The 288,358-nt window shown below is 42.8% G+C and overlaps 2 protein-coding genes across 4 annotated transcripts; one reads left to right on the top strand and one right to left on the bottom strand.

The window, feature by feature from the left end:
• Positions 1-5,388: 5,388 nt before the first annotated feature.
• LOC115179354 (low-density lipoprotein receptor-related protein 1B) lies at positions 5,389-208,747 on the bottom strand. Its single transcript, XM_029740789.1, has 89 exons — positions 208,353-208,747; positions 169,072-169,209; positions 144,913-145,032; positions 143,802-143,930; positions 142,011-142,271; positions 141,736-141,898; positions 139,579-139,801; positions 137,878-138,064; positions 137,609-137,752; positions 136,815-137,051; positions 135,618-135,798; positions 134,294-134,513; positions 133,915-134,104; positions 128,940-129,062; positions 128,517-128,669; positions 127,979-128,104; positions 123,036-123,152; positions 121,160-121,240; positions 119,964-120,128; positions 119,459-119,644; positions 116,180-116,380; positions 115,165-115,410; positions 114,123-114,320; positions 113,680-113,884; positions 113,336-113,500; positions 112,889-113,133; positions 111,856-111,987; positions 110,963-111,190; positions 110,525-110,699; positions 110,259-110,353; positions 109,892-110,041; positions 107,952-108,092; positions 106,936-107,061; positions 106,550-106,681; positions 106,235-106,369; positions 103,962-104,091; positions 97,511-97,637; positions 96,523-96,683; positions 95,959-96,086; positions 95,205-95,309; positions 94,715-94,984; positions 87,609-87,798; positions 86,865-87,069; positions 86,159-86,351; positions 85,286-85,411; positions 84,907-85,035; positions 84,569-84,688; positions 84,167-84,280; positions 83,690-83,839; positions 83,381-83,506; positions 81,896-82,015; positions 80,931-81,059; positions 78,967-79,089; positions 78,707-78,847; positions 77,082-77,269; positions 75,772-75,955; positions 73,160-73,245; positions 72,835-72,963; positions 67,891-68,072; positions 67,208-67,407; positions 65,092-65,280; positions 64,765-64,913; positions 63,989-64,082; positions 63,619-63,735; positions 63,277-63,396; positions 57,064-57,183; positions 53,344-53,460; positions 52,665-52,907; positions 48,215-48,324; positions 47,220-47,352; positions 41,143-41,388; positions 40,678-40,818; positions 39,336-39,473; positions 38,787-38,906; positions 38,262-38,503; positions 21,753-21,976; positions 21,405-21,511; positions 21,039-21,155; positions 19,446-19,619; positions 18,683-18,808; positions 18,091-18,255; positions 16,439-16,600; positions 15,676-15,850; positions 15,076-15,180; positions 10,342-10,418; positions 9,484-9,574; positions 7,100-7,250; positions 6,759-6,854; positions 5,389-6,053 (listed from the first exon to the last, which is right to left on the bottom strand). The coding sequence occupies exons 1-89, from the start codon at positions 208,435-208,437 to the stop codon at positions 5,913-5,915; spliced, it is 13,749 nt and encodes a 4,582-aa protein (XP_029596649.1). The 5' UTR covers positions 208,438-208,747; the 3' UTR covers positions 5,389-5,912.
• A 5,612-nt stretch (positions 208,748-214,359) lies between these two features.
• On the top strand, positions 214,360-226,639 carry kynu (kynureninase). 3 transcript variants are annotated; one of them, XM_029740445.1, is made up of 14 exons: positions 214,360-214,476; positions 214,868-215,038; positions 218,156-218,276; positions 218,506-218,588; positions 219,174-219,235; positions 219,333-219,404; positions 219,730-219,804; positions 220,004-220,150; positions 223,940-224,038; positions 224,316-224,389; positions 224,479-224,531; positions 224,773-224,858; positions 225,174-225,404; positions 226,260-226,639. In XM_029740445.1, the coding sequence occupies exons 2-14, from the start codon at positions 214,870-214,872 to the stop codon at positions 226,386-226,388; spliced, it is 1,401 nt and encodes a 466-aa protein (XP_029596305.1). In that variant the 5' UTR covers positions 214,360-214,476; positions 214,868-214,869; the 3' UTR covers positions 226,389-226,639. The 3 variants fall into 3 exon arrangements, 2 of the variants coding, with proteins under 2 accessions (XP_029596305.1, XP_029596304.1); XM_029740444.1 differs by lacking the exon at positions 214,360-214,476 and adding an exon at positions 214,483-214,626; XR_003872859.1 differs by lacking the exons at positions 214,360-214,476; positions 224,773-224,858 and adding an exon at positions 214,483-214,626.
• The last annotated feature ends 61,719 nt before the right edge of the window (positions 226,640-288,358 follow it).

Below are 288,358 nucleotides of genomic sequence, written 5' to 3' on the forward strand. Positions count from 1 at the left end.
TTGTCCAGATGCCATCTATTAGACTTGGCTTGCCTTCATTCTAGCCTGGTCTGGAAGTAGAGCTGTGGCTCTGCTGAATGGCATGGCCCTGCTTATGGCCCTGCAGTGGCTCTAGATTCTCCCAGCCTCCCCCAGACAGATGCCCTGGATTAATGGTTGGAGACAGTGGCCTGGGCTGGTCTCGCATGTCACAGCTCAGCCAACGAAGCACACATGTATGCCGGTGCCAGGATGGGTTCAGCTGTCCAACATGGTCTCTGTCCAATAAACGTAGAACAAATACAGTATGGAGGGAAAAGGGTTGGAGACATACTGCAGGGCAGGTGCCTCCCTCATCTTTCGTCTGCCTCTAACCCGATTCCACAAACAGACTACATTGAGTCAGAAGTTGTGTCCAGTCAGTTTCTCTTAACCAGATACTACATGCCCTGTCTTAAGGGTTGGTGACAAGCTGTAGGGCAGGTGCCAACTTCCACTCCTGTCTGCCTTTGGATGACCCAGGCCTCGATGGAAACAGGACGAAAACATGGTTGGACTACTTAAATCAGAATTTTGTTTTTTGTTGAAAATTGGTTTGTGGCGCAGCGGTCTAAGGAATTGTATTGCCGTGCTGGAGGCGTCACTACAGACCCGGTTCGATCCCAGGCTGTGTCGCATCCGGCCGTGACCGGGAGACCCATGAGGCGGCGCACAATTGGCCCAGCATCGTCTGGGTTAAGGGAGGATTTGGCTGGCCGGGATGTCCTTGTCCCATCACACTCTAGTGACTCCTTGTGGTGGGCCAGGCGCATGTACGCTGACTTTGGTCTCCAGCTGTTTCCTCCGACATATTGGTGTGGCTGGCTTCCCGGGTTAAGCGAGCAGTGTGTCAAGAAGCAGTGCGGCTTGGCGGGGTCGTGTTTCGGAGGACGCATGGCTCTCGAGCTTCGCCTCTCTCTCGAGTCCATACGGGAGTTGCAGCGATTGGAAAAAACTGTAACTACCAATTGGATACCATGAAATTGGGGAGAAAAATGTCTGTTTGTTAAGAAATGCGACCCAGGAGTCACCCTCCCGTCTGCCTCACCCAGGCATGGAACTGACATCTCTACCATGAGTCAAACTATATAGCTAACAGCCCATCTACCGTGGGTCATCCCAAATGGCACCCTATTCCCTACATAGTGCACTACTTTTGACCAGGGCACATAGGGCTCTGGTCAAAAGTAGTGCACGATAGAGGAAATATGAGGCTGCTTGGGACAAAAGCCTTGAGTCAGACGTTGTGTATGTGATGTTGATGTGAGCAGGTCATTGGGTCAAAGATGAGATGAAGCCTAATAGAAAGTTTACTGTCCTGGAGCAGGTTTTACTGGGATTGCTGCTAATCTTTACTGTTTTTCCTGTATGTGGACATCGCAAGTCTGGCAATACATACTGCTGCTGTTGTGGACTTGAGTCAGCCTGCTGCAGAGGAAAAGTTCAATAGAGTAACCAGCCTCAGAAATTGCAGCCCAAATAAACGCTTCACGGAGTTCAAGTAAGAGACACATCTCAACATAAACTGTTCAGAGGAGACTGCGTGAATCAGGCCTTTATGGTTGAATTGCTGCAAAGAAACCACTACTAAAGGACACCAATAAGAAGAAGAGACTTGCTTGGGCCAAGAAATACAAGCAATGGATATTAGACCGGTGGAAATCTGTCCTTGGTCTGATGAGTCCAAATTAGAGATTTTTGGTTCCAACCGCCATGTCTTTGTGAGACGCAGAGTAGGTGAACGGAATATCTTTGCATGTGTGGTTCCCACCGTGAAGCATGGAGGAGGAGGTGTGATGGTGTGGGGGTGCTTTGCTGGTGACACTGTCTGTGATTTATTTTGAATTCAAGGCACACTTAACCAGCATGGCTACCACAGCATTCTGCAGCGATACGCCATCCTATCATTTGTTTTTCAACAGGACAATGACCCAACACACCTCCAGGCTGTGTAAGGGCTATTTGACCAAGAAGGAGAGTGATGGAGTGCTGCATCAGATGACCTGGCCTCCGCAATCACCTGACCTCAACCCAATTGAGATGGTTTGGGATGAGTTGGACTGCAGAGTGAAGGAAAAGCAGCCAACAAGAGCTCAGCATGTGGGAACTCCTTCAAGACTGTTGGAAAAGCATTTCAGGTGAAGCTGGTTGAGAGAATGCCAAGAGTGTGCAAAGCTGTCATCAAGCCAAAGGGTGGCTACTTTGAAGAATCTTAAATATAAAAAATCTATTTTGATTTGTTTAACACTTCTTTGGTTACTACATGATTCCATATGTGTTATTTCATAGTTATGATGTCTTCACTATTATTCTACAATGTAGAAAATAGTAAAAAATAATGAAAAATCCATGAATGAATAGGTGTGTCCAAACTTATGACTGGTACTGTAAAAAACAATAATATAGGAACAAGGTGGACACTCTATATATAAAAAATAATATATATACAGTATATATTTTGCTTAGAAAACTTCTGGGGCCAAACAATATCACCAGTAGACTGCCTATTGGGGGAATCCTGCTATAGTGCCTAACCACTGATTTTACTGATGTCTAGCTAAAGTGAAAGTAGACCCTTGTCTGTTGTAAATCCACACATCTCCAAAGATATTACTTTGGATTTCCATGAGAAGAAACTTCATAAAATGTTCATAGCAAAGAAGGTGTCTGATACCCATCAGACTTCCTCCTGTAGCCTACTGTGTGGGTCTTCCTACCTTATGCCAAAGCTACTTCTCACTAGAACGAGCAAACGAACAAGGTTGTGACAGGTTTCATACAGTGCCCACCCTGTGCCTACTTCCTTTCAAAGTGTCGGCTCCCGCAGTGTTCAAAGAAATGAACGTACCCTCCTCATTAGTTCACTTGTGAGGTCCGTTCTTAAGTGTTTGTTTAGACAGTTACCTTTCCTGTTACATAGCCTAAGCAGGGGAGACTGGGGAAGTTGTAACACTTTTGGGCTTTCTATGGTACTTGTGGTACTCTCTAATGGTGTATCTTCAGTAACTGTAACCTATGCAATATTTACAAGCCTTGTCAATTTACACTCCAATTATTAAATTATAACAGGGAACTCAAATATTATTACAAAGAACATGACGTACTGTAACTATTTTATTCACCGTCTGCAGAATCTCCTGTGGACAGATTCTGCGCAGCTGACCAAATTACATGAGATTTTACTTCTGGATTAAGAAGATACAGTCTGCACACCAGCAGCCAATTAACACAGCAAGGGCTGATGTTTCCATAATACACTGGAGCACATTCCTGGTGACGGTCTTCTGAAACAGGATCGGAAAGCAGAGCAGCATAGCCACCCCATATGATCTGAGGTGAATAGGAAGTTCGACTGAGGCGGATATTGGAGAGAAATGTTTCTTGTATTCCTAAGGTTATATTCAAGATAATCTTTGAAAGACTGCTACTTTAACTTTAGCTGGTCAGGTTCTGGATCCCTGAGAATATATTCCAGAGGTGGTTCTGGCTCTGTCTTTTTAATCCACATTTGTGATCAAAATGGAGTTGTAGACTGGGGAGACGTATTGTCAAAGGAAGTATTATTACTTAACGGTAAATAGTGATTGTAGGCTTCCTGCTTGGCTGAGGAGAATAGCACTAAGTATAAGGTATTTTGTGGGTGGTTTAGAAAATAAATGCCTTTAGTCTAAATATAGGGCCCATGACAAAACCCAGGTGTTTCTAGCATTTTAATTCAAACGTTTGGGTCCATGTTTGTGATTATAGCTTATTCATTTCAGACTGACTAAAAGTAGGTAGGTAAGGTTTTGCATTAAAGAGATACTTTATAATAAACCATGAACTATAATTGACTATTTCATGGAAATAATTTTATTGTCTTCTAACAATAGCTCTAATTGGGGGATAGACCCGGTCAATGATGAGTCCTGTATGATCATACTTAAGTTCCCTCTCCTCAGTTCCTTGAAAACGTTGTTCCTCTCGACTGTGCTACCTAAAATAGTAGCCTACTCATGGTAGGTAAAGCTAACTTTACTGGGGAGAAGGCATTCTCTAGAAGCCAATTGATGTCCTCTCGCTCCCTGAGAACGACAAACGAGATCCCACGGCTAACGTTAGACCTTGAACAATACCAGATGTCACATAGCTTTTTACTGTGAGAAAACACAGAATGAAAACACAGCACTGAAGAATGGAATGTCAATAACAGCATTTTGTAACATATTGGATGTTAATTGTGCATGTGTAGTTGTTTTGAGTGATTTACAATGTGGCATGGGTGGATTGAGAGATGAATCCCTGTTGATGGATTTCTTGTTAGTTAGAAAGGAAGAGACGAGCCTATCTATCTACGATTGAAAGTTTTCAAGTAGTGTTGACTCCCATGAGAGTCACCAACCAATGAAAAGACAGCATTCAAGAGTAGCATTCCATACAGCAATACAGGGTTCCCATCAAATAAGTACAAAGTAAATATCACAACCCAGGCTACTTTCAATGTATATTATATAATAAGGTGTCTGCTAGCCATGAGTTTCTCTCACCTTTTCAAATGGTAAATTCCTTGACAGATCCTCAAAACTGTTTCTGACACAATCTGGATACTCTGCGTGGCCCTTGGTTAGAGAGGGTGGGAAAATCACAGGGAGGCTGACAACACAACCAGCCCTCTGCAGTGTGTGCAGACAGGTGTGCTTTCAGATAAGGAGCAGCTAGTGGAATATAAACTGTGCATAGTAGAATACAGAGGAGCTGTGAGACTCAGTCCCCGAAGGAAAACCCAACCATTGTGCATGCAGAGCCGAGAAAATCATTCTGATCACCAGGATACAGTACATTGAATATAGTAGTGCCCCACACAATCTCATGAGCGCTCATGTTGCTGAAGTAATTTACTGTTCTCCATTGCTTTTGAAAATATCTGTTCATGGAAACAAAATGTGATAATGTACAACAGTTGCCTGGTTTTGGTGCTGTGGCTTAACTGAGAAAGAAAGGACATTTGCAAGAATGCAGTGACGCAAAACAACTTAAGGGACATACAGTGCCCCCTACTGACCCAACAATTACCACCCCCAAAGACAATCAACAGGTAAAGGAACAGTCCTGGGCCCGGAGGCTATCGTTCTAACGATGAACTTAGCCTTAAGATGCTTTTGGGAAACTGGGCCCAGACATGTTCACTCAGTTGCAATGTTTTTAAGTCTGAGCAAAAGGTCCTGTTTGCAATCAAATTGGCGAACCAGAGGTATACAACAATACATTTTTATATAAAAAACAGCAACACATATCTATATATATATATATATATATATATATATATATATATATATAGATAGATAGATAGATAGATAGATAGATAGATAGATAGATAGATATGAGCAGTAGTGTATTTGAAAGGTCAAGAAACCCCCCATTTATTACATATCGATGTACTGTACAGTTTTGTATAAAAGTACTACACGTAATATCTTGTCAGAAAATACAAGCCAAACTGGACATATATAAATCATATATAAAATTATAAAACTTCTGTTACACCTTTTATCGTCATTTGAGAAGGTAAATACTGTATACATGAATGTAGGCTGTGACACCATAGTACACTTTTTTTTTGTCCTATCCTTGAAACACATTGATTAAAGCGATCAGCTGGTAACAGTTGCGAGCTCAAAGCATCATAGCAGGGACTACTTCAGTTGAAGGAAAGCATTGAAGGGAAGGTCATTTTCAGGTGCTGTTTTTCAGTGTAATGCAAAAGATACACATCGCAGTGTTGCCTGATGATGCCTCAGACATAACATGAAAACAGAAAATTCTAGTGTGATATGGACATATAAAAATCCTTCTTTTCATTTTGTACATGTATACAGCTCATATAAAAAATGATACCAATAGCGTACAGTAAAAGGCTATGCAACTGTCTCTCGTATAGTTGCCTCCAGTTTCTTTGGGAGTAGCTCGCTTCTCTCCTCGATATTGACGACGGGCTTCCGACAGTGCTGTCCCTGATCAAGGTATAACTTAGCGTATACTGGGTTGGAGTTTATGGCCTGGGGAAAAAAGCACAATAACCAAAGGAGAGTATTACTTTTACACTAAACACGGCCAGGAGGAGCGAATAACCATTTCACTGGCCTACACGATTTACATTAACTAGATTAATTAGTTATTAAAGTATTTCGTATCTTTCAGATGCCCAGCCTATTTGGATATATACAACAATTGACAGTGTTAATGTGATAAAGTATTTTGCAGCACGCCCAGAGCCTACATTATTGTTGCTTAACAACCAAGACAAGGACACGGTCACCGACATCCCACCAGGTGACTCGAGACAAGCTCTAGCCATGTGGAACACCAGCAGATGGTTCCTTTCAATTATAAACTGGGTGGGTCGAGCCCTGAACGTTGATTGGCTGGCAGACCGTATACCACGGGTATGACACAATATTTATTTGTACTTCTCTAATTACGTTGGTAATCAGTTTATAATAGCAACAAGGCACCTCGGGGGTTTGTGGTATATGGTCTACATACAGTATCACACCCCACTGGGCCTTATTGCTTAATTAAAACACATATTACACACATTCTGGAGGAAGCCTTTACCGTAGCTTTCATGAATACAACATGAGATCCTGAATTGTCTCATAAACCCCACTATGACCCCAATGGCCATGGCTTTGTATCAATATACAGTAGGCTTTTATACAGCATCTGTCCCAGAGAGGACAGGAAGTTCACAGGGAGTTCACCTGTCCAGGAAGGATCTCCTTAGGGAGATGATGTACTCCATCAGGGTGAACTGACAGAGTGTGCAGGTGACTGGACCTCACACCAACACACCAACCCTACAACACACAATGACAACATTAACATCACACACCAACCCTACAACACAACCATTACAGTTTAACCTTCCAGAATAGAATAGAATAAATCTTTGTCTATTGGCTACACGCCAATATCCACACTGGCATACCACTGAATCAATGTATTGGGCATGTGTTCAATGTAGTACGCTAGTGTGGGTATTGCGTAGCCCTTGTTAGTAACTCAGGGAAAAGGGAGGAAAAAGGAGTAAGCGTTTCCAAACCTTGTGTGGGTCTAGGGTGAAGCTTGGCTGAAGGTGATTCCCAGCATCAGAGTGATTGTCGTGGTCCATCTCATACATGTTGTACGAGGGGTTACCGATCTCTACGTTTAGCCCACCATTCGCCATGGGCTGCCGCTGGACTATTTTCCCCCTGTAAATCATAACATTGATGAGGTTAGAAAAGCATTATAAACCTTCATGACCGCTTACTATGATTAGCATGGCCATTAATCACACAACAGAACATGTACAGTGCCTTGTACAAGTATTCAGACCCCTTGACATTTTCTAAATTTTGATACGTTACAGCCTTATTCTAAAATGGATTAAATAAAAAAAAAAATCCAGGGCCTCCCAGGTGGCGCAGTGGTCTAAGGCACTGCATTGCAGTGCTAGCTGTGCCACCAGAGATTCTGGGTTCGCGACCGGGAGGCCCATGGGGCGGTGCACAATTGGCCCAGTGTCGTCCAGGTTAGGGAGGGTTTGGCCAGCAGGGATATCCTTGTCTCATCGCACACTAGCGACTCCTGTGGCGGGCCGGGCGCAGTGCACGCTGACCAGGTTGCCAAGTGTACTGTGTTTCCTCTGACACATTGCTGCGGCTGGCTTCCGGGTTGGATGTGCATTGTGTCAAGAAGCTTGGGTTGTGTTTCGGAGGATGCATAGCTCTCGACCTTCGCCTCTCCCGAGTCCGTACGGGAGTTGCAGCGATGAGACAAGACTGTAACTACTACCAATTGGATACCATGAAATTGGGGAGAAAAAAGGGTTAAAATAAAAAAATAAAAAATAAATCCTAAGAAATCTACACACAACACTCCATAATGACAAAGCCAAAACAGGTTGGTAAAAAACACAAATAGACCCTTTGCTATGAGACACAAAATTGAGCACAGGTGAATCCTGTTTCCATTGATCATTTTTTAGATGTTTCGCCAACTTGATTGGAGTCCACCTGTGGTAAATTCAATTGATTGAACATGATTTGGAAAGGCACACACCCATCTATATAAGGTCCCACAGCTGACAGTGCATGTCAGAGCAATAACCAAGCCGCGAGGTCGAACAAATTGTCTGTAGAGCACCGAGACAGGATTGTGTCAAGGCACAGATCTGGGGAAGGGTACCAAAACATTTCTGCAGCATTGAAGATCTCCAAGAACACAGTGGCCTTCTTAAATGGAAGAAGTTTGGAACCACCAAGACTCTTCCTAGAGCTGGCCGCCCAGCCAAACTGAGCAATCGGGGGAGAAGGGCCTTGGTCAGGGAGGTGACCAAGAACCCGATGGTCACTCTGACAGACCTCTAGAGTTCTTCTGTGGAGATGGGAGAACCTTCTAGAAGGACAACCATCTCTGCAGAACTCCACCAATCAGGCCTTTATGGTAGAGTAGCCAGACGGAAGCCAATCCTCCAATCCGTAAAAGGCACATGACAGCCAGCTTGGAGTTTGCCAAAAGGCACCTAAAGCCTCTCAGACCGTGAGAAACAAGATTCTCTGGTCTGATGAAACCAAGATTGAACTCTTTGGCCTGAATGCCAAGTGTCATGTCTGGAGGAAACCTGGTACCATCCCTACAGTGAAGCATGGTGGTGGCAGCATCATGCTGTGGGGATGTTTTTCCAGCGGAAGGGACTGGGAGACTAGTCCTGATCGAGGGAAAGATGAACGGAGCAAAGTACAGAGACTTCCTTGACGAAAACCTGCTCCAGAATGCTCAGGACCTCAGACTGGGGTGAAGGTTCACTGTGGCGTACATCAGGTCAGCCACCAGGGGGAGACTGGACCCCCTGGCCACCAGACCCCCTGGTCTGCCACATCACCTTCCAACAGGACAACGACTCTAAGCACACAGCCAAGACAACACAGGAGAGACTTCGGAACAATTCTCTGAACATCCTTGAGTAGCCCAGCCAGAGCCCAGACTTGAACCTGATCGAACAACTCTGGAAAGACCTGAAAATAGCTGTGCAGCAACACTCCCCATCCAACCTGACAGAGCTTGAAAGGATCTGCAGAGAAGAATTGGAGAAACTCCCAAAATACAGGTGTGCCAAGCTTGTAGCGTCATACTTAAGAAGACTCAATCGCTGCCAAAGGTGCTTCAAAAAGTACTGAGTAAAGGGACTGAATACTTGAGTAACTTTGGTATTTCAGTTTTACATTTTTTATGAATTAGCAAACATTTCTAAAAACCTGTTTTTACTTCATCATTCTGGGGCATTGTCTGTAGATTGAAAAAAACGATTGAATCAATTTAAGGCTGTAACCTAACAAAACGTGGAAAAAGTCAAGAGGTCTGAATACCTTCCGAAGCCACTGTATGTAGTTTGAAGTGACTGGTTATCTTTCGTAATCTGTCTCCTTAGAAGTAAAGACATACCTTTGCCTCCTCTTGCATATGAAAACCCCCAAGGCCATGGTAGTGATGAGAATCACCAGCAGAACCAGTGGGACAATGATGGCCATGCTTCCTGTAACACACAGAACAAACTATTAGAGTTAAACATGTTCAATACGTAACGTACTTCCCTCCTCTCTGTCATGAAACAAGACAATATGTTAACATTCAAAAAAGCTTCAGGGGGTGGAAAAATTACTTTCTTCAAAGTTCAACAAGTTTCTTCATATGGGGACTGCATTTCTATGTTAAAGTCAGTCTATGGGGGTAAAAGACTCTGCACAGTTAAGCCTTGAGAGCAAGTCGACAGTGAAATGTCAGACTGCAGACCAAGATCAAATACCAATCTCTGGGAGGGTAGGGTGGTTCAAATAGTCTGAAAAAGGTCTCCAAATCCAGACAGCAGCACTTTAATAACTGAAAATATACTTTTTTTTCTTGTAGGATTTTGTGTCTATGTTTGTGTGTGTGAATGTGTGTGTGTGTACAGATGTAGGATCTTAATTTGAGCCAGTTTGCTACAGCAGGAAAATAATCCTGCAGAAACACGAAATATGAATTATTATCTGGATTATAATTAAATTGACATTTTTTTTAGGGGTTGATACATTTTCCGTTAGGGCAAATCAAAAATGAATTTTCAAAATGGACATTACAAACTTTAGAAGCTTTTTAAAACTCAAATACACCACACGTTTGCAAATTCTAGGCAACAAAATAGTGATCAAATTAAGATTTTACATCAATCTGTAGGTTTCTGTGTGTTTGAGAGAGAGAGAGCAAGCAAGAGAGAGAGATAAAGAGAGAGTCTCTTTACCACTCTTTCCAATAACTACTCACCCCCGCTGATGTTGCCAGACAGACTGTTCTTGGGGGCAAGTCTCTCACACTGTGTACCTGACCAATCAGCTGGACACCTAGAAAAGTCACAATGAGTATGAATAGCTGTCTGTTGTTCAAACCAAGTAGCTTTAAAAGAAGGCTATAGTGTACACACACTATAGCCTTATCAATTAGGGAGGACGGGCTCCTGGTAATGACTGGAGCGGAATCAGTGGAATGGTATCAAATACACCAAACATGGTTTCCAGGTGTTTGGGGAAAGGTGGATTAGAGGTCGACCGATTAATCGGCCTGGCCGATTAATTAGTTCTGATTTCAAATTTTCATAATCGGTAATTGGCCCTTTTTGCGCGCCGATTATATTGCAATCCATGAGGAAACTGAGTGGCAGGCTGACCACCTGTTACGCGAGTGCCGCATCAAAAGGACCTTGTGGCTGCAAGGAGCCAAGGTAAGTTGCTAGCTAGCATTAAACGTATCTTATAAAAAACAATCAATCTTCACATAATCACTAGTTAACTACACATGGTTGACGATATTACTAGGTTAACTAGCTTGTCCTGCGTTGAATATAAGTAATGCTGTGCCTGTTAATTTATCATCGAATCACAGCCTACTTCAACTTTGCCAAACGGGTTTAACAAAAACGCATTCGCGAAAAAAGCACAATCGTTGTGTAACCGATGTGAAATGGCTAGTTAGTTAGCGGTGGTGCGCGCTAATAGCATCTCAATCAGTGACGTCACTCGCTCTGAGACCAGGTTGGGGCGAAGAGAGGGACAGAACTTACACGGTTACAGTTGCACAAATGCACCTAACCATAAACATCAATGCCTTTGTTAAAATCAATACACAGAAATATATATATTTTGTTACCTGTATATGTAGTTAAAAAAAAAATCTTGTTAGCAGGCAATATTAACTAGGGAAATTGTGTCACTTCTCTTGTGTTCAGTGCAAGCAGAGTTGGGGTATATGCAGCAGTTAAGGCCGTCTGGCTCGTTGCAAACTGTGTGAAGACCATTTCTTCCTAACAAAGAACATAATTAATTGATTTTTACATAGTTATGACATAACATTAAAGGTTGTGCAATGTAACAGCAATATTTAGACTTAGGGATGCCACCTGTTCGCTAGCATACGGAACGTTTCCGTATTTCACTGAAAGAATTAACGTTTTGTTTTTGAAATGATAGTTTCCGGATTTGACCATATTAATGACCAAAGGTTTGTATTTCTGTGTGTTTATTATATTATAATTAAGTCTATGATTTGATATTTGATAGAGCAGTCTGACTGAGCGGTGGTAGGCAGCAGCACGCTCGTAAGCATTCATTCAAACAGCACAGCACTTGACTGCGTTTGCCAGCAGCTCTTAGCAATGCTTGAAGCACAGTGCTGTTTATGACTTCAAGCCTATCAACTCCCGAGATTAGGCTAGCAATACTAAAGTGCCTATAAGAACATCCGATAGTCAAAGGTATATGAAATACAAATGGTATCGAGAGAAATAGTCCTATAATAACTACAACCTAAAACTTCTTAACTGGGAATATTGAAGACTCATGTTAAAAGGAACCACCAGCTTTCAAATGTTCTCATGTTTTGAGCAAGGAACTTAAACGTTAGCTTTCTTACATGGCACATATTGCACTTTTACTTTCTTCTCCAACACTATGTTTTTGCATTATTTAAACCAAACATGTTTCATTATTGATTGATGTATTATATTAAGTTAAAATAACTGTTCATTGTTCATTCAGTATTGTTGTAATTGTCATTATTACAAATATATATAAAAATCGGCAGATTAATTGTATCGGCTTTTCAGATTAAAACGGTATCGGCGATGCAAAATCATAGTCGGTCGACCTCTAAGGGGGATACCTAGTCAGTTGTACAACTGAATGCCATTCAACTGAAATGTGTCCTTTGCATTTACCCCAACCCCTCTGAATCAGAGAGGTGCGGGGGCTGCCTTAATCGACATCCACGTCTTCGGAGCCTGGGGAACAGTGGGTTAACTGCCTTGCTCAGGGGCAGAATGGCAGATTTTTACCTTGTCAGCTCGGGGATTTGATCCAGCAACCTTTCGGTTACTGGCCCAACGCTAGGCTACCTGCCATTCCATTTGCGCAGTTCCGGCCATTATTATGAGCCAACCTCCCCTCAGCAGCCTCCAGTGACACGAACACATCGCTTAATTTCATCTCCTCGTTTGTTAAAGTCTCAGGGAACATGCATGCATAATTCATTCCCGCATCGAATTAAAGAAAATAAGCATAATCTCACACGAAGTCTGCAACCCAAATGGCACCCTATTTCCTGTATATTGCACTACTTTTGACTAGAGCACATAGCGGCCCATAGGAATCTGGTCAAAAGTGGTGCCCTACGTAGGGAATAGGGTGCTATATGGGACTCAGAAGGTTTGGATGTAATCCAGACAGTGTTCCATTAGTAGTCCTCTTTCCCCTCCTTTGCCCAGAGGATAGGAAGACATGCAATTACACTATATGGAATCTGACAAGGGTGATCGCATGATGATGAAATGATATTAGCTAATATTAAATGGACTGTAAGCGGTATTTAATCAAACTTTCATTAGAGGGACTGCGGCTGGCTGCAGGTACCACATGAATCATAGTCCTGAAGGGAATGACAGCGTGTAGCTGACCTATATAATCACACCGTTTGTTGCTTGGGAATATGCTAAGCTGCAGAAAGTTGTTCTCGATCACTTAGAGCCCGGGTTATTATCCTGTTTTCACTACATGTATTGAGAGGCTAGTGCAAAGAGAGAAACGTCAGGTGCTTTGTGCTGTGAATGACGGGGACGAGGAACATGTGTTGTAAGGAGTTATATTATACAATATGTTAGACAACAGACAGAGGTACTGGTGAGAGTCTGAGTTGGGGAGTGATGTGCAGAGTGGATGCTGCTGGAAAGTGAGACAGTGAGGGCTGGTCTCTGAAATGGCAGGAGAGGAGGAGGGAAGGAGATGAGGAAGAGAGGAGGAGGGAGGAGGGGAAGAGAGGAGGGGTAAAAGTCAGACCTACTTGCACTGGGGTTTGTTTAAGGCAGTTAACGTGCAAATCCCTTTATTCTGACAGTAGTTATCACACGGATTGGCCCGCTGGTCACAGCGCTGGTTCAAGAACCCAGGCGTGCAGCTGCAGCACAGAGAAATGATCGCCACATGAACGAATCATATATTGAGGAATACAGAGACAAAGTCTGGGTCAGAAATGGCACCCTATTCCCTAAATAGTGCACTCCTTTTGACCAGGGCCCACATATGGAATAGAGTGCCATTTTGGACACACAGATAAAAGAAGATAGCGCACAATACATTCTCACAGTCCACCAGCTCGGGCCATTGGAGGATACGGAGTATGAAATCGAACAGATGGAGCTAGGCCCTATTCCGTCCTAGTGTTTACATAGGATGTGTGTGTGTTCAGGTGAGAAAGCAAAGCGTTATGGCGACCAATCCATCCAATGTCACGCCAAGTGGGAGCAAAATACGTTAAACAACAGGAATAGTCTACAGATTGTTGTTTGAGATCTATAGCATGACACATATAGCCCTCTAGGTGCGTGTCATCTTTCTCCACCACCAACCCAATACAACAAGCAATTGGATGACATGAAGGTAAAAGCACGGGAAAAATACGAACAAAAACAATGAGCGGGAAACCGCTCATTCAAAGCTATAGTGTAGGAGGCAGTGGTATCTACAGTATCTAGGCATACAGTTTAAAGCTAGAATCCTTAATTGAAACAATAACAAAGCACTCACCCCACCTCTGTTTTGGTAATAGGCTGAGGAATGGGCCTGGAGAAATGTAACCGCTCTCAAATTGACAGACAGAACTACGGATGCAAGGACTGACCGTCCATGACATCACAACTGTAGTTGAGAAATGTTTTAAGGATATACCGTTTGTTTACATTGACATCGTTTACAAACATTGGAGTAAAATAAGATGCTATTTTAGGTTCTGATGGGGTACGACAGTTAAACTAAGCTCATGAGGCATTTACAAGTTATATTATTCAAGAATCAACGGGTATATATTATTCATTTGGCTACACTGACTGTAACACATGTATAATACGGAATATGAGTAATTCCAAAAGTCCAAAAATGGATGATGCAACTAAGGATTGATCAACTTTGAAAAGCCTCTTGAGAGTGATGCAAGCCCTAGAAACAAACACAACCAAAAGCCTCTGTATACTTTAATATAGGAGATCATATCATTTGCCAGAGAAAAAGGAAAACAAACCCTTTAATCTTGGGAAAACGTGGAAATAAGCCACCTCAGTGTGAGACCTCATTGTTTTCTACTACGTTCCCATTTTAGTAGCCTGGGGTCTAATCCAGTCTCTACTACAGTACCTGCTCTGTCTCTCACAGCAAAACCACACAACCACTTTCAATACCACTAACTGTATCAGTGACGTGTGTGTGTGATACAACTGAAAGCAGAACGAAGACAAACACAACGGCTGCGTTCACACAGGCAGCCCGATTCTGATCTGTGGCCACTAATTGGTCTTTTGACCAATCAGATCAGATCTTTTTCCAAAATATCCGAATTGGGCTGCCAGTGTAAACACAGCCAAAGAGATGTACGGTACGTTCTTGAGAAAACCGATGACGACAACCTACTCAATTGAAAGCAATAGAATCAATAGAAATGAATACAATTGCGCTGACTTACTGGCAGGACGGCAGACTGGTCTCAGGGTCCTGGTGACAGGTTCCTCCGTTGTAACAGTACCCATCGCACAGCTGACAGGTGGCTGCCACTCTACCGTTACTGCAGCTGTAAGGAAAGGTTAGGGAACATGGCAATGAGACTTCACAAAGCATTACAAGCATATTTCGAATGCGTTTACGACGCCTTATGCATTTTTCTAATGACGCAAGCCCTGAACCACGGAGACAGGAGAATGCTGACATGCGGTAGCATCCACAGAAATATAATTACTAGAACGGATATTCCTTTCAAGTCAATGTTCTGTGATGGGTGGACCGGCCTTATCGAGTGTACCAATAAGTAGTATCAGTCAAATGTTCCATTCTAGAAATTCTAGTCGGTAACATTGATAGTCTACAGACTATCAGTAACATGTCAACTAACTATCAAACCCTAATCCTAACCCTAAACTAATCCTTACCCTAACCCCTGTTCTAACCTTAACCTTAGCAAGCAGTTGCTTATCAACAGATAGTTTGTTGATGGTCCATCTTTACAGATGGTCATACTATCTGGACTATCCAAATCAAATGTGACCTATTCTACTCAGATGACACTTACTTGCAGGACACGTTGTCTGTCTCCGGGTTGACAAGACACGGTGCCCCTCGACACTGGAGACATCTGTCCACGTCACACTTCACTCCCTCATATCTGGTCGAACACACACACTCCACTTTGCTCTTGCTTGACAGAGTACAAGCCTTCGAATTGGTACAGAAGTGATGGCAGATATCTGGAACCAAGGTGGAGAAAAACAAGCTCCTTTATTTAATTTACATTCCTGGTAATCCACTGTATCAATCAGTGTAACATCAATTTGTTCAGCCCTTGAAACTGAGCTGTTGCAAGAAAGCATCTTTCGGAGTGATTTTCCTATCAAACTCGTTTTAAACAAGCTCCCTCACGACGCCAGGACAGCGGAGTCAATCACCACCTTCCGGAGACACCTGAAACCCCACCTCTTTAAGGAATACCTGGGATAGGATAAAGTAATCCTTCTAACCCCCCCCCCCAAAAGATTTAGATGCACTATTGTAAAGTGGTTGTTCCACTGGATATCATAAGGTGAATGCACCAATTTGTAAGTCGCTCTGGATAAGAGCGTCTGCTAAATGACTTAAATGTAAATGTAAAAACCAACAGAGAGAGGGTGGAGGAGACTAACATAATATTCCAACTCGTCTTTAGTGCTGTGGTAATTGTGGAAACCACAAACCCCTTCTCCTCTCATGGCGGAGACTGAATGCAACATGAAATATTGATTGACTGCTTGTCATAAAACAGGCAAATCTTTGTGTGTGTGTGTGTGTGTCTGACTCACGGTAGAGACAGCGCTCCCCAGTGTACTCGGCCATACAGCGACACACTGGCTGGTTCCCCCCGCTGACGTCACAGGTGCCGCCATTCAGACAGTAGTTATCACACACCTTCCTCTCACAGACCGGCCCTGTGAACCCCACAGCACAACGACATGTAGGCCTCCCTGAGAAATATCGAGGGAGCGAGAGAGAGATTGATGGATGGAGGGAGAGAAAGAGAGATGGCGAGAGAGAAAGAGGGAGGGAGGGAGGGAGGGAGGGAGAAAAAAGAGGGGGAAGAGAGAAGGGGGAGGAGGGAGGAAAAGAGAGAGAGCGAGAGAGTGGGGGATGTTGTTTGATTTATTTGACATTTTATAGAAATTGGCTCAAAATTGTGTTGCTGATATCAATAATCACAAGCATGTCCACTGTCTAACGTCATAATGGAAAAGCCAGCAAATACAAGGCAGATGTGATTTCTCTCACATTACATACAAAGGTGATGCCCACAAAGAGACTCCCAAGGTCCAATGTTTTCTAAACAGCCATGTCTTTTTGCACTGGAAGGATTTCAACTCGTTTCACACGGGTCCTATGACGGCTTGGAGAGCTTACATCTGAAATACAACATCTGCTGCCCGCTCCTGACTGGGATGAATAGAAACTTACTGTGTGTGTGTGTGTGTTTGTGTGTCTGAAGTTCTTTCTCCCGCTGTTCCATCTGTCAGCTAAGAGGCAAGTTGTTATTGATATCGCCACGCCAACACTAACATTTAACTGTTATTTCACGCATTAATATTTGACCACCTCATTTCCTCGCTTCAAACTCCTCCCGAAAAAGGCCTCAGAAGAGAAAGAAAAGAGAGAAGCTTGATCCGTGCCATTTATTTATATCTCCACTCTCAATTGTTTATTCTGAAGAGAGAGAGAGAGAAAAACAACCTCGCGATGCATTTACTGTAACGGACTTTGGGGACTTTAATGTGCTTTAACAACTGTTAAAAAATGGATAGCAATGCCACACATAAAGCATGTCTTGCATATTCATGGTGCTCCCGTAGACGTCCTCGCTAATGCAATACCAAAGTGGGGCCATACATACTGTATTTTCAGATACATCTATAGCTTACATCTCTCAGAGGTAGTCAAACGAAGAGATTTTCACTGCACTTTCCTATGGCTTCCTGACACAGGAGGCACTGGCAAAAAAAAATCACTAATTTCCAATCAATAACTACATAAAGCAGGGGATTCAAACTCATTCCATGGATTGTCTGCTGATTTGAGTTATTTCCATTACATTGGTGTCCAATTAAGATCTAGACAACCAGGTGTGGGGAGTTCCTAACTAATCAGTGACCTTCATTGATCCATCTAGTACAGGGGAGGAGTGAAAACCTGCAGACACACTGCCCTCCGTGGAATAAGTTCGACACGTGACGTAGACCGATAGTTATTTAGAAGCAGATTATCAATCATGCAGCAGAACTGGCATCTGTGGGCAGGATCTCATTGGCTGTCAGGACAGGGGCCTTGGTCCCAACCAGGTCCCAACGCTCATTTCCCATAGTCACGGATGGATGAGCGCCCTCTCCTGTCCTGGAGGTCCCAGTGGAAGAGCAGGGAGCATGCACCCCCCCCCCCCACACACACACACGTAGCAGAAGGGACTTACCTATGGAAGAGCCTGAGCATGTGCCCCCATTCTGACAGTAGTCTTTACAGTGGTCGACTTCACAGCGCTCCCCGGAGAAATTTGGCCAGCAGTAGCACCGCAGCTCCCCCTTCTCGTTGGTGATGCATCGTCCTCCGTTCTCGCAGGCGGGGCGACACAGCTCTCCTGAAAGCAAATGATGAAGGCCCACGTGTTAAGATTGAAACCATGGCAACCTTGACCTGCTCCCATTAATATCTAATGAGTGGATTAAATCAAGTTTCTAAAAGGCTGGAACTCAAATGGGCTTTACTGACTATTCTACGCACGACTGCTTTCATGGTACCTTCACTTTCACTCCAATTTACTCAGCATATGAAAGATCCAGTCTCAGTTGGATCAAATGAAAGTATTGCAGGTTGACCAGGCCTACTGCACTGAGATGTTAGTGTCCCTGCAACCTATTGTACTGAGAGGTTAGTGTCCCTGTAGTCTACTGTCCTGGTATGTTAGTGTCCCTGCAGCCTACTGTACTGAGTGTCCCTGCTCATTGAATAGCTAGCTGGTTGACAGGTAGGCGTACTGTACCCAACACATTGGTGTCCTACTGTACCTGATGAGTTGGTGTCCCTACAGGTCCTGTTTATTAGCGTGGTCCCCTCAGGACAGAAACAGCTGGCTCCGGCAGGGTTGAGCAGACACAGGAAATCACAGCCCATCCTTAGGCACGGATTGGACACTGACATGGCCAATGGGGACAAAGGTTAGAAAGCAGGGTCTGTGAGTTTGTAGAGTGTAGAAACGTAAACGACCGTGCACTGTACCACTGTGTTGTTCGAGTGGACCTGGCTGGTTGCAGTGAGCTTATTCTGTGCTGTCTGTTCATTTGACACTATGTAACGCAGACAAAATAATGAATATCAAGATGACACACGCTAAGAGAAAATCCTGTTCTGTCATAATGAAAGTCTCAAACTTTTCAAAGTCAAACATGAGATCCTTTTGATTGTGTTAAATTGAGAGAGAACAACAGTGTGATCCTCTGGGCTGGAGCTAGGGCTAATGATGCATCGGGAAGGGCTTCAACTGGCCCTTAGAAGTGGCATACAGAGGCATGCAGTACAGTTCCCACCAAACAGATGACTACATTGCCATTCAACTCTCACAGAACATCCACAGAACCAGACGACAGTAAACAAACAACTGCCAGAAGTCACTGGCGATGGAACAGGAGAGGAAATGGAGAGGGGGCCAGAGAGAGGGGAGAGAAAGAGAGACAAACACAGACAGACAGAGACAGACAGACAGAGTGAGAGAGACAGAAAGAGAGAGAATGGGGAAAGAGAAAGCGATTGTTACGGTAATTGTTAGCCTACCGTCTTGCTGTTTGAATCGATGGAGGACCAAGACAACGGAGGGTCTCTCTACTCCCAGATGGAGCCGTTCCATTGGCTGTTTTCCATACTTATGGACCCGGAAGACATCATTCCTCATCCCGATCCCATAGATATAGTCCTCAAAGATATCAATCCTTACAGGCTGGGAAAGACCTTGGAACAGAACAAGTGGTAACAACTGTCAAATGGGCCCCTCAATAATACATCTGAATTCCAAATAATATAAAATAACATTTAGCAAAATTTTCTACAGCTCTACCCTCCACCCTTGAAGGGATGAGCCGAGCGCATTTGATAAGAATGACAACAACTTGAGGGAATGGACAATTAAAGAAAATGCAACCTGCAGAGTAGAACTTGGAATTTCGGCTGGCAGGTTGAAAATGGCAGATATGGACACTGATAAGCCTCTACATTGGAAAGAAGTGGCTGTACAGTAACATTAACATGCTATACAGGCTGTACAGTAACATGCTATATAGTACATGATGTCAGAGCTCTGCATTGGTGTTGACTGACAGCCACTCTGAACTTGCGCACCACACACGATAAGTTGCCCCCATCCCTCCCGCTAATTGGGCAACTTTAGCACATTTTTGTCTGTCTGAGCGAGGGAAATGCTGTGAATTAAGATGACTCAATGTGTTTCGAAAGACGAGACGTTGAGGATTCAAAAAAAAAAGACCGCTTTGATGCCAAACACCTGTGAGTCCAAATGTGTGCTTCACATTTCCATAACATAAAACTCATGTCATATACAGTGTCAACGTTTATCATCGCTATGTTGGATGTACGGTTACAAGATGACATGGCTTTACACCCGGTTTGTCCTGAACAGAATGACCATGCTGCGGAACTACGCATGCACTCATGACTCCATTCTATGCACACCAAAATTACGATTTGCTTCTCTGAATTGCCTCGTATTTGATCATTTAGCTAGTCATGTTGGCGATAGAACAAGCTTCCAACCAACCATGCCCACCTGACCCAGATTACGATTTATAATGGACCATTTTTGGATTGCGTAAACAAGAACAGTAACTGTAAAAGTCTGCTTGCTCTAATTCCTCAACGGCATAGCTAGCAGAGCTCAAAAAAGTACCTTATAGTTATTTGACTTCACTGAAATGACTTAGGATCTCTGCACACTTTGGAGAGGTGTGTGACCACTTGGAAACACCAGTAAGACCTTTCACTCAAACCCGTCATTTTTTGTCTTATGTTGCACCTATCCCAAATTTTCTGAGAATATTCTCATGTTACTGAATGTACCCAGAGCATTTTTAGATTTAGTTATCAAAAAAATGTAAAATGCCCATAAAATTAACAGTGTAATGTTTGGATTCAGTCTTGTGTTAGGTGAACTGTTGCGTCATCACCTTTAGTCTAATCATTTTCCCATCATCTCCAAACTGTTCCCTTTTAATTGCTACCATGGTTATGCATATGCTTTCCATATTTCTTCTGTTGGAAACATTTCAATTTAGCCCTGTCCACATAGGCCATTTTCAACGAGTGTAAAGAGTTAAGGACATGCATGTCTTCTGTGTTCGTCTGTGCTTTGCTCACCATGTGTACTGCTCACCACCACCACAGAGTCCGATCCATCGAATCGAACGCTCCCAATCACAGACAACTCTGTATCAGCCCAGTACAAACGCTGGTTAAAATAATCAATGGCAAGTCCTGTGAAGTTGTAAAACATATTAGTCACTCTATATGAGCTGTGGTAAAGTGCAGCAAACTTTGCTTCTGACAAGTGCTGCATTCTATCAAAATGTATCACTCGACACGAAAAGAAACAGGATATTGATTAGCCTAGATATGATATGTAGAAAATTAATATACAAGTACACAGCTCCATATTTCCTGCTTATGGGTACTTCCTGAAGGTATTATTATATGTCACATGACCAGAAGTTCGAGAGCACCTACCACTGGGTCTCCTGAGGTTCTTCTCCACTAAGATTCTCCTCATAGACCCATCCATGGCAGCCTCCTCGATGTGGGAGTGGTCTCCTACCACTGTCCAGTACATCATCCTAGAGGAAGTACAGGAAGTAATTAAAGGTAGAATAGATCATTATAGCAGGTAATAAGGACATGGCAGAGGATCAGGCATAATTTGTTGTGCATCTGCCCAAAGAGAAAATACAGTCACAAAATTGCCAATCTGATATGTGGTTGTTTTACTTAGCAACTTTAGTTGATTGCACTTATTGTCAATTGATAAGAGCATCTGCTAAATGACTAAAATGTAATTAATGTAAGGATTAATCTTACCCTCGAGCTGGGTTAACAGTGATAGAGTAAGGCTCCCCGGCGATGTCTGTGATGAGACGAGAGCAGTTTAGCCCTGCCAGCTGGCCCACGTTGATGGAATATCTGAGCCTCCTCCAGTGGGCGTTGTAGTAGCTGAACCAATGCATCCTGGAGTGGTCTGTCCAGTAGATGTTGCCAGTCACCCAATCTGCAGATATATCCCTGGGCCTTCTGAAGTCAGGACACTGGAGACGAAGAATGTGTTTACACGTTTACTGACATGACTTTCATACTCTTACCTGGACATTGACTTACAAACTTAAAGCATGTAGACACACACACACATTCGCTCTCTCCCTTTCTCTCGCTCTCTCTGACAAAATACACTACATGACCAAAAGTATGTGGACACCAGCTCGTCAAACATCTCATTCCAAAAGCATGGGCATTAATATAGAGTTGCCCCCCCCCCCCCCCTTTGCTGCTATAACAGCCTCCACTCTTCTGGGAAGGCTTTCCACTAGCTGTCGGAACATTGCTGAGGGGACTTGCTTCCATTCAGCCACAAGAGCATTAGTGAGGTTGGGCACTGATGTTGGGCAATTAGGGCTGGCTCGCAGTCGGCGTTCCAATTCATCCCAAAGGTGTTTGATGGGGTTGAGGTCAGGGCTCTGTGCAGGCCAGTCAGGTTCTTCTACACCGATCTCGAGAAACCATTTATTTATGGACCTCGCTTTTTGCACGAGGGCATTGTCATGCTGAAACAGGAAAGGGCCTTCCCCATTCTGTTGCCACAAAGTTGGAAGCACACAATCGTCTAGAATGTCATTGTATGCTGTAGCGTTAAGATTTCCCCTCACTGGAACGAAGGGTCCTAGCCCGAACCATGAAAAACATCCCCAGACCATTATTCCTCCTCCACCATACTTTACAGTTGGCACTATGCATTTGGGCAGGTGGCATTGTCCTGGCATCCGCCAAATCCAGATTCGTCTGTCGGACTGCCAGATGGTGAAGCGTGATTCATCACTGCGGAAAACACATTTCCACTGCTCCAGAGTCCAAAGGAGGCAATCTTTACACCACTCCAGCTGACGCTTGGCGTTGCGCATGGTGATCTTAGGCTTGTGTGCGGCTGCTCGGCCATGGAAACCCATTTCACGAAGCTCCCGACGAACAGTTATTGTGCTGACGTTGGTTCCAGAGGCAGTTGGAACTCGGTAGTGAGTGTTGCAACCGAGGACAGATGATTCTTACGCACTACATGCTTCAGCACTCACCGGTCCCGTTCTGTGAGCTTGTGAGGCCTACGACTTTGCGGCTGAGCCGTTGTTGTCCCTAGATGTTTCCACTTCACAATAACAGCACTTACAGTTGACTGGGGCAGCTCTCGGAGGGCAGAAATTTAACGAACTGACTTGTTAGAAAGGTGGCATCCTATGACAGTGCCACGTTGAAAGTCACTGAGCTCTTCAGTAAGACCATTCTACTGACAAATGCTTGTATATGGAGATTGCATGGCTGTGTGCTCGATTTTATACACGGGTCAGCAATGGGTGTGGCTGAAATAGCCGAATCCACTAATTTGAAGGGGTGTCCACATACTTTTGTATATATAGTGTAATTTCAGTTCAAGTGTCAAATCAGTGCTACAGTGCTCTTTGAAGTCACACAGCTCCTGTGCTCTGTCCCCTTCACTCCCTTTCCCAGGGCTCAAATCAAACCAATTAATGTCAGAGATATTGAGTGGCTGTTAGGTCCTGTCCTATTCTGGTCTCAAAGGCAGAGCAGTTAAGTAGTATTGAGACCCTCTGAGGAAATTGTTTCGCTTTGCTACACTCATGGCTGTCGTAGGAGTGTGTGGAACATGGAATTGCTACCATCAAAACGAATTTGATATATTCAAGGTTGCACTTTCAGGAGAAATAACAAAGAATTTCAGATACTTTCCGTGAGTTATTTCCAAAAGGTTTTAATATCAAATGAACATTTTATTTGTCACATGCGCCGAATACAATAGGTGTAGACCTTACCGTGAAACGCTTACTTACAAGCCCTTAACCAACAATGCAGTTAGAGAAATAGAGTTAAGAAAATATTCACTAAATAAACTAAAGTTAAAAAAATTAAGAAAAAGTAACAAGAAAATTACATAACAATAACGAGGCTATATACAGGGGGTAGCGGCACCGAATTAATGTGCTGGGTTACAGGTTAGTCGAGGTAATTTGTAAAGTGATTATGCATAGATAATAAACAGTGAGTAGCAGCAGTCAGTCTAAAAACAAAGGGGGGGGGGGCTGTCAATGTAAATAGTCCGGGTGGCCATTTCATTAATTGTTCATCAGTCTTATGGCTTGGGGATAGAAGCTGTTAAGGAGCCTTCTGGTCCGAGACTTGGCGCTCCGGTACCGATTGCTGTGCGGTAGAAGAGAGAACAGTCTATGATTTGGGTGACTGGAATCTTTTAAAATTTTTGGGGCTTTCCTTTGACACTGCCTAGGATTAGGTCCTGGATGGCAGGAAGCTTGGCCCCAGTGATGTACTGGGCCGTACACACTACCCTCTGTAGCACCTTATGGTCAGATGCCAAGCAGTTGCCATACGAGGCGGGGATGGAACCGGTCAGGATGCGCTCAATGGTGCAGCTGTAGAACCTTTTGAGGATCTGGGGACCCATGCCAAATCTTTTCAGTCTCCTGAGGGGGAAAAGGTGTTGTCGTGCCCTCTTCACAACTGTCTTGGTGTTTTTGGAACATGATAGTTCGTTGTGATGCGGACACCAAGGAACTTGAAACTCCCGACCCGCTCCACTTTAGCCCCGTCGATGTTAATGGGGGCCTGTCCACCCCTTCTTTTCCTGTAGTCCACGATCAGCCCCTTTGTCTTGCTCACATTCTCTGACCTCCTCCCTATAGGCTGTCTCATCGTTGTCGGTGATCAGGCCTACCACTGTTGTGTCGTCAGCAAACTTGATGGTGTTGGAGTCGTGCTTGGCCACGCAGTCGTGGGTGAACAGGGAGTACAGGAAGGGATTAAGCACGCACCCCTGAGGGGCCCCAGTGTTGAGGATCAGTGTCGCAGATGTGTTGTTGCCTACACTCACCACCTGGGGGCGGCCAGTCAGGAAGTCCAGGATCCAGTTGCAGAGGGAGGTGTTTAGTCCCAGGGTCCTTAGCTTAATGATGCGGTTTGTGGGCACTATGGTGTTGAACGCTGAGCTGTACTCAATGAACAGCATTCTCACATAGGTGTTCCTTTTGTCCAGATGGGAAAGGGCAGTGCGGAGTGCGATTGAGATTGCGTCATCTGGGGATCTGTTGGGGTGGTATGTGAATTGGAGTGGGTTTAGGGTTTCCGGCATGATGGTGTTGATGTGAGCCATGACCAGCCTTTCAAAGCACTTCAAGGCTACCAACTTAAGTGCTACGGGGCGGTAATAATTTAGGCAGGTTACCTTCGCTTTATTGGGCATAGGGACTATTTGTGGTCTGTTTGAAACATCTAGGTATCACAGACTCGGTCAGGGAGAGGTTGAAAATGTCTTGTGAAGACACTTGCCAGTTGGTCCGCTCATGCTTTGAGTACATGTCCTGGTAATCCGTCTGGCCCCGCGGCTTTGCGAATGTTGACCTGCTTAAAGGTCTTGCTGACATCGGCAACGGAATGCATGATCACGCAGTCATCCGGAACAGCTGGTGCTCTCATGCATGCTTCATTGTTGCCTGCCTCGAAGCGAGCATAAAAGGCATTTAGCTCGTCTGGGCAGCTCGCGGCTGGGTTTCCCTTTGTAGTCCATAATAGATTTCAAGCCCTGCCACATCCCACGAGCGTCAGTCCCGGTGTTGTAGGATTCAATCTTAGTCCTGTATTGACGTTTTTCCTGTTTTATGGTTCATCTGAGGGCATAGTGGAATTTCTAAAAAGTGTCTGGATTAGTGTCCCGCACCTTGAAAGCGGCAGCTTTAGCTTTGTGCGGCTGTTGCCTGTAAGCCATGGCTTCTGGTTTGGATATGTACGTATGTTCACTGTGGGGATGACGTAGTTATTGCACTTATTGATGAAGCCAGCGACTGAGGTGGTATACTCCTTAATGCCATTGGATGAATCCCGGAACATATTGCAGTCTATGCTAACAAAACAATCCTGTAGCGTAGTATCCGCATCATCTGACCACTTCCTTATACAGTGAGTCACTGGTACTTCCTGCTTTAGTTTTTGCTTGTAAGCAGGAATCAAGAGGATATTATTATGGTCAGATTTGCCAAATGGAGGGCGAGGGAGAGCTTTGTATGCGTCTCTGTGTGTGGAGTAAAGGTGGTCTAGAGTTGTTTTTCCTCTGGTTGCACATGTGACATGCTGGTAGAAATGAGGTATAAAGGATTTAAATTTGCCTGCATGAAAGTCCCCGGCCACTAGGATTGCCGCTTCTGGAGGAGCATTTTCTTGTTTGCTTATGGCCTTATACATCTCGTTGAGTGCGGTCTTAGTGCCATCATCGGTTTGTGGTGGTAAATAGATGGATACGAATAATATACAGTAGATGCTAACTTTATTGGTAGATAGTGTGGTGTACAGCTTAACATGAGGTATTCTACCTCAGGCAAGCAATACCTCGAGACTTCTTAATATTTGACATCGCGCACCAGCAGTTATTGACAAGTAGACACACACCCCCACCCCTTGTCTTACCAGACGTAGCTGCTCTGTCATGCCAATGTATGGATAAGCCAGCCAAAATGAGTTACAAACAATGCGAAAAAACTAACAAAATAGCACAGTTGGTTTAGGAGCCCGTAAAACGGCAGCCATCCCCTGCGCCATTATCACAGATTACTTTTATGAGTAATGAAGTAAAGTAACATTACTTTTTCCATTTTTTAATAATATTATTAGTTACTTGTCAACTAACACGTGTTACTTTCAGAATCTCTGTTTCTGATCCGATCTTGACTTCCTCATTTAGTTTTCGAGCGAGCGGAGAAAGGCTGTTTAGAGAAATGTCAGTGCCTCCATAAAAATGTATAGAGGGCACACCTCTGATCTTTGCCATTGATCACTTCTGTGATAGCAAAGCCCATAAAGGGCTTTCCTGTCTAGTGGTAAGTGTGCTCTCTATACATCTCTGTGGGTCCGTGTAGCCTTTGTGCGGTCTATAACCTGAACTGGTGGCTCGAGAGAGAGATTTTTAATGAGCAGATAAGAAATCTTTACAGATGTTTGGCTTAAAGTATATATGCCTAATTAAGCAGCCCATCTGATAGGGCAGCACTTGTAGACTAGCACAGAGAAGGTTTGCATGGTTTCCACATATTGTGTCAGCACCCAAGGGACTGCCGACTCAGGTCTACTGGCCGTCGCTCTCTTGGGGGTAAACCCTTGTGTCCCCTGGCATACTGGCCTTTTCTATCAAGTTTTTTCTGGTGGTTAATTTAATTACATTTTAATACTATAGAATTTGTATGCATTCACAATTGTAGACTGCACGATCAATTTTGGGTTTTATGTCATGTTTTTCTATTATGTGTCTGTCTAAACAGTATTTCTATCTCAGCTCTGTGTAAAGTGTTTTCAAATCTCAGGCTCTTGGATATATTTACATCTCAAGCTAACTCATGGATAGACTAACCTGTTCCCCCGCACATTGACTCTGTACCGGTACCCCCTGTTTAAAGCCTCGCTACTGTTATTTTACTGTTGCTCTTTAACTATTTCTTATTTTTATTTATATTGTTTACTTATCTATTTATTACATAACACTTATTTTTCTTAAAACTGCATTGTTGGTTAAGGGCTTGAAAGTAAGGAGTTCACTGTAAGGTCTACACTTGTTGTAATCGGTGCATGTGACAAATACAATTTGACATGATTTGACTAGTCTTAACTTGTTTAGAGTACTTACAATGTAAAAATATTGATTTCACCTTCCTACAGCAGAGCTATTTGAAAGCCACTGATATCAATAGATTTCAGAACACATTTTATAAGATACTAGCCTAGTCCTGTGCCCCAAACAAAACCAAGGGTGCTATGATTGTACTTAAGAGGAATATTAACCTTAATATGAAGGTGGGGGTCTCTGAGGGAGACACTGATAGACAATTGTTATACCTCTGCTACTATTAATGGCACTACATTATGTTTGTCCTCCATTTATGCGCCAAATGATAAATCATTTTTTGAATTGTTAGACTCAGTGACCATCCTTGGGGGAGATTTCAACTTGACTCTAGATCCTACTATTAATACCACCAGTGATAATATCTTGGCACTCTGGGCACCTTCAAATTATATTAAGACCTTTTTAGATGACTTGAACATTGTGGATGCCTGGTGCCTAACAGGATCTTATTTTCTCCACATCATCAGTCTTTCTCACAAATTGATTGTCTTCACCTCCCCTGTTTTTCTGAAATGTACATCCCATGCAGAGATTTGAACTATGCTGTTATCTGACCATTCTCCATTATTGATTTACTTTGAGATTTCTCCAGGATTCACAGGTTTTATGAAATGGCGGTAGGGAATTCTTAAACAAAATATTGACTGGCATTAATGATTTCTTACAGGTTAATGCACAACCAGAGGTAGGCCCCCATACATTATGGGAAGTAACATTTAAAACTGAGAATAAGACTGTGACTAGTTCTGGGGCTGAATTTATTCATTTGAAAGCGAGACAGAATGACTATGAGAATGCGGATAGACCGAGTAGGCACTTGGCAATGAAACTGACGCAAACTGAACATTTGTCATCTATTGATGTCATTAGGAACAATAACGGTGAACTTTGTACCCTTCCCTCCCAAATTAATCACACTTTCACTACTTTATACTTCTTTTATACTTCTGAGTTTCCTAAAGACTGTAGGAAGATGTTGTCCTTTTTAATCCCTAGGAACTTCCTTCCCTTTCTCTTAAAAACCTCTTAAGGATCAGATCCTTTTTTAAATTTTCGCCTAAAATGACATACCCAAATCTAACTGCCTGTAGCTCAGGACCTGGAGCAAGGATATGCATATTCTTGAAACCATTTGAAAGGAAACACTTTGAAGTTTGGAAATGTGAAATTAATGTAGGAGAATATAACACATTAGATCTGGTAAAAGATAATACAAAGAAAGAAACATGCGTTTTCAAAAAATGTTTTGTTCCATCATTTTTGAAATGCAAGAGAAAGGCCATTATATTACTTATGAGTCTAGGCATAATTTGGATTTTGGCCACTAGATAGCAGCAGTGTATGTGCAAAGTTTTAGACTGATCCAATGAACCATTGCATTACTGTTCAAAATGTTGTATCAAGTCTGCCCAAATGTGCCGAATTGGTCAATTGATACATTTTCAAGTACATTACTATAGAGAACGTACAAAAAATGATATGGTAATACAAATTTAAGTTTACACACCCCCAGGAATGTCATAAATTATGGATAATTAGTTTCCTACAGAAATGACAAACACCACACATTTAGATGGGGTGGGGGGCAGACACAGCAGGGGTTTAAACTGTGTAAACCAGTTCCTACATTTGAATATAACAATTTATTTATCAAACAAAACTATGCTACATGTTATCTCTGGGATCCTCAAGATGACAAATCAGAGCAAGATTACTGAATGTAAGTACATTATTTACCTTCAGATGTGAATGTATCAAACCAGTTGCGTGATAAAAGTTTTTTGTTGTTGTGCACTCTCCTCAAACAATAGCATGGTATTTCTTCACTGCAATAGCTACTGTAAATTGGACAGTGCAGTTATATTAACTTTAATTTAAGCTTTCTGCCCATGTAAGACATGTCTATCCTTTGAAATGTTCTTGTTACTTACAACGTCATTCTAATCACAATAGCGCACGTTAGCTCAACCGTCCTGTGGGGGGGGCGATCCCGTAGAGGTTAATCAAGTCAGTCTATTAGATGCCCCCATCTCCTTGGCAGAACTGAAGACAGCCTTAGATTCAATGTCAAAATCCAAGTCTCCAGGGTTGGATGGTATCCCTCCTGAATTATTGTTGGCTGTGTGGGATTTAGTCGGATCTGTATTTCCAGACTCAATTAAGCACTCTCTGGAGATTGGGACATTCCATAGGGACCAAAAAAACTGCTATTATTTCCTTGCTATTGAAAGGTGTCAAGGACACACTTGAATGTTCAAGCTACAGGCCCTTATCAATATTGAAATGCGATTTTAAACTCCTTGCGAAGGTCTTGTCAAAAAGACTAGAGACCTGCATATTTCATTGGTTAATTATGACCAATCAGGATTCATAAAGGGTTGGTTGGCCTCAGACAACATATACTGCCTATTCCATACTACAGACTCCGCCGCTTCTCAATCACAAGCTTACGCTGTCCTCTCATTAGATGCAGATAAGGTGTTTGACAGTGTGGAATAGGCTGTTTTGGAACATGTTGGCTTCGCGTCATCATTAATTATATTGAACAAAAATTTAAACTGAACATGTTAAGTATTAATACCATATTTCATGAGCTGAAATAAAAGATCGCATAAATTTTCCAGATGCACAAAAAGCTTATATCTCTGAAATGTTGTGCACAAATATGTTTACATCCCTGTTAGTGAGCATTTCTCCTTTGCCAAGAAAATCTATTCACCTGACAGGTGTGGCATATCAAGAAGCTGATTAAAACAGCATGATCATGTGCACCTTGTGATGGGCACAATAAAAGTCCATTCTAAAATGTGCAGTTTTGTCACAGAAAACAATGCCACAGATCACCCGGACAATAATTCTGTCTGTAATAAAATTCATTCTGATTGGCTGGGCCTGGCTCCCCAGTGGGTGGGCCTATGCCCTCCCAGCCCCACCCATGGCTGTGCCCCTGCCCAGTCATGTGAAGTCCATAGATTAGGGCCTAATGGATTTATTTCACTTGATTGATTTCTTATATGAACTGTAACTCAGTAAAATCATTGAAATTGTTGCGTTTGCATTTTTGTTCAGTATAATATGGCCAGCACCTTATATACAGGCCTCACTGCCCGTGTCCAGACTGGCCATTCCACTGCCCCAGAGATTGTCCTACAAAGATGCACATGGCAGGGTTGTTCTCTGAGTCCCGGCCTATTTCCAATTTAATTAGTACTGCTAGCCCATTATGCAAAAGATTAACATTTAGCCTATTACGATCAAAGAGACTGTCCACCATATCTCCCTGCATGCTGATGACACCTTACTCTATTTGTCCGATGTCTCTAATTCTACAGTGCATTTTCCACATTTTGCTACATTACAGCCCTTTTCTAAAATTGATTAAATGTTTTTTTAACATCATTCCCCATCATGAAAAAGCAAAACAGTTTTTTAGAAATGTGTGCAAATTTATGAAAAATTTAAAACAGAAATACCTTATTTATATAAGTATTCAGACCGTTTGCTATGCGAATCGAAATTGAGCTCAGGTGCATCCTGTTTGTATTGATCATCCTTGAGATGTTTCTACAACTTGATTGGTGTCCACCTGTGGTCAATTCTATTGATTGTACATGATTTGGAAAGGCACACACCTGTCTATCTAAGCGTCACATGATCTGTCACATGATCTGAGTATATACAGTTGAAGTTGGAAGTTACACCTTAGCCAAATACATTTAAACTCAGTTTTTCATAATTCCTGACATTTAATCCTAGTAAACATGTCCTGTCTTAGGTCAGTTAGGATCACCACTTTATTTTAAGAATGTGAAATGTCAGAATAATAGAGAGAGAATGATTTATTTCAGCTTTTATTTCTTTCATCACATTCCCAGTGTGTCAGGAGTTTACATACACTCAATTAGTATTTGGTAGCATTGCCTTTAAATTGTTTAACTTGGGTCAAACATTTCGGGCAGCCTTCCACAAGCTTCCCACAATAAGTTGGGTGAATTTAGTCCCATTCCTCCTGACAGAGCTGGTGTAACTGTGTCAGGTTTGTAGGCCTCCTTGCTCGCACACACTTTTTCAGTTCTGCCCACAAATTTTCTATAGGATTGAGGTCAGGGCTTTGTGATGGCCACTCCAATACCTTGGCTTTGTTGTCCTTAAGCCATTTTGTCACAACTTTGGAAGTATGCAAACCCAACACCTCCCATCACCACAAGAACACCATCCCCACAGTGAAGCATGACGGTGGCAGCAACGTGCTGTGGGGATGTTTTTCATCGGCAGGGACTGGGAAACTGGTAAGAATTGAAGGAATGATAGATGGCGCTAAATACAGGGACATTCTTGAGGGAAACCTGTTTTAGTCTTCCAGAGATTTGAGACTGGGATGGAGGTTCACCTTCCAGCAGGACAATGACCCTAAGCATACTGCTAAAGCAACACTTGAGTGGTTTAAGGAGAAACATTTCAATGTCTTGGAATGGCCTAGTCAAAGCCCAGACCTCAATCCAATTAAGAATCTGTGGTATGACTTAAAGATTGCTGTACACCAGTGGAACTCATCCAACTTGAACGAGCTGGAGCAGTTTTGCCTCGAAGAATGGGCAGAAATCCCAGTGGTTAGATGTGCCAAGCTTATAGAGACTTACCCCAAAAGACTTGCAGCTGTAATTGCTGCAAAAGGTGGCTCTACAAAGTATTGACTTTTTTTTGGGGGGGGGTGAATAGTTATGCACACTCAAGTTTTCTGTTTTTATTTGTCTTATTTCTTGTTTGTTTCACAATAAAAAAATATTTTGCATCTTCAAAGTGGTAGGCATGTTGTGTAAATCAAATGATACAAACCTCCCAAAAATCTATTTTAATTCCAGGTTGTAAGGCAACAAAATAGGAAAAATACCAAGGGGGTGAATACTTTCGCAAGCCACTGTATAAGGTCCCACAGTTGACAGTGCATGTCAGAGCAAAAACCAAGCCATGAGGTCGAAGGAATTGTCTTTAGAGCTCCAAGACAGGATTGTTTCGAGGCACATATCTGGGGAAGGGTACCAAAAAAATGTCTGCAGCATTGAAGGTCCCCATGAACACAGTGGCCTCCATCATTCTCAAATGGAAGAAGTTTGGAACCACCAAGATTATTCTTAGAGCTGGCCGTCTGGCCAAACTGAGTAATCTGGGGAGAAGGGCCTTGGTCAGGGAGGGGACCAAGAACCCGATGGTCACTCTGATAAAGCTCCAGAGTTCCTCTGCTGAGATGGGAGAAGGACAATCATCTCTGCAGCACTCCACCAATCAGGCCTTTATGATAAAGTGGCCAGATGGAAGCCAATCCTCAGTAAAAGGGACATGACAGACCGCTTGGAGTTTGCCAAAAGGCACGTTAAGACTCCCAGACCATGAGAAACAAGATTCTCTGGTCTGATGAAACCAAGATTGAACTCTTTGGCCTGAATGCCAAGAGTCACGTCTGAAGGAAACCTGGCACCATCCCTACGGTGAAGCATGGTGATGGCAGCATGATGCTGTGGGAATGTTTTTCAGCGTCAAGGACTGAGAGACTAGTCAGGATCGAGGCAAAAACAAACGGGGCAAAGTACAGAGAGATCCTTGGTGAAAACCTGCTCCAGAGCACTCAGGACCTCAGACTGGGGCAAAGGTTCACCTTTCCACAGGACAACAACCCTAAGAACACACCCAAGAAAACGCAGGAGTGGCTTCGGGACAAGTCTCTGAATGTCTTTGAGTGGCCCTGCCAGAGCCCAGACTTGAATCCGATCGAACATCTCCGGAGAGAGATGAAAATAGCTAACAGAGCTTGAGAGGATCTGCAGAGAAGAATGGGAGAAACGTCCCAAATACAGATGTGCCAAGCTTGCAGCGTCATACCCAAGAAGACTCAAGACTGTAATTGCTGCCAAAGATGCTTCAACAAAGTACTGAGTAAAGGGCCTGAATACTCATGTGATATTACAGTTTTCCATTTTTTTATACATTTGCAAAACTTTCAAAAAACCTGTTTTTGCTTTGTCATTATGGGGTATTGTGTGTAGATTGATGAGGAATAAAAACTATTTAATCAATTTTAGAATAATGCTGATGCGTAACAATGTGGAAAAAGTCAAGGGGTCTGAATTCTTTCCGAATGCACTGTATATCACACGTACTTGACCTCTATAAAATAATTAGGCTCCTTCTCTGGCTCTAAAATGATCTAAATGCCTCTAAACTCCACAGCCAAACAAGTCACATTACCCTCTTTACCTATCACTTTAGAAAATAAGGGATTTACATAACTGGGCATTTCAATTCGATCCAATTTAAAAGTCATGGTTAATGAGAATTTCAGTGCAACATTGGAGAAAATAAAGATCTAAGTACAGTAGACGGTCTCCACTTCGTGTTACTCTTTAAGAAAGAGTTTTGGTTATTCAAATGAATGTACTCCCCAGTATTAATTAAGTTCCTCACCCAACTTCACTCTTTAAGGACATAGGTATGCGCTACTTGACCAAAAGTATGTGGACACCTGCTCGTCGAACATCTAAATCCAAAATCATTGGCATTAATTTGGAGTTGGTCCCCTCCACTCTTCTGGGAAGGCTTTCCACTAGATGTTGGAACATTGCTGCGGGTACTTGCTTCCCTTCAGTCACAAGATCATTAGTGAGGTCGGGCACTGGCTCGCAGTCGGCATTCCAATTCATCCCAAAAGTGTTCGATTGGGTTGAGGAAAAAGCTTTGTGCAGGCCAGTCAAGTTCTTCCACACTGATCTCGACAAACCATTTCTGTATGGACCTGTCACGACTTCTGCTGAAGTCGGTTCCTCTCCTTGTTCGGGCGGTGTTCGGCGGTCGACGTCACCGGTCTTCTAGCCATCGCCGATCCATTTTTCATTTTCCATTTGTTTTGTCTTGTTTTCTCACACACCTGGTTTTCATTACCTCATTAGGTGTTGTGTATTTAACCCTCTGTTCCCCCCATGTCTTTGTGTGGTATTGTTTATTGTAAGTGCTTGTGCACATGTTGACTGGTGCGTGACGGGTTTTGTACCCATGTCTTGTTACTATTTAGGCCGTTGGTTTTGCTATTAAACTGCTTCGGCTATTACTTAGTTCTACTCTCCTGCGTCTGACTTCCCTGCCACTGGTTACGCACCCCTTACAGGATCTTGCTTTGAGCAACGAGGGCATTGCCATGCTGAAACAGGAAAGGGCCTTCCCCAAACTGTTGCCGCAAAGTTGGAAGCACAGAATCGTCTAGAATGTCATTGTATGCTGTAGCGTTAAGATTTCCCCTCACTGGAACTAAGGGGCCTAGCCCAAACATTGAAAAACAGCCCCAGACCATTATTCCTCCTTCACCAAACTTTACAGTTGGCACTGTGCATTCTGGCAGGTAGCATTCTCCTGGCATCCACCAAACCCAGATTCGTCTGTCGGACTGCCTGATGGTGAAGCGCGATACATTACTCCAGAGAACGCATTTCCGCTGCTCCAGAGTCCAATGGCGACGAGCTTTACTCCACTCCAGCCGAGGCTTGGCATTGTGCATGGTGATCTTACACTTGTGTGCAGCTGCTCGGCCATGCAAACCCATTTCATGAAGCTCCTGACGAACAGTTATTGCGCTGACGTTGGTTCCAGAGGCAGTTGGAACTCGGTAGTGAGTTTTGCAACCGAGGACAGACCATTTTTACACGCTACACACTTCAGCACTAACCGGTCCCGTTCTGTGAGCTTGTGTGGCCTACCAGTTTGTGGCTGAGCCATTGTTGCTCTTAGACATTTCCGTTTCACAATAACAGCACTTACAGTTGACTGGGACAGCTCTAACAGGGCATAAATTTGACTAACTGACTTGTTGGAAAGGTGGCATCCTATGAAAGTGCCACGTTTAAAGTCACTGAGCCCTTCTGTAAGGCTATTCTACTGACAATGTTTGTGTACGGAGATTGCATGGCTGTGTGCTCGATTTTATACATCTGTCAATAATGGAAATAGCCGAATCCACTAATTTGAAGGGGTGTCCACATACTTCTTTTTGGAATAGGAAACGTCCTAGAATTAGTCTCTCCACCTTGCAAAGCAACAAAAATGTTGAAGGGCTCTCTCTACCCAACATTAAAAACTCTACTATTGGGCATTTCAGCTGTCACTGAGTATTTGGCTTGAAGTGCCTTGGCGGAAAATAGAGGCGGCCAAGTCTCACCCAATTAGAATTCAAGACCTTCCTTCTTTGAGATAAAGCAAAATACTGCCTCATCTTTTATGGGATCTATTGCAAAAAATACATTGACTGTTTGGTACCAAAATAATAATTATCTGGGCACAACTTGTAATTTTCATGAGTTATCTCCTATTTGCAAAAACAATTTTCTTTTATCAGGCTCTATGCCCTTTAACTTCTCTCCCTCCAAGGTAATCATGTTTTGAAGGATATCTTCAACCTGCAAGGGTTTCGTTCCAGATCGGAAAAAGTAATATTCTCTCCCTGGTTCTTCCGATTTTTAATTTAATTTTTTAAATCTCAGACTCCATACAGTGTTGAAAACCTACAGGACCAAAAACTAGGGTACCGCTCTTTATTGAACTAATTGATGTAATAAATGTACCCAATCTGAGGTGGGCAATTATATGCATAAGGTTTTGGAGCTGTGTACCAGTGAAGACTATTTGGGTTCATGTTGTTAATATTTTAAATGTTATTCAAGGCAGGAACATACCTGCAAGGCCCATCCCTCCTCTTGCTTGGTTGTAACCCTAGCATTTCGCTATCTTATCAAGAGAGGTGGATTGTTATAGCTGCAATAACAGCAGGCAAAAAAAAACGATTCTAACATGCTGACCACACCGCTCGCGTTGCATGCGCTCGCGTTGCAAAATAAATGTACACATACATGTTATTCAATTATTGCACCCATACTGCTTGTGCGTGCCAAGAAACATCTGCGTTGCCAAGTGCTAAAATAGAAGTCAGTTCTATTTGTGACGCTGAACGCGGTGCAAGTCCTGCCTCTCCCGTCTCCTCATTGGTTTATAGAAGCAGATACCCACGTGCCATCTCCTCTTTGGTTATACCCACGTGGGTGATTGAAATATGAACTGAGGTCAGTCGGTCATCATGGTAATACTATGAAAGTTAGATGCCAATCGCCATATAAAGTCCAAAGAAGAAAAGGCCTGGAAGGAGGAGCGATGACTAGAAACGGTTGACTGTTTTATTTGTGGATTAATTGTTGGAGTAGAGGACTTTGTGCATTTCAGGTAAAATAACAACTCAACATTTATATCCCAGGACAAATTAGCTAGCAACAGCAAGCTAGCTAAATAGGACAAATTAGCTAGCAACTGCAATCTAGCTAGCTAAATTGCCATAAATGTTTAATGCTTTTCGACCTGTCCCCAAATTAATATAATTGGTTCAGAGTTTGTTTTGATATTTCAACCTGTGTGTCATGATCGCGTTTGGTGTGAGGCGGACTAAATCAATTTGCGCGCGTCCGGTCTGGGCATGGTGTAAGGATTTGGTTTGAACTTTGCAGATTTTGGTTGCTTATGTATTTGGACATTGCACAGCTGGAAAGAGCCACTGCCAGACTGTGTGGGGCCAAGCCCAAAACTCTGGTCAATTGGTCACATGCTATGTCCCACTTGCAAGAGCTAATTGAACAACAATGTTTGGTCTTGTGGATGGGAGATAGCATTGTCCTTCTTTGTCTTTTTAAACTATTTGTATTCCTATGTGGCTCTGGGTTGGTAGCCTTTGAGAATAACATTTGAATAGACTGATTGAATTTGGAAACACTGAAACATATTTGTCTTTAATCTGTTTTGTTCTTTTTCATTTGTATGTTTTTGTTGTGGGTTTTTTACATCTTGTTTGTTTGTTTTCCTCCTGGACATATTAGTATGTATTGTATCTTGAAACTGTAATTGTCTAGGACATGCAAGAAAAACAAAACAATTATTGTTCACAACAAAAAATTAAAGCATCGCCATAGATGAAATGAGAAATTAGTGATCAAACCTGAGTTAGTAAGTAGCCTATCTTTGATAGAACGTGAACGGCTCGCCTTGCTCTCTCCGACTGTCAAACAAACTACGAGATTTGGGGATTTCTTTTCATGAAAGTATCACAATGTACTATAATGACTAAAATGATGCATTACTTTCCACACAAAGTAATATATTACCTTGTCAAGTAACTAATCCCAGCACTGTTAATATGTAACAGATTAATATGTTAATTCAAACCCCAAAAATGTTTATACAGGTGCTGACTGAGGGTAAACTGTATAAATAATTAACAAAGCCGCACACTAAATTATGCTCCCAACAATTTAACGGTTACAGCCAAATTGTTTGGAGCATATTTAGAGTGTGATTTAACAGATAAAATACACAACATTCAGATACAGTAATAACAATTATTACATTAAGTAATAACCCACCACCTCTAGCCCACTCAAACCCTTTACTTACTATGATTCCGCTATTTTAATTGTTGGGAGCATGTTTTGAGTGTATACGGTCTAATATACCTCGGCTTTCAGCCAATCAGCATTCAGGACTTGAACCACCCAGTTTATAATAAGTAATAACCCTCCACCTCTAGCCCGGTGAAACCCTTTACTTACTATGATTCCGCTATTTGACTTGGTGAGACTTCTGTCTACGATGTCTTTGTAAAACATTCCACCAGGGTTAAACTGTGTGGCCCAGACAAACTTGTGTCTGTGAAAGAGAGCGTCCATCCCAATGATTTTAGCATTGTCCTCAATGCGAGCATGCAGTTTCTGTCCGTGGCTCTGCTTAAACGGATAGACAAAACTTCGGATTTCAGTGTCATTAGCAACGTAGAGCACTTGATCCTCTGGTCCTGCCCGTTGAGTTCATTAAGGCAGAAGAAAAAAACACAAAGGAAATAATATAAATGAAAAGAGTGTACATTCCAGATTACAATACAATAAGCATATTCAATGTAGCTTCTGCACAATTAGCATATTATAATCAAAACAGATAGTACCAATCAGAATAATTCTGATGCATAATTGATCAACGCCTAATTAAGTCGAATTTTGATGTGATGTGTGAATATCAAATTGTCATGAGTTTGATTATGTTCTGTATATGTAATCCAAATAGTAATGGTAAGCTCTTACCTTTGGTTATACATTCACCATCGATCTCTTTAAAGTTACGGTCACATGTGCATTTGAAGGAGCCTTTGGTATTGGTGCAGTAGTGAGAGCACATGCCAAACTGAAGGCATTCATTGATCTCTGAGAAATAGATAAAGAATGAAGGTTATAATTCCCATAAAGCCATACATGATTAAAAGAGGTTCCGTCACAATTCTGTCTGAGCTCTGTCCTTGAATATACAGAGATAACCTCTTAGGAGTAGTACGAATTCTATCTTTGACAGTTCATATCTCAAAACTAGCCCAACACATTTATCAAAAAGAAAGAACAGGCAGAGTAGATATGCTACACATTGCCATTGTCCAGTGGTCAGGAGCTATCAGAGCTTTTCTGCCGTGATAACGACAGACTTGACGCGATGGTGCATGTACTGTAAAGTGGGGCCTTCTTGCTGTCTGCTCTCTATTTGAATGGCAACTTAACATTTCAAACTCTTAGCAGCAAATGAATGCAGAATAAAACCCTGAGACAGAGAAGATAAAAGGCGACATCATCACTGTACTGTACCTTCACATTGCCTCGTCGTCTGGCTTCTCTGAAAGCCAGCCTTGCACTGACAGAGAGAATCTGTTCCTGTATTATTGCAGAATGCTTCATCTCCACATAGACCCACTCTCTCTCCACATACCCCTTCCTTGGAAACCACTGTATAAAACATGGACATCACAGTAACACATCACATATGGTGTAAGTTGGATGCTGTTTGTGCACTCTTAGAAAAAAGGGTTCCAAAAGGGTTCTTCGGCTGTCCCCATAGAAGAACCCTTATTGGTTCCAGCTAAAACCGTTTTTGGTTTCTACATGGAACCCAAAAGGGTTCTACCTGGAACCAATAAGGGTTCTTCAAAGGGTTCTCCTATGGGGACAGCCGAGGAACCCTTTCATATATTTTTCTCTAAGAGTGTGCATTGATTAATAAACTGAAAGTGTAACATGGTGATTTGAATAATAAAAACATCCATTAGCACAGTCAGTACACCACTTTTCTCTCTCATTCAGCTTTTGTAAATAGAGTACACTACGTGCTGGGAATAAACATGCCCTGAGTGCAGAGATGTTGTTAGAGCTGACAGTGCCCAAAATGCATGATTTTATGTATTTCAGTTATGTTTTTAGTTCCGAATGTTCGATCCAGGAGAGAGCATTTATTTGGAAGATTATGTGGGACTTATCCTGCCTTCCTTCCTTCCTTACTTATACAATCTTTCTTGGGAGTACTGAAACTAACTAAACCTGGACTGAAATGAGAGTGACAGATAGAGAGAGAGACAGATAGACATAGAGAGAGAGACAGATATATACAGAGGGGGAGAGACAGATATAGACAGAGAGGGGGAGAGACAGAGACAGATACTGAAAGCGAGGGAGAGAGCGAGAGAGAGCGAGGGAGAAAGTGCGAGAAAGCGAGCGAGAGAGCGAGGGAGAAAGCGCGAGAGAGTGAGCGTGAGAGAGCGAGAGAGTAAGTGCGAGAGAGCGAGAGAGTGAGCGTGAGAGAGCGAGAGCGAGGGAGAGAGAGAGGGAGAGAGAGCGAGAGAGAGTGAGAGAGAGCGAGAGAGAGTGAGAGAGAGCGCGAGAGAGTGAGAGAGAGCTAGCAGGAGAGAGCGAGCACGAGAGAGTGTGAGAGAGCGCGAGAGAGAGAGAGTGTGAGAGAGAGAGCAAGAGCGTGCGAGAGAGAGCGAGAGCGAGCGTAAGAGAGAGAGCGAGAGAGAGCGAGAGAGAACAAGAGCGAGCGCGAGAGAGCGAGAGACAAAGAGAGATTGAGATCGATATTGAGGGAGGGATATTTTGAAAGAGAGATTGAGAGACAAAGGTCAACATCGAAGAGCGAGAGACTTTGGAAGCCACGTACCACCTTTACAGTCGAGTTCATCCGAGCCCCCGTCTCCACAGTCATCGAACAGGTCACACTGCAGCTGCTGCGGGATGCAGCGATGGTTACTGCAGGTGAACTCCACCTTACCACAGGGCCTTGGGGTCTGCATCACGTCTTCTGATCCAGGACACAGGACAAGCCAGGGGGAGAAGGAGAATGTAACAGCCATGGGGTCAAAGATAGAACAGGCACATTTCAACACCATAGCTAGGCTATTGCTATCTCCAGCTTTCATTTTTTACACCAACAATGATGGACGTGTGTGTGTGTGTGTGTGTACAGGACTCCCTTGTAAAATAGATATTGGTCTTAATGGGACTCCCTGCTAAAATAAAGGTGAAATAAAACATGTAGACAAAACAGAGGAGCTTTGTGATTCTGGGTTATTTGTGATCATCTGAATGATTAAGTTCAAAAGTTCACAGACATGATTGGACTCACCACAGTTCTCTTCATCGGAATTGTCCCCACAGTCGTCGATTCCGTTGCACACCTGCTCCAAGCGCAGACACACCCTGTCGTTCCTACAGCGGTAGGGTCTGCTCGGTGGACACGGCAGTTTAGCACACATGTCAGAGTCTTCATCAGAGTTATCTCCACAGTCATCCTCTCCATCACACACCCAGATGTAAAGCTTACACAGTGTGTTGGTACAGATAAATTCATCCGCACGGCAAGAGTGGGCTGCTGCAAGAGAAACAATATAGTAGGAAACAAAATGTTTTTTCACCTAAATATGATTTTTCACCAAAACAGTTTTTCACCAAAAATATGATTTTTGAACGAAATATGATTTTTCACCAAAATATGATTTTTCACCAAAATATGATTTGTCCCCTAAATATGATTGGTCCCCTAAATACGTTTTTTTAAACAAAAATACAATTTTTTGCGAAAATAAGATTTTTCCCAGGTAGCCAGGCCTACACTTGGGAGAGTAATACTCATATGGGTCAGAGATGGGACCAAGTCACTATTATTTGAGTCACAAGCAAGTCACAATGTTCAAGTCTCAAGTCGAGTCCCAAATATAACTTTTCCAACAGTCTTGAAGGAGCACTTGTTGGCTGATTTTCCTTCACTCTGCAGTCCAACTCATTCCAAACCATCTCAATTGGGTTGAGGTCAGGTGATTTTGGAGGCCAGGTCATCTGATGCAGCACTGGATCTCTCCTTCTTGATCAAATAGCCCTTACACAGCCTGGAGGTGTGTTTTGGGTTATTGTCCTGTTGAAAAACAAATGATAGTCCCACTAAGCGCAAACCAGATGGGATGGCGTATTGCTGCAGAATGCTGGTTAAGTGTGCCTTGAATTCTAAATAAATCAAGGACAGTGTCACCAGCAAAGCACACTGACACCATCACACCTCCTCCTCCATGTGTCACAGTGGGAACCACACGTGTGGAGATCATCCTACTCTGTGTCTCACAAAGACACGGTGGTTGGATCCAAAAATCTCAAATTTGGACTCATCAGACCAAAGGACAGATTTCCACCGGTCTATCGTCCATTGCTCGTGTGTCTTGGCCCAAACAAGTCTCTTCTTATTATTGGTGGCCATTAGTAGTGGTTTATTTGCAGCAATTCGACCATGAAGGCCTGATTCACGCAGTCTCCTCTGAACAGTTGATGTTGAGATGTGTCTGTTACTTGAACTCTGTGAAGCATTTATTTGGGCTGCAATCTGAGGTGCAGTTAACTCTAATGAACGTATCCTCTGCAGCAGAGGTAACTCTGGGACTTCCTTTCCTGTGGCGGTCCTCATGAGAGCCAGTTTCATCATAGCGCTTCGACAAATTCACTTTTAACAAGGCACACCTGTTAATTGAAACGCATTCCAGGTGACTACCTCATGAGGATGGCTGAGAGAATGCCAAGAGTGTGCAGAGCTGTCATCAAGGCAAAGGGTGGCTACTTTGAAGAATCTCAAATATAAAATATATTTTGATTTGTTTAACACTTTTTTGTAACTACATGTTTCCATATGATGTCGTCACTATTATTATACAATGTCGAAAATAATAAAAATATAGAAAAACCCTTGAATGAGTAGGTGTGTCCAAACCTTTGACTGGAACTCTGTGTGTGTGTGTGTGTGTATATACATGTGTGTGTGTATATATATACAGTTGAAGTCGGAAGTTTACATACACCTTAGCCAAATACATTTAAACTCAGTTTTTCACAATTCCTGACATTTAATCCTAGTAAAAATTCCCTGTCTTAGGTCAGTTAGGATGACCACTTTATTTTAAGAATTTGAAATGTCATAATAGTAGCGAGAATTATTTATTTCAGCTTTTATTTCTTTCATCACATTCCCAGTGGGTTAGAAGTTTACATACACTCAATGAGTATTTGGTAGCATTGCCTTTAATTGTTTAACTTGGGTCAAACGTTTTGGGTAGCCTTCCACATGCTTCCCACAATAAGTTGGGTGAATTTTGTCCCATTCCTCCTGACAGAGCTGGTGTAACTGAGTCAGGTTTGTCGGCCTCCTTGCTCGCACATGCTTTTTCAGAATCTGCCCACAAATGTTCTATAGGATTGAGGTCAGGGCTTTGTGATAGCCACTCCAATACCTTGACTTTGTTGTCCTTAAGCCATTTTGCCACAACTTTGGAAGTATGCTTGGGGTCATTGTCCATTTGGAAGACCCATTTGCGACCAAGCTTTAACTTCCTGACTGATGTCTTGAGATGTTGCTTCAATATATACACATAATTTTTCTCCCTCATGATGCCATCTATTTTGTGAAGTGCACCAGTCCCTCCTGCAGCAAAGCACCCCCACACAACATGATGCTGCCACCCCCGTGCTTCACGGTTGGGATGATGTTCTTCGGCTTGCATGCCTTCCCCTTTTTCCTCCAAACATAACAATGGTCATTATGACCAAACAGTTCTATTTTTGTTTCATCAGACCAGAGGACATTTCTCCAAAAAGTATGATCTTTGTCCCCATGTGCAGTTGCAAACCGTAGTCTGGCTTTTTTATGGCGGTTTTGGAGCAGTGGCTTCTTCCTTGCTCAGTGGCCTTTCAGGTTATGTCGATATAGGACTCATTTTACTGTGGATATTGAAACTTTTGTACCTGTTTCCTCTAGCATCTTCACAAGGTCCTTTGCTGTTGGCTGCGCCGGACAGGCGGGCGACTCTGGCAGCGCCGGACAGGCGGGCGACTCTGGCAGCGCCGGACTGGCGGGCGACTCTGGCAGCGCCGGACTGGCGGGCGACTCTGGCAGCGCCGGACTGGCGGGCGACTCTGGCAGCGCCGGACTGGCGGGCGACTCTGGCAGCGCCGGACTGGCGGGCGACTCTGGCTCAGGATGCACCAGGCTGGGGAGACATGCAGGAGGCCTGGCTCTGGGAGCAGGCACAGGACTCACCAGGCTGGGGAGACTTGCAGGAGACCTGGCTCTAGGAGCAGGCACAGGACTCACCCGGATGGAGAGACATGCAGGAGGCCTGGCTCTGGGAGCAGGCACATGACTCACCAGGCTGGGGAGACTTGCAGGAGGCCTGGCTCTGGGAGCAGGCACCGGATACACTGGGCCGTGGAGGCGCACTGGCGGTCTCGAGCGCAGGACTGGCACCACCCGTACTGGCTGGGTGCCCGCTTCCCCCCGGCAAATGCGGGACGCTGGCACCGAGCACACCGGCCTGTGGATGCTCGGCCTCGACACCGTGCGCATCACCCCATAGCATGGGGCCTGACCAGTCAAATACTCGCCACGGTAAGCGCGGGGAGTTGGCTCAGGCCGCACTGGGTTCTCCAGGCAAACTGGGGAAACCGTGCGTGGAGCGGGCGCAGGACTCACCGGGCTGTGGAGGCGCACTGGAGGTCTGGAGCGCCAAGCTGGCACAAGACGTGCAGGGCTGGGGAGGCGCACAGGAGGCCTGGTGCGTGGGGCTGGCACAGTCTTCGCCAGACGGCTAGCATGCACCTCAGGACGAGTATGGAGAGCTGACTCGGGTGACATCAATTCGAGGACACCCTCCGTAGGGCGAATGTCGTGCCTCATGCACCAACACAGCAGCTCTCTCATAGCTCTCTCCTCCAATCTCCCCATCAACTCCTTCACTGTCTCTGCTTCGCTCCCTTCACTCACCTCCAATTTCACCCCGACTGGCTCTGGTTCCATCCAGACGGGGCCGACCGTCCCGTCTGCCCCCCCCAAAAAAAATCTTGGGGCTGCCTCTCCTGGCCACGCTGCTTGGTCCTTTGGTGGTGGGTAGTTCTGTCACGACCATCGGATGAAGTAGACCAAGGTGCAGCGTGGTGAGTGTACATTTTCCTCTTTATTGAATGTCGCCAGCAAAACCAATAAATAATACAAAACGACCGTGAAGCTTACAGGGCAAAGTGCCACAAACAAAGTTAACTACCCACAAGGACAGGTTGGAAAAAGGGCTGCCTAAGTATGGTTCCCAATCAGAGACAATGGTAGACAGCCGTCCCTGATTGAGAACCATACCCGGCTAAAACAAAGAAATACAAAACATAGAAAAAAGAACATAGAATGCCCACCCAAATCACACCCTGACCAAACCTAAATAGAGACATAAAAAGGCTCTCTCAGGTCAGGGCGTGACACTGACCCACTGGAATTGCGATATAGTGAATTATAAGTGAAATAATCTGTCTGTAAACAATTGTTGGAAAAATTACTTGTGTCATGCACAAAGTAGATGTCCTAACCGACTTGCCAAAACTATAGTTTGTTAACAAGAAATGTGTGGAGTGGTTGAAAAACGAGTTTTAATGACTCCACCCTAAGTGTATGTAAACTTCTGACTTCAACTGTATATATATATACACACACACACACACACACACACACACACACACACACACACACACACACACACACACACACACACACACACACATATATATATTTACACACACAATGACTTGTTCAACTACAAATCTTTGTCTATTTATTGATGCCTCTAGGCAGCCCTTTTCATTATTAAGTCTACTACACATGTTGATTATGTAATAATTCATTTGAACAACAAATTCCAAATGCAAGCTTTATGAGTACATTATCAATTTCAAGCAATTTTGACATACCAAAAGACCAGTCGTCCTATTCTAGCAATTGTTGCTTGATGCCCCATTGATGGTGCGCTTGCAAAATAAAACGTTAATATTCTTTATTATCAAAATGTTTTGGAGCTGCATATTTATTTATGGCAATCCTCTCCCTACAAATTTGACATTGCTCTGCTCCCGATCCTATAGCTGTACAGCAAATTAGCAATCTGTTCACCAGCTCACCCAACCTGTGTTGATTGACCGTTTGCTGGTCCAATCAGTGGGCAGTGTGTGTGTGTTTCACTAGCCAATCTGTTACACGTTCGTTTTGCAATGCTGCGACTACTGTGTCTGACTGCGTGTAAATGAATGCACTGAGACTCTGTGCCTCAAAATGACTGACAAACCTGGCCAGATCATTTAGTCATCAGTCTCTAGTCAAAGTCAAGTCCCGAGTTTTGAGGCTCCAAGTCGAAGTCAAGTCTCGAGTTATTTTATTTTCTGTCGAGTCTCAAGTCATGAAATTTCTGACTGGAGTCAGACTCGAAGCCGCAATAGGTTGAACTTGAATGCTTTTCTGAGAAGATGAGGGAACAGCTGTTTCTCTTTATATTGATTAATACTGCAACCCACTTTCTACTTGCCTCTCCCATCCAGTGGTGTAAAGTACTTAAGTAGTACTTTAAATTGTTTTTTCTTAAGTCGTTTTTGGGGGTATCTGTACTTTACTTTTTATATTTTAGACATCATGTACTTTTCCTTCACTACATTCTTAAAGAAAATAATGTACTTTTTACTGCATACATTTTCTCTGACACCCAAAAGTACTAATGCTGAATGCTTAGCAGAACAGGAAAATGGAAAATTCATGCACTTATCAAGAAAAAAATAAACATCCCTGGTCATCCCTATTACCTCTGAACTTGCAGATTGACTAAACACGAGTGCTTTGCTGGTAAATAATGTCTGAGTGTTGGAGTGTGCCCCTGGCTATTCGTAAAGAAAAAAGAAAAAAAAGAAATGAGTGCTGTCTGGTTTGCTTAATATAAGGTATCTGAAATTATTTATACTTTTACTTTGATACTTAAGCATATTTTAGCAATTACATTTATTTTGATACTTTTAAAACCAAATACTTATAGACTTTTACTCAATTAAAATTTTACTGGGTGACATTCACTTTTACTTGAGTAATTTTCTATTACGGTATCTTTACTTTTACTCAAGTACTGTATGACAATTGGGTACTTTTTCCACTACTGTACCCATCAACATTTCCTCACAATTACAGAGAGCACTCTGACTGAAGAGACAGCAATGGACACACATATTTTACATAATACTGACTGATTGAATAATACATCACACATGTTGTAAAGAACATTGTGTGTGTGTGTGTGTGACTGTGTGTGTGTGTGTGTGTGTGTGTGTGTGATGAGCGTGTGCATGCGTGCGTGTGTGTTCTAGGCTCACCCTGGACACAGTTATGCTCATCACTGTGATCCACACAGTCAGGCAGGGCATCACAGTGCCAGCGGCTGGGGATGCAGTGAGCTCTGTTCAGACACAGGAACTCATCCTCCCTGCACTCCCTCACACAGTCTACCTGTCGGCACAACACACACACACACACACACACACCTCAAAAACAACACATACACCCCTGTCCGCCACCAAGCCATTCCACTGCCAGGTCTCAATATGGCTTGTCCAAGTCTTAACATTACATTATGGTGTATGTGAAGAAGAAGAAGATTTAGTCCATTGTCATTTTCAGATGAAATGTGAATTATATTTTTACAAAACATGACAGAGGGATGGATGTGTTATAAACTGTGAGTTACAGGTTGAATTAATCAACATGTCCCCTGGCGCAAAATACTTGGCCTTTGGTGAGATTGCTTTAATATATAATGCATGAGTCTAGGATGACGTTGCTCTCTCCAGGGGACTCTGTTGGCTGTGGAGAAAGACCTCATTAAAGAAGAGGTAGGCTGCCACTGTATGGAGGTGACTCTGAATTAAGCATTGTTTTAATTACACTGAGATCCTACGGGACCCTGATGTTTGGAGGAAACAGGCAAACATTCCCACACTACTTGTATCCAGGTATTTGAGAGATAAGGATGTTGATTGCCAAAAGCAATCTTTACACAGATGAGTCGTGCTGGCAATCATACAAAACCACGAGTCGTGCTGGCAATCATACAAAACCACGAGTCGTGCTGGCAATCATACAAAACCACGAGTCGTGCTGGCAATCATACAACAACATTTCAGGGGGATTTCCCATGAAAATATGGGCCAAGATAATTAGGACACATTTTCACATGTCGATGACCTTATGAACAAATGCCATACATTAAAGGAGAACAGACATGAAAGGTATCCTGCATTATCGCACAGACGATGAGGCTCAGCGGCTACTATCAGGGACTGCAATCAGGGCTTCATCAGAGAGCACTCACCTCATCAGATCCATCTGGGCAGTCTCTCTGGCCATCACACCTCAGGCGGGCCGACACACAGCCTCCCCCGACACACTCATACTCACTCAGGGCGCAGGACGGAAGGACCGCTGAAACAGATAAGGCACTTTTATTCAAAATGACTTAGAGTACAGTGAGTGCATACATTTGTATTATGTGTAGTTATTGAACCCACAACCTTGATGTTGCTAGCGCCACGCTCATACCGACTGAATCACACAGGACCACTCTAGACAAAAGAAGCTGACGACATAGACAATCCCCATTAAACCGGTGCTGAAAATACTTCTCAACTGGCCACGACACCACCTGGTATACAAGTGCAACACAATGGCTGCAGATACAGAAACAGAGCTGCTTCAGAGGGTCCATTCTGAGTGCTATTCCTAGCGTGTTTTGGAGCACTTTGGACCCATCAGAGCAATTCAGTCTCACTCCCATCTGGACTCACTGGGAGAGAGGGGGGAAAAGCTTTTTCATGCATATCACGGTGTGGCCCTCCCAATTGGAGGAATTTACAGTGCAAGTGCAGCCACAACTGTCCACAGGTACTCTCCATATGAATATATAAAGAAAGTACTCAGCTAAAATATTAAAAACAAGTTATTATGAGAGAGAGAGAGAGAGAGAGAGAGAGAGAGAGAGAGGGGGAGAGAGACAGACCAACAAACCTGTACGTCTTTGTGTTGTTTAATTTCAACCCCACCAACCACACACTTTATTTTCCTGTTTGTGACAATCTTGATGACATTGCTAATGAACCGTTCCATTTCCAAAGTACGCTTTGGCAATATGTATATTGTTAAATCATGCCAATAAAGCAACTGAGTTGAGCGAGAGACAGACAGACACAGAGAGAGAGAGAGATACAGAGAGAGAGAGAGAGATACAGAGAGAGAGAGAATAGACAGGGAGAGAAGAGTCAGAGAGAGAGAGAATAGACAGGGAGAGAAGAGTCAGAGAGAGAGAGAGAGAGAGAATAGACAGGGAGAGAGAGAGAGAATAGACAGGGAGAGAAGAGTCAGAGAGAGACAGAGAGAGAGAGAATAGACAGGGAGAGAAGAGTCAGAGAGAGACAGAGAATAGACAGGGAGAGAAGAGTCAGAGAGAGACAGAGAGAGAATAGACAGGGAGAGAGAGAGAGAGAGAGAGAGAGAGAATAGACAGGGAGAGAGAGAATAGACAGGGAGAGAGAGAGAGAGAGAGAGAGAATAGACAGGGAGAGAGAGAATAGACAGGGAGAGAGAGAGAGAGAGAATAGACAGGGAGAGAGAGAATAGACAGGGAGAGAGAGAGAGAGAGAGAGAGAGAGAGAGAGAATAGACAGGGAGAGAGAGAATAGACAGGGAGAGAGAGAGAATAGACAGGAAGAGAGAGAGAATAGACAGGGAGAGAAGAGTCAGAGAGAGACAGAGAGAGAGAGAGAATAGACAGGGAGAGAGAGAGAGAATAGACAGGGAGAGAAGAGTCAGAGAGAGAGAGAGAGAGAGAGAATAGACAGGGAGAGAGAGAGAGAATAGACAGGGAGAGATGAGACAGAGAGAGACAGAGAGAGAGAGAGAGAATAGACAGGGAGAGAGAGAGAGAATAGACAGGGAGAGAAGAGTCAGAGAGAGACAGAGAGAGAATAGACAGGGAGAGAAGAGTCAGAGAGAGACAGAGAGAGAATAGACAGGGAGAGAGAGAGAGAGAGAGAGAGAATAGACAGGGAGAGAGAGAATAGACAGGGAGAGAGAGAGAGAGAGAATAGACAGGGAGAGAGAGAATAGACAGGGAGAGAGAGAGAGAGAGAGAGAGAGAGAGAGAGAATAGACAGGGAGAGAGAGAATAGACAGGGAGAGAGAGAGAATAGACAGGGAGAGAAGAGTCAGAGAGAGACAGAGAGAGAGAGAGAATAGACAGGGAGAGAGAGAGAGAATAGACAGGGAGAGAAGAGTCAGAGAGAGACAGAGAGAGAGAGAGAATAGACAGGGAGAGAGAGAGAGAATAGACAGGGAGAGAAGAGACAGAGAGAGACAGAGAGAGAGAGAGAGAATAGACAGGGAGAGAGAGAGAGAATAGACAGGGAGAGAAGAGTCAGAGAGAGACAGAGAGAGAGAGAGAATAGACAGGGAGAGAAGAGTCAGAGAGAGACAGAGAGAGAGAGAGAATAGACAGGGAGAGAGAGAGAGAATAGACAGGGAGAGAAGAGTCAGAGAGAGACAGAGAGAGAGAGAGAATAGACAGGGAGAGAAGAGTCAGAGAGAGACAGAGAGAGAGAGAGAATAGACAGGGAGAGAAGAGTCAGAGAGAGAGAGACCTATTCCCAGATCTCAGGAAATTAGACCAAGTTTCTCAATTGGTACAAAATATATAGATTACTGCACACACTACAATTACTTAGATCAAAAAATAAGCTAAACTGGACACCTTAATGAGTCAGTGAATGAACCGAGAGAGAAAGCACGCAGGGCATTCCACGCCATTAAAAAAAACTAATTAAAATGTAAATACCTATTCAAATTTGTCTAAAACGAATTGAATGTGTCATTGAACCAATTGCACTTTATGGCAGCGAGGTGTGGGGTCCACTTGCAAAACAAGATTTCACCCAAAGGGACAAAAAAATTTTTGAAAACCTGCATGGAGAGTTCTGTAAGACTCTCCTCCAAAACTACAACCAGTGCATGCAGGGCAGAATTAGGCCAATATCGACTAATAATAAAACCCCAAAAAAGAGCAATTAAGTTTTGGAAACATCTAAAATACAGTGACCCCCTCTCATATCATTACCAAGCCCTGCAATACCAAGAGCTGAGCAAAGAAAAGAGTCCCCTCATCCAGCTGGTCCTGGGGCTGAGTTCACAAACCTGTTCTACTGACACACTGAAGCCTCAGGACCAGAACATCCAATCAATCAGAATAAACCAAATTACAACACAGTCAAAACAAAACTACATTACTTACAGGGAAACACAAGCACAAAGCAAAATGCAGTGCTATACGGCCCTAAATCGACAGTACACCGTGGCAAACTATTTGACCATGGTTACTGATCAAAACCTTAGAACAACCTTGACAAAGTACAGGCTCAGTAAGCACAGCCTTGCCATTGAGAAGGGTAGACAGGAAAACATGGCTCCCTGTAGAGTAAAGGCTGTCCAACCACTGCACCACGGCAGAACCTGAGACGGAGCTGCATTTCCTGACAAAATGTCAAAAACATAATTTTTTTTGAGAGTGTCAGTTCCCCAAATTTGAAACCCTTATTCAAGGTTTCAAAGACCTCTCTGATGAGAATATGCTACCCGTCCTGTTGGGGGAGGACGCAGAGAGCTGTGGGTTGGCAGCGCACTACATTGCTGCCTGCCATAAGATGAGGGACAGTGTCTGACAGACCAATCAACCTGCATATGTCCTCTACTGTATGCTTATTGTTATTGTTCACTGTATGGTTATTTTGACCCTTGATTTTTGTTGTTACTGTTGTCCCGTTGAGACAATATTGATTATTATTATTTAAATTATGTTAATATTGTAAATCTCCAAAGTAAGCTTTGGCAATATGTACAGTACATTGTTACGTCATGCCAATAAAGCAAAATTAATTGAATTAACAGACAGACAGACAGACAGACAGACAGACAGACAGACAGACAGACAGACAGACAGACAGACAGACAGACAGACAGACAGACAGACAGACAGACAGACAGACAGACAGAGAAAGAGAGAAAGAGAGAGAGATAGAGACAGAGATAGAGGGAGACATCTCAGTGGGAGAGACATACAGCTCATTTTAATTTCACACCTGTAGTTAGCAGACAGGAGAGAAGACCAGCTTGCTGATATTGAACCATCTGCTCGAGATTTGAAGTGCCTTGAAGCTACTCTGGCCTTGCATTTACTTCTCCACAAGACTTAACGTTTGGCATTCAGTTCATGCAATGAAGAACAAAGGGATTACGAATCTTAGAATAAAGGTGAGTGTCAGGATTTTCTACAGTGGAGTGAAATCTGTAATTGCTGTCAACTGAGAATTGGTCCACGTGTGGGAATAACTCTGTTTCTGAAGATATTAAGGGCTATTTTCTAGCTTTCAATGTAAGACAGTAAGCCAACTGTATCTATGCTTACTGGTGACGTCATAAAACGGCAACCGTTGCTGAACACGAACAAACACAAACGAACACACAGTCGCCCAATCACAAGGTGTGTGACGCACACAAGCATGCATTCCGACAGAGGGCGGTATTAACATGGTTGTAGGCTTTGAGTAAGAGAGTGAAAGCAAGTCCCCACCTTCACCAGCAGCCAGCAACACCTATCCAACAGCTATACAGTAAGTAATCAAGTGTGTGTGTGTGTGTGTGTGTGTGTGTGTGTGTGCATGTGTACGTGTGTGTGAGTGAGTGTGTCCGTGCGTGCGTGTGTTTCTATGAGCTCATACCAGGTCCTTGACAGTTCCTCTCGTCCTCCCCCATTTTACAGTCCTCCCGGCCGTCACAGAGCCACTTGTTGGAGATGCAGAGGTGATTGAGACACTGGAACTGGTCCGCAGGGCACGAGCGAGTCTCACAGCCTTTTTCATCAGAGCTATCAGCACAGTCACTGTCACCATCACAACGGAAACGAGCAGAGATGCACTCTCCGTTGTCACACACAAAGTCCCTGGAGGGGCAGGTGGCTGGCTCTGAGAGGTGTAAGGGAATAAGGAACGACAGTGATTTTAGGCGCATGACAGTGAGGCCTGTTTCCCCAGGGCATTCCTCATCATACCAAGCAGAAGTACTTGTTGGTAGTTATATTAGGTCGCTTTGTTTTGCGGAGTCATGTCACACGACCTGGATTTGAACCTTTGAAGCGTTTTCATCGAACGTTCCCCTTTTCTTTTTATGTCAGATGATCCAGCATCATACTCAGACAATCACCTTCATTTTTGGTGCAGTTGTCATTTCTGGAGAAGGCTTTAAAGACAGGATGACATTTCGCTACGTCACATGATCGCCCAAAACACAGTGCTCTAGTTACAGTGTCAGGGAGTACGCAAGTTATATAGTATTATCCAAAAGTTCATTCCAAGTTCATTCCTTCCAGCCTAAACAAGAGACCGAAGACAAGGGACTTACTGCAGTTCTGTTCGTCTGAGTTGTCTCCGCAGTCGCTCTGTCCATCACACCTCCAGTGTTCCGGGACACAGTTGTTGTTCTGGCACCGGAACTCATGAGGACCGCAAGTCTTCTCATCTAGGCACAGAAACAACATGACAGTCCATAAAGACGCAAAACAAGCAAAGGGTCTGAACCGGTAGCCGTGTTGATGTTTTGCATAGCGCCAGGTGTGCGCGACCGTGATCGTCAGTCCCTTGAGTTGTCTCTAAGGAAGACAACAAGACGATGACCAATAAAGAGTAAGACATTACTTTACATACTGTATACAAACGCCTGCTACTGTCAAGAACAAAGACTAGGAGAACAGTAACTTTTCTGTCTTCTTTCTAAAATAACAACCTAGTAATCCGTCTATACATGTTGTCCCAACGCTGTGAAATCAGCAACGTGATTTCCTCTCATCTCCCTGTCAGACTTTTAATCCAACTGTCGGGAGAATAGATAAATACATAATGCATTCTTAATTGACAACCACACAGTACCATGCTCGAGAGCTAATTCCCAGACTTAGTATGACATTAACAGAATTCAAATTTGAACTGAGCACACCGCGACAGTTGAATACTAAATGCATTCCTTCCCATGCCTGAAAGATTTCTATTCACGTTCTAGAATTAAGAAAGAAAAACAAGATGCTGGGAATTCCAGAACTTCGTATGTTGTTGCTTCTCGCCAGTGAAGGTAAGTCAAAGCCAGTAGGTGTATACAATATGTTCTGTAAGCGTGTACGTCTCCTCTCATGCTTAATATCTGCCAGGTTGGACGAGAAGAAACCTTCAGATATGACCCATAGAGAAAAGAAAAAAAATTGAACACTGACTGAAAACCAGAGAGAACGACTCAAATCATAGAGAGACCTTACTGTCATCCCCTCAATCCCCCTAAATGTCACCGTTAAATGCACAGGCAGCAGTGGAAATGCCAAGGTCAATCCCTAGCAGTCCATTTGATTAGAGGAAGAGCCAGTAAAAGGACTTAACCTCCTCCAGCTAATCTCTGGAGCTGGCCATATTAACAAGTGCTTTATGAGCATATCAAAGACCAGTCAGCATTAATGAGGTGGTCATCAGTAAAACATGCCATTTGATGTCTGCATAACGTTATCTATCACATTCAATTTAAGTCTACACGTTTGCGTTTAGCTGCTCAAAGCTTGCATATAGTACAACGAGTCACAAAGTCGAGATACAAATGTCCCTTTAGAGTAGGCCATTCCATTGAGATCAAAAACTGCTACAATAGACTAGACTAGACTACACTCTTAGAAAAAAAGTTGCTATGTAGAACCTAAAAGGGTTCTTCGGCTGTCCCCATTGGAGAACCCTTTGAAGAAACCATTTTGGTTCCAGGTAGAACCCTTTTGGTGATTCTACATGGAAACCAACAGGGTTCTACCTTGAACCAAAAAAGGGTTCTCTTATGGGGACAACTGAAGAACCCTTTTGGAACCCTTTTTTCTAAGAGTGTAGACTAGAATATAATATAACATTCATCGCCTTCAGAAAGTATTCATACCCCTTGACTTACTCCACATTTTGTTAGAATCGACATTGGCAGCGATTACAGCTGTGAGTCTTTCTGGGTAAGTCTTGCACACATGGATTGTACAATATTTGCAAGCTTTGTCAAGTTGCCATTTTTTTATGTCTTGCCATACTCTTTCAAGCCATTTTTGGTAAAAACTGTAACTAGGCCACTCAGGAACATTCAACGTCTTCTTGGTAAGCAACTCCAGTGTATATTTGGCCTTGTGTTTTAGGTTTTTGTCCTGCTGAAAGGTGAATTTGTCTCCCAGTGTCTGTTGGATAGCAGACTGAACCAGGTTTTCCTCTAGGGTTTTGTCTGTGCTTAGCTCTATTCGGTTTATTTTTATCCTAAAAAACTCCATAGTCCTTGCAGATGAGCATACCCATAACATGATGCAGTCACCACCATGATCGACAATATAAATAGTGGTACTCAGTGATGTGTTGTGTTGGATTTCAAATCAAATCACAATTTATTATTCACATGCGCCAAATACAACAGGTAGAGTGAAATGCTTATTTACGAGCCTTATTTACGAGCCTCTAACCAACAATGCAGTTAATAAGAAATATGGATAAGAATATGAAATAAAAGTAACAAATAATTAAAGAGCAGCAGTAAAATAACAATAGCAAGACTATATACAGGGGGGTACCGGTACAGAGTCAATGTGCGGGGGCACCGGTTAGTTGAGGTAATATGTACATGAAGGTAGAGTTATTAAAGTGACTATGCATAGATGATAACAACAGAGAGTAGCAGCGGTGTAAAAGAGGGGGAGAGGGGGGCAATGCAAATAGTCTGGGTAGCCATTTGATTAGGTGTTCAGGAGTCTTATGGCTTGGAAGCTGTTTAGAAGCCTATTGGACCTAGACTTGGCGCTCCGGTACCGCTTGCCGTAAGGTAGCAGAGGGAACAGTCTATGACTAGGGTGGCTGGAGTCTTTGACAATTTTTAGGGCCTTCCTCTGACACCGCCTGGTATAGAGGTCCTGGATGGCTTGGCCCCAGTGATGTACTGGGCCGTTCGCACTACTCTCTGTAGTGCCTTGCGGTCGGAGGCCGAGCAGTTACCATACTAGGCAGTGAGGAAACCAGTCGGGACGCTCTCGATGGTACAGCTGTAGAACCTTTTGAGGATCTGAGGATCCATGCCAAATCTTTTCAGTCTCCTGAGGGGGAATAGGTTTTGTTGTTCCCTCTTCACGACTGTCTTGGCGTGCTTGGACCATGTTAGTTTGTTGGTGATGTGGACACCAAGGAACTTGAAGCTCTCAACCTGCTCCAGATTTGCCCCAAACATAATCCTTTGTATTCAGCACATGAAGTTAACTTCTTTGCCACATTTTATGCAGTATTACTTAACTGCCTTATTGCAAAAAGGACGCATGTTTTGGAAAATCTTCCATCTTTTCACTCCGTCATTTAGATTAATGTTGTTGATCCATCCTCAGTTTTCTCCTATCACAGCCATTAAATTCTGTAACTGTTTTAAAGTCACCATTGGCCTCATGGTAAAATCCCTGAGCGGTTTCCTTCCTCTCCGGCAACTGAGTTAGGAAGGATGCCTATATCTATGTAGTGACTGGTTTTATTGATACATCCAATATGTAATTAATAACTTCACCATGCTCAAAGGGATATTCAATGTCCGCTTGTTTTATTTATTTTGCCCATAGGTGACCTTTGTGAGCTATTGGAAAACCTCCCTGTTCTTTGTTGTTGAATCTGTGTTTGAAATTCACTACTGGACTGTGGGACCTTACAGATAATTGTATGTGTGGGGTACAGAGATGAGGTAGTCATAAAAATATAATGTTTAACACTATTATTGCACAGAGTGAGTCCATACAACTTATGTGACACGTTAAGCAAATCTTTACTCCTGAACTTATTTAGGCTTGCCATAACAAAGGGGTTGAATACTTAATGACTCAAGTTTTTCATTTTTTATTAATTTGTAAACATTTCAAAAAACGTAATTCCACTTTGACATTATGGGGTATTGTGTGTAGGCCAGTTGCACAAAATCTAAATTTAAACCAGTTTAAATTCAGGCTGTAACACAACAAAATGTTGGAAAAAGTCATGGGGTGTGTGAATGCTTTCTGAAGGCACTGTAGTACAATAGAAATAGAACAGTAGAACTCACCACAGTTGGCCTCGTCCGATCCATCGGCACAGTCCGGGTCGTCGTCACACACCCATAGGGCTGAGATACAGTGCATGGAGCTCTTACACTGGAACTGGTTGGCAGAACAGGTACTCTCAGCTGGGGATAGAGACCGATGGCACAGGAGATAGAAAAGAGACAGGGAGTTAAAACAGGTGTACAGTATGTCAATTCTGAAGGATAAAGACGAAAAGAGACGTCACATATTACACAAAAAGGACCAGTTAAGCAGTCTATATAAAAATGGCAAAACTTGTAGGCTAATGCAACTGAAGGTACCAAAACAGTAGCAATACACATGTATTGTAGTTCAATCAAATTCGCACAAATCATGTTATATGTGGCATACAAAACTAGGGTGTGGAGCAATAGAGAAAGTACATTTTTCCTCCACACCCTCCTTATGCCACAGTACCCTGACACCCAGAGCACAGCTTCCTCTTTCCCAGCAGGAGGGGGGATGGAGGTGGTTAGAGCTCCGGCTGCATCTCTAAACCCTCAGCCCTCCCAGCGTGATTAGCCCTGGTTAAACCTCCCTCTGTGTCAGAAAGACATCCCCCTCAGCCCTCAGACGCAGGCTAAACCTCCTTCTGTCTGCCCTAATCTGCACCCTGGGTGAGACTCGGCTCCTGAAATATCCTCTCTGTCTCGCGCTGTCGCTCACGCGCGCGCATCATTTTGCCATGTTAAAACTGACGCGCTGGCATTTTCCAGCCCCAGCGCCAGGGTCGGCGATTTACCTGTGTAATGTCAGCTGGCTTGCGCCGAAGTGGGAGGGGTGGAAATATTTGAGGTGTGTCCTTAAGAACGTGCGCCAATATGCCAATTTCAGTGACTGCAACTAGGGATTTTTAAGGCCGACCAAAAGCTGGTTTTAGCGGTAAAGCAGTTGGTAATGACATTGATTTTGCCAGAGGATGCGCACACTGTAGCCTTAAGTACATCACCAATGTTTTATTGAAATGTCATGAATATCAGAACACTCAGACATTCCCCTTTTTATTTCTGTGAGACGTTTGGATTCATTATGTGCTATGCCCATTGCATGAAAGGTGTCCGTGAACGTAGGAAGCCTGTATAAGAACAAGTTATTAAAAAAAGTTATTAATTTTGTCAAAAAAATGTATCTTCCACTTTCCTCTGTTGGAACGTTCAAACCGCGGGATATCGCGGGAATTGGTGCTGAATCAGCTTTTAGGCTATATTTGCCTGTTTTGTTACCATTCACTTGGCTAAGTCACTATGGCCAAATCAACGGCAATGGTAGGCTACAGCTATATACAGTATATTTGGGAGCAGTAACGGTGAGTGGACATTCCCCCCTTTCTCTTTATATTGGATCTTTATCCAGCTCCTGTCAGAAGTTTAGATGTGCATCAAACCCCCGATAGTCTTGTGTGGTCTCGTGTGGCTCAGTTGGTAGAACATGGTGTTTGCAACGCCAGGGTTGTGGGTTCGATTCCCACGGGGGACCAGTACTTAGAAAAAAATAAATGAAATGTATGCATTCACTACTGTATGTCGCTCTGGATAAGAGTGTCTGCTAAATGACGTAAATGTAGTCTACGTTATTGCCTAATATCACAGTATATTTATTTCTTTATTTAACCAGGTAGGCTAGTTGAGAACAAGTTCTCATTTGCAACTGCGACCTGGCCAAGATAAAGCAAAGCAGTTCGACACATACAACACAGAGTTACACATGGAATAAACAAACATACAATCAATAATACAGTAGAAAAATCTATATACAGCATGTGCAAACGAGGTAGGATAAGAGAGGTAAGGCAATAAATAGGCCATGGTGGCAAAGTAATTACAATAAAGCAATTAAACACTGGAATGGTAGGATGTGCAGAGGATGAATGTGCAAGTTGAGTTACTGGGGTGCAAAGGAGCAAGATAAATAAATAAATACAGTATGGGGATGAGGTAGATTGGATGGGCTGTATATGGGTGAAGGAGAAGTGGGGGAGGTTTTGATGAGTTGCTGTGGGGAGCGCAGGGCTGTTGACCGGGGTAGGGGTAGCAAAGTGGAAAGCATGGCCAGCCGTAGAAAAATGCTTATTGAAATTCTCAATTATTGTAGATTTATCGGTAGTGACAGTGTTTCCTAGGCTCAGTGCAGTGGGCAGCTGGGAGGAGGTGGTCTTATTCTCCATGGGCTTTACACTGTCCCATAACTTTTTTGAGTTTGTACTACAGGATGCACATTTCTGTTTGAAATTATGCCCAATTATATGCCCACGGGGAGCAATGGTGGTGCCTGTAATTGTATTTAGACATATAGCCTGTTTAAAACCAGTTGTTGTTTCGTTTTAGGAGAATTTGATTAAAATGACTCGCTCTCTTTGTATGTCTTATCAATTAGTGAATTTAATATTGCTTATTGACAATGTAATGCATTTTACAGTAGGCCTATATTAGTGCAAATGCTATGTTAACAATATATTTCCATATCGATGCCATGCAATTACTGTTCAAAACATGTTCAACATATTTATCAAATATGGGATAGGCCCACTTTTTGTTATTTTGTTTCTGTAGGCTATTTAACAAACTAGGCTATAATGGACTAACATTCAACTAGGAGTTGATGACCACGCAATACATAAAATACCATAAATACACAATGTGAGCTTGGGACTATAACGTTCTATCTGCATTTTTGTCAACATTTTGTTATTCATGTGGCCTTGTTCTGTTCAATGTTCTCTACCTATATAGTACTATACATATCCTAATTCATGTTGTTAAGTTAAAAAGAACACAAGATACAAATTGCTGACACCATTCAAACCAATGAGGGTTCGGAATACTAATGCCAATCATCTCAGAATCATATTTTTGCAGATAGAACTTTCTAGTCCTGTCACATTCTTCTTCGTCAGATGATAAAGAAAAATCATTGTCGGACCAAAACGCAAAAATAAACAAATACCCCCCCCCCCCCCAAAAAATCCCCCTAAACTAAAGGGAGGGTGGCTGCCGTCACCGACGGCACTCGTGCAACACCCCCCCCTCCCCAACCCACCTATACTGGAGGTGTCTCAGATTCCGGTCTGCTACCCCCACCCAACTTGTCCACCCCTGCTGAATACTCAGGGCTGTAGAGCGTCTCTGGGGGCTCCGGACTGTAGGCCGACTCACTCGGTTCCGGACCATAGGCAGACTCACTCGGTTCCGGACCGTAGGCAGACTCACTCGGTTCCGGACCGTAGGCAGACTCACTCGGTTCCGGACCGTAGGCAGACTCACTCGGTTCCGGACTGTAGGCAGACTCACTCGGTTACGGACTGTACACTGTTGCCGAATACTCTGAACTGGACACTGTTGCCGGATACTCTGGACTGGACACTGTTGCCGGATACTCTGGACTGGACACTGTTGCCGGATACTCTGGACTGGACACTGTTGCCAGATACTCTGGACTGGACACTGTTGTCGGAAGCTCGAGACTGAGCTGACGCACTGGAAGCCTAATGCGTGGGGCTGGTAGTGGAGCTACCAGACTGGAGACACGCACTTTAAGGCTAGTGCGAGGAGCGGGAACAGGCTGAATAGGACTGGGCTGACGCACTGGAAGCCTAGTGCGTGGGGCTGGTAGTGGAGCTACCAGACTGGAGACACGCACTTTAAGGCTAGTGCGAGGAGCGGGAACAGAACTGAGTTGGACTGGGCTGACGTATTGGAGGCCTGGTGCGTGGTGCTGGTACTGGATATACCGGGCCGTGGAGAAGCACTGGCGGTCTCGATCGCACCTCCTGCACAACCCGTCCTGGCTGGATGGAACTAGTAGCCCTGTATGAGCGGAGTGCTGGTACAGGGCGAACTGGGCTGTGCAGGGGCCTGATGGTTGCCGTGCATAGAGCGGGCGTAGGGTAGCCTGGACCTAGGAGGCGCACCGGTGGCCAGATGCGCTGCGCAGGCATCCTCCTACCAGGCTGGATGCCCACTCTAGCACGGCATTTGCGAGGGGCTGGGATCACTCGCACCGGACTGTGCGTGTGTATGGGCAAGATCGTGCGTACTTCCGCATACTTAGGCGCTCTCCACTCCATACGTCCTTCCCAAAAAGCACGGGGAGCTGGCTTAGGGCTCACCCTTGGCCCGTGCCAAACTACCCGTGTGCCCCCCCCCAAAAAATGATTGGGTTTGCCTCTCCGGCTTTCTCACCAGCCGTGTTCCCCGGTAGCATTCCCGGTCTTCACCCGCCTTCCTCCATGGGCCCTCTCCGGCCAGAATCTGCTCCCATGTCCAAAACTCCCGATAGTCCATATTAGTGTTCCGTTGCTCCTTACCCCGCTGCTTGGTCCTTGGTTGGTGGGAGATTCTGTCACGGTTGTCGTAGGTTAAAGTGGACCAAGACGCAGCGGGGAAATGTGCACTCATTTTCTTTTATTGACTTGGCGAAGAAGGAAAAAACAAAATAAACACGTACACAAAACACAATGACGAATAACAGGCCGGTAAGGCATTAAGGCTATACCTAGCACAATCTCCCACAAACTACAAACACAAACCTATATATAGGACTCTCAATCAGAGGCAACTAGGAAACACCTGCCTCCAATTGAGAGTCCAACACCCAATACCTAAACAAAGAAATACTAATACTAGAATGAACATAGAAATACAAAACATAACATAGCCCAAAACCCGAAAATAATAAATCAAACACCCTTCTAAACAATCAACCACCCCGAACCACATAAAACAAATACCCCCTGCCACGTCCTGACCAAACTACAATACAAATAACCCCTATTACTGGTCAGGATGTGACAAGTCCCAAGCTTTCGACAACTTGAAGCAACCACATATTTAGCCATGGAGCATGTTCTGATTGGCCAGTGAGAGGTCAAGTCTCGATACATCTTCATCTTGTTTATTTTGCAAAACCCAGCCCTTCCGCGCCACTGCCAGCTACTGCGCCCATAAATTTGGTTGTGAAAATAGCAACAAATATTTCTGACACCCCCCATACCTATAGCGCTACCGCCAGCGCTTAGATTTACACTTGTGTTTGGTTTGTAAAAATAGAGCCCACAGAGAAACACTTTACTTGGTGCTGTACATTCCTCCAGCCCTCCCCCCCATCCTTCCCCTCACACCTTCCCCCACCCAGCTCCACCTTCCCCCAGCCTACCAGCGTGGCTCAACCCCCTGCTGGTGCAATTACCAGTGTCTTCCTCTCTGTTCCCAGTGGCCTCAGGGCAAGACTTCGGGCAAGGGCAACACGGCTCTACCACTGAGCCAGGCTGGGGCTGAATGTGACTGCAGCCAGAGACTCAGGAGGTGCGGGGAGGGGAAGGGAGGGAGATTAGACTGCTTCTAGGGCTGGAGCTCTGAGACGTGTCGTTAACCCAACACTGTGATCTAATAAGGCATTCACGGATGGTGTGTATGTATGTGTGTGTGTGTGTGTGTCTTGAGACCTTGCTCCAGTGTGTCTTAGAGCTGTCACTTTGATTCATGATGACAACCAGACAGGTGTGATTACAGGTACTTACTAAGACCCTCTCTCTGTCTCTCTCACAGACATGAGGAATTGTCTCATAACCTTTACCTGGTGCTGTAAATTTCAGACAAGTGAAAGAAGCACCCAGAAGTTCAAAACTTTAAAATGTCAAGACAGAGGGATAACAAGCAGGGGATGAAACTCCAATCAAAATCCACAGTGAGGTCAAACTAGGTCAACTAAAAGGAAACACACATCCTTTTCTTACTATAACACGGACATGTGGCTTTTATTAATAATGGACCTTCCTTGTGTCTATGAACAGAATTAACCAGGTATGGCAGTATGAACATAGAAGGCTGGGGGCTTCCTATAATCCAAAGAGAATTGTTAACAGGGTGAATCATTGACCAAGACTTGAAGATCAGAGGGGAAGTCACAGACTGTCTGTTCAGAGTCTGAGTTTCTCTCTACTTTTCCTTTCTTTTCTTTTGTCATTCATCAAAGGGTTGTCTCTCACGCTAAAGAAATGTCCAGAGTGCCAACAACTAAAAGCCTTTTCAATACTTTATTATCTAAATTCTTGCAGAGGCTCATTTTTTATGGCCAAGTGAAATTGAAATTCCCCCGACAAAAAGTGCAGAGCTGTCAAACTTTCATCACACAGTCAGCATCTTCTTTAAGACCGTATCTATAGAGATCCATCTATCTACAGATTATTTGACTCTTACGGCAGTCTGTCTCGTCCTCTCCGTCTCCACAGTCGTCCTGTCCGTTACAGCGCAGGTTCAGTGGGATGCACTTCTGACGCTTCCTGCATTTGAACTGTCCAGATAGACAGATGTACGATTCTGTAGATAGTATGAACAAAGGTGTTAGCCTTAACCGAGGTAGTCTACAATGTCGTTTTTGACAGTTGTGGAAACTTTTGGGTCGGATTCAGAATAGGACGGATAATGTCAGAATTTATTTATTGACTTTATTTAACCAGGTAAGTAATGAGTATGCATTCTCTTTTACAATAATGACCAGAAATGTGAAGAAATGTCAATAATATGACAAAAGGACTTCACCACAGTTGGCTTCATCAGAGTTGTCCCCACAGTCGTTCTCTCCATCACAGATAAACGGAGGCAGAGCACAGAGACCAGTTCCACACTGGAACCTCCCTGGCTGGCATTTAAACTCAGCTGTGAGGAGAGAACAGAAACACACACACACACACATTGCACCGACTTTATAGAAGCACAGCTAGTGAACAAGACCAGGGAGAAGGGTTGTAACGGTTTCTGTACTGTACTGTGCAGTTAGTGTCCTGCTCCACTAGAGGGCTGTGAATTGATTGTGTAATTGTGAATTGGTGTGTACAGAAAATGTGACAACCCTTACTGGGACCTTGTCAAGTGTATGCGTGTGTGTGTGTGTGTGTTGATGGTGACTCACGGCAGTCTGGAGGCTCGTCTGACCCGTCCCCACAGTCATCCACCGTGTCACACTTCCACCAGAAGGGGATGCACTCATCTGTCCCACAGCGGAACTATAGGACACAACAACAGTAGAAAGCTTCAGATTTCAACATCATCATCATTCATTAAGATTTTGGGACACTAAAGTCCCTTACTTGAATCTACAAATACTAAAGTCAGAGCCTCTGCTAGTCCCTCCCCATCTTCCAAAAACATCTGAAAACATACCTCTTCAAAATGTATCTTAATCTATCCCACAGCACCCCCCCTCTCTCACTCCCCCTCCTAGCACGGGCTTAGCTGGTAGCTGCTTTATTGGGTGGCAGGTACAGTAGCCTTTGTGATTAGAGTGTTGGGCCAGTAACCGAAAGGTTGCTGGTTTGAATTCCGAAGCCGACAAAATCTGACACTGTGCCCTTGAGCAAGGCACTTAACCCAATTTATCCAGGGGTGCTGGACAATGGTGACACTGGCCGTGACCCCACTCCCTATGGGTGTCTCAGGGGGAGTTTGGATATGCAAGAAACACATTCCCATGACACACATATATTTGACATGTTACAAGTGTGTAACATGTCAAATATAAGCACTCCTCTAATTATTACTAAGGAAATATTCACTTACTATGACTGTGAAATGTAGTTGTCCCACCTAGCAACCTTAAGATGAATTCACTAACTGTAAGTCGCTCTGGATAACAACGTCAAATATGTCAAATATTTCTGTAAGCAGTAGGAGAAAAGGGCCACTGACCTGGCTGGCTGTGCAGTTGGAAAGGCAGGTCTTGTTTTCTGCAGCCAGGTAGAAGTGGGTGGGGCAGGCACACCTGTAACCTCCCCTGGGGGAGAGCAGACACAGGTGGCTGCAGCCTCCGTTGGTCACCTGACACTGGTGTTTGGGCACTGCGGCGGAGAGAGGGAGACTAAAACCAACATCCACAGCTAGAGCCCTTTCCCCTCAACTCTGCTGTCAGCATCATTAGTCTGAGGGCACATTTGCTCATTACAATTAAAAAGAAACACCTCTCTCTCTCTTTCTCCAAGGCATTCAGACACACACACTGAGCGTCTAGACAATTACCGTCGGGTTGGCGGAGAGGGTGGTACACCTTGATGTTGTGGATGGCTCTCCAGTATCTGAGCAGCTCTGCTCCCTGAGCCCCGGAGGTCTTGTGGGCCCGGTTCAGCGACTTGGACTTCTCATCCGTCCAATAGATGACATCCTCAAACAGAGTCAGCCCTGTCACCTCCCGGATGTCTTGACTAGGCACTGGAATGGAATACGCACTGATTAATCAGAGTCTGGAATACAGCCAGATCACACACACACGCACGCACGCACGAACACACACACATACAATAGATTAACATGCCACTTCTACATTACGTCCATCTGATTCTGCTATAGGAGGAATTTGCTGAACACACACACGCACGCACGCACACATGAACGCACACACACACACACACACACACACACACAGCTCGTCCTGAATAATTGCTGTGACAAGCTGCCAGGCTCTGTGGTGTTTTATTGCAGGCAAAGAGGAGTAAAGACATGACTAAATGGACTGTCTGTCTGTCAGTCAGCATGGCTTAGTAGAGCACGGAGTAGACTATAAGTACTACAGCTAATCACAAACTGGCTGTTGAAAATGAAAAACTGAAATTAAATTAACAATAAAAATATGTTGAGAGTGTCGTGACTTCACTTTAAAACCTCTACAGGATCGGTGTCCTCCCCACGGGACGGTTAAGCTAACGTAGGCTAATGTGATTAGCATGAGGTTGTAAGTAACATGAACATTTCCCAGGACAGACATATCTGATATGGGCAGAAAGCTTAAATTCTTGTTAATCTAACTGCACTGTCCAATTTACAGTAGTTATTACAGGGAAAGAATACCATTCTATTGTTTGAGGAGAGTGCACAATTATGACCTTGAAAATGTATTATTAAACCATTTAGGCACATTTGGGCAGTCTTGATACAACATTTTGAACAGGTATGCAATGGTTCATTGGATCAGTCTAAAACTTTGCACATACACTGCTGCCATCTATTGGCCAACATCTAAATTGCGCCTGGGCTGGAATAATACATTATGGCCTTTCTCTTGCATTTCAAAGATGATAGTACAAAAAAATACAATTAAATGCATGCGTTTTTCTTTGTATTATCGTTTACCAGATCGAATGTGTGATATATTGTCCTACATTAATTTCACATTTCCACAAACTTAAAAGTGTTTCTTTTCAAATGGTATCAAGAATATGCATATCCTTGCTTCAGGTCCTGTGCTACATGCAGTTAGATTTGGATATGTCATTTTAGGCAAAAATGTATGAAAAGGGTCGGATCCTTAAGAGGTTTTTAAGCCTTGTTTAATAACATCATGTTTTGTTCGTGAACCAAATGGTATTGTGGAAAAATTGTGTTAGACCAAATGAATAACTAAAAAAAAGGTGAGAAAAACATTTATCTCATTTCTCACAGGTTGAACGCCAGAGATAGATAGCGACTCACTTCAATTAACACCTTGTTTTGAAGTGTATGGAACAGGCATATTAATGACTTGGCTCACGTTCGGTTTCTATGGAGTTGAATCAATCACGGACAAACCGTTTCACAGTAATGTCAAGGTTTTTATCTAAAGTCTGAAAAAGTACACTCAATTAATTTTGTATTTATTTATTTCACCTTTAGTTAACCAGGTAGGCTAGTTGAGAACAAGTTCTCATTTACAACTGCGACCTGGCCAAGATAAAGCAAAGCAGTGCGACACAAACAACAACACAGAGTTACACATGGAATAAACAAACATACAGTCAATAATACAATAGAGAAAGTATACAGTGTGTGCAAATGAGGTAGGATAAGGGGGGTGAGGCAATAAATAGGCCATAGTGGCGAAATTATTACAGTATGGCAAATTAAACACTGGAGTGATAGATGACAATGTCAATGACAAACTGACCTTAAATCTGCACAAATGATTATTTACAAAGCCAATTGAGCCATCAAATGTTGAGAGTTGAGAGACAGAGAGACAGAGAGACAGAGAGACAGAGAGACAGAGAGACAGAGAGACAGAGAGACAGACAGACAGACAGACAGACAGACAGACAGACAGACAGACAGACAGACAAAGACCAAGACCAAGACCAAGGGAAATACTTAATTCACTGTCCCTTACCTTTGTGTCTTTTTGAACCGTCCATGTTTGAGAAGAGAATTTGATGTGAGTCAGCCCAGTAAAGTCTTTTTGCTGTGTAGTCGATGGTGAGAGCTGCAGGGCTGAATATGTCTGTATCACTGATCACCGTCCGGCTGCTGCCGTCCAAACCTATTCTCCCAATATGGGGATACTCTCCACTGTCGATCCAGAACACATAACTACAGAGGAATGAATACAGTTTTCAGCTAGATACCTTAGGCTACACTTCTCCACTTCGTTGGTCAAATGGGCTATGTGAACTGTGAATTGTGGTTGTCTCACTTAGCTATCTTAAGGTTAATGCAGTAACTGTAAGTCGCTCTGGACAAGAGTGTCTGCTAAATGACAAAAATTTGGTAAATCTAACTGTGTTTACTTCTCATTATGGAGTAGTTTACGTGAGATATCAAACTCAACATCAAAATGAGCACTAGACTTCAAAGCCTGAGCAGAAAGTTGGCTACCTTAGAAACAAAACAGCATAGGTACACTTACACACTAACAAACTGATTAGCTGGTATTTCTTCTGATAGTCTGTGGTTTCTCTCAACAGACATAGCTAAATTTCGTTCTGGATTAATTCTCTCCAGAATATACTGTGATAGATAGTAGCACGTAGCATGATGTAAAGAGAGATGGAGAAGATGGAGAGTTGTACATGCCCAGTGTCTGCATCCAGAGCCAGGTCGGTAGGGTTGTCCAGACCAGTGCTGACCAGTACCACAGGATAGAGTCCGTTAGCCTTGGACACCTCCAGACTCTTCTTCCTTATGTCGCACCAGTACAGGTTCTTACCTATCCAGTCCACGGCTAGAGCACTGGGGGTGGACGTCCTGTGGATTACCTGTGGGTTAGAGGAGAGGAAACAGGTAGGGACATTTTAGTACAATTAAGTACATTAATGTGATTGTTTTCAATTAAATTTGTCAAAAAGAAGAAAACAAATCTCCTTTTCGCAAAGAGCAATTTCTCAAGCAAGATTTTTCCTAGGAGTGGCTGCGAGCTGTCTGAGTGGGGAGGGGAAAACTGAAAAGTAGCTGTTATTGGCAGAGAGTTTGGAATTCTCTTTCTTATTGGTCTATTAACCAATTTACTACCTGGTGATGTCACCGTGGCAGGCCAAATCTCCATTCCACCAAAAAAGACTGAAATTTCAGGCAGTCTTTTCAAACAGGACAATAACATTGATGAATACGCTGATTCGGTGAGCGAGTTTATTAGCAAGTGCATCGGTGATGTTGTACCCACAGCGTCTATTAAAACATTCCCCAACAAGAAACAGTGGATTGATGGCAGCATTCGCGCAAAACTGAAAGTGTGAACCACTGCTTTTAATCAGGGCAAGGTGACCGGAAACAAGACCGAATACAAACAGTGTAGCTATTCCCTCCACAAGGCAATCAAACAAGCTAAGCGTCAGTACAGAGACAAAGTAGAGTCGCAACTCAACGGCTCAGACACGAGAGGTATGTGGCAGGGTCTACAGTCAATCATGGACTACAAAAGGAAAACCAGCCCCGTCGCAGACCATGATGTCTTGTTCCCAGACAAACTAAACAACTTCTTTGCTCGCTTTGAGGACAATACAGTGCCACTGCCACGGCCCGCTACCAAAACCTGTGGGCTCTCCTTTACTGCAGCCAACGTGAGTAAAACATTTAAACGTGTTAACCCTAGCAAGGCTGCCGGCCCAGACGACATCCCCAGCCGCGTCCTCAGAGCATGCGCAGACCAGCTGGCTGGTGTGTTTACGGACATATTCAATCAATCCTTATCCCAGTCTGCTGTTCCCACATGCTTCAAGAGGGCCACCATTGTTCCTGTTCCCAAGAAAGCGAAAGTAACTGAGCTAAATGACTATCGCCCCATAGCACTCACTTCCGTCATCATGAAGTGCTTTGAGAGACTAGTCAAGGACCATATCACCTCCACCCTACTTGACACCCTAGACCTACTCCAATTTGCTTACCGCCCCAATAGGTCCACAGACAACGCAATCGCAATCACACTGCACACTGCCCTAACCCATCTGGACAAGAGGAATACCTATGTAAGAATGCTGTTCATTGATTACAGCTCAGCATTTAACACCATAGTACCCTCCAAACTTGTCATTAACCTCGAGACCCTGGGCCTTGACCCCGCCCTGTGCAACCTGGTCCTGGACTTCCTGACGGGCCGCCCCCGTTTGGTGAGGGTAGGTAACAACATCTCCACCCCGCTGATCCTCAACACTGGGGCCCCACTAGGGTGCATTCTCAGCCCTCTCCTGTACTCCCTGTTCACCCATGACTGCGTGGCCATGCACGCCTCCAACTCAATCATCAAGTTTGCAGTTACACTACAGTGGTAGGCTTGATTACCAACAACGACGAGACGGCCTACAGGGAGGAGGTGAGGGCCCTCGGAGTGTGGTGTCAGGAAAATAACCTCACACTCAATGTCAACAAAACAAAAGAGATGATCGTGGACTTCAGGAAACAGCAGAGGGAGCAGCCCCCTATCCACATCGACGGGACAGTAGTGGAGAAGGTGGAAAGTTTTAAGTTCCTCGGCGTACACATCACGGACAAACTGAAATGGTCCACCCACACAGACAGCGTGGTGAAGAAGGAGCAGCAGCGCCTCTTCAACCTCAGGAGGCTGAAGAAATTTGGCTTGTCACCAAAAACACTCACAAACTTTTCCAGATGCACAATCGAGAGCATCCTGTCGGGCTATATCACTGCCTGGTACGGAAACTGCTCCGCCCACAACCGTAAGGCTCTCCAGAGGGTGGTGAGGTCTGCACAACGCATCACCGAGGGCAAACTACCTGCCCTCCAGGACACCTACACCACCCGATGTCACAGGAAGGCCAAAAAGATCATCAAGGACAACAACCACCCGTGCCACTGCCTGTTCACCCCGCTATCATCCAGAAGGCGAGGTCAGTACAGGTGCATCAAAGCGGGGACCGAGAGACTGAAAAACAGCTTCTATATCAAGGCCATCAGACGGTTAAACAGCCATCACTAACATTGAGTGGCTGCTGCCAACATACTGACTCATCTCTAGCCACTTTAATAATGAAAAAATGTATGTAATAAATGTATCACTAGCCACTTTAAACAATGCCACTTTATATAATGTTTACATACCCTACATTACTCATCGCATATGTATATATTGTACTCTATACCATCTACTGCATCTTGCCTATGCCGTTTGGCCATTGCTCATTCATATATTTTTATGTACATATTCTTATTCATTCCTTTACACTTGTGTATAAGGTAGTTGTTGTGATATTGTTAGGTTAGATTACTTGTTGGATATTACTGCATGGTCGGAACTAGAAGCACAAGCATTTCGCTACACTCGCATTAACATCTGCTAACCATGTGTATGTGACCAATAAAATTTGATTTGATTTGAACAGCTCTTGCCCTAAAAGGACATCATCATTTTCACAATTTCACAGTATTATTCCAACCTCATAGTGTGGAAGTATATATAAAACACAGGAAAACCATGTTTCCGACTGCACTGGGCCGATAAAGCAACTCAAGATGAATCAGAAAATCACTGTAACCTGTTTCGTGGAGCCCTCACATTCTAACCCAGACAGTTGGGTTCAGTTACCCCGTGATTAACAATTGATTGTGTGAATGGAAGGTAAGCTAGCCCTGGAGTGATTTTGTCCCAAATGAAGAAGATACAGTGTGAAAAGCCCTTACGACTCATAACAGCCTTCTATGGATCTGCACTGCAAACAGTTCTAATATCGCCTTCATTATAGTGATTACATTGGTCTAGTAACTACAGAAACGGTCTCTACTCTGAAGGATCTCGGCAGCAGTGAGCTAAAGTACGAATCAGACGGGAGGGATCCTGGGTACGGTAAAGCTATAATGAGTCATTATCCCTGTATTAATGATAACGAGCCAAGGGGAGCCCCATTAGGTACTCAGGTTGTCTTGTCACTCTAACTTCACCCAGACTCTGACCCTGGCCTTCGGAAAGCTAAATGGGGAGCCATGATAGGAGACCAGCCATGTTCAAGGACGCAAATACACGCACACTGATACTGTCATTGACATTGAGATACAGAGTCAGAGATCTCCCTCTGTGTGCCAATGTCACTGATTTACGAGTGCAAAATTGCCCCCCCCCCCACCCAAAGAAAAGGAAGCACATTCAATACTGTACTGTATCCATGGTGCATAACATGATCGTACCAGGGTTCAATAACACTATTTGAACTGTCATAACAGTATGATGATATTGTCATAAATATGACAAAAACAAAACCTAAACCAACAGCCATTGTTCTGTGTCAAACACCTTAAACTAATACTCATGTACACCATCAACTACATAACGCTGTGAATTATTAACAGGGGGTTTAGGTCCAAAACAATAAAGTATTTCCGAGGTGTAATGAAAACAAAGAAGCTGTGCGTCTAAGGAATTATCCACACTCTATACTGTACATTTTATGACAATGGAATGCGTTAAAATCTCATTGTGCATTAGGCGCTACATGGTCATAATCCCTCCTATAGAATAAATTTTTTATGTGCCTCGGCTCAACCTTCAGCCGGGGAAGACTGTCACCTTTAGTCACATTTAAACCGCTGCACAGTCAGGGTGTTTAATTCTGGATTTATAAAGCACCTATAGGACCTTCTCAACATCTCATCTCTAGCGGTGTAATCTTGCCTGGTGGGGGGGGGGGGGGGAATGAGAGCGAGAGAGAAAATGGATAAAGGGCATCCTTCCCTCAGGCTCATACATTAACCACTGGAACACTATCTCACAACACACCTTCCTCAGACTAATGTAGAACACGGTTGGGGTCAATTTGAATTGAAGACACTCAATTCAGGAAGTGATTTGAATAAATTACAAATGCGTCAACTTTTGAAATAAATAGCTCCTCCTTGTAATGAACACGATGGGAGACAGAGCTGGTTTCAAGCGCAGGGCGCAGCAGGTGTTTATTGTAAAGGACCACAGGAGGCAGGTAACTGGGTCCAGGGGCAGGCAGAAGGTCATACACAGGGGGTCCAAAAGGGTAACGGTACAGGCAGGGAAAAGGCTAGTAACGTAGTCCGGGAGATCAGGCAATAGGTAGAAAACAGGAAATCCGCTAAAGTACAGGCAGGAAATAGACAAAAGGTGTCGTTAGTGAGGCGGGCACAAACTATCATACACGGAGGAGTAAATTACAGGGAAAAACAGGGCTCCGAATAGAAGTGTGTCACAAAACAAACAACACCTCACAATGATGGGGTGCAAAGAACTGAACTAAATAGTGTGTGATAATGACATGCAGGTGTGTGAACAGGTGATTAGAATTCAAGTGATTGGGATCCGGAGAGGGAGCTGCGTTCAGGGGATCTACGTGTTCGAGAGTGTGAGCTGAAAAGTGGGCTGGAAAGTGAGCTGCGTTCAGGGGATTTACGTGTTTGAGAGTGTGAGTTGGAAGCAGACGTCATTGAAAAGTCATTGAAAATAGATGCCCTTTTTTTTCAATTATTGAATTGGAATCTGTTAAATTCCTGAATTGAATAACTTAAATTTACCCCAAACCTGATGTATAAGCCGGTACTCTACTGTACCTTCAGGTCGCTCCCATTCAGTCGTATTCTGTTTATCCTCCGTTGGGTTAGGGCAGGAGAGCTTGAGTCGATCCAATAAATCATCTCCTTTCTGTAGTCAAAGTCCACTGCTATAATGTTACTGAGGCCCTGCGGGACACAGTCATCAGGTACATGTTGTATTGTTGTTACAAAAAAAATACCTGAGCAATTGCTTTGCATGATTGGTTGTGGAGAGACATACAGGACATACAAGGATATGCTCAATGTACTCAAGTGAGATGGTCAATAAAATGATTCTGTGCATAAGAAACCTCCTCCATCCTTAAATATTGAGCCGTCTTACCTGTTTTAGAGGAGTATAATTGGATCCATCAGTGCTTATTTTCCTGATGTCATGATGGTCGGCCAGAATCAGGAAGGGCTCTTCAGCTGAAGAAAATACAAGAAGAAAAAAAAATACAGCAATTATATACACGACGACAACGACTAACAATATAGTCCGAAGAAATAATCTCAGAGTGATGGTCCTGAAGAGTCACATATGACTATGCAGGGGTGACTGTAGCAGCATGCTCTCAGAGATAGTGGCATGCAAAAATACTCACTCCACTTGGCATTTTCCCTATTTCCTTGCCTTACAGCCTGGAATTAAAATAGATCTTTTTTTTGGGGGGGGGGGTTGTATCATTTGATTTAAACAACATGCAACATGCCTATCACTTTGAAGATACAAAATATTTTTTTGTGTGAAACAAACAAATAAGACAAAAAAACAGAACATGCATAACTATTCACTCCCCCAAAGTCAATACTTTGTAGAGCTACCTTTTGCAGCAATTACAGCTGCAAGTCTCTTGGGGTAAGTCTCTATAAGCTTGGCACATCTAGCCACTGGGATTTTTGCCCATTCTTCGAGGCAAAACTGCTACAGCTCCTTCAAGTTGGATGGGTTCTGCTGGTGTACAGCAATCTTTAAGTCATACCACAGATTCGTAATTGGATTGAGGTCTGGGCTTTGACTAGGCCATTCCAAGACATTTAAATGTTTCTCCTTAAACCACTCAAGTGTTGCTTTAGCAGTATGCTTAGGGTCATTGTCCTGCTGGAAGGTGAACCTCCGTCCCAGTCTCAAATCTCTGGTAGACTGAAACAGGTTTCCCTCAAGAATTTCCCTGTATTTAGCGCCATCCATCATTCCTTCAATTCTGACCAGTTTCCCAGTCCCTGCCGATGAAAAACATCCCCACAGCATGATGCTGCCACCACGCTTCACTGTGGGGATGGTGTTGGTCCCGTGTGGCTCAGTTGGTAGAGCATGGTGTTTGCAACACCAGGGTTGTGGGTTTGATTCCCATGGGGGAGCAATATGGAGAAAAAAAGAAGAAAAAAAAGTATGAAATGTATGCATTCACTACTGTAAGTCACTCTGGATAAGAGCGTCTGCTAAATTACTAAAATGTAAAATGGGTTCTCGGGTTGATGAAAGGTGTTGGGTTTGCGCCAGACATAGTGTTTTCCTTGATGGCCAAAACGATACATTTTAGTCTCAACTGACTAGAGTACCTTCTTTCATATGTTTGGGGAGAATTCCACATTCCTTTTGGCGAACACCAAACATGTTTGCTTATTCTTTTCTGGCCACTCTTCCGTAAAGCCCAGTTCTGTGGAGTGTACGGCTTAAAGTGGTCCAATGGACAGATACTCCAATCTCTGCTTTGGAGCTTTGCAGCTCCTTCAGGGTTATCTTTGGTCTCTTTGTTGCCTCTCTGATTAATGCCCTCCTTTCCTGGTCTGTGAGTTTTGGTGGGCGGCCCTCTCTTGGCAGGTTTGTAGTGGTGCCATATTCTTTACATTTTTTAATAATGGATTTAATTGTGCTCCGTGGGATGTTCAAAGTTTCTGATATTTTTTATAACCCAACCTGATCAGTATTTCTCCACAACTTTGTCCCTGACCTGTTTGGAGAGCCCCTTGGTCTTCATAGTGTCACTTGCTTAGTGGTGTTGCAGCCTCTGAGGCCGTTCAGAACAGGTGTATATGTACTGAGATCATGTGACAGATCATGTGAGACTTAGATTGCACACAGGTGGAGTTTATTTAACTAATTATGTGACTTATGAAGGTAATTGGTTGCACCAGATCTTATTTAGGGGCTTCATAGCAAAGGGAGTGAATACATATGCACGCACCACTTATCCGTTTAGAAATTTTTCACATTTTTTTAAACCAGTAATTTTTTTCATTTCACTTCACCAATTTGGACTATTTTGTGTATGTCCATTACATGACATCCAAATAAAAATCTATTTAAATTACAGTTTGTAATGCAACAAAATAGGAAAAATGGCAAGGGGGTGAATACTTTTGCAAGGCACAGTAGCTCATCATTACTCATAAAGTCATTACTTTTAATGTATGGTCTCATTATCCTACTGCAGGTGCAGTAACGTTACAGTCAGATGCTCTGGAGGTGTCTGTCTTATACAATCACTGATTTCCTCCCTAGATCCAAGCCCTAGTATATATCACCATCACATGCTATTCTTTGACTGGGCTCACTACAGGTACCTTCCCATAGAGATAGAACAAGTAGTTTTACTTCATACATATTCTAGGGTTCTCTTTTAACTAATCAGGATCCTCGTTCTGACGGCAAAATAATTCCCCTGTGATTTCCCGAAGTCCCTGATTTAAAACAAATCAAGCAGGAAGGTGGGTGACAGAGGACCAGATACATGGGCAGATGGATAAGAAGGAAGAGAGAGGAGATGGAGAAGGAAAGGACGAAAGAGGATAAGATGGAGAAAGGGGTACCTCAAGCAGCAGAGGCACAGATACAAGGACAGATGGGTAAGAGAAGAGAGAGAGAGAGAGAGAGAGAGAGAGAGAGAGAGAGAGAGAGAAAACAAAAAAAGAACAGAAGAGAAAATGATGGAGGTAGAGAAAGAGGTATACCTGAGAGAGACCTGCAGCTGTGTGAGTTCTTAGCTGGTGCCTCGTAGCCGTCTGCACACAGACACTTGTAAGATCCGTATGTGTTGACGCAGAGCTGGCTACAGGGGAGGTCGGATGAACACTCGTCAATGTCAACACACGTTTGGCCATCGTTCTTCAAGCGAAATCCCGGCCAACACTTGCACTGGATCGGACGTGAGGGAGAAATTGAGAGCCATTATTTTTCTAGCAGAATCCATGTGTTGGCACTGAGGCACTGAATTAATCAATAGAAAAGTCACGGGGTACTGTCGCCATTGGGTATGACTACTGACTATACAGGGATACTATGACACAACGGGATTTAATAGGTTCTGAGTGCAAAATCCATGGTTTGTTTTGTTGGCGAGCCACTCTTTGATGGTATGAACATCTTACAGAGTATGGATTTAAATCCATTTTTCTCTGACAACCAATGGCTTACAGCAACCAGGCAGATCCCAACATATATACTGTTGTCACGTCCTGACCATAGAAAGCTGTTATTTTCTATGGTAGAGTAGGTCAGGGCGTGACAGGTTTTTTTTCTAGTTTAGATTTTCTATGTTGTTATGTTCTAGTTTTTGTATTTCTATGTTTTTTTGGGGGGGGGGGGTGATCTTCAATTAGAGGCAACTGGTCATCGTTGTCTCTAATTGGAGATCATACTTAAGTAGTTGTTTTTCCCACCTGGGTTTGTGGGAGATTGTTTTTGAGTAAGTGTATGTTGTAACTCTTCGTCACGGTTTGTTGTTTTTGTTCATTCAGTTTATTTGTATGTATTGCATAGTTTCACAGTTTAATAAAGAAAATGTGGAACGATACACACGCTGCGCTTTGGTCCGCTCCTTCATGCTACGACAACCATGACAACTGTACTGCATGTACCAGGGTCATGGTTATTTAGTACGAATAGCACAAACAAACACATATGGTAAGCCAGGAGCAGAATGTTCTGGAAAACAGAACCTGTTCCATTCTGACAAATATCAAGTCCACATAGTATGTTCATTTAGGCTCTGTTTGTTTTATTGTTAAACATGATAATATATGGAATGTAATAACACCGGTGTTATTTGCAAAACATAAATAAACAGTTTTCGCTAAGCCTTAGTTTTATGTTGTAAGAGCTTAGTGGTTTACCATACTTCGAGCTATACCGTGTGTGTGTGTGTGTGTGTGTGTGTGTGAGACTCTGAGAAATAACCTTGTACAGTTCATGACTTGTGATTCTGTGTGCGTGCGTGCGTGCGTGCGCAATTCTGAGAAAGCGAGCAGGGGTACCTTCCTACCTTGTAGCCTACAGGCAGGTTTTCACAGTCCTGTGTGCATCCACTGACTCGACGGTTCAGACACTCATTGACGTGACAGTTCCTCTCGTCTGACGCGTCCCCACAGTCGTCCCTCCTGTTACACAGGCTGGCCAGCGAGACACAGCGGCCGTTGACACACATGAAGAAAGAGCCGTTGCACAAGCTTTCTACAGAACAAAGTGGTACGTGTTAGATTCTAACTTTCTGTGAAAGCCAGGAATGCAAGACTTCTGAATTCCCGGAACCAGATTAAGTACTAGGCTTAATCTGGATCTGGAGAACCGGCCAACATAATTAAACAGTCAATTAAACATATTTCTATCAACCAGGAACGTGTACACATAGGGGTGTACCTGTGCCAGAGCACCTCCCCCTTTGCCCTCCTACTCGCCAACTGCCCTTTTGGGTGGTGGTATTTGTATATATTTCTGTACACAGTTTTTGACGTTGTTGTTCTGAACCCACTGTCCGAAATTCGTTGTGATGTCGTCAAGTTTAAATATCAACAGTACTGATACAGCAGCATAACACTTGATAACACTTGATTTACATGATCATCACTATTCGGCCTGGTTGGCTGATAGCCTACGTGCAGCAGAGAGAGGCAGAAAGACAGAAAGGAACGGCTGCATCTACGACTCTCCGACCCAACTCCATCCCTTCTTCAGTCGGGAGTTGCAAATGAGTGTCATGGCAACAGCAACAGAGGTAGTCAAGACGTTCATCCATGTTTCTCAAATGTCAAATTTCGAAGTTGTTCCGAAGAACACATTTCAAAGTGTTTGATTACTTCTCTGTATTGTTCCAAGGTTAAGTTTAGGCATCAACTACGAATTCTTAAGGTTAGGCATTAACTCCGAATGGTTAAGGTAAGTGTTAAGGTTTGGGATAGGCGTAAAACCAAAATATAAAAAATAACCTATCGTTGGATTTACACATGTATCCTTTGGGCACTTTGGAACCATAGGCGGATGCTTCGGCCCATCTGCCATCCACGTCCACAATGACTACTTGAAGGTAACAGCGCTCGCTGTTGCCCCTAGTGGCTGGTTTCCACGGCATCTCCCGACGTCCTCAGGCATGGATGGACGTCGAATAATGACTTGTATCACAGGTGACCTGCCTAACCACCATATACTAAAAATATCCACACAAGCTACTAGCCAGCCAGCCCATATATCATGAGTCAGAAGATCATAGATTATATTATAAAGACCATTGAAGATAAATCACAATCAGTAAACTGAGAACCATTCATTTTGAGCACCTGCCCCCTGAAATGTCTGAGCACGGCCCTGCTATCAACTCAATTTGTATCAGCCCTGTTCCCAGCAGGTCTATGAGCATAACGTGTTGGTAATAGGCTCAAACCAGCTGGGACATGGCGAGACTGGGGTGGTCTGTGCCTCTTCTGTTCTCTCTCACACACCCACACACACACACACACACACACACACACACACACATACACACACACACACACACCCACACACACACACACACACACACACACACACACACACACACACACACACACACACACACACACACACACACCCACACACCCACACACACACTTGTGTTGTATCAGATGAAAGGCTTGCCTGCAGCAGAACACTTGGGGTTGTGTGGCAGCTCGTCTGATTGGTCGAGACAGTCGGGATGGCCGTCACACTCCCACTGGACTCTGGGTAAACAGCGGCCATCTGTGCAGCGGAACTCCCCCAGACTGCAGGACCCGTACTCTGTAGGACACAGGAGGCAAGAGGCAGGATGTGCAGTCAGAACACAACATGAGGAAATACAAGAGAGAGAGAGAGAGAGAGAGAGAGAGAGAGAGAGAGAGAGAGAGAGAAGTTCTTACTACACTCCGGGGTCTCATCGGAGCCGTCTCCACAGTCATCATCATGGTCACAAGCGAACCGCTGTGGGATGCAGACCTGATTACGACACTGGAACATGCCCTCCATGCACGTGTTGTTGGGGGCTGTGATAAGAAATATGTGGAGGGAGGGCCAATTTGTTAATGAAATACCTAAGATTTTTTCACACCATTACACCCCTCTCAAAAAGGATCTGAACTTCTATAGGAATGTGGACATTATTAACAAGGTGCACTATATATACAAAAGTAGGTGGACACCCCTTCAAATTAGTGGATTTGGCTATTTCATCCACACCTGTTGCTGACAGGCGTATAAAATTCGAGCACACAGCCATGCAATCTCCATAGACAAACATTCACAGCGGAATGGCCTTACAGAAGAGCTCAGTGACTTTCAATGTGGCACCGTCATAGGATGCCACCTTTCCAACAAGTCAGTTCGTCAAATTTCTGCCCTGCTAGAGCTTCCCCGGTCAACTGTAAGTGCTGTCATTGTGAAGTGGAAACGTCTAGGAGCAACAACGGCTCAGCCGCGAAATGGTAGCCCACACAAACTCACAGAACAGGACTGCCGAGTGCTGAAGCTCATAGCTCGTAAAAAATGTCTGTCCTCGGTTGCAACACTTACTACCGAGTTCCAAACTGCCTCTGGAAGCAACGTCAGCACAATAACTGTTCGTCGGGAGCTTCATGAAATGGGTTTCCATGGCAGAGCAGCCGCACATAAGCCTAAGATCATCATGCCCAATGCCAAGCGACGGCTGGAGTGGTGTAAAGCTCACCGCCATTGGACTCTGGAGCAGTGGAAACGCGTTCTCTGGAGTGATGAATCACCATCTGGCAGTCCGATGGACGAATCTGGATTTGGCAGATGCCAGGAGAATGATTTGGGGAAGGCCCTTTCCTGTTTCAGCATGACAATGCCCCCGTGCACAAAGCGAGATCCATACAGAAATGGTTTGTTGAGATCGATGTGGAAGAAATTGACTGGACTGCACAGAGAACCTGACCTCAACCCCATCGAACACCTTTGGGATGAATTGGAACGCCGACTGCGAGCCAGGCCTAATCGCCCAACATCAGTGCCCGACCTCAGTAATGCTCTTGTGGCTGAATGGAAGCAAGTCCCTTCAACAATGTTCCAACATCTAGTGGAAAGCCTTCCCAGAAGAGGGGAGGCTGTTAGAGCAGCAAATGGGGGACCAACTCCATATTAATGCCCATAGTTCTGGAATGAGATGTTCAACGAGCAGGTGTCCACATACTTTTGGCCATGTAGTGTATGTGTCAGGGGGAAATATGGTTTTACAGTACTGCAGGAGATGGAGGGCCGATTATTTTTATATTTTTTTCTTATAACAGAAACGTATTGAGTAATTTCTGCTTTACAATGAGGATTCTGAATACACAATGACAAACGTAATGAGACATTTTTGCTTTATAAATGGGACTGAGTCTGACTATGCTATGATGGTTTTCTGTTTGGTCTCTGTCTGGAGGCCTTCAGAGGACAATACCCTATGACAGACACATATTGAGACATTTGTGCTTTACAAAGGAGATTCTGAGTGACTAAAATATGACTGTGTGCTTTCGGGTTCGGAGGCCTTCAGAGGACAGTACACTATGACAAATATGTGTCGAGACATTTGAGCTTCAGAAAAAGGGGCTCGGAATACACTGTCAGACATATAGAGATATTTGTGCTTTAAAAAAGGGACCGAGTGACTACACTATGACTGTGTACTTTCTGTCCAGAGGCCTTCAGAGGACAGTACACTATGACAAACATGTATTGAGACATTTGTGCTTTACAAAAGAGACTTGGACTACACTGTTAGACACATATCATTATTATTATCATTATACTATGTGCTTTAGAAAAGGGAGTGACTACACTATGACTGTGATTTTTGTTGGAGAACTTCAGAACAATATATTACCACAGCCAGCAGCAGAGAGCTCATCACTCCCATCTGGACAGTCCCTCTCCCCATCACAAAGCCAGTGTTTGGGGACGCAGGCGTACGACTCTGGGCAACTAAACAACCCTGGGCCACAGGTAGCCGTACCTGGATATGTACAATAGGAGTCGTGGTCAAAATATTATTTTACCGAACTGAAGAATCTTTAGCTTGAGTTGCAGTCTGTTTTAGCTCTCTTACCAACTCCTTAAGGAATTGTCACGCCAAACATGTTTGGTATGATAATGAGTGACAAGGATTTGGCAAGACAGCAGAAACAGACTGGCACTCAGGCTACAGAATCTGCACAATTACAGAAATAGAAATATATATATTTACAAGACTTTCTGAAGGGTCTGTGCAAATATTACTGAAAAACGTGAAATCCATATCTCCATATATCTCCACCAAGGATGTATCTCATAAAATGACAAATATCTTAAATTAATCTTTCCCTGTCTCTTTTTTTGTTGTTGTACTTTTTACGCCTTTTTCTCCCCAATTTCGTGATATCCAACAAGGATTTATCTCATAAAATGTCAAATATATTAAATTAATCTTCCCTGTCCCTTTTTTTGTACTTTTTACCCCTTTTTTGCAATATCCAATTGGTAGTTACAGTCTTGTCCCATCGCTGCAACTCCCGTACGGACCGTCAAGGACATCCCAGCCGGCCAAACCCTCCCCTAACCCAGACGATGCTGGGTCAATTGTGCGCCGCCTCATGGGTCTACCGGGCGCAGCCGACAGCAACACAGCCCGGGATCGAACCCAGATCTATAGTGACGTCTCAGATCTACAGTGCGATGCAGTGCCTTAGACCGCTGCGCCACTCAGGAGGCCCCTTTCCCTGTCCCTTTGATGTTGATTTATGGCTGTTCTCCACATTTTCTACATACATTTGAGTCAACATAATGTAAATAAATTCAGGCGTGTTTTTATACCACAGATCTCTGCACTCTCGTCCAATCCATCCCCACAGTCGTCCTCTCCGTCACAAAGCCACTGCTTGGCTATGCACTTGTTCTTAGAGCAGGCAAACTGGTTCCACAGGCAGGACAAGTCTAGACAGAATGAAATATAACATATTATATGGTATTTCATTGGGAGAGGAAGTATGTAAACATCTTCACAATTAACCATGCAGAGAGCAGTGATAAATTCATGATTTATTACGGTAGTGTATGTGTGCAAAGTCCAAATGGGCCCAGGTTTCAACTGTTATAGAGTAATATGAAATTGCAGTCAAGTCACATACAAGAAAGAAGGTAGGTCTTTGTTCAGAAAAGGTGAAGAAAATAATATCACGTACGGAGGTGAAGGTAACCAATTTTGAAGCAAATTATTCTAATGCAGGTGGAAAATTATATCACTTCATCAATGTCATCTGTGAAATTAGATACACCAACACGGCAAAACCATTCTCTCAGTCGTAAGCACTTTCAAAGTAATGCTCGTCTTACAGTCAAACCATATACAAAGGAGTGCCAAGTGACGTAAAAAGAATTCAGCCTTAGCAAGCAGAGAGAGAGAGAGAGCGAGAGCGAGAAAGAGGGAGAGAGAGAGAGAGAGAGGAGGGAGATGAAAGAGGGAGAGACGAGAGAGATAAGAGAGGGAGAGACATAAAGAAAGAAAGAATTGTCTGTTTATCTGTTTGCATTCCACATCAATTTAATGATGACACCGCGGAGCTGCTTCCTTTGCTCCTTGGGCATTCAGAGAGCAACCATTAACAAATACTGTGTGGCTGTATGGACAAGGTCAGCGTGAACTAGCCACACAAACAGCACCAACAACGCTGTGTGTGCATCCGACCGCTACTGGCCGGGACTCGTTGAAATACACCCGACGACGAGCAAATCCACAGCAAATATAAATAGGATATTTGCCATTGCTATTCTGTTTGCGTTACGACAGCATAGTCTACCGCTCTGCCCTGAAGAACAAACAGCAGGAGTGAAACGTCTCCTCCCGTCAGTATTCCTCAGGAGGGGCTTTGAACAGTGATTGTGGGAGATTTCCACATAGGGGTCAAATCAGGGATGGAAACATTGGGCTCAGGCTCAGCAGGAGACACCCCTTCACTGTTTCCTTTAATGACCCACATGGACGAACCGCCAACACTGGGTTATCTTGTCTTCTCATCTGGCCGTATTGACCAAATGTATTGACCAGACACATCAGTGGATACAGGAAAAAAGGGGAAATTGTTCAACCTAGAAATTCTCCATTATATTTCGCCACCTCGTACTTTGTCAACATTTCATGCAGGTACGTACCCTACAACACAATGATCCAATCGTTCCCGTGAGTCATTTGAATAATTTAGACTCTCTCTCTCGTCAGTGTCAGTGGATACAATTCAGTGCAATGTGCTTGCTAAAATAAATGTAATGTAAATAAATATGATATAAATATGTCTATCACACCACACTGGAATTCATCTGCGCCGTCTTCACAGTCTTTCACTCCGTCACACAACCAGACAGTGTGGATGCAGTTTCCACTGGGGCAAGCAAAATGGCCGTCCTCACATCTCTTTCTGAGGGAAGGAGCTGGGGAGAAACCAGAAGCCAAGATCCATTCAGAACAATAAACTGCGAGGCCGGGCTATGTTCAAAATCTCTTCAAATGCATTCCACCAGGGCCCGGTGTCTGCCTGGTACACGGCCACATCAACAGTAGCCGACAGAACTAGCATCACAGAAGAGAAAAAAAGGGAAGGGGAAAAAACCTACTCTGGCAGTTGGTTTCATCTGCATAATCCCCACAGTCGTTGGCTCCGTCACATATCCAGGAGGGGTGGACACAGAGGGAGGTAGAGTTGCAGCTGACGAACACCGTCTCCTTCACCCCCAGCATGTAGTAATCCAAGCAGCCTGTGTTGCCTAAAGGAAGCGGTCATTGGACCGGCATATCCAAAGGCTAAGGTTAGCGATTGACTTTCCCCGGCTATATACTGTCTTATCTATAATAGTGTAGTGCCCTGATATTAATAACAAAACTAAAAATAACTTCAAATTCCGGGGAGAAATTCCTTCTTCTTCTTTTATCTAACATTAATAACACACACGACCAGGCCTAGCCTACAGACCAGCTACTTGGGAAAGGTAATGTTGTAGCACCTTAGAAAGATACAGTGCAGCGCCTTAACACAGATAGTGTGTCGCCTTAACAAAGATACGTTATGGCGCTTTAAGAAAGGCTTGTCTTACTGCAGTTCTTCTCATCTGAGGCGTCGGGACAGTCGATGATCTGATTGCAGCGGGCCGAGGCCGGAATACAAACCCCGTTCAGACAACGCCAGTCTGAGGGAGAGCATGTGGAATCTGGAGAGAAAATACAGGTCCGAAAAGAAAAAGATGAAGAAACGAGGGGTAGAAATATGTTTTATTTGAAATCCGTCTCTTTGGTTCATCGTCAGGTGGACTAGAAGGAGATAATTGAAAGAATGGATAATATTCTCCTTGCTTGGAGAAATGTTCCTCTATGAAATCTAACAGGAGAGAGAGGAGTTCACCCTAAAGCTATTTATTTGTTTATGCAGTAGTAATGTAGTACAGATGATGTTGTCTGTCACACTGGGCATGTAAACTCATCAGATTCGTATTACTCACTGTTACAATAAACCTCGTCGGAATAATCTCCACAGTCGTTGACCCCGTCACAAACCCGCCTATTGGCCACACAGCGCTGGTTATAGCAGCTCTTGAAGCCCCGTCTGCAGTTTCTGTTATCTGTAAGAGAGGAAGAGGAGTAAAGAGGGAGAGGAAGAAAAACGAAAGAGATTAAAAAAAAATAAAGACACTTTAGGAAGAGATTCGCCTTCGTGGATTTCAGGAAGTGAGCGAGTCTGAACTCATTCTACTGGACAAGAACCCGGCGGGGCTTGGTAGGGATTTTCATCTGAGCACTGGTGAACTAGTACAGTAACACATATTTGGTGTTTACTTACCACAGTATTGCATTTTCTCATCCGACTTGTCTTTGCAGTGTGCTATTCCGTCACATGTCAGCTGATAGTCAATACACTCCCCGTTCCCACACTCAAACTCAGTGTGAATGTTACAGGAGGAGTTCTCAGCTGCAAAAAGAAGAGAAAATCGATATTTTTCTGATTGATTCCTCATCCAAACAGAAGGGTCTGCTTTCTGCTATATCTCCATTCTCCAACGAACGTAATTCTTCAATGCCCCTCACATTGCTTCATCTGACAGTAACACTGTCAGATGCCTGTTGTCTACTTGTCTATTAGCAAGACGTTCACATGGTCCTTTGAGCCGGATGCTGTTTCCCAATGAATTAGAGGGAAAAAGACAAGGTACTAGACTTACATACACATCTGTTATCTTCCAGCAGTAGTCTCTCTCCTCTGCAGCTACAGTTGACTGTGCCGTGAGGGGTCAGAAGACAAAGGTCATGACATCCACCGTTCAGCACTGTGCAAGGGGACAGTTCACCTGGAAAAACAGAGCATTATGGGTACTGTCGTACATCATCTTACAGAAAACACACATCAACCTCCAAATAAATAGGACAGTATATTGTTCAATGTTTTTAAAGTCCAAATGCCATGCTTTACTTCCTACTTGCAGTGCCTCCCATAAAGAGTTTCAGCTTCCAAATATTTGAAATCAAGGACTGAAAACTTTTCAAGGTCAGTGTTGTGGTAGAAAGGTAGAATTCTCTGTTGGGGACCCTCTTTGAACTGTGTTTGGCTCGGACAGTGGTATGGAGAGGTAAGCTATAAACCATGCCATCATGCTGCCCCCTTAGTACCCACATGTCTGCTCATTTCAGTCGGAGAGAGAGAGAGAGAGAGAGAGAGAGAGAGAGAGAGAGAGAGAGAGAGAGAGAGAGAGAGAGAGAGAGGATATATTTCTCTGCTCGGATGGTACAGATTCAGCTGAAGCACAGTGCCAAGCTTGGGTTCTGGTGAAGCACAGGCCAGACAGCATGGGGTAGCCTGTGGCACTGGAGGTTGGGATTTTTGGAGTTGTTTATTCAATAACAGATTTACATTGAGTGGTAATTAATCAGGGAGGGCAGGTGGGGCTATATGAAGTCTTGTATAATGTTCTGCCAAATGGTCAAACTCTGCTACACAGGGTTGTAACCACATGCAAACCATCACAGGCTGCGATGTATAGAAGACTCCATGTTGACAAGTGAGTTTTGCTTTGATGTCCTGTATAGAATTCACTTACAATTGTTGGTATTGTTGGAAACTGCAACAATTCCCATTGGCTGGTTGGGGATGTCGGCTCTGAGGACCTTGATGTCGCCACCTGTGTACTTATTGGAGCGTACCACCGCCCTCCCTACCCAATCAGACCAGAACAGGAAGTTCCCATAGATAGCCAGGCCAAAGAAGGTTCCTGGACCTGACTTCACAATCACCTACAGAATGAACGGAATAAGAAAATGGTGTTAAATTGGTTTTATGCTCATGTTTTAGTCATTAGTTAAGTCGTATTAATTTCGGTTGAAATACATCAACATAACCTTGGACGTCACATACTCAAGCATGACAAGAGGTATGAGACAGCAGGAATAAGTTCCAAATCTGATGGTACACTCTTAGAAAGAAGGTTTCCAAAAGGGTTCTTCAACTGTCCCCATAGGATAACCCTTTTTGGTTCCAGGTAGAACCCTTTTTGGTTCCAGGTAGAACCCTATGTACAAATGGTTCTTCATGAAACCCAAAAGGGTTCTACCTGGAAGCAAAAGGGTTCTACAAGCAACCATAAAGGGTTCTTCATGGGGTTTTCCTACGGGGACAGCCAAAGAACCTTTTAAGGTTCTAGATAGCACCTTTTTTTTGAAGATTGTACAAGATATGACTTAATCATTCTATTCCGAACAACATACAGTATATATATATATATATATATATATATTTGTTCTCCTTACATATCTGTGTGAGCCATCATATTCACATCGTTCAATCTTTCCCAGACTGCCATCGGAGAAGAAGAGCTTCTCGGCGGTGTGGTCGACGGTGAGTCCATTAGGTGTGAGGATGTCTGCGGTGACGACACTCTGGATATTGTTTCCTGACAGGGTGGATCTCATAATGCTGGGGTGCAGTTCATTCCAGTTAGTCCAGAACATCAGGCTGCATCAGCAGTGAAAAAAAAAACATTATTGAGACTTTCACGGAAGCAAGCAGATGGGATGCACCTCCATTCAATATATTGTAAACATCCATCAACCATCAGCGTCTACGCTGAATGACTATACCCATTAAAAAACAAAACATGTTCCCAGGAAAACGCAAACATGCTTTTTCTATCTCGATTTTCTGAAGATATAAACGTGTTTCGATCCTCACATTCTAAAGCAAAATAATTGACTCATTTTTAAGCCTGCCTCATGTTCTTGTGAAGGAAAACAGGGTATAAAAGGGAGGCAAAGAAAACATAAAAGAACCATCCACTGTAAAGACATTATGATCAGTAACAAATGATGATAGAACACTTCTAACACTCCCCCAGAGCAGCTATAAACCTCATTCCCCTGATAGAAAAGTTTTCAATAGATTTGCTAACTGAGTACATACCACAACCCATATACCCAAGTGAGCATCTACTGAAGGCCAATACGGGTGTGTAAGTGTGTATAAGACAATAGGAGCAGGGAAGTTTTAACACCTACTTCTGACACTCCTCCAGAGCCAGGTTATGTGGGTGGTCGTCCTCTGCCAGTGTGACCACAGCCTCTCTGGTGAAGGCCCCGGGGAGGCTCTGGTCCAAGCTGTGCCTGCTGACGGTGGCTGTGGTGGAGCTGGTCCAATAAAGCGAGTCCCAGGCTCCATGGTATGCTAGGCCCTCCACTGACCCCACATCTACACAGGAACAATAACACTGATATAATTAAGCAATACGGCACGAGGGGGTGTGGTATATGGCCAATATATCACGGCTAAGAGCTGTTCTTATGCACCACGCAACACCAAGTAAGCTGTGGTTAGCCGTGGTATATTGGCCACATCTGCAGTCCTCATGCCGTGGTTAGCCGATGCCCTGGCCACATCTGCAGTCCTCATGCCTCCTTGCAGCATGCCTAAGGCACATTCACGCAGATGAGCAGGGACCCTGGGCATCTTTCTTTTTATGTTTTTCAGAGTGAGTAGAAAGGCCTCTTTAGTGTCCTAAGTTTTCATAACTGTGACCTTAATTGCCTACCGTCTGTAAGCTGTTAGTGTCTTAACGACCATTCCACAGATGCATGTTCATTAGTTGTTTATGGTTCATTGAACAAGCATGGGAAACTGTGTTTAAACCCTTTACAAGCTTCTAAAGCCAATTTTCCACGCTGTTTAAAGGCACGGTCAACTTAGTGTATGTAAACTTCTGACCCACTGGAATTGTGACACAGTGAATTATAAGTGAAATAATCTGTCTGTAAACAATTGTTGTAAAAATTACTTGTGTCCTGCACAAAGTAGATGTCCTAACCGATTTGCCAAAACTATAATTTGTTAACAAGAAATTTGTGGAGTGGTTGAAAAACGAGTTTTAATGACTCCAACTTAAGTGTATGTAAACTTCATACTTCATCTATCTATCTATCTATCTATCTATCTATCTATCTATCTATCTATCTATCTATCTATATATATATATATATATATCTATATATATATCTATATACATATATATATACACATATATCTATATACATATATATATATATATACATATATATATATACATATATATATACATATATACATATATATATATATATATATACATATACATACATATATATATTATATATATATATATATATATATATATATATATATATATATATCTGGCACACCTTGTAAAGGTTGTCTCATATGGTGGTGTCATGGAGGTTTCCACATAATGCATTTAGGCATGAAAGAATCCAGTGGTCAGCTGTACTGGGTAGCGATCAACACTCTGTGAATACTTTGATTTTAAACTGGTTGGGTCTGAATGTGGATAACCTTCATCAGGATACACCTGGACATCCCGTGAATATATTTCATGTTTCGCTGTACCGAACGGTAGTTTCTTCCTAAAAGATAAATCAATGCCAAACTCTTTTGAATGGAACCTAACAAGCCTAGGCAGGTGTAAAGATGTCCCACTGTGCTAAGAGATGAACAATAGAAGACAGTTCACTGTTTTGCATTCAGACAGGACAATAGCACAAACTAGGACATACAAATCAACATTCACTACCAGTAAAAAAAGGAAAAGTAATACAAATAATTGAGAACACAGCCAGTGTACAAACAGGCAACACCACTAAGAAATCTTTAAACAAGTGAAAAAAATTCATATTCTCTTCATCTGCCCAAATGCATTCAGAATAAATTCTGCAAATAGGGTAATATCACACACTTGTTTGGACAAGGGATAGGCCTATATGGTTGACAAAAATATTATTTTAAGAGATACTTAATTATCATATTCGTTAATCATTATATGGGAGTAGTGCTGGTGCTTTCTCCATGAGCTAGCCTCCTATAAGGACAACCATTATTGCCTTCCTCTCCAACATCCAACCCCCTCTGTGATTTTGATGGATCTTCCTTCCCCGTTCCTGGTCAGTCAGATATATTTGAGCCAAGTCAGCATGGAGCCTAGCCTACTACACAGAAGCTACAGGGGCTATGGGGTGACGGGGATCTGCTGTCTATGTGCATTAGGGAACTATACTGCAACACCTCCGAGGCGTCTCTGTGTGTGTGTGTGTGTGTGTGTGTGTGTGTGTGTGTGTGTGTGTGTGTGTGTGTGTGTGTGTGTGTGTGTGTGTGTGTGTGTGTGGGTGGGTGTGTGTGTGTTCAGCTGATTCCTCCTAAAACACTATATCAGATGGACATACAGATGAAATGTCATATCCATCTATTGACATTGATATTCACTATATGTTTATCAGTGGAGGCTCCTAAGAGGAAGAAGGGGAGGACCACCCTACTCAGTGAATTTCATAAAATAAAAAAATAAACATTTAAAAAGGTCTACAGTAGCCTCAACAGCACTCTGTAGGGCAGCACCATGGTGTAGCCGGAGGACAGCTAGCTTCTGTCCTCCTCTGGGTACATTGACTTCAATACAAAATCTAGGAGGCTCGTGGTTCTCAACCCATTTCATAGACTTACACAGTAATTATGACATCTTCTGGAGGACGTCCTCCAAACTATCAGAGCTCTTGCAGCTTGAACTGACATGTTGTCCACCCAATCAAAGGATCTGAGAATGAATCTAGTACTGAAAGCATAATCTACAACTAGCTAGCACTGTTAGCCGTGCATAAAATGTGGTGAGTAGATGACTCAAAGAGAGAGAAAGACAGTGAATTTCATAAAATAAAAAATGAAGGAGAAGCAAGAGAGAAAAAAGAGAGTATTTTTTTTCACTTTCAGTTTCACTTTTTTAGCTAGCAAATACAGCTAGCTAGTTCAGCCTACTGAAACACCCAGCTCAAACAGAGGGATGCGGTGTTAGCTAGCTGGCTATGACTTTCCAACACAACCCTGGAACTCTGCCAAGTCAAGGTAAGCTTTTGGTTTGACTAATTTACTGCCACCGGGGCACGCCGGTGTAACTGCTTACTGACTGTACACTAACGTTACTGCATGATTGTAGCAGGTTTACTAATGGGTTAGTTCTATTAGCTATGCTGACTATGACGTTACTTTAGCTAATATGGTGTCAATGATGTAGGTTGTGTGTAGCGGTTTGGCTTGGAAATGTTTTTTTGCCTGGTCACATACAGCTGATGTGTTGTGCATTGAAGTCCACAAGCGAAGGGACAAGGTGAGAGGCGGAGAGCACATATATGCAAGAAGGAATACAACACGGCTGCTATGAAAGTGAACTGTGTTTAGGCGTGATCAGGGGTGTATTCAATTCGCGGATTCTGTTGAAACACGTTTCTTAAATGGAAGCAAACGGAATAAAACAGGGATAAACATAACTGAATTTGCCCAATAGAAACTCTCGTTTGCAACAGTTGGACTAATGATTACACCCTATATCAGCTGGATGCAGGCAGAGTGTGCAAGGTGGTATTGAATGTCACTGGCTGTCCATGTGTCACTGTCTGTCAACTCGAATTTGTCTCTCGACCTGTGTGCACCTACGTTGTAAACTTTCATTCATAGGCTAGTTTGTAGCAACCTCATGATGGGTATAGGGAAAATTTGAGTATCATGTAGTAGCCTAAACCTACCAATGATACATTAAACTGGGTGAATGGAATATGAATGAAAGTGATCCAAAATAATCCAATATGAAGTAAAAGAAATAAGGCCATGCTCATGAATAAAAAAATAGTCATCCCTTATCTTAACCGGCACTGACCGCCACTGATGTCTATATAGGATGAGAGTAAAAGCGTCCTCATGCTTCCCATCCGAAACAGTTCCGAACAGTTTGTGCATAATATTATTATGACATTTTGTGACGATTAAGTTTGTTTTGGTCTTCGACAAGGGGTTTTTCGAGCAAGCCGAAGTCGGTAGCTGAAGTCTACGCCCCTTCGTCGGTGATTGGTCAACAGTAGGGATTCCTCCATGAAGTGTTTGCTGTTGTAACGGTTGTCGTCGGGAATGGAGGACCAAAACGCAGCAGGAATGTGGATGCTCATCTTGTATTTATTTTTAAATAAAGAGAACACCTAAATAACAAAAACGAAGAACTCACGAACAACAAAACAGTCTTGTCAGGCTCACACAGGCAAAACAAGAAGCAATCTCCCACAAACACTTAACCAAACACATACCCATATATAGGACTCTCAATCAGAGGCAACTAGAAAACACCTGCCTCCAATTGAGAGTCCAACCCCAATAAACTAGACAAAGAAATACAAAAGACTAGAGACCACATAGAAATACAAACCTAGAACATAACCCCAAAAACCCGGAAATAATAAATCAAACACCCTACTACATAAAACACCACCCCGAACCACATAAACAAAATACCCTCTGCCACGTCCTGACCAAACTACAATAACAAATAACCCTTATACTGGTCAGGACGTGACAGCTGTCAATTAACAAGAGACGACTCGTTTTCATGAAAACATTTTCATTGAGAAATACTGCAAAATTGCGTGACTAAGATCTCCTCGGCAAAAACGTCAAAATGAACGGCAGATTTTTTTTGGAGTTATCTTAGATTCATTCTGACTACGGCGTCTCAATATGGACAAACATTACAATTGCTGTTTTTCTTCTCATTTTTTAAACAAAGGTCTTTTAATGGAGTATGCAAGCACACTCATTCGCTTCGCCTATATGCACCAGCCAAACCGAAGCACACGGAAGTTTTAAGTCCTCACCATATGAGTAATGTTTTCAACGTGGCACAACAAAGGATGCCACCTTTTCAAAATGTCAGTTCGTCAAATTTCTGCTCTGCTACAGCAGCCTCTGTCAACTGTAAGTGCTGTTAATGTGAAGTGGAAACGTCTAGGAGCAAACAACGACTCAGCCGCAAAGTGGTAGGCCACACAAGGTCACCGAACGGGACCGCCAAGGTTGCAACACCCACTACCGAGTTCCAAACTGCCTCGGGATGCAATGTCAACACAATAACTGTTCGTCGGGAGCTTCATGAAATGGGTTTCCATGGCAGAGCATCCGCACACAACACAAACATCACCATGCACAATGCCAAGCGTCGGTTGGAGTGGTGTAAAGCTCACCGCAATTGGTCTCTGGAGCAGTGGAAACGCGTTCTCTGGAGTGATAAATCATATTCACCATCTGGCAACCCGATGGACGAATCTGGGTTTGGCGGATGCCAGGAGAACCCTACCTGCCCGAATGCCAACTGTAAAGTTTGGTGGAGGAGGAATAATTGTCTGGGGCTGTTTTTCATAGTCGGGCTTGGCCCCTTAGTTCTAGTGAAGGGAAATCTTAACACTACAGCATACAATTACATTTTAGATGATTCTGTGCTTCCAACTTTGTGGCAACAGTTTGGGGTAGAGTCCTGACCTCGAACACCTTTGAGATGAATTGGAACGCCAGCTGCGAGCCAGCCCTAATCGCCCAACATCAGTGCCCGACCTCACTAATGCTCTTGTGGCCTTCAGTAATGTCCCTTCAGCAATGTTCTAACATCTAGTGGAAAGCCTTCCCAGAAGAGTTGAGGTTGTTGTAGCAAAAAAGGGGGGACAAACTCCATATTAATGCTCATGATTTTGGAATGAGATGTTCGACGAGCAGGTGTCCACATACTTTTGGTCATGTAGTGTATTTAATCACAGTGCTTATCGGTCTGGGCTGCAAAACATTTATAGAATAATAAGACCATTTTCCTGTTGTTTTAGTTGTCATTGGTGTCTATTAATATGATATTTTCCTCTATTTCTCATGCTTGTACATCAGAAAGAAACATAAATGAAATACATATATTTTGATGATTGTTGGACGGAATTTGAATTAGAAGGCCGGAAAAAAGGGAGAGGAAATGCCAGTAGTAGTCAACTGTCCCTGACAGTGTGAATAGAACAGGTAACATGTCATGGTGGAACTGACTGAACGTGTCTGTGGTGTTTGAAGTTTCTGCGGAGTGATTTACAGAGGGGACAGAAGGGGTCAGGACATCACTTCCTGTTTGCCATCCATCACCTATTACAGTTGGCTGCAAACGAAGATGGATTTGCCCCCCTGTATGAGAGAGGAAATGCCAATACCAACTATCAACCCCACTCCTCACAGGAAGTCTCAGGCCAACCCTTTTATACACCTACACCACATTCTGGTCCTCTCTAGCTCAGTTGGTAGAGCACAGCCCTTGCAAAACCACGATAGTGGGTTCGATTCCAAGGACTACCCGTACGTAAAATGTATGCCTGCATGACTGTAAGTCTTTGGATAAAAGCGTCTGCTAAATGGCTTATACAACATTAATACACCTAGAGGTTCTCTGTATAGCATTCCTTTCATCATATACAACTCCCATAGAACTAGATAACATTTAATGTATCACTTCTAAAATCACTGCAACTGACATCTCATCTTGCTGTACAATGCCGTCTTTGATAGTTTTGCTACTTCTATCAGCAGCAAAACGAAAGCAATGGAAATGGCAAAAGATCAGAGTTTCTGTCAGACATACGAAAGAGGCTTCAGTCGGCCTCTAAGTGTTGACATCAGTGGGACATGAAAGGCAGTCAGATTATGTGGGATCCCCCTGGTTTCACACTACAAGTAACAGTTTGAGCTCTTGTCAATGGAGAGTTGAAGACTTTTGAAATTGGGGGAAAGAAATGTTCACTACTTGAAACAGCAGCTTTACTTGCTCATCAGTCTTCTCTCTCATCTTTCTGAAGGCAGGGAGGAAGCTACAGTATGGTGCAGAAATGAAATAATGAACGCATTCAATGTGAAAGGAGGTGAGAAAAGAATGCAAGTACATTCTACAAGGATTTCCACTTCCCCTGTTACTCTTTGCTACAGATGTAGAATCTTAATCACTCTTTGGTTGCTGAAGAATTTCCTGCACAGCAGTGTAGTAGAGGTTTAAAAAGGCTTCTACAGTTTGTCATTACCACTTAGAAATTTCAGACTTGATTTGTCCCTACAAAAATTCACATTTCTTGTTGCTGCAGGATTATTTTCCTGCTGAAGCAAAATTGACTCAAATTGAGATCCTACATCTGTAGATATGATAAAGCAAACATTTTCAAAACAGTAGTAATTCATTTAGTAATGGATAAATGAGTAGACAAACAAATACCACACTTTATCAAAGTGAACTTACTCTCAACGATCACTCTCCGTCCAGTCCAGTCGTCATTGACAACCTGTATATTCCCAAAGTGAACGTCACTATAGAAAATCCGGTTGGTGCCTCCAGAGTCCTGTTGTTGGTGATGAAAGGCCAGCGCTATCACATTCCTGAAGTAGGCAGGGTTCTCATAGGGCCTGATGGGAGAGTTGAGATCGCTGTCGTCTGATAGGTGGATGCTCCTCAGGATCGACCTCTCAGAGTAGAGAAGGTAGCCATCGTACTGGTGACAGCTGAGACCGTCTAATCAAATGACAATGATTATGTAATTGAACCTTTGAAACTGTGATTAATTGAAATAAGAACCCTTTGATGTGGGAAAAAATACAAAAATGAGATCAAACTTTAGTAGTGCATTTAAAATCGCTACACACTTAACAGTAAAAATAAATAAATGTAAGAATAAAAAGCAAACAAGAGGCAATAAAAGAGATGAATGAAAACACAAAAGATCACTGATTACCTTTAGCCAGGTAGCCGTGAGCACAGGAACACGTCCTCCTCCCACTGCCCTGGTGGAAACACAGCTGATGGCAGCCTCCGTTGTTTTGGCCGCACGGGTTGGTTCCTGTAGGGAAGTCAACTACAGGGTCAAAGGTCAGAGGTCAAGTCAGGTTCTCCACAGCCTTATTGGCTGTCAATCTGAAATGTGTTGTTTTGACCATAAGGAATAAGATTCCATTTTGAAGTTGCAGTATCAATGTTAAATCAATATTCAGCTATTACGTTTCTGTATTGCAAGAGGTTGAAATACCTTCACATTAAAATGGGCAATCAGCAGTTGCTGCATCCATTTTTGGGCATAATAATACATTATTTGTACCTATTGATTCTTGAATAATATAACTTATAAATAAATGCCTCATCAGCTTAGTTTAACTGTTGTACCCCAACAGAACACCAAATATAAGCTTGTTTTACTCCAATGTTTGTAAACAAAGGAAATGTTAACAAAACATGGTTAAACTCCAATTTTGATATCATGGATATCCTTGCATCCATACCTCTGTTTATGCATTTGAGAGTGATTACATTTTTCCAGCCCCATCCTTCAGCTTTTTACTGAAACAGTGGTGGGAAGGACGACGTTATTGTTTCAACTGCTGATTGGCCCTTTAATCTCAGGTCTATTCTAGAACACTTAACAACCGCAGGTACTGGCAGCCAGGTAAGAACATGAAATAATAAGGACGTGATAATGAAGTTGAAACCTCAACCTTTCTCCCGTCCTCGGTTAAAGACTTTGACATCGTTCAAGTTGACTCCCAGGCCACTCCTCAGAGTCATGGCTCCCTCCGTTGGATAACTCTTGACGCCTCGGCGAATGGAGCCTCTGGCATGAGCCCTATGCACGAACGCACGCATTCACACACACACACGCACACACACACACACACACACGCACACACGCACACACACACACCAGGAAGAGGAGGGAGCTTGACACCAGGTAACAGGAAGTTTGACACGGGGATAATCAATGGCCCTCGTCTAATTAAAACAGAAGAACTCATTCAAATACACTAGACAGCTGGTCTGACAGAAGGTGACGGGACCTAGCTACCCTTGTGGATGACATTGAGGTAGGTACGCACAATTTAAATAGAGAGGTGTCTGTTCTAAATGTTCTGCCTTTTTCTCTGTCAATTAGATTGGTATTTAAAGTGACCTTGTGGTGCAGGTGGTTCATCCAACAAGGGTAGAGCAGCTGGCAAAGGCTTCTATGGAGCCTGTTCGGAGAGACTGTACTACACTATAACATTTCTGGAAGAATAAATTACCTGTCAGCCCAGTATATGTAAGCCCCATAGACGGCCATTGAAAACAGATCCGCTGTGTTGCTGGCTGAGGATGACAGTACTATCTCCCGGCTCTCTCCGCTCTCAAGGCTGATCCGCTCTATCTTGTCGGCGCGGGCGTCGCACCAATATAATTTATTTTCCTAGAATACAATGTTGAGAAAGTAAACTTCAGGTATATGATGGTGGGAGAGTATCATTATAAAAAGATAACACAAAGCAGAATGTAATGCCACTTCAGCCTGGAAGATCAGAGGGAGGCTAAAGTGCTGCGTGTGCACTCTGGGGGCCAAAAACACCTGGTCCTCCTGTTTGGCTCAGTGGGTAAGCGTGTGGAGCTAGCAACATCAACGTCATGGATTTGATTCCCTCTCGGGTCACAAATAATACAATGCCTGCACCCACTGATTGCCAATAACTTTGACGCCTATCCTTTTGAGATTTATTTTAAATTTTTTACTTGCTCAACAAAATCTCTTTTTGCAATTGTATTACTTTGAAATAATATAATAATAAACAAAAAATAATACCAAATAATATAGCTCGGTATTTGTATTATTTATTTCATAGTATTTTTTTCTCATCTTTGTCAAGGGTGCCAATAACTTTGGAGATGAATGTATATAAGCTGTTTTGGATAAAAGCATCTGCTAAATGGCATTCATTATCATATTTTATAAACTGGGTGGTTCGAGCCCTGAATGCTGATTGGCTGACAGCCGTGGTATATCAGACCGTATACCACGGGTATGACAAAAAAATCACTGTTTACTGTTCTAATTACGTTGGTAAGCAGTTTCTAAAAAGCAATAAGGCAGCTCGGGAGGGTTGTGGTATATGGCCAATATACTGTACCACGACTATGGGCTGTTTCCAGGTACTCTGCGTTGCGCCTCGCCTAAGAACATCCCTTAGCCATGGAATATTGGCCATGTACAAAACCCCCTCCGGGCTTATTGCTTAAATATACCTCATAGTCTATGGAGATCCCATTGGGCCATGCTATTCCAGAGTTGACCAGAATAACTTGGTCTGATCCGTCCAGCCGGGCCCGACAGATGCAGGGGCTTTGGCCCCATTCTGTCCAGAACAGAAACCTGGCCAAGAGGACAACAGAAGGGTAAGAAGAGTCCACAGCCACCATCACCAAACAATGTTCATACTTTACAGTCACCTCTTACACTGACAGGAAATGCTTTGGATTGATCTAACGTGTATTGTTCATAATCAGTAGACCACTTTTGTAGTCTAGTCGCGATAAAGATGTATTTTTTAAGAGAGAACTGGACCAAGTCGGCAGCATCAAAACATCAGTATTAGACACACAGGCACATGACGAAAATGACATCAATACAATAAGCAGCACGTCAGTAACAAACATGTACACGACACAAGCCCAAAAAAAACAGTGCGATACGTCAAGCATCAGAGCTTGCAAAAAAATCGCAGGGCCATAACAGTATCGACGCATAATTCAAGGAGGCTGAACTCCATGCTGGTATGGATGGACAGTGCAGTAGACATTTTCAACTCCCTTTCAGAATACTAATACTGAGGCAAGCAGCTGATCAATGTTCCAACGGTTATGACTTCCTAACTGTGAGCGCACCAATTATAAATCATTAAAAATAACATGACGGTATGCTCTGGCTCCGATCTCCTCGCACAAACTCTAATATCCATAGGGGGCCAGTTGTTGACATATTTCTATATTGGCTTTAATTTAAGCAATCAACGTGATTGCCACATAAAGTTATCTCTCTCTACATGAGATCTCCGGGTAACGCATGCATACAATGCTTTGAATAATAGGGGTTAGAGGGAGACAACATTAATTAGCCCGGCGCAGGTGAGGCACAAGCTGTGACAGTAGACACACACACACAACACACACACACACTCAGTGCCAGTAGACTCATCTCTATTCTCCTCAGCTGCTTATCCTGGTTCATTAGCATCTCTCATCAGGGGAGGAATCAATAGGAAAGTGCCCTGCAGTCTAAGCTGATGTGGGAAAATGGACCCGTCCTTTCTTTTCCTGTTATTAATGATTGAGAAGCTGAACATGTGAGACAGTGTAATCAGTTATGAACGCAGAGAGTGCTGAAATACTGTATTTATACTTTAGTTTGCTTTGGATGAAGGGTGGATAGTTTATTGGCTGGTAATTGCTTGATGTTGTATGTACATTTTGTTGTGTTACAGCCTGAATTAAAAATTGATTGAATTGATATTTTGTGTCACTAATCTACACAACAATACCCCATAATGTCAAAGTGGAATATTCTGTTGTTGAAATGTTTTGAAATTAATGAAAAATGTAAAGCTGAAATATCTTGAGCCAATAATAATTCAACCCCTTTGTTATGGCAAGCCTAAATAAGTCCACGAGTACAAACGTGCTTAACAAATCACATAAGTTGCATGGACTGATTCTGTGTTCAATAATAGCAGTTAACATGATTTTTTAATGACTACCCCATCTCTGTACCTCACACATACAAATAGCTGTAAGGTCCTTCAATCGAGTAGTGAATTTCAAGCACAAAGACCAGGGAGGTATTTCAATTCCTCGCAAAGAAAGGCATTTGAAGATTTTTTAACCTTTATTTAACTAGGCAAGTCAGTTAAGAACAAATTCTTATTTACAATAATGGCCTACCGGGGAACAGTGGGTTAATTGCCTTGTTCAGGGGCAGAACGACAGATTTTCACCCTGTCAACTCAGGGATTCGATCCAGCAACCTTTTGTTACTGGCCCAACGCTCTAACCACTAGGCTCCTGCCGCCTCTAGATGTGTAAAAATATAAAGAGGATACGCTGAATATCCATTTGAGCATGGTGAAGTTATTAATTAGGCTTTGGATGGTGTATCAATACACCCAGTCACTACAAAGATACAGGCGTCCTTCCTAACACAGTTCTCGGAGAGGAAGGAAACTGCTCAGCGATTTCACCACAAGGCCAATGGTAATTTTAAAACAGTTACAGAGACTGTGATATTAGAAAACTGAGGATGGATCAACAACATTGTAGTTACTCCACAAAACTAACCTAAATGACAGAGTGAAAAGAAGGAAGCCTGTACAGAATACAAATATTCCAAAACATGTTTGCAACAAGGCACTTAAGTAATACTGAATACAAAGTGTTATTTTGGGACAAATCCAACAAAACACGTCACTGAGTAGCAATCTTCATATTTTCCAGCATGGTGGTGGCTGCATCATGTTATGGGTATGCTTGTCATCGGTAAGGACTAGGGAGTTTTCTAGGATAAAAATAAACGGAATACAGCTAAGCACAGGCAAAATCCTAGAAAAAACCTGGTTCACTCTTCTTTCCAACAGACACCGGGAGATGAATTCACCTTCCAGAAGGACAATAGACTAAGACTCAAGGTGAAAATCTACAGTGGAGTTTCTTACCAAGATGACATTGAATGTTCCTGAGTGGCCTAGTTACAGTTGAATTAAACTGGATTGAAAATCTATGGCAAGACTTGACAATGACTTTCTCGCAATGATCAACAAACAACAATAATTTAAAACATAATATTGGACAAATATTGTACAATCCAGGTGTTCAAAGCTCTTAAAGACTTACCTAGAAAGACTCTCAGCTGTAATCTCTGCCAAAGGTGTTTCTATGTATCGTCTCAGAGGACTGAATACTTATCTAATCAAGATACAGTGCATTCGGAAACTATTCAGACCCCTTGACTTTTTCTAAATTTTGTTATGTTACAGCCTTATTCTAAAATGGATTTTAAAAAAACCATCCCCCTAATTAATCTACACACAATACCCCCTAATGACAGAGCAAAAAATGTTTAGATATTTTTGCAAATTTATAATGAAAAAAAACGGAAATATCAAATTTACATAAGCATTCAGACCTTTTACTCAGTACTTTGTTTAAGCACCTTTGGCAGTGATTACAGCCTCGAGTCTTCTTGGGAATGACACTACAAGCTTGGCACACCTGTATTTGGGGAGTTTCTCCCATTCTTCTCTGCAGATCCTCTCAAGCTCTGTCAGGTTGGATGGGGAGTGTCGCTGCACAGCTATTTTTAGATCTCTCCAGAGATGTTCGATCGAGTTCAAGTCCAGGCTCTGGCTGGGCCACTCAAAGACATTCAGAGACTTGTCCCGAAGCCACTCCTGCGTTGTCTTGGCTGTGTGCTTAGGGTCGTTGTCCTGTTGGAAGGTGAACCTTTGCCCCAGTCTGAGGTCCTGAGCGCTCTGGAGCAGATTTTCATCAAGGATCTGCTCTGTTCATATTTCCCTCGATCCTGATGAGTCTTCCAGTCCCTGCCGCTGAAAAACATCCCCACAGCATGATGCTGCCACCACCATGCTTCACCGTAGGGATGGTACCAGGTTTCCTCCAGATGTGACGCTTGGCATTCTGACTAAAGAGTTCAATCATGGTTTCATCAAACCAGAGAATCTTGTTTCTCATGGTCTAAAAGTCCTTTAGGTGCCTTTTGGCAAACACCAAGTGGACTGTCATGTGCCTTTTACTGAGGAGTGGCTTCCGTCTGGTCACTCTACCATAAAGGCCTAATTGGTGGAGAGCTGCAGAGAAGGTTGTCCTTCTGGAAGGTTCTCCCATCTCCACAGAGGAACTCTGGAGCTCTGTCAGAGTGACCATCGGGTTCTTGGTCACCTCCCTGACCAAGGCCCTTCTCCCCCGATTTCTGTTTGGCTGGGCGGCGAACTCTAGGAAGAGTCTTGGTGCTTCCAAACTTCTTCCATTTAAGAATGATGGAGGCCACTGTGTTGTTGGGGACCTTCAATGGAGCAGAAATGTTTTGGTACCCATCCCCAGATCTGTGCCTCGACACAATCCTGTCTCGGAGCGCTACGGACAATTCCTTCGACGTTATATAGACAAGTGTGTGCCTTTCCAAATCATGTCCAATCAATTGAATTTACCACAGATGGACTCCAATTAAGTTGTAGAAACATCTCAAGGATGATGAATGAAAACAGGATGCACCTGAGCTCAATTTTGAGTCTCATAGCAAAGGGTCTGAATACTCATGTAAATCAGGTATTTCTGTTTTTCTTTTTTTATAAATGCAACTATTAAAAGAAAACCTGTTTCAATTAGTCATTATGGGATATTGTGCGTAGATTGATGAGGGAAAAATGTATTTAATCAATTTTAGAATAAGGCTGTAAGGTAACAAAATGTGGAAGAAGTGAATACTTTCCGAATGCACTCTATATTAGTGTTTTATTATTTATGATTTTTATAAACGTTCAAATTTGTTTTTTCTTCCACCAAAAATTATAATTAAATCCATTTTAATCCCGGTTTGTAAGATTTCAAAAATAAGAATTCCCTATCCTGCAAAAGCAAAACATTGAAATGCCATTTCTTAAAACCTGTGAATCCTGGAGAAATCTCAAAGTAAATCAATAACGGAGAATGGTCAGATAACAGCATAGTTCAAATCTCTGCATGGGATGTACATTTCAGAAAAACAGGGGAGGTGAAGACAATCAATTTGTGAGAAAGACTGATGATGGGGAGAAAATAAGATCCTCTCTAGTACTAGGATTTGTTAGGCACCAGGCATCCACAATGTTCAAGTCATCTAAAAAGGTCTTAATATAATTTGAAGGTGCCCAGAGTGCCAAGATATTATCACTGGTGGTATTAATAGTAGGATCTAGAGTCAAGTTGAAATCTCCCCCAAGTGTAACGTCTGCTCCCAGCTCACACTCTCAAACACGTAAATCCCCTGAACGCAGCTCACACTCCAGCTCACTTTCCAGCCCACTTTTCAGCTCACACTCTCAAACACATAGATCCCCTGAATGCAGCTCCCTCTCCAGATCCCAATCACCTGAATTCTGATCACCTGTTCACACACCTGCATGTCATTATCACACACTATTTAGTTCAGTTCTTTGCACCCCATCACTGTGAGGTATCGTTTATTTTGTGACACACGTCTTTCGGAGCCCTGTTTTTCCCTGTGATTTACTCCTCCCGTGTATGATAGTTTTAGCCTGCCTCACTAACGACACCTTTTGTCTATTTCCTGCCTGTACTTTAGCCTATCGGATGTCCTGTAATCAACCTATCGCCTGATCTCCTGGACGACATTACTAGCCTTTTCCCTGCCTGTACTGTTGCCTTTTTGGACCCCCTGTGTATGACCTTCTGCCTGCCCCTGGACCCAGTTACCTGCCTCCTCCTGTGGTCCTTTACAATAAACACCTGCTGCGCCCTGTGCTTGAAACCAGCTCCGTCTCCCATCGTGTCCATTACACCAAGGATGGTCACTGAGTCTGGGAAGTCTAACAACTTAAGCTTCAGGTCTTCAAAAAAATGATTTATCAAAAGCATTTGGTGCATAAATGGAGGACAAACATAATGTAGTGCCATTAATAGTAACAAAGGTATAACAATTCTGTCTATCAGTGTCTCCCTCAGAGACCCCCACCTTCATATTAAGATTAATATTCCTCTTAAGTACAATCATAGCACCCTTGGTTTTGTTTGGGGCACAGGACGAGGCTAGTATCTTATAAAACGTGTTCTGAAATCGATTGATATCAGTGGCTTTCAAATAGCTCTGCTGTAGGAAGGTGAAATCAATATTTTTACATTGTAAGTACTCTAAACAAGTTAAGACTAATCAAGGCAAATTATATTTGTTACATGCGCTGAATACAACAGGTGTAGACCTTACAGTGAACTGCTTACTTTGAAGCCCTTAAGCAACAATGCAGGTTTAAGAAAAATAAATGGTAAGTAAAAAATAAGAAATAATTAAAGAGCAGCAGTAAAATAACAGTAGCGAGGCTATATACAGGGGGTACCGGTACAGAGTCAATGTCCGGGGGAACAGGTTAGTCTATCCATGAGTTAGCTTGAGATGTAAATATATCCAAGAGCCTGAGATTTGAAAACACTTTGCACAGAGCTGAGATAGAAATACTGTTTAGACAGACACATGAAATAAAAACATAACATAAAACCCCAAATTGATCGTGCAGTCTACAATTGTGAATGCATACAAATTCTATAGTATTAAAATGTAATTAAAGTAACCAACAGAAAAAACTTGATTGAAAAGGCCAGTATGCCAGGGGACACAAGGGTTTAACCCCGAGAGAGCGACGGCAAGTAGACCTGAGTCGGCAGTCCCTTGGGTGCTGACACAATATGGAAGAAAGGGTGTAAATACTTTCTAACGGCACTGTAATTATATAATTCTACTATATAATCTTGCAAAGATCGTTTTATGACGTTCATTATTACTGGCTATCAAAATGAATGAAAACATTGGTTATTTGGCGATCATTTCCAGGGAATACATTATGTAGCTAGGACGTGTTCATTACATACCAAGCGGGTGGACTTTAAAGTGTTGACTGAAATGAAAAACTGTACACACCCTTTCACCGGGTGCACAGCAATGGCTTTGGGCTGGTCAAGTCCTTCAGCTATCACCACGGCTCGGTACAGGCCACTGAGTCGAGCAACCTCTATGATGTTGAAGCCATGGTCCGTCCAATAGATATTACCTAGTAAACAACACAAACATGACTTTGTACAGCGTTCAACCATTGCATTACAAGTCAGTCAATTCATTACATTTTATGTATGTCTTACTTGAGAAGTATGTCCTCTGGCTCTTGTCTCTCTGTATGTCCTACAGTTGCAGTCAAATATATTGGCACCCTTGCACTTTACAATGGAGCGCAATGGAGCAGAATGTTCTGTTTTCTCTTTTTTTTATGGTTGAACTGCTATTTTTACAAGTAAGATGTTGCACTGTAAATGAGAATCACCTGCCTCCAACCAAATTAATTTCAATTCTGTATAATTTAGTCCAGGCAATTTGTTTTATACTTTGATGCGAAAAATATTAATTTGATATTTTTTTCTTGGTCCTGTGCGGTTGTAAATCAATGTGTGAAAAACTTTTTATATATCTATATATTTTTTAACTTATTTTAGAAGAAATAGTGAATTGTGTAAGGGTGCCTTCGGAAAGTATTCAGATCCCTTTTCTTTTTCCACATTTTGTTACGTTAGAGCTTTATTCTAAAATGGACAACAACAAAAAACCCTGAATAATCTACATGCAATACCCCATAGTGACAAAGCAAAAACAGGTTTTAGACATTTTTGCTGATTAAAAATAATATATAATAATAACTTATTTACGTAAGTATTCAGACCCTTTGCTATGAGACTCGAAATTCAGCTCAGGTTCATCCTGTTTCCATTAATCATCCTTGAGATGTTTCTTGACTGGAGTCCACCTGTGGTAAAATCAATTGATTGGACATGATTTGGAAAGGCACACACCTTTCTATATAAGGTCCCACAGTTGACAGCATGTCAGAGCAAAAACCAAGCCAAGAGGTCGAAGGAATTGTCCTTAGAGCTCCGAGACAGGATTGTGTTGAGGCACAGATAAGGGGAAGGGTACAAAAACAATTCTGAAGCATTGAAGGTCCCCAAGAACATAATTCTTGGAACCCCCAAGATTCTTCCTAGAGCTGGCCGCCCAGCCAAACTGAGCAATCGGGGGAGAAGGGCCTTGGTCAGGGAGGTGACCAAGAACCCGATGGTCACTCTGACAGTTCCTCTGTGGAGATGAGAGAACCTTCCAGAAGGACAACCATCTCTGCAGCACTCCACCAATCAGGCCTTTATGGTAGACTGTCCAGACGCAAGCCACTCCTCAGTAAAAGGCACATGACAACCCACTTGGAGTTTGCCAACAGGCACCTAAAGACTCTTAGACCACGAGAAACAAGATTCTCTGGTCTGATGAAACCATGACTGAACTCTTTGCCTTAATGCCAAGCGTGACGTCTGGAGGAAACCTGGTACCATCCCTACGGTGAAGCATGGTGGTGGCAGCATGATGATGTGAGGATGTTTTTCAGCAGTAGGGACTGGGAGACTAGTAAGGATCGAGGCAAAGATGAACTGGGCAAAGTACTGAGATCCTTGACGAAAACCTGCTCCACAGAGCTTACGACCTCAGACCAGGGCGAAGGTTCACCTTCCAACAAGACAATGACTCTAAGCACACACCTTCCAACAAGACAACGACTCTAAGCACACAGCCAAAACAACGCAGGAATGGCTTAGGGACAAGTCTCTGAATGTCCTTGAGTGGCCCGGTCAGAGCCCGGACTTGAACCCGATCGAACATCTCTGGAGAGACCTGAAAATAGCTGTGCAGCTACACTCCCCATCCAACCTGACAGAGCTTGAGAGGATATGCAGAGAATAATGGGATAAACTCTCCAAATACAGGTGTGCCAAGCTTGTAGCATCATACCCAAGAAGACTCAAGGCTGTAATCACTGCCAAAGGTGCTTCAACAAAGTACTGAGTAAAGGGTCTGAATACTTATGTAAAAGTAATATTTCAGTTGTTTATTTTCAATATATTAGCAAAAATGTCTAACACCTGTTTTGGCTTTGTCATTATGGGGGTATTGTGTGTAGATTGATGAGGGTAAAAAAATTATTTAATCAATTTTAGAATAAGGCTGTAACTTAACAAAAATGTAGAAAATGTCAAGGGGTCTGAATGCTTTCCGGAGGCACTGTATTTGACCGCAACTGTACTTGTATGTCCTCCTTTGCACTTGACATTGTATTCTCTTAAGTAAAGGTTAACTTTGAGAGCTCGGCTACTTACCTGCAATCCAGTCCACTGCAATCCCCTCCACGCGGCCGATACCACTAGTGACAATGTCCTCTCTCCACGTCTGATCTCGCTTGGCTCTGGATATCCTGTTCAAGCCCATGTCTGTCCAATATAACGTGTCATTTCCTATTAGGAAAATCAATTAATTGAAAAGGATTAATGTTCTTGTTCTTCCCTTCATTTCTTTCCTACAAACTAGAATTAAGAATAACAATTAAAACATTGAAATGATAATGATTAATTTACAATCCGAAGCATGAAGAATAGTTCAAATAATCACAAAAAAAACAATGCCAATACACTCACCAGCATGGAAGTCAATCCCCACAGCCATCACTGAGCCGGTCACCGGCATCAAGGCTTCACTATTATCACTGGGATCCAGGGATATCCCCCTGATGCCCTCATGAACTGAGTACATCAGGAAAGACCCGATGCCTTCAAGTTCAAACACAAAGCCAAACCAATCAACTATATGGCATCTACTGTACATGTCAAATGTAATTCTAACCTTCACGTCACATCAGGAAAGACCCTAGTCCTTCAAAACACAAAAAAGCAACGCTCATAGACAACGCCATATTTCAATGCCACTATAGGATCTGCAGTACATGTCAAATCAGATTCACATCATGGTTTTCATATGTTGTGTTCCCTGTTCAATGTACTCCCACGAGAAGCCGGTACAGTACCTTCACATGACATGCGATCGGAGTGGAGGTTGTAGCCCACGGCACAGGAACAGCTCCGTGTGCTCTCTGATGTTGGGAAGCAGAGCTGAGAGCAGCCTCCATTGTTGTCCTGACAGAGATTCCTCCCTGCACAGCAGTGAAACATTACACTGTAAATTGAACACGTAGGCATGGTCATTGTATATGCTTGTGAATTCCTTCAGGAAATAACACAGTAATGACACGGTAGGACAACATGCGTATTATTTAACTGAGCATTATGGGGGGGGGGCAGAGTTAGGCAGAGTACATCTACATTGCATTACATTCCGATTATTTTCATGAGATTACAGTACTTCCACGAAAGGATGGGCACTTCCAGTGAGTGAGAGAGAGAGAGGACGAGAGCGAGAGAGACAGAAAGAGAGAGAGAGAGAAAGAGAGAGAGACAGAAAGAGAGAGAGAGAGAGAGAGAGAGAGAGAGAGAGAGAGAGAGAGAGAGAGAGAGGGAGGCGAAGGGGAGAGAGAGAGAGAGAGAGAGAGAGAGAGAGAGAGAGAGAGAGGCGAAGGGGAGGGAGAGAAGCCTAATGGGACATGACCATACTCCCATGTGGTCTGTGTCAAAAAGATAAATGAACTAGCTAATCGGTCAGAGGAAGTTTGAGGAGGAAGTTGAAAGATTTACATTTAAGACACCTTAATTGCCATTTTTAATACTAACAGAGGTTGAGAGCAATCCTGATATTGGACGTGCCAATAAAATGGATGATACTGCCAATGACTCACAAAACTGCTACACGGAATCCTTATTTCAATAAAGCTGCGTCAGTGAAGAACCATTATTTTTGGCCAATAGGATTAAAAAAGGACAATTTCTTCTGAAACATACATACACCAATAAAAAGCAATGTGCATTCTCAAGAGAGGATCAAAAACACTTAGCAATCTCTAGTCAAAAGCATACAACAAAGCTTTACAAGGAGGTAGGACATTGTCTGAGTAAAAGCATTGAGTTGCAGTCCTACTCATTACACTACCTGTCTGGCTGTCTTCGTCATACATCTTCATATGAACAATCCCTGTGGTCTTGTTACGTAAAACCACCATGTCCAGCCCACCTCTCTTACTGACGGTCCCCAACTGGGCCAAGTTGTCATCAGCCCACCACAGCTTGGCACCTGAAGACAGGAAATCAGTGATTGTTCATGACTGAATTGACAAGTATATTGATAAATCAAAGCTATTCAAAAGACCACGGATACTGTCCAGTAGCAATAGTGGTTCTATGCTGTCTCCGCGAGTAACCCTTCAATCAAAAGCTAACAGCCCATTTGTTCATAAATAGTAGGCAATACAGCATGTTCACAGAGCACTACAAATATCACTGGACCCAAATAACACATTGAATGATCGCTTTCCTAGGAACTGTAACATACAATTGTAACTGAATTGAATACATTCTAGGAACGGTATAATACTGTATTATTCATAAGGTATGCATAGCTCTAACTGTACAGTATTCCTTTGCTGATGAATAGAGTAGGCCGGGGCTGACTCCTGGGATGTTTGTAAAAGAAGGGACAATTCAGATTTCTTCCTCTGAGAATCGGGTGATACGAGACAGAGAGACAGGATCTTAAGTTCATTCCCCTACCCATAAATCTTAGGGGCACAGGTCCAGGGAGGAAACAGAGGAACTGGGCCATGTGACATATTTTTTTCTTATAATATAAGCCCATGCACTGTACTTGCACCCTTGACCGAAAAAAAATGTCAATGTTTATGCATGAGCCCAGTTCCAGCAAACAGGCAACGCTGAAGTACAGTCAGCCCGGCACAAAGGACATCGGACAGCGGCTCAGCAGTCAGAAAACCTCTGAAGCAAGACCAATCCTGTGCCTGTAGACAGGGAACTTAACTTTCTCTTCTTTTTTTAACCTGTCTGCAGACTTGAATGGGGTACCGTACAATAGGCTTAAGCCAGACCATTCTTGGCTTTTGGCCTGCTGGACTAGAGCTATCAACAAAGAACAGAATCTCCTCGAATGACGGGAGGATTGGAGAGCGTACAAAAAGACGGCGTGTTAAAACCACAGAGAAAAAAACCGACGTGTCTTTTTATGGTTAAATCACAGATAGGATTTATATAAACAGCAGTCCCTCTGCAGATGAATTACATCAAAATCAAACAGTATTCCCAACAGAATTACGGCAGACTATACTGTAGATAGATAGATAGTACTTTAATATCCCAGAGGCTATTTCAATATCCCAAGCAGATAAGAGAGGTACTCTAAATGAAGGAATCATAACAAAACCAGAGCGAGAAGCCCATCAATAATGATGTTTCTCCCCTGTCTAACTCCCTGTAGGGTTAGCCATGGGGAATAACCACTAAAATATGAAATAGTACGATATTAAACAAATTAACACAACCATCTATTCAACACGAAAAATAATTATTCCACCCTGTTAATAGTATCATGATCAACTTTCTTATAGAGCGTGGAGAGAAACTCCCCCTCAATGATCTGTACTATTAAAACATAATAGATGTACTATATTATACAATCACCATTACAGCTATAAGTAAACCTGGAACAGACAGTCAGTGAGCAGGATGGATAGAAAGCCCAGGATGCCCATCACTAAGTCAGAAAGCTGTTTCTGTCGCGTGAGGCAGCTCACTGTCAAAACCCCTTTTACTCATGTACTCCAGATCAAAAACAACCCCAAATCAATGGATTAGTATTTAAAACAAAATACAATTTGGGCAGAAAATACCTTTATGAGCTGGAAGAGCACAACATATTTATATCAGGCACTTTCTAAGACAAAAATAATATACACAGAGTCTCAGGGTGTAGTGCTCATCCATAGAACCATGCTCCAAAAAGCAAAACTGATCCTAGACCAGCACTCTTACTCTGAAACACTTTATGAACACAGGCCCATGCTCTAAACTCTCGTCACTCACCCATAACAGCTAGAGCTGTGGCTTTAACCAGCTCTTTCTTCATGGTCTCCAGCACTTCCAGACCACTACCGTCCAGACTACACCTGTTGATGGTGGCGTTGCCTCCACTGATCCAATACAGCTTGTCTGATGTGTAGTCTATCGACAGGCCTAGAAGAGACATCATCGATTAGAGCTATGATTGACATATTATGGGGTTGCTGTTCTACCAATCATCTCACTCAATATTGCAATATCGTTTGTTACCAGATAGTAGTACTACTGTTGTCATGCAATATAAAATTGCAGAAGGTAACTGGTACTGGCCACTAAATGTGGATGCTTTGTACGTAGAACAAATATTCAGAATTTTACATGTGACATTTACCAACTGGCTCTCTCTGGTTCTGGTGAATGATCTTGCTATTGCTTCCATCCATGTTGGCCACGTTGATTGTGTTGCCATCTGTCCAATACATTTTCCTGGAAGGTAAAAACTCAATAGGAAAACAATATTTTCCACACAGAACACCAACACAAAAGTGCATCATTTATCATATCGTGTAACTAGCATTCATTTGACTACATCTCGTTACACCTAATCAATATCAGACATTGAACTGCATAAAAGTACGTCCAAAAATCTAATCTTACCCTTTAGACGGATGTACGGTGAGACACTTAGGCTTCTCAATCCCATGAACCACAGAGGTTTTCAGGGACCCGTCTAGCCTCGCCACGTTTATCTGTGTCTCGTCGCTTTCTGAACTAATCCAATACAGGTTCCTGGAGAGCCAGTCCAGGGCCAGCCCTCTTACATTAACAATACCTGCAAAGAAATCACATGCAGGAGACAACATCAATACGGTCATGTTAATCTCTTCAATAAAGTCATGTACTGAGTCTATCGCTTGAACAACCTGACAGGTGGACTATGGTCATTAGAATGGGTATCTATGAAGAGGACATCAAATGGATGGAAAAAACAGTGTAACAGTCTGAGAATACATTTACAACAAACATTTCGTTTAGTTACATGAGTGTCAGAAAACCGCTACATTTCAGAACACAGAGGTGAACATCTTTCCCTACCTCCGGATATGACCGTCTCTATTGCGGTTCTGTTGATGGAGGACCGTTTGATGGTTTGTGTTTTGACGTCAGTCCAGTAGATGCGTTCCTCTGATGCGTCGTAGTCCACTGCTGTGACCTCATCTATATCTGGGACCGTCAGGGCTGTGATCAGGTTCAGGTAAGGGTTGTCAATGTCCACGCCGCGGATCTCTGTTCGCCTCACATACAGAAGGAATTTCTTCAGTGCTGTTGAAGGACAAGAGAAAACTGGATATTGACATTGCTTTGTATAGCCTGCTTTCAAAGTTCAGAATCAAGCAGGAGTTATTGGTGGCCTTACTATTCAACACTCAAACCACCTGAGAATTTGAAATTCCATGCTCTTTCAAATCAAATCAAATCAAATCAAATTTATTTATATAGCCATTCATATATCAGCTGAAATCTCAAAGTGCTGTACAGAAACCCAGCCTAAAACCCCAAACAGCAAGCAATGCATGTGAAAGAGGCACGGTGGCTAGGAAAAACTCCCTAGGAAAAACTCCCTAGAAAGGCCAAAAACCAAGGAAGAAACCTAGAGAGGAACCAGGCTATGAGGGGTGGCCAGTCCTCTTCTGGCTGTGCCGGGAGAGGACTGTTCACACATGTTCACACTACAATGTCATTGTAGTGTGAACATGATCACAGTCTTGTCAGACACCTTCTTCACTTTTCTTCTCAAAACAGTAGAAACCCGCTGTGTTTTGAAATGACTCCCTTTTGAGGGACATGCACTATAGTGTATGAATGTGGAGGATTGTGTGAATGAATGAATGAATGGCTAGATAGATTGATGGCGCGATGGCTGGACGGAGAGACTGATGTAAGGACAGACTGACTGACAAACGGATGAAGGGGTGAGGTTCACTCACCGAAGCAGGTAAAGTTGTCTGCAGATATCTTCATGAGGCGAGGGCAGGCACAGGATGCGGTGCGGTTGTAGTTGATAAGGCATAGATGGGAGCAGGGTCCACGACCGCCATTCGCCTCGCAGGGATTTGAGGCTATCGCCGAGAGAGGGGGAGAGGAGGGGAAGTTGTTCAATAATCAACAAAATGTGGCTTCAATAATCAACTAGTGTGGTTTATTTTAATACAAGATTCTGATACTCTTGGAAGGAAACGTATTTGATTTGTGAAAGGCAGAGTCCTGTAAATGAACCCTACTGCCAAAAGTCCAGACAGAGAAAATGAAGCCAGATGAACCAATTCATGGGTTGCATGTTTAGTCACAATATTGTTTTTTGAACATTCATTTTTGGACTGATGCCCGACTAAGCATTCTACTCAATGCATCGTCAATCAGCGCCGATGAAGATTTCATCCAAAGTGTATTACAGTGGCTTGGAAATACAATGACATTCAAAAGGAGACAAATAATTAGTATGAAATTTTTTGTTATCATTTTAAGTTGCCAGATTGACTTTAGATGCTGTATAATGTTAGCTAGCTAGCTAAGATTGAGGGGAGGCCAACAGATTTTAGCTAGCTAACATTAGCATTGATAGCTATTTTTGACAAACTTTGCAAGCTAATGACAACTTTGCCATCTGTCTAAAGTAAATTTGACGACATGATAATGCTGGCAAAGTTGTTTCCTACTAAATATTTGACTACTTTAGCAACGTCATCGTATTTCCAGGCAGTATAGTGTAATTTAGACTAAACAGTAGCCTCCGTCCAGAATGACTGGGCTTATCACCACTTTAGGGCGACACTATGGCACTTTCTTATCTCTCAGTGAACTTTGGATATAGAAAGCGAAAAGTATTTTGTGAGACACAGATGTAACAACAAATTCAAAATGCAACCATACAATAAATGATTAATTATTGTCTTTAATTCAAAACATCCACTCTCTTTTCAACCTTGTGATCTTAATGTTTGAGACAGTGCGGTAGCCTACCTTGTGGTTGTCTGCTGGGGTGGTATATCTGAAGGTCAAATGGCTGGGCGCTGGTTTTCTGGATGACTGTCACATTGGCCCCTGTCCACTTGTTAGCCCTGGCCAGAGTGTTGGTCCTCCAGTCAGTCCAGTAGACACTACCTCCGTAGAGACAGACAGCGAAGGGATGTGACAGGTACTCATGTCCTTTCAGAATCTCTATCACACCAGTCCCATCGTACAGAGCAGAGAATATGGCATCAGACCTGTTAAGATGAAGATAGATGTTTGTCTATTGGAATCATTTGATTCCACCAGCAGGGTTGGGGTGAATTCCAACTCAATTCAGCCAATTCAGGAAGTCAACTGAAATCCTCATCTAAATTGGAATTTCAGTTGACTTCCTGAATTGAAATAGAATTGATGGGGAATTGACCCTATATAGACAGGTGCAGGCATATAACCCACCTGGCATCAGTCCACACAACCCTCTTCTCCATAAGGTCCAGAGTAAGACCATTAGGCCAGGCTCCTATCTCCATGTCTCGGAAGACAACATGGCGTCCTCCTCCGCTCATAGAAGCAGCCTCGATCCGAGGGAAGGTGGCATCCCAGTCTGTCCAGAAAATGATTCTAAACCACAAAATAATCAAATAAGAATAATCATCCATGTGAAATGGATTAAGGATTAATCAGAATCAAGTCAACCTCACCCTAAGGTCATTCATATCAAACCAAGATTATGTAAGAAATGCACATCCTTGTTAAAGAGTACACTCACTCACTCACTCACTCCCTCAGAGATAACTAACCCTTGCTCAGGATCCAGAGCGATGGCTCGTGGGTGCTCCATCCCTCCGGCGATCAGTGTGGTCCGGAGCTTCCCGTTTAGCTTGGCCACCTCTATCTGATCTAGGTTGCTGTCGATCCAATACAGGTTCCTTGCTATCCAATCAACAGCCAGACCCTCCGGAGTAGCCAATCCATGTTGGACCACCACTTCAATCCCTGTCACACCTGTAAGGAACCAATAACACTAAAGGACCAACACACTAACACATAAGAGGGCAAGAGGATGTGCTGAAACACAGGTAAACTAGGCTTTGGTTTAGGAAGTCTTCAGTGGAGTTGAGAGGAGAACTAAATATAGCCAATACAACACTTTCCCCATGACTTTCCCCATGACCTGGTTAACCTTTCCCCAGCTTAACCAAAAATAAAAACAAATGTCCAACCAAATTCTATGTGTTCCTACCAGCAGAGTCTAGCAGCTTCCCCCTGTATATCTTATCCTCAACCACATCGGTCCAGTAGAGTCGACTCTGATTGAAGTGGAAGTCTAAGGCGATCGTGTTCCTCAAACCAGGAACTAGAAGGCTGTAGTCTCGTCTGTGGAGATCTATCCTCCGGATCTCATGGCGGATGGAGAAGATGATGAATGCCTCAAAGGGATCTGAGGAAGGAAACAATAAATAAGTCAAGAAATACATTTTTGATAATAAATATTGCATACTAATACAGATTCTCACACAAATACACAAATAACTGTCATGTTTGTTTGCTATAATAGCAACTCACGTTAGTTTAGTTTGTGAATAAGGTTATATTGAAATCAATAATTATGAAATAGATCGTCATTTCATTAATTTCATTTTCATACCACATTATCTCGTTTAGCTCATCTTGTCATAAAATGAGTACAGAAACCTTCGGAGAATTCATCTCCAATCGAAAGTGTAATATTTTAGATGGAAAAAAATAGCTTATTCAATACAATTACCAGATGTTACATTATATAACTGGGAGACATTGATGAAGAGAAAAAAAGGCCTATAAAGCCACATGTGTATAAATGGCCAATATTCAAATAGTACTGCTTCCAAAGGTATTTAACTACTATATCAATGGAATGTCCCAAATAACTGCTTCAGAATTTGGAATAGAATGTACAGTTAGGAATATACCCAATTTATCACATTGCTTTTTATATGTTGGATTCAAGGCACAAGGGTAAGGATGGCTGTCCCATAGAATATAATAATATATGCCATTTAGCAAACGCTTTTCATCCAAAGTGACTTACAGTATATACATTTTACTTATGGGTGCTCCCAGCAGGTCAAACCCACAACCCTTGGCGTTGCAAGCGCCATGCTCTACTGACTGAGACACACAGGAACACAGAAATAGAATCAGAATTCTCGTTTCTATGGGCGGTCCTTGGGCAGTTCCACAGAGCGCAGGTATGTGTCAGAAAGACTTATCAGCCATGTCACACAGAGCTTAACACCAGCTACCTGTACTCTGGCAGCTGTCTCCATCTAGTGCCAGCCTCCAGCCTGGGTAGCAGGAACACTTGACCGTTGCTTTATACTGCTCACACACTTGGCTGCACTTGAGGTGCCTGGAGCAGTAGTCCAGGGTCTGGCACGTCCTGTTGTCTGGGCTTAGACTGAGCCCCGGCGGGCAGGCGCACGCCACGCCCCTCCCAGGAGCCACTGCACACTGGTGGCTACAGCCGCCGTTACCCAAAATGCAATCGGCTGAGACGGCGAGAGAAGAAGACGAAGAAAGGTGATGAGAGGTGAGCAGATTGATTCAGAGAACACAGACAGATGTATGGAAGGAAAGTCAGAGAGTAGTGATGGATGGAGACTGATGTACTGCACGTCCTCGTCGACTAGTGACATAGGGGCTCAATACCCCACAAGAAAGTGAACACAACTTTCCTGTCATATCTGTCTCGCATCTTCTTTTCTATGGACAAAGTGTCGTGTGGTAATCCCTGGGCAGGTCATTCATGTGAACATAAGGTATTCATCTGGCCTAACCCCATTGCCTAAGCCTGACCCTACTGCTACGATCATCTAGCCCATGTGGTCCAAACAAAAGGATTGTCTCTGTTATAAACCATAATCCCCTTCACTATTAATATGTCTCCTCTGTCTCTTCCCTGCCGTCTTTGGAGTGTTTCCAGAGAAAACTAAGGATCTTGGTCAGCAAGAGTTATATCCTCTCCGGCCTCAACAGCTTGTTCTCCCCGAGTTTCTCCCTGAGTTCAGCGGGGAATAAGAGGACAGATGGACGATGCCAAAGCAAGCACTGCTGCTGATTTACAACAGCTCAACACTGTCTGTCAACATACATTTGCCGGTCGGGCTAGAGGAGGAAGACAAAAGAAATATAGAATTAAGTGAAAAAAAATAGAACGATATTTAATAATTAATTGAAGTGGGGACCAAGAGAATTGACTCAAGTGAGAGAAATAGGACCAAGAGAATTGGTTAGAAGTGATTTGAACAAAGGTCATACCACAGAAGTGTCCCTCATCAGAGTGGTCGGAGCAGTCGTATCTCCCGTTGCAGATGCTCTCAGGAGGCAGGCAGACGGAGGTGTCGTTGGCACAGGGGTATCTGGGAGGCTTACAGGGCGATATCTCACAGCTTTCCTCATCGGACAGATCCTCACAGTCATAGTCCCCGTCACACACCCAGCTCTTACTGATACACTTGCCTGTGAGGGGAGAAACGGAGAGAGATGAGGCAAGGGACGAAATTGCAAAAATCGAAATCATTTTGTCCTTATAAGAGATATTGTGAATGATAACAAACCCACATTTCAACCGTAAGTACAAAAATAAGAATTGATTGTCCATTTTCTTGAAGAGAATGGAAACTATCAGATATAAACTGGTGAGAAAATGGTCATAGTGATACCTAAGCCTAAACTGTCAATACCATCAAATGAAGCAATTCTGCTGATTCTAGGTAGTTTGTCAAATGCTTCTAAAGTGACTGGAAATAGAAGCTTTTAGAAACAATTGCAGGAAATAGGAAGCAATTATTGGAAGCAGCGAGGTAAAAAGCACAGTCTCAGAGGAATCCTGAAAAGCTGAGGACTAAAAGCGCTTTAGGCATCAGAAGAAAGTAAAGTGTATGGTGCTAGCAGAGAGGCAGCCCACCTCAGCTTTAATCTGTGGTATTGATGAGGAAACCCTGGAATAAATCCTGTTTACGTGGCTTGCAACAAGGCCTAATGAAAGGCTATGTATTTGGCCCAAATGGCACACCATTCCCTATATAGTGCACTAGTTTTGACCAGGGCCCATATGGCTCTGGTTAAAAGTAGTGCACTGTATAGGGAATAGGGTGCCATTTGGGATGCCTCCTATATATTTTCAACGGCTATACTTTGTCAGCCTCAGCGTAAGGCAGTCAGCTTAGTCTGGACAGACACAGTGAATACAGATCAGAGCTGAGTCTGCCAATTATTTCAATTCAAACAACAGTGTGTTGATCTATTGTTGGAGGTATGTTCTTTCTGTTCGCTTTAATTTGGGAGTGTTTTACAAAATACTGCGATTCCAATCGGGTATCCTAATGAAGCTGTTTCAGAATCCACGCTGAGGGATCTTCTTTAACAAACCTAACGCAATGGTCAATCTTAGCGCTGGCGGTAATCCGTTATAGCCTGCTCTTGAACATTTTTGCATTTCACACTGCACTATTTGCGTAGCTTCAATATGAAAATACATTGTTAAACATTTTCTATAGAATTCACACAGATGTAGGGGCTAGCCCTACTGTGAATTGTAGTCTTGACTTGGACATGCCAAACGTAGTCAATAAACTAGATGAAATGAAGTAGGCTATTAATAAGCCCTGAAAAGACAGTGCATAATCAAATTTGAATGAAAACAAAACAACCTATTTGAAATAGGCTATGTCTAAATACAGTTACAGGCACCATAATCGCTCCCCATGGGCATATTATACAGATAACGAAACTTAGACGGTTTTGCACACATCTAAACTTTTGACAGGAGCTGGATAAAGATCCAGTATAAAGAGAAAGGGGGAATGTCCACTCACCGTTACACTGCTCGCAAATGTAACGTTTTATAAACATCATGAAACCATCTTACAGATCATTTCTGCACTTCTCCGGAAATAGCAGACAAAATTGCATTGCATTCAGTCATGTACATTCTCACCATAAACCCCACGGACGGAGAATCTTTCTAATACGTTTTGTTTTTAATCGAATGAAACAAAAAAGAATACATCTGCTTTTTAAACCAACAACAGTACTTCTAAATAGGATCGGGGTCATGATATCAGAAATGGCTTCTCTCGTTCCATGGTACAGTGTGAACGCGTAGGCCTAAATGTCTTTAAGCATAACATTCGCACGTCCATACAAAATACTTGGCTCCTGTCAATTGTATCGTGGCTTATGTGCGAACAAGATTCTCCCCCCAAAAATCGCAGTTGATGTGGTATTATAGGAGGATTGAATAGTTTGGAGGAGCGTGCCTCTTCGGTAATCGGACGAGAGGCGCTCTTTGAAAATGGTGACGGATAGCCAACTGAAAAAGCGACATCAATTAAGCAGGTATGTGAATTGTGAATGATGAAAAAGCATGAGTGCAAAAACCTCCAAAATACTTTCAAGCACTCTCAGTAGACCATTTAAACCCCTTTATTCATAGGCTAGTTAGATAACGGCCGGGATAAAAAATATGCACCTATGCGACGCTGTTAAACCAGCCTAGATTTGGTTTTTAATCAAATTAAACGAAATGGGGGGGGGGGGGGGGGGGGCAATTGCTTTTTATGTTTCTAAATACGAGATTCACCGGCCAAAAAGGCATGTCTCTTCCATTGGCACTGTGCTTCGTGGCTGGATAGGCTGTGCTTCCTCTCTCAAAAGCCTTGCCATTATCAACTGTGTTACCTTTAAGACCTGCTTTTTGTGGATCTTAAAACTCCTCATGACATTTTATTGCATTTTACATGGTAAGTCAATGATGTGTATTAAGCCTTTTAACAGCATGAGATCAGTGAACTAAGCCAGAGGTTTTTCTCATTTGAATTCTCCACTTTAAGACCAATGATATATAATGGAGTGCACCGTACAGATGATTCATATCAACTCCACTGAACTACTGGCACAATAACATGACCAACTTACATTGGGAAATCTGCAACTCCTAGGCCAATTTGATTTACCACAACCATGTGGAACTGTTTTAGGAGTCACATAAAACACCCCAAGTATTCCCATTTTACCGTCATGGCTGCATGATAAAGTGTAGGAGAAGTCTACAAGATGCCCTGCAGGTATCATAAAAGACATGAAAGGCTCTCTGGCTTTTTCCTCACCATTGTGTGTGAATTCTAACCCTGTAGGCTAATATCAGCTTCCCCAATGTGTGTCTGTACACCAAGGACACAAATTAAGACCATTTGAGGGTAATAACCAGAGATACATTCATTTGATTTATGTCTATGTTAATAACTGAGAGGTCGACATTAAAAACACGGTTCATTTCGAGGGCGGTGTACAGTACAGTCCTGTACGCAGAGTACACAAAACATCTGGTGAGGTAGCTACAGTACCTGAGCTTTTACAGGTGAGCTTTTTGTGTAGGTCCCAGTAGCTACAGTCCAGATGACACCTTGATGAAAGCAGTGTAGCTTTCTACAGTTAAACATGGGTATTTAACGATACAGTGTGCACTGCATCAGAGCCACAGAGTGCGCAGCATTTCTTTTCTAAAGTGTTTTCACAGTAGCTTCAGTGCTGTACCTGAGGTTTGACAGGTGAACTTTGCGTGCGGGTCGCACATTCTGCTGGCGCCTTCACAGTCTGCCTCGTCACTCCCGTCCTCGCAGTCCTTGTCCCCGTCACACCTCCAGCGCTCGGGGATACAGGTGCCATCGTCGTCCCGGCAATGGAACTCATCTCCGCTGCAGTCATCAGCTAATACCGAGGCTATAGGAGAGACAGAGGTTCAGAGAGATAAACATACATTTACAAATACAGAGTTCAGGTAGGGCTATGCACTTCAGCAAATAAAGCACTTCTTTCTTGGGTAAGGGCTATTTTTACAAGGACAGATATTGCACATCTCAAACCCATATTCCTAACCGCATCCCCTGAAGTGTGATGAATAGTATCCCCATTTCAAAGACTATATTGAGCATATTCTCCGACTGCATTATACTTTTCACAGATCTAAGACTTGAATCCGAAGGGTGTGATTCCCGTAAGGCAGATAGAAGAATGAGAAGTTAGTGTGTTTTTCCCCCACCTGTCCCAGTGCAGGTGGTGTTCTCATCACTGTTGTCCCCACAGTCATCGTCCCCGTCACAGGCCCAGTGGTCAGGGATACACTTCCCACTGGCACACTGGAATTGGGCACCGGAACAGGCATGGACACAACCCACCTCGTCACTACCATCCCCACAGTCATCATCTGGGTGAGGTGGAAAGGGAGAGGGGGAAAGAATGGGGAGAGGGGAAAAGGAGGGGAGACAGGGGGAACGGATGGGGAGAGGGGGAAAGGAGAGGGAGAGGGGGAAAGGATGGAATGATGGAAGACAGGGGGAAAGGATGGAAGATGGGGAAAGGATGGGAGAAGGGAGAAGGATGGAAGACAAGGGGAAAGGATGGGGAGAGGGGGAAAGGAGGGAAGACAGGGGGAACGGATGGGGAGAGGGGGAAAGGAGAGGGAGAGGGGGAAAGGATGGAATGATGGAAGACAGTGGGAAAGGATGGAAGATGGGGAAAGGATGGAAGAGGGGGAAAGGATGGGAGAAGGGAGAAGGATGGAAGACAAGGGGAAAGGATGGGGAGAGGGGGAAAGGAGGGAAGACAGGGTGAAAGGACGGAAGAGACAGGGAATGGACAGAAGAGAGGGGGAACGGACGGAAGAGAGGGGGAACGGACGGAAGAGAGGGGGAACGGACGGAAGAGAGGGGGAACGGACGGAAGAGAGGGGGAACGGACAGAAGAGAGGGGGAACGGACGGAAGAGAGGGGGAACGGACGGAAGAGAGAGGGAACAGATGGAAGAGAGGGGGAACGGACAGAAGAGAGGGGGAACGGATGGAAGAGAGGGGGAACGGACGGAAGAGAGGGGGAACGGACGGAAGAGAGAGGGAACAGATGGAAGAGAGGGGGAACGGACGAAAGAGAGAGGGAACGGACGGAAGAGCGGGGGAAAGGACAGAAGGGAGATTAAGAAACAGTGTGAGAGTCACAGCGTGGTTCAGAGAAAGTGAAATGTGTTCATCCAGCAAGCTGCTTCTTGAGAGTGCAGGTCCATCCCATGGCGTTTTCCCAGTAAGGAAAACTGGTTGAAATGATGTTGTTACAACCAGATAACAACCAATTCTGGTTGTACACTGGTTATTGTAATGACGCCATTTCAAATCAGGCAGTTTTTCCCACCGAGGTAGAAAATTGAACTGTAAAAAGAGAGTGTTCACAGAAAAATACCACTCACCTGAGTCACAGTGCCATTTCAAACTAACACACCTTCCATTGGAACAGCTGAACTGTGTAAGGGGCTCACATGTGGCGAAATCTGTTAAGAAAGAAAGAAGAAGAAATTGTGTTATTGTTGTAACACAAGAGGTTTGGAATTCAATTTGGGATTTTTTCTAACGAAGCACTTTTGATGACTGGAATTGATCAATTACGACTGTCCAGAATCACGTAGGCCGGTAACTTACACACCGCATGCCATGAACACCTCTGAAACAGTGTGGGTGAACATCTGTTATTATTACACATTCGATGCAGGAGACATTGGCACAGTTATGTGAGTCGGCATTGCCTTTGAATTCCGAAGTTACAAAAATTGGAGTGCGCAAAGTGTTTTTCAGCGCAGGCTGAAATTAGATTTAAGGAAGCCAAGCAGAAACTGTAATTACTATGAACACTGTCTGTCTCTGTTTGTACTTGTGAAGCAGTTTCTAAGTAGCACCAGAGGTAACAGAAAAGTATCATTCACAGCAATATTTTCTAACAGAAGGTTCAAATTGTTCCTGCTGATTGTTTTGCAGACTGTGTCCTACTGCCTGTTACTTTTCCCTCTTATCTAAAACAAGTGTGGAAGGTGATATCAGATTACATTACTTTGGTTTAACAACTCTGTGGTGATGGTGATATACAGTCATTTTAGATGTATCCTCGCCAGAAGAGGGTGTATTTACATTGTGGGATACCTGACCTGGAGAAAGGTCATTTGGGGTTCATGCGCATGTGTCGCGGCTGTCTTTGAACCTGTTTGAACTTGCATTCGTGTCTTCACTGACATTTGCAAACCTCTCCTGACCCAGTCCGTAATACCTACATGTTTCAAGCAGATCACCATAGCCCCTGTGCCCAAGAACGCCAAGGTAACATGCCAAAATGACTACGACCCTGTAGCACTCACATCTGTAGCCATGAAGTGCTTTGAAAGGCTGGCCCGGGCCTACATCAACACCATCAGCAGTTTTTCAGCTCATTTCCTGCACATCTAAACATTTCACCATACGATGGCGAGAAATGTTTCTCGTTTTGAATATGATATCTGAGTGAGAGTGACTAACAAAATCCATGGGGGTCCTCCGGTCTCTAATTTCACCATGATTACTACAAGTTTAGATAGCTGGCCCCTAGACTAACTTACCAATATAGAAAAATATTAGCCCGACATGGCTAACTGTGTGACTGTCAGTGACTGACATAACAAGAGGAAAAACTGCTGATGCATACAACCAAATTTCAAAATTGCATCTTGTGTACTCTCAAAAGTAAGGAGGGCGGGGGGGTTGAGCCAGTTGCCAATCCCTGATCTACATCTTTGAAAGCCCATGCATGCTATTGTTTCAGAGAAGAAAGACATAATTATCCCTCTCATGACAGGGAAGAGTCCCAGCTATTTCACATTTAAAATATTAAAAGCCTTTCTCTCCATCTCCATGTTGAGTTGTCTGCTCCAGAGTATGTCAGAGCACGCCCAGAGGGTATGCTACATTCTAAATTGAATTAACATGATGGGTAGGTCAAACACAAGGCTTACAGTGGAATATAATGCAAAAGATAGAACAAGTCTCAAAAACATTGTGAATGATTTCTGAAATGCTAGGCTAACGTTGATATCATTTCGATTTAAGTCAACCTATCCAAGTGGAAGGAACCAAAGGAGGGAAACCCATTGATTTGTCATGGCTGGAGTGTTAAGAAAATACCCAGGCTAACATATCACGAGGAATGTCTTGTCCAATGGACTGCTTCATTCTAAGTAGTATGCCGGTATGAATATCTCAACACAGCCGTGACTTCATTTCATTTCATTTAACCTTTAAATGGAATCTTGTCCAGAAGCTCACCACAAGAGGCGGTCTCATCAGAGTGGTCCCCACAGTCGTCTTCCCTGTCACAACGCCAGGACTCTGGGATGCATCTCCCGTTCTCACAGGAGAACTGGTCAGCTTGGCATGATCCCGCTGAAAACATTCATAGCAATAATAGAATAGCATTTTATAACATTATTTTACTACACCGAAGTTCCCATTAGAAAAGTTACGTCTTTCTATTCTATTATGCAACAGTTATATACCGTAATTTCCGGACTATTAAGCGCACCTGAATATAAGCCGCACCCACTGAATTAAAAAAAAGATATTATTTTGAACATAAATAAAACGCACATAAGCCGCAGGTGCCTACCGGTACATTGAAACAAATGAACTTTACGCAGGCTTTAACGAAACACGGCTTGTAACAAAAATAAATAGGCTTTAACGAAACACGGCTTGTAACAAAAATAAATAGGCTTTAACGAAACACGGCTTGTAACAAAAAATACAAAATTAACAGTAAGCTTTAGTTGTCTTTTTGCACTGAGTCAATTCCTCACGCTGCTGTTTCCAACGTCTTATCATCGACTCATTAAGACCAAGCTCCCGTGCAGCAGCTCTATTTCCTTTTCCAACAGCCAGATCAATCGCCTTCAACTTGAAAGCTGCATCATATGCATTTCTCCGTGTCTTTGCCATGATGAGGGTGACAAAATGACTACCGTAATCAGAATGATGGGAAGTTTGAGAGCCCTCGATTTAATCTAAACAGTAAACAAAAAAGTTGTTTGACCTTAACCCGTTCGGCAATTTCATTGGTCTAATGAAAGCTTCATGCCGCCAAAAAACTGATCACGTCACAGAATATGTTATTTTGAAAAAAAAAAAAAATGAAAGCGGGAAAAATCCATATATTAGCCGCGTCATTGTTTAAGCCGCGAGGTTCAAAGCCTGGGAAAAAAGTTGCGGCTTATAGTCCGGAATTTACGGTAGTGCTTTTCAATACCAGTATGGTCTTAATAAGTACTTAAATAAAGTGCATTGACTAGACCTGGCCTATTTCAGTGAGTGAATCCACACCATTATAGTACGGGACGTTTTTAAGTCATGTCTGATCTTTTGCATTTACTGTTCATGTTCTGTAACATTTGATTCCACATAGAGAGCCAGCAGACCATGTGTGTTGCATATATTTTATTTTTATTTAACCTTTATTTAACTAGGCAAGTCAGTTAAGAACAAATTCTTATTTGCAATGACGGCCTACCCCGGCCAAACTCTAACCCGGACAACGTTGGGCCAATTGTGCGCCGCCCTATTGGACTCCCAATCACGGCCAGTTGTGATACAGCCTGGAATTGAACCAGGGTCTGTAGTGACGCCTCTAGCACTGAGATGCAGTGCCTTAGACCGCTGCGCCACTCTGGAGCCCTTTAGTGCTAAAACATCTGGATTTGGTTTCTCCGTGACTGGTCGTCCTAGAGAATTGACTCGCTACTATCTACTCTATCTACTCACAGTAATCTAGTTATTCACAGAGATCAAAAAGTGAACGTAAAAAACGTGAAACCAGGATATCATTCATATAAATCGCCATTTTCTTTCTTATGGAATCATCCTATCCGTGTTCAGGATGGGCATTGTGTCAACATCTGGCAACTGAAACACCTTGATAAGGATAAAGTGAAACAAAAACATTTCTCATCTACATCCCCTAACAAAACCCCCATGTCCCCCAGAGGAGGTGTGCATATCCTGGTCAAGTCTCCTGGATGGAGAAGATGATGAATTATCCCAGTATATAGATACAATCATGATGTGCAGTAGCACAGAGGCCATTGGGAATCTTTGACATAAGCGTCCCTCACCAACACGGGAAATCATGCAGTAGTGCATGTTTAAGTCTTGTAAGAGTTGTCTTCTCCTCTCTGCGTATTCTCCAATGGCCTCTGCTCTGACAGAACCTCTCCCAAATGACTATCTTGTTGGAGAAACTTGGAGATCATGTCACGGTTGTAGTAAGAATGGGACCAAGGCGCAGTGGATGTTAAGTTCCACATATTTATTACAAAGTGAAACTTTAAGCAAAAGCAAATAAATCAATTAACGAACAACGAAACGTGACTACGTGGTGCACATGCACAAACACAAAACAATATCCCACAAACACAGGTGGGAAAAATAGCTACTTAAAAATGATCCCCAATTAGAGGCTACGATTACCAGCTGCCTCTAATTGGGAACCAAACCAAAACACCAACATAGAAATGTTAAACTAGAACACCCCCTCATCACGCCCTGACCTACTATACCATAGAGAAACAAGGGCTCTCTATGGTCAGGGTGTGACAGTATCCCCCCCCCCCCAAAGGTGCGGACTCTGGCCGCAAAACCTGAAACCAAATGGGAGGGTTTGGGGGGATGACGAGTGTCGGTGGCGGCTCCGGTGCGGGTCGTAGCCCTCCCCCCCCAGACCCCGGATCCGACCATGGCGCCGGGCTGAACGACGTGCCTGGACTGGGCATCGGCGCAGAGGAAGGCTCCAGCCATGGAGGTGGGTTGAACGCCGTGCCCGGACTGGGCACCGGCGCAGAGGAAGGCTCCGGCCTTGGAGCTGGGCTGGTCGCTGTGCTTGGACTGGACACCGGCGCAGAGGAAAGCTCCTGCCATGGAGCTGGACTCGACACCGTGCCTGGACTGGACACCGGCGCAGAGGAAGGCTCCGACCTTGGAGCTGGACTGGACACCGTGCCTGGTCTGGCCACCGGCGCAGAGGAAGGCTCCTGCCCTGGAGCTGGACTGGACGCCTTGCATGGAAGCTCCGGACCATTGACCCTCGCTGGAGGTTCCGGGCCGTGGACCGTCGCTGGAGGTTCCGGACCGTGGGCCGTCGCAGGAGGTTCCGGACCGTGGGCCGTCGCAGGAGGTTCCGGACCGTGGGCCGTCGCAGGAGGTTCCGCACCGTGGGCCGTCGCAGGAGGTTCCGTACTCTGGACCGTCGCAGGAGGTTCCGTACTCTGGACCGTCGCAGGAGGTTCCGGACTGTGGACCGTCGCAGGAGGTTCCGGACTGTGGACCGTCGCTGGAGGTTCCGGACTGTGGACCGTCGCCGGAGGTTCCGGACTGTGGACCGTCGCCGGAGGTTCCGGACTGTGGACCGTCGCCGGAAGCTCTGGACTGGGGACCGTCGCCGGAAGCTCTGGACTGGGGACCGTCGCCGGAAGCTCTGGACTGGGAACCGTCGCCGGAAGCTCTGGACTGTGAACCGTCGCCGGAAGCTCTGGACTGTGAACCGTCGCCGGAAGCTCTGGACTGTGAATGCGCACTGGAGGCCTAGTGCGTGGAGCCGGTACAGGTGGCACCGGACTGGCGAGTGCGAGGAGCAGGCACAGGACGTACCGGACTGGGGAGGCGCACTGGAGGCCTGATGCATGGGGCTGGCACAGGTTGCACCGGACTGGTGACACGCTCTTCAGGGCGAGTGCGAGGAGCAGGCACAGGACGTACCGGACTGGGGACACGCACTTCAGGGCAAGTGCGAGAAGGAGGCACAGGACTTACGGGACTGGGGAGGCGCAATGGAGGCCTGATGCGTGGGGCCGGCACAGGTTGCACCAGACTGGTGACACGCTCTTCAGGGCGAGTGCGAGGAGCAGGCACAGGACGTACCGGACTGGGGAGGCGCACTGGAGGCCTGATGCGTGGGGCCAGCACAGGTTGCACCGGACTGGTGACACGCTCTTCAGGACGAGTGCGAGGAGCAGGCACAGGACGTACTGGACTGGGGACACGCACTCCAGGGCGAGTGTGAGGAGGAGGCACAGGACGTACCGGACTGGGAACACGCACTTCAGGGCGAGTGCGAGGAGGAGACACAGGACGTACCAGACTGGGAGGCGCACTGGAGGTCAAAAGCATGGAACCAGCCCAGGTTGCACCAGACTGCTAACCGAATCCTCTGGTCGGATGTTGAGCAGAACACACTTGCACAACACCTCTCTCATCTCTCTCTCCCAACCTTTCCATTGCCTCCCTGATGGTCTCTGGCTCTTCAGGGCGAGTGCAAGGAGCAGGCACATGACGCACCGGGCTGGGGAGGCGCACTGGAGATCTGGTGCGTGGAGCCAGCACAGATGGCACCGGACTGATGACCCGATCTTCAGCCCGCCTGCGCTGCAGCCTACTCTTCGCCAACATCATCCTCCGATATCCTTCTTCACATTGCTCCATCGACTCCCAGGCGGGCTCTGGCTCTCTCCTTGGGTCGACCGACCACTTCTCTATCGCCTGCACCATGTGCTCTGGCTCTTCCCGCGGCTCAGCCGGCCACCGCTTGTGCCCCCCCCAAAAGAATCTTGGGGTTGTCCTTGGGCTTTCTGTGGCTGCGAACTCTGGCGCCGTCGCTGTCCTCCATTATTACCTTCCGTCTGCCGCCAAGGAACGGTTTCGCATCCACCCATCACTTCTTCCCATGTCCAAAACTCCTTTACCTCGTGGATACGTTGCTTGGTCCTCTTTTGGTGGAATATTCTGTCATGGTTGTCGTAACAACGGGACCAAGGCGCAGCGGATGTTGAGTTCCACATATTTATTACAAAGTGAAACTTTAAGCAAAAGCAAATAAATCAATAAACGAACAACGAAACGTGACTACGTGGTGCACATGCACAAACACAAAACAATATCCCACAAACACAGGTGGGAAAAATAGCTACTTAAATTTGATCCCCAATTAGAGGCAACAATTACCAGCTGCCTCTAATTGGGAACCAAACCAAAACACCAACATAGAAATGTTAAACTAGAACAACCCCTCGTCACGCCCTGACCTACTACACCATAGAGAAACAAGGGCTCTCTATGGTCAGGGCGTGACAGATCACTTAAGTTTGTTCTACAACATGGAATCTGGCGGCCGCATCCTGGTCCATAGGACCTAGATGGGCCTCTAAGTAGAGCAGACAGTAGCATACCAGAGCAGGTGAAGTTGGACTCGTCCTCGTTGTTCCCACAGTCGTTGGTCCCGTCACAGAGCCACCTCTTGGGGATGCAGCGGTTGTTCAGACACTTGAACTGATCCGCAGGGCAACTACGATTATCTGTAATGATGGGCAAAATTGCTTTGATATTTAGTCTTTGACGTAAACTGTCATGCAATCATATTAATGTGTTCATTATTTGTTACTTTTATTTCTTATTTTTCTTTAGGTATTTTTCTTAAAACTGCATTGTTGGTTAAGGGCTTGTAAGTAAACATTTCACTGTAAGGTATACCTGTTGTATTCGGCGCATGTGACAAATATAACTTATTTTGATCATAGATATTGGATAGTTAGCTAGAAAGCATGACAGAAAAAGTCAGCCTAGCAATTTCAGTCTTGCTAGGCTGTTGTTGTTAATTTCAACTTCATGATTTATTTTTTGTAATTTTTTTATCAGTCTCTGGGACATGTCCTATTCTCCATAAATGCAAAATGATCTATATTTTCAAACACGCAGAATAAGACCTACAGCAGATGTACGGTTCCTCATCACTCCCGTCCAAACAGTCATGGTCCCCATCACATTTCCAGGAGGCCTGGACACAACGCTGGTTCCTACACTGGAACTCTTCAATCCCACATCTCTGTGGCTCCCCATGGTCCCCTGAATCTCCCAATGTGGCTGCAAGCAAACACACACACACACACACATCCACTTGCTGGCTCATCTTCACACTCCGCAGAACATATTCCTCAAAAGAGCCACAACTGATGAAACATTTATTTTATGTTAAATGCTGGCATTGAAAATCAGTACTGGCATATTGAGTTCTACATGACCATATCTTATCTGCTGTCATTATTCCTATTGATTGCCTTGGTCATTGATGTGGAGTGTCGGGCTGAACGGGCCTTGTATGTTTGAGATAAGAGTGTATTTGACAGGGCTTACAGGAGCAGGTGAGGTTATTCGTGTCCAGGTACTGGTTGTCAGCGCAGGCACACACTCTGCTACCGGGAATGGCCAGACACAGGCTACCGCAGCCACCATTATCAACCCCACACGCATTGTCACCTAAAGATCAATTAGATAAACCAAAGTAGGCTAAATCCGATCTTGCTTTCTTTTTTTTGCAGCTACAGCCTTTATAATGCAACATATTAGGGAAGACAATAACATAACTCAAATCTGTAACACTAACATATATATAATCCTAGTTACAGTGATGCTATTATACCAAATACTATATTCAAAACTTTCATAGATTAAAACGGCTTAATGTCTGTATTCCTATCCGCATGCCAGCCAGAGCGACTGTTTATATGACTCAGCCAAAGGCAGAATCATCCAAACCCCGCTGCTATAAAAAGTCGGAGCGACATCAGATGAAAACGGAACACTGTGTCTGACGGATCATTTGACATCCTCCTTGATGTCGATGAAACAGTATTTGAAGAGGTAGGGATATGAAGAGTGGTAAAAAAAAGGAGCGAGGAAGGCTGATGTAATACAAGGCATATGAAGACGTTGTAAAGGCTGAGGTGGGTGGCACCCAGCTGAGTTCAGCGTTCACTTTCGAGGTAGTGAGAGACAGTACAGACAGGTGGTGCTTCAATGTGCCAACCAATGACTGTTATCATGACAACCCCCGTGCAGCTGAGTCTGAAAACACGGCCTGGGGTTACTATAAGTAGCTGTTAAAGGATTAGAGACGGTGTACATTTGAGGACAGTCTCAGCTTCAATTCTCATTGAATCAATCATTGGTCTCTCTCTTTGTTCGTGACTCGTCCTCAGTGGCTATGAGAGGATTTGGTTGTTAGAGAGAGGTTGCACCAGACAGACTAAAATATGCCTGACTCCCTACTGTTTAGGAGCCTGAGTCCCTACTGTTTAGGAGACTGAGTTGTGGCATTTCAAATATGCTAAGGCCAGACAAAACGGATTCACTGTTTAACGGATTTTCTCCCAAGGAAAGCGAGGCGAGCGAGCGAAAACGTGCACAATTAGAAGCATCAATCTACATAGAGCAAGCGTGACTAAATTCAAGTCCAGTAACTGTTCACCTCATCCTCCTTCGATTGTCTCGTCTGGCTGCCACGAAAAGCCCACACCTGCGGATCTGCACAAAGTGCGTCCGTGCCACTGGCAAACTTTGCTGGGCATGCTCGGCGGTCCTTACTTCAAACGCATTGTGGTGTTATCCGTTGGCCTACTACTACTGGTAGTACCGGTAAAATGTAAGTTATGAATCGCAAATCACCATACAGCTGACACACTTCGATTTCATCAATCATTTTGAGTTCAATTTGGTTGTCCAAAATACTATCCGCTTGCACTGCGTCTTCGCTGATGGATGCCCTGATCTCTGGCCAGTCAATTGGTTAAATTACATTGTTGTTTCGTCTATTACTCGCTTCTAATAGATCTGAAAATGATGCAATAACCATTAATTTAACCGACTGTTTGTTTATAATGAGGGACGTCCCACGTTTAACCTGGACACATAAATAGTAGGAATTTGCGCCGGCTTCAGCCGTGACTGTATGAGAGAGAATGAAACATCTGCACGTCGCCTGCAGGCTTGAGCGTGTGTTTCACTGTCCAATCCGAGGCTTGATCATGATCTGAGCGTGTGATCTGAGGCTGTTCGGGCTCTTGGGCATCAACGTGGGAAAGACTCGAGGGAGAGCGGTAGTGATGGGCATTCCGGCTCTTTTCAGTGAGCCGGCTGGTTCAGATCAGCTCACCAAAAAGAGCCGGCTCTTTTGGCTCCCAATCGGCTCTTTAAAAAAAATATGTTTTGTATTTTTTCAAGTCAAACAGTTTGCGATAGTTTGACTATGATTGGTGTTAAAACTATTCTAATTAAATTATTAAATGAAATCATACTCTACCTTAACCACAATGTATTTCAAAATGCATTGGTTTGTTATGAAAATAATACTATTAAACATTTGCATTTAAAGTATAACTTTTTAATGTAAGTAAACAAAGTGCATTTAAATCTAACCATTCAAAATGAATACAATCTGAACAGCATAATGGAATATTGCACCATATCAAAGAAAAATAAATAACAATGTGCACAACTGCCGAATCCCACTTAAAACATTAAACTGGTCCCTCTTTTCTCTCTCTTCTTTATTGCCATGTTATAACCAGCAGCACACAGCAACGCTGACCATATTTAGCTTTTATGAGAGATTTGCATTCAGAAATGCAAGCTGCCTCACTTTCGAGGGGCTGATGGGGTTTCTTCTCTCAGTAATTATTTGTCCCGTTTTCGAGAAGACCCTCTCAGAGGGAACGGATGTGGTCCCTATGCAGATCTTTGGAGGAGGGGCTCCTCCAAATAGGATTGGACCTCCATTATGGCACCTGCTGAGGGATTCCTTCGTGCTGCATCCCCAGTTGCTCTCTCGTCAAACAGCATCCAAACAGCAGACGTTTGTGGCACTACTGCTGGTGCTTCTGCTCCATCTGATCCCTCTTCCTGTTGCCCTGGTGCCTGAGCCAGCTGACTGCTGGGGCTGTCCCTCCATCTGATCCCTCTTCTTCCTGGTGCCCTGGTGCCTGAGCCAGCTGACCGCTGGGGCTGTCCCTCCCTGCTGCTGAGGATATTCTTTGAAGAGCCTCATCAATCGCTCTGGCATCACTGAAGGCTAACTTCTTTTATGAACATAGGGTGTCCATCAACTCTGTCACATGTCCTGTGGTTACATTTGCTTCTCTCTGGCGGCTGGATGTGATTCACTGCAGACCCTTACACAGGAGTATCATTTTTGAGGCTGTCACATAGCTGAAAAGAGAGAACAGTAACTTATTAGTTCAGGTTCATGTTTTGTCTACTGATACTACATTCTCATCTACTGCTCATATACATATATAATACTGGATTAAATAGTGATGTAGTAATAACTGCTTACTGTACCTCTCTCTACTGATCTCCACAGTGACCTGCTCAAAGGGTTCCAGGACTCTGCACACCTCCTCCAATTCCTCTTGGGTCAGAGCATCAACAGGTGCATTGACAATGACCAGGGTAGAGATGATGGCATCCTTTGACTCAATAAACCGCTTCAACATATAAAATGTTGAATTCTACCTTGTAGTGCAGTCTTGTTTAGGCCTCAGCTCAGGCATTCCCATCTGGCGTTGTGTAGACTTCAGTTTTTCAGCACCTACTGTGCTCCTGTGGAAGTATTCCTCAGCTGCTTTCACTTTATCCACAGTGGGCTTCATCACCTTCAGAGCATCTCTTCCAATCAGGGTGATTGTGTGGGCAAGACATGGATGATGGGTCTATTTGAACATTTTCATGGCTTTGGTTATGTTAGCTGCATTGTCGCTAACACAACAGAACACTTTTCCATCTACTTGCCATTCTCTGGCCACTCTCAACAGTTCCTCTGCCAAGTTCTCTGAGGTGTGTCTGTCGCTGAACTCAAAGCAGTCCAGAAGACAGCTAGACATCGAAAAATCTTCAATGAAGTGACATGTAACCGACATGTAAGAAGTGGTTACCCTTGATGTCCAGCAGTCAGTGGTAAGGCAAACTGCAGTAGCTTTCTGGACTCTTTCCCGCACTGAAGCCTGTGTGCTCTCGTACAGTTGTGGAATAAGTGATTTTGAAAGGGTCTTCCTGCTTGGAATTGTGTACATTGGATTTAGACTATTGCTATAATTTCTAAAACCTCTGTCCTCCACGATCGAAAATGGCTGGAAATCGGTGGCAATCATTTTAGCCAATGCAATATCAATTTGTCCTTGTTTTGCTACAGAGATAGACTTTGGCATAAACTGGTCCATAGACGACTGCGTTGCTGTGGGTCGCAGAGTAGGCCTACTTGACTGAGTGGATACATCTCCATGTGTGAAGGTGCTGGCTCCACCACTATCACTAGCAGGCCCGCTAGTTTCTCGAAGCTCCGCTACAGCTAGCTTCACAGTTGGGTGCACAGTTCGCATATGCCGGTGTAGGTTGTGTGTAGAACCGGCTTTATATGAGATTTTGTTTTGGCAAATTCTACACTCTGCTCTAACATTGTCTACATTATTAAAATGCATCCAAATGCTACTGTGCTTCCGACTCATTTTCCAGCTGTTGTTTTCACAGCTGTCCTTCCTCTCTCTCCTCGGCTGCTAAGTGTGTGACTGAGTGAGTTGGCTCGGCCCTCCCTCACGCATCTTTGGTTCATTGCTTGACACTGCGTGTCTGATTGACAGGAACAACAGGTGTGGCTGTTAGTCTGAGCAGACAGTCAGAACGAATGTGTGTGCGCTTGAGAATTTAGGACAATATTATTTAATTTATTTTTTCGTTCTTTGAATTAGTTAATTCTATTCATTTAAATCTTTTGATTAATCATATCTTATTTTTTTAAAAATATTTTTATAAATAGATTCGGCTCTTCTGATATGCCAGCCGGCTCCCAACGTTCACCTACAAGAGCGTGAACGACATATCACTAGAGAGCGGACAGTGCATTATAAGCAAAGAGTCGCATATATTGGACAACAAATAACACCAGATTTTTTTTTCCCGGTGTGTGGAGAAAAGTTAGTCGGTGCATCCGTTAAACAGTCATTCAACTTTGTCCGGCCTAAAAGGGAAAAATCAAAAGAGAATCTTCTGATGTATTAACTGTCATGCATTTCAAACCCCCTGGCTGGAGCAAAGTCCAAGTTTAGTACTTCAGCCATTTTCAGTCTTGTACTTTCATCAAAGGTCCTCTCAGTTCACCATCTCATCAGGATTGATATTAAACTGAAAAAACTGGTCTCAAAGGGTTGAGAGTCACAGGGATCCTGTACGTAATGATTATATCCCCTAGTCTCTGATATGTTTATAATACAAAAAGTGAGCCAGTCGTGTATTTAAATAGTTTTGGTGCATGACAATGATAGTGTGATCATGTATTTACCTTGCTGCCTTTGAGCATCGTACACAGAGAGCCCAAAAAGAGGGGGTTTCTCGCTTCTCATAAGAGCAACCTGCCCTGACTGCAAGTCCAGTTGGAAAATAGAGGCGTTCATGTAATCTGTCCAGAAAACGGAATTCTGGTGCAGGGAAATTCCAAAGGGATGGTTTAATTCTTTGCCGTTATACACCACCTGTAGATTAAAGAAACAAAGAACATGTTAGACAATAATTCACAGTTAAAAGTTACTTTTTTTGATGGAGTCATGTATTTGCAACCATACAAAAGTTGGAAATGAATGTACATATTCAAATGTTACTATGCATATTTGTTGATTGTATAGTCTTAATCAGTAGAAAAGAACACTCACTCATTTACTAACCGTTCTGTGGGTACCGTCGAGGGAGATTCTCTCTATGTGGTCATAATAAGCGTCGCACCAGTACATGTTACTGGAGCCATGGTCCAGAGTGAGTCCGTTAGGCCACAGGACGCCTGAAGTGACAAAGTTCTGCCGGTGTGATCCATCCATCCAGGCTTTCTCTATCTTGCCGACACTATCGTTCACCTCATCCTCCTCCCAGTCTGTCCAGTACATCCAGCTGAACACCAGAAAAAATTCATTATCAATATGATGGTTTAGCATAGAGAGATCATTTAGCCCAAATAATACTTAGTATACAAAACATTAAGAACACCTGCTATTTCCATGACATAGACTGACCAGATGAATCCAGGTGAAAGCTATGATCCCTTACTGATGTCACTTGTTAAAGCCACTTCAATCAGTGTAGATGAAGGGGAGGGGACAGGTTAAAGAAGGATTTTAAAGCCTTGAGACAACTGAAACATGGATTGTGTATTTGTGCCATTCAGCGGGTGAATGGGCAAGTCAAAAGATTTGAGTGACTTCGAACGGGGGGTATGGTAGTAGGTGCCAGGCGCACCGTTTTGTGTCAAGAACTACAACTACAACTACTATCAGCAATTGTCAACCACCCAAAGGACATCCAGCTCACTTGACACAACTGTGGGAAGCATTGGAGTCAACATGGGCCAGCATCGCTGTGGAACACTTTCGACACCTTGTAGAGTCCATGCCACGACGAATTGAGGCTGTTCTGAGGGCAAAAGGTGTTCCTAATGTTTGGTATACTCACTGTATATATATATTTTGTTAAGACATGACACCAAATGTGTGAATATCAAAATCACTCTAAAGTTCCCGAAAAACAGCAGACACTAGTCTGCTCGGAAACTGTTAAGCCTCTCATACCAGAGAGCAACACACTACTTACGTTTTTGCCAGAGAAGCAATTCACAGCCGCTCAGTGTCCATCTCACCTTTAAGCTCTGTGTCCAAACTCAGCTCCTTTCCTCAGATGGAGATTTAGGTCGCGATTCAATCCAATCGCACTTTGTCGGCTATGCACATTTTAAAGGCAATGTTTCAGCATTTGCGGAGACCGCATTCAGGTAAACGCTGCATATGTCGTCTCAAGTGAAATGACCTTTAAATGTCAAGTGCGCTATAACGCGGCTCTACCGGATTGAATCGCTGATCGGATTGAATCGCGGCCAGAGTCGATTTACTCAAAACAGTACCAAAAGTGGGCACTGGCATCTGACGTACAAACCAATATCTATTGAAACGTCACTACATAAGGAGATCTTATCAGGGTGTCAACTGTAAAAGACACACTCACCTGTGCAGAGGGTCCACCACGATCGCTCTGGGGTGAGACATATCTCCTTCTAACAGAGTTCTCCTTGTTTGTGCAGCTTTCTCCAATCTGGCAACGTTGATTGTTTTCCTGTAGCCATCATTTGTCCAGTACAAGTTGTTCCCTATCCAGTCCACTGAGATCCCCTCCACGTTATCAAGGTCTAGGACAGGATGTGAGGAAAAAAATGTAATGCATAGAGTATGCTGTTGTTATCCTCTACTTGATCATCCCTACAGGAGCGTAATCTATCACTGTCTCCAGATCCTCGTTAATGGAATCAAAACCCCAAAGCATTGTTCTAGAATCTACTGTAGCAGATATATTAATCACACACAACACAAAAGCCATGCAAAATAATGCTGCTTACACAGAAAGCTTTTGGGTATTAGAGATTGACCTAATTTGGGGACACAACTTTAAGACCTTTCAAAGTATGAATAACCTATGATTCATTTGTGTACAGAGGTGTACAGGTACATGCCAGGGATGTAAAGAAGACAAAGGACTTCTATACTCACATAATCCCAGAACTAAAATCTTGCGTAATTTCGTCAGATGCTCGATAATGCTCTGGGGGAGTTGTATGAGAAAATATACTAACGAGACTAGAGAAGTTTCTAACCCGTCTGAATGGAAACTCAACCAAAGCATGGGCCAAATGATATATATTTAACTAGGCAAGTCAGTTAACAAATTCTTATTTACAATGACGGCCTACCCGGGCCAAACACGGACGACGCTGGGCCAATTGTGCGCCGCCCTATGGGACTCCCAATCACGGCCAGATACAGCCTGGATTCAAACCAGGGACTGTAGTGATGCCTCTTGCACTGTGTTGCAGTGCCTTAGACCGCTGCGCCACACGGGAGCCCAAATGTCTCCTCCCATTCCGAAATTTGAAAGATGCGAACACCTGTGAAATTGTGATTTGTCCAAAATATCTGCGCACCAGAAGAGAGTTCCTCATTAGTCGTCGCATCTCACAGTCTGTTGACGGTTGCTATGATACAATCTTATGTTACCTGCGTCTGTCCACATGTTTAACCCTAACGTGATTGGCATGATTCTCAATTCATTAACTTAAAAGGTGCTATTTTTTTTCAACATCTGGAATATCTCATCTCAAGGTGACTTGAAGTTGTTACCTAACAAACAGAACCATCTAAATGCACTGACCATCTTTAAGGATCGTTTTTCGATTGGTCCCATCCAGTCTTTGTCGGCCAATCAGAAAGCTGGTTGTGTCGGCAAAGTATATGTGGCTGGTCTCTGCATGGAAGCTGATCGCCCGAGGGTTTACAAGATTGTCAATCTGTACCATGTGCTCAGCCTCCGACTTGCTATTCAGGTCCAGGCCTCGGATGACACCGGGTCTCCCTCGTCCGTAGAACAGGAATACCTCATTCATAGGCTCTGGAGAGGGAGGTTATAATGCATTATGAAGAGGGTGCTTATAGGAAGTGTTATGAATATTACATAAACAAACCACCAGCTACTAATCTTCTTTACCCTGAACACTGCCAGTGTGTAATTAATGTACATGATTAGCTTTTCTTCCAACCAAGACAGGAAATTAAAAATTGTATCCTAAGACAAGAATAATTACAATTACCTAAATTAAAGCAAAAATTCGTTCTGCTGATTAGACCTTATCAAATAAATCAATCCCTTTCTCCAAAACTAGTCTGTGCCAAAGCAACGCTTGAGACAAAGTTAACGGGAAGCATTGAAGCTGACCAAAACAAAGATGAATTTGGCTTTTAACCAGTCATTAGTAACAGGCAGAGAATGAGATGTTGTTTGGGTTGACTAGATGTGATGTTCAGTAGACCTGACAGAGGAGCGCACTGGAGCAAAGTTGCAGACATTTGGTTTGCGTGGGCGCTGCCACTAATTATAGAAGCTACTTTGCCCCTGACTGACACTATGACCGTCAACACATTACATAATATGCCAGAATATGAACTTACTCTTGCAGGATTTTCTGTCACTTCCCAGTACAAAGCCTGTTCGACAGCGACAGGATCTAGATTTGTAACTTCCACTGAGCAGACACATGTGAGAGCATCCTCCTTTTCTTCCAGAAGGATCGGGATCGCACGCATGAGTCCTGACTGCAGAGAGAGATAGGAGACGAGGGTGGATACCAGACACACGACACACACAAATGCGCACAAACACACACACACACACACAGCTACCTTCTAAACATGCAAGAAACTCTATATTTGCTTTCTACCTGTTGGTTGGGTGAGTTTTTGGTAAACACGTATTCCCACAGAATTCTCCACGGTGGTTACAGTTTGAACGTCTGCTACGTTAAACCGATTTATCTGTAAAATGTCCGCTTTTGTTCCTTTAGATGGCTCGGTGCGAGTTGCAAACAAATAATCTTCAAAGAGTGATAATCCGTGGAGGTGCAGCAACTGGAAGACAAAGAGAGCAGTAGTGACAAGAGGAATGAGGAGCACAGTGCTATAGAGCAACGCTAGGCTACATTTAGATGTTTCATTCATCTCAACTTAATCCCCAGATGAACACCTTTTCCCCCAGCTAGCGCATAACGTTCTGAGAATCATATGTTTCTTAGAGCTTGGTGAGAAAGTGGTTGTCCTATGGTTGATTTACATACAATATTCCAACCACAGGGAGGTTGGTGGCACCTTAATTGGGGAGGACGGGCTTGTGGTAATGGCTGGAGTGGAATAGGTGGAATTCCATTCACTCCGTTCCTGATATTATTATGAGCTGTCCTCCCCTCAGCAGCCTCCACTGATTCCAACAACATTCTTGGAATGGTGCAGGATACCCAGCTGGCACATAACATTCTGAGAACCATATGTTTCAAAGGTGGGAATTTCTGTACATCAGCATAACGTTTCCTCATGGTTCTATGTAAAGTAATGTTCTCAAATTGTTCAGAGAATGTGAAGAAACAATGAATTTCAGTACTTCAGCCTAACGTTTTCTACAGGTTTCCTCGTGCTTCTATTTAAAGTCATGTTCTCAGAACATTAAGAAAACTTTCCATAAAAACCCCAAGAAAACATTAGGTATATCCAAAGAACGCTCTGAGCATGTTATTTAACATGTGCAATCCGTTCTCAGCGTCAACAAAACTCTCTGTCCTCTATCTTGTTAAGTGTGTTCAGCTGTGATTGTTTCCTTTGAAATGGGGTCTGTTTGATTCGACTAAAATGAACAGCTTCGTATGAGTTTGAAAAAAAAATGGCATGCCACAGTAGCTCCATCCTGGTTGCACAGTGGAATAATTCCATGGATAGAAAAGAGAAGGTTTGAATGTCACTGATGCCGTGCCACAATAAAAAAAAGACGTGTTTGCATGTCCGATCTGTGCTTGGAGTTCAAAACAGTTAACCCAAACTAAGCTAGCAGAGTTATTAAAAGTCTTATTGAAACATGTTCTCAGAACATTATTTCATTACCTTCAAATAACCTATCATTTTGAAAATGTGTTCCCAGAAGAGGAAACATTTTCACTTATGGCTTCGTTCCCAGAATCAACTGGAAACCAAATGTGCTAGCTGGGCCTGCTCCTCCACTCCATTCTAATCCATTGGAAAAGGCTGCGGCAAGGGGATACAGCAGCAGCAGGAATGTACAGTACCATTGGTTGCGTCTCTTTCAACCCTATTCCCTCTCTCTGTAGAGCACCACTTTTGACCAGAATAGGATGCCATTTGGGACGTAACCACTGTCTCTATGTAAAAAAGGGAGGGTCAAAGAATGTCCACACACTTCTTAACAAAAGCTTAGCTCATTTGGACTATCTTATTGAATCCTCACAAATGACCACTAAAAGTGAGACCAACTGGCATGCACTTTGATAAAATAGTATATGGTTTCTCTGAAACAAAGAATTATTGAACATTGGAAATGGGAAGATCATAGGATAACAACTGTCACTCGCTGTACTTACAGAGCTTTCATGGATAAGAGTGTGCCGGTTGCGCCCATTGTAATCCACCACTTGGATATAGTCCAGGGCAGAATCTGCCCAGTAGACCAGCTTTCTAACCAGGTCTAGAGTAACAGCTGTGGGCTTCTCTATTCTGTCCTCCACTATCCTGGTCCTGTTGGTGCCGTCCATATTGCACTGTTCCAACTTGGCTGTACTCCCCAAATCCGTAAAGAACATTTTCCTGAAAAGCAAGTTGAAATCCCAGGGTATAAAACAGTTTTTATAGAATCAAACCACAATTGAGAAACAATGTACAGTAGGCCTACAGTTTGGACTACGGGTGGAAATGAGCTTTTGTCGCTAACTCCGATACTTTAACGTTATCATGTTGAACCTGACACACTGAGTGATATGCACTGTCCCGTAAACAGTAGGGGGAAAGGTGTTGTGGAGAAATCAACTGTGGAATCACAATAGAAACGCTTCCTCCTTGTAATTCCTATTTCACACGCCAGTCACATACAGAATTTATCACGTGCAATGTTGTGCTGCAAATTGATGGTTTTCATTCAACCATATTTGAAAGCTCATTTGGACAGTTAAGTGGTGTTTTGGAATTAAATAAATCAATGCCACCAATCAGAAAGCTATTCTAGGTGCAGTCAACCAAATGCAACACGCCAATGACTTATTTCAGCGTCAAGGCTCTTTTCAACATTGAGCTTCAGAACGGAAGTATGACTGCATGTAGAGTTCACCTTCACACTTCACTTGTTTTTGATAAGATCCAGTGTGATTCATCTATTAAAAACGTATCAAACCTAAAATTGCTAATTTGAAAAATGTAATTGGTCTATGCAAAACAAATGTATCAGATCATATCAGACTGAGACAATATCGCTATACGCTTTCTATTCATTTCTACAATCCAACTCCATTTTAGCAGAACACTAAATCATTTTAAGTTAACTAAGTGAAATCCATTGAAAATACATGAAATCCTTAGATAGTACCCGTCTACATTCCCTTTGTCATCTGACAGATATCATGGGAGTAGAAGGGAGTCATTTTCCCCTGAAGGGAAAACTAACGTATTGCCGATGATATCGCATCTATAATTGAACACATTGGTCCTGGAATATTACCCCTCTCACTTTGATGTTGTCAAAGCAGCTTTGTTGCGTGTGAGTGCAGTGAGTGGCACAGGAAGATAACACAATCTCCTAACAGCAACTGACTGCTAAGGTGCAGGAGCCACTTAAATCCAAGTCAGGAATACCACAGGTTTGGAAGTCTAAGCCTTAAAATAGACTGTCTCAAACAGCATCATATTCCCTATACAGTGCACATTTTTTACTGAGGCCCATAGGGCTCTGGTCAAAAGTAGTGCACTATATAGAGAACAGAGTGCCATTTGGGATGCACTCATAGTTTCTTTATCAGCTGGAAGTGGCACTCAGTTTTGACAACTGGTACAGCTCTGCATCACATACAAATACAGGTCTGCTCAAATTGAGTTGTCAAATGTTGTGAGCTGAGTCAGTTTGAGTTAAAGTAAAAAAATATATATAAAAAAATCTGTAGAATGTGAAAGTAAATATAGTGGTGTCTGTTGCTGCTTTTAGAAAATGAAAATATATCATATGGTTCCGCTACATTGAACCTTAAATCAAACAGAAAAATATGTGTTGGTACCAGTACAACAGCTGATGGCAAGCTGAGACATATTTAGACGGGAAAGCCTTGCTGTCAAGGCTGTTTGAAGGATCGGACCAAAATGCAGCGTGTTCGTAGTTCCACATATTATATTTATTGTGAAACTAAATGCAATACACGAAAAATACTTGAATACACAAAAACAACAAACCGTGACGCAGAGAGGAAAACACACTACTCAAAAGATAATAACCCACAAAACAGGAAGAGAAAAACCCCTACTTAAATATGATTTCTAATCAGAGGCAAAGAGGACCAGCTGCCTCCAATTAGAGATCAACCCAAACAATCCCAACATAGAAATAGAAAAACTAGAACTTAAACATAGAAATAGAAAACATAGAACCACCCAAAACACCCCCTGTCACGCCCTGCCCTACTCTACTATAGAAAATGACATCTTACTAGGGTCAGGACGTGACACTTGCATAAAATACATTTCTCAATTTCTCAACTTACCCCATCAATGAGTCTAGAGCAATTCCACCAGGGTTTTGAAGATCGAGATCGACTATTGTGACACATGCGTCGTCTTGTTCATTGCAGACATATATTCTTTCACTTACTCTATCCACAAAGTAAATGCTTCTTGTGAGCCAGTCAATGGCAAAATGTTCCACATCTACAACCAAATGAAAAAAAGTACATTGTGACTACAGCAAACTTTTTTGTTAGAGCAGCAACATCCAAACCCTTATGATAGATATTTCTACATAATTTGAAATGAAACTTACTCTCTAGATTCTCTCCTATCCTTACTCTTCGCATCTGTGAAAAGCCTTTAAACTTTGTCATGGTGGCACACCAAAGCTGACGGTTGGAGTTTGTAAAGGCGATCCAACATAACGATTCCTCCTTGTAATAGAAATCCAACGTGTGAATCGTCTGATTAGTATCCAATGGCTTTAGGTTGGGTATAGACGACCCATTGAGGTGTGTGACTGTGATGTGTTCTGTACTCGCAATCAGCAACACAGGTGGTCTGTCCCCAGGATCTGAGAGATCGAGAGAGAGACTGAAATTAGTATCCATCCATCCATTCTCAAAGGATACTTACGGCATACAATCCAACAACAGAAACTTCAAAACAGAGCATCTGCTAATGACCCATCAGGCAAACATTCATTTGTTTCCAAAAATCTCTGATTAATTCTCTATAACAAGTTGATATAGACAAGCTTTTACAGGTGTCTATGTAGCTTTGACCATTACAGTGCAAGTAGCATGTTAAAATGGTAGTATTCCACTATTCAACTAGTTTGGGACAATTAATTTACTGCCACTTTCACAATTACTGCTAATGTCCAGTCACTGTTTAGGTTCCATTATTTATGGACTATTTCAAAGGGGAAAGCCAACTACTGTAGATCTCTTTCTAAGGGATAGCCCACTACTGTAGATCTCTTTCTAAGGGATAGCCCACTACTGTAGATCTCTTTCTAAGGGATAGCCCACTACTGTAGATCTCTTTCTAAGGGATAGCCCACTACTGTAGATCTCTTTCTAAGGGATAGCCCACTACTGTAGATCTCTTTCTAAGGGGTAGCCCACTACTGTAGATCTCTTTCTAAGGGATAGCCCACTGCTGTATATCCAGCAGGAAAGTAAACAAAGGATTGTCACCGGGTGTTTTACAACTGTTATTGACCTAGGAGACATAAGTGTGCTGAAAGCATGGGAAATGTAAGGAGGTGTGTGTGAGCGTGAGTGTGAGTGTGCGTGGCCTGGACTTCTATTCACCCATGAAGAGTGTGATTTACCAGTCCAAGGAAAGTTTAGCTCACACGGTACTTGAGTAATGGAAGTAATGCTAGTCATAAATCAGGGTTCCCTCTCTTGCTAAATCCTTTCCTTTAATGGTTATGTCTTAAAGGGACACTTCAGGATTTTGGCAATGAAGCCCTTTATCTTCTTCCCCAGTCAGATGAACTCACGGATACCATTTTTAATGTCTCTGCGTGCAGTTTGAAATAAGTAAGTAACTAACAATAACACAATTGCTAACTAGCATTAGCGCAATGCCTGGAAGTCTATTGTAAGTGCTAGCATGCTATCAGATGCCATAGACGTCCAGTCATTCCGCTAACGCTAGTTAGCATTGGCTCATGAAACTACCTCTAACTTCATCCATATGGATATAGAGACATAAAAATGGTATCCATGAGTTCATCTAACTCTGGAGAAGTAGATCAAGGGTTTCATTGTTAAAATCCTGAAGTGTCCCTTAACATCCCTCTTGTATTATCTGCAACAATTGTAAAGTTACCTGATTGAATCACCACATTATGTTGGCCCCAAGGGGCAAAGTAACACAGAACAGCAAAGACATGTAGACATGAAATAGCTCAGGTCGTGTTACAGGTCGGCTATACATGTTCACCAGATGAGTCTCCAATATAAAGTTCAATTCATATTGATTAGATAGAAACCCTTGGTTTACTTCATGAAACAACACATTCTAGAGGTAAAACCTCTCCATCAAAGACATGCTGCATACTAAAGCCATGATACATCATTCATCCTACCGGTCTTGGCTTTGCAGGACCTTCTGTTGGGTTGTAGGATGTATCCATCTGTACAGCTACATCTATATGATCCAAAGGTGTTCATACAGGTCTGGCTACATGTATCATATACTGTGCAGTCATCGTGATCTACAGTGAGACGGAAAGAAATTGTTACAAACTAAGTGCAGTTCAAACATGACCTAAATACAGTGCATTTGGAAAGTATTCAGACCCCTTGACCTTTTCAACATTTTGTTACGTTACAGCCTTCTTCTAAAATGGATTCAATAGTTTTTTCCCCTCATCAATCACACACAATACTCCATAATGACAAAGCAAAAACAGGATTTTAGAAATGGAAGAGGAAGAGTCTTGGTGGTTCCAAACTTTTTCCATTTAAGAATGACCGAGGCCACTGTCTTCTTGGGGACTTTCAATGCTGTAGAAGTGTTTTTGGTACCGTTTCCCAGATCTGTGCCTCGACACAATCCTGTCTCGGAGCACAACGGACAATTCCTTCGGCCTCATGGCTTGGTTTTTGCTCTAACATACACTGGCAACTGTGGGACCTTATATAGACAGGTTTGTGCCTTTCCAAATCATGTCCAATCAATTGAATTTACCACAGATGGACTCAAATCTAGTTGTAGAAACATCTCAAGGATGATCAATGGAAACAGGATGCACCTGAGCTCAATTTCAGGTCTCATAGCAAAGGGTCTGAATACTTATGTAAATAAGGTATTTCTATTTTTTTATTTCTAAAAACCTATTTTCGCTTTGTCATGCGGTATTGTGTGTAGATTGATGAGGATTTTTTTTTTTAATTTAGTCCGTTTTATAATAAGGCTGTAACGTAACAAAATGTGGAAAAAGGGAAGGGGTCTGAATACTTTCCGGTACATAAACCTGGTTTAATATGGCCCCAAAAAGACATCTCAAAAGTGTCACCTTCACACATTCAGAGTATAATATATGTGTCCATTTAGTAGTTATTCCAGAATGATCCAAATATGACTTACTGTGTTGTCGAACATAAAAGCGCTACCATTCTTTTTTTGTCATCAGTTTGTTCATATCCGCCACTCATCCCTTTGATTTAGATGAATTGTTGGCTGTCGGTCCTTACCTCTGCAGGCTCGACCATCCTGTTCCACCTCGAAGCCGTCTGCACAGAAGCAGAATGTCACGTTTCTCATTATGGCACAGCCGTACTGACACAGCAACTTTTGGCACTTTGGCTGGAGTTCTGGAAGACAAAGTAAAAAAAACATTGTTGTGTGTAGGTGGTTGACATTGCCATGGAAAAAGCAATAACAGGTGTTAAGTCATGTTAATACGTCACTAATGTCTCTGGGCTTTCAGACTTGAAGTTGAAATGTCATTTCCTTTCTTACTGCCAGCAGAAGGGGAAGAGGTGTGAAAGATTTGAACCCCCCGAAAGAGGGCATAGAAACCCTTTTTAAATAAGTGATTCCGATCACTTTGTTAGCTGTTTATCATTTGGTGTGCATGATTTATTTCACAGCGATTTCAGAAAGTGCATTTCTGTTTAAAAGCTGCTTATGTTGATACATTTCTCCGACGCCACTTCAAGGTTGCTGTCAACAGTAGTAGAAGTAGAAATGTAAGGTCCATTGTAGGAAATTCATTACTTCCTCCAACAGTAATAACTGCTCATAATCACATGCATCAGTCAGAGAGCTGTCCAAGGCTACATCCCAAATGGCACCATATACCCTATTCCCTATATACTGTATTGCACTAATTTTGACCAGAGCCCTGGTCAAAAGTAGTGCTCTATATAGGGAATAGGGTGCCATTTGGGGGACACAGGGGCTTCCTGCTGTTCTGTCATTATCTCTCTACACCTACCTTGTATTTATTGTTTCATAAATTGGTGGTAAAAATGTCAGTGATTTATATTCTTGCACAACATGTGCCACTGCCACAAATTGCAATGACTTCAATACCCAAAATATCATTCAAAAGCGTTTATTTCCTCATAAACCTGTCAGTGGCTAACCTTGGGAGTGTGAAGCAGAGTTATATCTATTTATGTCAAGCAGGCAAGAACGCTAGAGTCATCGCACAGCATTTCTAAATCAATTACTGTCAGTGAACTTCACTTTAATTTACATGCATTCACTTTGATACAAGTCTCACCTTTCTGTACTGAAAGATTTCCAGGCCAGCTCCATCCCATCTCCCACTGATTACAAACAGCCTCTTCATTCTCCCATGATGCCTCACCAGGACACCACCACTAGGGAGTCGACCAAAACTCACAACGACTTTTCCTTCTATGAGAAGTAATATGGCTGTTCTGGTGGTGTTTGAGTAATATGGCTGTCCCCCAATTCCCATCGCATGTACTCCCCACAGAGATGGTGATGGTCCCCCACGTGGATAGACATGGATGGTAAGGGCTCCACTGCTGTGAGGAATTGTATGGGGGCTTGTGGAGACTGGGGAGCTTTTGCTCAGAGTGTTGTTGTAAAGCCCATCTGTAAACAGCCCATCCAACTACCTCATCCCCATACTGTATTTATTTATTTATCTTGCTCCTGCACCCTAGTATCTCTACTTGCACATTCATCTTCTGCACATCTACCATTCCAGTGTTTAATTGCTATATTGTAATTACTTCGCCACCATGGCCTATTTATTGCCTTACCTCCCTTATCTTACCTCATTTGCACTCACTGTATATAGACTTTTATTTTTTTTCTACTGTATTAGTGACTGTATGTTTGTTTTACTCCATGTGTAACTCTGTGTTGTTGTATGTGTTGAACTGCTGTGCTTTACCTTGGCCAGGTCGCAATTGTAAATGAGAACTTGTTCTTAACTAGCCTACCTGGTTAAATAAAGGTGAAATAAAAAAAATATAGAAAAAGGTACAGTAGATTATAGTGACCCCCTCCTAGTGGTGAGATGGATCACCTCAGGGGGCCAGCATCCTAGACCTCAGCCCCACAGCAGCCCCATCAACCCCAGGCAGACCCGACAGCTCTATATCTTGTTTACTGATTCCCATAGCAAACACCTGTGTCTGGTCCTGTGTCTGGTCTCTGGTTAGTGGAGCACGACGATGGCGGAATCACCTTGAGGATTCACTGTGTGAGTTATGTGGCTGTAAATTTACCACAGCGCCATGGCAGCGGAGCGCAGGGGAGGTTCACACACTGTCAGGTGTCTTGTTTAATGGCCTGTTTCACAGCCAAACTACATTATCAGGAATCAGAGGCAAATAATGCCTGGCGTTACTTAACTTTTCACTATATTTTCACCATTTTTTTTTACAGAACATAATCTGTAAATCAAAACTAATCAAGATGTTTTGTATATATTGTATAGAATGCCAACACACCACTATGGCTTCCGGTTTAGCATGAGAATGGACAAGAAGCTCGTGGACGAGGCTCTTACGCATTAGTTAATTTAGCAAAATTTGTACTTTGCATTCCACTTTCTTACATATCATATTTGATTGGTGAGTTTGTGAGTTAACGTTTTGATTCAAATGTCACACGACCTGAGGAGCAGAAGACCTGTAACTAACGTTTCAACCGCGATGGCAAACGTGAATGGTAATGGCGCAGACTCCAGTCCAACCGTTACAGAGCACTCCCCCAGAGATCTTCAGAACCTCTGTACGTTTCTGGTCTCGGAAATTATATTGCCACTCAGTAGAGCTTTCCTTTGTTTAGTATTTTCAATTTTTTTTCTAGATACTTACTGAAGGACTTTTCACCACTTTATTACGCCCTATTGATCATTCGTACATGTACAGACACTTGGCCCCTTTTCTTTTTTGTAACAGGGTAACATACTGTGGGACACTTATTTGGCCATCCTTAAGACACATTGTACGTGTTGCACTGATTGAAGACTCCCTGTGTCAGGACAGTTCCGTTTCACTGTTATGGGGTCTTTGTTTTGGTTCTGTTGACCTACTTTACCGTTTTGTGAATGCCTTTTCAAATGTATTTCACTACCGGTTCTATGTAGCCTCTCCGCGTTTGGATAGAAAGGTTTTCTGTTTATATGCACCGAAGCTGCGCAAACTTCATCCTGCTGTCTCCATTCGCTGGGGAATGAGACTTTGGGTTTGGGTGGGAGTGGAGGGGGAGTGACCTTTTTTGGTCCTATTTTTGTATTTTTTTGTGTTTGGTTTTGTTTGGTTTTTATCTTTGCTTTTTTCATCAGTTTTCTCTGTTATCTTTGCAAATTCTTGGTCTGTTTTCACACCTTTTTCATTTCAACATTTTAGATGGCTAACAACGCGAATAATAGTAATATGGGAATAGGTTGTCCTAATTCTATAAAGTTTTTATCTTGGAATAAAGCTTGAATTTACAATCTGAATTCAATCTCTTGTCCACTACAGATGCAGAACGGTTACTATTGCTAGTGAAACCTACTATGAACATGGCGACTGGGCAAGTCGTCTGCTCACACAGCAATTAAAACGCAGAGCTGCTACCTGTCTTATTCCCCAAATTAAAGATTCCTCTCATAGCTTGATTTCTGACCCTACGGGGATCAATGACACCTTCAAATCTTTCTATTCCTCCCTGTATACGACTGAATTTCCTTCAGATACTGCCAATATGGCTACATTTTTGGGTGAACTGGAGACTCCCACAGTTGAGGCTGAAACTGCAGATGACATTGATTCCCCTCTCAGCCTTGAAGAAGTTATTCAGTCTATCAAGTCAATGCAGAGCAGCAAGGCTCCAGGGCCTGATGGGTTTCCAACTGAGTTCTTTAAGAAATTCTATACCAAGTTGGCCCCTTTACTTTTATCTATGTATAATGAATCACTTGAACGTGGCTCATTGCCACCTACCCTAACACAGGCTTCTCCTTAAGAAGGGGAAAAGACCCCACTTCCTGTTCTTCAATTAGGCCCCTAAGTTTCCTTAATGTGGATGTAAAGGTGCTGGCAAAGGTGATAGCGAGGCGTCTGGAAGTAGTTTTACCAAGACTCATATCACAGGAACAAACCGGCTTTATAAAGGACAGATATTCATTTTTTAACGTTCGGATGCTGTTTAACATTATTTATTCTAAACAATTCTCCAACTCCTCTGAGGTGGTAATCTCCTTAGACGCAGAGAAGGTATTTGACAGAACTGAATGGGAGTACCTATTTGCTGTTCTTAAAAAAATTGGATTTGGGGACACATTTTTGCTCATGGATCCGTCTCTGTATACCTCTCCCCGGGCCAGTGTCTGTACTAATGACACCCATTCTGATTATTTTGCCCTGGAACATGGGACATGCCAAGGCTGCCCACTGTCCCCTTTAGTATTTGCCGTCGCCATTGAGCCCTTTTCAGTAGCTTTACGGGCATCCTCCTCTTTCCAGGGTGTAGCACGGGAAGGAGTTGAATATAGGTTATCATTATATGCAGATGATTTGTTACTCTATGTAAATAACTCTGTAACCTGTTTACCTTCTATCCTTTCTATTCTGGAGAACTTTGGCTCCTTCTCCGGTTACAAGCTGAATCTCCAGAAAAGTGAGTGCTTCCCAATCAATCCAGAAACGCTACACCTCCAGCAGACATACTTGCCCTTTCAGCTTAGCCACTCTGGTTTCAAATACCTTGGAGTGAACGTAACTCGTTCATTACATGCTCTTTTTTCTGCAAACTTTGCTCCCCTTCTTGCGCAAATGAAAACTGATTTTCAGAGATGGGATAGCTTACCACTATCACTTATAGGAAGGATTAATGCTGTAAAAATGAACAGTTTACCCAAATTCCTTTATCTATTTCAATCTATCCCATTGTTTTTACCAACGTTTTTTTTTTTTAAGTCAATCAATCAGGCTGTTACCACATTTATCTGGGGAGGAAAGGTACCCAGTCAGTAGATCTTTATTTCAAAGATGCAAGTTTACTGGAGGGCTGACACTACCCAATTTGTTATACTATTACTGGGTATCAAACTTTCAGAAATTGCCATTCTGGTTACATGCTCCAGATACCCCATGGTGCCACCTAGAGGCACATTCTTGTATTTCTGCTTCTCTTCCTTCTTTACTCTGTTCTTCTCTCCCAACATCCCCCTCTCACTATACTCACAATCCTGTAGTGCTTTCCACACTTAAGATTTGGTACCAGTTTCGATGGCATTTTAAATTCTCCTCTGCATCTACTATGGGTCCTATTGACAAGAATCACTTATTCCCTGCTTCCCTAATAGATAATGCTTTCTCTCACTGGACAAGGAAAGGTATTAAGTTCTTCCAATACTTTTCTAGTATTTTTTCTAGTTTTCCCAACCTGGTCTCTAAATAGTCTTTGCCTCCATATCACTTTTTCCGTTACCTTCCAATTAGGCATTGTGTCTCCTCCCAATTTTCTGGCTTCCCTGCTCCACCCCCTTGCCAACCCTGGGATGGCATATTGACTCTATTACCTCGATAGAAAGCAATCATTTCTCAGATATATCTGCATATTTTTTCATTGGACAAACACTCCACCAACAAAACTCAATCTGCTTGGGAACGGGAAATGGGTGTTGAATTTACACAGGAGTGGGATGAGGCGATTGATAGAGTCTTGGTGGTTCCAAACAATTTAAGGTTTTACATAGAGTGCATTTTTACAAATCCAGATTGTCTGAAATATATCCAAATATAAATGATGAGTGTGATAGATGTCATGTCTCACCATGTGACCTTAGTCACATGTGCATTCAATGCTCTAAACTACAAGATTACTGGGATTCTATTTTTATAACTGTATCTGATGTGCTTGAAATTAACCTGCAGCCATGTCCCTTGATAACTGTTTTTGGTATTGCATAAGACTTGTTCTCCTTGGACCCCAAACATGCCGATGTTGTTGCTTTTACATCCTTATTAACTCGACGTAGAATTCTTCTCCAGTGGAAGTCTGCTCAGCCCCCCTCTACTTCCCAATGGGTCAACGATGTAATGTTCTTCCTAAAGCTTGAGAAAATGTATTATTCTCTTAGGGGTTCCAATGATACATTTGTTAGAAAATGGCAACCATTTATATCATACTTTAATGGCTTGCAGAGGCTCCCCTCTGATGAGATGCTTTAAGGTTTCCCAGTAGGTATTACCAGTAATCAATACATAATAGGTACAGTCATCAATATAATGCTATCCAGTCCAAGCACGTTTGTCTAAGATTAACTGATCATTTATTTATTTCTGTTTTTGTATTTGGAATCTGTATTGAGTTGTTTGTATATTTTTCCCCCCTGTATTCTTGATTGTTTATTTGTTGCGATATCTCTGTAGAATTGTTGTTTTCTAGGACCGAATTGAGGGAGGGTGTGGGGTGGGTTGGCTATATGGGGTGATCAGAGTGGGTGGTTGGGAGGGGGTGGGTGGTTGGGAGGGAGGGAAGGAATTGAGGTGGGTGGAAGGGGTAGGGCAGAGAGGTAGGGAAGGGACTAGGGGGGTTGGGTGGATGTGTTGTGTGGAGGGAGGGAGGGAGGGAGGGAGGGAGGGAGGGAGGGAGGGAGGGAGGGAGGGAGGGAGGGAGGGAGAAAGGGTGGTTGGGATATGGTCAAATCTTTGTACTTACATTGATGTACAGTCGTGGCCAAAAGTTTTGAGAATGACACAAATATGAATTTTCACAAAGTCTGCTGCCTCAGTTTGTATGATGGCAATTTGCATATACTCTAGAATGTTATGAAGAGTGATCAGATGAATTGCAATTAATTGCAAAGTCCCTCTTTGCCATGCAAATGAACTGAATCCCCAAAAAACATTCCCAAGTCATTTCAGCCCTGCCACAAAAGGACCAGCTGACATCATATCAGTGATTCTCTCGTTAACACAGGTGTGAGTGTTGACGACGACAAGGCTGGAGATCACTCTGTCATGCTGATTGAGTTCGAATAACAGACTGGAAGCTTCAAAAGGAGGGTGGTGCTTGGAATCGTTGTTCTTCCTCTGTCAATCATGGTTACCTGCAAGAAAACTCGTGCCGTCATCATTGCTTTGCACAAAAAGGGCTTCGCAGGCAAGGATATTGCTGCCAGTAAGATTGCACCTAAATCAACCATTTATCGGATCATCAAGAACTTCAAGTAGAGCGGTTCAATTGTTGTGAAGAAGGCTTCAGGGCGCCCAAGAAAGTCCAGCAAGCGCCAGGACTGTCTCCTAAAGTTGATTCAGCTGCGGGATCGGGGCACCACCAGTACAGAGCATGCTCAGGAATGGCAGCAGGCAGGTGGGAGTGCATCTGCACGCATAGTGAGGCGAAGACTTTTGGAGGATGACCTGGTGTCAAGAAGGGCAGCAAAGAAATCGGAAAGGAAAAACATCAGGGACAGATTGATATTCTGCAAAAGGTACAGGGATTGGACTGCTGAGGACTGGGGTAAAGTCATTTTCTCTGATGAATCCCCTTTCCGATTGTTTGGGGCATCCGGAAAAAAGCTTGTCCGGAGAAGACAAGGTGAGCGCTACCATCAGTCCTGTGTCATGCCAACAGTAAAGCATCCTGAGACCATTCATGTGTGGGGTTGCTTCTTAGCCAAGGGAGTGGGCTCACTCACAATTTTGCCTAAGAACACAGCCATGAATAAAGAATGGTACCAACACATCCTCCGTGAACAACTTCTCCCAACCATCCAGGAACAGTTTGGTGATGAACAATGCCTTTTCCAGCATGATGGAGCACCTTGCCATAAGGCAAAAGGGATAACTAAGTGGCTCGGGGAACAAAACATCAATATTTTGTGTCCATGGCCAGGAAACTCCCCAGACCTTAATCCCATTGAGAACTTGTGGTGAATCCTCAAAAGGCGGGGGGACAAACAAAACCCCACAAATTCCGACAAACTCCAAGCATTGATTATGCAAGAATGGGCTGCCATCAGTCAGGAGTTAATTGACAGCATGCCAGGGCGGATTGCAGAGGTCTTGAAAAAGAAGGGTCAACACTGCAAATATTGACTCTTTGCATCAACTTCATGTAATTGTCAATAAAAGCCTTTGACACTTATGAAATGCTTGTAATTATACTTCAGTATTCCATAGTAACATCTGACAAAAATATCTAGACACTCAAGCAGCAGACTTTGTGAAAATTAATATTTGTGTCATTCTCAAAACTTTTGGCCATGACTGTACATTTTGTAAAACTTGAATAAATTTTTTTATATAAAAAAACAACATTACAACTATCTCAAGTAACATTAGGGTGATGAGATATTCCCAGTGCATTGTAATGTCTCATGTTTCCTTGGAAATGTGCATTCCATCTCTCCCGCTTTGCCTCTCATTGAGAGTACATGGCTGTACTCTTGAGTAAAACCTCTTAACTCACTCACTGATCTCTTATGATTAGTTGCTAATGTCCCATCTGCTATTGTCATCCTCAGACCATAAATAAGCCACCATGCCAACAGAAACGACCCAAGATGAGGAGCTGAGTGGAGCTAATGCACTTTTGTATCCAATCACAGTGTTTGTACAGTATGCTCTTTTTAGAGACTGTTTAGGGCCCATAGACTTAAGGAGTAACTTAAACACAATGCATCCTCATCCCTTTACAGAAGTTACAATTTGGCTTATTGGACCATTATTCACAGATAATTGGTCAATCTGGATGTATTTGCTATAGCGTCTTCTGTGCTAACGATACAGCATAAAGCAGTAAACAAACTTCTCTACTTGTCATCGTCTATTTGTCATGCCTTAACAAAATAGATGTAGATATTTTCCTTCGGCTCACTTCTCTACACGACAGGATCCATTAAGTGCTCTGTCTGTAGCCTCACTGACTCTTTAAGTTGGCAGTTTATTCTATGTCTTTTTATAAAATGCCAGTTTGTTCTGTCTGAAAATTCCTATTCTTAACTCTATTCTGTGAATGCAGTATTTATTCAACTGCTTTGTATTCATCAGAGGAGAAACAGGGAAAAGTGGGCAGAGTAAAATACTGTATTTGATTATTTCCACTGGGAGATGAAAGAGTTCACAGTGAGGCTTTTTATACATCTCTTTTCTGCAACACCTGCAACGGATTTTGTTGTTGTTGTGTTTTAAGTGTTTCACAGAACAAGTAAGACATATGGCAAATTTCGAGGTTAAGTTGTAAAATGTTGTATACTTTGTAGGCTTTGTACAATAGCCATAGCTGTTTATGAAACATGTATCATGGTTTCCTGCAATTACTGCATCATTCTGCTTAACAAAGTCACGCTAAAGACGTTTCCTTAAAAAAAGTAGCCTAGTCCTAGCTAAAAATAATCCTCAGTATCATGAATATGGTAATGTGATTGCAGTGTCATAGCACATGATGAATCATTCAAACGATCAAAGATGCCGTTCAGGTTTGAAGAACAGTCTTTTACACTAAGGTTGATTGAGGACTCTTTAGCCTTGTTCACACTGCAGGCCTTAATGCTCAAATCCGTTTTGTTTTTCAAATCAGTTTTGGAATACTGACTGTCCAAACAGCAAGTTACAAGTAACCAAATCGGATTTGTGTGTGTTCAGACAGCAGTTATTTGCTGACTTGTCTACACTTGTCTTAGAAAATACGGGTGTGTGAACACTGGTGTAGGCTGATTGGTGGTGGAGCTTGCGCTTCCTATCACTCAGAAGTTATGTAGTAAGATAAGGTGGCTGCCATGGACGTTTCCCAGTTACTTTGAATGTTCAACATCATAGTGTAAGAACACATTTAAAGCCTCAAAGGATAAAATTATCCAACTTTCAAAACAAGTCCTTTTTGGCTAGCCACAGCAGTAAACTAGCTAGCTAGGTAGCTATTTCTAGCACATTCACTAATGTGTTTGTAAACAATAAACTAGCTAGTTAGCTACCACATGTACTGTTCAAACTGTCAACAGAGCTAGAAAGCAACAAGATATGCCAAATAACAGTAAAAAAAACACTTGAGGGCAAATAAATCTGATTTAAATCTGATTAAGAATCAGATTTGTATCTGATTTCAAACCACCTATGAAGGTCGTTTGAAATGTGTCTTGAAATATCCAATTCCATGTGGTTTTTGGCTGTTCAGAATGCAGGATTGGATTTGAATCACTTAAACTGTGTAACGCCCTGGCCATAGAGAGGGGTTTTTGTTCTCTATTTTGGTTAGGCCAGGGTGTTACATGGGTGGGCGTTCTATGTTTATTTTTCTATGTTGGTTTGTTTCTTTGGTTGGCCGTGTCTGGATCCCAATCAGGAACAGCTGTAGTTCGTTGTTGCTGATTGGGAGTCATACATAGGCAGCCTGTTTTTCCTTTGGGGTTTGTGGGTGATTGTTTTCTGTTTAGAGTTTTTCCTGACAGGACTGTTTGGCTGTCGTCTTTTGTTTATTTTTGTAAAGTGTTCTCTTTTCCAACCAAATATTTCAAAGATGAATACACATCCTCCGCTGCACCTTGGTCTCATTACGACGACGACCGTTACAAACTGCCAGTATAAATTGGTGCTATATACTGTGTGTATATATATATATACTGCTCAAAAAAATAAAGGGAACACTTAAACAACACAATGTAACTCAAGTCAATCACACTTCTGTGAAATCAAACTGTCCACTTAGGAAGCAACACTGATTGACAATAAATTTCGCATGCTGTTGTGCAAATGGAATAGACAACAGGTGGAAATTATAGGCAATTAGCAAGACACCCCCAATAAAGGAGTGGTTCTGCAGGTGGGGACCACAGACCACTTCTCAGTTCCTATGCTTCCTGGCTGATGTTTTGGTCACTTTTGAATGCTGGCGGTGCTTTCACTTTAGTGGTAGCATGAGACGGATTCTACAACCCACACAAGTGGCTCAGGTAGTGCAGCTCATCCAGGATGGCACATCAATGCGAGCTGTGGCAAGAAGGTTTGCTGTGTCTGTCAGCGTAGTGTCCAGAGCATGGAGGCGCTACCAGGAGACAGGCCAGTACATCAGGAGACGTGGAGGAGGCCGTAGGAGGGCAACAACCCAGCAGCAGGACCGCTACCTCCGCCTTTGTGCAAGGAGGAGCAGGAGGAGCACTGCCAGAGCCCTGCAAAATGACCTCCAGCAGGCCACAAATGTGCATGTGTCTGCTCAAACGGTCAGAAACAGACTCCATGAGGGTGGTATGAGGGCCCGACGTCCACAGGTGGGGTTGTGCTTACAGCCCAACACCGTGCAGGACGTTTGGCATTTGCCAGAGAACAACAAGATTGGCAAATTCGCCACTGGCACCCTGTGCTCTTCACAGATGAAAGCAGGTTCACACTGAGCACGTGACAGATGTGACAGAGTCTGGAGACGGCATGGAGAACGTTCTGCTGCCTGCAACATCCTCCAGCATGACCGGTTTGGCGGTGGCTCAATCATGGTGTGGGGTGGCCTTTCTTTGGGGGGCCGCACAGCCCTCCATGTGCTCGCCAGAGGTAGCCTGACTGCCATTAGGTACCGAGATGAGATCCTCAGACCCCTTGTGAGACCATATGCTGGTGCGGTTGGCCCTGGGTTCCTCCTAATGCAAGACAATGCTAGACCTCATGTGGCTGAGGTGTGTCAGCAGTTCCTGCAAAAGGAAGGCATTGATGCTATGGACTGGCCCGCCCGTTCCCCAGACCTGAATCCAATTGAGCACATCTGGGACATCATGTCTCGCTCCATTGACCAACGCCACGTTGCACCACAGACTGTCCAGGAGTTGGCGGATGCTTTAGTCCAGGTCTGGGAGGAGATCCCTCAGGAGACCATCCGCCACCTCATCAGGAGCATGCCCAGGTGTTGTAGGGAGGTCATACAGGCACGTGGAAGCCACACACACTACTGAGCCTCATTTTGACTTGTTTTAAGGACATTACATCAAAGTTGGATCAGCCTGTAGTGTGGTTTTCCACTTTAATTTTGAGTGTGACTCCAAATCCAGACCTCCATGGGTTGATAAATTGGATTTCCATTGATTATTTTTGTGTGATTTTGTTGTCAGCACATTCAACTATGTAAAGAAAAAAGTATTTAATAAGATTATTTCATTCATTCAGATCTAGGATGTGCTATTTTAGTGTTCCCTTTATTTTTTTTAGCAGTATATATATATATATATACTGATCATTTCTTTGTCAGTATAAAGAAATGATCAGTATGGTAGGTTTATTTGAACAGTGAGAGACAGAATAACAACCAAAAAATCCAGAAAAAACGCATGTCAAAAATGTTATAAATATATTTGCATTTTAATGAGGGAAATTTTGTTGTTATTTTGTCTCTCACTGTTCAAATAAACCTACCATTAAAATTATAAACTGATCATTTCTTTGCCAGTGGGCAAACGTACAAAGTCAACAGGGGATCAAATACTTTTTTCCCTCACTGTATATATATATATATACAGTTGAAGTCGGTAGTTTACCTACACTGAGGTTGGATTCATTAAAACTCGTTTTACAACGATCCAGTGGGTCAGAAGTTTACATACACTATGTTGACTGTACCTTTAAACAGCTTGGAAAATTCCAGAATATGATGGCATGGCTTTAGAAGCTTCTGATAGGCTAATTGACATTATTTGAGTCAATTGGAGTTGTACCTGTGGATGTATTTCAAGGCCTACCTTCAACCTCAGTGCCTCTTCGCTTGACATCATGGGAAAATCAAAAGAAATCAGCCAAGGCCTCAGAAAAAAAATGTAGACTTCCACAAGTCTGGTTCATCTTTGGGAGCAATTTCCAAATGCCTGAAGGTACCACATTCATCTGTACAAACAATAGTATGCAAGTACCGCTCAGGAAAGAGACACGTTCTGTCTCCTAGAGATGAACGTACTGAGTTTAAATTTAAACTGAGTTTAAATGTATTTGGTTAAGGTGTATGCAAACTTCCGACTTCAACTTTATATATAGATAGATATTTAAACATTATGATTGATTCATAATGGAGAGTTATTGTGAACATACATGAACTATACAAAATAAAGAATCAAGAAATGATGTGTTATTCTTTGTCCCTTTGAGTCACCGTAGCAACAACATAACCAGAAACACTTCCTCAAAATAGTCAGAATTAATCTAACATGCACTATATACAGTGCATTCGGAAAGTATTCAGACCCCTTGACTTTTCCATATTTTGTTAAGTTACAGCTTTATTCTAAAATAGATTAAAGTTTTTTGTCATAATAAATGCACAAACTGTATTGACCGGGAACATATGGTAAGCTTTAGTCACCAAATTCTCACCAAGCGCACCAATTTTCAATGTCCTCAGAATAGAAAGTAACTTCCAGACTAATTTGGAGCATGTAATTATGCCAGCATGCCAAATGGTCCTAATTATTTTCCCCAATCATCACCTAATTAAATCACCAGTTTACTGCACCTGGTATTCCCAGGGGGTCTCCTGTCACAGTACTAACCAGGCCCGATGCTGAACAGGCGTGTTCAGGGTGGTATGGCCACAAGCGTATTGTTTTACCCCGTTTCCACCCAAAATTAGGTCCCTTGGCTCATTTCTGCAACTCCTCAATGGGCTCGGGAGAGGCGAAGGTCGGGATACGCATCCTGCGAAACATGACCCACCTGTCCGCCCACTTCTTACCACACTGCTCGCTTAACCCAGATATCAGCTGCACCAATGTGTCGGAGAAAACACCGTTTGACTGACGACCGGAGTCAGCTTGCAGGAAACCGGCAATGTCACAAGAAGACGCCAGAGCACGGTGAGCCAAGGAAATCCCCACTGGCCAAACCCTCTCCTACGCCGGACAGCGCTGGGTCAATAGTGTGCAGTCCTATGAGGATTGAACCTCAGGCTGTATTGGCGCATCAGCACTCTGGTGCAGTGCTTTTGACTGCTGCGTCACCCAGGAACCCCTCAAAATTACCAGTTTACTATTAGGCAACTAATTCATCCTCTGTTTGGATCAGGTAGTTGATGGGATAACTTTCTTGGCTAGTTTTCATATTAATGATAGTGAAACTTCATTCACAACATATTATTGTTGTTATAGAATCTGTATCTGTCATACATAATCTGTATTTGTCATACATTGCAAAGTATGATATCATGTTAATGTGTGTACTTTCATTGTATTGCTATTTGGAATGCTTTCCAAGTCTTTCACAAACAGTGATGCGTCATCAACTGTGAAACGGACTACGATGATGGGGCCTGACCTGTCCAGCTAAGTCACACACTTTCTGATGGAGGAGATGGAAGACTCCACGATGGGACAGCTAGTACTCCTGGAGACTGACGTCGCACCCTGGTGGGAGGATACCTTCTACGAGGAGAGCGCCAAGTCTCTAATGACCATGGACAAGAAGTTAATGCAGGCTGAGCAGATGGCGACCATCTTCTTGAGTCTCCACCGTGTCGTGGCAAGCCTTTGGGTGGTAACTATTACATGGACTCAATGCTGTTATTTTTTTAAGGTCTAATCACCTCTCTCCACATCTTTCATGGTTCCTCTGATTGTTTTGTACAATGCAGAGTATCCACAGGGGGGAAATTGTAGTGTAAACATTTGAGAAGGTGATACTCGTGACTAGTGACTTGCAGGTGCTGAGACCCAGCAGGATGACTCCATAGGAGGCTGCTGAGAGGAAGACGGCTCATAATAATGGCTGGAATGGAGTCAATGGAATGGAGTCAATGGAATGGTGTCAATGGAATGTTCGCTACCATTCCATGTATTCCGTTCCAGCCATTACTATGTGCCCGTCCTGATCAGGCTCTTGATTGTGGTCTGTGGAATGTTGTCCCACTCCTCTTCAATGGCTGTGTGAAGTTTCTGGATATTGGCGGGAACTGGAACACGCTGTCGTACACATCGATCCAAAGCATCCCAAACATACTCAATAGATGACATGTCTGGTGAGTATGTAGGCCATGGAAGAACTGGGAAATTTTCAGGTTTCCAGGAATTGTATAGAGATCCTTACGACTTCAGGCTGTGCATTATCATGCTAAAACATGAGGTGATGGCGGCGGGTGAATGACACGACAATGGGCCTCAGGATCTCGTCACAGAATCTCTGTGCATTCAAATTGCCATCGATGAAATGCATTTGTGTTCATTGTCCGTAGCTTATGCCTTCCCATACCATACATGAAGGGACGTCGCGTGCGCCATCCGTATGGTTAGTGAGAAAGTCCATGTTGCAAATGTACCCTCCCTTACTAGACGTCCGACCACGTCCGATAAATCCGCGGACGGCGTCGGGCCGCTCGCGGGGGCCGGATCTTCCAGGAAGTCATCGAACGGAGTCTCTCGGACCTTCGGTTTCCGTTTAATTAAATTTTCAAATTTTGGTCATTTCCTTGCAGTCCCGGATTATTCCACGAGAGGGCGTATGGAATCATATTGCAAATGTAACATATATCACCAATCGCGACACGGCTTTTTCTCCTAAACGGAAGATAATTCGAAGACGAAACTCGGTCTGCGTGGGTTTGGCATAATGGGCAGTTGGCCCCGAACAGGATGGAGTCGAGGCCTCGACGCTTTTCGAGTTAAGGCTATTTTTCTGGGATTGAAAGTCAAAGAGGAAAATAGAGTGCTGATTTGACCGCTTCACATCAAACTACATGAGCCTACGGTGTCAGGAGAAAAGGAACCATGCATTTACCAATGTTCATTTCAGAGAAATTGTACAATGACACATTGGTGATATTCAACAACAAGAGGTTTTTTTTTCCAAAAAAGTTACATATCCAGTTGCAGCGTGTTCAGATGAGTCCGTTAAGGCAGGTTTCGGAGCTCTGCGAGATTTCTGTGATTTTCTGTGATTTTCTGAAACAACACACACTTGTTCAACCCTCTGTAAATAAGTCAGTTCTTAACAGAAACACTTAAAACTCAATATTCTATAAGAGCCTAACATTCAGATTCCTGTGTCAACCAGAAATGCCTTATAATGGTTTCATAGGGGCTGTTTTGAAGGGTTAAAAAGGTCAGATCTTTCCACAACTTCATATGTGTGACTAGGCAACCCTCATGAACTGTAAATCAGTCATTTATCCCATCAGATGTCAAAGAAAAGCTCTCTCAAACACACACACAGAGAGGACGGAGTGACACAGTGCGGTGCTTAAAGACACAAAGAGCCTGCAATGGCATTACCATTATCTCTAGGCTGAGACGAGTTCAATGAGACGCCCCGCTTGACCGTAGCTTGCTCGGTATGAGCGCAGTGACCGTGAGAAAACTAGGCCCAAAATGAGGCCTGCACCAATATGTCAAGGGCTTATGGGTGACAGTGAGAGAACCATTAGGGTTAGAAGCACAATTCAACCTCAGGAGCGTTCCTGAGGTCCTCCCGATCTGTGCAAGCCTAACCTTGACCCTGTGGCATTAACCCTTCACAGTGAAAAGAAGGTGTTTAGATCAAACTGTGTGCAATGACTTCTCTCCCCATAGGAATACATTGACAATTCTCCTAAATTCAACCTGAAGTCTATGTGGGTTATGAATGCCTTATGAACCTGTCTTCTATAACAATCCATCAGGCTACTGTGAGGTCTACCTGTGTCGATTCTAAGGTTCCTGGAGCAACCGGAAGTTGTTAAAAACAGCCAAGAGCTATTGTCATATGGTCAACCTGCATATAGTGAAAATCACGCAACTCAACCATCTGTCATTCAGTCAATTCTTAAGGTAGAGACTTCATATTCAGGATTCTGTTTATGTCTACCCCAAAGACAACGTGTGTGAAGTAAGAGCTTCATGTGACAACCGGAAGTTGTTAAAAACAGCCAAGAGCTATTGTCATATGGTCAACCTGCATATAGTGAAAATCACGCAACTCAACCATCTGTTATTCAGTCAATTCTTAAGGTAGAGACTTCATATTCAGGATTCTGTTTATGTCTAACCCAAAGACAACGTGTGTGAAGCAATAGCTTCCTGTGACAACGGGAAGTGGTTAAAACAGCCTAGAGCTATTGTCATATGGTCAACCTGCATATAGTGAAAATCACGCAACTCAACCATCTGTTTCTCAGTCAATTCTTAAGGTAGAGACTTCTTATTCAGGATTCTGTTTATGTCTACCCCAAAGACAACGTGTGTGAAGCAATAGCTTCCTGTGACAACCGGAAGTGGTTAAAAACACCCAAGAGCTATTGTCATATTGCCACCTGCAGATAGTGAAAATCACGCAACTCAACCATCTGTTACTCAGTCAATTCTTAAGGTAGAGACTTCTTATTCAGGATTCTGTTTCTGTCTACCCCAAAGACAACGTGTGTGAAGCAAGAGCTTCCTGTGACAACCGGAAGTGGTTAAAAACACCCAAGAGCTATTGTCATATTGCCACCTGCAGATAGTGAAAATCACGCAACTCAACCATCTTTTACTCAGTCAATTCTTAAGGTAGAGACTTCTTATTCAGGATTCTGTTTATGTCTACCCCAAAGACAACGTGTGTGAAGCAAGAGCTTCCTGTGACAACCGGAAGTGGTTAAAATCACCCAAGAGCTATTGTCATATTACGTGCGCATAGTGAAAATCACGCAACTCAACCATCTGTTTCTCAGTCAATTCTTAAGGTAGAGACTTCTTATTCAGGATTCTGTTTATGTCTACCCCAAAGACAACGTGTGTGAAGCAACAGCTTCCTGTGACAACCGGAAGTGGTTAAAAACACCCAAGAGCTATTGTCATATTGCCACCTGCAGATAGTGAAAATCACGCAACTCAACCATCTGTTACTCAGTCAATTCTTAAGGTACAGACTTCATATTCAGGATTCTGTTTATGTCTACCCCAAAGACAACGTGTGTGAAGTAAGAGCTTCCTGTGACAACCGGAAGTTGTTAAAAACAGCCAAGAGCTATTGTCATATGGTCAACCTGCATATAGTGAAAATCACGCAACTCAACCATCTGTTACTCAGTCAATTCTTAAGGTAGAGACTTCTTATTCAGGATTCTGTTTATGTCTACCCCAAAGACAACGTGTGTTGAGTAAGAACTTCCTGTGACAACGGGAAGTGGTTAAAACAGCCTAGAGCCATTGTCATATGGTCAACCTGCATATAGTGAAAATCACGCAACTCAACCATCTGTTACTCAGTCAATTCTTAAGGTAGAGACTTCTTATTCATGATTCTGTTTATGTGTACCCCAAAGACAACGTGTGTGAAGCAAGAGCTTCCTGTGACAACCGGAAGTGGTTAAAATCACCCAAGTGCTATTGTCATATTACGTGCGCATAGTGAAAATCATGCAACTCAACCATCTGTTTCTCAGTCAATTCTTAAGGTAGAGACTTCTTATTCAGGATTCCGTTTATGTCTACCCCAAAGACAACGTGTGTGAAGCAAGAGCTTCCTGTGACAACCGGAAGTGGTTAAAATCACTCAAGAGCTATTGTCATATTACGTGCGCATAGTGAAAATCACGCAACTCAACCATCTGTTTCTCAGTCAATTCTTAAGGTAGAGACTTCTTATTCAGGATTCTGTTTATGTCTACCCCAAAGACAACGTGTGTTGAGTAAGAACTTCCTGTGACAACGGGAAGTGGTTAAAACAGCCTAGAGCTATTGTCATATGGACAACCTGCATATAGTGAAAATCACGCAACTCAACCATCTGTTACTCAGTCAATTCTTAAGGTAGAGACTTCTTATTCAGGATTCTGTTTATGTCTACCCCAAAGACAACGTGTGTGAAGCAACAGCTTCCTGTGACAACCGGAAGTGGTTAAAAACACCCAAGAGCTATTGTCATATTGCCACCTGCAGATAGTGAAAATCACGCAACTCAACCATCTGTTTCTCAGTCAATTCTTAAGGTAGAGACTTCTTATTCAGGATTCTGTTTATGTCTACCCCAAAGACAACGTGTGTTGAGTAAGAACTTCCTGTGACAACGGGAAGTGGTTAAAACAGCCTAGAGCTATTGTCATATGGACAACCTGCATATAGTGAAAATCACGCAACTCAACCATCTGTTACTCAGTCAATTCTTAAGGTAGAGACTTCTTATTCAGGATTCTGTTTATGTCTACCCCAAAGACAACGTGTGTTGAGTAAGAACTTCCTGTGACAACGGGAAGTGGTTAAAACAGCCTAGAGCTATTGTCATATGGACAACCTGCATATAGTGAAAATCACGCAACTCAACCATCTGTTACTCAGTCAATTCTTAAGGTAGAGACTTCTTATTCAGGATTCTGTTTATGTCTACCCCAAAGACAACGTGTGTGAAGCAAGAGCTTCCTGTGACAACCGGAAGTGGTTAAAATCACCCAAGAGCTATTGTCATATTACGTGTGCATAGTGAAAATCACGCAACTCAACCGTCTGTTTCTCAGTCAATTCTTAAGGTAGAGACTTCTTATTCAGGATTCCGTTTATGTCTACCCCAAAGACAACGTGTGTGAAGCAAGAGCTTCCTGTGACAACCGGAAGTGGTTAAAATCACCCAAGAGCTATTGTCATATTACGTGCGCATAGTGAAAATCACGCAACTCAACCGTCTATTTCTCAGTCAATTCTTAAGGTAGAGACTTCTTATTCAGGATTCCGTTTATGTCTACCCCAAAGACAACGTGTGTGAAGCAAGAGCTTCCTGTGACAACCGGAAGTGGTTAAAATCACCCAAGAGCTATTGTCATATTACGTGCGCATAGTGAAAATCACGCAACTCAACCATCTGTTTCTCAGTCAATTCTTAAGGTAGAGACTTCTTATTCAGGATTCCGTTTATGTCTACCCCAAAGACAACGTGTGTGAAGCAAGAGCTTCCTGTGACAACCGGAAGTGGTTTAAAATAGCCTAGAGCTATTGTCATATTGCCACCTGCAGATAGTGAAAATCACGCAACTCAACCATCTGTTTCTCAGTCAATTCTTAAGGTAGAGACTTCTTATTTAGGATTCTGTTTCTGTCTACCCCAACGACAACGTGTGTGAAGCAAGAGCTTCCTGTGACAACCGGAAGTGGTTAAAAACACCCAAGAGCTATTGTCATATTACGTGCGCATAGTGAAAATCATGCAACTCAACCATCTGTTTCTCAGTCAATTCTTAAGGTAGAGACTTCTTATTCAGGATTCTGTTTATTTCTACCCCAAAGACAACGTGTGTGAAGCAACAGCTTCCTGTGACAACCGGAAGTGGTTAAAAACACCCAAGAGCTATTGTCATATTGCCACCTGCAGATAGTGAAAATCACGCAACTCAACCATCTGTTTCTCAGTCAATTCTTAAGGTAGAGACTTCATATTCAGGATTCTGTATATGCCTACCCCAAAGACAACGTGTGTCTATTCTTTTTGCAAAAAAAACAAAAACACACACACAATTTGGCCATAGGTACATAGTATGGGGCTTAGAGGCTTATACCGCCTTCAATAGTTACTTTCGTTCAAACGATTCAAGAACCGTCAGACCTAGAGCTCCGAAATTTTAGAAACCTGTTCTAGAGCTCAAGTCGATAGTGCACGGTGATTTATGGGGCTCTAGAAGGTTCTCTGACCGAGAAACCGCCTCGTACATTTGCAATATTTTCAATTCATTTTGAATATCACGGACATGGCGACATGTAGAAATGTCCCAGAGTCGCAAGACTAGGTGCATTGAAACCGCCTCGGCCCATAGAGACGGACCCCAATGTCTCTGTCCGATAGCTCATTCAGGGGCCCCGTAGTAACGCCCTGAAAAAGTGGATTTTCAGCACCAATTAGGCCATTGCTCGGGCACCGAATGACCTATCGAGCCGAAACTTGGGATTCGGGGTCGCCTCACATAGGCCTACACATAATGTCAGAGCTGGACCCGCAGCTATAACGTAACTATGTGTTTTAGGTTTTTTTATGGTTAAAATTGAAAGCACTGTGAATTATGGGCCTTCTCTGACATATGTGATAGTTGGCTTCTATACGAGTTGGAAAAAGTGGATTTGGTGTCAGATGCTATCAGTTTGGTGTCAAAATGACATCTAATTGACTGATGGACGCTGACTGCTGGGTGACGAGCAATGGAGAGGAACCACAGTCACTGCCCGGCCATCCCGAGTTCATCGAGCCAGTCAATAATGCATTTCTGCAGTATTTTTGAGCATGCCTAAATTTGTGATGCTAAATGCCCATTGAATCATATTGCAAACGTAACGCGCAATATTGCAAATGTAACGCGCATTTGCAAGATGATTCAACAGCAAAAAATATCACCAAAGTTGACATGATGAAATCAACACAACGAGCGATGGAGAGGAACCACAGTCACTGCACGGCCATCCCGAGATCATCGGGCCAGTCAATTATGCATTCTGAGCATGTCAAATTCGTTAAAAATGTTAAAAGCAACAGAGTCCCACTTCTCCCTCATCATACATGACAAGTAGACCATCTGCGTTGATTGATGGCTCAACATAGGGATATATATCATTTGGGCAGTATAAATGCCATTTGGAACATGGTTCACTGACTTTTGGGTTTGGAAACCGACTTCCTATGATCGTACATGGCAAACGGACAAACATACTGATTTGGCACATTCAATACTTTCATACATGTATAATTGACAAAAAAAGAATTGGACATTTAATTTGCACATTTCTAATGGCATTTGGCAAAAAATATAAATATGTGACTTTTGACTTCCTATGAAATCATATTCCAAATGCACAAATCATATGCCTTATGCACAAGCAAATATGTCACTTTTGACTTCCTATGAAATCATATTCCAAATGCACAAAACATATTCCAAATGCCTTATGCACAAGCAAAAACAACCCAAAAAATTATGTCAATAAAATATGTCAAAAGTATGTCCATACAGCTCTTATACATGTGTAATTGACATAAAAATCAAAAAAAAATCGAAAAACGGTCCAGAAACCACTTTTTTAGGGTTGAAAAGTTTTCAAAAAATATGTCATTTTTTCAAAATTTGACACTTGGGACTTGAATTGTGTTACATTTGCAATATGAAAATTCACTGCGGAGAGCTCTAGCTATCTTTTGGATATTTGCTGTAATTTGGCACTTGCAATACTTCCACAAGTGACAAAAAAAAGCATTGGATATGTCATTTTGCAAAAAAAATGAAAAAAAAAATGTCACTTTTTTCCTATGAAATCATATTCAAAATGCACAAATCATATGCCTTGCGCACAAGCAAAAGCAACCCAAAAAACGACATCAATAAAAAACGTCAGAAGCATGTTCATACAGCTCTTATACATGTGTAATTGACATAACAATCGAAAAAAATTCGAAAAACGGTCCAGAAACCACTTTTTTACAAGATGCTACGTTTTCAAAAAAAATATCATTTTATCAAAATCTGAGACTTGGGTAAGAATTGGGTATCATTTGCTGTATGAAAAACCAAGGTGGAGCACGCTCGCCATCTAAAGGAAATTTGGGGTGTTACAATTGGCAATTGCCATCGGAAAATTGCCATATGATTGGCCCGGAGATGGGCCGATTTGGGTGGTTATTTCAATCGTGTGTATGATTCGTGCTATGCCAATATGTTGCCATGTTATTTTGTCCAAATCAGGGGGGTAATCCCTTACATAACCCCACCACCACCATGGGGCACTCTGTTCACAACGTTGACATCACACAATGCCATACACACCGTCTGCCATCTGCCCAGTACTGTTGAAACCAGGATTCATCCGTGAAGTGCACACTTCTCCAGCGTGCCAGTGGCCATCAAAGGTGAGCATTTGCCCACTGAAGTCGGTTACAACGCCGAACTACAGTCAGGTCAAAACTCTGGTGAGGATGATGAGCAGGCAGATGAGCTTCCCTGAGACGGTTTCTGACAGCTTTTGCAGAAATTCTTTGGTTGTGCAAACCAGTTTCATCAGCTGTCCAGTCTCAGACGATCCCGCAGATGAAGAAGACGGGCTGGCATGGTTACACATAGTCTGCGGTTGTGAGGCCAGTTGGACGTACTGCCAAATTCTATAAAATGACGTTGGATGCGGCTTTTGGTAGACAAATTAATATTACATTCTCTGGCAACAGCTCTGGTGGATGTTCCTGCAGTCAGCATGCCAATTGCACGCTCCCTCAAAACTTGAGACATCTGTGGCATTGTATTGTGTGACAAAACTGCACATTTTAGAGTACCTTGTATTGTCTCCAGCACAAGCTGCACCTGTGTAATGATCATGCTTTTAAGCAGCTTCTTGATATGCCACACCTGCCTTGATGACAGATATGCACACTCTTGGCATTCTCTCAGCCAGCTTCATGAAGTTGTCAACTGGAATGCATTTCAATGAACCTTGCCTTGTTAAAAGTTGATTTGTGGAATTTCTTTCCTTCTTAATTGTGGATGGATTATCTTGGAAAAGGAGAAATGCTCACAAATTTGTGCACAACATTTGAGAGAAATAAGCTTTTTTTGTATATGGAACATTTCTGGGATCTTTTATTTCAGCTCATGAAACATGGGACTGACACTTTACATGTTGCATTTATAATTTTGTTCAGAATAAATTGTCATGTTTGGATTGTTTCAAGAGTTCATAAAGAATTTTGATATATTCTATTGTACGGTGAGTGCTCTGGATGTATTGTTACAGGGACACTGTGTTACGCTGAAGGCAGATAGTTAAAAGAGGAGTGACACGGGTGTGCTCTTATCACTTTAACGTAGTTGATTAGATTAGAATCTTGGTATGAGTTCCTGCCTATTGTTTTCACTAGCAAAGTGCAAGTAAATGTTAATTCAGGCTGGGCGTGAGTTTCTGCTTGAATTTTTTAAAAGTCAGTGAATTCGTTCATACTTTGAGAACCTGTTAGTAAGCTCCTTTGTGTATCACACACGAAGTATTTTCTCTTAGAGATGATTTTGAATTGAAGATATATGTAACCACGTTAAGTCTTACGTAGCTGATAGTCATCTAATTTGTAGCGTATCATGTATTTCATGTACACTGGAATTGTTTGAGTGTTCATTCTTTTGTGACTAATAAATCCTATTAGTTGAATTGAGTAAATGCATTCCTCGTTTTACAGAGTAATTAGTAGGTCTATTGGTAAATATAACTTACACTAGACATAGTATGTGCTTGGGTTCCACCTTGACATCCCTACATGACACAATAAATGAACGCTAGAACATTGGTCGCCAGGATTACTGTAGCTATTTGTATCTCGTCTCTTAATAATTGCATAACGCCGCAAAATAGACACATGTTCATTATAGTCGTACTGAGAGTTGATGTAAGGCTAGATCCTCCAGAAATGTACATGGCCTGCTGCATTTATTCACCTAATAATGAAGTCAGATTGATGAATGTCGTTTATTATTACATTCAACATCATTTCGTTCAACTACACACTCACCTCGACAGTGTACTCCTTCATCATATCCGTCCTCACAATCTCTCGCTCCATTGCAAAGTTTATTGAAGTGGATGCACATTTTGGAGCCAATGCACTGCATGTGATTCGGCGGACATCTCACCAACTCAGCTTTTGTACCTAAAATGAGAATTAAAAACAAATATCATGGGTTCAAAGTAATATTCTTGATTTGGTCATCAACATGAAGACGCTGTAGGCTTATGAGAGTCAGGAAAGTTAAGCTGTCTTTCCCATGACAAAAGATACAAAGGTGTATTAATAGTTTCTTTAATGAGACTATTGTGTTGGTGGTATACTTTTACCATCCCCACATGTTCACCCCACCAGTCTTGTCAAACATATACCGTGAATGTTTTCTTTAGAGTTGGTGCTTCATGGTTAACACCCAAGGTTTCCCCTCTATTGACATTCCCTGTGGATCCATTCCCTGTGGATCCATTTTTATGATCCCAGGAAGAGGATCATATATCATTTAGAAAATGCGAAGAAAGAAAATATAAATACAGTACCGGTCAAAAGTTTGGACACACCTACTCATTCAAGGGTTTTTCTTTATTTCTACTATGTTTTACATATATATCAGTACAAATTTTTTAAAGCAGTCTAGAATCAGTTTGCAATTAAATCACAGAGTGGGTTCATTTATTATATCCCACAGGGCTACTCAACATCTATTATATTCACTAAAGCAATACTTATGAATAGGTTTTGAAAAGGGAACCGAAAGCAATGTCTCGGCGAACCATTATTTGCTTATTGCAATACCAAAAAAGAATCTACTGTAAATCGTATCTAACCTGATAGTCTGCAGCTATACAAATATATCACAGAGCAACATTACCTCACGACTATTCCTCCATTATAGAAATGTGCCATTTTTTATGATTCTACAAATTAATTTTTTATTTTTATTTCACCTTTATATAACCAGGTAGGCTAGTTGAGAACAAGTTCTCATTTGCAACTGTGACCCGGCCAAGATAAAGCATAGTAATTCAACACATACAACAACACAGAGTTACACATGGAATAAACAAAACATAGTCAATAATACAGTACAACATAAGAAAAAAGTCTATATACAGTGAGTGGTAAGATAAGGGAGTTAAGGCAATAAATAGGCCATGGTGGCAAAGTAATTACAATATAGCAATTAAACACTGGAATGGTAGATGTGCAGAAGATGAATGTGCAAGTAGAGATACTGGGGTGCAAAGGAGCAAGATAACAAAATAAATACAGTATGGGGATGAGGTAGGTAGATAGATGGGCTGTTTACAGATGGGCTATGTACAGGTGCAGTGATCTGTGAGCTGCTCTGACAGCTGGTGCTTAAAGCTAGTGAGGGAGATATGAGTCTCCAGCTTCAGAGATTTTTAAGGCGGTGCTTTACCTAACATGTAGATAACCTGTAGCCAGTGGGTTTGGCGACGAGTATGAAGCGAGGGCCAACCAACGAGAGCGTACAGGTCGCAATGGTGGGTAGTGTATGGGGCTTTGGTGACAAAACGGATGGCACTGTGATAGACTGCATCCAGTTTGTTGAGTAGAGTGTTGGAGGCTATTTTATAGATGACATCACCGAAGTCGAGGTTCGGTAGGATGGTCAGTTTTACGAGGGTATGTTTGGCAGCATGAGTGAAGGATGCTTTGTTGCGATATAGGAAGCCAATTCTAGATTTAATTTTGGATTGGACATGCTTAATGTGAGTCTGGAAGGAGAGTTTACAGTCTAACCAGACACCTAGGTATTTGTAGTTGTCCACGTATTCTAAGTCAGAGCTGTCCAGAGTAGTGATGCTGGACGGGCGAGCAGGTGCGGGCAGTGATCGATTGAATAGCATGCATTTAGTTTGACTTGCGTTTAAGAGCAGTTGGAGGCCATGGAAGGAGAGTTGTATGGTGTCGTGTGCGTAGAGGTGGATCAGAGAATCACCAGCAGCAAGAGCAATATCATTGATGTATACAGAGAAGAGAGTCGGCCCGAGAATTGAACCCTGTGGCACCCCCATAGAAACTGCCAGAGGTCCGGACAACAGGCCCTCCGATTTGACACACTGAACTCTATCGGAGAAGTAGTTGGTAACCAGGCGAGGCAATCATTTGAGAAACCAAGGCTGTCAAGTCTGCCAATAAGAATATGGTGATTGACAGAGTCGAAAGCCTTGGCCAGGTCGATGAATGCGGCTGCACAGTAATGTCTCTTATCGATGGAGGTTATGATGTCGTTTAGGACCTTGAGCGTGGCTGAGGTGCACCCATGACCAGCTCTGAAACCAGATTGCATAGCGGAGAAGGTACGGTGGGATTCGAAATGGTCGGTAATCTGTTTGTTAACTTGGCTTTCGAAGACCTTAGAAAGACAGGGTAAGATAGATTTAGGTCTGTAGCAGTTTGGGTCTAGAGTGTCACCCCCTTTGAAGAGGGGGATGACCGCGGCAGCTTTCCAATCTTTGGGAATCTCAGACGATAAGAAAGAGAGGTTGAACAGGCTAGTAATAGGGGTTGCAACAATTTCGGCAGATCATTTTAGAAAGAGAGGGTCCAGATTGTCTAGCCTGGCTGATTTGTAGGGGTCCAGATTTTGCAGCTCTTTCAGAACATCAGCTATCTGGATTTGGGTGAAGGAGAAATGGTGGGGGCTTTGGCGGATTGCTGTGGAGGGTGCCGGGCAGTTGACCGGGGTAGGGGTAGCCAGATAACAGACAGAACAGGTAGAGGGCAGAACACACGGATCCCCCACCAAATCAAACCCACCACAACCCTCCCCATGCTCTGACAGAGCCCCACCCCAAAACCAGACTTATTAAAGCAGACATGATATACAATGAGGGCTCTAATTAAACAAACCTAACGCAATGGTCAAGCTAAGTGCTGGGCGGTAGCGTTATAGGTCCGGGGTTGTGTCAGAAATATTTTTGCTATTTTCACAAGCACACTTATTGGAAGTCAGTAGGGAGAAAGGGCTGGGTTTTGATGAATTAACAAGTTCTGGGTGTGTCAAAGCTTGGACCCTCACTGGCCAATCAGGACGTGCTCCATGGCTAAATATGCGGTTGCTTCAAGTTGTGTGTTTACGGTCTTTTATGTATTGCTTTGGAATCAACTTTGATTCCAATGTTAGTCCATTATAGTTTGTTAGACAGCTTACAGAAAAAAATATAAATAAATGTAGACCTATCCCATCTTTGCTAAACATGTTAACTTGAACCTGTTTGCAGTCCACATTGCTCTAAGTAATTGCATGGCTTCCATGTTGATGGCTTTCCACATTTTGTTATATTACAGCCTTATTCTAAAAACCTCCTCAGCAATATAAACACAATACCCCATAATGACAAAGCGAAAACAGGTTTGTTTTTAAATTTGCAAATGTATCAAAAAGAAAAAACAGAAATACCTTATTTAGGTAAGTATTCAGACCCTTTGCTATGAGACTCAAAATTGAGCACAGATGCATGCTGTTTCCATTGATCATCCTTGAGATGTTTCTACAACTTGATTGGAGCCCACCTGTGGTAAATTCAATTGATTGGACATGATTTGGAAAGGCACACACCTGTTTATATAAGGTCCCACAGTTGACAGTAAAGCTCTGAGACAGGATTGTGTAGAGGCACAATCTGCAGCATTGAAGATCCCCAAAAACACAGTGGCCTCCATCATTCTTAAATGTAAGAAGTTTGGAACCACCAAGACTCTTCCTAGAGCTGGCCGCCTGGCCAAACTGAGCAATCGGGGGAGAAGGGCCTTGGTCAGGGAGGCGACCAAGAACCCGAACTCTAGATTTCCTCTGTGAAGATGAGAGAACCTTCCGGAAGGACAACCATCTCTGCAGCACTCCACTAATCTGGCCTTTGTGGTAGAGTGGCCAGATGGAAACTACTCCTCAGTAAAACACATGACACCCTGCTTGGAGTTTGCCAAAAGGCACCTAAAGACTCTTCAAACCAAGATTGAACTCTTTGGCCTAAACACCAAGCATCACGTCTGGAGGAACCCTAGCACCGCTCATCACCTGGCCAATACCATCCCTACGGTGAAACATGGTGGTGGCAGCATCATGCTGTGGGGATGTTTTTCAGCAGCAGGGACTGGGAGACTAGTCAGGATCGAGGCAAAGATGAACAAAGCAAAGTACAGAGAGTTCTGGCCCAGCCAGAGTCCGGACTTGAACCTGATCGAACTGGAGAGACCTGAAAATATCTGAGCAAGCAACGGTCCCCATCCAACCTGACAGAGCTTGAGAGGATCTGCAGAGAAGAATGGTAGAAACTCCCAAAATACAGGTGTGCCAAGCTTGTAGCGTCATACCAAAGAAGACTTGAGGCTGTAATCGCTACCAAAGGTGCTTCAACAAAGTACTGAGTAAAGGGTCTGAATACTTATGTAAATGTAATATTTCAGTTTTTTATTTGAAACATTTTCTAAAAAACTGTTTTTGTTTTGTCATTATAGGGTATTGTGTGCAGATTGATGTGGAAAAAGTAAAGGGCTCTGAATACTTTCAGAGTGCGTAAATTCCATTATGGCTGAGCATGGACATTCCAAATGTTGTCACTAAGCAAGATTAAAGTCACTAAAAAGAGAGTGAATAATTCTGATCAAATTCTCCTAAAACGAAACAATAACTTGTTTTAAACAGCCTAATGTCTAAATACAATTACAGGCACCACAATTGCAGGCGCCATATTTGCTTCTCTTGGGCATATACTATTAAAACAACACAGAGGGTTTTACACACATCTAAACTTTTCACAGTAGCTGCACAAAGATCCAATATAAAAAGAAAGGGAAAATGTCCACTCACCCTTATAATGCTCCCAAATATAATGTTTTATATACAGTTAAAGTCCGAAGTTTACATACACTTAGGTTGGAGTCATTGAAACTCGTTTTTCAACCAATCCACAAATTTCTTGTTAACAAACTGTAGTTTTGGCAAGCCGGTTAGGACATCTACTTGGTGCATGACACAAGTAATTTTCCCAACAATTGTTTACAGACAGATTATTTCACTGTATCACAATTCCAGTTGGTCAGAAGTTTACATACGCTAAGTTGACTTTAAACAGCTTGGAAAATTCCAGAAAATGATGTCATGGCTTTAGAAGCTTCTGATAGGCTAATTGATATCATTTGAGTCAATTGGAGGTGTACCTGTGGATGTATTTCAAGGCCTACCTTCAAACTCAGTGCCTCTTTGCTTGACATCATGGGAAAATCAAAAGAAATCAGCCAAGACCTCAGAAAAAAATTGTAGACCTCCACAAGTCTGGTTCATCCTTGGGAGCAATTTCCAAACGCCTGAAGGTACCACGTTCATCTGTACAAACAATAGTACACAAGTATAAACACCATGGGACCGCACAGCCATCATACCGCTCAGGAAGGAGACGCGTTCTGTCTCCTAGAGATGAATGTACTTTGGTGCGAAAATTGCAAATCAATCCCAGAACAACAGCAAAGGACCTTGTGAAGATGCTGGAGGAAACAGGTGCAAAAGTATCTATATCCACAGTAAAACAAGTCCTATATCGACATAACCTGAAAGGCTGCTCAGCAAGGAAGAAGCCACTGCTCCAAAACCGCCATAAAAAAGCCAGACTACAGTTTGCCACTGCACATGGGGACAAAGATCGTACTTTTTGTAGAAATGTCCTCTGGTCTGATGAAAGAAAAACAGAACTGTTTGGCCATAATGACCATCATTATGTTTGGAGGAAAAAGGGGGAGGCTTGCAAGCCGAAGAACACCATCCCAACCGTGAAGCACGGGGGTGGCAGCATCATGTTGTGGGGGTTCTTTGCTGCAGGAGGCACTGGTGCACTTCACAAAATCGATGGCATCATGGGGAAAGAAAATTATGTGGATATATTGAAGCAACATCTCAAGACATTAGTCAGGAAGTTAAAGCTTGGTCGCAAATGGGTCTTCCAAATGGACAATGACCGCAAGCATACTTCCAAAGTTGTGGCAAAATGGCTTAATGACAACAAAGTCAAGGTATTGGAGTGGCCATCACAAAACCCTGACCTCGCAGAACTGAAAAAGCATGTGCGAGCAAGGAGGCCTACAAACCGGACTCAGTTACACCAACCCAACTTGTTGTGGGAACCTTGTGGAAGGCTACCCCAAACGTTTCACCCAAGTTAAGCCAATGCTACCAAATACTAATTGAGTGTATGTAAACTTCTGACCCACTGGGAATGTGATGAAAGAAATAAAAGCGGAAATAAATCATTGTCTCTACTATTATTCTGACATTTCACATTCTTAAAATAAAGTGGTGATCCTAACTGACCTAAGACAGGGAATTTTTACTAGGATTAAATGTCAGGAATTGTGAAAAACTGAGTTAAATGTATTTGGCTAAGGGGCATGTAAACTTCAACTGTACATATTAGCACCATCTTACAGATCACATTCACACTTCTCCTGAAGTTGCATTGCATGCACGCCACTGACATTCTCACCATAAAACCATGCCAGTGAATTATCATGCATTTCTGTTGGGCCAGCCTTCGTTATAGTAGTCCTAGGGTAAGCCTTTATTTAACTAGGCAAGTCAGTTAAGAACAAATTCATACTGACAATGATGGCCTACCCCAGCCAGTGCTGGGCCAAATGTGTGCCACCCTATGGGACTCTCAATCACAGCCAGATGTGATACAGCCTGGATTTGAACCTGTGACTGTAGTGACACTTTTTGCACTGAGATGCAGTGCCTTAGACCGCTGTGCCACTCAGTAGCTTAGGGAGGGCTTGGGTTTTAAAAATATGAAACGGAAAACAAACAATTGTTACAGGAAAAGAACTTCTAATACGAGGTTCACCGCTATTCACCGAGGTTCAAATCTCTTGTTTCATGATGGGCATGAACACATGTAGCCTACATCATGGAGGGGTTTTACGCACATCCAAAGCATGGCAAAAATAATGTAGGCCTGCCTACAATACATCGACAAAAAGGGAATTACAGCTCATTGTTTTGCTCCTTTCAAACTTGATCTTTTAATAAAGCTTTGTTGATTAAGATTTATTTCCAAGCGGTCTCACGAGCCAAACACTTTATCAATGGTCTTGACTAGCCGACTTGATTACATTGGGCAGGAAAAAAAGAAAATGGCCTACAATGCGAGGAGGGCATGCTTGATTTATGTTCAAATAAAACGAAATGGGAGGAAAAAACATTAACGTTTTATGTTTCTAAATAGGAAGTATACAGGCACCAAAAGCACACCTTGTTCTATGCGCATATGGGCATCACAGCTGGATAGGCTGCGTTTACGCCATCAAAATTCATGCCATAGCCAACTGGCTTAACACTAAAAACAGCTTTTGGTTGGTCTTAAATATCCCTGCCAGCGCTGCCTGAAATTAGCACTTTGGACCATCTTTTTAAGGACACACCACAAATATTTCCACTCCTCCATATGAACGCAAGCCAGGTAAATTACCGAACCTGGCGTTGTGGCTGGAAAATGCCATTGCGCTAGTTTTTACATGACGATACAGTGGGGCAGAAAAGTATTTAGTCAGCCACCAATTGTGCAAGTTCTCCCACTTAAAAAGATGAGAGAGGCCTGTAATTTTCATCATAGGTACACTTCAACTATGACAGACAAAATGAGAAAAACAAATCCAGAAAATCACATTGTAGGATTTTGAATGAATTTATTTGCAAATTATGGTGGAAAATAAGTATTTGGTCAATAACAAAAGTTTATCTCAATACTTTGTTATATACCCTTTGTTGGCAATGACACAGGTCAAACGTTTTCTGTAAGTCTTCACAAGGTTTTCACACACTGTTGCTGGTATTTTGGCCCATTCCTCCATGCAGATCTCCTCTAGAGCAGTGATGTTTTGGGGCTGTCGCTGGGCAACACGGACTTTCAACTCCCTCCAAAGGTTTTCTATGGGGTTGAGATCTGGAGACTAGCTAGGCCACTCCAGGACCTTGAAATGCTTCTTACGAAGACACTCCTTTGTTGCCCGGGCGGTGTGTTTGGGATCATTGTCATGCTGAAAGACCCAGCCACGATTCATCTTTTCACTCAAAATCTCACGATACATGGCCCCATTCATTCTTTCCTTTACACGGATCAGTCGTCCTGGTCCCTTTGCAGAAAAACAGCCAAAAAGCATGATGTTTCCACCCCCATGCTTCACAGTAAGTATGGTGTTCTTTGGATGCAACTCAGCATTCTTTGTCCTCCAAACACGACGAGTTGAGTTTTTACCAAAAAGTTATATTTTGGTTTCATCTGACCATATGACATTATCCCAATCCTCTTCTGGATCATCCAAATGCTCTCTAGCAAACTTCAGACGGGCCTGGACATGTACTGGCTTAAGCAGGGGGACACATCTGGCACTGCAGGATTTGAGTCCCTGGCGGCGTAGTGTGTTACTGATGGTAGGCTTTGTTACTTTGGTCCCAGCTCTCTGCAGGTCATTCACTAGGTCCCCCCGTGTGCTTCTGGGATTTTTGCTCACCGTTCTTGTGATCATTTTGACCCCATGGGGTGAGATCTTGCGTGGAGCCCCAGATCGAGGGAGATTATCAGTGGTCTTGTATGTCTTCCATTTCCTAATAATTGCTCCCACAGTTGATTTCTTCAAACCAAGCTGCTTACCTATTGCAGATTCAGTCTTCCCAGCCTGGTGCAGGTCTACAATTTTGTTTCTGGTGTCCTTTGACAGCTCTTTGGTCTTGGCCATAGTGGAGTTTGGAGTGTGACTGTTTGAGGTTGTGGACAGGTGTCTTTTATACTGATAACAAGTTCAAACAGGTGCCATTAATACAGGTAACGAGTGGAGGACAGAGGAGCCTCTTAAAGAAGAAGTTACAGGTCTGTGAGAGCCAGAAATCTTGCTTGTTTGTAGGTGACCAAATACTTATTTTCCACCCTAATTTGCAAATAAATTCATAAAAAATCCTACAATGTGATTTTCTGGATTTTGTTTTCTCATTTTGTCTGTCATAGTTGACGTGTACCTATGATGAAAATTACAGGCCTCTCTCATCTTTTTAAGTGGGAGAACTTGCACAATTGGTGGCTGACTAAATACTTTTTTGCCCCACTGTATTGCAAACTAACTTGCATTTGACACTAGTGCCACCTTCACACCGGCTAAAAATAGAGCCCTCAGGGTAACACATTAAAATGTGCACCACGGCAAAAAAAACATTACACTGGGCTGGATTCACTTAAAAACTGTCACTGCAAAAAATATCACATTGTTTCTTCCCAGAAAAACGCACATTTTCATAAAATGTAAGTTTTTTAAATGTGAGAGTGGCTTTGATATTCTAACAATTATTGAAAACAAATCATTCACATTCTGTTAACATCACGGAATGTCAATGGCCTTAATTTCAGCCTAACAAATTTGTATCACCAACCCAAACACACAGGCAATGAATAGTAAACGTGCAAGAAATATGGGGTGGCAGGTAGCCTAGCATTTAAGAAATTTGGGCAAGTAACCGAAAGGTTGCTGGTTTAAATCCCAGAGATGACCAGGTGAAAATTCTGTTGTTGTGCCCTTGAGCAAGGCATGCAACCCTTACTGATCCGGATAAGAGCGTCTGCTAAATGACTAAAATGTCAAATAGATTCTAATAAGAACTCATGTTAGGTTGCCACCAGTTAGGTAGATATCACTAAATGAAGTCTTCAGCTAAGTGTCATAAATCAACAACAACTAACAACTCATACATTTTCAAGAAATCGACTCAAATTCAAACATCATAAAGTTGACAAAAAGGACAGCTAATATCAGCAGTGGAACTTCTTGATATTGTGACAGTCAGAGTTGGACACCTACTTTGCTGCTCACCACTGAACATGACACATAACATATTAGAGAGACTCCTGGCAAGGTGTGCTGCCTGTTTACTGTTGAGGAGAGAGAAACGATCCGTTGAACCACCCCTGAATAATTATGCAACACGGCAAACAAACAAGTCATTCTGTGGGACACAAAAGGCCAACATTAAACCTGGTCTGAATTCACACAAAAATCAACTGTAGTCATATTTTTTCTTCACAGAAAGATTCACCTTTTCATACATTTTAAGTGTTACTTTTTACCCTCAGGTAACACATTCAAATGTGAGATAAATGTGAGAGTGGGGTTTTGATGAAGGCTTTGATATTCTAACACCTACAGTGCATTCGGAAAGTATTCAGACCCCTTGACTTTTTCCACATTTTGTTACGTTATAGCCTTCTTCTAAAATTCATGAAATCGTTTTTTTCACGTCAATCTACACACAATACCCAATAATGACAAATCAAAAACAGGTTTGTAGAAATGTTTAACAATTTATTACAAATAAAAAACTGAAATATAACATTTACATCAGTATTCAGACCCTTTACTTTGTTGAAGCACCTTTAGCAGTGATTACAGCCTCGAGTCTTCTTGGGTATGACACTACAAGCTTGGTACTCCTGTATTTGGGGACTTTCTCCCATTCTTCTCTGCAGATCCTCACAAGCTCTGTCCGGTTGGATGGGGAGCGTCATTGCACTGCTATTTTCAGGTCTCTCCAGAGATGATCGATTGGGTTCAAGTCCAGGCTCTGGCTGGGCCACTGAAGGACACTCAGAGACTTGTCCCGATGCCACTCCTGCGTTGTCTTGGCTGTGTGCTTAGGGTCGTTGTCCTGTTGGAAGGTGAACCTTCGCCCCAGTCTGAGGTCCTGAGCACTCTGGAGCAGGTTTTCATCTTTCCCTCCTGACTAGTCTCTCAGTCCCTGCCGCTGCAACCACCATGCTTCACCGTAGGGACGGTGCCAGGTTTCCTCCAGATGTGACGCTTGGCGTTCAGGCCAAAGAGTTCAATCTTGGTTTCATCAGACAAGTGGATCTTAGTGCCTCTTGGCAAACTCCGAGCAGGCTGTCCTGTGCTTTTACTGAGGTGTAGCTTCCGTCTGGCCACTCTACCATAAAGGCCTGATTGGTGGAGTGCTGCAGAGATGGTTGTCCTTCTGGAAGGTTCTCCCATCTCCACAGAGTAACTCTGGAGCTCTGTCAGAGTGAACATCGGTGTCTTGGTCATCTAACTGACCTTGGTCATCTCCCTTCTCCCATGATTGCTCAATTTGGCAGGGCGGCCAACTCTAAGAAGAGTCTTGGTGGTTTCAAACTTCTTCCTTTTAAGAATTATGGAGGCCACTGTGTTCTTGGGGACCTTCAAAGCTGCAGAAATGTTTTGATACCCTTCCCCAGAGCTGTGCCTCAACACAATCATGTCTCGGAGACAATTCCTTCAACCTCATGGCTTGGTTTTTGCTCTGACGTACACTGTCAACTGTGGGAACTTATACAGACAGCTGTGTGTCTTTCCAAATCATGTCCAATCAATTGAATTTACCACAGGTGGAATCCAATCAAGTTGTAGAAACATCTCAAAGATGATCAATGGAAGCAGGATGCACCTGAGTTCAATTTCGAGTCTCATAGCAAAGGGTCTGATACTTATGTAAATAAGGTATTTCTGTTTTTAACATTTTTATATATTTGCAAACAATTCTAAAAAACTGTTTTCGCTTTGTCATTATGGGGTATTGTGTGTAGAAAAACATGTATTTCATCTATTTTAGAATAAGGTAACGTAACAAAATGTGGAAAAAGTCAAGGAGTCTGAATACTTTCCGAATGCACTGTATATATGCACTTTTCATCAAATTAATGTGTTTTTCCCTCAGTAAACTTTGATATAATAATCACAGTGATTACAATATGCTTGTTGTGTTGCACAGAATGAATGTGTTCTTAGAAATTATCCCATGATGAACAACTTACACAGAAGTTCGGATGTTTGCATGAATAATCTTAGCAAGTTAGGATACAATCAAGAATTCTTCCATACGTGTTCGTCAATTTAGCTTTTCCTGCTTTTCCTGCTTTTTCCAAACCACAGATTGCACAGATACAAACAAATGTAAATGAATCAAATTATTTGCATATAACAGTTATTTAGTTAGGACGTGGGCAAGTCAGGCTAGCTCAGGACAGCCCCACTAACATACAGCACAAGTCCAGGTTCAAAGACAAACAACGACAGCATGGCCTTTAATGTTGATTTAATAAAAACTGCATATCCTGCAGTTTGATACCACAACGCTATGCTACATTACTCTGACAAACCTCCCTCCTGCAGGTGCCAGTCCTCCAGGGGAAGAGATAATGTACATTCACAAGCCATTGAGTTTTATTTGATGAGTCTGTGTTGGTAAAGTCACCCCTTAGTAAACATGTTTTCATTAACACAAGGTCCTTACATCGAGTAGTATGTAAGGGTAAGTCCTTACAATGTTCACGACTCACATTCTCTTCAAATCTGAATACTTTCCGAATGCACAGTATAACAAAACATTTTACTAGGCAAGTCAGTTAAGAACAAATACTTATTTTCAATGACGGCCTATGTAAGGGTTAACTGCCTTGTTCAGAACAACAGATTTTTATCTTGTCAGCTTAGGGATTTGATCTTGCAACCTTTCGGTTACTAGTCCAACACTCTAACCACTAGGCTACCTGCCGCCCCATTGTAAGAGGATAGAGCAGGACTCCTTCAGTAGACCAGCGATCTCAGGCTCCTAAACTGAGTTAGATGATAGTTGAGGATGGTGATGCCAGGTGATGCCAGATAATGGTCATTCCAGATGATTTCCATCAGGAAGTCTGGTCTCATTGATCAAAAAGCAGCCAGTGCTGAGGTGCATTTTTTAAAGCCAGCTAGCTAGACAAACAAGAGTCAACCTGCCATCAGTCCTGCAACTCCATGGGTAAAAACAACCAGATACTGTATATCCAATCAACAACTCAATGACAACAACAAAAAAAGTGAATAAAAAAAGAATATATATGTACAAAATGTACAAAGTTATCTGTTTAGGCTGCCTTCCGGCGCCGTTATTATAATTAGCTTGCAAAACAGAGTATCAGATTTCACCCAAAACAACATCAATTCAATATTTACAATATAAATGGATCAAGTCATTAAAAACGAAAATATCAAATTCTGAAAATACACACATTTTGAAGTCGCGCCAAAGACCGCTGAGGGAGTGTCAGTTTAGAAGTGGCTGTCAAAACGAGGTATATTTATTTTTGGAGAGAAAAGGATCGAAGACGAAACAAAGTTTAAAACACATCAACAAGCGGCTCCTCTGAAGGCTTAGCAGAGCAGCAGAAAAGATGCTGTCAGAAGTTTAAGTGCCTGACAGCCAAGAAACGTCTTCAATGTGTCTGTCTGTATCCCTTTGGAGATCAACAATTTAGAACACCTGCACTATACCCAAACACATCGCAACACTACAACAATACATGGCAGAATTGTACATTGACAATTACATTGGTAATCAAGCATTTTAGGTAATAGCATACTCCTCAACTTGAGTATCAACAAACTATGTAAATAGACTATATTGAAAATAAAGACATCTATAAATAAACTATGTGGTTGAAATGGCTTTCCTACAGTAAAATAAATGAAGTCCGTAATATTATAATGACCATTTATCAGAGGTGAACAAACATATTACTTTGGTTCGTTTTTTTAATAGATTTGCTAGAAATAACTGCATGGGCTCATAGAAACAGACCCAATAGGCATGTTTAAGTCTTCTACACCCTGTTCCTGAAAAGGAAGCTTTGCTGAGAATGTTGACAAGTTCACCACCTCCTTCTGCCTGTCAGACTCACAGTCTGTGATCACTAGGAGAAGTGACGTGCTTCGCTCAAGATTTCAGACCTTCACAATAACTAGTCAAGTTTTTACATTAGAACAAGCTGAAAGGGAATGTTTTATGGTTTGGTGAACAACAATTTATAAACTTTTTTTTTTTTTTTATTGGGCCAAATTCCGTTTTTTGCCACATGTAATTTTCTCGCTAAACTAATTTGGATGTTCTAAGTCCACAACAATGCTTAAATCAGATCAGGAGTCCACTTTTTTGGAGAGTCTAAAGAGTTTCTACTTTAATTAAAGTGTGCAGAGACTGTTGTGTTTGGCTAGCAGTGTTTTTGTAGCCTATTGCACATGTGATGGCAGAGTTCGCCCACCCTATTAATAAAAATCATCATGATATAATTTTGCCAGGTAGGCCTACTTTGCAGGCAACATTTAACTGGGATGGTTTTTGGGAAAGACTTTGTGTTGCAGGAAATACAAATCCCTGATGCATTATTTTCATTAATTATGATAAACTACTGCAATTAATAACTACTTTTCTAATAAGCTCAATTAATTCATGTTCTACTAAGTAAAGAAATTATGTATATATTGTTCAAAATGTCTGGATTCCGTGACTCCGTCCACGTATTCCGCATCACATATTTATAGTATACTACAGTTTATACTGAATGGAGGCGGCTCAGTATAATGTATTACTGGATTCTCAATTACAGTCTAGTATTTCACAGGGATCATTGTTCTGCCATGAAAGTGGCCTCTCATAATCTCATGTTTTTTCTCAAATTATTCACCCTGCTTTTTTATCAATAATTTCTGCTGGTAAATATCAGAAAAATAACAGAACAAAGACTCAAGCAGTATCACACAGTTTAAAAGCTCCAAATGATAGTCTGTCCACATGGAAGATGAATAAATAATTATTAATGAAAAATTTGGCAGACAGAATTTAAACTATATTAAGCTGTAGCTATCCCCCATGGAGCCCAATTGAGTGCAATTTTCAAGAGGAGCTCAGCCCTTATGCCTTTAGGGCAACTTTCAGCACTGGGACTTCCATTCAAAAGAATGGCTGTGGGTCTTCACAGAGCTAGCTATAACTTTGATGCCTATCCACTTGATGTTGGCTATCTTAACAAACATAGAAACAAAACCATGAGAACCTGAGTGCAACTATTGAACCAAAGATCTATTCCTTACATACTTCACTACTGTAGTTCCCGTCTCACTTTCCAAGGAAAGAAGATGCATTGCATCACCTGCATTTGAGGGCGAACCAGAGGAAAACATACAACCATAACAGCAGGATATATTCTGTGGCACCTTCATGATTGTTTTATTACGAGTTTCATTCCTTGCGCCCCGCAGAGATAATGGGCAGGACACCTCACCTCATAAAAGCAAGAGTCACTATACATTCATCTGCTTTCACAACAAATGAATTATTTGTGTAGGAAAAAACAAGAGAAAAGAGACTGCCTCGCCAGAAGCGGTTCAAAAGGAGTTGCTCCACTTCGCGGTGTCTTACCATCCCAGGGTGTAACCTTTGCTTTGTAAAAACTCATCCTGAAACCTCTAAGTCAGATGTTGAATAGTGTTGTTGTTTGATAGCTTAGAGACCCACAGTACACATAGCCACATAATAAAAACCTACTTTGTAGCTCACATTCTCATTAGCTCAAACTGGTTTAAAAGTATTGAGTCATCTGTCTTGGAACATTTGGTTCCTGGTTTCAAAAGCATAGCCAGTATAGAAACACTACAAATAATAGCGCAGAGATAAAAATAAAAAAACACTTTCTGACGTTCCCAGTACTTTCTCAGGTCATTTTCATATTGTACACCTCTGTTGCTATTGGATAAATGTCTCATATCATTGATTATTAGGAACTCCAATAAATCCTTAATCTTTCAATCTTTTAGGATGCAAAGCAGTGCAGGCAAACTTAACAGGAGACAAATCGATGTCATCTTTAAATGAACAAAGCTTCATTTAAAACTTCATTTAAAACCTAATGCAACCTTCCATTCTGCAGAAGGTCAGGTATTTTTCCCTCTACAACAGCCGTCTATCAAGCAATTATCAACACACACACGCACACACACACACACACACACACACACACACACACACACACACACACACACACACACACACACACACACACACACACACACACACACACACACACACACACACACACACACACACACACACACACAGTCAGAGACCTGATCCTCTGAATAATTCCCCCACTAAGAATACATGAATAATTTATTGAGCTCATTTAAAAAATTCTGAGTGGATTTTACAGTCATGCTACTTAATATTATTTCCCTTGGCATGGACTGAAACACCTTTAAAGCAGGAGTGCTGAGTGCCAGGTTATGAGTTTTGTTTTTGGCTTTGGGAACGTTCAGTGTTTCAGATAGATTTGTTCATATAGAGCAGTGGTTCCCAAACTTTTTATAGTCCCGTACCCCTTCAAACATTCATTCTCCAGCTGCGTACCCTCTCTAGCACCAGGGTCAGTGCACTCTCAAATGTTTTTTTTTACCATCATTGTAAGCCTGCCACACACACACACTATACTCTACATTTATTAAACATAAGAATGAGTGTGAGTTTTTGACACAACCCTGCTTGTGGGAAGTGGCAAAGAGCTCTTATAGGACCAGGGCACAAATAATAATATAATACTAATCAATTATTTATTTAACCATCTTACATATAAAACCTTATTTGTTCATCGAAAATTGTGAATAACTCACCACAGATTAATGAGAAAGGTGTGCTTGAAAGGATGCACATACAGTGGCTTGCGAAATGATTCACCCCCTTGGCATTTTTCCTATTTTGTTGCTTTACACCCAAATAGATTTTGGGGGGGGCTTTGAATCATTTGATTTACACAACATGTCTACCACTTTGAAGATGCAAAATACTTTTTATTGTGAAACAAATGAGAAATAAGACAAAAAAACAGAAAACCTGAGCGTGCATAACTATTCACCCCCCCAAAGTCAATACTTTGTAGAGCCACCTTTTGCAGCTATTACAGCTGTAAGTCTCTTGGGGTATGTCTCTATAAGCTTGGCACATCTAGCCACTGGGAATTTTGCCCATTCTTCAAGGCAAAACTGCTCCAGCTGCTTCAAGTTGGATGGGTTCTGCTGGTGTACAGCAATCTTTAAGTCATACCACAGATTCTCAATTGGATTGAGGTCTGGGCTTTGACTAGGCCATTCCAAGACATTTAAATGTTTCTCCTTAAACCACTCAAGTGTTGCTTTAGCAGTATGCTTAGGGTCATTGTCCTGCTGGAAGGTGAATCTCCGTCCCAGTCTCAAATCTCTGGAAGACTGAAACAGGTTTCCCTCAAGATTTTCCCTGTATTTAGTGCCATCCATCATTCCTTCAATTCTTACCAGTTTTCCAGTCCCTGCCGATGAAAAACATTCCAACAACGTGATGCTGCCACCACCATGCTTCACTGTGGGGATATTGTTCTCGGGTTGATGAGAGGTGTTGGGTTTGCGCCAGACATAACGTTTTCCTTGATGGCCAAAAAGCTCAATTTTAGTCTCATCTGACTAGAGTACCTTCTTCCATATTTTTGGGGAGTCTCCCACATGCCTTTTGGCAAACACCAAACATGTTTGCTTAATTTTTTCTGGCCTCTCTTCCATAAAGCCCAGCTCTGTGGAATGTAAGACTTAAAGTGGTCCTATGGACATATACTCCAATCTACACTCTTTGTTGCCTCTCTGATTAATGCCCTCCTTGCCTGGTCCATGAGTTTTGGTGGGCGGCCCTCTCTTGGCAGGTTTGTTGTGGTGCCATATTCTTTCCATTTTTTAATAATGGATTTAATGGTGCTACGTGGGATGTTCAAAGTTTTTGGATATTTTTTATAACCCAACCCTGAACAGTACTTCTCCACAACTTTGTCCCTGACCTGTTTGGAGAGCTCCTTGGTCTTCATAGTGCTGCTTGCTTTGTGGTGCCCCTTGCTTAGTGGTGTTGCAGACCCTGGGGCCTTTCAGAACAGATGTATATATACTGAGATCATGTGACAGATCATGTGACACTTAGATTGCACAAAGGTGGACTTTATAACTTTATTTAACTAATTATGTGACTTCTGAAGGTAATTGGTTGCACCAGATCTTATTTAGGGGCTTCATAGCAAAGGGGGTGAATACATATGCACGCACCACTTTTGCATTTTTTATTTTCAGAAATTTTTGGAAACAAGTCATTTTTTGCATTTCCCTTCACAAATTTGGACTATTTTGTGTGACCATTACATGAAATCCAAATAAAAATCTATTTAAATTACAAAATAGGAAAAATGCCAAGGGGGTGAATACTTTTGCAAGGCACTATAACTGCAATGTTGGGTTGTATTGGAGAGTCTCAATCTTAAATCATTTTCCACACACAGTCTGTGCCTGTATTTAGTTTTCATGCTAGTGAGGGCCGAGAATCCACTCTCACATAGGTATGTGGTTGGAAAGAGCATCAGAGTCTTAACAGCATGATTTGCCAAGGCAAGATACTCTGAGTGCAGAGTATTCTGCGGTTTGCAGAAGAGGATGTCTTCCTTAATTGACCCCCCATGAACGTAACGGACATATACCAGGAGCTGTTCCAGGCCCGCCACGTTTGTTGACTCATCCAGCTGTAATCCATAGAATTCACTGGCTTGTATGCGAAGCAGTAATTGTTTCAAAACATCTCCTGCCATGTCACTGATGCGTCGTGAAACGGTGTTGTTTGATGGGGACATTGTATGTATAGTTTTTTTGGCCTTTTCCCCCAGCATTGTCCCAGCCATATCCATTGTCCCTGCCATATTACGTCCTCCACAATAGTATGGGGCTTGCCTGTCCTAGCCACTCGGTAGCTCACCTTACAAGACGCTTTTGGCCCTTCTTAATAATGGTATCTGTTGCTTTTATACATGTCTTACTACTTGAAAGTCGTCACCATTCTCGCTCAAAAAACTCCTGTGGCTTATTTTTCAAATTGGCATCTTTTGTTTATATTTTTGTTGTTTTGTTTATATATTTTTTTATGTTTTATTTGGCGTACCCCAGACGGCATTGCGTACCCCAGTTTGGGAATACCTGCTATAGAGTATGGGATCACAAACTGATCTTAACAAATCTTTCTCTCTCTCTTTCTCTCTGCGACATTACTAATTTTGTGTAGTCACGAAGCGAAGGTAAAAGGTTGCTGTTTGTTTGTAAGACAGAGTATCAATGACTGCCGCGCACAACAGCAGTAAGAGCAGAATTGATTTAACATATACCTGGACCTTTAGACTCCGCATTGATCCAATTCTCTTTGGTTCTCTGCTGACATCACATTCAACAAATACAGACAAACAACTTTGCCATGGTTGTTGTTGTTGACCTTGCGATGGCTTGTATTACTTTCAGCCAGTGATCATGTCCAGAACTTTATTAACCTTTGAACCTGTATGGCACTATTCCAAGGGAAAACAAACACAGTGACATCCTAGGGTGTTGTTATCCATTCTTGAGGTTTATTTGAGACACCTTTTCAAAATAAAAACACCTACAGTACCAAAAGTTACAACACACCTACTCATTCAAGGGCTTTTCTTTGTTTTTACTGTTCTACATTGTACAATAATTGTGAAGATATCAAAACTATGAAATAACACATTTGGAATCATGTAGGACCAAAAAAAGTGTTAAACAAATCAAAATAGATTTTATATTTGAGATTCTTCAAAGTAGCCTCCCTTTGTCTTTATGACAGCTTTGCACACTCTTGGCATTCTCTCAACCAGCTTCATGAGGTAGTCACCTGGAATGCATTTCAATTAACAGGTGTGCCTTGTTAAAAGTTAATTCATGGAATTTCTTTCCTTCTTAATGCTTTTGAGCCAATCAGTTGTGTTGTAACAAGGTAAGGGTGATATACAGAAGACAGCCCTATATGGTAAAAGACCAAAACCATATTATCGCAAGACCCAGAGTTACCTCTGCTGCAGAGGATAAGTTAATTCGAGTTTTAAATGCACCTCAGATTGAAGCCCGAATAAATGCTCACAGATTTCAAATAACAGACACATCTCAACATCAACTGTTCAGAGGCCTTCATAGTCTAATTGCTGCAAAGAAACTACTACTAAAGGATACCAATAAGAAGAAGAGACTTGCTTGGGCCAAGAAACATGAGCAATGGACATTAGACCAGTGGAAATCTGTCCTTTGGTCTGATGAGTCCAAATGTGAGATTTTTGGTTCCAACCGCTGTGTCTTTGTGAGACGCAGAGTAGGTGAACGGATGATCTCCGCATGTGTGGTTCCCACTGTGAAGCGTGGAGGAGGTGTGAGGGTGTGGGGGTGCTTTGTTGGTGACACTGTCAGTTATTTATTTAGAATTCAAGGCACACTTAACCAGCATGGCTACCACAGCATCTTGCAGCGATATGCCATCTCATCTGGTTTGCCCTCAGTGACACTATAATTTGTTTTTCATCAGGACAATGACTGTAGCTGCAATGACTCCAATCAAACGCTTCCTGTAGTTGTTGATCAGTCTCTCACATCGCTGTGGAGGAATTTTGGCCCAATCTTCCATGCAGAACTGCTTTAACTCAGCGACATTTGTTGTTTTTCAAGCATGAACTGCTCGTTACAAGTCTTGCCAGAACATCTCAATTGGGATTAGGTCTGGACTTTGACCAGGTCATACCAAAACTTCAAATGTGTTGCTTTTTAACCATTTTCATGTGCACTTGATTGTGTGTTTTGGATCATTGCCTTCCTGCATGACCCAGCTGAGCTTCAGCTTCAGTTCACAGAAGAATGGTCTGACATTCTCCTGTAGAATTATCTGATAAAGAGCCAAATTCATGGTTCCTTCTATAAAGGCAAGCCGTCCAGCTCCTGAGACAGCAAAGCGGCAGGTAGCCTAGTGGTTAGAGCGTTGGACTAGTAACTGGAAGGTTGCAAGATCTAATTGCGAGTTGACAAGGTAAAAATCTATTGTTTTGCCCCTGAACAAGGCAGTTAACCCACTGCTCCTAAAAAAGCATCCCCAAACCATCACACCACCATGCTGGACCGTTGCTATAAGCTTCTTACTGTGAAATGTAGTGTTTGGTTTTCGCCAGGCAAAATGGGACCCATCTAGTCCAAACGGTTATACTTTAAACTCATCTGTCCATAGAACATTCTTCCAAAAGTCTTGATGATCATCCAGGTGCTTTTTGGAAAACTTGAGTCAACCTGTTGGATGAGATGACTATCAGTGTCAAAAATATGTACAAATAGAGAAAATCAGAAAGAGGGCAAATACTTTTTCATGGCACTGGTTCCAGAGTCGTTTAAACAAAAAAACGATACTTCGGTATATGAAGTGGTTTTCTAAGGAACCATAAACACCTAATACCGTTAGACAGCACCAATGGGCAAAGTGTGACCGAAGGTTTAGAATCATCATTCGTAACCCTGGGAGCCATAGGATGTTTAATCCTTTAAAAGCGGAAACATTTATCACATTTTTCTTCAGCCATACCACACACCCACTGCCCCCAACAACACATACACAATCACTGCCCACCCCAGAAAATGTTTATTTCCAAAATGTTATATCCACCCATTTTTCACATTTGTGTTTTATCCCCAGAAATGATTGCTTGTGGGTACCTTCATGTGAGTGTGAAATATAACTGTTCTCAGATTTTTTTATCATAGATTTTAGGTGTGTATTAAAATCTATATCAATTGTTTAGCTGAAATGGAATGTTCATATACTGTTTAGTTTATTTGGCTGTGATAATGAGGTTGTCTCAACTAGATATCTATAAAAAAAAATCAATACTGTCTTATCGCTGAAACTCTCCAAATGGCTCAGTAGGCGAAGGTCAAGTGCATCCTCCGAAACATGACCCACCAAACCGCGCTTCAAAACACCCACCCGCCAGCAACACCAATGTGCCGGAGGAAACAATGTTCAACTGACAACTGAGGTTAGCCTGCAGGCAGCCGGCCTGCCACAAGGAGTCGCTAGAGTGCAATAACCCTGATGACGCTGGGCCAATTGTGTGCTGCCCGATCACGGCCAGTTGTGACACAGCCCGGGATCAAACCAGGGTCTGTAGTGAAGCCTTTTGCACTGCGATGCAGTGCCCTAGACCGCTGTGCCCTTCAGGAGGCCCTTCAACTAGCTATCTTAAGATGAATGCATTAACTGTAAGCCATTCTGGATAAGAACATCTGCTAAATGACTAAAATGTCAAATGTAAATGATTTTTGAGTTCCATGTAGAACATTGTAGACATTTCGTTGGGGCATGGACTACAAGGTGTCGAAAACATTCTACAGGGATGCTAGCCCATGTTGACTTCAATTCTTCCCAAAGTTGTTTCAAGTTAGCTGGATGGATACAATGTATAGCATTTTGCATAGGATAACCCTTTTGGGTTCCATGTAGATCCCTCTGTGGAAAGGGTTTTACATGGAACCCCAAAAAGTTATTCCTGGAACAAAAAATGGTTCTTCAAAGGGTCCTCCTACGGGGGCAGCCAAATAACCTGTGACTGCCATTTTTAGGTTTGTGCTTTTCTAATAACCAATTTCTGTGTTCATGCAAGTGACTGATTGAACAAATCTTCACTATCAGTATCTGCAATTTGGCAGTACGCCCAGGAACTTGTTTTGAGAAAGGGATATCTCAGTTTCAAGGTCACAGCTTAGAGAAGAAGCCTTGTGAGGTTTGGTCTGTCACATGCATGACCCAGTATTGGTCGGTCACGTGAAGGAAGCAAACTTTAATGATGAATTAATTATGAATGATGAATAAGCTAAATTATGAAAATATAACTTTTCTGTCCATAAGAGAACTAACGGGACTGACCCGGGTAGATCTCCTGATCGACATGTGTACTTGGTGCATTGAGTTGTTTGGAACCTCTCCAGAGCACTGATAATAAACAATGATTCATTTAAGATTGACTTTGAGTGTCCCTGTGTAGAATTTCCACGACAAACCCTTTTTAGATTCTAGGTAGCCCCTTTTTTCTAAGAGTGTTATATGAGATATGTACACAAAACATTTACATTTGACATTTTAGTTATTTAGCACTTATCCAGAGCGACTTAATGCATTCATCTTAAGATAGCTAGGTCAGACAACCTCATTATCACAGTCAAATGCACAGTGTAGAAACATTCCATTCCAGCTAAACTATGGATAAATAACATTGTGCATAGGACAACTCTGTTTTGGTTCCAGGTAGAACACTTTTTGCTTTCAGGTAGAACCCCTTTAGGTTCCATGTAGAACTCTCTGTGGAAAGGGTTCTACATGGAACCCCCAAAAGTTCTACATGGAACAAAAAAGGGTTCTTCCCTATGGGGACAGCTGAAGAACCCTTTAAGGTTCTAGATAGCACCTTTTTTCTATGAGTGTAATATCCTCTAATCAGGAAGTTACTTAAAATTATTGCATAATATACAGTATTTTGAAAGCAACTTGTTTGTTGCTTGGCATCCATCGCATTGGCTGGATCAATTATGCTATAAGGAGAAATTATTGCATGGTTAAAAAGTAAAAACTGCTAATTAATTTCATGGAGCATGAATACAGTTATTGGTAAAATCCTTAATGGTGAAACTGCCACTGTAACAGTACTGCTTCCGTCCCTCTCCTCGCCCCGAAACTGGGACCCTTTGCACACATCCACAACTGACACCCACGAAGCATCGTTACCTATCGCTCAGAGCGAGTGTTGGTGACGTCACCACCAGGTAGCGCTCACCCCGCTAACTACCTAGCCACTTCACACCGGTTACACCACGTCGTTTGCGATATTACAACAACCACGAAGTGACTGCAAACAATGAACATGTTTTTTTCCCCTCGGATATCATTGCACGCGCAATAGAAGAGCACTTTTTTTATCATCCTGCGCGACACTCCTCAGCTCAGCAACAAAAACAATAACAATGGTGGTGGGGAGGCCAGTGCTGCTGTTTCACCCGACTGCAGATTCCATCTAAATGGTCAAAAACGGGGAAATCATCTGACATTACCACAAATATGCTGTACTACAGAGATAAAACAAGTAGCAAAGCACACAAATGGGACTTATCATGTACATTGCTATGGCAGAATTGTCCAAACATTTGAAGGGGAAATATGTCATTAGTATGTAAATTATACCTTTGACTGATTTACCAAATGCAGGAACAAGTAGCTGTAATGAGTCTTTAAAGCTGAATTTAGGCCCCACAAAATCTCCATACGAATTGACTTTCCTCAAGAAGAAATTCAAAAACTCCACTGTCTAAGACAGTCTTGAGCAGAGAAATCTTGAGCAGAGCAAATGCATTCATGGGAGAATGAATCTAGAGACAATGGTGACAATGCATATGTCCTCATCATTTCTATCGTTTAAAAGGATCATTAGTGAAGAGAGGGCATGTTTTATGTCCTTCCAACCTTTCCCTATTCATCTGTTACATCACTTGTCACCTACTGTAGATCTTCTCCTCCCCTCATCCCTCCATCCAATGTCAAGAACATAAATTAATCTATTACCAATAGTTTGCAGCCCATGGCGGCTAATTTAGCGGTAACACTTTGAGAGATCAATCTTCCCTTCCAGATGACAAATTTGGCTAGTCACCGTGATCCTGTTCTGTTCAGCTAGCCCGCCAGTGCCATTCAATTTCACATTCTGTCTCTGAACCCCAGGCAGGCTCTCTCTCTTTCTCTTTCTATTTCTCTCTCTCTCTATAAATAGATATATCCCTCTCTCGCTCTCTGACTCTCCCTCTCTTTTTATCCTCCCCTCTCTCCTTCTCTCCCACCCTCTACCCCTCACTCCTGTCTCTCTCTCTACCTCTCCCACCCTCCCCTCTCTCCTCTCTTTCTCTCTCCATTCTCCCCCCCCCCCATACCTAATCTAGAGGCTAATTACCACTAGAGGTGATGGAGGGATGCAGGTTTAAATTACACTACATTAATCAAACCGTCCTGAAACAACACATCATTTGAACACTCATTAGATTGAATTAGATGAAATTATCGAACCTTCCGTCTTTGCAGACTGGTCAGTTGATCTAAAGTCTATCTAGAAAACAGCCTGTCCAGGAAATGTACTAAAACATGTAACTAACTCTGTCTGACACTGCCATTAAGGGTAAATAAGAAGACTAAATAATCATGCAGACTAAACAATGTATGGTAAATAGTGTGTCCGAATGCAAATGCACTGAGTTGGCACTTGGCAGTCATGTATTGGTACTTTAGTTAATGTCGTCAGAAGGGATATGCATAATATCCTATTGTGATGAGATAGCTTTGTCTGCCCTATTCGATGTCAGTTTTAATGCATCACAGCATGACAAATCCAGGGAATGAGACATTTGTTGCAACCGGGGTAAAGCCCCTTTAGGAACCATGCTAAGAAACGCACTACTGCAGACATCCGAGCCCACCCCTACTGCTCCTGCCTTCATCTTCTCCCTACACCTCCTCCCTAAACCTCTTTTCATCAACAAAGCACAAAGCTTGCTGCTCAGTGCTCACATCTCCCCTGACTAAACAATGCCAATTCCTTGTGTGGTGTCCCCAACATGTAATCTATTGAATATGTAAATATTGCACATAAGCAAAAAATACTGCAGTTTACACAGATCTCTAACAGTCCTGTTCTGTTCTGACAGTCACATTTTGAGTTTAAGGCTAGCTAGGGTAAGTCAATAGTCAAATTGAATCAAATGAAAGGTTTATCTTATTTCTCTGAAAAAAGTGTTGGCTGGCAAGTCTGCCAGACAAAATGGTTGTGATGTTTGATTAATAAACCAAATATCTTTGCTACAAAAACTATTCCCTAACTAGAATGTGCCATTTGTGGAAGTCCTGACAATCAAAACACAACATTTTAAAACCAAACGGAAGTAACTAAACTTCTCATTCAAAACGCCTCTATAAACACAAGCTTTAATTTTTTTGTCCCAAAAACTTCTGGACACTGAACAGCCAAACTTCAAACGTCATATGGTGATGTGGAACGGAATTGAATGCTAAACAGAGAAAACATGTCTTTGTTTCACACTGAGTGGTGATGTGATGTTTCCTCTGAAGGCTTGCTGGGAGCAGATGGCGATACAATGTGAGGACAGGGCCATTAGTGAAGTCTTCAGTGCTTTGGACACTTTGGAGCTGTCTGTTTAATAGGAGGATTGGGGACCACATGCACACACAGACACACACACACGCATACACGCACACACACACACAGACACACACACACACACACACATACACACACACACACACACACACACACACACACACACACACACACACACACACACACACACACACACACACACACACACACACACACACACACACACACACACACACAGGCATGCCGACATAAAGGCACACTCATACCCACACACACATGTACAGACACACACGTATACACATGTACACGTACACACACACAGACTCTCACTGCCTGCAGGCATGAGCCAGCATCGTTAGATGGCTACCGACCAGCCTCAGTCTGTAAAATGAGATGCCCACAAAGCTCACAGGTGGCCGAGAGGCAGAAACAGAGAACCATTCCAGCATATTGGCACCACATCTTTCCGCTTGTTTGTTTGCCATTGGGTTTGTCTAATTGTCTATATGAGCCATTTGCTGCCATCACAAACCACTTCACGACCAAACAGAACACATACAAATGCATGGTTTTGAAAATACAATGAAACCATGTAGCTGCATATATGGTCTCATTAGAATGTGTGGAAATAGCAACATTTAAGCGCTGAAGTTAAATGTCACCCAATCTGACATTACGCAGCTTGGCGAAGATACAAATCTAATCTCCACGGAGTATTGAGTTGTGAAATGAGATTGTAATACAGTTGGATTACCACAGACTGTGTAAAGTCTTTGAACTAAATCATTGACTTTTGTGACTGTTATGCTTCACGAGGCCAGTGTCTATTTGTTGTGCAGCTCCCAACTGTGCCCTAACTGTGTTTTAGTCACAAACAAACAGCCACACAGCTTCCACACAGAAAATGTGGTTCTCCACTTAATAAAACATGTGTACTACTGTTTGTTTTTGATAATATCAATTGGATGTATTGCTTGACCAGTAAACTGTGAAAGGTCAACTCAGTAATTTGAAAAATATGAAGAAATACCATTGTATCGAAGTACTAAATGATTTATATAAAACAGAGTAGATACAGCAGATGGCTGGTACCGACGAAAGGATATTGATGTTGAGTTTAGGTTTAAACAATCAGACAGATTAGCCACTGAACCATTTTGCCATTTTGTAGGGGAGCTTGTCGAGAGCTTCAAGTTCCTCAGTGTCCACATCACTAAGGACCTATCATGGTCCAAACACACCAACACAGTCGTCGTGAAGAGGGCATGATAATGCCTCTTCCTCTTCAGAATGCTGAAAATATTTCACATGGGCCCTCAGATCCTCAAAACGTTCTACAGCTGCACCATTGAGAGCATCTTGACTGGCTGCAGTGTGTACGGCCCAGTACATCGCTGGGGCCGAACTCCCTGCCATCCAGGACCTCTATATCAGATGTTTTCAGAGGAAGGCCCTAAAAAGACTCCAGTCATAGATTGTCTTTCTGTTACCGCACGGTAAGCAGTACTGGAACGCCGAGTCTGGGACCAAAAGGCACCTGAACGGCTTCTACTCCCAAGACGTAAGACTGCTGAACAGTTAATCAAATGGCTACCCAGACAATTTATATGCATGGACACCCTTCATTATTTATTTTTTTATCTTAATTGTTTTGCATTGACTCCCTTGCACTGGCTCTATGCACACTCACTAGACTCTACCCACACACTCATACATACTACACTGACACACACACTACATACACTCACACAAAACACACTCACACACAGACACACATTCACACTTCACATACACTGCTGGTGCTCTGTTTATTATCTATCCTGATGGCCTAGTCACTTTTACCCCTACCCACATGTGAATACTTTATTACCTCAATCACCTCAACTACCTCGTACCCCTGCACATTAACTCGTACTCCTTGTACCTATAAAGCCTTGTTATTGTTTGTATTGTGTTACTCTTTCCTTTTTTATTTAGCAAATATTTGTCTTACTTTTTAACTCTGCATTGTTGGGAACGGGCTTGTAAGAAAGCATTTCACTGTAAAGTCTACACCGGTTGTATTCGGCGCATGCGACCAATACAATTTGATTTGAACTGACTTTACAGTACAAAGGTAGCAATATACAGGACTGATCAAGGCAGATTACAGATTACAGACGAAAATAGCATCAATAGGACAAACACATGGTTTTTGATATTTGGATAAACACATTTGGGAATAAAAGCTGTAAAAGCGAAGTGCTCTTAAGCAACAGATTTTTATGACTATGTCGAAACACGTTTAAATGTCTCAATAAAACCTGGAATTGAACTTGAAATCTAGAAAATCACAAAGGCATTAAGCACAACCTTTCTCTTTGCTTTTTGATCTGACCAATTTTAAATTCCAGTTCCAATCATTTGACATTATGAGCATGGACATCATTTGAGCAGTAAGTTCTCCCTGCTTATTTGGGTGGCGGTGCTCGGTCTGCACTCTGTACCTTAACTTTAATTTATTAATGCAGAGGAGAGACAGAGAGGCAGTAAGGATAAAGACCACTTAGCAGCAAATTAAGAAGAATCCTGGTGATTGACGACATAAATGGAATACTGATCTGGGGTGTTGTTGTGAATATCAAGATTTCAGAGTTCATTATCTCAACACATTTAAGTAGGCTAATTACCATTTCAAGGACAAGGAGGATACAGTATCAACTTCTCCTAGTGAGATGGTTGTTATCCATTTTCAAACAAAGGACCGATGAAATAACCTCTGTATCCCCTTTTCAAACTATGGATTCAGGGATGGCGCATTACAGAGCAAATGTGCATTATAGTGTTCCAAAAAAATGTGGGCTTAATTCATTGCAACCTGATGCAACCTAAGCTTACTGCTCTCTCTCTCTCTCTATCTCTCTCCCGAATGTTCTCTTTCTCTCTGCCTATATCCCTCTCACTCTCACTCTCTTCTTTTTTCCTTCTATTTCACTCCAGGCACTCAGGAGGATGTGTGCCCATGCAGAAGCACAGTACAGACTTTTAAGGGGTCCGTCAGGAATGACTTTTCATATAAAGAGGTACAATTCAAAGAAATTATATTTTGTGTTTCTGCAGTGGAGATGGCCCACATGCATACACGAAATCCAGAACACACACGCACACACACACACACACACACACACACACACACACACACACACACACACACACACACACACACACACACACACACACACACACACACACACAGCACACAGGATGCCGCTATTAAGCACGAGAATATATTGTGATGCAGTGATGATTTATTACAGTCTGACGGGGGAACAAAGCAACCCACTTGGAGAATAATTAGAAATGGGATGAAACACAACATCATCAATGTTTACCCTCTTTTACCCTTCTATAACGGTGATTACTTCATTTTTTTTGTTGCTAAATATTAACCAAAGTCAGATCGACAATGACACCTGCTAGAGGAGTCTAGACAGTGTAAAGTCTGAAGTACTGTTTGAGAATAGGTCATAAGGTCAAACATAGCACCACAAGGTCATAACACCATAAGGCCCCCCAGAGGGTGAAGTGGGACCTGTGTCAGTGATTTTGACCAGATACACAGATCATCTGCACCAATATGTACTCGCCTGAGATGTACTCGCCTAACATTGTACTTTTCTATACCATGTATCATATGACTGTGTACAAAACCAAAATCACCTTATTTTTGTGCATATAAAATATTCCAAGTGTATACAAAGTATGACAATGGTATAAATACTTGCAATTCAGAACTCTGATATGCTCTGAATCTACATACTGTACAGTAAATAGCTGTATTGGTGTGTATTCTCAGAAAAGTAGTTATTCCAGGGCAAATCTAAAAAAGTATTTATTTGAATCCAGGTTTTGTCTCGAGACATACTATTAAGTTGTTTATACTTTTGTACCCTTATTTTACCAGGTAAGTTGACTGAGAACACATTCTCATTAATATAGCAACGACCTGGGGAATAGTTACAATGGAGAAGAGGGGGGGGGATGAATGAGCCAATTGGAAGCTGGTGATGATTTCGGTGGCCATGATGGTGTGAGGGCCAGATTGGGAATTTAGCCAGGTGAATAGGATGGCATTGACTAGAATACAGTATATACTGTACACATGAAATTAGTAAAACAGTGCAGAGTGCAGAGAGTCAGTGCTATCCGGGATGCTTGGATGTTGCGACATTTGATTTTTTTTGTGACCACAGAGAGTCAGGACATCCGTTTAACGTCCCATCCGAAAGACAGATTATGTCATCAGAGGATGGAGGGGGACCTGTATGTCACGCCCTGACCATAGAGAGCCCTCGGGGTTCTCCATGGTGTTTTTGGTCAGGTCGTGACTGGGGGGGGTTTCTTGGTATTGTGTTTCTATGTTGGTGTGTGTGTATGGTTCCCCGCAGCTGATAACCGTTACCTCTAATTGGGGATCATACTTAGTGTGTCCTTTTTCCCAACTGCGATGTGGGATATTGTTTTGTTTTGTATGTGTGCTTATGTGCGCTACGTATTTCACATCGTTATATCTTTGTTATATCTTTGTTGTTTTGAGAAGTTTCACTATTATAAAAATGTGGAACTCTAATCACGCTGCGCCTTGGTCCAATTATTTATATGACGATCGTGACACTGTATCAATGATTTTGACCAGATAGACAGATCACCTGCAGAGATGGAGAACCTTAATGTACTCGCCTATGAATATAACTGTATAACTAAGTATGACCAGATCTCCAGACTGAGTGAAGGATCTATGTACGTTTGAACATCTTGAAGAACAATCTGGCCTTAATGGCCATGTACTATCTCCACCTGGCACAGCCAGAAGAGGACTGGCCACCCCTCAGAGCCTGGTTCCTCTATAGGTTTCTTCCTAGGTTCCGGCCTTTCTAGGGAGTTTTTCCTAGCCACCATGCTTCTACTGTACATCTGCATTGCTTGCTGTTTGGGGTTTTAGGCTGGGTTTCTGTACAGCACTTTGATATATCAGCTGATGTAAGAAGGGCTATATAAATACATTTTATTGATTGATTGACCATGTACAAAATCTAAATTACCTCAGATATATGATTAGTTGCAGTCAATACAGCTCATAAAGGTATGTCAGTCGTATGCATACTTGGTAAAACTGTAATACAGAAACCAGCTACCCTTGAATGTACACATACGGGGTGCATTTTCACACAGGTTTTAGCCCAGTGTTTTACCCAAAAGGCAAAAACGTTTCTGTTTCCATGCTGGCCAGCACCCGTGTCTCACTGCACTCTTATAACTAAATAGTTTTATTTCTTGCTTCATATATGGCACCCCTAAAGGTTCTATATAGGAACCAATTTTGGTTTTATATAAAACCTTAAGGGGTGCCATATATGAAGCAAGCATTGAACCCTTCTTGGTTCTATCCAAAACCTTTTTTTCTAGGAGTGTGGGCCATGGCTCCGGCGGACCTACTCTTACCTGGGACCAAAGCCAGGCCACCGGTACTTTTCACCCATCATTTACATAACAATGGCTAACTGTGAACTTTAACACCTTCTCACAAAGCAACTGTTTTGATTATGCAGCGGTTGTTGATTCTGCTCTTCATAAGTCCTCACTGTCAGCCCTAGCTATGGAAATACAATTTCCCTAGTATAACATAATGGTGTACACACTAGTGTCACACTGGTGTTACAGTTGAAAAGCAGCATTAATGGTGTGTATTATCAGAAAAAAAATATACCGAAAATGTTTTATAAATACCAGAATTCCTATTATATCCTTCAATATTCTATATGTGTAACTTATTATGCTATTTTGGGTGCTAAACCATTCGGTTTGAAGTGAATTTGAGGATTTGGGTATGCATTTTGATAGGCTGTACCAGCATTGTTTCAGTAACAGCAATGCTAATGCTGACTGTGGGGTAAGTTACATTTTAAAAAACGAAGCCATATTTTTGGTCAATGTCTCCCAGGACCACTTTTTTAAAGTGAATTGAATCACTTTTTTTCAGTAAAATTCTGTATATTTTTTATGTTGTTCAACTGCCCCTTTAAATGGCAGTCGTTGATACCACAAATATTATAAAATAAATATTTACTTTAAAATTCTGAAAATGAAAAGATAATTTAATCAAATGATGGTAAATATGTTTTTTTTAGTACTATTGTGTATTGCACATTGGAAAACAGCTGCACATTTTCTAAAGAATATGCTAATTAAATGTAATTTGGCTAAAATAACTGTCACGATCATCAAAAGGAGTGGACCAAAGCGCAGCCTTGGTAAGTCTTCATCGTATTTTATTTACCTCAGAACACTACAAACAAAAAAGAATAAACAATGACTACGACCGTAACGTCTTGTAGGCTTAACAAGCAGTACAAAATAAAGATCCCACAACTACAGGTGGGGGAAAGGCTACCTAAGTATGATTCCTAATCAGAGACAACGATAGACAGCTGCCTCTGATTAGGAACCCTACTCGGCTCAACACAAAGAAATAGACATCATAGAATGCCAACCCCACACCCTGACCTAACCACAGAGAAACAAACCCTCTCTCTCAGGTCAGGGCGTGACAATAACAGTCTGTTTTGGTCATTTTCTATTTCAGATAACATTAATTACATGTGTAATGGTGTTTTGATAAGAAATGAGTTGATATTTTGTGATGATTGTTGCTTTTTCCAAAAGTTTATTCTTGGGGTCAAAATGACCCCAGTTGGTAATCGATGTATGTAAAGTATAGTAGTAGCTTGAGGGTTAAATGTGTAACAATAATGGTATAATGTAAATGTATGTCACAACTTGTCTTTTAGAAGTAAGAGTATATTAATAAAGGATATATACTATATATAGTTATTTTAGTTACTTTACACACTTTGCCAAATGTGCATTTAATTGTCCTATACCACCTTACATTCAAATATTCAGGAACTGACCTCCAAGACAAACATTCATTCTGTGATTCATTTTAAAGTGTCACCTCTCAGCATATCAGAAAAAGCAGGTTAGAAAAAAATAATTGAACCATTTAACCTTTGTAGAGGAGAGATCCTTGAATTCCTCCTAGTTTAGACACACAGTGGCCTATAGCCAGGCTTTGCTTCAACCCTCATCGAGGAGAGAGGAGGTACAGTAATATTTAATAGGCTAAAGTCTCCACTGCTATTTCTCTGTAGGATACGGTGCCTCAATTCATATCTGAGTCCTTGGAAGAAAAGTTATTATTGGGCTTTGTCCCAAATGGCATCCTATTCCATACATGGGCGCTGGTCAAAAGTAGTGCCCTATGTAGGGAATAGGGTGCCATTTGCAAGATTCTGAGCTGTGACATTCCATTGGTCCAGCTACATTGGATTGGGCCAACTGGTCTGTTGGGATGATGAGCACAAAAAGCTTCCTTCCACTTAACTATGAAGGAGATGCATAGATAGTGCTGCCAATGTGTGGCATGATGTACTTATGATGTACTATTACACACTTGAAAATGTGGAGGCTCAAAATGCAGCCATGCACCGTAACTGTACAGTAAATTAGGTAATGTACCACAGCCACCAGAGCCGCCAGAAAACTTGTTGCGAGACAGCATTTGCCCCGGTTCTTTTCAATCTGGTGTTGCACCGCCACACCACTTTCAAAGCAGCAGCGCCAAACACGTTTACCAGACATATTCATTCGTTTATGTCATAGAAAACATTTTTGCAATGGAAAAGAAAGCAGGCGTTTCTTATTGGAAAGTTGACATAGAACCTCCCCCACCTCGACGTTCTTTACCATTCGGTCATCAGATTTGCCACCAATGCTCCTTATAGGACACATCACTGCACTCTATACTCCTCTGTAAACTGGTCATCTCTGTATACCCGTCGCAAGTCCCACTGGTTGATGCTTATTTATAAAAACCCTCTTAAGCCTCACTCCCTCCTATCTGAGATATCTACTGCAGACCTCATCCTCCACATACAACACCTGTTCTGCCAGTCACATTCTGTTAAAGGTCCCTAAATCACACACATCCCTGGGTCGCTCCTCTTTTCAGTTCGATGCAGCTGGCGACTGGAACGAGCTGCAACAAACACTCAAACTGGACAGCTTCATCTCAATCTCTTCATTTAAAGACTCAATCATGAACACTTTTACTGACAGTTGTGGCTGCTTTGCGTGATGCATTGTTGTCTCTACCTTCTTGCCCTTTGTGCTGTTGTCTGTGGCCAATAATGTTTGTAACATGTTTTGTGCTGCTACCATGTTGTATTTTACACATATACTAAATATTCTATCCACATACTGTCCATAATGTCTATATTGTCTGTACATCCCATCACATACAGTACCAGTCAAAGGTTTGGACACACCTACTCATTCCAGGGTTTTTCTTTATTTTTACTATTTTCTACATTGTAGAATAATAGTGAAGACATAACAATGATGAAATAACACATATGGAATTATGTAGTAACCAAAAAAGTCTTAAATAAATCTAAATATATTTAATTTATTTGAGATTCTTCCAAGTAGCCAACCTTTGCCTTGATGACAGCTTTGCACACTTGGCATTCTCTCAACCAGCTTCATGAGGTAGTCACCTGGAATGCATTTCAATTAACAGGTGTGTCTTGTTAAAAGTACATTTGTGGAATTTCTTTCCTTCTTAATGCGTTTGAGCCAATCAGTTGTGTTGTGACAAGGTAGGGGTGGTATACAGAAGATAGCCCTATTTGGTAAAAGACCAAGTCCATATTATGGCAAGAACAGCTCAAAATAGTAAAGAGAAATGACAGTCCATCATTACTTTAAGACATGAAGCTCAGTCAATACGGAAAATGTCAAGAACTTTTAAAGTTTCTTCAAATGCAGTCGCAAAAACCATCAAGCTCTATGATGAAACTGGCTGTCATGAGGACTGCCACAGAAAAGGAAGACCCAGAGTTACCTCTGCTGCAGAGGATAAATTCATTAGAGTTACCAGCCTCAGATTGCAGCCCAAATAAATGCTTCACAGAGTTCAAGTAACAGACACATCTCAACATCAACTGTTCAGAGGAGACTGTGGGAATCAGGCCTTCATGGTCGAATTGCTGCTAAAGGACATTAATAAGAAGAAGAGACCTGCTTGGCCAAGAAACACGAGCAATGGATATTAGACCGGTGGTAATCTGTTCTTTGGTCTGATGAGTCCAAATTTGAGTAGGTGAACAGATTATCTCTGCATGTGTGGTTCCCACTGTGATGCATGGAGGAGAAGGTGTGATGGTGTGGGGGTGCTTTAAGACTGTTGGAAAAGCATTCCTCATGAAGCTGGTTGAGAGAATGCCAAGAGTGTGCAAAGCTGTCATCAAGGTAAAGGGTGGCTATTTTGAAGAATCTAAAATACATTTTGGTTTGTTTAACACTTTTATTGAACTTTTGACTGGTACTGTATATATTTTTATACTCTGAACTCCAACATTGCTCGTCCTAATATTTATATATTTCTTAATTCCACTTTTAGATCTGTGTGTATTGCTGTGAATTTTTAGATATTACTGCACTGCTGGAGCTAGGAACACAAGCAGTTTGCTACACCCACAATAGCATCTGCTAAATATTTGGATGCGACTGATAAAATTTGATTTGATTTGACTTGGTTTCTTTCTTTGCTCATGCTCCTCTCTGGTCTGTGGAATCTGACTTTGTGGGTGTGTTATCTCATGGAAACTCTCCTTTTCTGCCTGCCTGGTTTCCTGCCTCATAATAGAATGAACACACATTTTCATGGAAAACAAGGTACAGCTGAAGTCGGAAGTTTACATACACCTTAGCCAAATACATTTTATCTCAGTTTTTCACAATTCCTGACATTTAATCCTAGTAAATATTCCCTGTCTTAGGTCAGTTAGGATCACCACTTTATTTTAAGAATGTGAAATGTCAGAATAATAGTAGCGAGAATGATTTATTTCAGCTTTTATTTATTTCATCACATTCCCAGTGGGTCCGAAGTTTACATACACTCAATTAGCATTTGGTAGCATTGCCTTTAAATTGTTTAACTTGGGTCAAACGTATCGGGTAGCCTTCCAAAAGCTTCCCACAATAAGTTGGGTGAATTTTGGCCCATTCCTCCTGACAGAGCTGGTGTAACTGAGTCGGGGTTGTTGGCCTCCTTGCTCGCACATGCTTTTTCAGTTCTGCCCACAAATGTTCTATAGGATTAAGGTCAGGGCTTTGTGGTGGCCACTCAACTACCTTGACTTTGTTGTCCTTAAGCCATTTTACCACAACTTTGCAAGTATGCTTGAGGTCATTGTTCATTTGGAACCATTTGCGACCAAGCTTTAACTTCCTGACTGATGTCTTGAGATGTTGCTTCAATATATCCACATCATATCCATCCTCATGATGCCATCTATTTTGTGAAGTGCACCAGTCCCTCCTGCAGCAAACCACCCCCACAACATGATGCTGACACCCCCGGGATGGTGTTCTTCGGCTTGCAAGCCTCCCCCTTTTTCCTCCAAACATAACAATGGTCATTATGGCCAAACAGTTCTATTTTTGTTTCATCAGACCAGAAGACATTTCTCCAAGAAGTACGATCTTTGTCCCCATGTGCAGTTGCAAACCGTAGTCTAGCATTTTTATGGCGGTTTTGAAGCAGTGGCTTCTTCCTTGCTGAGCGGCCTTTCAGGTTATGTCGATATAGGACTTGTTTTACTGTGGATATAGAAACTCTTGTACCTGTTTCCTCCAGCATCTTCACAAGGTCCTTTGCTGTTGTCCTGGGATTGATTTGCACTTTTCGCACCAAAGTACGTTCATCTCTAGGAGACAGAACGCGTCTCCTTCCTGAGCGGTATGACGGCTGCGTGGTCCCAATGGTGTTTAAACTTGCGTACTATTGTTTGTACAGATGAACGTGGTACCTTCAGGCGTTAGGAAATTGCTCCCAAGGATGAACCAGACTTGTGGAAGTCTACAATTTTGTTTCTGAGGTCTTGGCTGATTTCTTTTGATTTTCCCATGATGTCAAGCAAAGGGGCACTGGGTTGGAAGGTAGGCCTTGAAATACATCCACACGTACACCTCCAATTGACTCAAATGATGTCAATTAGCCTATCAGAAGCTTCTAAAGCCATGACATCATTTTCTGGAATTTTCCAAGCTGTTTAAAGGCACAGTCAACTTAGTGTGTGTAACCTTCTGACACACTGGAATTGTGATACAGTGAATTATAAGTGAAATAGTCTGTCTGTAAACAATTGTTGGAAAAATTACTTGTGTCATGCACAAAGTAGATGTCCAAATCGCCTTGCCAAAACTATAGTTTGTTAACAAGAAATTTGTGGAGTGGTTGAAAAACAAGTTTTAATGACTCCAACCTAAGTGTATGTAAACTTCAACTGTATGTCTAGCACCACCATAACTTCCACAAATACAGAGACAAGCAGGCATCATGACATCGGTCTTTTTCAAATAGCTAGAACATAGTGACACCTACTGTTATGAACTGGTAATGCAGGTTTGGTTAGAATAGAGTGCAAGAGAAATGGGGGATATTATTGTCAATGAAAATGTTGAAAGTAGTTGATTTAATGATTGAATATATGAATTTGAAAGGCAATCCGTTCCTACAGTGAGCACCAGGGAACCAACCTTTGGTGGGCCAGACGAAGACAGGACAACAACACAAGATTATTTGTTTTATGACTTACACATAAAGAATTGTGTTTAATGTAACCCTCCCTGCCTTGTTACAAAGTCTACCGTGTATAGTGTTACATGTAACCATGCCTTACATAAAGCTTACAGAATGAATCATTGCAGAAGAGCACTGTAATCTGATGAACAAATAAAAGGTTTTATGACATAAAATTACAATATTTTTTAATTTAAATATTTATTTTTCAAAGTCTACTGATTAACATTGTGTGTGTGTATAGAGTGAAATTAACATTTAAAGACATTGTAACAATTGTTTGCATAACACAGCCCTGCTATAGTAAACTACAGAGTACAGTGCCTTCAGAAAGTACTCACACCCCTTGACTTTTTCCACATTTTGTTGTGAGATTTAGTGTCACTGGCCTTTGTTGTCCAATGTAGTTGTTGTCTCTGGCTCTTTTGATATCAGATTCAGAATGAAAAATAACAAGGCTTGTGGTAGCTAGAACGGGTTTGTTCCACCTTAGGCCGGGAGTGGTTCCAATTCACATAACCCGACAAAAGAAAAATATATACATATAGTCATAGCACAGATGATAAGGGAAGCGATCTATAATAATAATATGTTGTCATAACCTACGAATAGTACCCAGAGTTTTACCTGACCAGGTCAAGAGACCAGGAAAAACGCCATGCCCCAGAAAAAACACAAACTCATTTTGCCATACCATTTTTTTTAAACCTGTGGTGTCACCTCTGCCAGCCACTAAAAACATGTATGCAAGGAACATATCTATCTCTGTCTGAGTACGCTTACTCCATATTCTCTACCATTAAGGCGCAATTTGTATTTGCTAAGGGCAGCAATGGAGTTGTCAATATTGGATTACCTTTATAAAACTGTTGATTGTGGATAAACTGTAATGATGCTGGTCATTTATGGTCGATCTAGTGTTTATTGGATGTAAGGTCTTCCTCCAGCAGTAGCCTAGCTCATATTTCAGAGGTTTATATTGGTCAGGCAGGCTAAACAGATGAGCATGTAATGGATGAGCTGACCAGATGGGTTTCATTAACCAGTAGCCAGTAGCTTAGTGGACATACTGATGTTGAGCAGGTATACATGTATTGGAGTATTTGGTACCTTTGTTTTTTTGCATGATTGTTTTTTTTCTTTGATACATTTTCAACTGCATATAGCCCTAAACATTATCAATCAATTCTGAATTCATTCCCATCTGTTCTAAATCTATTTGAACAAGCCCGTATTGTTAAGGCTTTGCAACAAAATGTTTAATGTGGGTGGGCTATAAAGTTAAAACAATTAAAGGAAAGTCTACCTAATGCTCAATTATACAATATCAAATAATCATGTTATTTGGGTTAAATCACTGGATGAATAGAGCAGACTTCTGTTCAGCTTCTGCATCATGCATGTTATCTATAATAATAGCATACAAAAACTTCCATCAGAATTCGCATTATTAGTGACAGTGCGTATCACACACTTAATTCAGAGATTTGTAATTCAGAGATTTGTAACAAGCCCTTGCTAAACAACGTAACACATAGGCCTACATGACAAAAAGCCAAGGACAAGGTCATAAAATGCTTTTGGAAATCTATGATTGTGCTGTGATGATGATTATAAGATCCTAATAGATGGCTTTTCGACAGTAATAGCACATGAACTTGTTTTACCTTGATCTGCATCCGCAGTTGTCAGCATTTTAGCAATTTGAAATAATCCAGATATGGTCAAAAAAGCTAAAATAAAGTCGGACATCGTTGCGGATCAAAACTGGCCGCAGCACTTCATCCACTCACGTCCTGGTCCGGTTAGAACGTTCAGAAATGTCAACTGTAGATAGCCACTTCGCTTGTCACGCAAACCTTTGCGTTTTACCTTTACCTCTTCCCAGCTGTATGTGAGCGAGTGGAGGACACTGTGAAAGCATGCGAGAGATAGAAAAGGTAGGAGGGGAGGAAGGCGGGAGGGAGGGAGGTAGAGCTACCGGCGCGGGGAGACAATGTTTCTAGCACTTTTCAATACTGGGGGTCTAAATTACACAGCCTGTCCTCTCATTTGTAAACGTGACGATGTTTCTCCCGAGTGTGTGTGAGAGAGAGAGAGATAGAGAGAGAGAGAGAGAGAGAGAGAGAGAGAGAGAGAGAGAGAGAGAGAGAGACTATCATTTCATTGACAGTAGGGAATTACATACATGCATATCTCTTCACCTTAATCTACAGTAGTGTAGTCTAAGAATTGTCAGTAAAATTACTGACAATTCTTAGGATATTGAGGTACACAAAACTCAGCACTTTTAAAGGGATAATGTGTTCCAGAAGAATAATCCATTTAGTCCAGGGTTTCCCAAACTCAGTCGTGCAAAGTACTTAAGTAATAATACTACTTAAGTCGTTTTTTGGGATATCTGCACTTTACTTTACTGTTTATATTTTCGACAACTTTTACTTTTACTTCACTACATTCCTAAAGAAAAGAATGTACTTTTTACTCCATACATTTTCCCTGACACCCAAAAGTACTTGTTACATTTTGACAGGAAAATGGTCTAATTCACACACTTATCAAGCAAGACAGCATCCCTGGTCATCCAAACTGCCTCTGATCTGGCGGACTCACTAAACACATGCTTTGTTTGTAAATGAATGAATGTCAGAGTGTTGTAGTGTACCCCTGGCTATCCGTACATAAATGAAAAACAAGAAAATTGTGATGTCTGATTTGCATAATATAAGGCATTTGAAATTATTAATACTTTTACTTTAGATACTTAAGTACATTTTAGCAATTCCATTTACTTTTTATACTTAAGTATACTTAAAACCAAATACTTTTAGACTTTTACTCAAGTAGAATTTTACTAGGTGACTTTCAGTTTTACTTGAGTCATTTTCTATTAAGGTATCTTTACTTTTTCCACCACTGTCTAAACTCAGCTTTGCCCCCCCCCCCCCAAAAAAAAAGTTTGGGAAACTCTGATTTAGTCCAGTAATCTGAGTGACAAAGGGCTTCTTCTCTGCAGGGCCCATTGTGAATATGAAACCCTCTTTAGTCCGTTAAAAGTAATAATTGGTCTCCTCTCCTTTCGTCTCCTCTCAGCCAAGTCCCACCACTGTGCCTTCCAGATCTTAAACTGTAATGATTCAGCCACTGTCTGATCTCGCTGGTTTGGTTTCCCCTGAGGAGATGCAGCAGGATGGTCCCTCCATTCTCTCTATTAGCCCGTGGCAGCCCCACTCTCCATACCCTTTTTCAAATATGGAATATGCAGGCCAGGGGCAGCCTAACGACACAGATAAAATACCCCACCTAATGTGAATGTAACAATGTATTGTAATTGCAAAATCATTTACTGTATGTCCGTGCAATGTGTGTGTGTGTATGTCAAATAGGGGGTGCTTATATTTGTCCTGTTTCACTGCATGTACAAGTGGATAACCTGTACGAGTGTGAGGACATGGAAATGTGTTTTTTTTTTTGCATATCCCACTCCCCTTGAGACACCCTCAAAGTGGAACCACAGCCAGGGATCCCATCTCATCACATCCCGTCTCATTCCATCTTTCAGTTTTCAGAGATTGTCATTCCTCACCCATATGCCCCTGATTGTTTACAGACTTGTGCTGGGCCTGGGGTACTAGTACGGGGGCAGGCTCCTGAATTTCAATCGAGCACCACAAAGGAGGTCAGTGTCCTAGGAGGGAGTTAGCTAGCTGAGTGTTCCAGTCCCCTGGCGTAGTGGATGAACAGAAGCAGCTGCTGCCTGCCTTGCTAACTGTCTTATACTACACTGGTGGAGCCAGAGCCACACCAGTGGATCTTACAGTACAGTCTTAGTCAGAAGACAGACAGGTCCAGAGTGCAAGGGCCTTCTCCACCCCCTTCTGGGCAATCACAGAGATGAAGTACTGAAATTAGAAATGGCATCCAACATACCCAACCAGACACTCTTGTGGAAGGCTAATGTACCCAGCTTCTCCAGACCTGCAGCTCATCCTCACCCTTAGACGTATTTCCACTCCCTTGTCTTGTCTTGGCTTATGTGATATTTTAGGTTCCATATTATCATGTTCATTCAAATGAATAGTGTGTGGTACTTCATTGCCCCCTACAGGGCTTTCTTTTCATATACACACAAACACAGAGAGAGAGAGAGAGCGAGAGAGAGATTTCACCCAGTATTTCATTACTGGGTGAAATACCAGTGTGCCATCACAGCAGCAATATTTGTGACCTGTCGCCACAAGAAAAGGGCAACCAGTGAAGAACAAACACCATTGTAAATACAACCCATATTTCTGTTTATTTATTTTCTCTTTTGTACTTTAACTATTTGCACATCGCCACAACATTGTATATTGACATAATACGACATTTGAAATGTCTTTATTCTCTTTGAACTTCTGTGAGTGTAATGTTTACTGTTCATTTTTATTATTTATTTCACTTTTGTTTATTATTTATTTCACTTGCTTTGGCAATGGTAACATGCTTCCCATGCCAATAAAGCCCTTGAATTGAATTGAGAGAGAGAGTGAAAGAGAGCGAGAGAGAGAAGATGAAAAAGAGAGGACAAAAGACAATAAGAGAGACCAATTCCAGCATCATTGTCTAGAAGGCTAGCTGACAACCAGTCAATAGTGCTCAGTAAGGAGGTCATGTAGCCCATAAAGATGTGTTGTCCTCCATGTTTCTGAAGAAGAGGGCCCTGGAGACCTGTCCCAGCACAAAGCAGAGGCAGCAGAGAGCTCCCCTCTTCTTACAAATGAGCCACAGAAGAGTCCATTAAAACCATGGAGGTCAGAACTTGTCAGATCCCAGCATACAGTACAAGCTATCCAAGACCTTCAAAATATAGCTGACATTGAAACAAAATACAGTTATCTGTGTGAGTAGACTGCAATGGAGCGGGGGAGATAGAGGAGAGTGGATACACTCTAAAAAGTACAAGATTTACTTTCAGTTGTATTGTGAAGATGTATAGATAAAGGATCAATACATGTGTATGGTGCATTTAGATATTGTTACAATGTGAGATGCTTGGGCTTGTTTGAAGAAGAGCAGTTCTGTTCGTGGTGAAAATACAAAAGCAGCAAGGTTACCTCTGGGACAGCTCCATTGTATACTACAACAAACAACTATTCCCTATGCAGTGCACTACTTTTGACCAGGGCCCATATGGCTCTGGTCAAAAGTAGTGCGCTATTTACAAGGAATAAGGGGGCATTTGGGACGGAACCAACCTCTTGCTCAACCTCTCCTTCTTCAGAATTGACTACTTCCTACACTTTTTTATGTAATTGTCAGACAGATATCCCTCCTAAAGCAAAACCAAACCTCCAAAATGTGCCATTTATAATATGTAGAAGTGAAAGAAATATGCAAAGGCTTTTTATGACGTTTGAAGGGTTTGTGTTCGACTACCCTTTATGACTGGTGACTTAACGGAAGAATGGTTATTTGCTATGACACTGTTAAGCCAAGGATCAACTCCTGCTGTCTGCAGCATTGAAGGGGATGATTTGTTCGAGGCGGTCTACCATTGGGATGCATGCAGTGGTGTAGCGCATGACCATGAGGCAGAGAGAAACCTTTGCAGTTTCATAGCTAATCTCATGCTGTTCTACACATTTTGACATGGCGCTGTTAGGTCACCTAGGCAAAGAGCTCCTGTGCATTTTGTAAATATTTCATATTTTGTATTCGTTTTTTGTTTAAATCTTTTTATTAGTATTTTGCTTTTGAATAGCTAAATCAGTATAGATTAAGTCTGGGTTACATCTATGTTTCCTGCCCATGAATTGGAAAAACAGCTCTTTCAACATAGCTACTGTATGATGTCAGTTTTCTCCTGTGGTACTGTATGTCAGTGGTAATCTTAGATGGATAAGAGCAAGGGAAATGTGGTGAAGGAGGATTGGAGTTGAGATATTATTCAATATAGTAACGTTGTCTTGCTCTTCATGGTGCTGAGATTCCTCTCTCTAAATTGATAATGGAGCTCCCTGTAGGCTCAGTGCTGATTCCTTCTATTCGTTAACTATTAGGACTGGCAGAGGAAATGTCCACTATGAATGAACACGGGAAATAGGTAACACTCAACTCCTATAGACTGTCAGGTTACATAGGCACCACCAGGAGACTTCCACCAGCTTCCCATGGAATACCATAGTACACTAATAAGTAGGAATATTAAGCGTTGTGTTGTCTCTTGTCAACTTGTAAGAAAGGTGGATCACGTTATTGACTTCATTCTCTATCTGCTCGCGCACGTTAGGCTACGTTTATGTGAGCTAACGTTTAGCTAGCTCGTCGCCATTTCGCCCCGTTGAGATGGACCGTTCTCTGATCAAGAGAAGAGTGTCGGGTAGAAAATCCGGACCCTGTCTCCGAGGGGCCCAAAGAAGAGGGAGAGAGAAACTCGTGAGCCACGACGTGAGGGAGCACCAGAGCAGTTCGTCTCTGCTAGCCACCGCTCCCTCTGATTTAAACCAGTCACCTGTTGAAGAACCGAGGCGCCCTCTCGATGGACATTCGAAACTAGTCCGAGAGAACAGAGAGTATATGAGCGCAGTTGTGGAGTCATTGCGTTGCACTGCATACCAGGTACTTTCAGAGAGGAGACAGAAAATTACATGGCTGTCAACCAGGGAAACTTCCTTGAACTTTTACAGGTCATAGGCAAATTCGACAAAACAGTTGCACAGAAAAAACTCAGATAATACTAGAAATGCTAAGTACACGCATCATGATATACAGAATGAAATAATGGGTTAAACCCTCGACTCAGAACCCTTGTCTGCCATGTCCATACACGCAGATGTCCATACACGCAGATAGAACCAAGGGCCTGGATGTCCAGAAGATTATAGACTCGTTTGCACTGAACCACAACAAAAGCCTTCCTTGGTGAGTAACTGAAAGGCCTTTTATTTATTGACAAGAGTACGCCTGTCCGGTGGTGGGAACATGATTCAATCGCGCTGATCTGGATGGAAGAAGACGCATGCCCCTTCTCGTCGTGGATGCACTGGATATTATTCCATTTATTTCTGACGTGATAGACATTTAATCCGTAACAGTATAACCAATGCACAGCAGGACGCATGTATATCGTCGGCCAACAAGTTATTTTTTGTTTGCAATAGAAATACAATCACTAAGATTGTGATGATAGCCAATTCGTTTTACAAGTGTGTGCACAGTTAACAGGCATAGGTTAAATGCATTGCACTTCTCGTTGTGGCTGAATTTAGGATATTATTCATTTCATTTCTGACGTTGTGATAGCCATTTCACCCGAAACAGTATTACCAATGCACAGTTGTCTGATTATGCATATGGTTTAAATGCACTTGTAAATAGTCATGAAAGTCGTCTATTTTCTTAGCACCCCCACTTATTGGTCAAGCCCCACCTTAGAGAGAGAGAGAAAATCCCGGCGCCGTACCTGCCCCCTGTCTCCTCTAGTGCGAGTTATTCTGTGCCCTGTCCAAGAGAAAAGTTAGAGAACTTTTCGCGACATGTTGATACAAGCAACTGTGTTCCTCCCGCCTATAATGGCCTCCGGTCACCACGTCCCTCTGCCCAATCGAAAGTACGAACAGAGAGTATAGGCTGTAATGAAAAATAACACATGACAGTCTATAAAGGAAGTAGGTCTATAAAGGAAGTAGATCTACATAGTGCCTCTTCTTCACCCATATTTGTTGCAGTTGTTGTTTACAGTATCGATAATAAAAGCTAGAAAATGACATGTAGTCGCCTAGGCTGGAATCAATGAAGTCAACCTCACCAGTGAGTTTATCTTTGAGGTCAATGATTAGCTAACTTCGGATATTAACAGAGGGGTGAAAGAGCACTTGTGAATGTGTCCATTTTAACTCTCAAACGGGTGAAAGAGACTGGGATATATTCAACTGAAATTGGAAATACTTGCTTTATCTGGTAATTACCTAATTATTTAATTGTTTCTCCACTTTGAATTGTCATAATTGAATATATTGAACTTTGGAACGCAGGCAGTGGTTTCGTGCGTGCGTAAATGTAATTTAGCCAACCTGTCAAAACATTTGAGGTGGGTATATAGCCTGTGTAGATAGTATACATACTGTAGGACTAGCTTTGTTTGAGAACTATTTGTAAATTGCATATTACTCTAAATAATGTTCCTTTTTTTCAACTTCAGTAATGGACCCATTTGACGCCATCTCTCCGCGCAAGGTTCTGGAGCGCGTCTCTACTCTGCTGGGATGCAGCCAGACATCGAATGAAGTAGCCACATATCTGGACAATCACGACGAACTAAAGCATCTGCGTGAACAGTTTCTATTACCCAAAGTTGCAGAACTCCCTCCTTGTAAGTAAAATGGCAAGCAGGCATTTTATGCTTTTTAATGTTATGCAGGCTTTTTATGCACTGGCTAGTTGCTTCTCCCTATAGCAGTCTGTGGAGTGTCATTATACTATTATCTTATGTGTAGGAAAACCGCTGGCCTTTACTAACTTGTGGCCGGAGTTTTTCTGGCTACAATGAGCCTTGCTTGCCCCAAGTAAGTGGTAGGAATGAGCTGCCGTATAGTCACTATTGGGAACTCTTTCTAGAGCACCCAGTTAAATTGTGCACAAGGGCTTTTTTTAAATGTTTAAACTAGTGAGAAATATACTGTATGTGATTATTGAAAGCATCTGTGAGTTTGCTTAATTTACTATCATTCTAAATGAAGATATTTAATTGTTTCGCCAAATTTACTAACATCCTAAATTAAGATGGCTAATAATTTTTCCATATCTAATTAATGTATATTACTCTGCTTTCCATGATGTGGACAGTATGTGTTACTACATTACACAAGCTGACGTTTTGACCGCATAGAATTGGAGAGAATTCCACATGCTTTTTACCTCAGATTGGTAACGTTAGTATAACAGTTCTATAGTCAACATGACACAAAATCAATTGCCGAAAACATATCAATAGCTTTAGTTTTGTACTGTTGATATCCTATGGTGGGTTGTGATTCGTTGACGTTTACTAACAGAAAAAAGTATTTTAATTGTTTGTTCCCTTTTCCACGAAGGCAGCCTCCTAAAATCAACATCCGCCATTGCAAAACATAAGTATAAGCCTTCTTTCTACACGCTCTTGTCTAACCAACCGTGTATAGGTTAAGTTTTCGTGTTGGCCTTTGAGTCGTGTTAGTTTAAACAGCGCTACTCCCAAACGTTTGCCCCCTGTTCGTGATATCGATGGAAGTGATTAACAAAAAAGTGTTGCATTACACTTACCACGTTGGCGAACCACTTGAAACAAAATGCAACACTTCAAAATGTATCTAGCTGATTTTCTACAAATTGTCCTCTAACCAGTGTTCTGTGTGGTTTTTAACAGGACGTGCAACCTCATCTCCCCCCTCTTGCGCAAATAGTTTAAACGTGATAATCGATACGAGTGATTGATCGATAGGAGGGATTTTTAAACATTTTATTTAACCTTTATTTAACTAGGAAAGTCAGTTAAGAACAAATTCTTATTTACAATAACGACCTAATCCGGACGACACTGGGCCAACTGCGCCCCGCCCTATGGGACTCCCAATCACGACCGGATGTGATACAGCCTGGATTCAAACCAGGGACTGTAGTGACGCCTCTAGCACTGAGATGCAGTGCCTTAGACCACTGCGCCACTAGGGAGCCCTAAAACCAGTGTTGCTGTTTCTCTTTCTGTTTTGGTGACCCCTGTATCAAAATTCAACATTCCAAAATGTATCTGACTGTACTGCAGGTTGTCCTCTAAGCAGTGATGTTTTTTGAGTTGTGGTAGTTTCAAGTGGCCCACTCTTACATGCAGAACTGCTTTGACTCAGCAACATTTGTGGGTTTTTAAGCATGAACTGCTTGTTTCAAGTCCTGCCACAACATCTCAATTGGGATTAGGTCTGGACTTTGACTAGGCCATTCCAAAACTTCTAATTTGTTGCTTTTTAACCATTTTGATGTGGACTTGATTGTGCGTTTTGGATCATTGTCTTGCTGCATGACCCAGCTGAGCTTCAGCTTCAGTTCACCGACGGATGGCCTGACATTCTCCTGTAGAATTCTCTGATACAGAACAGAATTCATGGTTCTTCTATTAAGTCACAGTCCACAGGTGAAGAACAAATGGTCATCTTGGCTGGTTTTGCTTGTAAATACATTTTTAGTTTTATTACAGCAAAGCATCCCCAAACCATCACACTACCACCACCATGCTTGACCGTTGATATAAGGTTCTTACTGTGGAAAGCAGTGTTTGGTTTTCACCAGGTATAATGGGACCCTTGTCGTCCAAAAAATTATACTTTTGACTCTTCTGTCCATGGAACAGTCTTGATGATCATCCAGGTGCTTTTTGGCAAACTGGAGTCAACTTTTTGGATGAGATGATACCCATGGACACTAATAGAGTGAAATTGAGTGTTGAGAAATCGTTTATTAATATTTTATTAAAATGGACATTTATGTCCCCTGATCAACTGCCATGTTTTCAACCTGTCAGTACAAGTAGTTATTGAGTGTAAGGGGACAATTACTTTTTCACACAGGGGAATTGGGTGTGGCATAAAATCAAAAAGGGGGCAAATAATTTTTCATGGCACTATGTGTAGATTATAGGTTTTCAATATATCACAAACTGTTTCTGCATATTGGTTATTGATTTGGACACTTTAAAACTGTCTTGACGTTGGGCTATTTATCAATGTCTTGTCATCAAGAAGCAGCGACAGCGTCATTGTCACCGTAAGCTTCAGGAATATACAGTACCTTTCAAAAGTTTGGGGTCATTAGCAATGTCCTTGTTTTTGAAAGAAAAAATCTGCCATTTCCAGCTACAATAGTCATTTACAACATTAACAATGTCTACACTGTATTTCTGATCAATTTGATGTTATTTTAATGGACCAAAAAATTTGCTTTTCTTTAAAAAAAAAAAACAAGGAAATGTCTAAGTGACCCCAAACTTTTGAACAGTAGTGTAAATGGACATTTCAACATGAATTTCCAATGCTATTTTACTTAATCAGGTAAAAACTGCTGAATGAGTCTGAAAATGTGCTGGGATTTATTTATTTTGATGGTAAGTTTACCAGAAATCACCAAAATGGTTTTGCCCTGCCTATACATGTAGGTCTACAAGATCCTACATACAGTGAGAAAACGGCCTGCCTGGTCAGGTATAATGTGGTCGGAAGATATTGCAGCTGGAAGAGAGATGCTTACAAAATTTGGGTTGAGCTGAATAAAGGACATGACTAAGCACTTTCATTTAGCTAAGTGTTTGAAAGTTGAATCATTTCAATGACATATTCTTCAACTGTATAACAAAGCCTCTTTCTGGGGCCAAGAAGTATGCCATGATTTGAACAATGCAGGGAAGCTTCTCAGTGCAAATGTGTGGATCGATTGTGCTAATGCACTGTTAATGTTACCCTAGCTGACCTTACACTTGTGGATGGCACCAAGGAATGCATTTACTTTGTGGGGAACTCACTTGGCCTCCAGCCCAAAATGGCCAAGAAGTACATTGACGAGGAGTTGGATAAATGGGCTAAAATGTAAGTTGTTCCCCCAACGTTTCCCCCCAATGTCTGCTTTATGACACTGAATCAGCTCAGCTAAAGTTTTAGTCAACTATTTCAAGTACAGTAATGGTCGTTCGAGGATGACAAGTCCATGAACCTTTCTCTTTTAATGTAATTGTCCTAACTTTTATCTGTGAAATGTGTATCCTATCCTTGTAGCTGTGAGCATTGTTTTAATGTTTCTCTGTGTTCTGTTTTAAAGGGGGGTTCATGGCCATTTGCAAGGCTCTCGACCTTGGGCCTGGGCGGAGAACAATATAGAGGAACTCATGGCTAATGTGGTTGGTAAGTTCCTACAATAACACATGTCCAATGCATTATCAAATACAATGCGTTACCATTCGACATTCTATGTTAGTTGTATGATCATAACAGTTAACATGAGCCAGGGCTGAGATGGGGCTATTTAACGATGCATGCCGGCACCTTTACAGGCGTTTTGCACTGAGATGCGACCAAAGGGATCCAATACACACGGTCGTCATGGTTCCCTTTTTCACACAGCGCTGTTAAAAGCCTGTAATCTCCAGCTCTCATAACGTTCATGGTTAAATTGTCAGGTAATTCTGATAGCTAATTATCGTTCTGTCTGGCTGTTGATGATTCATGACAGAGACCTCCTATCTGTGACTGGTTTTAAAAGGTAATTGCACCCTGGCATTGTGCCATCTTTTGCAGTGAGCAAAGTACAGCCAAACCAAACAGCTGAAGGCCGTTATGCTCTTCGGATGTCTTTTTTTGTGCTGAAAATGTAGTGTGGAAAATGTAGGTTTTGTGATTGCTTAAATGCTATTAGGTAAAGAGGTGTTCTAAAGTTATGTCAGAGCAATTGGAATTAAATCACGCCTGTGTTTGCGTCCGTGCGAACAGGGGCTAAAGCTGAGGAGGTTGCCTTGATGAACGGGTTGACGGTTAATCTGCATATTCTGCTGGTAAGATGATGTCAAACTTTTATACAAATCTCCAACGTGACATACATTATTATACCGAGACTTTACATAAACAACATGCTATACATTTGCTTTGCAGCTGTCTTTTTACAAACCTACGGCAAAACGTCACAAAATCCTTCTTGAGGACAAGGCTTTCCCCTCAGACCATGTGAGTAATTCCAACGACACAGAACTTGTTTTAAACCTACAGGATGTTGGCGTAATGACTGCAGGTCATTTTGTGTTCAAAGTCATTTGCATTCTTCAACTGCATTTCAACCATAATTCATTGTTTTTGCCCTAAAAAGACCTTTGACGGTTGTATAGTACTTGAGTGTGCAGGGCCTACTCTTCATCATTTATCCTGTTGTAATAGAATAGTCCACTGTTCTTATTCCCACCACATTGTATCTGTTGTCTCTGTGTTGGTGGAGGAGAGTGGGGTAAATTGACCCACTGTTTTTTACCATGTTCATCATGTGTGATTTATTCAGTATGCTGTGGAATCTCAGATCCAGTTGAAAGGATATGACCCTAAGGAGAGCATGCTGCTGATGAAGCCCAGACCGGTAAAGTAGTCTTCATTTTTTTTCTATAATCCCTTTTGGGGCAATAGGACTTAAATGATAACTTTTATTTGCACCTTTCAAGGTACCCAAGGACATTAAGTATAAAGACTTAAATTGAGTGTTGAGAAAGAGTTTATTAACAGTTATTAAAAGTGACATTTATATACCCTGACCAACTGCCGTGTTTTCTACCTGTCAGGGCGAGGAGGTGCTGAGAACAGAGGACATTCTGGACACGATAGAAAAGGAGGGAGATTCCATTGCAGTGGTTCTGTTCAGTGGAGTGCAGTACTACACCGGACAGCTCTTTGATATGGCCGCCATCTCTAAAGCAGGGCAGAAGAAGGTAAAAGGGCTACTTTAGAACCACTGCTCAGTGTCTTTTTCTCGCCTGCACCTGAGACCCTAACATTTGTGTTTTTAAAGGGGTGGGTCTTTTTGGGAAATGTTATTTCAACGTTTGAATTCATTTTTGATTGTCTAGATACTACTTCTAAACCCTTTACAAATCCCCTTAGAGCAGGGTTCCATAACACCCCCTTCACCACCCGCTGTATATACAAACGTATGTGGACACCCCTTCAAATTAGTGGATTTGGCTATTTCAGCCACACCTATTGCTGACATGTATAAAATCGAGCACACGGCCATGCAATCTCCATAGACACAAATTGGCAGTAGAATGGCCTTACTGAAGTGCCCAATGACTATCGTCGTGGCACCGTCATATTTTTTTGACCTCTTTTTCTCACCAATTTCGTGATATCCAATTGGTAGTTAGTCTTGTCCCATTGCTGCAACTCCCGTATGGAGTCGGGAGAGGCGACGGTCGAGAGCCATGCGTCCTCTGAAACACAACCCGCCAAGCCGCACTGCTTCTTGACAGACTGCTCTCTTAACATGGAAGCCAGCCGCACCATTGTGTCAGAGGAAATGCCATACACCTGGCGACCGTGTCAGCGTGCATGCGCCTGGCCCGACACAGGAGTCGCTAGAGGACATCCCGGTCGGCCAAACCCTCCCCTAACCCGGACGAAGCTGGGCCAATTGTGTGCTGTCTCATGGGTCTCCTGGTCGCGACACGGCCTGGTATCGAACCCGCATCTGTAGTGATGACGCTAGCACTGCGATGCAGTGCCTTAGACCGCTGCGCCATTCGGGAGACCTAGATCGTCAAATTTCTGCCCTGCTAGAGCTGCCCCATTCTGTTATTGTGAAGTGGAAACGTCTACGAGCAACAACGGCTCAGCCGCAAAGTGGTAGGCCACACAAGCGCACAGAATGGGACCGACGAGTGCTGAAGTGCGTAAAAATTGTCTGTCCTTGGTTGCAACACTCACTACCAAGTTCCAAACTGCCTCTGGAAGCAACATCAGCACAATAACTGTTTGTCGGGAGCTTCATGAAATGGGTTTCCATGGCCAAGTAGCAGCACACAAGCCTAAGATCACCATGCGCAATGCCAAGCGTCGACTGGAGTGGTATAAAGCTCGCTGCCGTTGGACTGAGTGAGAATGTGTTCTCTGGAGTGATGAATCACGCTTCACCATCTGGCAGTCCGACGGACGCCAGGAGAACACTACCTGCCCCAATGCTTTAATGTTTTTGTCAAGTATTATCTCTATTTGGGCTTCTTGCGGTCAATTTGTAGTCTACAAATGATTTGTAATTATGTTCCGGCCTCTGACTCGCCGCTCAAGAAAAAAAATCGGCCGTGGCTTCTTAGAGGGTACACCAACATGATCTGGATGGTGTTTTATGAAGGTTCAATTTAAGACGGTCAAGAGAGTAACACTGCTCTCTGGTGTCAACTGTGATACTGTCACTACATTGCGACAAAGAAGTGAAGTCTTTTGTTTATAATCAGTGGTTAAATTGGGCCGGAGTCACGCCCACCTACCTCCCTTCTAGATTCTATTTTTAAAGTGAACCCTCATATCAAAGGGGGCATAAGCTTTATCTATACGTTATTAAACTCTCACAATCTTTATTTCCTGAACTCTTTCAAGAACCAATGGGAAGAGGATTTAGGTGGACAACTTTCAGACGAAACTTGGCAGAGTATGCTTCAGAGAATACATTCTGCTATGTCTAAGACATGCTGTGATTCAATTTAAAATAGTTAATCGGCTGCATTTGGTCAAAGGCAAAATCATCCAAGATTAGACCAGAAATAGATCCCACTAGTGACCGATGTATGCAGGCTCCTGCTACTTTATTACACGTTTTGGGCAGGCTCGAAATTGACATTTCTGGATATCAATTTTTGAGACGTTTTCTAAGATTCTGGGGAGTCCTATAGAACATTCTGGCTTTTTTTGCATTATTCAGAGTGGCACCACAGGAGGCCCCACAGGAGGCCCATCGAAACAGTTCTATGGAGTGGCACCACAGGAGGCCCCTCTAAACAGTTCTATGGAGTGGCACCACAGGAGGCCCCTCTAAACAGTTCTATGGGCCACATACTGGCATTTTACTTTTCTTCTAGCTAGACGTCTTCTATTTGAGTGGAAGGATGGGTTTCCTTCTACTTTTAACCATTGGATAAAGGAAGTTATGCAACATCTCAAGCTAGAGAAAATATGCTACTCCGTTAGGGGATCTGCAATTACATTTTCTAATATCTGGCAACCTTTCCTATCCTTTGCAGAAGACATGGACCAGCTAATTTCACCCAGCTAACTCCATAAACCAACCCGAATTTGTATAATTATTTAATAATTTTTTCTTAATTTTTTCATTGGGTCAAAAGGAGAAACAGACGGAGCCAAACTCCAGCAATTTAAGGTTTTGAAGAAAAAAATAGGAGAAACCAAGGTGGACATGAAGCTAGGGTTGAACTGGGATGTGGACATAAAGCTAGGAGTGGTTGAGGTTAGGGTTGAACTGGGATGTGGACATGAAGCTAGGAGTGGTTGAGGTTAGGGTTGAACTGGGATATGGACATGAAGCTAGGAGTGGTTGAGGTTAGGGTTGAACTGAGATGTGGACATGAAGCTAGGAGTGGTTGAGGTTAGGGTTGAACTGAGATGTGGACATGAAGCTAGGAGTGGTTGAGGTTAGGGTTGAACTGGGATGTGGACATGAAGCTAGGAGTGGTTGAGGTTAGGGTTGAACTGGGATGTGGACATGAAGCTAGGAGTGGTTGAGGTTAGGGTTGAACTGGGATGTGGACATGAAGCTAGGGTTAGGGTTGAGCTGGGGTGTGGACATGAAGCTAATGTTAGGGTTGAACTGGGATGTGGACATGAAGCTAGGGTTAGGTTTGAACCAAGATGTGGACATGAAGCTAGGGTTAGGGTTGAACTGGGATGTGGACATGAAGCTAGGGTTAGGGTTGAGCTGGGGTGTGGACATGAAGCTAGGGTTAGGGTTGAGGTTAGAGTTGAACAGGGATGTGGACATGAAGCTAGGCTTTGACTTGTGGATGAGGGTTGGAGTTGAACCAGGATGTGAACATGAAGCTAGGATTATGTTTAGAGGGGCTCCTCTGAATTCCTAATTCAACCCCTATTTATAATGGATAATGGCCATTGTATCCACTGTGTATAGTCAAGTTATTTCATCATGCTTCTGTTGTATAATGTTGTTATTAACATTTGCTTTTGAGGTAATGAAGCATGTTATTTAAAACAAAAAAGCATTTTGTCTGACAACAGCTGCTCCAACAGCGTCCTCTGTTGTCAGGGATGTGTAACAATTTGACGTGATTGGCTCGCAGGGTTTGTCTGCATTCACCTCATGCAAGTGTATGATGCCCATTCGAATTCACTCCATGCTGAGAATGACATTTGTCAAATAAACAGCTGTGTGTTGACAAGGAAATATAAATGATGACACTCAGGAGATGTCAAACCAAACACACACACACACACACACACACAGGGGGAAGCCTTCCTTCTGTAACATTTAGCAGGGCAATCAAAACAACCAGCCTTAGAGTCCTAATGATCCGCACGATAATACCCCCACTAGGAATACATGAATCATTTCTGAAGTTTATCTTAAAAAGACACACACGCAAACAAACACTCAGACACGCCGATGAACTGCCTCTGATGCGTTCTGACTGGACAGCTCCGGCCTGCTGCCCTTAGCATCTGGCATGACCGTGCGTTTTTTGCTCTTGCCATAGGGCTGCTACGTTGGATTCGACTGTGCACACGCAGTGGGCAATGCAGAGCTGAAGCTGCATGACTGGGGAGTGGACTTTGCCTGCTGGTGCTCCTACAAGGTCAGCATTGGGGGTTTGTGTGGAGAAATCAAGGGCAAATGAACTGCTGGCAGTGGCTTCACTCTGTTTCCTGTCCAACACCTGCTGACACAGGAAGACCACAATATGTGGGGTAGAAATGGACTTGTTCTAGCTTAATATTGCCAACGATGATTTTCTTGCAGTTATCGATGCCCATTTTCAAATATTGTAGATTATCCTTGGTCTTGAATACTGTAGATAATACGGCAGACAAACTATGCAATGTGTTGACAGAGTTATTTGTATTCATGTGTAGTATGTGAATTCTGGAGCTGGTGGACTGGCTGGAGCCTTTATCCATGAGAAGAATGCACATACAGTCAAGCCTGCGTGAGTATGACAGTGCAGTACAGCTCAGATGTGTGTTCATATTACGTGTGGACTCTTGTGTTTTAACTACTTGTCACTTTCTCTCTCAGGCTCACGGGATGGTGGGGACATAACTTGAAAACAAGGTTCCGCATGGATAATGGTATCAACATATTTGTGATCCATGTTCTCATTTTATTCCCTATACTGGGACACTACAGAATGTTGCTTCAAGTTGGCGTTGTCGGGTCTCTAAGCAGAGATATCCATGTAGCTTGATTTACACTGACATCTCCTGGTCATATTAGGGTATTACAGAAAATGGGTTATACTGTGTTCATTTCACCCTTTCAGTCAAGCCACATGAATTCATCACGAACATCCTACATTTTTTCTTACCATAGAAATGGATCTGCTACCTGGTATAAGTGGCTTTCGGCTATCAAACCAACCCATCCTGCTGGTGTGTCCACTGCAAGCTAGTTTAGAGGTGACTGGAACCAATTTGGGTTTTTCATATCGATTTCATACAGCAAATATTAGAACAAGTTCGTACTCATCTCTCTAATCATGGCGTTTACAAGTGACATGTAAAAGGTTGTAACTGTTGTTATAACCAGGGTTGGGGTCAATTGCATTTCTATTCCAGTCAATCCAGGAAGTACACTGAAACTCAAATGCTCTTCAATGCTTTTCAAGTAGGAGAATTTGGAATTGGAATTTTGTATACTTTCTGAATTTAAATGGGATTGATTCAAGCCCTGGCAATAACTGTTTTGTTGTCAATCTTTGCCAATACGTCCAGGTCTTTGCTATGACCAGTATGGCAGCTCTGAGGAAGAAGTCCAGACTTCTGACGGGTTACTTGGAGTGTCTGATCCAGCACTACTACAACAAGGACGAGGCCCAGCCTCACAAGCCCTACGTCCATATCATCACTCCCTCCCACCCTGAGGAACGAGGCTGCCAACTCTCCCTCTCTTTCTCGGTCCCCATCGCAGCCGTGTTCCAGGAGCTGGAGAAGAGGGGCGTCGCTGTGAGTGGCTTCATATATACAATAGTAGTACAGTATTGGCGAGTTTCCCAGACCCATATTAAGCCTAGCCTGGACTAAAAAGCACTGTCTAAAATAAATACAAATTCACTTAAAAAAAGTAATAATTAATTGACCATGCTTTTTAGTCCAGACGTGGACTTACATTTAATTTGGGTACGAAATACAAGCCCTTAACATGTATGCTGAACAAAATATAAACGCAACATGTGAAGTCTTGGTTTCATGAGCTGAAATAAAAGATCCCAGATAATTTTCCAGACGCACAAAAAGCTTATTTCTCTCAAATTTTGTGTGCACAAATGTATTTACATCCATGTTAGTGAGCATTTCTCCTTTGCCAAGATAATCCATCCACCTGACAGGTGAGGCATATCAAGAAGCTGATTAAAGAACCGCAGACCACGTGTAACCACCCCAGCCCAGGACCTCCATACCCATCTTCTTTACCTGCAGGATCACCTGAGAAGGGAGAGGGAGGGTGCTGAGGAGTATTTATGTCTGTAATAAAGCCCTTTTGTGGGGAAAAAACTAATTCTGATTGGTTGGGCCTGGCTCCCCAGTGGGTGGGCCTATGCCCTCCCAGGCCCACCCATGGCTGCGCCCCTGCCCAGTCATGTGAAATCCATAGATTAGGGTACAATTTAATTGATTTCAATTGAGGGATTTCCTTCTATGAACTGTAACTCAGTAAAATCTTTGAAATTGTTGCATGTTGCGTTTATATATTTGGACAGTATGAATGTGTTTCACGCATGAGTATACATGCATAGATTAAAATCTATATTTTGTAACTGACTGTTGCTGTTTTGATCTATTCTCTCCATGCCATCTCAGTGTGACATGAGGGAACCCAACGTTCTGCGCATCGCTCCGGTGCCGCTCTACAACTCCTTCAGTGACGTACACCGCTTCATCACTGTCCTAGGATCAGCTCTGGCTGCCAGCAAAGAACTACTACAATGATAGAAACAGTATTTTATTGTTAACCCACCTTTCAGAGTATTTTTGACAATGCAGTATACAAACATACTGTTTTTATTGACAATATGCTGGAGTCATTGACAGGTCTTCTGAACTACTGTCCCAAAGAATTGCAATACGCTTTGTCTAGTCTACTCAGTAAAACTAAATTGGTTGGAACTGTATCCCTACTCAAAATTGTGAGACAAGTTTGTTACTATACAATGTCAAATAAAAGAAAATAGTCAATTACTGTGAATCTCAATTCAAGATTTTTTTGGAATGGGAGTCAATGCTGAGACCAAGGTCTCTTTTCCAGATGAGCTCTGTATAGCTTGCATCCACTACAAGAACATGGTAATTGCTTACGGAGCAGCAAGAGGAAATGCCCCTCCCTACCTTCAGGCTCAACCATACACATCAAAATACAATAAACGCATTAAACTACAACTCACATGCAAATTAAAATGCCAGGACAGAGAAAAGCTTGGACTGGGTTGAGCTGGAGCTGCCCTTCTGTGGGCGTGGGAGGGCCAATAGACCAGAGGTGGCAGAACAGAGTGCTCGGGTTGGGGTGTAGGGAATGAGCAGAGCCTGAAGGTAGGGACGGGTAGTTCCTCTTGCTGCTCCGTAGGCAATACCATGGTCTTGTAGTGGATGTGAGCTTTGACTGGAAGCTAGTGGAGTGTGCGGAGGAGTGGGATGACATGGGAGACCTTGGGGAAGGTTGAAAATCATGCGGGCTGCAGCGTTCTGGGTAAGTTGCAGGGGTTTGATGGCACAAGCGGGGAGCCCAGCCAACAGCGAGCCTGGATTTGAACCTGCGTGTAGGGTCGTACTCTAGAGCATGTAGAGCATTGTTGAGCATGAACCTGCAGGAGTGAGCCACTGCTTTGCTGTTTGCAGAGAACGACAGGGTGTCATCAAGGGTCACGCCAAAGTTCTTTGCACTCTGGGAGGGGAACACTGGAGTTGTCAACCATGATAGAGAGGTCTTGGAGCGGGCAGGCCTTCCCTGGGAGGAAGAGCAGCTCTTTCTTGTCGAGGTAGAGCTTGAGATGGTGGGCCGACATCCAAGCTGAGATATCTGCCAGGCAGCGCAGAGATGCTTGATGTCACCTGGGTGTCAGAAGTGGGGGAAGGAGAAAGGCAGAGTGTCATCCACATAGCAATGACAGGAGAGACCATGTGAGGATATGACGGAGCCGAGTGACTTGGTGTATAGAGAGAAGAGGAGAGTGCCTAGAACCGAGCCCTGGGGGACAGTAGTGGTGAGAGTACGTGGTGCAGACACAGATTCCACGTCACCTGATAGGAGCGGCCTCCAAGAGTGCATAGCCTGAGACGCCCAGCCCTGAGAGGGTGAAGAGGAAGATCTGATGGTTCATGGTGTCGAAGGCAGTGGATAGATCTAGGAGAATGAGAACAGAGGAGAGAAAGTCAGTCCGGAGAGCCTCCGTGACCCAGAGAAGAACAATATTGGTTGAGTGACCCGTCTTGAAGCCTGACTGGATAGGGTCAAGAAGATCGTTCTGAGGGAGATAGCGAGAGAGTTGGAAAAGAAAGAAGTGATACCAGTCAGAGGGGTCAAGTCAATCAATCAAATGTATTTATAAAGCCCTTTTTCGATCAGCAAATGTCACACAGTGCTATACAGAAACTCAGCCTAAAACTCCAAACCGCAAGCAATGCAGATGTGGAAACACGGTGGCTAGGAAAAACTCCCTTGAAAGGCATGAACCTAGGAAGAAACCCAGAGAGGAACCAGACTCTGAGGGGTGGCCAGTCCTCTTCTGGCTGTGCTGGGTGGAGATTATAAGAGTACTTGGACATTTAAGGCCAGATTGTTCTTCAAGATGTTTGACCAGCAGGGTCATATAATAATCAGTGGTTGTAGAGGATGCAACAGGTCAGTATCTCAGGAGTAAATGTCAGTTGGCTTTTCATAGACAAGCATTCAGAGGTCGAGACAGCAGGTGCCATAGACCGAGAGAGTCGAACAGCAGGTCCAGGACAAGGTAACGTCCGGCGAACAGGTCAGGGTTCCCTAACCGCAGGCAGAATAGTTGAAACTGGAGCAGTAGCACGACCAGGTGGACTGGGGACACCCAGGAGTCATCAGGCCAGGTAGACCTGAGGCATGATCCCTAGCCCCAAGGCACATGTACTATTGCAGCATAGAGACTGAGACGGGTGGTTCGGGGGACACTGGCCCCGTCCGACAATACCCCCGGACAGGGCCAACCAGGCAGTTTATAACCACACCCACTTTGCCAAAGCACAGCCCCCACACCACTAGAGGGATAAACAGACCACCAACTTACTGGCCCTGAGACAAGGCTAAGTATAGCCCACGAAGATGTCCTCCACCACACGAGCCCGAGGGGGCGCAAAACGGGACACGTCTGACTCAACCCACTCAAGTGACGCACCCCTCCTAGGGACGGTATGGGAGAGCACTTGTAAGCCAGTGGCTCAGTCCCCGTAATAGCGTCAGAGGCAGATAATCCCAGTGGAGAGAGGGGAGCCGACCAGGCAGACAGCAAGGGCGATTCGTCACTTTGCCATTCACCTTCGCACCCCTGGGCCAGAATTCACTCAATCATAGGACCTACTGAAGAGATGAGTCTTCAGTAATGACTTAAAGGTCAAGACTGAGTCCCTCACATGGATAGGCAGACCATTCCATAAAAATTGAGCTCTATAGGAGAAAGCCCTGCATCCAGCTGTTTGCTTAGAGGCGGCCTGCTTCTTGTGACCGTAGTGTAGGTGTAGGAATGTACAGCAGGACCAAAACAGAGAGATAGGTAGGAGCAAGCCCATGTAATGCTTTGTAGGTTAGCAGTAAAACCTTGAAATCAGCACTAGCCTTAACAGGAAGCCGATGTAGAGAGGCTAGCACTGGAGTAATGTGATAGGTTCTAGTCAGGATTCTAGCAGCCGTGTTTAGCACTAGTTTATTTACTACTTTATCCGGGTAACCAGAGATTAGAGCATTTAGTAGTCTAATCTAGAAGTGACAAAAGCATGGATTAGCTTTTCTGCATCATTTTTGGACAAAATGTTTCCGATTTTTGCAATGTTACGAAGATGGAAAAAAGCTGTCCTTGAAATATTCTTGATATGTCCATCAAAAGAGAGATCAGGGCACAAAGTAACGCCAAGGTCATTCACTGTTTTATTTGAGACGACTGTACAACCATCAAGATTGTCAGATCCAACAGCAGATATCTTTGTTTCTTGGGACCTAGAACTAGCATCTCTCTTTTGTCCGAATTTAAAAGTAAAACGATTGCCTCCATCCACTTCCTTATGTCTGAAACACATACTTCCAGGGTAGGCAATTTTGGGCCTTCACCATGTTTCATCGAACTGTACAGCTGTGTTTCATCCGCATAGCAATGAAAGTTGACATTGTGTTTCCAAATGACATCACCAAGAGGTAGTGTATATATAGTGAAAACAATAGTGGTCCTAAAATGGAAACTTGAGGAACGCCAAAACGTACAATTGATTTGTCAGAGGACAAACCATCCACAGAGATGAACTGATATCTTTCTGACAGATAAGATCTAAACCAGGCAAGAACTTGTCCGTGTCGACCAGGGATGGGCAACTCCAGTCCTCTTGATTGGTATCACACTTTTTCTCCATCCCTAGCAAACACAGCTGATTAATCAAATTGCATTCTTAACTGAAGATCATGATTAGGTGATTATTGGAGTCAGGTGTGTTAGCTGAGGCTGGGGCAAAACTGTGTCACCAATCAGGCACTCGAGGACTGGAATTGCCCACCCCTGGTGTAGACCAATTAGGGTTTCTAATCTCTCCAAAAGAATGTGGTGATTAATGGTGTCAAAGCAGCACTAAGATCTAGGAACACGAGGACAGATGCAGAGCCTTGATCCGACGAACCATTAAAATGTAATTTATCACCTTCATGAGTGCAGTCTCAGTGCTATGATGGGGTCGAAAATCAGACTGAAGCATTTCATATACATTATTTGTCTTTAGAAAGGCAGTGAGTTGCTGCGCAACAGCGTTTTCATATTTTTTTTTGAGGTATGGGAGATTCAATAGATGCCGATAGTTTTAAACTTTTCCAGGTCAAGGTTTGGCTTTTTCAAGAGAGGCTTTATTACTGCCACTTTTAGTGAGTTTGGTACACATCCGGTGGATAGGGAGCCATTTATTATGTTCAACATAGGAAAGCCAAGCACAGGAAGTATCTCTTTCAGTAGTTTAGTTGGAATAGGGTCCAGTATGCAGCTTGACGGTTTAGAGGCCATAACTATTTTCATGAATGTGTCTAGATACAGGATTAAAAACCTTGAGTGTCTCCATTGATCCTAGATCTTGGCAGTTCTGTGCAGACTCAGGATAACTGAGCTTTGGAGAAATATGCAGATTCAAAGAGGAGTACGTAGTTTGCTTTCTAACAATCATGATGTTTTCATCAAAGAAGTTCATGAATTTATCACTGCTGAAGTGAAAGCTGTCCTCTCATGTTGAATGCTGCTTTTTAGTTAGCTTTGTGACAGTATCAAAAATAAATGTTGGATTGTTCTTATTCTCCTCAATTAAGTTGGAGAAATAGGATGATCGAGCAGCAGTGAGGGCTATTCGATATTGCACGATACTGTCTTTCCAAGCAATACGGAAGACTTCCAGTTTGGTAGAGCGCCATTTTTGTTCCAATTTTCTGGAAGCTTGCTTCAGGGCTCGGGTATTTTCTGTATACCAGCGAGTAAACTTCTTGTGACAAATGTTGTTTGTTTTTAGGGGTGTGACTGCATCTAGGGTATTACGCAAGGTTAAGTTTAGATCCTTAGGTGGTTAACCAATTTTTGTACTCCGACTTCCTTGGGTAGGTGGAGGGAGTCTGGAAGGGCATCTAGAAATCTTTGGGTTGTCCGAGAATTTATAGCACGGCTCTTGATGATCCTTTGTTGGGGTCTTAGCAGATTATTTGATGCGATTGCAAACGTAATAAGATGGTAGTCCGATAGTCCTGGATTTTAAGGAAAAACATTTAGATCCACTATATTTATTCCACGGGACAAAACTAGATCCAGGGTATGACTGAGTAGGTCCGGAGACATGTTGGACAAACCCCACTGAGTTGATGATGGCTCCGGAAACCTTTTGGAGTGGGTCTGTGGATTTTTCCATGTGAATATTAAAGTCACTAAAATGTGAATATTATCTGCCATGACTACAAGGTCCAACAGGAATGCAGGGGAGTCAGTGATGAATGCTGTATACGGCCCTGTAAACGGTAGCTATAAAACGTGATTGAGTAGGTTACATAGATTTCATGACTAGAAGCTCAAAAGACAAAAGCACAGTCAATTTCTTTTGGTCAATTTAAATTTGCTGTCATAAATGTTAGCAACACCTCCGCCTTTGCGGGATGCATGTAAATAAATGAGATGCCTCATTTACACAGTAAATTCATCAGGCTTGAGGCATGTTTCAGTCAGGCCAATCACATCAAGATTATGATCAGTGATTAGTTCATTGACTATGTTGGTTTCTTGAGGAGATGAGTGACTCGGGACATTTTGAAGTTAGAGGGGACGCAGTCAGTGGTCAGGGATGAGTTAATGAGTGAAGTGAGGAATGGGAAAAGGTCTCCAAAGATGGTTTCCCCTCCAGGGAGGAGGGGATTGGGTTGAGCGGGCAGGTTGGCAGGTGGCCGGACTTCACTAGTTGCAGCATTTAGAGATAGGGAAGAAAGAGATCAAGGAGTGGGGTAGTTCTATTTGAGTGGGTCCAGTTGCTCAATAGGCTGAGTGAATGAAAAGTGGATGTCGTCGTGGGAGGGAGGGGTGGACAATTAAGGAGGAAGGAGTTTCCTAGAAGAAGCCTATTTTAATTCTCAATTTCTTAACTAATTCATCAACATGCTTTTTGAAAGATAGCTTTTCGTCAATCCAGATGCTCATATATTATAGGCAAAGTAAGTATGAATAAATCAACAGATACATTTTTACGTGATTTGGAAAATAGCATATACTTGGTGTTACTTGCATTAAGTACCAATTTCAGTTCAACAAAGGCTTTCTGCAGGGCAATAAAGACAGAATGAAGTTCTGAAAGAGCCTGGTCAGCTGTGGGGGCAGTAGTATACACCACAGTGTCATCTGCATACAGGTGAAAGTATATATATATATATATATATTTTTTTTTTTTACAGATAAACCAATATTTGGTCATTTAAATAGTGGAAAGAACCGGACCAAGAATCGATCCCTGTGGGACACCCTTTGTTATGTCAAGAAACACCTATTTTTACACCGTTAGTAAAAACACTGTGTTCTGTCCTTTAAATACTTTTCAAACCAGCTACACGCAGCCTGGTCCAGGCCAATTGATGAAGTCTCTGAATAAATTAATAAAACCAAAAGCTTACCTTGACTTGGAACAGTTCCAGTCTTGGATATCCATAGCCAAATAGGTAACATAGCGTCCCTCTCTGTTTGAGCCAGGTGTTTGAGTAGGCTAAAGTAGCTAGCTAACTGCATTTGCTAGCTAAGTAAGTGACAATTAAAGTGAAAAGAAAAACAAAAATACAAAAGTGAAAACTCTCTCTCACTTGCTTCTCCTTAATTTATTAAGAAATTAATTTGTTCCAAACTGTTTAACTATTGTCTTTCTCTTTGAGTATAATACTACCACATTTTATGCACTGTGGTGCTAGCTAGCTGTAGCTTATGCTTTCAGTACTAGATTCATTCTCTGATCCTTTGATTGGGTGGACAACATGTCAGTTCATTTCATGCTGCAAGAGCTCTGATACGTTGGAGGACGTCCTCCGGAAGTTGTCATAATTACTGTGTAAGTTTATGGAAGAGGGTGAGGACCACAAGCTCCTAGGTTTTGTATGGAAGTAAATGTTCCCAGAGGAGGACAGAAGCTAGCTGTCCTCCGGCTACACCATGGTGCTACCCTACAGAGTGCTGTTGAGGCTACTTTAGACCTTCAATGCAAAACAGTGTGTCTTGTGAATATATTTAGTATAGTTTTATCTACAATTGCCAACTTTTTTATGTTACACAATTTTAATTTTTATTATATTTACTTAGGATGATGGTCCTCCCCTTCTTCCTCTGAGGAGCCTCCACTGTTGCTAGTGTAGAGACTTTGAAAATGGGGAGAATTATTTAGGTCACACTGGTCACCACCTTTGTGAAGGAGGAATATATGGGCCGCCTTTAAGACACATCTTCCAGACCTTGCCGAGATAAAATGCTGATTAAAAACATCACTTATAAAGATTTTCTCAGTAGTGATGCCAGTCTGACACAACTTACTGAGGCAAGGGAGGAGAGTAATTTCCACGCTTTAGACGGATCACCAGCAGAGTCTGAGATAGAACTTAGAAAGTATCTAGATTTAGCTTTCTTGATTGAGGAAGTGCATCTATTTCTCAATTTCCTGAAAAACTGCCTATCAGATACAGTCAGTTTTTCTAGCCTTGGCCCAAGCCTGATTTATCATCATAACAAGATCTGAAAGTTCTGTAGAGAACCAAGGATTTGTTATATGTTTTACTCTAAGGCGTTTAACGGGAGCGTGTTTGCCTGCCAGAGAGATAAAATAGAAATAGCACTCCCCCCATATTTTGGTTAGGCTTGCCTCTGCCCTCCCATGCATGTTTTGAGGAGGCCTGCCTCCCCCTCCCATGTACTCCCCCCATATTTTGTTGAGACTTGCTTCTGCCCTCCTACTACGTTCTCCCCTCGGGTGTAGCTCGTCTGAGGAGACGTAAATGCCTGGGCCTAAACACACCAGGTAACACGGATGAAATGGGAAGAAATGTGGGGTGCAATGGGCGATAAATAAATCAGACCACAACCAGAACTCAATTTTAACCCTCAGGGGATGTTTAGTAAATTATTTAAAATAAACAATATAACACACCCATAAATAATCAATAAGACACAAAACAACAACAAGGGAAGGTAAGAGAAGGGAATGTTTGGGATCGGGGTCCAAGTAATGAAAATAAACAAAAGGTCCCTCCTCTTCTACACACCTAAACCTTCCTAACACATTCTAAACCCTAACCCACTGTCCTACCTGGTTCCAAGAAAAATACAAGGGTGACACCCGCCCGGCTAACCTAGTGTATAAAACAATGGGTTATCTACGTGAGAATGTACACCCATGGGCAGATCTACCTTTTCCCTTCTCCAGGACCTAGGTAGGGTGGAGCGCCTCAGGAGGACAGGCTGAAACAAACAAAGAAATTAACACAAATAATCAAACAAAAAACAAGTGTCCTCTCTCTCCCCCTCCTCTCTTCTCACACAGCAAACAGATATCCTCTCTGTAATCAGCTACAGCCACGCCCACCATCGTTAGCCGCAACTCGGTACACCTGTAATGCTCAGGACAAACACACTAACAGGGGAAAATGGGGAACAAGAAAAACGTAACACGTAACACGCCCCCCACAAAAAAAGAGTAAACCCCTGGGTTTATGATAAAACCCTTACATACATATTTTTTTAATAATACCAACTACTTACATCACCAAAGTTATCAAGGCCTGGTTCTATTATTACTTATCTTTTTTTTTTTTAACTAAGCACGGGACAAAGCGTCCGCAACTATGTTTTCTGAACCCTTTATGTGCTGAATTTCTAAATTATAACCCTGTATAACCAACGCCCAACGCATAAGACGTTGGTTGTGGTTATACATGCGGCTCAGGAAAGTTAAAGGGTTGTGGTCTGTGTATACCACAACAGGCAAAACACTGGAGCCAACATAAACTTCAAAAAATTGTAGGGCAAATAACAGCGCCAGGGTCTCCTGTTCGATAGTGGAATAACGTGACTGACAGCTGTTGAATTTTCGAGAGAAATAACAAACTGGGTGATCTAGACCATCGTGTTCCTGTAATAGTACAGCACCTGCACCCACTGAACTGGCATCCACCTCCAACTTAAATGGTTTCTGGAAATCAGGGGCAGAAAGAACAGGAGAAGTACACAATAGTGCTTTTACAGAGTCAAAAGCAGATTGACACTCAGCGGTCCACTCAAAGGACACTGAAGGACTGAGTAACCTAGTCATTGGGGCTACAACTGTTGAGAAATTCCTACAAAATGTACGATAATAACCCGTCATGCCTAAGAATCTGCGTAGTTCTCGGCGAGTGGCAGGGGCAGGAAACCGGGTGATAGCATCCACCTTAGTTGTTACGGTACGCACCTGACCCCGACCCACCTCTTTACCCAAATATGTAACAGTTGCCTTTCCAAACTCACATTTGGCTAAGTTAAGGGTCAAAGAAGCGTTGTCCAAGCGTGCAAACACAGCCCTCAATGTGCTCATGTGATTAAGCCAGGTAGTCGAATGAACAACCAGGTCATCCAGATATGCTGTACAATCAGGAACATCAGCCAACACAATATTTACCAAACGTTGAAACGTGGCCGGAGCATTCCTCATTCCAAAAGCCATCACTGTGTACTGGCAGAAACTGTCAGGAGTTACAAAAGCAGACACCTCAGAGGCACGAGGGGTTAAAGGCACCTGCCAATATCCTTTTAACAAGTCAAGCTTCGTAACATATGCAGCCGATCCAATGGTGTCTAAACAGTCATCCATACGAGGTAAAGGGAATGAGTCAGGTATAGTTACATTATTCACTTTCCTGTAGTCAGTGCAAAATCTTTGAGTCCCGTCAGGCTTTGGAATCAGCAGACAGGGGGAACTCCATGGACTGCCACTGGGGATTGCCATCTCATTTTCCAGTAAATAAGTTACCTCTTTCTTCATCACTCCTCTCTTGATTGAATTCACACGATAAGGGTGCTGTTTGATTGGAGCAGCATCACCTACATTTATATCATGTTTCAACACATTGGTACGACTGGGAACATCCTGAAAGAGACTTGGAAAATCAGCGATTAGTAATTCAATATCAGCCCTCTGCTGATCATTCAAATGCAACAAATGGGTTGGGAGAGACGCCACCATCTCCGAATTACACAAACGAGCACACTGCTCAGGAGTATTCCGCATCACCAAACCGTCCTCATCATTTATGCTGACTCCTGGGTGATTAACCAGGCTCACAAAAGCAACAGAGGATACAACAGGTTTTTCACTGGTAATGGGAGACTCGATACCACCTCTAACAAGATAGGCTTTAATCATGTTAACGTGACATACCCGGAATGGTCGTCTACGGTCTGGCGTTTTGATAACATAATCAGTATCACTGAGTTTTCGGTCCACCACATATGGACCAGAGAAACTGGAAGAGAGACACGAGCCGGGTACCGGCAACAACACCAATACTTGGTCACCTGGTTGAAAAGAACGAGACAGATTTAACATCAAAATGACGTTTCATTTTCTTTTGTGTGGAAGACAGATTTTCTCTGGCTACAGCACAGGCGTCATGCAACCGCTCCCGAACTTGACTAACATAGTCTAGTACATTAGTAGAGGACCCAACTGAATCATCAGCCATAAGTTGTTCTTTCAGTACCTTGAGAGGCCCTCTCACGGTATGACCAAAGATTAGCTCAGATGGGCTAAACCCAAGAGACTCTTGTACGGTCTCCCGAATAGCAAACAGCACGTAGGGCACCCCCTCATCCCAATCTTTTCCTGTGTCCATACAGTATTTACGCAACATAGCTTTTAGCGTTTGATGCCAACGTTCCAGCGCGCCCTGACTCTCTGGGTGATAAGCGCTAGACATCTGATGGGACACTGACAAGGACTTCAACACACTTCCAAACAATTTTGATGTAAAATTTGTGCCTTGATCCGTCTGTACAATTTTTGGAAATCCAAAGGTAGAGAAATACTTAATCAGCGCCTTCACAATTGCCTTACTTGTGATTTTACGCATAGGAATCGCCTCTGGGTACCTTGTAGCAGTGCACATTATTGTTAACAAGAATTGATTACCCGACTTAGTCCTGGGTAAGGGACCAACACAGTCGATGATTACCTTCTCAAACGGCTCTCCCATGACCGGAATCGGGCAGAGAGGAGCCGGGGAAATAACCTGGTTAGGTTTCCCCACCACTTGGCAAGTACTACATGTACGGCAATAACGAGCCACATCCCGTTTCATTCCCGGCCAGAAGAAATGACGGAGGATACGGTCGTAGGTTTTAGTCACCCCTAGATGACCAGACCAGGGAATATCATGAGCTAGGGACAACACCTTCGTCTGAAACGGGGCAGGAACTATAATCTGGCAAACGGAACTCCAATCATTTTCTAGGTCAGCACGGGGAGTCCATTTTCTCATCAGAAGCCCCTTCTCAAGGAAATACGTCACACCTTTCCTGTTTTTCTCACTCAAAGGTAACATGGAGGAAAAACATTTTGCCAAGCCCACATCCTCTATCTGGGCAGCTATTAGCTCCTCCCGAGTAACTGGCAACCTTAAACAGTCCACCGAGGAAGCCATTGTCTTGTCTTTATTTCCATCATCATGATCAGAACTCACTGGGAACACAGGAGTAGAACACTGAATATCTTCCCCATTCAACATAGGTGCAAGCACAGAGTCAGCTAAGTCTACCATGGTACCTAAGCGACGTGACTGCGCACGCGTAATTGCACACGCTGGAAATGCTTCGGGAAACGTAGTTCCCAAAACATCAGCACTTGACTGAGCATCAGGCTTGTCTAGCACTTCTAACACAGGCACAACTTTGCCTCCTGCTAGATCGTTACCCATGATTAGGTCAACCCCATTTACGGGAAGCTCGGACTGTACACCGATTCTGAAATATCCACTCACTAGATCAGAAGTCAAATGGACAGTATGTAACGGAACAGGCACACAACCCATTTCGATCCCCCTCAATAATACACTAGAGCCGCAATAAGACTCTTCTGACCAGGGCAGAACACTCGAGAGAATTACAGACTAAGCTGCACCAGTATCTCTCAATATCAAAACTGGCTTTTGGTCTCCAGAATCACCTGTCAGGGAAACAAAGCCTTTAAATATGAACGGGTCGTACGTGTGATCAGGACAACTTAGTACAACTTCAGGACTCTCCTTTACAGAGCTCTTATTGGTTACTTTAATCAAACCCACACTTTTATGGAGTTTAGGGGTTGAAGCTGGTGACTTGCGTTTTAGAGACATACATTCCGAAATTACGTGTCCTACTTTATGACAGTAAAAACATGTGCGGTCCTCCTTTTGATTCAGCCGTGTACTTCCTGAGTAACGGGGTGAATAGTAGACAGAAGAGGATACAACCGGTCTAGTCTCACTACGGGGTGTGGGAAACACCGTTTTATGTGTTAACACAAATTCATCTGCAAGCACCGCGGCGTCAGATAACTTTAACACTTTCTGTTCATTAATGTATACAACCAACCGCTCTGGGAGGCTGTTTTTAAATTCTTCCAATAACATTAATTCACGAAGACCTTCAAAGTCATGGATTTTACTCGCTGAGCACCATTTGTCAAAGAGAGACTCCTTTTCTCTAGCGAATTCAACAAAAGTTTTAATAGAGGATTTGGAGTGCTTTCTAAACTTTTGTCTATAAGCCTCCGGCACAAGCTCATACCCACGGAGCACAGTAGCCTTAACTATGTCGTAATTAAGACTATCAGCGAGAGAAAGAGTACCCAATACCTCCTGCGCTTTACCGGACAATTTACATTGGAGTAAAAGCGGCCACACATCCCTAGGCCAATTCAAAGCCACTGCTATGCGTTCGAATGCACAAAAGTAAGAGTCAACCTCAGATTCACGGAATTGTGGAACTAAAGCAATATGCCGGCTAATGTCAAAGGTAGAGACAGATCCTAGGGTGGAAAACACACTATTGGAAACGGCAGGGACAGCAGCCAGCCTCGCCATCTCTGCCTCTAATTCCAATTTGCGCATTTCGAAGTCCATCTGCCTTATCTTAAGGTCCTTTTCTGCTTCCAACTCCAGTCGGCGCATCTCCAACTTGAGATGTAGCTCATCCTTTCGGATTTGTGCTCGCTCTTCTGCCTCCATTTGTAAATGTACAGCTGTAGGCATAGGAGAAAGAGGGTCAAATCGAGGCAAGGTGGCCGGGGCCTTATACTCGACCTCATCGTCGGGCCTAGACGGGGTACCCAGAGCATCCACCACCTCTCCAACCGTAGGCCGAGGCAAAACCAACACCTGCTTTTCCATCAGCACCGCTAATACCAATGCCTTTACCTCCGCCTTAACAAATCCCCTTGGCACGGAGATATCGAAATGGTCTGCCAAAGTCTCTAAATCCACTCTCCTACAATTCTCAAAACCCTCCCACGTTGGGTTATCCAGAAAAAACTCCAGGTTAAAGTTGGCCATATTCTAAATCCACCACCTAACTACTACACAGCACTAAACACTACACCAAACACAACAACCACCCAATTCACCTTTACTACCCTAGTGTGCGGGCACAAGCTGGATCAATAAATATCCCGGATGAGCCCCCATATTACGTTCTCCCCTCGGGTGTAGCTCGTCTGAGGAGGAGACGTAAATGCCTGGGCCTAAACACACCAGGTAACAAGGATGAAATGGGAAGAAATGTGGGGTGCAATGGGCGATAAATAAATCAGACCACAACCTGAACTCAATTTTAACCCTCAGGGGATGTTTAGTAAATTATTTAAAATAAACAATATAACACACCCATAAATAATCAATAAGACACAAAACAACAACAAGGGAAGGTAAGAGAAGGGAATGTTTGGGATCGGGGTCCAAGTAATGAAAATAAACAAAAGGTCCCTCCTCTTCTACACACCTAAACCTTCCTAACACACTCTAAACCCTAACCCACTGTCCTACCTGGTTCCAAGAAAAATACAAGGGTGACACCCGCCCGGCTAACCTAGTGTATAAAACAATGGGTTATCTACGTGAGAATGTACACCCATGGGCAGATCTACCTTTTCCCTTCTCCAGGACCTAGGTAGGGTGGAGCGCCTCAGGAGGACAGGCTGAAACACAAACAAAGAAATTAACACAAATAATCAAACAAAAAACAAGTGTCCTCTCTCTCCCCCTCTCCTCTTCTCTTCTCACACGGCAAACAGATATCCTCTCTGTAATCAGCTACAGCCACGCCCACCATCGTTAGCCGCAACTCGGTACACCTGTAATGCTCAGGACAAACACACTAACAGGGGAAAATGGGGAACAAGAAAAACGTAACACGTAACACCTCCCATGCACCCCCACCCCATATTTTGGTGAGGCCTGCCTCCCCCCTCCCATATTTTGGTGATTCTTGCCTTGCAGATATGCATCCGAGCCCACCCCAGCATGGGGTGTGCAAATGGCATGATTTCATGATTTAGAAACTCTGACGATCCATCCTTCTCCTTCCTACATTACACACCTCAGTAGCCTGCAGTCCACTTCCTAGCAATTAGCGCTTACTTCATTACATGTTGGGTTGTTCCTAATGTAGCTCCTGTGTTTATGCACTATTACCTTGATGGATGTCTATCCCACAATTAGACATAATTGGCATATCAATATGCAGAAGCTAAATGGATTAACCTTCTCTAAAACTAATGAGCACTCCCATGACCAGCTGGGGAATGGACCAGAATTAGCATTTGTCATTTTTGGGGGTTTGATGATAATATAGAAATAAATAATTTAATAAGGGGTTAGGAGGGTATTTCCTTTGTCTTTTGTAACTTAACCCCAAGATTGTATGCATGTAAAATATGTATTAAATGTAGAGATACTCTACTAAGTAACAAGGATTGTTGATAATATTGGTTCATGCAGTAACATATTAAAACAGGCAACATGAAAAGGTATGCACAACAATGCTACAATACTACTAACAACACTATACTACCAGTATACTGTACATCCTTATGCCATTGGAAATATATCTGATTCCCTGATTCCTTCTAGTCTAGTTGCTAGTTTGGGCACAGCTCCAGTGAAAAGCATTGGCTACCTAGCTGATTAGTTACAGAGAATATTGACCGACCAACCTGACTGTGTTCAGTACCTTCTAACCCTGATTTCCGTGCATTCATTTTCAGAACTCTTTGTAATCTAATCACCGACAGCAGCCTTGGTGGTGCTGGGTTTGGTTGCTGGCAGGGATGATGATTTGTGGGTGTTCCTGTACATACCCTGAAAATCCAGGAGGACGCATTGATTCGCGTTCTCTGCCAGATTCCCGTATTGAGGGGAGGTGTGTGTGTGTGTGTGTGTGTGTGTGTGTGTCAGCTGAATCACCATCAGCAAAGAGTCTTGTTAAACATCTGGCCTCTGACACCAGGGAGACTCAGATACCGGCAGCTTTAGCGGAGCGATCCGTCTACCGTGCCAAACGCCGAAACACATCTGACAACCTGCTCAAGTAGCAGCATACTGCATGATTCATTCTGGATATACTTTCTGCTTTTAGGTAAAGGAAGAATTGGAAGAAGAGATTTCATTGCAGTGTTGCGGCATAAAAAATTCTGAAAGAAGAGGATTGATTGCCTCGTTGAAATCATGGTATATTTTATCACTTTCTGAACTGGGTGAGATATTTTAGACAAAATGCAAAGACGTATAAAACAATGGTTATTAACCATATGGAATAAATATGATATACTAATACTGTACATTTTTGATCAAATCAGCCTTGACTGTTTAGCTCAGATTGTTTATGTCAGAAAAATCAGAAACACCTCCTTCCTTTTGCACCTAACATCTTCCAGGTTATGACCCATCCGTCTCTTTAGATTAGGCTTGGGGTATTGTTGCAGGGCTCATTACATAGACTGTCTGTGATATGAGCTTGAAATTCACATCAAGTGACAGATGAAAAGCTTGACTAATTCACACTGACACTTGGCATGAAGGTATTGAAATGGCGGACTTCGTCCCCGACTGTTTGTGTTCCTATACTAAACAAGTTATTTGGACAACCGCTGCTTCAGTGTGCACAGACGTGGTGGATTTGAAATACTTCAATTTTGTCACTTTTGTCACATTGTCTCTCTCTCCCCCTCTCTCCCTCTTTCTACAAGGACATGTTAAACTTAGCTCCCCAGTCAGTGCTCAGGGCAGTGAGTAGCATAGCGGTGGTCCTGCCAGTAGGCTGCAGGTACGGTAATAGGGATTGAGAGCTGCATGCGTCAACCTTAATTACCTTAAATAGCAGCCCCTCAGGCTTCTTTCTTCACTCCGTGTGTCTCTGATTTGACAGACTGAAAAGGTAGCCAGAGAGGTGAGGTATGAGACTTTTCAGCCTATTAATTAATTGTACAGGAACTAAACCATGACCGCCAACCCCAGATAGGGAACTTTAGTGACCATTTCTCCAGAAAGGTCTGGTCACACTATTGTAGCTAGCTTCACTAAGGACTGATTCCTTAGTCGTATTCCTGAATGACACGCAGTAATGGTTACCGGTATTCAACTCTAACTTAGGTATTCTGTCTCAAGCTGGTGACCTTATTCTGAGCATCATAGTGGTTTGGAAATCAAATAAGGATTTTACTATACAGTATATCTCAAATCATGCCAATTTACCTGGTCTTACATGTTCCAGATTCAGTTTGAAGCATTGCACTTTTATCCCGCTCATTTAGGTCCCTTTTCAGTCCGGCGGCGGCTGTACTAGCCCTGTGAGAAATGGACAATAAGTTTCAGCTTTAAGTTATCAAAGAGATCCATCAAAGGGCTTTACACTTTTCAAGAAGTGGGATAAAAGGCTTGTTTTCAGCCAGAAAAGTAGCATGTTGGGGGAAAAAAAAGAAACAGCTTCATAAATAAGAGAAAAGGAGAAATAAGAAATAGAAAGCTAAATAGTGCTTAAGAAAAGAAAGCTGGCTGGCTTTTCTTTTTTCATCTTCAAATGATTTCAATCCCAAATCACATCCTATAACCTTGTTAGCATCTGAGCTGATTTCCATATTAACAACCTCTTCAGAACCTTCAAAGTCTTGAATAATTGACAACAAATGAAATGTTTTGATTGTCGCCGGTTGGCACATAGTATGTTTAATGTTTTATACGTGGCTGGCTGCTTCCTCCGAGCTAATTATGCAGATGATGCATTTGTCGGCTAGCTAGACCCCCGTCCCTTCCTGTCCCTTCCTCTCCCTCCGATCTGTCGATATTTGGTTCAACGTTTTCAGACCGGAAAGCACGCACGCATGCATACTCGCGCGCACACACACGCACACATCTGAGCTAGTAATTAACTAGTAGGGGAATGCTCAATGACCTGCACCAGAGCCAAACGTCTGCCAATTCAGCCATTGTTTAGCCACAGAAGTATTGGGATAATGAAAATCTTAAATGAGCTCATAGTTAAGGGAACAGTCTTATTTATAGTGATAGTGTTGTAATAGCTTGGTCAGCATAGGAGAGGACTGAGTTATTGATGACACACACACACACACACACACACACACACACACACACACACACACACACACACACACACACACACACACACACACACACACACACACACACACACACACACACAGCTATTGATGACTGTCTGTCAAAGCCATTTACTGCATTTCATCTTAATTTCATAGTAACATGTGATTATTTATGTGGACAGTACACACAGAGGAGGTGTAGAGTTACAGTTAATATAACATGGAGTGATTGAGGATACAACTGCTGATATGGAATGACAGCGATCATGTCCAAAGGAGACAGATAGCGAGAGAGCTTGCGTGTGTTCTATAAGTGGATGTGTGTATAAGCTTATTTGTGTGTGTGTGTGTGTGTGTGTGTGTGTGTGTGTGTGTGTGTGTGTGTGTGTGTGTGTGTGTGTGTGTGTGTGTGTGTGTGTGTGTGTGCATTCATATGTGAGTGTCTCTGCATATACTGTATGTGTTTGAAACAGATGAGAGTCAGTGCCCAGTCAGGTCTGAGTATGTATCCTGAAGACACTGTCAGGCAGGATTGATTTCCACTTTCCCATTTTAAACAAGTGTTCCTGTAATACAGCTGACCCCCACATTGCGTTACCTTGTCATTCTGCGAGACAGATCAAAGAGAGGATGAGCTGGAAATAGCCGGACTATGACCTTGAACTCAGAGCAGAACGGAGGAGTGACAGAGGAAGTGAGGAGTGACACACACACACACAAGCACGCTACCCCCCTCCCCCCTCACACACACACAGCACACACCACACACACAGAGCGAAACAGGAATATTCTGTCACTGATTATTTTGCCATGGGGACAGTAGAGGGCAGACCAACACTGTTAAAAATAGGAAAAAATGGCTGGTTTTTGGCTGACCACAAACACATTTATTTTGTACAACATAGTGTTGGGTTTAACATTCTAAGTCTCAACTGACCTTGCTGTATACAGATATATATGCTAAATATCAAATATATTTGTTAAATGTATAAATTATATCATGATTGATATATATATTGAACTACACTGAGTGTGCAAAACATGACTACAAAACATGACGAATACCTGCTCTTTCAATGACGTAGACTGACCAGGTGAATCCAGGTTAAAGCGATGATTCAGTATAGATGAAGGGGAGGAGACAAGTTAAAAGTGTTTTTAAGCCTTAAGATAATTGAGACATGGAATGCGTGTGTGCCATTCAGAGGGTGAATGCGCAAGACAAAATATTGCAGTTCCTTTGAACGGGGCATGGTAATAGTAATGGCGGTCAGTGCTGTTTAAGATGAGAGAGGACAATTTTTTGTATTTTTATGAGCATGCCCTTTATATTTCTATTACAGCATGTTGGATGACTGCCATTCATATTCCATTTACCCAGCACAATGTAACATAGACAGGTTTAGGCTACTACACGATACTAACATTTTCCCTATACCCATCATGATGTGGCTACAACCTAGCCTACGAATGAAAGTTTACAATGTAGGTGCACCCGTCAAGAGACATTTGAGTAATCAAGGTGACAGACATTGACACATTCAATACCGCCTTGCACACTCTTGCCTGTATCTTGCTGATCTTTGGTGTAATCATTAGTCCAACAGTTGCAAAGGAAAGTTTCTATTGGACAAATTCAGGTATGTTTTCCCGCTTTTGTTCCATTTGCTTCTGTTTTAAAACAAGTTTTAATCGGCGGAATGAATACACCCAAACACAGAATTAGCAGTCTCATATAAAGGGCATGATTACTTTGCTCGTTGCATTTATAATTCCTTCTCTCATCTACGCTCCCTCCTCCGCTCACCTTTGCCCTTTGCGTGTGGACTTCAGTGCACAATACAACAGCTGCCAGTGACCAGGCGATAGCCTTTACGAGCCAAACTTTCATACCATAACCGCTACACACAACCTACATTGTTTTCACCATATTAACGTCATAGTCAACATAGCTACTAGAACTAACGCGCTAGTAAACCAATCATGGAGTACAGTATACAATCATGCAGTACAGTATACAATCATGCAGTACAGTATACAATCATGCAGTACAGTATACAATCATGCAGTACAGTATACAATCATGCAGTACAGTGTACAGTATACAGCAAGCAGTTTAGCAGTTTCACCAGCAGGCCCCGGTGGCAATAAATTAATGAAACCCAAAGCTTACATTGACTAGGAAGAGATCCAGTGTTGGATAGCCATAGCCAGCTAGCTAACATAGCATCCCTCTCTGTTTGAACCAGGTGTTTGAGTAGTCTAAACTAGCTAAATTCATTTTCTAGCTAAGTCAGTGAAAGTGAAACAAAATACAGTTGACGTCGTACGTTTACATACACTTAGGTTGGAGTCATTAAAACTTGTTTTTCAACCACTCCACAAATTTCTTGTTCACAAACTTTAGTTTTGGCAAGTCGGATAGGACATCCACTGCATGACACAAATATTTTTTCCAACAAATGTTTACAGACAGACTATTTCACTTATAATTCACTGTATCACAATTCCAGTGGGTCAGAAGTTTACATACACTAAGTTGACTGTGCCTTTAAACAGCTTGGAAAATTCCAGAAAATTATGTCTTCAGAAGCTTCTGAGAGACTAATTGACATCGTTTGAGTCAATTGGAGGTGTACCTGTGGATGTATTTCAAGGCCTACCTTCAAACTCAGTGCCTTTTCGCTTGACATCATGGGAAAATCTAAATAAATCAGCCAAGACATGAGAAAAAATATTGTAGACCTCCACAAGTCTGGTTCATCCTTGGGAGCAATTTCCAAACGCCTGAAGGTACCATGTTTATCTGTACAAACAATAGTACGCAAGTCTAAACACAATGGGACCACGCAGCCGTCATACCGCTCAGGAAGGAGACGTGTTCTGTCTCCTAGAGATGAACATACTTTGGTGTGAAAAGTGCACACCAATCCCAGAACAACAGCAAAGGACCTTGTGAAGATGCTGGAGGAAACAGGTACAAAAGTATCTACATCCACAGTAAAATGAGTCCTATATCGACATAACCTGAAAGGCCACTCAGCAAGAAAGAAGCCACTGCTCCAAAATTGCCATAAAAATTCCAGACTACGGTTTGCAACTGCACATGGGGACAAAGATCATACTTTTTGGAGAAATGTCCTCTGGTCTGATGAAGCAAAAATAGAGCTGTTTGGCCATAATGACCATCGCTATGTTTGGAGGAAAAAGGGGGAGGCTTGCAAGCCTAAGAACACCATCCCAAACGTGAAGCATGGGGGTGGCAGCATCATGTTGTGGGGGTGCTTTGATGCAGGAGGAATTGGTGCACTTGACAAAATAGATGGCATCATGAGGAAAGGAAAATTATGTGGATATATTGAAGCAACATCTCAAGACATCAGTCAGGGAGTTAAAGCTTGGTCGCAAATGGGTCTTCCAAATGGACAATGACCCCAAGCATACTTCCAAAGTTGTGGCAAAATGTCTTAAGGACATCAAAGTCAAGGTAATGGAGTGGCCACCACAAAGCCCTAACCTCAATCCTATAGAACATTTGTGGGCAGAACTGAAAAAGCGTGTGCGAGCAAGGAGGCCTACACACTTGACTCAGTTACACCAGCTCTGTCAGGAGGAATGGGCCAAAATTCACCCAACTTATTGTGAGAAGCTTTTAGAAGGCTACCCGAAACGTTTGACCCAAGTTAAACAATTTAAAGGCAATGCGACCAAATACTAATTGAGTCTATGTAAACTTCGGACCCACTGGGAATGTGATGAAATAAATAAATGCTGAAATAAATCATTCTCTCTAGTATTATTCTGACATTTCACATTCTTAAAATAAAGTGGTGATCCTAACTGACCTAAAATAAGGATTTTTTACTAGGATTAAATGTCAAGAATTGTGAAAAACTGAGTTTAAATGTATTTGGCTATGGTGCATGTAAACTTTTGACTTCAACTGTAGCTAGCTCTCTCTCTCTCTCTCTCTCTCTCTCTCTCTCTCGCTATCTTTCTCTAGCTTCTCCTTAATTTCTCCTTAATATTTCTTTCTCTTTGAGTCAACTAATCACCAAATTTTATGCACTGCAGTGTTAGCTAGCTGTAGCTTATGCTTTCAGTACTAGATTCATTCTCTGAACCTTTGATTGGGTGGACAACATATGAGTTAATTTCATGCTGCAAGAACTCTGATAGGTTGAAGGATGTCCTCTGGAAGTTGTCATAATTAGTGTCAGTCTATGGAAGGGGATGAGAACCATGAGCCTCCAAAGTTTTGTATTGAAGTCATTGTACCCAGAGGAGGACTGAAGTGAGCTGTCCTCCAGCTACAACATGGTGCTACCCTACAGAGTTCTGCTGAGGCTACTGTAGACCTTCATTGCAAAACAGTGTGTTTTAATCAATTATTTGGTGATGTGAATATATTTCGTATAGTTTTATCAAAAAATAATACTTTTAAAAATATTTAGCTATTTCAAAAAAAAAGTAATTCACTGAGGAGGACGGTCCTCTCCTTCCTCTGCCGAGGAGCCTCCACTGGCTAGTAGGTGCCAGGCGCACCGGTTTGTGTCAAGAAGTGCTGGGGTTTTCACGCTCAACAGTTTCCCTTGCGTATCAGCCAATGGACATCCAGCCAACTTGACACAACTGTGGGAAGCATTGGAGTCAACATGGGCCAGCATCCCTGTGAAACGCTTTCGACACCTTGTGGAGTCCATGCCCCGATGAATTGAAGCTGTTCTGTGGGCAAAAGGGGGCAGTGCAACTCAATATTAGGAGCGCTCTTAATGTTTTGTACACTCAGTGTATATGATTTAAAGCAAACCTTAAAAACAGACTGTCAAATCTGCTCCTAATAAGATAAGAGTCTTAAAGAAACTGTAACGTTGGAGTCCCAACTACACTAAACCGAGAGAGAGAGAGAGAGAGAGAGAGAGAGAGAGAGAGAGAGAGAGAGAGAGAACAGGAGGGGAATGAGAGCGAGAACGGGAGAGCCCCAGCTGTGAGAGACTGCTCTCTCTCTCTCTCTCTCTGAGATATTTGGTTCATTATAGTTCCCTGGAGAGGCTGCATCCTGTGAAGGAGGCCCATTGCCAGGCCTTTGCTTGCACTGTGGTGGAGTGAGACTGAGTGAGAGACTGTCTTTAGGACACTGTTTGGCAGTTCCACAAACACAGCTCAAAAAGACAACAGTAGTGCTGTGAGAGAGGTCATGTTGGAGAGGACATGTAGGTGTGGATCTGTGGACATCAGAAGCGTGTGGATGAGGTGCTGTTCATGGTGTAAATAGAACCCCAATCATGCTGTCATCTATATCAATGACCTACTATAATGGTGTTTTAATCGGGGCATGGTTCATACATTGTCCTTTCACTGTAACACATTTTTGAAAATATTTTTCTGAATATTTTCGGGGAATATTTTTTTACAAGTACAGTATATTCTTCTTCATTTCCATAGCTTTGAACACTCAGATTTTACTGTGTCTCATTTAATTTAGCTCTAAGGTTCGTAGTAGTCTATTTTCTTCTCTCTCCTGCACAATTATCTGTCTCTAATATTTCCCATTGCTTAAGCTCGCTGACGATTTTGGTTAGGAACTCATAAATAATTTACTGAAAGAGCGGCTGGAAATTCATGTGCAATTTGCAGCTACTAAAATCCGGCTATTGTTTCCTGGGCTGTTCGACAGAACTACAGATAGAATCTTAGAATGTTAGACAGTCACTTTGTACAGCAGAGAACATTATCTAAAATTCTAACTGTCCCTCCCTGACAGGCCAGACAATCATTAGTGGGAGAACTGCAAGTCACTGTCCACTAAGGGCTACAAGCTGTCTCCAGCTATCATTTTGTATACCAGAGAGACCCACATTTTCCTAATATATTTTGATACTGTTTGGTCACATTTATGCTGTTTCACCTTGAAAGCGTGTTGAATTAAACAATGCTATGTACTGAATAATTTAATATGAGCATTATGGCATATCCTATTTGCATCAACTGCAGCCTCCCTACTACAACATATTTTCACTCTAACATAAATACATAATATTGAACATTTCTACTTTTACCCCACCAACCTAAATCTTCATGAAGGTAGTTTTACTGATTTGATATGATTGTTTTGAGAAATGATTTGCCCCTGAAATAATCCTGAAGGTCTATGTTAAAGTGTGATATTGTTTTACGGTGGTTCTTCTGGGGGAGCGGCTGAGTCGGGGATTTAGGGTTAGGGATATAGCAGCTCCAGGTGCAACCTATCCCTCAGTGGCTCCTCGGTCTGGGTAAATGCACCCTCGCAGTCTGATCTCTCCTCCCCTGGACAGGTGGCCAGTCCTCTGGTTCAGAGGTTCCCCCCTTCCCTCTCCCCCACCACCCTCTCTCCCCTCGTCCTTCTCCCCTCTGTCTCTCTCCCCTCTGTCTCCCCTCATCCCTCTTCCCCTCTGTCTCCTCACCCAGCACCCCTGAATCTGATACACTGTGGGGAACCCAGCCAAGCCTGGCAGCGGATAAATGACCCCACAATCCACCATCTTAACCGTTGTCGTACGCAGCAAACAGGAGACGGCTCTATAGTAGTGTGTGCTTGTGTGTGTGTTTGACGGCTATGGGGAAATAAAACCCCATTTCCTCCCCAGCAGCTCCCAGCTCCCTTCCTATACCCTGACCTATTTTGAGGATGTATCTCTTAACAGAAAGATTAAGGCTGTTTAATGGTAGGTGACACAGCAGTGTCCTGCAGTGATTTTCTTGCTTAATCCTTAGCATCTTCGGTAAAAGAGCTTTCAGAAGAAATTGTGTGAGTTTTTGGCATGCACCCCTTGAGGGAATGCGGGATTGTCAGAGTGCATTTTTCGATTCTTGGAAGCTATTCCTCAGGAGAGTCATGGAGGGCTTCTCCCCTCAGTGAGTTAGGTAAGAGAGTCAGGAATTGTTGCCAAAATAATTCCACCTAAAGCTCTGTTGGAAATTACAAAATGTTTCTTCTATATTAGTCTGTCACCTTGCCTCAAACGTCCCTGGAAACACTATAAAACGAAGACCACTGAAGTGAAGCATTTCCTTACGAGGGGCTCTTAAGAAGAGGAGACTATGTCTTGGGGCTATTTGGTGCCATGCTCAGAGACTCACAGATGAGGCCAGTGGATGTTTAGCAGCTACTGGGCTGTGACCATGTTGTGAAGCTGCCTGTGTGTCCTGGAAGCAGAATCAGATGCCCACTCTGGCCCTTATCCTATCCTCCTCTCAGGAATTAACAAATACAACAAAATAGTATTTTCTTGCCAAACAAATGTGAAGTTAAATGCCAAGCTTTCTCAAAGTTGTTTTGTCAAATCAAATCATCAAATCACATTTTATGGTTAGCAGATGTTAACGCGAGTGTAGCGAAATGCTTGTGCTTCTAGTTCCCGCAGTGCAGTAATATCAAACAGGTCATCTAGCAATCCCCAACAACTTCCTAATGCACACAAATCTAAAGGGGTAAATGAGAATATGTACATGTAAGTATATGGATGAGAGTGGCCGAGCGGCATAGGCAAGGTGCAATAGATGGTATAAAATACAGTATATACATGTGATATGAGTAATGTAAGATATGTAAACATTATAAATAAAATACAGTATTTACATGTGATATGAGAATGTAAGATATGTAAACATTATTAAAGTAACATTATTTAGAGTGGCATTGTATAAAGTGACTAGTGATCCATTTATTAAATTGGCCAGTGATTGGGTCTCAATGTAGGCAGCAGCCTCTCTGAGTTAGTGATTGTTGTTTAGCAGTTTGATGGCCTTGAGATAGAAGCTGTTTTGCAGTCTCTCGGTCCCAGCTTTGATGCACCTGTACTGACCTTGCCTTCTGGATGGTTGCGGTGTGAACAGGCAGTGGCTCGGGTGGTTGATGTCCTTGATGATCTTTTTGGCCTTCCTTTGACATTAGGTGCCGTAGGTGTCCTGGAGGGCAGGTAGTTGTCCCCCGGTGATGCGTTGTGCAGACCTCACTACCCTCTGGAGAGCCTTGCGGGTTGAGGGTGGTGCAGTTGCCGTACCAGGCTGTGATACAGCCCGACAGGATGCTCTCGATTGTGCATCTGTAAAAGTGTGTCAGGGTTTTGGGTGACAAGCTAAATTTCTTCAGCCTCCTGAGGTTGAAGAGGCGCTGTTGCGCCTTCTTCACCACACTATCTGTGTGGGTGGACCATTTCAGTTTGTCTGTGATGTGTACGCCGAGGAACTTAAAACTTTCCACCTTCTCCACTGCTGTCCCTTCGATGTGGATGGGGGGCTGCTCCCTCTGCTGTTTCCTGAAGTCCACAATCATCTCCTTTGTTTTGTTGACGTTGAGTGAGAGGTTGTTTTCCTGACACAACACTCCGAGTGCCCTCACCTCGTCCCTGTAGGCTGTCTCGTTGCTGTTGGTAATCAAGCCCTCTACTGTTGTTTCGTCTGCAAACTTGGTGATTGAGTTGGAGGTGTGCATGGCCACACAGTCGTGGGTGAACAGGGAGTATAGGAGGGGGCTGAGCACGCAACCTTGTGGGGCCCTAGTGTTGAGGGTCAGTGAAGTGGAGATGTTGTTTCCTTCCTTCACCACCTGGGGGCGGCCCGTCAAAGTCCAGGACCCAATTGCACAGGACGGGGTTGAGACCCAGGGCCTCCAGCTTGATGATAAGATTGGAGGGTACTATGGTGTTGAAAGCTGAGTTGTAGTCATTGAACAGCATTCTTACAAAGGTATTCCTTTTGTCCAGATGGGATAGGGCAGTGTGCAGTGTTTTTTATTTTTATTTTTATTTCACCTTTATTTAACAAGGTAGGCCAGGTGAGAACAAGTTCTCATTTACAACCGCGACTGGCCAAGATAAAGCAAAGCAGTGTGACAAAAACAGCAACACAGAGTTACACATGGGATAAACAAACGTACAGTCAAGAACACAATAGAAAAATCCATATACAGTGTGTGCAAATGTAGTAAGATTAGGGAGGTAAGGCAATAAATAGGCCATAGTGGGGAAATAATTAAAATTTAGCAATTTAGTGTGATGGCGATTGTGTTGTCTGTGGACCTGTTGGGACGATATGCAAACTGAATTGGGTCTAGGGTGGCCGGAAAGGTGGAGGTGATATGATCCTTGACTAGTCTCTCAAAGTACTTTATGATGACAGAAGTGAGTGCTACGGGACGGTAGTAATTTATTTTAGGTATATTTGCCTTCTTGGGTACAGGAACAATGGTAGCCATCTTGAAACATGTGGGGGCAGCAGACTGGGATAGGGAGCGATTGAATATGTCCATAAACACACCAGCCAGCTGGTCTGCGCGTGCTCTGAGGACACGGCTAGGGATACCGTCTGGGCCAGCAGCCTTGCGAGGGTTAACACGTTTAAATGTTTTACTCACGTCAGCCACGGAGAAGGAGAGGGGGGAGCACAGTCCTTGTTAGTGGGCCGCGACGTATTATCCACAAAGCGGGCAGAAGGTGTTTAGTTTGTCTGGAAGCGTGACTTTGGTGCCCTTGTCCTGGCTGGTTTTCTTTTTGTAGTCCATGATTTCCTGTAGACCCTGCCACATACGCAGCCGTTGAATTGCAACTCCACCACCTTGTTCCTGTGGTTTGGTAGTCTTGATGAGGGCAACATTAGTATTAACATTGTAATACAGTCAGGTAAATTTATTACCGTGGCCTCCCGAGTGGCGCAGTGGTCTAAGGCACCTCATCGCAGTGCTAGCTGTGTCACTACAGATCCTGGTTCGGTTCCAGGTTGTGTCACAGCCGGCTGTGACCTGGAGACCCATTAGGTGGCGTACAATTGGCCCAGCATTGTCCAAGTTAGTTTGGCCAGCCGGGATGTTCTTGTCCCATCGCGCTCTAACGACTCTTGTGGCGGGCTGAGCGCATACACGCTGACACGGTCGCCAGGTGTACGGTGTTTGCTTCAAAACATTGGTGCGGCTGGCTTCCAGGTAAAGCAGGCATTGTGTCAAGAAGCAGTGCGGCTTGGTGTGGTCGTGTTTCAGGAGACGCAAAACTTGGGAGAAAAATACAAATATTACCAAATAATATTACCAAATAATTCACATAAATAACATTTCAAGATATGCTATACTGTATAGTGTACTAGTTGATCACATAGTACAACCATAGAAAATATTTCAACCTACATGACACTAGAATACAGTATGTTGATGTTTATACTGAATTATGAAGTAGTACAGCTGGAGAGCAGACTCCGAGGTATCCCATCCAAAGAACAGCAGGCCAGGTTCAGAGAAAGAAATAGAGAGCAAATGGTCTGGTCAGTTGCTACTCCTCTCTTTAAGATATAAGGGGTTGACCTCTGTTATTCCATCTGTAAGGCCTCTTTCTCTCTCTGTAAGGGCAATGTAATGTAATGGCTCCAGGATCTAGGAACTTCCCCCAATCAAATGTTCTATTAACCCAGTGTCATGTTACCTAATTGAGACTGGATGTGGTTAGATACACCAATTTGTCATTTCTACTTATGTTTGGTAATGTCCCAGCTAGCACATAACGCTCTGAGAACATATGTTTCTTAGAGCTTGGTGAGAACGTGGTTGTCGTATGGTTATTTTGCACACAACCTTCCCACGTTCTGGGAATGGTCCAGCATAGTTGGTTGGCTTTGGAACATTCTCAGTACAATTAAGGAACTTGACAAAATAACTTCATTTTCATGATATTTCATTGATTTAACAGAACGTTTCCTAAAAGTTCAAACGTGGTTACATTTAATTACATTTTTGGTAATGTTCTAGGAACGTTCTCCAACTGGTTTGACATTGGGAATGTTCTCAAATAGTTTAGCGAACGTTAAGAAACAACGTTCTTCTGTGGGAATTTCAATACAATTTCAATTCTTCAGCATAATGTTTCCTACATATTTCCTCATGGTTCTATTTAAACTAATGTTCTCAAATTGTTCTGAGAATGTTAAGAAACAACGTTCTTCTGTGGGAACTTCAGTAATTCAGCATAACGTTTCCTGCAAGTTTTCTCTTGGTTCTATTTAAAGTCATGTTCTCAGAAAACTTTCCATAAAACCACATTTTAAGAAAGTTATTTAAAAACATATGCATTCCGCTTCCAGCATCAACAAACTCTCTCTCTCCTCAATCTTGTTAAGTGTGTTCAGGTGTGTTGGCTGCGCACACTGATCTTAATGAGTGCTTTTTTGAATAGACTAAAATGAACAGCTTTGTATGTGTCACGTCCTGACCATAGAGAGCTCTTATTTTCTATTGTAGAGTAGGTCAGGGCGTGACTGGGGGGGTTTATCTAGTGTATTTAGTTCTATGTTGTTTGGTTCTAGTTTCTGTTTTTCTATGTTGGGGTTTTTGGATGATCCCCAATTAGAGGCAGCTGGTCATCGCTGTTTCTAATTGGGGATCATATTTAAGTAGTTGTTTTTCCCACCTTTGTTTGTGGGAGATTATTTTGAGTTAGTGCATGTAGCACCTCTTCGTCACGGTTTGTTGTTTTGTTTATGGTTTATTGTATGTCTTGCATAGTTTCACATTAAAATAAAATATGTAGAACGATACCCACGCTGCGCTTTGGTCTCCTTCCTCTGACGAACGTGATTAATGCCTAAGCAAATTCATTTCCATGTGTCCTGTCTGTGCTTCAAAAGTTCAAAACAGTTAACCTAAGCTAGCAGTGTTATTAAAAGTCTTATTGAAACATTCAGTGAAAGTTTTAAGTTATTCAAAAACCTCCAAATAACCTATAATTTCTGTTCTCAGAACCTTTTAAAAATGTTCTGTTTTACCGGTCAGGAAATGTATGGCTTCGTTCCCAGAACCAATGGGAAACCAAAAATGTACTTTTCCACAACTTCCAAGGAACCAAATGTGCTAGCTGGGGTGCTATTATGGGCTATTTACTACAAGCGTCATATCAGGACATTTCTGACAGTTTGTGTAATTATTTAACAACTTCTGAGATTTTATATTTGATTATGTTCAGATTAGATTGTCTTTTTGTTCTGAGAATGTAGACTTGTAAGTAATGCTTTGGATTTCCCGATTTTTAAGCATGTTGAGATACCCCTATATATATATATGTATAATTTTTTTTTTGATATGTCCATTTATGTGTTATGTATCAAATTATTTATTTATGTTAGAGATGCTTAATTTAGTGTGAACATTTAAATAGCCATGTGAAGTGTCATATAATTTACCATTTAACCTCAGACTCCCACACAAATGATAAATTATAAAGTTGATTTGATTTAATGTTTCCATTCCATTTCAACATATTTTTTGTTTCTTCAGTGAGGATAAAGACCCATCAAATATATTGTTAAATAGTTACGTTGCTTATGCCCCTTCCTGATGGTGTGTGTGAGTGTCTTATCTCCTTGAGAGGAGTAAAATGTTTTAATCTGGTCCCCAATAGACTTAAGCTCTATCTCCAGTACGTTAACTGTTGTTCAGCATAATCCCAGAACCCAGCACCCGGCAAGTAGGTCATGTGGTCATGTTTGTCAAACCCAGCTGAAGTGAACATGACATTTTTCCTGGCTTAATTCAGAATAAAAAATGCATGCGATTTTGAACTTTAGATCTCCGGAGAGAGGCGTAAACAAGTATGAAATTAAGTGTCTTTTGAAATGCTGGGCCAGGGACGTGAATCGAATTGAGACGCGCGCATTATTCACGTTTACTGCCTTCAGTAGAGAGAGAGAGAGAGAGAGAGAGAGAGAGAGAGGCCTCTTGTGTTGGATCACTGAAAAAGTTCTTCCATGTAAATACAAAATGATGGCTAGAATGTTCCAGAGGATACCTGGTACAATGAATGGGGATGACCAGTACAGTACATTTACATTTACATTTAAGTCATTTAGCAGACGCTCTTATCCAGAGCGACTTACAAATTGGTGCATTCACCTTATGATATCCAGTGGAACAACCACTTTACAATAGTGCATCTAAATCTTTTAAGGGGGGGGGGGGGGGTTAGAAGGATTACTTTATCCTATCCCAGGTATTCCTTAAAGAGGTCATTCTATAATATTTCTAGTATTATATTATCAATACTCTTTAGAACTGCGTATATTACAAATATTGTGGTCCTCTGTAGCTCAGTTGGTAGAGCATCGCACTTGCAAGGATAGTGGATTTGATTCCCGGAACCAGCCGTGCGTAAAATGTATGGAAGCATGACCGCAAGTCACTTTGGATAAAATAATCTGCTAAATGTAATATGTTATTATGGTATATTGCAAAGTCATCACGCCTGCAGTCCTTGGTTCTATCCCAGTATAGAACCGAATTCCCTTAGCTCTTCTCTCATTAGGAACAGCTAACTATGTTTGTGCCCATTTTAACAGTAGGTTACTCTGGGGTCATAATAATACCCAAGAAACAGAAAACATCCTGATAGCCCCCAGGACACTTTACCATCAGCCAGTTAGTTGTAGAGCAAATCTTACATTTGAATAAGAGCTTAATAATAATTGAATCTTGCCTTATTTGCAATGCACATTCAAGCCTAATAATACAAGTCTATTATGTGTTTTTAAATGTGTTTGACATTCAGTAACTGGATGACTGGTTGACTGGAGTGCTGCTTTAACAACACAGATACCATAATGCTCAACCATCAGGCCACAGAGCATGGATAAGGGTGCAGTCCTGGGTTCAAATAGTATTTGTTATCATTTAAATACTTCTAGAGTTTGATTGGGTCTGCCTGAAGAGCTACATCATAGAGGTTTGCATTTTTGGGACTATTTAATTGGTTCCATTGAGCCATGGAAGCTCAATCAAGCGCTGCAAATGTGTTTGAAATAAAACAAATACTACTTGAAACCACATCTGGTACGGTGGACTGGGCTGCTGCAGTCAGTTCTAGGTCCACCTGACAGAGAGTGTGACCAGACCAGAACAGACCAGACCAGACCAGACCAGTGGAACCTGCAGCCAGCCTCTCGATGAGGGATGGAACAGAGCAGGAAACTACAGCCCATATCAGTGGAAATGATCTCTAAGCAGAGAGATACGGACAGGATTAGATGTTATCCCACTGTAATTTCCTCTGTGTGATGAATGGGTCTAGATACAGACCTTATTGTCTGTAACCCTTTGAAGACCTCTCTGATTATTACTTATGATCCATTTACCATCAGGACTTTTCTGACACATGTTAGCAATTGCTCTCTGACCGATTACAAGCCGGCGTACTTTTCTGATAAAGCATTCTGGCCTCACAGACACACACCATCCACACACAAACACTGAGTCATACAATATATCATATATATTTTGTATCCCAATGGTTCTGTCAACTGTGTTGTACGTACATCAGTCATAAGCTACAAACTGTGTGTGTACAGCAGGTTGATGTTGGTTAGCCACTGTGAAAGCAGACCCTTTCTATGACAAAACCCCCTACAAAACCCCACAGCTGAGCTGCCACAGACAGACAGGGAAACAGGGAAGCACCTATCTCTGTAAAAGCCATGCAGCTGGGTCAGGTAATTCCACAGCCACAAACCCATGGTGTGTAGTCATGTTCCCCTGCAGCACCCCAGCCATGAACTAATTCATTACCTGTCTGAGACAGCCGTTGAGAGGACCGGGGACACGAGTGGTGGTGGGGGATGAAACACCGAAACACCTTCTGGAAACGCTAGCGTTAAACAAGCTATTTAAGGGGAGATATGTCTCCTAAACGCCACAGTGAAAACCGACAGTGATGTAAAGCTCCCAGTGAAATGGTTCGTCCTGGTCCTCGGGGCTAGAGGAAAGAGAGAGAGAGAGAGAGGAGGAGGAGGAGAGGGGGATGGAGAAAAAAAGACCTATTGTGACAGACCTGGGTATCCTCAAATAGAAGCTAACCCGGGGAGGCACGCCAACTCACCTTGTAGCAACAGCAGTCAGAAAAAAACCCACACAGGCTCACCTCTGGTAGTCAGGCTGGGGTGAGGGGAACTGAGGGGCGCGAGGCCGCGAGCTGTCTGCCGTGACATTGCAGCGTTGCAGGGCTGGGGGAAGGAAGCTGGGGGGGGGGGCCTGGGTGTCTGACAATGTGTCCCCCTCAACCTCCCTGCTGTGTGATAGCTGTCAGGGGGTGTGTGGGGGGACTGGGCCGGACCTGCCAGCACGCATCTGGCTGACAGGCGACTGGGAAGGTGCACTGCAAGCGCACGTCACTATCAATAACCCCTGCCGTGGACGATGGGTACATAACATACAGTCACCATGCACTCCCTGTGCGTGTGTGTGTGTGTGTGTGTGTAATGGGGGGGTTGTCATCTAACACGGAGTCATGTTTGCTAATAGTGAGATTCGTGAATTCATTGGAAAAATACAGTGTATGAATAAATAGTGGTTTAGACTAACATGCAGGAGTACACACTATGAGATGAGAACATATACTGACAAATAGATGCCGGTGAGAGGGGAGAGGTGGGAAGGCATATGCTAAACTGTATCTTATTTGCCTGTTTGCTCACTCGGTCGATGGCAAACAGACAGACAGAAGTACACACCAGTTTTGTTAGGTCAGTTTGAGAGAGGGAGAGTGGGAGAGGGGGTCGGGAGGGCGATCGAGGGGAAGATGAATGATGCATTATATGAGTGCTTACAGTCAACAGCCAGTCAGTCCACCACGCTGTCTAACATGTAGATCTGTTACAATCATTTCCAGAAAGTGAGGAAATCAACCTGGGTGTCTGCGAGACGTGTATTCCTGGCACATCCGGCCACACACACACACGGGCACACACCCACACACAGACATTCTCCCATACTGCCACAGTAAACAGATTGAATAGGTAAGCTCTGTAAGATGAGAGAATGTCAATGATGGCTGACACAGAAACTCCAGACCACAGATCGATACGTGACATTACACTTCGCTCTCTGAAAAGGGGCTGCTTCAGTCTGTAAGTATTACAGAACATCTTACTTTACAGTAGAGTTGACACCTCCCTGGTTTTCTTTTTATTTCACCTTCATTTAACAAGGCAAGTCAGTAAAGAGCAAATTGTTATGATGGCCTGTGTGGCGATAAATACGTTGGCGCCCAACGTATTTACTTACTGAAATAAAATGCTACTGAAGTTCTCAGGAGTAACACTAGCAACACTCAAGCATTAGCCCTTCAAAAACGGTTTAGACTTCCATTTTTTTTACTTCATCTCAGTCATGGAATCTGTATTAGATTTTTTATAACTTTTTTTTTTTTTATAACTGATTTCTTATCTATGAAACTATAGGCTATTTTTGCAAAACTCTACACACTAACCACAAAACCTTACACCAAACCGGCAAAACATTAAACATCTCTTGCAAAAGCAAACAATTCTTGCAAAACCCTTCAAAATCTAAAAAATTATGTTTGCGTCAATACAGTACACACAAACCATTATTTGAATAAGCATACGAAGCACCAACTACGCACTGATAGTATAAATGAAAAACACTTGTGGCTTTTGCTTGTGTGCAGGGCATAGCAGTTTGCAATAAAGTTTTGTCATACATGTAGAAACCCGCATACACACAGGTATCCAAATGTGTAAATTATGGATGTGTATTCTGAACATACCCCGCTATTGTCACGTCCTGACCAGTAAAGAGGTTATTTGTTATTGTAGTTTGGTTTTTTAGGTTAATGTTCTATGTTAGTGTATTTCTATGTTCAGTCTAGTCTATCTATTTCTATGTTTAGTTCATTGGATTGACCTTCAATTGGAGGTAGCTGTTCCTCGTTGCCTCTGATTGAAGGTCCTATGTATAGGGGTGTTTTTGTAATGGGATTTGTGGGTAGTTGTTTCCTGTTTTGTGTCTGTGCACCTGACAGGACTGTTTAGTGGCGTTCGTTGTTTTGTATACGTGATTTGTTTGTTTTCCCTTCATTTGATTTAATAAAGAAGATGAGTATACACATTCCCGCTGCACCTTGGTCTAATCCTTACGACACGCGTTACAGAACTACCCACCACCAACGGACCAAGCAGCGGGGTAAGGAGCTGGAGAGGAGCTATTGGGAGTCGTGGACCTGGGAGGAGATCGTAGCCGGAGAGGGACCATGGAGGAAGGCTGGAGAGGACCGGGGGTGTTTTGCTGGAACACGGTTGGCATGGAAGCCTGAGAGGCAGCACACGGGTAGTTTGGCTGGGCCAGGGTTGAGCCCTAAGCCAACTCCCCGTGCTTACCAGAGGCAGCGTGGTACTGGTCAGGCCCCGTGCTATGGGGTGATGCGCACGGCGTCGAGGCCAAGCATCCACAGGCCGGTATGCTCGGTGCCAGCGTCCCGCATTTGCCGGGGGGACGCTGGCACCCAGCCAGTAAGGGTGGTGCCAGTCCTGCGCTCGAGACCGCCAGTGCGCCTTCACGGCCCAGTGTATCCTGTTCCCGCTCCCTGCACTAGCCCTGAGGTGTGTGTCTCCAGTCTGGCGTCTCCAAAGCCAGCACCACGCACCAGGCCTCCAGTGCATCAGCCCAGTCTAGTACGTCCTGTACCCACTCCTCGCACTAGCCTTGGGGTGCGTGTCTCCAGTCTGGTACCTTCACTACCAGCCCCACGCACCAGGCCTCCAGTGCGTCAGCCCAGTCCAGCTCGTCCTGCTCCTGCTCCTCGCACTAGCCCTGTGGAGTGTGTCCCTAGTCTGGCACTTCCTAAGCCAGCTCCACGCATCAGGTCTTCAGTGCGCAGTCCCCGTCCAGAGCTTCCGGCAACAGTGCCTCGTCCAGAGTGTCCGGCGACAGTGCCTCGTCCAGAGTGTCCGGCGTCAGTGCCTCGTCCAGAGTGTCCGGCGTCAGTACCTCGTCCAGAGTGTCCGGCGACAGTGCCTCTTCCAGAGTGTCCAGCAACAGTGCCTCATCCAGAGTGTCCGGTGACAGTGCCTCGTCCAGAGTGTCCGGCGACAGTGCCCCGTCCAGAGCTTCCGGCGACAGAGCCCTGAAGACAGACGGCCCACAGTCCGGAGCCGAGAGGGAGGGCCCACAGTCCGGAGCCGAGAGAGACGGCCCACAGTCTGGAGCCGAGAGAGACGGCCCACAGTCCGGAGCCGAGAGAGACGGCCCACAGTCCGTAATCGGCGCAGCGAGAGTCACCCTACAGTCCAGAATCGGAGCAGCCACAGTCGCCCTACAGTCCGGAATCGGAGCAGCCAGAGTCGCCCTACAGTCCGGAATCGGCCCACAGAGTGAGTCACCCTACAGTCCAGAATCGGAGCAGCCACAGTCGCCCTACAGTCCGGAATCGGAGCAGCCAGAGTCGCCCTACAGTCCGGAATCGGAGCAGCCATAGTCGCCCTACAGTCCGGAATCGGCGCAGCCAGAGTCACCCTTCAGCCCGAGGTCTCCAGCGATGCGCATCAGCCCGAGGTTTCCAGCAACGCACATCAGCCCGAGTTCTTCAGCGATGCGCCATAGCCAGTGATTTCGGGAGGGGTAAAGTTTAATTAGTATTTAGCGGGGGTGGACAGGATAGGTTGGGGAGTAAGGCCGGAGCCTGAGCCACCTCCGTAGTAGGGGGTTGGGGGAGGAACCGTCGGTGACGGTGGCCACCCTCCCTTCCCTCCCTTTAGTTGGGGATAATTTTTTTGTTTGTGTTTAGAGTTATTGGATTAGGTTTTGTTTTGTTGTTTTATGTGCATCCGGGGTCTGAACCTTTGGGGGGGGGGGTACTGTCACATCCTGACCAGTAAAGGGCTTATTTGTTATTGTAGTTTGGTCAGGACGTGGCAGGGGTTGTTTGTTTTATGTGGTTCGGGGTTTGTTGGGCTATGTACTTATGTAAGAGGGGTGTTTGTTTTATGTGTTCCGGGGTTTTTTGGTCTATGTTCTATGTTAGTGTATTTCTATGTTCAGTCTAGTGCACCTGACAGGACTGTTTAGTGGCGTTCATTGTTTTGTATACGTGATTTGTTTGTTTTCCCTTCTTTTGATTTAATAAAGAAGATGAGTATACACGTTCCCGTGCACCTTGGTCTAATCCTTACGACACACGTTACAGCTATCAATACAAATAAGGGGGAAAAGTCATTTTTTTCTTCCATAAATCTTCTAACACTCCTCAAACAACGAAAGGGCAGTAGAAGAAAATAAAAACACTTGTGCTAGAAAAAAAGAACAGAAGAAAATGTGGTTACATCCCTCCTTATATTGTGGGTCTGGCAATAAGACTACCTTCACATCACATGTGTCACATCACATGTGTTGTCTTGAGCTAGGCAGCGTGGGAAGAGTGCCGTATCCAGGCCTGGCATGACCCCTGATCGATGTCTCCACAAGCCTCCTCCATTTCCTGTAGAAGGGGTATGTGTTGGTGTGGGTGGCGATCAAACACCTTCCAACGCCATTGCAGAGAAGAATTCTTCAATAGGATTCAAGAACGGAGAGTATGAGGGGAGATTGAGTGCGATGAAAAGTGGGTGACCTGTGAACCAATTGCGGACCTCAGCAGCCCGGTGGAAACTAACATTGTCCCAGATGATAACGTACCTGGGCTGTTCTGGCCCCTGGTCATTAGGGATTAGTCTGTTGTGGAGGGTGTCCAGACATGTGATGATGTGTGCAGTGTTGTATGGGCCTAGGATTGCATGATGGTGAAGGACGCCGTTTTTACTAATAGCCGCACACATTGTTATGTTGCCACCACGTTGTCCGGGGACGTTGATGATGGCACGGTGTCCGATGATATTTGTGCTGCGTCCCCTTTTTTTGCAAGGTTGAAACCTGCCTCGTCCACATATATTATCTCATGATGCACTGCATCTGCTTCTAGCTCCATGACTCTCTGAAAGAGACAAGACAAAACAGTGTAGCACACTAGGAAAAGACAGGGATCAGTCACTATGATGTAGCAAATCAATTGTAAATTTCGGTGTTCCTCAAGGTTCCGTTTTAGGACCACTATTGTTTTCATTATATATTTTACCTCTTGGGGATGTCATTCGAAAACATAATGTTAAATTTCACTGCTATGCGGACGACACACAGCTGTACATTTCAATGAAACATGGTGAAGCTCCAAAATTGCCCTCGCTAGAAGCCTGTGTTTCAGACATAAGGAAGTGGATGGCTGCAAACTTTCTACTTTTAAACTCGGACAAAACAGAGATGCTTGTTCTAGGTCCCAAGAAACAAAGAGAACTTCTGTTCAATCTGACAATTAATCTGGATGGTTGTACAGTCGTCTCAAATAAAACTGTGAAGGACCTCGGTGTTACTCTGGACCCTGATCTCTCTTTTGAAGAACATATCAAGACTGTTTCAAGGACAGCTTTTTTCCATCTACGTAACATTGCAAAAATCAGAAACTTTCTGTCCAAAAATGACGCAGAAAAATTAATCCATGCTTTTGTTACTTCTAGGCTGGACTACTGCAATGCTCTACTTTCCGGCTACCCGGATAAAGCACTAAACAAACTTCAGTTAGTGCTAAATACGGCTGCTAGAATCCTGACTAGAACCAAAAAATTTGATCATATTACTCCAGTGCTAGCCTCCCTACACTGGCTTCCTGTTAAGGCAAGGGCTGATTTCAAGGTTTTACTGCTAACCTACAAAGCATTACATGGGCTTGCTCCTACCTATCTTTCCGATTTGGTCCTGCCGTACATACCTACACGTACGCTACGGTCACAAGACGCAGGCCTCCTAATTGTCCCTAGAATTTCTAAGCAAATGGCTGGAGGTAGGGCTTTCTCCTATAGAGCTCCATTTTTATGGAATGGTCTGCCTACCCATGTGAGAGACGCAGACTCAGTCTCAACCTTTAAGTCTTTACTGAAGACTTATCTCTTCAGTAGGTCCTATGATTAAGTGTAGTCTGGCCCAGGAGTGTGAAGGTGAACGGAAAGGCTGGAGCAACGAACCGCCCTTGCTGTCTCTGCCTTGCCGGTTCCCCTCTTTCCACTGGGATTCTCTGCCTCTAACCCTATTACAGGGGCTGAGTCACTGACTTACTGGTGTTCTTCCATGCTGTCCATGGGAGTGGTGCGTCACTTGAGTGGGTTGAGTCACTGACGTGGTCTTCCTGTCTGGGTTGGCGCCCCCCCCTTGGGTTGTGCCATGGCGGAAATTTTTGTGGGCTATACTCGGCCTTGTCTTCGGACGGTAAGTTGGTGGTTGTAGACATCCCTCTAGTGGTGTGGGGGCTGTGCTTTGGCAAAGTGGGTGGGGTTATATCCTGCCTGTTTGGCTCTGTCCGGGGGTATCATCGGATGGGGCCACAGTGTCTTCTGATCCCTCCTGTCTCAGCCTCCAGTATTTATGCTGCAGTAGTTTATGTGCCGGGGGGCTAGGGTCAGTCTGTTTCATCTGGAGTATTCTCTTGTCTTATCCGGTGTCCTGTGTGAATTTAAATATGCTCTCTCTAATTCTCTCTTTCTCTCTTTCTTTCTTTCTCTCGGAGGACCTGAGCCCTAGGACCATGCCTCGGGACTACCTGGCATGATGACTCCTTGCTGTCCCCAGTCCACCTGGCCATGCTGCTGCTCCAGTTTCAGCTGTCCTGCCTGCGGCTACGGAACCCTGACCTGTTCACCGGACGTGCTTGTTGCACCCTCGACAACTACAATGATTATTATTATTTGACCATGCTGGTCATTTATGAACATTTTAACATCTTGACCATGTTCTGTTATAATATCCACCCGGCACAGCCAGAAGAGGACTGGCCACCCCTCATAGCCTGGTTCCTCTCTAGGTTTCTTCCTAGGTTTTTGGCCTTTCTAGGGCGTTTTTCCTAGGGAGTTTTTCCTAGCCACCGTGCTTCTTTCACATGCATTGCTTGCTGTTTGGGGTTTTAGGCTGGGTTTCTGTACAGCACTTTGAGATTTCAGCTGATATACGAAGGGCTATATAAATAAATTTGATTTGATTTGATTTAGCACCATACACTTCCAGATCCGGTACCAATGATAGGATAGTACAGCTTACCTGCACATATTCATACCTCAGTTGTTTTACACGGCCTGAGTTTCTTTCCAAAGGGACTCTGTACAGCTGCTTCATCCTAATTCTATTGCGTTTCAGTAGACAAGACAGTGCAGAGAGACTCACTCTGTTGACGTTTTGGAATACGGTGTTATCTGCCATTATGTGGTCCAGCAGTTCTCTGAGTCTGATGCAGTTATTTGCAATGACCATATTTACCCGTGCTCTGGGATGAACAGTCGACCTCTTCCACCAGATACTGGTTTTCTTGCAGTTCTGTAAAAACTTTTGAATGGTTTTAGTGAAAGATCCTTCTCATTATGAAAGTACAGTACATATTACTGTACCAGTAAGACTACAGCACTTACAGTTACTTACCGGTTGTCATTTCGAAATATTCAGATGATACCTGCAACAGTATAGCTGCTCAGATTTGGTTGAACCCGTTGCCCAACCTAACTCATGCTCATTCCATGGTTCACAACATGGTCAACCACAGTCGCTCTGATTTCATCAGTTATTGTGTTCCTGACTCCCCTTCCTCTTCCTCCTCCCCGTCCTCTCCTTCTCCCCTGTCCTACATCACCTCTTCCTCCTCCTCCTTCTCCTCCTCCTCCTCTTACTTCTTCACATACTCGTCCTCCTCTTCCTCCTCTAGTTCTCACCCCTCTTACTCTCTGTCCAATATTGGCTTCCATTGTTGTCCAAACCAAATGTTTACCTGTGGCCAACCTATAGTTCTCAAGCTCTGATTTGTAACTCATTATCTAAAAGGGTTTTCACACATGTCGATGTGGAAAGGCAATTGGTGAAATAGTGTAGCAATGTAGAGACCAATGCTTACAGTTTTGCTAGAAGTGTGTTATTAAATTGCAAACTGTGTGTAAAGCAGTGAGTTGTGCTTACAGTTTTGCAAAAAGTGTGTTATAGAATTACAAACTGAGTGTTAAACAGAGAATGTGCATTCAGTTTGGCTCCGTTGGTAAATGCATTGGCTACAAGTGTTAATGGTTTCAGAGATAGTGCTTCAATAATCACTGTTAGTGTTTAAGCCTTCAGAAAAAAACTGTAATATGCAATTTAAATGCAAGATTTGAAATAGCATATCACAGAACTGCTTTTGACTGATCTAAGCGATTAATTCTAAGCGTGTTAACTAGTAATAACTTATTTGGGACGTAGACTGTGGTAGAAACAATATTTTCCTGGATGAAGGCCCCATGTGAGATGATTATCCACATCCAAACTCAACATAGTGTCACATCACATAGTGTTTAAGTTGACACCGCCATAGTGTCCTCTGTCAGGTTCCTCTCCTTTCTACTGCTGTCAGATTCCAAACTAGCAAATTAACAGGCTTTGATTCCGAGGTTCCGAGAAGCTCATCCCTTCAAAAGCCAATCAGAATGTTTACCAGTACGGTCGTCGGGTAGAGAAGTTTAAGTGTATGACTTTAATCCTCAGTATAGCCAGCTCTCTGATGTGGCCCTTTCGTGACAGCGACACACACACACACACGCGCGCACACACACTCACACACACCTCCTCAATGATGAGCTCGCCTCTGCGCTTTTAATGAACCGCAGGGCAATTATCAAAGCCTCCCCATATTGATCTCCCCTTAGTGAGAGGTCCAACAGCCACCAGCCTCACACACACATGTTTTAAGTCACTTTCAGCCCTGTTCATTACAGAGACCAGTGTCAGGCTCAAGTCCTATTCCTCGGCCCACGCTCATGTACAGTTGTGTGTGTGTGTGTGTGTGTGTGTGTGTGTGTGTGTGTGTGTGTGTGTGTGTGTGTGTGTGTGTGTGTGTGTGTGTGTGTCTGTGTGTGTGTGTGGGCGCGCGCACGTGCGCACGTGCGTGCGTGTTTGCAAGACAAGAGCATGAGAACATACCCATGATTTCTCAGCCTTTGCGGAATCTCTCATTTTTTACACTGACTGACCTCCTTGGTTGCTGTCAGTGCAGTAATGTCGAGGTATACAACATGTCTCTGTTGTTTAACTGAAAAATGAAAGCTCCAGTCATTTCTGGGTTATAAAATCAGTTGATACTTTGCACAATCTTTGTGGATCTGCTTCCAAGCATCCATATATCCAGGCTGTTTTAGCTTAGTATTTACCTTTCCCTATTCATTGTGTACATGGACTACCCGTTTTTGCATTGCCATCTGTCACAAACTCTCATTTATAAAGTTACCAAGTTCTCTCCCTCCAAACAATGCCAAAGCTGTGAGACTAAGTGTTATATTCACACCGAACGAAATATAAATATTTTGAGCAAAAGTTTAATGGAGTTTTGTGTAAATTAAGATGTTCTGTCATATAATATACAACCTCAATTGTTACCTTTATGAAATCATGGATAGTATTTACGCCGGGGTCAGAGTGAGTGATAACAACATCAGTGCTATGTTTGTAATATTAGAGAGCTAAGACCTGAACTGCTCCAGCTGAGACAATTTTGTATGTACACCGAGTTTATATGAAAAACCTGTTTAAATTGCAAAAGAAGCGTATTTTACAAGCTTTTTCCCTGTGTTTATTTAAATGTAAAATATTTATTTTCCCCTTTGCCTCGCAGCAAAGCTGGTGTGTCCAAAGCAGTTGTATAAATCACCTAATGCCGGGTCACAGCCATTTCAACAGCATGCAACATTGTGTGGATTTATTAAGCATTGTATCAAATCTGTATTTATGGCTTATTTTGATGCAGCTGTTCTGGAATTCCACCTAGATTAATGTCCATTGGTGTTGATATTGATTGGTTGGTTGGAATCATTCTAGATGCAGAACCGTGTAATTCCGACCATACGAACACGCTGAGACAGGTTTCTCATGTAACTCTCGTCTTAACTCTTAATGGGCGTCCTTTGAAAATGGTACATTTTCAATTATTATCACTGTATCTGTCGCTAGTCCATCTGTCAGCTGTGGTTGGTAAAGTAGCGGGATGGTTATGGAATGTATGGACCCCTCTGTAATCTTCGTAGTCTGTAATCTCCCTAATCTCCTCAGAGCTAGACGAATCTTTATGACTTCCACATGCATTGTGTAACTTCAGTAGCTCCAGAACGCATAGGGGTAAAGACAGTGTACCTTTGAAGATTTAAGCTGTGCTCAAAATGGCACCCTTTCCCCTAAATTTGACCAGGGACCTGGCCAAAGTAGTGCACTATAAAGTGAATAGGGTGCCATTTGGGATGCAGACTGATTCTTTCATGCTCGTTATATTATTCATTTCTAAAAGTTGTAGGAGAACACAGAAGACCAATCATGGGGTATATTAAAGTTATTTTTCTATTTTGTTTTCCAGTGCCTGTTATTTGGCCCTCTCTTCAAAGAGATGATTTTTAGCCACAGGAAACAGAGAACGTTTCAAATGACCATTTCAAAATGGCATTTCCTACAATTGTTTCACAATTAAGAAGATGAAGTACAATCGTTTGACACGTCTTTCATTCCAAAGAAATACCATCAGCTATTGAATTGCAGTTCATTTTTGTGTGTGAAAAACTTCATGCAAGATTAGGACGCAAGTGAAGAATTGTTTTTATTTATGAAATTCTTTTTGCGTAGTTTTACAAAGGTTTCTCAGTCAAGTATCGCTCATTGTCATTACATGCACCACAGATTGTTCTGCATACTGAGCCTCATCTTTTAGTCTTTTGTTTTTCATTTTTCTTGGAGAGCTTGGTGTCTGGTCATTTTGCATTTATTATTTATATCTTTTTTCCTCTGTTTTGGAACAGATTTGATCTATTTGATAATGACACAGAAACCACATACATATTCTTATGTCTTTAGATGGATGTCTCTTACGCAATATTTCTTTGCTCTTTTATAATGTTATAACTACTGTTAAATACTCTGTCCTTAAACTTCTATTAAACTAAAGGCCAGATCGACCAAAAAGGAGAGATTATAAAATGTTAAGGCCTTTTCAAATGGTACCTAAGTGGTGTATCATATAACCAATATGCCTTTTTCTGGATTAGTAGTTTGTTCCTTTTTCTGGAACCTTTCCCAAAACCACACGGACTGGGCGTCAATAAATCCAGCACACTGTGAATTCTGGTTTGCAGCACTGTATGTGTGGCTCGTCTCCAAGTGCCTGTGGTCTTCCTGTTTATTTGTCCTGCAGCGCAGGTTTAGAGTGAGGTAGGTCTGAGGACTCCAGCTGAACAAGGGTAAACACACTGTCCTGGGAGTCGCGGCAAAAAGTGGATATTTCTACTCAAGAAGGATTTCAACTGGCCCAGAGAGCCGACCTCTTTAAAACATTGGGCACTTTCTCATAGTCCCTTGTGCTCGGCTAAAAAGTGTTTTGTATATGTCTAATGACAAAAATATTCCTGTGTTATGGCATGTGTATACTAGGGCTTATGTAAACTAAAGAACACTAGTACTTTGGCAAGTAACATCAACATTTTTAGACAGTGTTCCCTGCAAATCTCTCTGGATATTGGAAGCGCAGTTCCCCAAAAAATACTCATACATAATCTATACTCTCACATATCCTCCCAGTGTTATCTCAATGAAGATCTCACTCTCCCACATGATTACTCTTTGTCCGTAGAACATTTAGGTGATACGTCTACTAAGCTGTGTAACCTACGTAAGTCAACTCCTGAAATAGGTCACCGGACAAGAGACAAACATCAGACGTATTATCAACTAACTTTGTCCCAAGCTCACAATAACAGGCCCCTATCGTCATCCAATCAAACCCTCTCATACTCATGCAGAGAAATGAATCTTTGACTGCAACAGACAGGCAGTGCCTCCAAAATAGAGATTGTTCACCGCCACCGGATGGAAGTCAGGGACTCGAGACAAGCCACAGCCGCACGGCTACTAGTCTAGGTTCAAAAGGAGACAAACAACATGCCACAACTGTATAAAGACAGCTCGGGTCCATGTTTGAGTTTGTCGCTATGTGAAAGCCACTCTAGGCAGCCAGTGCACTCTGACCGGTGGTTCTGGTGGTTTTGGCCTACAGGCCAAGCCAGTCAGGCTGTAGGGGAGAAAGGGGATAGGGGGCCAATCTGCTGTGGGGGTCTGGGACTAGGAACACAGCCAGGGTCATGTGGGTGACTGTACATGTCCTAAAAGCAAACAGTAACCTACTTTTCCCCCGGGACAACAAGTCCTCAGTCAGAGAGAGTTCTGGTTGGCTAGAGGAAACTCTTTCTATGTTGCAATGTCAACAGGAGAGAAACAGTGATGGTACACAAATGTCTCTTAAAAGTAATTGGTTTTCTATGGAAATATAAAAAAAAAAATTTTGCTGATGGTTGCATGAATGCTATATTTGGGACTAAACTGCTGTGCAATTTAGGTCCAGTTTATCCCTTGTTTCGTCAACAGAAATTCTAAACATAACATGCAGTAATGTACAACACTTTGCTTTGAAATACTTACAGTTTCTTATAGTTAAACGTATTAATAATAAACAACAGGATGGTCTGTTCGGGTCCACACGCAACCTCTCAAAGTGTACCATACTGGCTGTTGAGTTCTGTCTGCTGGCGTTATCAGTACGAGGATGTAACGACACTGTTAGCCTGTAGCGTTAAGACAAGACATCCTCCACATAAGATCTTCATCCGTTTGCTATATTGTTTTCAGGGTAAAGAAGGAGATTTTATACAATATGACGTTTCAGCTCCGACCACAAACACCCAACCACCAACCAACCCTTTAAATGAGCTCAGAGCTCTTTCCTTTTTCCCCCCCTTCGCATACACAGAAGTAGCTATTAGAGATTGGCTGAAGGGAAAAAAAAACATTTCTGGAAGCCAAATGTGCACTTCTTTTGTAGTGAGAAATATGCAGATCAACAGAGCATCAGTAATCAGTAATCATGTTAGGGCCAGGCCAGGGTGATGTTAAACTCCCTCCAAACTCATCCTGCTCCGTCCTGTTCATCGATGTATATCACCATGAGCCGAATACAACAGGTGTAGACTTTACTGTGAAATGCTTACTCATTATACCCACTTAATTTCATGTGTTGAATATTACATCAGTGACCTAAAGTACATCTCTTTGCATAGTGCATCCGAGAATGTTTAAGGAAAGAAAATATCATATCTGTATGTGCATTCATGTCCAAGAGTAAGTAGACATTAGCCAGAGACAGAATAAGGAATGCGGCAAGCCTGATAGCCAAGCCAGACAACGGTTATATTAGAGTTGGGAAATGTTGGACAGAGTGTGGTCCAGAGACTGTAGCCTATTATTTGTCTTTGAGGAGAAGAGCAGAGAGATGCAAAGCCTGGCTGGAGACACTCTTAGTCTCAGCAGGACATGCATGGGGCAGAGATATGGGTTATACAGACAGTACAGAAGGAGAATATCAGTGGTGTTGGAGAAATGATAAAACCTCAGAGGTTACAATCGAACAGAAACAGGGGGTGCTCCTCTGGCGTCAACACATTTTCCTCTGAAGGTTTCAGGGATCATTTTGTACTCTTTCATACCCAGTGTGTTTCACGAGTTTTCCCTCAGCGTGATATTCCTTTTTTCTTTGGTTTGTCTCTCTGTGATTTCTTCGAGTTTGGTAAATATGTGTTTTTCGTAGTGATTGGGATGAGAGGAATGTGTCCTTTTGAAATATTGTATTGTCACTGCTGTGAGCAAATGGAACTGTTGCTCATCCGTCTATTGACAGTGTAGACTTTTCTCACAGAATAAATAAGAGAAAGGGAAATTAAGACAGCTTCCCCAATCACCTAACATACTTAAGACTTCATTGCTGCTGAGTGGTACTTTACTGATCCAGTATTTTGACTGAAATCTTAATGCAATGAGGATTAAACGGATTACAACATAATCTTGAATAATCCAAAGTGCTATGGACAGAGAAAGGCTTGTAATAACGGTATAAACCCGTCATGAGGTCTGACAACATTGCCAGTCAATGCTAGGATTAAATATTGGTGGAAAAAGTTTCAACTAATGCCTTAGCATCACAGAAAGTACAGTCCAGAAAGCAATTTGTAATTTAAGGACATACCTCTTAAATGAATAGCTGGCCATCTCCTGTAGGAGAAATGCTAACAGGAGATGAAGGATAGATGGTTCTAACAAGATTCAGCTCTCTTCATTTTGGTTTTTGATCACCAATGTTGAACAGGTTCATTATACATGTAAAGCATCCTAGGTTAGTGAAATACTAAGAATCAATTTTTATTAAAGGGCTTTTCAAAAATTCCATCAGCTTGTTCATTACTTAACCTATGAATATATATTTTAAAGAGTTAAAGAAATGTGGTAGCTATTTCTCGTATATTTTAAGGATTATGTAAAAATATTTATCTTTTGAACTAAGTAAACCAGCATTCATCTGTGATATTGACATGTTTTGACATTTTCCAACCTACAGTTTCTTTAAACCCCTTAATTACTAACCTTCACTCAATAAGATATGCTAAGTTATGTTATTAAGGCACATTACCGTGTTTTGCAGTAGACTTAGTTATGAATACAGATATATTGATGTTGTGAAGCATGGAATTGGTAAAAGTTCAGGGTTATGAACATGCAATGATATAGCAATGTCCATAACAGATAAGCATACCCCTAACAAATAACAAATGTAGTGTCACGACTGTGTGTAGGAACGGACCAAGGCGCAGCGTGAAAATTGTTCCACATATTTTATTATAATGTGAAACTATGCAAGACATACAAAAAATAATAAACAAAAAAACAAACCGTGACGGCAGAGGTGCAACATGCACTAACTCAAAATAATCTCCCACAAACAAAGGTGGGAAAAACAACTACTTAAATATGATCCCCAATTAGAGACAACAATGACCAGCTGCCTCTAATTGGGGATCATCCAAAAACCCCAACATAGAAAAACAGAAACTAGAACCAAACAACATAGAAAATAAAACTAGAATAAACCCCCCCCCCCCCCCCCAGTCACGCTGACCTACTCTACCATAGAAAATAAGAGCTCTCTATGGTCAGGACGTGACAGTACGCCCCCAAAGGTGCGGACTCCGGCCGCAAAACCTGAAACCAAAAGGGAGGGTTGGGGGGGTGTCTAGTGTTGGTGGCGGTTCTGGTGCAGGACGAAGAAACTTCTCATCCCGCGGATCCTCCCGCATCGGAGGTGGTTCTGGTGCGGGACAAAGAACCCTCTCATCCTGCGGCATCCCGCCGGCATAGGAGGCGGCTCTGGTGCAGGACGAAGAACCCTCTCATCCTGCAAACCCGCCAGCATCGGTGGAGGCTCCAGACTGCCAACTGTCGCTGGAGACTCTGGACCGCGGACCGTCGCTGGAGACTCCAGACCATGGACCGTCGCTGGAGACTCCAGACCGCAGACCATCGCTGGAGACTCCGGCCGTCTCAGGAGGCTCCGGGCCGTGGGCCGTCTCAGGAGGTCCCGGACCGCAAGCCGTCTCAGGAGGTCACGGACTGTGGACTGTTTCAGGAGGTTCCGGACTGTGGACCGTCTCAGGAGGTTCCGGACTGTGGACCATCGCCCGAAGCTCTGGACTGGGAACTGTTGCAGGAAGCTCTGGAATGGGAAGGCGCACTGGAGGCCTGATGCGTGGGGCTGGCACAGGTGGCGCCACACTGGTAACACGCACCTCAGGGCGAGTGCGAGGAGAAGGCACAGGACGTACCTGACTGAGGACACGCATTCCAGGGAGAGTGCGAGGAGGAGGCATAGGACGTACTGGGCTGTGGAGATGCACTGGAGACCTGGTGTGTAGAACCGGTGCAGGATATACTGGACCGTGGAGGCGCACTGGAGGTCTGGAGCGTAGAGCTGGCACAACCCGTCCTGGCTGAACGCTCACTTTAGCCCGGAAATGCGGGGCGCTGGCACAGGACGAACTGGGCTGTGAATGCACACTGGCGACACAATGCGTAGAGCTGGCGCAGGATATCCTGGTCCGAAGTTCATAAATTGCCTGGCTGGACTGATGAGAAAGTGGATTGTGCAGTCAGATGGAACAGAGTAAATAGGCATTTTAACGTCATAGATTTAGCCGGTGGTAATGTGGAATAGACACCGGCTGGAATGCGGTTTTAACCAATCAGCATTCAGGATTAGACCCACCCGTTGTATAATTCCTTATAATGGATGGCGATTCAGCACAGTCGAATTCAATGGTTTTAGTTCATTCTTACATGTTCTATGTTTGATCTTCTTTTGAAAGTAAAAGTCGAATTGAAAACATTATTGGCATTGTTAAATTTGCAAGCTAGGACTGATGGTTTGGTTAGCAAAACTAGCAAGTATGTTTGGTTACTAAGGCAACTAATGTAGCTATCTAGTAAACTTGATAGCTTCTTCAGTGGATGTTGAACACATCTACCAGCAAATGAACACATTTCTAGTGGCAAATGTGTTAAATTATAGCCATGGTATAAAAGGGATAGTCAACTTGGGGCTCTATGCATTTAAAAAATATATATTGTAGCTCTGTGGAAGGTTAGTTCCACTTTGCTAGTGTGTTGTGGAACACAGCTTCCATGTCGTTCATTATTTTCCATAGAACATATAGCCCCTTGTTGATTATCCCTTACATATTTGTAAATTCCATACTTTTGCGTGTATTGTTTTTTATTATCAGATATTGTCACGTCCTGACCAGTAAATGGGGTTATTTGTTATTGTAGTTTGGTCAGGACGTGGCAGGGGGTGTTTGTTTTATGTGTTTCGGGTTTTTTTAGGTTAATGTTCTATGTTAGTATATTTCTATGTTCGTTCTAGTTTTTCTATTTCTATGTTTAGTTTATTGGGTTGACCTTCAATTGCTGTTCCTCGTTACCTCTAATTGAAGGTCCTATTTAGTAGGGGTGTTTTTCTATGGGTTTTTGTGGGTAGTTGTTCCAAGTGTAGCTGTGTGCCTTACAGGACTGTTTCTCGTCGTTGTTTTTGTATTCAGTGTTTATTTTGGTTTTCTTCTCAATAAAGAAGATGAGCATACACATTCCCGCTGCGCCTTGGTCCCATCTTCACGACGAGCGTGACAGATATTACTTCACTGTTGGAGCTATGAACATAAGCATTTTGCTACAATAACATGTGCTTAATTTGTGCATGCAACCAATAACATTTTATTTTATTTGAAATAAAATATTCATAAAATGTTGATGAATAAGATGTTCACACAGTATTGCAAGGTGATTCTCTTCAGCTAGAATGCATTTTTACCTACATGCAAGCTTGTGCTAGAATGTATTGGATTTATTTTTCACTATGTTGACGAGAAAACATTATCAGAGGTCTGCATTCTGAGGTAATTTATTTTTATTAAACTGGCAACTTTTTGTTAGCAGTTGGTGCTATAGATCAAATCAGCAACCATATGATTCATATCTCTTCTCTTTTCTATTCTTCTCTTTTCTTCTCTTTTCATATCTCTTCTCTTTTTTATGCTTTATCCTTTATCCAGTTTTTCATCAACAACACATCATTCATTTGAATAATTTGTGATATTTTTAAACATATTGAATTTCCTGACATAGCAAAATCTTGAAATATATTTATATTTTTAAAGACCGATTTAGGTATGATAATCCTATGTTTTTCTATCAGAATACTGTATTTGATGGACTGTAAAAGCCACAACTCACAAGCACTTTACACAGAGGTTTGATGAAGTCACAGTGCTGCCACCCAGTGTAATTCTTCATGACAGCACTTTTACAAACCTCCCCATCCAACTCAGCCAGGATAATGAATCCCTTCACAAAGGTATATTACTATATATCCACTGTATCTTATGTTTGAGTAAACAATGATAAGTCATTAAAAAGTTGGCAGTTGGCACTTCCACCTACTGTAGCCTACTAACTCCTAATTTCTCAGTGTAGACATTAGCCTCAGAACCTAGACAGTTTATTTTCCTGCCTATGAGCTGTAATGAGCTCGCCCCCCAGGGAACCACTGGATGGGAATGTTATTACTGTCTCAGAAATGGGCAGCACCTTCTTTTTAAGTGGCATAAAAAGCAGGAAAACTACTGTCAAACAATTAAACTGAAGTGAATTCCCAAGATTGGAAAAAACAACTGGTGGCGATGGAAATGTGGGACTGAAAGGTTTACTTTAGGATGTGAGAAAGAGGAGGGGTGGAGGGGGGTGGGGGGGTGGATGATCTGGCTTCTCACTGACTGCAAGTTATGTGAATGTTATCTGCTGTGGTAGTAAGAACAAAAAAAGACCTGGGACCTTTTCCATGGTGAATGCATGGGAACCAAAAGGACGACTTTGAATGATAAGGGGGGAAGGAGGGAGGGAGAGGGATGAAAATGTGTATGAATTACTCTTACTCTTCTTTCCTACGTGGGAAAGGAATAGCTCAGCTGCCTGGACAAAGGATGCAATAAGTCTGTAAATATGTCATCTCATCTCTCTTCTTTCAAATGTTTTTCCCTGAGCCCTTTTCCAACCGATTGTTACAGTGAATGCCAGTGCTTCCTTAATAGTCACGTTTCAAGAAAGTTGACTAATGAACGCCTATTCTGACCTGACCTTTGTGCAATGTTTGCAGTTCTGGTGTTGAAGATGATTTTGACATATTTATGAACTCTCAGGAGGTGTATTAAAAAAACTATCTTAACATTTTAGCGGATATTTAGTTAACAAGTATCCGTATTTCATAAAAAATATTGTATGGCAGATATTAGTGTGTGAATTTTCAGATGGTTGTATTTTTGCCCCTAAAACATGTGTAACTTAACATGATGCCTGCCTCTCCAAAAAAGTCAGTTCATGTTTCTATTTCACTTCCCCTTTTTTTTCCAAATAACACAGCAGCCCCATCCATTGTTCCTTAACTCTGTCAGTCAGGACAGCATCCTCACCAGTCCGGATGGCTTTGACATCATCAAACCACAGCGCCGAGGCAGGTCAGGACCCTGAAAGCTTTGCACTTCATTGTCAGCTCTCACCTTTGTGTGTGTCTGTCTTTATGTCTTTAGGTTTTGTCATGTAACAACGTGTCAAACATGCCCTTCATGAGCCTGTCTGGGAAATGGTGTTCATCAAATGAGGTTCCCACAGGAAGTCAGGAGGTAGGGGGGAAAGAGCAGGAAACAGCATATCAAACAGGCCCCTGGAAGGATTGTGATACATCTAGAGGAAATAATTAAAAAAAGCTGTCTAGTCATTTTGACATTTTACATGAATAGACAGAACAAGGTGCATTTTCACACAGTCAGGTATATTTCTATTTGTGAAATTACTGAGTTTGGCTATGCAGGTAGAATCACACATACTGTATCCAAAGACATGAAGCAAATAAATAAAAAGTAAAGTGCTATCAAGTTAACCATGGTGCAACATATCTTCCAAACTCTACTGAGGTCTCATGTCATACCCATCAACTCAGATCTGCTGAAGAACCCCTCATTAATTTACAATAGGCAACCACAAAGAAGGGTAGCAGAGTTTGAACTAACATGTCATAAATCGTGGTCTTTTTCCCCTAAAGGTCCCATGTAGACGGCTTCTGTGTTAGTTACTGTACAGTACAGGCCTCTTATTGATGGTTTGTTGGGACTCCCTCTCCTCTCCTCTCCTCTCCTCTCCTCTCCTCTCCTCTCCTCTCCTCTCCTCTCCTCTCCTCTCCTCTCCTCTCCTCTCCTCTCCTCTCCTCGCCTCGCCTCGCCTCGCCTCTCCTCTCCTCTCCTCTCTCTCTCTCCCCCTCTCTCTCGCTCTCTCGCTCTCTTTCAGAGCCATGCATCCATGATGGCCTAACCACCACACCAGAAGCCTTTTGTGTTTCTGCACACTTTACAAAATAGCTATAAGCCTGTCATGGACCACATCAAGGTTCACTGGTCCGTCAACATTTACGGCGAGATAAAGACAGAGAGGGGAAAATTCCAGACTCTGGGGAGAATTCTGAAAAAGAAGTAAGCGAGCAAGGAGTGTTTGCGAAAGAGTTCTTATGTGTGTTTTCTGCGGTGACAAGTCGGAGTTGAACAGAAAATACTTAGAGCATGCAAAGGGAGAGCAGTGTGGAGTGCATTAGACCTCTGTGACATGATGAATCGGAGCCTTGACAAACACAATTGGATACTGCATCCCCCTGGGTTCAAATAGAGCAGCGTTTTGCGCTTTTTTCCTTAGTTGGGGAGCAATATCACGAGCTCAGTTGGCTCAGATGTGTTGAAACAACACACGCTTTGGAGATTCAGTTGAAGAACTGGGATTTCTATCTGTTCTTCCATCTCCCATCACTGACAACACCCCGAACTAATAAACAACATGGGATTCAGTAACATGCAATTGCTTTCTTTGAAATCGTACTGTATGGGTGTAAGAAGAATACTGCAGAGTGGAATAATTATAATCAAAAGACCCTAATGATCCTCCACCTACTCTACTCCTACTATGTGCAGGGAAATATGCACATTTTGTCACAGATTACCAAGGGTGCTTCATTATGACGTGTTACACTTCTGTGAAGTTTTGTCATGACATTGACCTCCATAATTTCTACAGGGAAATTGTTCCTTATTTGTCCATAGTTACCTTTGAGCTGTACATTTTAGCAAAGTACTGCAATTGAAATAATATATTAATGAAGGACACTGATATATCTATCAATTGAATCCATACGGAAACAGTCACACGTCACTAAGTATAAGTGGATTCATATAATACTTATTCTAGCTACATTATCTATTTTAGTTGGCAAGTGAAGTACAGATCCTATGATCTAAGCCGTCTTCCCATCATATTCTGGTTTCCACATATGTGTCACCTGTCCTAGCAATTACAGCTGTCCTCTGACCAGAACATGTGACTTGACTGGGGAAGACGAAAAGGCATCTATCACTGTAGTGGCCGATGCCGTTGTGTCATGGTCACTCTCGGGGTAATGGAAGTGACATGAGTGGAGATCGGTCGCTCCGTGTCTCTCAGGGAGAGATCATACAGCAGATATATTACAAAGAAGGATCAGTGAGTGTATTCTATAAGAGCACAAGGCGAGACCCAAATGCAGACACAGGAGGCAGATGGTTGAGCTCCGATATTTATTATAATAAAGGGAGTAGGCAAAGGCAGGTTGTGGACAGGCGAGAGTTCATAAACCAGGTTCATAAACCAGAGTCCAAACAGTACCAGGTGATAGGCAGTCTCGAGGTCAGGCCAGGCAGTGGTCAGAAACCAGATCCGAGTCCAAAGCAGTACAAGGGGATAGGCAGGCCGGTAGTCAGAACAGGCAAAGTTGTCAGGCAGGCGGGTTTGGAGTCAGGACAGGCAAGGGTCGAAACCAGGAGGACTAGAAACAAACAGAGACTGGGCAAATAGGAGAAAGGAAAAACGCTGGCAAACAAGACGAACTGGCACGGAGAGACAGGAAACACAGGGATAAATACACTGGGGAAAATAAGCGACACCTGGAGGGGGTGGAGACAATCACAAGGACAGGTGAACCAGATCGATCAGAGTGTGACAGTATTCTGCTTGTACTCAATTCACTTAGAATGGTGCGTTTGAATATATTTAAGTACCTTGAAAAACTAAGGTGCAATTGCAATTTGGAGCTTATTGAGTTTGGGATTTTTTTAATCCACATTTTAAAACGAGTTTAATATTTAAGTTACATTTTCACATGTATTTATCAACCCTAAATGTGTTTTGTTTTTTAAAGTCAAAAGTTCAAATAGCATGAGATGTAAGTGTTTAAGTGTGAAAGTGTAACTTTTACAACATAATTCGCACAGTGTTTTGGCGTCGGTTACTGTACCCGAGCAGGGATAAAATGATTTACTGTGGGGAGAATGTGAACACTGTGTGAACAGCATATACAGTATAACCTATGAGGAATCGTTATGGAATGTGATGGAATACCTAGGTTGGGTTTCAGATGCAGCAGGTGTTTTCATTTTTTTCACCATGTAAGGGTTTGACCACCTGTTCTCTCCCTGCTAGTTATTCCAATGGGTGGACTCATAGCTTCCCCCAGGTCAGGAAACAAGGGCAAATCTGCTTGAGAACGAGGAAAAGACACTGTGTGTGTGTGACATGTGTGCATATGCTTGCATGCATGTGTGTGTGTGTGTGTCTCTCTGTGTGCATTGCGTACATGGTTTTCCATGTTTTTGTCAGCCGTACACTTGTCAATGTATTTGTTCAGGCAACTCAACTGCGCCATCCCAGTGAGAGCTGTGCACCACTGGCTTTTTTCCCTTTTAAAAAGGATGCGGTGCTTGCTTGAATGGTTGCTATGTCCAAGCCCAGTGCCTTAATCCTGCCCTGCTCTTCCTCTAAGCAGGGTGTTAACTTAATCCCCCTCATTTAGGCAGCTGCACTGCCGGGGAACTGAGAGGGGAAAAAAAGTTATAATTCTGTGACTGACACTTTCAGCTGTTGTGACATCGCCTCTGATTCTGCTTTACACAATCTTAAGATACAACTCGACCTCCGTGTACTACCCTGACCTCCTTGGGGATATTTAAAGCAAGGAGGAAAGTAGGTATTTATACATACAGTGCTGTACATATATAGTGTAGGCTTACTGTTCATATGCATACACTTCTTGCAATCTAATGTATATGTATAATCCATAAATAAATACAAATGATCGAAAAAGAAACGACCTTCTCATTTCTTGAAAATACATCTTCTCCTCCCTTTGCCTAAATTTCTTAATTCCTTTCTTTTCATTTCGGGGATTTGTGTGTATTGTTTTGTATTGTTAGGTATTACTGCACTGTTGGAGCTAGAAACGTAAGCATTTCGCTGCCCTGCGATAACATCCGCAAAATATGTGTATGCGACCAATAGCATTTGATTTGATTTAATGATGCTGAAACATCGCAGAAACATCGCAATTTACAATCTCTATAAACATCTGAGCTGCTGTAGCTACTCCCTTACAGAAGAAACACATGATTTCACATGAAATTTCACATGTGAAATCATATGAAAACATGTGTTTTTGGAACACTTCCCGTGATCACGTTTTCACATGTGTAGTTTCATGTTATCCCATGTTACTTTACTGTTGTCTGTCACCTGTTATCACATAAACTTCACATGTGATCACGTGTTTTTGGTACACTTCGCGGGCTTATCCGTGAAATTCTCAAACATAACAAATGTTTTGAGGGAATCACACATCACAGCCAATCCAGTGGCGGTAACCTAGCCTACTGTATCATCCCCACCAATCTGCCTTCTCTAGCTTATAAACATTGGTAATAGGTCTCAATTAGACCAAGAGGAAAGATAACATAATATGGCTGACACAGGCCTCTGGAATGTTGTCAAGAGCAGGGTCAAAATCTGAAGACAAATAAAGGTAAATTACTCCCAGTGTGCCTCTTCACTGTCACATTGCTTGTTACCTTGAGCACTAAAAGGTATTTATCTGATTCGCCCTCTGGGTTCTCTCTCTGAGCCGTTTAACTAGGACCCTGTAGCTAGCTTCTACAGGCCCTAATTGCAGAGCGACTCTCTGGAGCTCACTTGGCAGAGTGCAGGTGCGGCATCCAAGAAAAATAATTGAACAAACAATTATAATGTGGATTCCCACACCATCCTGTACGCTACAGTCTCTGGCTCTCTTGCCGGAGACAGGATGGCTGGAGGCCTTTGCGGGTTGTCAGAGGGCTGCTTATTGAGTATTTAGCTTCGCCAGTCCAAAGTATACCACATCTTCCTACGCCTTCGCTGTAGGAGTGAGGGAAGCGTTGAAATTACAAAGATCTTTGGTCAAGCGGTGTATACTCTGGCAGCCAGCGCACTCTGAATACCATCCTACACCCTGGGAAAGAATGAGTGTCCCTGCAACTATGTGAGACATTTATCCCTCTTCCTTTTTTTCTGCATTTGGAAAAACAATGAGTAGTTCCTGTCTAGTGCACCTAAAATGTAGCAGTCAGTGTCCCTGCGATGTTGACCCGGCAAACTCAGGAGAGGAAGAAGGGAAGGAGGACCACCTTAAACTCACAGCGGGTGTCAACTCGCCAACTGTTACTCCTCAGCCCATTTGACAACATCAACATCTACTGGACCTCGGTGCCACGTCTGTGGAAAGATCCCTGTACCCAAACAGACGGAAGAAACCGAATCGGCCTGTCAGAAAAGCTGTCCATCCTCAGGTCATTGTTATTTATGTACTCGGAACCAGGACTGCCCCGTTGTTCAACTAGCTCAGATCAAATAAGCGAGGGGGAAAAAACGGTAATGTTACATGGAACAAGTCAATCGTTTGTCCCCACTGTAATCATTCAATGTCTACAAAGCTCTGTGGTTGGTATGCGAGTAATATGGGAAGCTGATTGAAAATAATGGTTTGGATAAACGTTTTATACTATGTCATGAGGAAGAGTGCAAATAAAATCAAATGTTATTCATCACATGGTTCGTAAACAACAGGTGTAAACTATCAGTGAAATGCTTACTTACGGGCCCTTCATAACAATTTAGAGAGAAAGAAATAGAGAAATAATAGAAAAGTACTGTGGAATATTTTGGGGCGGTCTTGTGATCCACTGAAAAGTGCCAGTTTTGCCTGTTTCCGTTTGTACATTTCCTAATACTGCAGTATCGAGCCAACATAAGACACGAACAGACTTCAAATACTATGATAATAAAACATAAAGATACATATCGCCAGACATACAGTACAGTAAACAGTACTGAAATACAATGGTGGGGTAGAGAATTACTCTTCTAGTTTCTCAACATGTGGAGGCTGCTGAGGGACGGCTCATAATAATGTCTGGAATGGTCCGAATGGAAGGGCATCAAACCATGTGTTTAATGTATTTGATACCATTCCACTTATTCCGCTCCAGCCGTTACCACGAGCCCATCCTCCGCAATTACGGTGCCACCAACCGCCTGTGTTCTCAACCCTCTGTACCAAATCTTTCACACAGTTAATTTGATTTCTCTATCTCCAAGGACTTGTTCTCTTCCCAAAGTTGTTGTTGGTTGTCCCCCCCCTCCTCTTTCTCCTTCTTCTCTCTTTTCTTCCTGAACATGTAGACGTTGGCATCGGCTCTGTAAAAACAGATGGAAGCTGAAATGAACACATCTTGTCTTCTTGTTATTCTCCAGTCTTTTTCTTTTCAATGCTGCCTGTGAGTGTGAGAGGCGGCAAGGCCAGGGAAGGTGTGTGTGTGTGTGTGTGTGTGTGTGTGTGTGTGTGTGTGTGTGGCCAGTAGCACCTGTCAGGAGTGGTAGTAGCAGTAATATTATGTGCCTAATTAGCTAGCACACAAGGAATTTAGTCACACGAACAAACGAAGGAACGAAGGAACGCAGAGGATCTGTGGGAAAGGAAAGAGTGTAATTAGACATTGTTGGCACCTACTGTACACTCACTGACTACGCCATATCTTGTTTCCTTAAGAGAGAGAGAGAACGAGAGAGAGAGAGAGCGAGAGAGAGAGAGAGAGAGAGAGAGAGAGGGGGGGAGAAGACTCCCTCAGTCAGATATTCTCCCTGAAAAAAGGGGGGATGTTTTGACAAAAGCTGCATCATGTATGTTTATTTTTTAAAGATTTATACGGTGCCTACTGTATATTGTATAGTGTACATTTGCAAGCTTTACACACTCCCAAACACAAACACACACACACACTCCCACTCCACCCCCCACCCCACCCCCACCCCACACACACACACACACACACACACCACTGGGACAGCCCCGGCCCTGTGTTTTCACCCAGCCGTCAATATCCTTCTCTGCACAACATGGGAAATCATTAAAGAGGAGCATCGGGATAAGTGCAGAGACTACAGGCTACAGCCTAGAGCCCAAGGTTTTCCGTCCCACCGCAGTCCACCGAGCAGCCTCCCCAACGCACACCGAAGGAGGCTGCCAGTCTGCCACACGCTGCACGGCTCAACAGGGCGCCTTGCATAGGTTTGACTTAAAACCCCTGTTTAAAATGCCACTCTTCTCATGTGGATCTGACCTTATCATTGCATTTCAGCACAACATAGATTTTCGGACAAATTCTGAGATACGCTGTGTTCTAAAAAAGATTCTGAAAAAGATGGTGGGGTAAAATGGTGGGGTGTGGGCTCCGAATTCAGACCGCTGTAAATAGGGTGTTATACCTTTAACTGTCTCAGAGACTTAACATGTGCTAGTCTTGACTCTTCAGGGGAATTTGTTTAGGCATTGATTGCTCATTAAAATCCTATCAAAGTGTTGATATTCGGGGTGTATTCAGAGAAACAGACGTGAAATTTAAATCATTTCAAAACGATTACGTCAAGGTTTACGTCGTTTCTATGTAACTCCTACTGATAATGTCCACTGTGTCTTTGTCATAGGAAAACTAATAGAATGTATTAATGAAACCGACTGCCACATCTTCACAGTTTGATAGGGGGCAGAGGGAGTTGAAAAGAGTTGGACTTCTAAGACTGTCGAAGGGGATGAAAATTGCATAAGAAATATACATGACCTTACTGTAGACTATCCCGAATCATAAAGATAACGATAGCACTTCTGCACACAACACTAAAAGGGAACAAATGTGTCTTTCATATTTTCACATGAATACAAAATTCCTGCCAAAAAAAAAAAACATGAAAAACATCAAATGAATAAAACAAAAGAAGGGAAAATGATAAAAGGCCACTGTCATGCACTGTCTTTGTATAACGCGTAAGTAGGAAATATGTGTGATGTCAAAAGCCTTTCCATTTTATCTGCCGGGTACAGCAGCGATTGTAGTGTTTCCATCAAGCCCCCACTTCAATAATTGAAGAGAGTATGGACATCACCTGCTGAGCGCCCAAATCACTGCTCTACTTTGAACAAACTGCTGTGACATTATAGCATTAGGCATGGCAGCGCCGGCATCTTCGAAATATAGATAGAGAAACAAGAGAAAGGAGATGGATACATCTGAGCTGAGGAGAGCGAAAGAGGAGCGCCTCAGGCTGGAAAGTAATGAGCAGATTTCCATGGAGGGTTTTAGAGACCCACTTGTTAAAAAATTGTTTCTTGTCTTAATAAATCCTAAAAGTGTAATTTACTTCCAAAAGAGAAACAACAAAGGCACTCATGACATTCCTGTCTGTGAAAAAAGGAAACACTTGTAAGGGTTGATGTGCCTCGTGCTTTTCAGAGCGGCGGAGGGGTTTGTCGGTTTCTTCTTTTCTCAGGTGGCCACGGAGCCCCTCAGATCTCCACCGATCCCTGATTCACACAGTCACTACGTCATTGAAAGTCTTCCAACGGTTTACTGAAATTAGAGAGCCTTCCAAGTCAATTAGTACATGAATGGAGCTGAAGTTTCCTGTGTTGAATACATATAGTACTGTATAAAAGGACACTTATTCTGTGTAATAAACAGTGTTGGAAACCTTGTCAGTTTGATACTAGAACATACAAACTATTGTTTTCAACTGTACCCACGCTATTAGACAGGAAATTCAGTACATTCTATATTAAAAAGGTCTCTATTTTCTAAGTAATTTTTTTTAATTTTAAGACATCTGAACATACACATTGTGCAAGTATAATTATATATTCCAAGTAATTCCTTGTTGTCTTTTGCAGAAGAAGGTACATTAACACCAAATATAGGTCTCCTATTAAGTTGAATGTTATTTCACTGTTTATCTCAACTAGTGCCTAAGGGTTCTACAGCTCTGCCATCTCTTTAGTTCCCCCATTAGGACATTTGTGAAGTGAAAATTAAGACTTGTTTTGCCTGCTGCCAGAATGTTTGCAATATCCAAAAAAGCTTTAAATACAAGAGAAAGAAAGCATTGTAATGGAGAAACAGCCCAAACACCAAAGATGGTTTGAAATATAATAAAGCTCTTTGAAATTCACCACATTCTCTAATGTACTGCCATACCGAGACAGCGGACCCCACTTTGCTGTACTCACACAATGCTGATCCATACAGTTACAGTTTTCCTCTAAATTGTCTATGTTGTTAGATATAATCATAATTTGATCAATTTTGATGCAAAGCTATTTAAACGTCGTCGTAGATGCGGTGAAGTAGTTTGTGTGCTATTCCTCTGCTTGCCAGATCCCCAGGCCGTGCTGTCTGTGTTTGTCTTTCCATACAGGGATTGTTGTTGCTCTTAGAGGCGAAGAGACAGAGGGGGGGGGGGGGGGGGGGGGCACTAGCCAGGGAACCCTAGAGCCAGTACCCTTCCTGAACTGAACCCCGGGTCAGTCTACACCTTAGGTAAAGCAGTTCCACTCCTTTCTCCTCCAGGGTGAAGGCTGACTGTTGGAGCAGGAGGAGGCAGGAGGAGGAAGGAGGGGAGGCAGGAGAGGAGTCAGGATGAGAGGCTGGAGAAGAGGCAGGAAGGGAGGCAGGGGCGGCTACCCCCGTGTCTTGTGTAATCAACATTTAGAGAAGAGCTGGAGGCAGGACTTGTATTCCCCCGCTGAGTGACAGGCAGCGCTCAGAGCGAAGATAAAGCTCTACTCTCCATCCCAGCAATCCAAGGGTCAATGTAGTCTGCCTGGGATTGCAATTTTGCAAATGAAATAACTCATAACTCAGAAAGCCCAAAAATGTAAGGAACTTTACATCCTCTTTACATTGTAGTCATTTAGCAGACGCTCTTATCCAGAGCGACTTACAGTAGTGAATGCATACATTTCATTTCGTACATATTTTTCTGTGCTGGCCCCCCGTGGGAATCAAACCCATAACCCTGGCGTTGCAAACACCAGGCGCTACCAACTGCGCTACAGGGAAGGCCAATATAACAAAATGGAAATATATGATGACAAATTAAACAATTTACAGGATTGTAATTGTTTCTTGTTTATGTTTCTTGCTCCTCTTAATCTCAGTAGAAACAATACTATATGTTCGGTCTAAGATATTGTTATGTGAGGTATGCTTTAATTAATATTTCTCATAAATATTAAATGGATGTTCCATTAGAAATGCAACAAGCTTTAAAAAATGGGGTGATGATACACACAACAGTGTAAAATCCAATAATGATCCACCTGACTAATTAACTGTGTATGTGACCATAGCAAATAACTACAGGCAACCTGTGAGCCCATCAAACGGCTGTTCCCCCAGGAACTAGAGACCTTTTCATTGTTCACAGAGGAAATAATCAATAATTTCCATAATTCTGAGCATATAAACAGAATGAACCAGCACAGGAAACAAAGCCGTGGCCTGGGCAGCGCCAGCCACAGCCTCGATCAGCCCCACAGGCTCAGCCTCTGAGGCTGCTGCCTGCCCATGAGAAACACAACACCACCCAACCGTCTAAAAACAGCCTCTACAGCTGGTGGCACAAATGCATCTTTCAGGCAGCATTCAGAGGCCTCGGTCTGCGCAGTTTACCACGCTAAATGTATGGAATCAGCCACATGCTAAAAACTACAATTACAGGTGATATACAGATTGAAATCACAGGGCTGTTTTTATGTTGAAGAAAATTGTCCTAATGACCGGTTTGGCGGTTCAGCGATGGGAGGGGAGAGGGAGGGAGGGAGGACGGGAGGGAGGACGGGAGGGAGGGAAGGAGGACGGGAGGGTTGCGTCTCTCTTTTTTTCCTTCCCCATGATGGGAATAGCTGAAACAGCTGCACCTGCTGATGCGCCGTGCTCTGCAACACTTAATGATATCGGATGATATCATTAGGCAAAGTGTTCACAAACAGATGTTGAGCCGCTGCCTAAATAGTGTC

Source organism: Salmo trutta, chromosome 39 (assembly GCF_901001165.1).
Source record: "Salmo trutta chromosome 39, fSalTru1.1, whole genome shotgun sequence".
NCBI classification, from domain to species: domain Eukaryota; kingdom Metazoa; phylum Chordata; class Actinopteri; order Salmoniformes; family Salmonidae; genus Salmo; species Salmo trutta.

Excerpts from the sequence above, each read along its gene's own strand:
- LOC115179354 (XM_029740789.1), bottom strand. The coding sequence starts at position 208,437 with ATGTCCGACTTTATTTTAGCTTTTTTGACCATATCTGGATTATTTCAA. Across the intron at positions 145,033-169,071 it reads TGAAGGAGTACACTGTCGAG|AACTCCAGCCAAAGTGCCAA; the intron begins GTGAGTGTGTAG and ends TTTGTCTTCCAG. Across the intron at positions 73,246-75,771 it reads CAGCTGCAGGTCTCTCTCAG|CTGAAGAGCCCTTCCTGATT; the intron begins GTATACCTCTTT and ends TATTTTCTTCAG.
- kynu (XM_029740445.1), top strand. The coding sequence starts at position 214,870 with ATGGACCCATTTGACGCCATCTCTCCGCGCAAGGTTCTGGAGCGCGTC. Across the intron at positions 218,277-218,505 it reads TTGGATAAATGGGCTAAAAT|GGGGGTTCATGGCCATTTGC; the intron begins GTAAGTTGTTCC and ends TCTGTTTTAAAG. Across the intron at positions 224,532-224,772 it reads AAGGTTCCGCATGGATAATG|AAATGGATCTGCTACCTGGT; the intron begins GTATCAACATAT and ends TTCTTACCATAG.